This window comes from Cygnus atratus, chromosome 1 (assembly GCF_013377495.2).
Source record: "Cygnus atratus isolate AKBS03 ecotype Queensland, Australia chromosome 1, CAtr_DNAZoo_HiC_assembly, whole genome shotgun sequence".
In the NCBI taxonomy this organism is placed as follows: domain Eukaryota; kingdom Metazoa; phylum Chordata; class Aves; order Anseriformes; family Anatidae; genus Cygnus; species Cygnus atratus.
In genome coordinates this window covers 3,275,001-3,518,793 of record NC_066362.1, presented here as the reverse complement: position 1 = coordinate 3,518,793, position 243,793 = coordinate 3,275,001, and the positions used below count along the sequence as shown (strand labels likewise).

The window sequence follows — 243,793 nt, the reverse complement described above, 5'->3', positions numbered from 1 at the left end:
AGCCCCAAACACCCCTTGGGCTCCATATCTCCCTACGGCCCCATAGGGCATTCCCTTTGAGCCCCATACACCCCTTGGGCCCCATGTCCCCTTACAGCCCCATAGGACATTCCCTTACAGCCCCATACACCCCTTGGGCCCCATATTCCCCTATAGCCCCCTAGGACATTCACCTACAGCCCTATATACCCCTTGGACCCCATATCCTTCTGCAGCCCTATATACCCCTTGGGCCCCATATCCCCCTACAGCCCCATAAGCCCCATATCCCCTTGCAACCCCGGAAAACGCTCCCCAAACCTCCCCCCACCCCATTCCCTAACCCCCCCCAGCCCCCCCCAACCCCCCGACCCCATATATCCTTACCCCCCAAAAATCCCCATATCCCTCTACAGCCTCATGGGGCATTCCCCTACAGCCCCCTACAGCCCCCTACAGCCCCCTACAGCCCCCTACAGCCCCCTACAGCCCCCTACAGCCCCACAAAACACTCCCCAAACCTCCCTCCCTATCCCAAACCCCGACCCCATACCCTTACCCCCCGCCTCAATCCCGGGGCGCGGCCCCTTTAAGAGCGAGCCCCGCCCCCCCCTCTCCCCCCCCCCCCCCCCCCCCCAGCCGCGATCGCTGCCGGGCCGCGGGTGCCGACTCCAAGATGGCGGCGGCGGGGCCGGCGGGCCCGGAGAGGCCGGGTGCTGGGCTACGGCCTGCACCGCTGGAGCAGCTTCTCCTCCTCCTACCTGCCCGAGTGAGCCCGGCGGGGGGCGTGGGCGCCGGGGGGGGACGGGGGGGGGGACGGGGAAGGGGGTACGGCCTGCCTCGGGGGGCTGGGGCCTGGCGGGGAGGGGGTTGGGGGCGCTGTGAGGGGGTTTTGGGGGCTGCGAGGGGGGAAAGGGGGCGGTGAGGAGGGAGAGGGGGTGGGGGAGGGGCTGTGTGTGAGGGGAGGGGGGCTGGAAGGGTTTTGGGGGAGCGTGTGTGGGAAATGGGGGTGTTCCGTGGGGTTTGGGGGCTGTGTGTGAGGGGAGGGGGGTTTGGAAGGGTTTTGGGGGAACGTGTGTGGGAAATGGGGGTGGGCAGTGGGGTTTGGGGGCTGTGTGTGAGGGAGGGGGTGTTCTGTGGGGATTTGGGGCGGTGGGTGAGAGAAAGGGGGGTAAAAAGCTTTCTGGGGGCTTTGTGAGAGGGAGGGGGTGTTCTGTAGGGTTTTGGGGGAACGTGTGTGGGAAATTGGGGTGGGCAGTGGGGTTCGGGGGCTGTGTGTGAGGGAGGGGGTGTTCTGTAGGGATTTGGGGCTGTACGTGAAATGGAGGGGGGCAAAAGGTTTTGGGGGGCTGTGTGAGAGGGAGGGGGCGTTCAATAGGGTTTTGGGGCTGTGTGTGAGAGAAAGGGGGTGTTCTGTGGGGATTTAGGGTTGTGTATAGGGGGGTAAAAAGGTTTTGGGGGCGCTGTGTGTGAGGGGAGGGGGGTGGGAAGGTTTTTGGAGGGCTTTGTGTGGGGAGGGGTTTTGGGGGGCTGTATGTGGGAAAAAGGGGCATTCAGTAGGGTTTTGGGGGGCTGTGTGTGGGGAGGGGGTGTTCTGTAGGGATTTGTGTCTGTGTGTGAGAGGGAGGGGAGTGAGAAGGTTTTTGGGGGGCTGTGTGTGGGAAAAGGGGGCGGTCAGTTGGGATTTTTGGGGGCTGTGAGTGAGAGGGAGGGGAGTTGGAAAGGTTTTGGGGGGCCGTGTGTGGGGAGAGGGTGTTCTGAAGGGTTTTGGGGGGCTGTGTGTGGGAAAAGGGGGTTGTGGGGTTCTCTGTGGGTCTGTGAGTGAGAGAAAGGGGGGTGGAAAGGTTTTGGGGGGCTGTGTGTGCACTGGGGGTGTTGGAAGGGTTTTGAGGGGGGCTGTGTGTGAAGAGGGGGTGTTCAGTAGGGTTTTGGGGGGGCTGTGTGTGAGAGGGAGAGGAGTTGGAAAGGTTTTGGGATGCTGTGTGTAGTTCAGTAGGGATGTGGGACTATGCGTGAGAGTGAGGGGTGGTAGAAGAGTTTGGGGGGCTGTGTGTGGGGAGGGGTTTTGGGGGCTGTGAATGAGTGGTAGGGGTGGTGAAAAGGTTTTGGGGGGGTTGTGTGTGGGGAGGTAGAAAGGATTTGGGGAGATTGTGTGTATGGGGAGGGGTGTTCAGCAGGGTTTGGGGGTCTGTGGGGTGATGGTCAGCTCGGGGGGGAGCTGTGTTTGGAGGCAGTGGTGGTCAGAAGGCTGGGGGGCTTGGGGCTGTGTGGGAGGGATGGTGAGAAATTTTGGGGGGAGCTGTGATTTACATGGGGTTTTGGGGGAAAGGGGTCACCTGGTGACCCGCTTGTTGTGATTTTTGGGAATTTACGGTCAGCCCGGAGTTGCGCTTCAGAGCAGTGGCTCTGCGCTGCACCACTAACGTGTGCCCGTCCTCAATGGGATCCTCGGCCTCCTGGCAGGCCACTTACGGCCCGTTGAGGTTCCCTGGTTATTGAAAGCAAAATTTGGGATGAAAACAACGTGGTCTGGCCGTTTGGGTTTTGCTGCCCCTTTCTGCAGCCCTTCAGGTCTGGGGGATTATTGGGAATACTTCGTTTGGGCACCGTGCTCGCTGCAGGCCGTAGAGTCTTGCCTAATGAGTGCAGCGAGTTTAGTAACCTGGGGTTGAGGTAGCTCTGTCACCCGGTCTCAGCAAGCAGCGGTTAATTTAGTTGTTAATTGTTAATTTCACGGATTATCTTCATTTGCTAAAAGGAGGTAAAACTTTAACAAAAGTTTTGCTGCCTAAACCCACAGTGGCTGTATCTTTCCGTACGTTTGCTTCTTTAGATATTAAAAAGAACCAAGTTCCTTTCTAATTAATTATTTTTGGTGATAATGAAGTAATCCTTTCGGCCTTTTTTAGGTTAAAAAGCCGTTAAAGCATTTTTTTTTTCAGGTCTGCGATCGTGCTTGTAGTTATAAATCGTTGGCTGCTGAAGGAAGGGTGACAGTCCAGTATCGATCTCCCTGATGCAACACACAAAGATAACTCTCCTTCTCCTCCATGCGCCTTTCTGAGGCTCCCGTTAGCCCTTTTCGCCACCTTTTTGTCAGGATTTAATGCTCTCGTGGCACCTGCAGCGCTGCCCGAAGTCCTCCACGTCATTGCAGCCCGTGGTACGATTCCCCTCCCTGTAACAGGGCCGGTGTTTTACGAGCGCCTGACCTTGCATTTGGCTGGTTTTTAAGGCAGGGTTTGTAGGTGCTTATCGATAAAAGCAGGCGGAGCAGCTTTGGGGCAGTTTTCAGCAGTGCTGGCGATGACGGGGTTGTTCTCCAGCACGCCGACCCCGTTCGGGGCTCACGTGCTGATTTCTGAGCAGCCCTGGAAACACCAGGTGGGGTTGTGGTGAAAGAGGCCCTCGGGAAGGTTCGGTTTGCACTTGCTGCCTGCCGACGTTCGATTCCCACCTTCTGGGAGAGAGCTTGAACGTGGCCTGAAGGGGAAGGGGAAGGCTCCGACCTGTGGTTGAAGATCAGAGTCTTGAAAGGTGGAAACTCAGGAAGGAAATCCCGTAGGAGAGTGGTGTTCAGGGATGGAGGGGAGGTGGGAGACTTCAAAATCACCGTTAAAGGAACGTAATGTGCTGTGGGATGAACGTGCAGGTAGAGCTGAAAGTTGTCTTACTATTCATTTGGAACGAGGGGGTCTTTAAGGTCCTTTCCAACCCAAGCCGTTGCGTGATTCTATGAATTGTGGTTAGGCCGTAGTTTAAATAAGTTTGGTAGCGTAACTAAGAAGTCAGGGGTTTTCCTAAGAAGTTAGGGTTTCTACTTTAACCCTAAAGGGTCTCCTGCTGTCCTGCGTGTAGGAACACACGCCTCCCTTCAGTGTGTGGCTTGTCGTTGGGAGCTTGCTCACTGCTGCCCTGGTGTTGGGAGTGAAGCGCTCGTGGAGGAGGAGCAGAGTGCATTACCCATGTTCTGTGTCAGCCAAGCATGATTTAAACGTGTCTCTTAAACAGTTATGTGGTTTTAAATGTAAAAATCAAAGCTGAGATAGAAAATTTTCATCGCTGCCGTCTGTGGAAGGAACTGGATATCCAGTGTCTTACTTGCATCTGCGTATCGGATGCTGGAGTGACACTGAAACTTGTCAGAACACCAAAAGTCACCCAATAACTGTAATTTTTCACTCAAAAGACGACAAACAAAAACCCACCCTGTTTTCAAAGACCCGTCTGGCCACATTCTCGTTTAGGATCAGCAATCTGTTGATAACCACCAGTTTTCTGTAAGTGACCGAGCATTTTCTCGCAGCGAGCATTAACTTTTCTGTTGTGTTTGGTGGTACAAGGGGACTGGTTAGTGCCCACCCCAATTTCAGGCCGTGTTACCAGTGCCACATTCATCTGCATGTTTGCACAGACCTTTCCAAACATCAGATGAGGATTGTCCTCCTCCAGTCTGCGGAAGAATGCTCCTAGTGGTTTGCAGATGGCTGGAGTTGTCTTCTGCTGGCTTGTAGCTACCAGCAGCTACACCGGCTTGGAAATTATTTAAAACTATCTGTGTCCAGCTGACTGAGTTGGTCTGATGTCTAGTTCAGTCTGCATTTTGGGGCAAGTTGTGCCTTTGGGAAGAGAACTGGTCCAAGAGCAAATTTGTTCTTGAAACGTGGTGTTTCCAGGGAGCACTCCGTATCGAGAGGCTTCAGCCTGTCCAGCTTGGAAAACATTCAGCCCAGCCGGTCGCTGACGCTTCCTCATCGGATCCTGCCTTGCCTCTTCGTGGTTTCTCCCCGAATTGAAGGAGCCACGTGGGAGACAGCTCCCCCGATGTCCCACAAGGGACCACCCCGAGGACTTCCCCGCCATCAGCAGTGCGGTCGCTTGGTGCAAGCCACACAAAATTGTGGTGCAGTTCCACGTGCCCTGAGAGAGGCAGACCTGGACTTTATTCCCCTCTCCCTCCTCCGGCAGTCCGCAGAAAGCGATGAGCTCAGGCGCTTCTTTTTTTGGACAGGGAGGGAATAAACAATTTATAGAAGGTAATATAACCCCCATTCAATCTTCCTTTCTTTGGTAAGGGAGGGGACCAAAAGCTATCTCTTTGTTTTCGGGGAGAAGCACTTTGTACCCTGATCTTTCCAATAGCCTGCTTTTTGTACTTGTTCCAGTTCAAATTTGCTGCTGGTGAATACAAGGAGCGGTGCTGTGCCCCCTGCAGTGGCAATCATGTGCCCTTCTCTGCTGGAAAGTGCCTCAGTGCCCTGTCCTAGGACCACGGCTTTCTAGTGGTTGCATCAGATTCCTGACTCATGGCATCTTGTAGCTGGCAAATGCGCCCAGGTCCTTCTGGCACTTTCACACAGACTAACAAGAGTTTTTTTTTTTTTTTTTTTTTAAACAGCATTATTCCGGTCATGCAGCTTTGCTGGGAGGTTTCATCCCATTGCTGTTGCTCAGATCTTCAGCCATTAGGGTCTCCCTGTATGATACCTCTGTAGAGGAAGGTCAGAATATTTCCAGAATATTTATTTATTTATTTCATTAATATTTTCAGATCATTTTTTTTTATTGACACTTCCCTAAGTTATTTCTTGTGCTACTGAGAATATAAGATGGGTTTCTAAGCTGATGATTCAATGCCAACAGTGGCCTTCTCCTAAATGGCAGCCACTTTTTTGTTACAACCCCTTGTTATTTATTTCACTGTGGACTTGAGTTATTTTAGTAATTCCAGTCTTTTCCGGTGTGACACTTCATGAGGCGCTATATCAAGTGCTGAAGCCTGGATAACTCTGTTCCTTTTCTAAAAGGCTTACTGGAGAAGGAAGGGGAAAGTAAAGTAAGCAAAAGATTTTTTCGTAGTCAACTTAGGAGTGACTGGGAGCCTTCCAAAGTGAGAATGCGTTTTTTTTTTCTTTCTTTTTCACTGAGTTATGGCAGAAAGTTCCTGCTCAGACTAACCAGCCATCTATTGCTGTCCTGTGTTTACCCTGAACCAAGGATGTACTCCCTTGTGTTTACACATCTAGGATATTGCACAGCATTAGCAAGCAGGTGCCGAGAACGTGCATAACGACCTGCTTTTTGGGCAAGGTCCACAGGATTTTAAAACAAACAAAAAAAACCCTGAAAATATCCCGAATTCCAGCTACCTGATCTCTGTGGCAGGACAAAACGTGCGTTTGAGGCTAGTGGAATGGGAGTGCGAGTTCTCCCTCCGAGCAGGTGACAGCGATGAGTCAGGTCTGTATCTTGTGGCTTCGTAAATCTTGTTGCTGACGGATCCAGGTCTTGAAGGATCTCGCCCTTGAGCTGAGGTCAGAAATGTCTAACGCAAAGGTTTGCTTTTCCTTTTTGCTTTCTGCTTACCGAGTTCTGGGTCCTTAACTCGGTGAAGCCATCTCCTGTTGAGGTCTCGCTGGTTCAAAACTGCCCAAGCTGTGCAGCATCAAAGGTCTTTAGAGCTTTCCTGGCAGGGCAAACTGCTCCTCGTCCATTTGCTGGATGTCTTAACGCTGCTTCTTGTTTCTCACAGTTCCTTAAGTAACTCTGGTTACGTAGCCCTGAGGACTTCCATTTTAGCTGTAGAACCACAACTGCTTTTGCACTTTTAAGCCTGCGTGTCGTTTTTTCAACTTCGTTTGTCAGCATTTCCAGTTTGACTTGAACATTTTAATTTAGTCAATCCTTTTTTGCTCTAGTCGCTTCATCTAGAGATGAGGGGAGCGCAGCAGACGCACCCGCTGGCCATCTGGAGTTACGTGCTCATGCTGTATTTACAATTAATCGATACTTTTACCAGTTGCTAAAACGGGCTGGGGACGCAAACGCTGACTGATGAAGTGAGCTGAGTGATGCTGGTCCCTGGCTGATTCCAGCGAGCCCCATGTATAGAAACATTCCCAGATCTGCTTCTCTTCAGCATCCATTCGGAAAGTTTTTTCACTTGTGTGGCTTTTTTTGGATGTTTCTACAAATTTTCTTTTCCTAACAGACATTTCCCTCTTTGCTCGCATCACGTCTATAGCCTAGAATTCTTCTCTACAAGCTGAAATAGAGTACTGCAAACTATTTCTGCAGGAAATAGTTGCCTACAGGTTGAGTGCACAAGTACTGGGTGATTTTCTGTCTGACAACTCAGTGAAAACGTGAAGTTGTGAGGAAGAAAAAGATCAAAAGGGTGAAAGTGAAAATGAGCACAAAATTATTAAGTTCATGCCTTACGTTGGCGTCAGGAGCCTGATAGCTCTCCATGGAAGTTTCTTCCCAGGTGAAGGCACAAATGCTGTGGTAGGTGAAGAAATTTTTGTTAAAATACAGCCATTATTTAGGAGGTTGGGCAGGTTTATTTGCTGGAAGAAGGCTGGAGGTAAACTGCTAATTGCTGCGGTCCCACGGCGTGACGAAGCTGGCAGAATCTCCAACGTCCAACCCTGGCATTTTTGGGGAACATTAAGATTGTAAGATTTTCATAGAAGGTGTTAACATCGCCGGATTATGGATCATTCGTTCTGTGTATGGTTTATATCCTTCAAGCTTAATGAAAGCTGGCTAGATTGTGATTACTAATTACTTGCTTAAAGAGTAAAACTAGTTGGAGCAGAGCGCGTTTTCCTCGCAGTGACAGTTGTTATTGCTGAGACAGCCTTTACAGTCTGATTCTTTTTTTACGGCAAAGAATATAGCTTCTTGTTCTGCACATTCATCTTTTTAGCAAATCGCTGTTGGAATGCGCTGTTAACTTTATCACCACGATTGATTTTTATGATGTGATCAAGATTTTTCTGTTGAGGCTAAGTGGTGTATTCAGCACTTAGCTGGAGGTCAAATTTTGTCAGCTTCCAAAGCAAGCCAGTGCTTGATTTATTTTAATTCCATGTTAATATAAACCTCTAATGATAAATGTATATGTGTATATTTTGACTACAGCCCGTAGAGTTTTGTAGGAGCAGTGGATTTTAAGTGTAGCTTGGTCTGAATTCAATAATACAGCTGCTGGGAGGAAAAGGAAGGAGCAGTGAAGACGTTGAGTGGTTTGTCACCTTACTTAGTTGCTGTTTTAGCTATTACTTGACACTCAGCGTGCATAATCTTGGAGAAATTATTTCCTGGATCGATTTAAGTCGAGGAACACAACCATGTATGTGAGTTGAGGACAGCAGCCCGTGTGCCAGGTGGGTTGAGAAGGCTCGCTGCGCGGCCGCTGCCTTCTGCGGTGCCTGGAAAATGGCCTGAAATTGGGGGGGGGGGGGGGGGGGGTAAAAACTATGCCGGTCATTTTGGGTTTGGGTGTGCTCTCCGAACTGATTTTCCTCCCCAGCCTGGGTTTGGTGTTGCTGTAAAGCCCTGGGAGGCAGCCTGAGGTGGAAGGAAAAAAAGCTGGATTAGGTAAATGTGACCCATGAGTAAGGAATTGCTGAACGAGTTCCCACCCTCCTCTCTCATGATGGAGTTGCTACTGCTGACTTTCAGTTTGTCTTCTAAAAAAACCCGCCTTCTGGTACAGGATTTGGAAACTGCTGAACGTGAAAGGAAGGCGGCTTTGGGAGCTGTCGTGTGCTGGAGCATGAATTCATGTATCGTGCTCCAAAATAAGGAATTGTTCCATAATGCAGCACCGCAGGCAAACGGTTCTGACTTGTAGCATGGCTCCCCGACCAACCAGTTCTTGAGATCACTCTGATGGTTTGTTATTTTCCTGGGTCTGTATTTCGTTTTCTGAACTCCCTGAGTAGAGTTGTGTTGTTTGCAAGATAACCTCAATTTTGAAAGGGAAGCTAACCCAGTGGAGGCGTTTCTGCCCGGAACCAGGAGGAATTTTTTGTACGAGTTTGGTTTTAAAGAAAAAAGTTGTGATTGACCTCAGTTTGGACATGAGGGGCTTCAATCTGTTCTGTTGAACGTAGTCTTCTTTAAATTCTTTTACAGGCATCAGTGTTTTGGGTGAACATTTTACTGAGTGTGAAGTTACAGTGCTGAGGAGTATTAAGGAAGTGTTTATGGCTTCTATCGCGACTTCATATCTTTACATGCAGTCAGTCTGGTTTCTGTGGATTCCTCCTTTGGGTGAAAATGCAAAGTGGCACATAAAAACATGGTTGCAGTGCTGTGAAGTCCTGGGAGACCTAAGCCTGCTTCTTGGCCTTGGTCAGATTTTTCCATCCGTGCATTAGTTTAAGCAAAACCACTCCAACAAGGCTGTGATGCTTCAGAATACAGCACAGGGACAGCACAGGAGATTCACCCAGACATGTGCCAGACACGGCTCTCCTCCAGCCTCCTTGGGTAGTGTTAGTGGGCTCCACTACCAGTGTTTCAGCAAGATTTGGAAAGTGCAAGTTCAGGGACTTCTCTGTTAAATGCCATCAGTAGAAATCTCCGTGTTCAAATACCAGCTAAACTGCATTTTCTCAGCAAGGTGCGAGTTTTTTTTAAATTAAAACTACTTTATTACAAAGTGGCAGTGGCTGTTGATGTCCCAAACTGGCCAATTTTTACTGCAGGGTTTCCTCTATCGACTACAGATCCAGTGAGCTGCAGAGCATAATCTCCTCATCTTTGCTGAATATTGAAGGGTAGAGTTTGTGCTATTCTTAGTCGTCTTATCAGGCCTGGGATTTATTTCTGTTCTGGAAACCTCCAGGAGCGTCACTTAAGTTGCCTGCACGCTGTGATGCTTTTGTTTGTGGTTTGTAGATCACTTAGGAAGCCAGATTTCAAACGTCCTTGAGTCTTAGATGTGTAGAAACAATCACTCGAGTATGAGAAGGAGTGGTTCCAGGTAGTCTTGTGTGCAAAAACATCAATTCACTGGCTGGTCATCTGCAGATAAAAATGATTATGAAGTCAGCAGTTCATCACAGTCGCTGAGGAAGGAAAAGACATTCTGATATTCCCAGCCTGGAGCCGGGGCCTCTTGCTGCTCAGGAGTTGGGTTGCTCGGTGCCTTGCTGCAGTCAGAAGTTTAGGCTGTGCTTTAGGGTTCTTGAGCACGACTGGAACAGAAATTAATTACTGGGGCACTCGCCGTGCCAATACAGTTGTTGAAATACTCAGCTCCTGGCGTGCCCGGAGGAAGAACCATCGCAGCAGGACGAAGGCACGACGGGATGCAGGGTGAGGAGGAGTGCTGGAGGTTTCTGTGCCCACATCATTTTGCACTTGAGGAGAGGTTTGTTTCTACCAAGGGCTTTTGCCTGTCTTTGGGTGGCAACGATGAAAGGCAGCTAAGTTTAAAAAAACAAACAAACAAAAAAAAACAACAAAAAACCAACTGATCCTTGAAAGATATCATTGAGAAACTGATTTTCATGACCCTCTATCAGACCAGAGCACAGTGGCTGTCCTGTTTGGCTGTCCAGCACAGCCAGTTGTGATCTGATGAGTGTGTTTCTGTAAGGTGGTTGTTAAATTAAAGTAGTTTTTATATGCTGTACTTGCTTAGCTATTTTTCTTTTGACAGAAGTGCATTTGTAATGAATTGCATGTGTTTGTGAAACAGCTGCTGAGAAGATGGAAATAAATTTGAGCGTTAAGTTGGCAAACCTCGTGACAATGTAGTGTTTCAGGGTGCGTGCTTACGTACACTATTGCCTCAAGCTTCCTTGAACTTACTAAGCAAGAGGTCCTGCCTTAGTTCTTCATATTGGGGCTAAGAAATCCTCTGTTAACTATTTAAACCAAGCCTCAAACAAAAAATAACGTTTCTTCACTGTATCTGTGTGCTGCCTAGCAATTGTGCATGGTTTACTGTGTTCCAACGCAGAAGTTTCCATGTCTTCATGCCCTTCTGCTGTTTGAGGCAGGGAACTTTCACAACAGAAAGGAGAGAAACTTTGCAATGAAATCTAGAAAGCTGTTTGAAATGCTTTAGGGGGGAGCTTGTAGGTGCACGTAGCTCTTTAAACATTGCGGCCGGGCAGTTTGAAATCAGTCTTAATTAAATGTTTGTGGGAGCTGCAGTGAGTTGTAGGGAGAAAAATTTCTCTGGTTGTTTCCAGCCCTATGGAATAAGGTTTAGGGTTTTTGGTGGTGGTTTTTGTGTATGTGTGTGTGTGGGGGGTTCTTCCCCTTGGTTAAAGACTGTTCTAGTGTCTGGGCTGGGCAAGAGCATCTCCGTTGCTGCTTTGTACTGGCGGGGCTGGAGGTTGCCCATGTTCCATGTGGTTGGCCTCGTGCATCTTAGTCCTCCCTGAAATGGACTGTGTAGAAATTTTAGTCCCCGTTCCCAGTTGCTGTACTCTTGCTACTCTGTCTTGGGATGGTTCTAGGAAAAAATAACATAAAAAAGACATGGACAACCCTGACGAAAGTGCTTTGTCGGTTTTCAGTCAGCTGCTCCTTGCTCAGCACTCCCACCCATTTTTGCCACGTACCGGCGTGGTACCTCGTGGTTTTCCAGCAGAGCTATGTCCGACTTCCACATCCTCTTTGGGATGTGTGTGCCCTTTTCTGCACAGCTGCCCTCTGGCTGTGCCAAGCAAAGCTAGTGTTTTGGAGTTGCTTATTCTCAAGGACTTGTTTCTAAAGTCGTCGGCTTTCTTAATAGAAGCTTCATGAAAATATTTAGGCTAGGTGCAAATTATATCAGCCTAAAACCTAATTTGCTGTACGTTTTGCAAAGTTACCTTCCTTGTTACCCCCCCCCCCACCTTCCTCAAAAACAAAGGCGAGCTCACCCCTTGTGATAGTCACGTCTGAAACCACAGAGCTTTGCACAGCGAGCTCCTCTGGAAGTGCCAAGTGCGGGGACGTCGCTGTAATCCCGGCGGAGATCGGCCTGTGGTTGGTGCAGCGCGTAGGACGGGCTCTGGGTTGGGAAATGGAGAATTTATCTACTTCCAGCAGCTGTGAGAGCAGTGTGTGCACGGGTAATAAAAAGAAACGTCCCGTCGGTTCTGCCAGGAGCGTTTCAGCGTGGTCATAACCATCCTCTTCTCTTCTCGATGATGGGAGCACTTGCAATAAAACCTGAGACGCGAATAGCCGCGAAGGAAGCTGCCTTAGGGATTTAAGGCACACCCTAATGCCTCCGCACGTGTTCTTGCTGGTGGTGTGCGAATCAAGAAGCTCCCTCTGCTTAGCTTTTGGTGTGGGGTAGGAGTAACCACGGAGTAGTTGGCGTGCCGGGCCAGCCAGTTTCTCCTGTACTTACTCCACTATGGGAGAGTGGCATTGGGAATTTATGCCAGTAGATCCTATCCTCTTTTTTTTTCGCCCCTTTTATGCTGGCACTAACGGTAAGCAGAATTGGAGAACTGACGTGACTGAAGAAGTTATTTCTGCTAGTCTTTTTTTATTACGGCTGCTGGTGGAGGGAGTGGGAGGATCAAGCACAAGTGGGTGGACTAGTCCCTCTTGGCAGCGTTGTAGATTTCTGCTAGACTAGCTGTTGTATCTACAGCTTCTGATTATGAATTATCTCAAACCACGTTTAATGAGTTCCCTTTTTTCCACGGAGAAAGCCGACACAACGGTATCGGTACGTGGAGTAGCTCAAGGGCTTACAAATACCTTTCTTTAACATCTCGTGAAAATTGCGTGGACGGTCATCGAGTTGGTGGAGTTCTCACTTCTGAAGTTTCTCAGAGGTTTTAATTGAGATGTCACATCTGGGAAGCCTGCCTCTAGGTGCCGTGTAGGATTTCTGCAGTGTCCGGAGTGAAGGCTTTACATGGTGAGAGGCATCCGTCACTAGGAGACGTTTGTTTCTTGCTGTCTCAAGAATGCCTGAACTCCTCCAAGTATTCAAGCCCATAAATTTTCCCAAACCACGATGGTAGATTAACTTTGTACATACCAAATTCTGTCTTCGACATTTGTTTAATCCTAATAAACTAACAACCCATGTATTTTTAAACATATTTATAACTCTCTCGATGCTGCTGGCTTTTCTGATTTCAATTTCTTTTTAGCTTTAATTTTACGAGAGCTACGCGGTCCTCTTCTCTCTCCGCAGAAGGATTTTTTATCTTGTCTGGTTGTCCTGAATGAGCTCCTCGTTGGTTGTGGCAAACTGATCTTTGACCTGGAGAAGCAAACAAATCCACTTCTAAAAATACGGTCTTTGGGATCTGGTCCAGTTAGAAAATGCCTCTTTTCCAGCAGGGCGTTATCTGACCGCGTGACGGTGCCAGCTCCTGCAAATGTTGCTCAATGTATGAAGGGCCTATCCCGTGATGTTTAAACAAATGTAATATCATAAATAAAACACGTTCTATAGGGTGAATTGTTATTTGCATGCTGAGCTGAAGTTTCCAAGAGGAGAAAGCCGGACAGCGTTACATTTTTGTTTGCCTTCATGTCCATTAAGAGTCACATCTCCTTCAAATACAGCCTTTTCTCTCTCTCTAGCTATTAAAATGCATTAAGACATTTCAAAGTAGCATTTCACCTTGCCCATGGCGTGGCTGCGGTTTGATTCTTCTTCCAGGTGCTTTTTGGTTTCTGGTGGTGACTTAGCACTGTGGCTGGCAACTTCTGTTCGAAATCTGCGTGTCTTAGCAGCTTCCAACTTCTCCCCTCCTGGGAGAATTTGTCCCTACTGGAATTAAGGCAGACGGGAGCTATGTTTTCTTTAGGACTTGAGCCTCTTGGTGCCACAAACTGGATGTTCCCAGCCGGAAGTGTAACGGCCTGACCTTTCCTGTTCTGATGGGGTTTGAGCAAGAGGGCAGCGCGTGGTCGTGCGCTGCTCCCACGCATGCTCTGTGCATACACGACTAAATCAGCTGGCACTGCTGTTAGGAAGCGCCCTGCTGTGATGGCAGCTAGCTAAAGCAGAAAGGAGGTTGGGTTTTTCTTCCTGTGCTGTAAAAAAGAAGTCGTGGCACGTGTCCTGGAAAGGCAGCCTCTGGGTCGGCGCTCAGAGGTGCCCCCGCAGTGCGGGACTGCCTGGATCCCGTTGCTGGTGTGGTGATTTTGGGCTGCCCGATGTGGAAAGAGCGAGCTAATTTCTGCCTGGTAATGCTCAACCTCTGATTTAACCTCTTTCCCTTCCTGGCTTTCATACGAGCATTTTTTTCCTCCGGTCCTTTGTAGTAATCCAGATGCTCGTGTTCTTTTCCTCCTACACAGCAGATGGAGATGGCATAAGCCTTTTGATGACTGCGTCCTTCTTTTTACATAAGTTTTACGAGCTGGCAAGTTCGTGAGTTGGACTTGGTAGAGCTTTGTAAGCCCTGTCCAGCAGGTGGTGCGTTGTTACCTTGCCAGCAGGTAACGGAGTAATTATATATTTTTATTTTTTTTTTATTTTTAGTTTTCAGTTTTTAATTTCATCTGGGAGGTGAACTGGGAAGAGCCTTACTGTACTGTTACAGGAAAGAGGAAAGGAGGTCCTTCGTAAGGATTATCCTGATGAATGTGTTTTGTTTTGGCCCAAACACTATTTGGAATTTGTTAATTACCCCAAGGCTGTGCTATTTCAAGCTGTACGCAGGCAATTAAGAGATTTACTTTGCTGGGTGAAGAGTTAAACTTCTGCTTTCCTGTGCGTTGTTCTAGGCTTTGTAGCTCATGAAAATACGTGTTCGAATTCGGCATGAGTTAGGCGGTCGTCTTCCACAGTCCAGCAAAACTTAAGTAGGTTAGCAGCTCACTCTCCCTGTTCCAGTATCGCCTGTCTAGTAAGGGACAGCTTTTGGCTCGCTAACCGCCTTGCTGCTCATCGGTTTTAACCTCATTGAAAAGTTCCTACCCCGTCGAGGTGAATGAGACCGTTTTTTCCACTTCACTGCAGACTTGGGCCTACGTAAATTCATCTGTTTTACATTTATTTCACAATTTGGATTTTTGTTTCGCAACGTGAAATTCCATTTCCCAACCACATGGCTTGGAGACTTGTTTTAATGGGTCTGGGAGAAGCGTAGTCTCTGCCCAGCATTTTGGGGAGTTGCATGGGAGTGTTATTGATCTCCGTGTTTGACAGCTCTTACTGGCGATGTAAATACAGTGTGGCAGTTACTTAAATTACTTCTGGCTTCTCGTTTTTAGGAATATTTTGGTGGACAAGCCTAATGATCAGTCCTCGAGATGGTCTTCTGAAAGCAATTATCCTCCCCAGGTAAGCACCCGAATCTCTGCTCCTGTTCAGCTGTCTTGTGCAACTTCAGGTACAATGGATTTTTTATTTTAAATACAGTCTGCTACTACTTCTACTGGATGCCTTTGTAAGTTACCTTCTCTCACTTCAGTACAGGTTGTTGGTACGTTAGGTATTTACGTTTCCAGCAATCTCTTCACGATCTTTCAAGGAAAGATTTTTGCAGGGGAAGAGTTTCACGTTTCATCCTTGAAAATCACAGTCGCGCTGGAAATAATCTAACCTTACGGTTAGATGAAGCTGCTAATGAGGCGTGCAGGTCCCCCTTTGTTCGTGCTATTGGAGACTGCTGTAGGCTGCTGGCCTTGAATCCTAGATCTAAGGAGCTTGTATTTGTTTCCCCTAATAGCACACTTAGAAATGTAGCCTCTGTTAAAAAGAGCCATGAATGTCACCTCTGCTGATGGTTAATTGGTGATTATTAAAATAGAATCTGTATTGATTTTTAGCTTCTAATTTGCCTTCTCGTTATAATTACGTTGTTAGATTATCCAGAAAAATATACTTACCCTTTCACTTAATTTTTTTCCCCCCAGTAAATGTGTTACCCTTCTCGTTATGCCGGATCTACGCCTTATCGCTCTGGTCCTGTTTGCTTAGCTTCTCCTGTGTTATGCTGGGTGTTTTGAGTTCTTTTGTTGAAGTACTGATGCACAGCAGAATGTGTTGGGGGTATCTCTCACACAGAGTTCCTGTGCACAGAAAATAAGCATGTTTAATTCAAGTATTCTTCATGAGTTTAGCCTTGGGAATTTTCCTCTAGGTAAATCTTGGTTTGCTGTGAAGGTGTGTTAAAAATCTGTACTCTTCACTGGCAGCTGCAGATCACAGCGGGGTCATCCCATCCAGTTGAAAGGCTTTTATCCTAATTTTCATGATAGTTTTCTATACTGCTGTCTGTGAAAGTGAGGGTTTTTTAATATGGGAAGAGAACTATCTTGTCTATACTGTTGGCATGTTTCATAAACCCGCTTGTCAAGGCTGATAATTTTTCACATGCTTTGACCCCCTTGATGCCTGTGTGCATCTACTGCTCTTTTAATTTGATTTTTTTAAATGTAAATATTTTGTTAAACAGCAAGGGAGTTTAAAACTGCTTCAAGCTATGGATTAATCTGTCTAGGAACTATTGATTGCAGGGTAATGGGTTTTGAGCATGTGTTGCATCTCAGTGTGCCATCCTTTTTGTTGTTGTGCAGAAAACGTGTAGTTTCTTAGGGTTCTTCCGTCTGTTCACAAGGCAAGGTTGGCTGTGGTGTAGCTTTAGACTGACCCAAGGTGCTCATAGGTCTGCCTTTTGTTTTCTTGAGGGATCCTAAATGTTTTGTTCTGTTCTTAAACTGATTCTGGACCAGAAATTCATCTCTTGCGGCTGGATGCTTTTAACATATTCCCATCCTATGCTTAAAGCTGCCAAGCAGTGATCCGGGTTGTATCAAACAAGTAGATTAAGCGAGGAATAATCAGAATCACTTAAATACGAACTGCATAAACTTGTTCAAGAGAGATCTTCCGGCAAGTTTGTTCATTGAATATGGCATGAGTGAAGATGCTATTGCAGATCTACTGAATCCAGCCCTGCAGAGCTGGGCGCCGCCCTGCACGCTCAGCAAGTAATGCAAACCAAGCTTTTGATTGAAGAGTTACAAATTAAATGTGTGTATAGAGGGTATCCAGATAGTGGCAATTGAGATAAGACAGTGTCCAAGTTGTGTTCTGTGTTCTTTAAAGACAAAAACAACAAAAAACCCGGCTGCCTAAGAGGAAAAGATGGTCCTGCTGGATTCCTCTTATTTGGATCTCTGTATCCAGCAGCGAGAATATAAAAAGCTGCGTAGTTGTCCGTTTATTTATTTGCAGTATCTCCTAATATGTATTTTAGTGAATTCTCATGCTTCTCACCTGAGCGTTTAATTACTCGTTTAACGCAAATTTGCCAGTGTAACTTACCTGTTGTAAAAACAGCTGGGAAGAGGGAACAGGGAATTGAAATTCGCAGAAGCCTTCGTCCAAAGAAGGCAGTTTCTGCTGTTCCTGTGCATACGGAGAAACTGTTCCAAGTTATGTTGTCTCATATGTGACCAAAGAACTTCTCATTTGGTAAGATTTTGCTCATCTTCAGATTTTGCACCTCTGAACAGTGAAATCCTAAGTTTTTCACCTCTGAACCGTGGTGATTGCCACACTTTAATGCAGGTAAAACTTTTATGCAAGCTTTCCGCTTCCTCGTTTTCACAAAAGCTCTAAAGGCAGAATCTCAGCGTGGGAAAACTTCAGCTGAAATAATAATTGACTGAATTATAGTCGTGGTGGGGGGAGAGGCTGGGGTGAGATTAATCGCTTTACGTTAGCAAATGGGTATTTCAGATTCCAGCAATAATATGCACACGCACAATATTTTTAATCCCCAAGATAAACACAGAGCATCCTATGGAAAATGAAGCTGCGAAGCGTTTTATGGCTTTTGTGTTGGCACCGCTTCGTTTCAAAATTGGTCGCTTTTACAGTGACGCACTTGTTACAGCGCGTGGGTGGCCGTAATAGTCTGGGACAGGAAGTGCACAAAAACTCAGTGCCATAAAGCTTGCCTTGTCTCAAACTTTGTTAGCTGAAGCTAAGGCTAGGACTTGGCGTGAGGACTAATGCCATTCAAGCTCGCTGGCACATGCTGGGAGATATTTTAATACGCTGCAGCCCCAATCGCTGGCATCTGTCTCCTCCGTGTGCCTCACCTTAACGTGGGGGTTTACTAACTCACTGCCCAAGTGATGTTCTGTGCTGCCTGAGAGGTGAAAATCACTCCCTAGTATTAAGTGGTCCCCTTTCTTTGTTGACTGAAGCAATAACACCTCTAGGCACCTTGCTTTGGGAGCATTCCCCTTGCTAAGGTAAGCACGAGTCTGTAAAGCTCTGAGTTAGTCCAGTGGCTCAGGGAAAGATCTGTGCTTTGCAGCAAGCGCGGTAAAGCCCATACTAAAACTTCCTGAAAAGGAAAAAGAAAATGAAAGTGGAAGTCTGGATATTTGAAGTACTGCCCCGTGGCTATATTTAGTAAAACGTCTGTCTAGCTTGTGGGTATGGTAGAGTTAAATCATTCCTGAGGCCATGAAAGCCACGAGTTATGAATGAGTGCCAGTGGAAGGAAGCGTGACAGCTGTTTTTCTGTTTATTAAACTAGATATCTGTCTTCAGCCTTGAAATAGAATGACCCAGAAATTACATATTCAATAACAAACCTGTTATGTAGTAACCTATTCGGGCAGAAGAGGGCTGGTAGTTCTATTTTTGAAGGAGTTCTTACATGGGAAGTGTGAAGCAGCAAGGCTGGTAATGCTGAAGAGCACGGCCCTGCCATCCGTGTGCGTCCCGACGGCTGCAGCCGTGGTCTAACTGGGAGGCTGCGTGCAGGAGAACCTCTAATTACCCATAGTGGCTTGATTAATAACGTGCAGAACAAAAGGGTAGACTTTTTGTTTTAAAAGACAGAAGCTTAATTGCAAAAACATTGGGTAGGTTTGCCTAGTGGCTGCTGACAGCCCCTGCCGAGGATCTGGGTTATTTTCTGCTTTTATTTTCACACGCAAAACAAATGTCATTGCTCCCTAATTTAAAAAAAAAAAAGAAAAAAGTTTGCAGCGCGGCACTGCAAAGGTTGATGAGCAGAAAACGTTAAAGAGAAATAAGTTAATATAATGTGATGCGTGTCTAATTGCCCAGGCAGCTTGCACAGTACGGTTTGGAATCCGGTCGAGCTTATTTGATTCGGAGATGGAAAACTGAAACCAGTTGTTCGGGGAGAGCCGCTAACATCCTACACATGCTGTAACAGCGCAGAATTTGTATCTGAGAAGAACAATTTTCCCCTCTCGATTTCCATCCTGCTGTGTAGATCATATCAGGAACTAATTTAAAATCCATTAATAAAATTTACACTCGGTTGTGTGATGCAGAAGCGTGCATATGGTTGTCATCAAATGGTAGCGCAGACCAGAGCTTCGGGAAAGCTTGGAATTCGTTGCAGCTCCCGGTGCCACGGGGCTGGATTCGCTTTTCTGGGGGCCTGTAAGCGGCTGCCGAGGTGCTGAAGCGCCGTACGTGACTCGCCGTGCTCTGCTCTTTGTGCATCTCTGCTTGCAAATGTGTTTAATCACCGAGCAGAAGTCTTGCTCTTCTGATGCTTTGTAGCATCTTGTTTGCAAGGGCGGTAATTTGAGGCTCGACAATTAGGCTGAGGTTTTTGTGCAGTTGCTCCAATTAATGTCAGTGCGCCGTGCCTCTAATGAACAAACACTTGAGCTTCCAATTTGGATTTCTGGAATACTTCCTGAATACTCGGGTGTTAAATGCACTGACGTTGCTTAGAGCAGCAGGACTGGAAAGTGTTATATAACTCAGAGGTTACGAGGTTAAGTCTGTGAGCTTTCAGACAAATACATATAACTTGTTCTCCCCAGGCTTAATAAATAATTTGAACTTACGTGCTCTTCTGTCGCATCTGTCAAAGCTAGAGAGGATAGTCTGTCGCGTCTGAAATCCTGGTAACAGTCCAAAACATCCCTGCAGCCAGCTGTTTGCAGCACTCGAGGCAATACTTATCATTTTTGGACATCTGTGAGATGTGCAGCCTGGAACCATAGTGGCGTGTGTGTATATATACATACGTTAAACCGTGCACGTGTTGATGTATTTTTATATATGTTGTATAAGCATACAGGTGTATACACCCCCTTATCTATTAAACTACAAAAAGCGTAGATAGGTTCAGGTATCAGGCCCCAGGCTTTGAAGCAAACCTGCTTTTTGGTTCCCTATCAGTGAGATACATTCACAAAGAGCTTGTCTTGAGCCTCCGTGCCTGTTCCTAATGCCCGCGTGACTCAGCAGCGCTGCGATGCGTGGGAGCCCGGGGACGGCTGCAGAGTTTCCCCCCTCCGTCCGTAGGCTCGAGAACTAATTGCTGGCCGCGGGGAGTAATTGCCGTGCCCTGCTCCGTTTCAGACGTGCATGCCAAGGTAGAGGATTTAACTGCAGCCCTGGAGTTCTCTCCCTTAATGTAGGGTAAGAATCGAATAACGCAGGATGAAGAGCGTGCCAAGCTTCTGCAGGGTGGCTGAGAAAGTCTGTCTCCGCGACCCAGGCGTGAGGGCTGCGACTCCAACGAGATTAAAGCACTGCAGTCGCTGCTGTTGGTAGTGCTGGCGTCACTTCTTCATCGCTGGGAGAAAGCTGCAGGGAGGGTACGGCGGTGGAGGAGGAGTTCGTAGATGTCGGGGCGTACTGGCTGTTCCGCACAGGAATTTTGGCAGTGGGCTGTGCCATGGGTCTGGTGTTGCCCTCTTCCAGGATTATCCTCTTGCTCATCCCTTCCTTTTCTCTATTTCAGCAGTTTTCTATATAGAATATATATATATATATATATTTTAAGAAGTTTGGCAATTACTTTGAGATGGAAGCATGGCTTAACTGCTAGTTAAACCGACTTTGGGTCCTGACATTTGGATGGGTGGCACGATGCTAAAAAGTGTTCATAGAAATACTTAAAATATCTGGAAGAGCACCGAAACATTATTCCGTTGCATCCTCGCACTGCTGATACTGGCTTATTTTCTTCAATCTGAAAAAAAATGAATTGCTGCAAAGATCCTTGGCAGCAATTCCTCCGTATTCTAAATAGGTACCGGTCTTGTCTGCATTATTTGGGGTAAATGCTGTTTGGGGGAGTATTTTTCCTAAGCTAAGCTCTTTGAGTACCAGTCCTCAAGGTTCCGCATTTATCCTGATGCTCTCAAACATTATCAGTACTGCTCCTTGGGTTCAGAATTGCTTGCTTTATAGGGCTGTGGCAGAAGGACCAAGAAGTAGATAGCGGGTAAAGTTTCTTCTGTTGCTCACCCCAAAGATGCACCTGTGGGGTAAGCTTGCCCCACCGATGGAGCTGCTCAGCACAGAGTGGGGCAGCGATGCTGGTATCTCCTGAGGACCTACAGAAGCATGCAGATAACTGCTAAATGCTGATGAAAGACCCGAAATACCGTATCACGCTGCTTTGGCAGTGCCCCTTTTCGGAGGCAGGGGCCACCAGGAGTGCCTGCAGTGGGAGGTGTTCCACAGCGCCTTAGCTGTCTGCTGGGAACGTAGCCTCGATCATAAGGTTTTGTAACAAAATCAAGGGTGATGAGTAATTGGGATTCTGCGCTTCGTCTCGTTTCTCTGCTGCGTGCTGCTTATTTCTTAGAAATTAGGGAAGACAATTAACCACCTTGTTTTTAGGTATGAACTTCAGTGTATCCTGCAAAGCAGGATGTCTCCAGGCTCCCTCAAGACCTGCTTTGTAGGGGAAGGTTAAATAAACTTGGTGCTCGATGGTCCCTGATGGATGGTGCGAAAGCTTCTCTGTGTATGGTTTTCAAGTGGAATAGATCTTTTCCTCCAGCAGTGCTGGGGAAGCTGGCAGCTGGGACCTGAAAATAAATTATTTGACTTTGGTTTGTGTGCTGTAGGGGGACATCTGAGTAAAGGGGAGCAAATGTTCAAAGCGAGAACATTTTCATCATTATACGTGTAAAGCCCTTTATTGTCAGCGAAGTGGTTGGGTTTTATTTGGGATGGTTATTAAGCAGTTGGCTCCTGCATTAGCCACAAATCAAACTTAGTCTGTGTTCAGTGGTTAAATAGTCTCTTCTAGAGAGGAAAAGTAATTTGATGTTCTCTTAGCATGTGGAACATGCTGTATTTATCTAATTGTGCATTCAGTTTAGGTTTCCTTTCAGGCTGGAGTGGGCGTTTGAATCATCGTCCTCCTTAGCTTGATCCTATTTGCCAGATTTCAGGAAGTCTTGCATCCAACTTGAAGGAATGTATGTAAGCCTTGAATAGCAATGCTAGGAATAGGCACTTCAACCCAATCTTTTTCCTGGATAGGTTTTTAAAAACTAATATTCCTAAAAAGCCTTTGGTTAGTTCCAAGAACTAGGGAGAAAATATGATAATGGGGGGGCGGGGGAATCATCTTAATTTTCATTTTTTCTGGCTTTATAACTGAATATTTGAAGGCTGCGTTGTTTCTCCCTTGGTGTGTTGTGCAGCCTTGGCTTTAATATTGAAATTCACTGTTCTCTCTTCCACAGTATTTGATTCTGAAACTTGAAAGACCTGCCATAGTCCAGAGCATCACGTTTGGCAAGTACGAGAAAACACATGTCTGCAACTTAAAGAAGTTTAAAGTCTTTGGTGGGATGAATGAGGAAAACATGACAGATCTCTTATCCAGGTAAGACGTGATTTCGTCGGCTGAGGTAATCAGAAAGGCTGGACCAAAAAGCTCTTCCCCTTCACTCCCGAGCAGACAGTGTAACAGAGCTGTTGTTGTGATCCTACAATTAGCTGCCCCTGTGCTTGTGGTCAGGTCAGTGAGCAACAATCCCAATGCTCGCTCCAGGGAATCTTCCTTATCCTGCCCTAACCACAGAGGATTTGTGGAGAGTGAACTCCTGGAGGTCTGAAAGAGCTGAGAGCAAGGTTCAACTTTGCTGTGTTTGCGATTCCTTTCTTCCTTGTGCCTGAGGCGCAGTAGAAATGATTCCCCAGGTGTGGGTAACTTCAAGAAGCTTTTAAAAGCACAAGTAACCTGCCTATGTTAAGAACCTCCTTGCAGCTGTAAAGCTCTGGCTGGTCAGCTGCTCTGCCTTGCTTCAAATGGGTGAATAAATCAGATAAGAAAATAGAAAACCTTTGTTTTCCTTTTTTTTTTTTTTTTTTAGTTTGGTCCAGTAGTTGTACTGGTAGGGAGTAATGAAGGAGCCTTTTGGCTATTCGAGGCTGGTCGTGAGCTTCTGAGTAGTTACTAACATAAATTTTCAAGGGCCTTTTAAGGGGCTTTCTGTTTCAGAAAGGGAAATGATACTTAAATATCTAGGAGTACAAGAGCAACGAGGAGCAAGAACTAGTTTTGGAGGCCTACAGAAGGAAGCTCCACCTCTGGGGAACGTACTGGGGTACATGATCTTTACTCAGAACAGCCAGGGGGGAAACGTGGGATGTTCTTTGTTGCAGGTATTCTTCAAAGCCGTATAGAGACTAGGCACAGCCTTCCCCATCCCTTCCCTCTCTTTAGGTAGACCAGTCTTGCAGCCTCACTTTATTGCTGCTCGAACTTTGGGGGAAGAGATTTTAGTGACGTAGTAATTACCGATAGATAATGTCACAAGTTCAATAAAAATCCTTGTTTTGGGACCTGTTGCTGCATCTTCAGTAGAAATGGACCTAGGATTTTTGATAAGCTATAGCGAATATTTGATACTTTAAAAAATGTTGCTCATAAATGGATCACAAAATGCTTTGGCAGTGTGATAAGTCTGCCTCCATCCTACCCAGGGAAGCGTGATTCAGATTGCTTGCTGAAGTCGCAGGGACGCTAGCACAGACCAGCAGCATTGATCTGATGTCAGTTCCCCCTGAAGCCACTAGCCAGTGCTGCCTCCCAGGGAGATAAGATGGTGGATAGCAGTCCAGGCGTTGGTCCAGCATGGGTACTGATGATTTATAGTAATATGAAACAAGCATCGCATTTCAGGCATGACCGAGATTGCATTTATTAGCTAGTCCTAAAATACAAGGTAAGATTTAGTAACCTTATTTATTTTTTCCCACAGTGGCTTAAAGAATGATTATAACAAAGAAACATTCACCTTGAAGCATAAAATTGATGAACAGATGTTCCCCTGTCGATTCATTAAGATAGGTAAATGCATTTTTTCGGCATTCTGAGTAGAAAATAATCTTTTCTTATACTTGTGCCAGTCCTGGCACTTGTGACTTCATTGTACTCAGGCAAAGTATCCAAAATAGCTGTTCCATTTCATGATCTCTTAGGTTGGTTAGATTGGAACACAGTGAAGTCCTGTTACTAAAATAATAGCTTCGTAATAGAAATCCTAGGGACTGAAAGCAAAATACTGTACTTCTCAGAAACGCAGTTGTTGAGCCAACTAATTACTGGAGAAGCTGCTTGCTGTCCTACTATAACTTGCTATATAGAACTTTAAAAAAGAATCATTAAGTTAAATACTAGTAAAAGTTTCCAGCATTGATAACCTTGGAGTTTGAAGAAGTTTCTTCTTTTTTCCTCCAAACACGCTCGCAACAAAAAGCAATAGCGGAAGCCTTTCCTTTTGCCTTCTTGCTGCTCTAATCATGAAGTCTCACTTCTGGCTAAAGATGCTGTCCAGGAGCAAAGAAGAATTATGCTCCGTGATGTCCACCAGTGTAGTTTCTCTGGTGGAGCATGCTAGAAGGGGTACTAATTACTAATTCCTGTGACTTGTGACGGGAGCTGGGGTGGCTGCTCTTTTCTTGCTTTGCGTGGGCCAGAGAGAGTGTCTTACACTTGCCATTATTGATGCTGGTTGGGCTTAATCCAGTAGTTCAGAGCCTTTCATTTCTACATAGCTGAGTAGATTTATCTTCCCCTTCCTACCTGCTGAGACAGTAAAAGAATTAGTTTTTACGCTGTTTAATTCTTTTTTTTTTTTTTAAAGAAAAGAGCAAGTAGAGCAAGTAGATCTTTGATTTTTCAGCAACTGAGATCCTGTTGACTTAGAGGAATTTAGGAGCATTTTGAAGAATTGGGTAATTCCTTTGCCAAGATTTGGATGACCGTGGCTGTGTAGAGGCTCTTCGTGGAAGTTTCAGTTTAGGAATCAAGTAATCGTTTGTGTGCCATAAACCACGATGTTTCCCATGTTTAGGCAAGTGGAGAAGTTAGTTGTTGGTTTTTTTCTTTTTTTTTTTTTGCCACTTCTTTTGGAAGCATCTGTAACGCTTAGCTTGAGGAATCCTGAAGTGGAGGAAAGGAATAGTTTAAGGCTGAGGTCATGAAAGTTAAATCGATTTTTAATGTATTCTGAAGCTTTCTGTGTTAGCTTTCTGGGGGCATGATTTTTTTTTTAATGGCTAACAAACAACAAATAGTTACTGGAGGGCTAAAGGGTTGAACGGAAAGATTCCTAGCTACTGCTCTGGATACGTAAGTTGTATTCCTGCAGAATGTGTTGCAGATATGTTCAGATGTTACAAAGCGTAGCATGAAGTTGGAAGTTGTTAGGCAAGTGAAATGTTGATTAATTTTACCAGCATTTTTTCTCTGACGTGACGCGAGTGGGTATTAAATTACATGGCTCGTTTTGTTGGGATGGGTTCCTTACTTAAGGAACATAAAATTAAGTATTCTTTTGTGACAAATATGTATATATTTGTCATTTGCTCACCAGTTATGGTTTGAGTTTTCCTGTTTAGCTCTATCTACTGCCTCTCATTTCTTGAAGCTATTTTCTGCGAAGGAAATTCCTGTGCTAGGAGAAAAATTAAAATGCTTTTTTGACCAAAGCCTATTAATTTCTAGTTGGTTCCTAGCGTCATTTTGTTTATAAAGTTGCGAGTGTTTTTCTACTGTGAAACAACTGTAAAACGATGTTATGAAATTCTGTTATTTTTCAGATTCGCAGCGTGAAGATGTTTTCAGTTTGTTAAAATTTCCAAGCTGCTAGCCAAAGTAACTCAAAATTTGAAATACCGTGCTGTGTTCCTTGTAATGCTGCCAGTAAGCACGAGGCCAAAATCTGCCCTTTTGGACTCGGAGAGGCTGACACCACACGAGTTACTCTTATCAGCGAAGCTTGCCTGTTCGGAGGAGGCATTGTTTAGTTCGGCAGCTGCTTGCATAAGGCATTTTCTTTGTAATTTTGCAGATAAACAGATCTGTACGCTGCTGTTAGCAGCACAACAGGGAGGATAATATATTTTTTTTTGGGGGGGGGAACAGGAGGAATATGACGGGTAGATCTGTGAGAGGTGGGGGGAAAAACTTCCTAAAACTTCCATTGCCCACGTGATGTTTGGCTGGTAGGAAGCAGAAGCAGTAAGTTACTTCTCTCACCCTCTGTCAAGACGAGGCTTGCACTTCTTGCGGTTTAATTAGTTCAACCTCAGTTCCTCAGCACTGAAATGCCCAGTTGTACAGGCTGCTGACCTACTTGACAAGTAATTTTTGCGTTTCATGTAGCACCTCGTTAAAGAGCTTGGGAGGGGAAAAGATGTTTATCTGGACAAAATAGTGAAGAACAATTTTATACGGCCGCGCGCTTTGTTTCTGGCTGTTTGCTTTTGTGGTCCCTCCAAGCAGAGGTTTTTATGTTGTGTCATTGAAAGCAGAAGGTGTTGTGAAGAGTGATTGCCATGAAGGAGTCTGAAGAAATACTGAGTGCAATTCTCATGCCAGTTTGTTACTAGCGTGGGAATTACTAACTCTGCTTCAAGGTTTTTGAGCTTTTTTGTATTAAAAAAAAGCAATACTCCTTTATGGATGTTTCCAATATTAGTTGGATCAGTTGGATTGTACCTGCATTTTTCCAGACATGCATTGTGTGACTACCGCTTGTAGATGAGGGGCACAGAAATTAGCTTGAGAGGTGTGCTTGAAATAATTGTACTGTTCAGTGCCTCTGCTGTTTTCTGTAGTATACAGGGTTGCAGTCCTTGCCTAGGCATAGCTTGCAATTATTGAGAAATATCCCCCTAAAATCCGTCTTGTGTGGGTAAAAAAAAAAAAAAAAAAGGCAAACACAACACTGCATAAGTGACCTAAATACCTTTTGCTTCTGTTAAAGGGCTATTGATTTTTTTTTTTATTATTTTTCCTCTCTGCTGGGCACCTCTCACCGTGCGGTGACAGTTCAGCTGGGCTGAACAGTCATTTGCATTTCAGGACGGATGCAGCAAAAAAAACCAAGCTGCGGTCGCTTTTTGGTTAAAAAATGGAGAAATACTGGAGCGGTAGGTTTCAGATTCGACACTTTCAATGGGAGCATCTTTCTCCCTTAAGGGTGTGTGTCTGTGGAGGAAAAAAAAAAGCAGTATAGCAAAGAGTGTGTAGAATAAGGTATGGCCCCTACAACTGTGTTGTGGGTTAGGGTTTCCACTATTTTTTTTGGAGGGGGACAAATAAAGAAACGGCCACTGGGGGACATGAGCAGAGGAATGGAGTTGCGCCCATGAAGGCTTATTCCAGCATCTTAGGCTACTTTTACCTCTGTACCACAGAAATCGTTATGTAAAAATCACTATTTCTGAGGAATTGTTGATTATTCAAGCTGGTAGAAGTTGGCATAAGTTCTCTGAATTTATACCAGAGGCTCTGCAGGAAGGAAATCGAGGTGGACACCTCTGCTTTATTTTTTTTTTTTCCTGGAAAGAGGTGGTAAAGTGGTAAAGCTTGATTTTTTTTTTTTTTTAAATTTTTTTCCCACCCAGTAAGGTCAACACCACGACATTGGCCTCAGGTTCACCGTCAGGAAATCGATGGCCTCAGCCCATTTGAGGTGGTCTGTGGTTTGGTTCGGTGTTTGAGTGCAAGGAGCTGATGAACTGATTGGGATTCTTTATGGCTGAATGAGCACCAGATTTGACTTCAGTTTGGTCTGTGCGTTCCGGTCTGAGGACAGGAAAAAGGGGTTGCCCACACTCGTGGTATTTCGTCGCTCTGTTATCCTAATAGGTGGGATGCCCTGGGTTGTCCTTGAGCTCTAGTGTTTGGCAGTTTGCTGTCCTCCCAAGGAATGCTAGGAAAGGTTTGTGCAGTTGCTGCTGATGCCTTTTTGTGTCTCTGTGCAAGGGTTGTAGCATTTTTTCATACAAAACATGCATCAGTTATTGCATCAGTTCCCCCATCTCTCTGGTAACAACTTTAAACTGATGCATTTGGAGGTAAAAGTAGTAAGATTTTATGATATTGAGATAAAATACCTTGCTTAGCTTTGTCCCATGGAAGACAGGCTTGGTTTTCTCTACCAGTTCTCTTTCTCGGTTGGTTTTCTCTACCAGTTCCTGTCTCCACCGAGATGAACCTACTAGGGGCTGCTCTGAGAGCATCTCACCTGGAAGGCTGAAGGATCAAGTAGAAAGGAATTATCTGGGATGATCTGAGAGCCGTTAACATACGAAGTACCTACGTACTGATTTTAAAACCAGTTAAGAATCGCATATTCGGAGTCTGTTTAGATCTTTTCTGAAAATCTGTTCTGATGACTGTTCCTAGAAGTCGTCACAAGTCCCTAGCAAGAGGTTTGTAGAAACGCCCTTTAAAATTTAGGGTATCGTGCGTTTGAGCAATATGCTTTGTGCCCAGACACGTTGCGGCAAATAAGGGACGTAGCTTGGGGAAGTGTAAATGCTTCTGAACCTTTAACAGGAACAACTTTAAGACAACTTTTGGCTTTGATTTCCTCAGGGGGTGGGTCAGAAAACCCCTAGTTGAACAAGTCAGCAGTCTCAATGGCGTTTCGTGGCGGTTTGAGGGGTAGCTAGCAGTTTCTCCGTGGGAAGAACAGTTTCTCTGGAAGGGAGGAAGTAGTGGACTCCACGCTGCTGCTGGTTACTACTCATTCATCTCCAGTGCTATCTTTTCCTGTTTATCAGTTATGGTCAAATAGAGAGGAAACAAAAGTGTTTGAGAGAAGCCACTTGATTCCACTGCAGTTTTAAGGAGCGAGCGCTCATGTAAAAGCAGTGCGGGGGCTGCAATTGCTCTGAGAAGCAGAACAAACTCTTAATCTGCAGGCTAATCGATAAATCGATGCAAGACCATGGATGTTACCACAGAGGGGCCTTAAGTGAGAGGCTGTGGTGTGTTTCACAGGTCACTTAGTGTTTTAAATGTTCGTTCCCATACCCAGATGAAACAGGATTAGCCAAAAAGCTGCACATGTTTGAGAGTTAAAAATAAATAAATAAATAAAAATTAGATACAGTTTTTAAATTGGAGACTGACAGTTTTCCCTCCTTCCCTCCTCCACATCTTGCAGACGTTCCTAATTTTGTAAAATTTAAAATACCCAAGCTTCTTGTCTTCGCCATTAGGGAAAATAATTGTTGCTGACAAATGTGAAAATAAATGTACTGCGAGGAGCAAATACTGTCTCTGGTATGCTCGTGATTCCCATCCATGTCAAAGCTTGTTGCCTCTCAGAGCTGTTTTAAATGATAGTATTTTTGCTCTTTTGCTTAAAGCGAGCTTCTGCTTTGCCATGATCTGCTGTGTTAATGTTGCTTAGTACAGGTTGCTTTAAATGACAGCTTTACCGTGATGCGTGGTGATTTTTTTCCTAAGCTTTCTTAAACCTAAACTTACGTAAAATCATAAGTACTGAATCTTATTTAACCTTCAAAAGCTTTCTGTTGAAATAGTACCGTGTATAGCCTGATAAGACTAATGCAATGCTTGTTTGATGTTGATGCCTCCTTTTTCTCCTTTTCCTTTCTCCTCCAGTTCCACTCTTATCCTGGGGACCTAGCTTCAATTTTAGTATCTGGTATGTTGAACTTAATGGCATTGATGATCCAGATGTGGTCCAGCCGTGCCTCAACTGGTACAGCAAGGTAGGCCCTGCATTTTAGGTGCCTGTTCGCTTGAGGATTTGTCGTCTCAGAATCTTGTGAAACTTCTCGGACTGGAATTATGTGACCTTTTCATTCCTTGAATATCTGCTATTGAAACAACAAACACGCATAGTTAAAACTCAAACCTCATGGCTGGCTTGGACTCTGAGCCTGTAGGTTCTGTAAAAGAAACAAACAAAAACCTGCTAGGTAGACGTTGCAAGGAAAACTCGAAGGAACATTGAGTCAAAAGGGGACAATGTTATTAAAATAATTTGTCGTGGAAGGGAAATAAATATTAAAGATCCCATTTCTCCCTCTTGTTGCCTTTTAAATAGTCAGTCTATTACCATACTAGTCCTTCTACAGAGCTGTGTATGCAAGTCTAGAGGCTTCTGGTTTATATATGCAGCTTTTATGCAACAGGGGGTGAGGTTGTTTAAAGAAAACCCACTTCAGCGTCTTAACCTGTTGCAGATCTTTGCACACCTGATGTTTACCTCTTACTGTCTTTTTCTTGAAAATCCTGAAACGGAGGGGAGCTGACGCCTCTGGACTGAGATGAGATGATTTATGCCATTTGTCACTTTGATGGATAGCGAGTTTAAAGGGTTCTAAACGTTATTTGTATAAGCTGTATTTAATTGAGCACAGCAGACGCCTGTTCTGTGGGCGGGAAGCGCACTCTCACAATGAGAAATCAGTTCGGTGCTGTTTTTTTAATGCCTAGATCTTCTGGAACAATTCATGCAAGTCATGTGGTGCGTTACAGAGGAGACATCGTTCCCTTTTGAATACGACTGAGTGGTGGAGCAGCGTCTCTCTGCTTCCAGAACGAAAAAGTCAAAAAAGGGATAGACTGGTGGTGGCTGTGGTGCTGCTGACTGTATCAGAGCTGTTAGCATGGCCCCAAGGTTCTTTACCCCGCTATCTGGCTCATAAATGTTTGTACCAACATCACAAGTGACTTCGTGGAGGATTTAAAAGCAGCACTAACAGTCACAATAGAAGCTGTCAATAGCAGCTTTAATCGTAACATGACATCGTGGTCATTAGCCTGCTATTACTCATGTCCAGTTCCAAAAAGCCCAGCTGACAGAAGCTGCTGATGGTTTTCTGTGCTGCTGCTTCCCGATGGTGGCGTCTCCAGCATTTTTGACTAGCTGCTGCAACTAGGAAGCTATGGGTTTTTTTTTTTTTTACTTTTTTTTCTTGTCTTTGATGATGATGTCAACATCTGTTTTGTTCTCTCACCCCATGGAATCGACACATTTCACGGTCAGCGTGTCTGCAGTGACAGCTTCTTCGAGGGGGTGCCAGCATTGTTCTTCTAAAGCTCCGAGCCCTAAAGCAGCGAGGCAGGGACTTAGTCATGACTGTCTGGACGAGTTGCCAAGCTTTGGGTGATCAGCGTGTGTCACTGATGGTTTCTTCTCTCACGGTCGTCAGGCCACTGTTGCCAGAGCCGTGTTGGAGGGTATGTGCTGACCCTTACGTAGGGAAAGGCAGGATTGAGCTCTTCCTTCCGTTCCTTCGAGGTAGCGTGGGTATTACCATGCATGTTCTTGGAAGCCTGAAAAGTTTGGAAGTCAAATAATTATTCTCTGTTGTCTGAGACCTTGGACAAGAAGGTTCTACATGAAGTTGCCCATCCTTTTTGCGGTGTGTGCTTCAACCAACAACATATTTCACTCCCCTCAGGAATAGGAATTAGGTGCAGGAGATGAGGACTGCAAAGCAGCAGGCACGCTCCTCAGTTGGCTCCCTGCTCCTGCCTCCTTACAGCCCGGCACAGCTGACAGCCTCCTGAAAGCCCTCCTACTCCGGTTTTACTGAGGAGCGAGCAGACTTTGGCAGTTTAGCGATGACTGTCATTTTTGTTTTTGATAATGAGCATTGAAATATTTTTAATTCTACCTGTGTGCTTGACAGTGTGAATGTCTTAGTCTCATGCTCTCATTAAGATTTTAACCAAAGGAATTATTTACAAATTCAGATCAAAGCCATTCTTTGGTTTGTCATCTCTTTAAAGCTGCATGACAGCATGTAAAAAGGAGCCTTTTATATACTTTTTAGACACCATTTGCGTACAATATTTTTACATTGAGCTTCTGTAGTACTACTGTGATGCCAATCACATGCAAACTTCTACATTACATCAAGTGGCCAGCCTGTGTCCAACAGTCATTTGATGCTTTGGAAGCCAAATCTATCGATCAGGAGAGGCTCAGTGGAAATACACAGTCTCAATTTTGTCTGATGGCAGAACATGTGGAAGTGGTTATTACTGATGCGCAGCTATCCTTTTGCTCCCTTGGCCCAGCAAAGAATCTAACGTGCTTTTGGCCTTGACTCATTCAAGTGAACATTTGCTTACAATCAGTGTCTTAGGTATCTCTTAGGAGGAAAAAAATCAAGAAACCTTTTTTTTTATTGTTATTTGTGCTGTAAAGCTGTGTTTTAGCTTTACTATTCCTTTGCCAGTGCCCTGCGTTTTTATTGGTACGTCTGCTTGGCCTTTCTCGTGTGGGCTGGGAACCGATTTTCTAAAAATGCATGGTTCTGGCTATTTGCAGCTGTGAAATACTGATGGATTAAGAACTAAAAATACAGCTCATGGCTGTGTTCTCTTTAGCTGTTTCAGTTTGAGGTTCTTGCTACAGAGCCATTACTTCAGGAGCACTAATGTGTTTTGAATGTTGGTATTAGTTTTAGGGTTTCCGAAGGATTCTGCTCATTTAAATACAAACTTAACTTTCAGCAGTGGCTTCCGTTTAAGAATAAAATCTTTTATCTGTAGTTTGATCAGTCTTAGAGGTTCTTAAGTTGGATTTGTTTTTGACTGCACTCGATGTGTGTTAAGGATGGAAACTGAGATTTTTCTTAATGCCTTGCAACTTGGGTTTGAAGGGTCTGCATAAAATAAGTCGTTCTGAAGGTCTGAGCTACTTACCATAAAAATCTGTTGCTTATGCATATTGTTGGCAGCTTTGAATATGCAGTGGAGGATTTGGTAGGTTAACTGCACAAGCTGTAGTTCTTAAACAGAATTTACTATTTTCTCCTATTTCTGTACCTTGATTTTTGATCTAGTGAGGGTTTTTCTAGCCATCCTCATTCCCCCAGTCGAGTGGGAAATGGACAGCTTTGGCTGATCCGTAGCATGAATGCAGGGGCTCTGCTTTAAGGCCTGTGGAACTATTTTGAAGGTAAAATTTTGGCCTCGTGTGAATACTTGCTGTCAGGGATTCAAAACCCTCGCGAGCTTTGTGGCCAGCCATACGTTCTGCTGTTCCATGGCAGGAGCAGCGGTCACCGCGAGTATTTCTATTCCAGTGGTTTTTTTTCGTCTGCTTCTAGAAAAGCTGTGACCTACTTACTCTTCTAAATTATTTTGTTACATAAGAGTCATACAATCAAATTATGTAACGCTGATAGCGAAGGCTTTTTCCTGCTCTGTGTCATGGAGGCCTCAACCAGCAGGACCGGGCGGATCGGGGGGAGATAATGGTTGCTTCAGAGATCCGGGACGCTGGGCAGCCTCCTCTTGTGTGCCTATTAAGCTGGATGGCATGAAGCTGTATAATTTCTGTGCTGTTGGAAAGCAAATGTCTGCACAGCTTCTAATGCCTTTCATATACCGTTCCTCTGTAAGCTCAGTTCCTCTGCAAGCTCACGCACAATTTATGTGCAGCGTGTAAGAGCCTGTTCTGCCTCCAGACAGGTTCACAGGTAGTCCCCAGCAGTGCCAGTAAAAGGCAAATCTACATGTCTCATAGGTTTTCTTGTGTTCCAGTAGTACCGTGAACAGGAAGCCATTCGCCTTTGCCTAAAGCATTTCCGCCAGCACAACTACACCGAAGCTTTTGAGTCGCTGCAGAAGAAAACCAAGATTGCTCTGGAGCACCCTATGTTGACAGACCTGCATGACAAGCTGGTGTTGAAGGGAGACTTCGATGCTTGTGAAGAACTGATAGAAAAAGCTGTGAATGGTAAGGGAAGCGGAGGCAGTCGGGTATATTAATTAAAAAAAAAAAAGGCATTAAAATGTTACTGCTTTAAATGTTAACGTACACAGCAGTGGGATTGTCTAGTCCATGTTCTATTCATATTTAGCGTGTGGTGTCCTATCCACTTCTGGACTCGTATGTGCATGATGTAGGCTAAAAATGATGGAATCACTTACGTCTGCTACTTTTGAACCTCTCTTTCCCCTTGAAATGGCAACGTGGTGCACTTAATGGGTGAAGATAGGTTCTGCATGCAGGTGGCTGGCAAGCTGAAGGGGGCTATAGCTATCAGAAAAGTGTTCTCAGCAATGATCTGCATCGTGATCTCTAGTCAGGGCTTTCCACCTGCTTGGAATTTCAGCAGAACTTGCATTTGAGAGCTCTGTCTATGGGGACAATGCTCCCTGGAGGAGAGTTTAGAAGTCATGGTGAGTGGAAGCAGAGGCTGGCTTCGCTTACCGCTTTCATTCTATTAATTCTTTTGCTTGGAACCTTTCATCTTAGAAGCACTGCGTGTAAACGGCTTTCAACCCCTAAGACGGGTGAGATTTGCTTTCCGTTGATGGAACGGGTTGCACGAATTGAGCTACTGCGGTGAGGTGTCTCCAAAGGCCAGTGCAGCATTTGGATTGCAGCTGGATAAACAGAGGTCCTCGTGCCTGCGGGTGTCGAGCTTTTTGATGACGTGCAATTGCTATTCCTGGGAAATCTGGGCTGGCATGCGAGATCCTTGTGCCTACGGACTTCGGGACTTAGTGCACTAATTTAACGGGTGTCTGGCACCAGAGGTTTGTTGTGTGTTGTTTTTTTTTTTTTTTTTTTAATTCTGGGTTAATCAGTCATTCCGGAATCTCTCTTGGATAGATGGCAGTATGCCTGCCTGGCTACCTCTGTGCGTTTTGTACCACTGAAGTTGCAAGCGGTTCTTGGGATGTGATAGAAATGATAGCTTTAAAATCAAGGTTTGTCTTCCATGAAAACCACAGTCTTTTGGCGAGGAAGCCGTTCAACGGAGCATGGTGTTAAGGAGTTTCTTGCAACAGGTTGTCAAAAACTGCAGCAAGTGGCTTTCTGTGACTTTTGGCTCAAGGTTTCTCAACTGTAGAAGCAAAACAGCTCAGCTCTGCCCTGTGCTGAGCTGTCTGAGCAGCTGCAAGCATTGAGACTGCGTTCGTCCTCGTCCTTCTGAGTGCTGCTTGCCCTCCTGAGACTACGTCGTGTTGTTGGCTGGGAAGGGAGCATAAACAGCTTCCTGCAATGCAGGGGCATTTTGCAACCAGCAGTTTTCTCCCGAGTCTAAGGGCACGCTAGGGTTGTAGGAGGAGAAAGCAGCAGGGAGCTGTGGCTGGCTGCTGTTTTGTTAGGCACACGAGCGTCAGGGGCAGCCGATGAGCCCACCGAATTGAGGCAGGATCTGCTGAGAGCCAGAGGGGTGCTATATGCTAACGGGGATGGTTTTGCCAACGCATCAGTCCGCTGCCTTGGCGGCTTAATCTCATCAGTGCCTAGAGGCCGTCCTCTTTCCACTTCATCGCGGGCTGTAGTAGAAACTATTTCTTGAATGGAATTTCACTAGAGATCTAGAATGTGCTGAATAAGGTCCCTCAAAAATTGACTTCTTTTTTTTCCACGGGCACTAATGAATTGAATGTTTGTGGCTTTGTTTTCTGTGCTGTCTGTCAGATGTTAATTTCTTTCACTACCGAACGTGTAGCATACTGCATTTATTCCCTCCAGCAGTTTTCCCCTAGGGCTTGCATGGAGGTGGTGCTTCTGTGTCTCCCTGGTTCGTTGAGAGCGGGGTTGCTGTCTGCAGTGCTCAGCTTTTCCAGGTGTGGAAGTACTGGCAGTAGACATGCCTGGTAGAAGAGTCTGTCTTGTGTTGCGCTGGCTGGCAGATGGACGCTTTCTCCTTGTCAGATTTGATGTGAATAATCCTGGTTCCTGTAATCATGTCCCTTTTTGGAGGCTGGAGAGCTCTGCATCTCTTAAGCAACCTAGAGAAATACTGTAGTTTGTTTTGTCAGTCCTTTTTTTGTCCCAGCAAGTACAGAAGCAAGTATTTTTGGTAACAGGCTATGGATAACTTAGTAGGAGAGTCTTCAAGTAGCACGGTTAAGTTTCCTCACTGTTTTTGAGCGACAGAATAATATGCACGGGCATATTTATATTGCTTTCTTTTAATCTGGCACTGGGCTGGCTGAAGTTAAATGTCAGTGTGTGCATCTCCCATTGCTCTGTTGTTTATCCTTAATGATTTTGCTTGACTTTGAATACATTAACCTTCCTTCCCTCATCCTTTTGCGATTCTTTTTGCTGTCTTCAGCTTTTGTACCCATTTAAAGCTCTATCACCTCCCAGCAAGCACCCTTTGGAGAGAAGTGCTATCTATCCCGAGACACCGAGGCTGCGTCCCGTTTATGCTGTAAGCTGACAGAACTTTGCCTAACTGGGTCAATCCAGCCCCTGCTCAGGACAGCGTGTCCCCTGGCACTGGTGCTCGTGCTGCCACGTGGCGAACCAGCTCAGGGAGCTGATCCAGCTAGGATGGGGGAGAGGGGTAGGAAAACCCCTCTGTTTGCCACAAAAAAACCTGAAACTGCCGCTGAAAGAGTTTGTCCCGAGTTGTACCAGATGACTGTAAGTGAGGTGGTAACTGGATGTATTTGGTACCTAACAGCTGGGTCCTTCTTCTTTTTGGTAGGATGGGAATAGATGTTTTCAGTCTTCAGCTTTTTCTCCTACAGCATCGCTGCCATCTGCTCCCTGTGGCCCTCCATGGTTACCTGTCCTTGCTCCGTCCTGCACATCTCTGAAGCTCTTCAGTTTGAAAGAAGCTCGTCTGCACCCAGCGTTTTGCCTTTTTGTTTTTAGCAGCTTCGTTGTGAAATCTCAGGAGCTTGCAGCTGAATCTGGAGGATGTGGGGTGTTCTTATGGCTGAACTCCTCTCCGGTGCGGTGTTCTCTCAAATAAAAGCAGGTTAACTTTAGTCCTGCATATGGCGAGTGCAGTGGAGTTCAAGTGTAGAGTTAATTGAGGTACACAGATCCTTAAATTATCCCTGAAATGGTTCGAAGAGCAAACTGTTCTGTAACAGGCTGGACGTGAATATGCGAACTCCTGACCTCCCGCTGTTCTGAGAGCTCGTAGCCTTAAAGGAACAAACAGCAGTGCCGTGAGGTTGATGGAGGTGCTGCTTGCTCCGTGCAGTCTAAAATCCCGATCGTAGAGGCTGATATTTGCTGTGGTAGGTATTTAAGAAGTGAGAAGTGATGCATCTCTTGCAGGCTATTTCCATAGGCTTAGTCATGTAGAAAAAGTGTAGGTGGTCAAGAATTAGTGCTAGCAGAGCTAAACTCTTGTTCTTTTGCATTGCTAATGATGAACGCTGTCTTCCACCTCACGTCACCAGATGATTTCTTTTGAGAGCTCAGTGGCAGGCAGCCACACTTTTCCCGCAGATTCTTTTGACTTGTGCATTACACTTAGAAAATGGGCAAATGGAAACTCTGGCAGCTGCCTGACTTCCTCTCAAAAATAAAAAGGTTCCCTAAACCTCAGCTGGTTCACAGACTTGGTTCAAATGCTTAAAATTTGGATTCATTCCTATAGCTTTCAAGCAGCCTATATTATTGAAGGAAAAAAAATCTGCTTAATATTCCTACAGAGAGCATGCGGCGTGCAAATTACTTGGTGGACTGTTTGCAACTACTGTAAACACAGAAAGCTGCCTGAAATGGATTGAAGATCGGCTAGGTTTGCTGCCTATTAGTATTCCAGGGACCGAGGTTTTCTTTCTGGCAGTTCTCATGTCCACATGAGAGATGTGTGTGGAGCTGACTTCTCACCAGATAGAGCGATGAACCAGGAGATGTGAGGTACAGCCTGCAGGCTCAAATGTCTCCCCAGGCTTGGGATGAACGGGAGCAGCTGTATTCTCCTGGAAGCTATTGACATTGACACTTTAATTTTACCTTCAAATACTTTTGGATTCACGTCTGAGAAAGTATAGACACTGGTTTGCTGCGTTATCGTACTGGAGGGGAGAAGCTTGCTAGGGATCCGAAGCCTGTGGTGGGTAGAAGAAGTAAGTAGTTTGCTTAGAAGAAGTGTATCTTTTAGGAGGACAAACCTGGCATCCTGCTTCATTTTCCTTAAGAGGTAAATATGAGGAGATGTGACAGCTTTTGAGGCTTGAAAAAATCATGTATTTCCTTGTTGTGCCCACGTCTTGTGGAAGTTACCTAGAGGCTAGACTCTTACCTGGCATCCTCTTTGTTTTCTGCTTCAGATTTTGTTTGGAAGCATCAACAAAACAAATAAACAGAAAACACCAAACCCAGAAGTCGTGGGTTAAATGTTACTCTGAAGTTTTTCATGCCATTAGCCGTAAAGTGAATAGAATTCAGTAACCCCCTCCAGAGGCACGTGTTGTCTGAAGTGAAACCTAATACAACTTTTACCTGTTCCAGACCAGCTTCACCAAGTCAAATATTTTTGTCTGCGATGTTTGCTTTGTTTCTTTCTAGGTAACGTGTAATTGGCTGACAAAATAAAACCTTCATTTATCAGGGAGGTGGAATTTACTAGGCCCTAACTGTTGTGAACTTCGTGTTGTTACAAGCAAAATGCGTCACAACTTGGTGCGAAGTGTTTGAAAGTAGTACAAAATAAAAGTTCAGTCTGGCTGCAATTTTACAGAGTAAACGTGGACATTGAAATGAGAGACTTCAGAGGCTAAGGAAGCAAATTCCGTTAAAGACTGGAGCTTACCACGTTTTCTACAGTGGACTTGAAATTTCTTTTAAACTACCGATTCATTGGAAACAGCTGACAGACATGAGCAGACCTAGTTCTGATCTTAAGTGCCTTGCAGAAGCTTTGGAGACTTTTTGGTCAGCACTGCTGTCCTGGCAAGAAACAGGAGTGCACTCGAACAGGTCTGGCGTCAGACACAAAATCCACCTAGAAATCCTCCTTTTTTTTCCCTGTGGTGTTGGACAGGTGGTGATTCAGCTTCCAAAACAAGCCGCCTCTGGTTTGCGGTGCAAGTGGAATGAACGTGGAACTGCTCCCAGCAGAAAGAAACATTTCTGGGAAGCAAGCTGGAGTGTTTCCAAACCAACGTCCCATGGAAGACAAGAAGCATTATTAAAAGAGGCTGAAGGCACAGTAGGGGAGAAGTGTCATATCTTGACAAGTGCAGCCTGTGGGTGTTGAGCATGGGAGAGAGGTTAAATCACCCTTTCGGGTCCTGTGTGCTGTAATTCATCCTCTTGAGCTATTTATGTCCAATTATCCATTGGCTGCCGTGGGGATGAATACAGCTTTGCGTTCTGTCTTGAAGACCCAACACTAATGATAACCATAAGGCTGAATTTCTATCTAGGTTTGTGGCTAGAAAAATCTGAGTCAGTATGGGGTTTCTTACAGTGCATACATTTGTTCTGTTGGAAGTTGGCTCTCGTGAATCAGAACTCATGAAACCTCAAGTTTAAAGCCTCTCAAGTCCTGTCCCAGCTTTGCAAGTCCTGAAGAAGTTGGAGTAAGAGCCCTAGTCTTAAAACCAAAACAAGCCCTTCTACATACGCTGAGCAAACTTTTGGCTTTCCTCAATTACCTAGTGCTAGGAGAGAGCTGCTGTTTTTGGCTGTAAGACAGGTGAAAGTAAATCTGCCCTGCTTTCACAGCGTATTGGATCTGAACAACTTGTGGAGCTGAGTTGATGAAAGTTGAAAGCACTTTTGTATTTTGAGACCGAATTCAATAACTTTCAGGAGCTCCTGAGTGCCTTTACTTTGCTAGTAGATGGTCTTTAAATAGAGTATTCATCTTCTCCCAGGAAATCCTTGCTGGCTTGGGTTTTAACTAAAACCTGGATTTCAGTCACAGAATCATAGAATAGAAGGGACCTTAAAAATCATCCAATTCCACAACCCCGCCACGGGCAGGGACCCAAACACCTATAACCATCATGAATAACCATCATGACAAACTACAGGATAGCAGGAAATGCTTTAAAACATTCTCTGAATGTTGTGTCATGCTTGGAAAAGATTCTTACCTTTTTGTAAATAGATAGGTACGAGTGCACTAAGGAATTTTCTTTCTTCATTTGTGTGCTTACCAAGGGATTTTGTGTAAATAAATGGAGACATTCATGATCTGTTCCGTTCTTACCTCAAAGCCACAATTACTGGGGTTGGAAGAACTGATACCTATCATATACAACTAAATAATTTCATTTTTCCTTTCTTCATTTTCCATTTCTTCACAGAATCACATAATTCTGTGATTTTGTGACTCTTTTTTGTGGAATGTACAACTGACTCCTGAGCTAATTTGCCGGGTCCCATCCCGCTGAATTGCGAATCTCTTAGGTATTACGTGCTTTAGGGCTTCTGAACCCATCCTACATCTGAGCGAGCAGCCGATGTGCAACGTGCTGTTTTTCTACAAAGCTGTGCAAATCTGTCGTTGGAGTCCCGAACTTGCCTGTGTTAGTTACCATAGCATACTGGTGTAAAACTGGCTGTCTGAAGTCACTTTTTTTTTTGTTTTTGGGTACTGTATGGCAAGTGTTTATAGCGCATTTATAAAGAGCTCGTGTCTTGATACAATGGGATATAGGCAAGCGAGTGCTCGAGGAAAGCCGTGATCGAGGGACTGGCCATTAGGAGCCTAACAGTTTGCTATGCATGCAGAAAGTTAGGAAGTCTGTCGTACTGAAGTCATCTCAAGGCTGATACCAACAGGTTCCCCAAACTCCTGCTAAGCTCTTTCCAGACTGAAGGGCGGTCCTGGAGAACGTGGGTGTTGTGTATCCCCTCTTTGAAAAATTAAACATTTCTATAGTAGACTGATGACATACACAGATCAGAATTAAGAACTGACCTCGGGGTGCTGGAAAAAAATGTGTGGTAGGTGTGCAGAGGGAGAGGAAGGCACATGGGGAACGTGGATAGAGTGTTGCAATTAATGCTTCTTACAGAAATGCTGCAGTTGGCATATCTGGCCAGTGACCTAATGTTGCTTCGGTTTAATTGCTTAAGTCTCTGAAAAGAATGTAAACTAATATTTTGTTTTTCATCCACTGCTTGGTCATCCCGTGTTGTAGCATTTAAACAATCTGCTTTTCTTCCCTTTTCTTCTTGGATGAAGCTCCAGAGATAGTGCCTCACCTAGTTTCAACTTAACGTGTACTAAAAAGGTTGAATTTTACATGCACTGGCAACTTCTCTTTCACTTAAGTGTGGGGGTGGGATTCTAATCTGAATTAAATACACCACGCTGGAGATTTATGGATAATTGGCATCACCTGACAGGCAAACAGGGTAATTCTTGATTGATCTAGTAATATGTATTCTTTTTATTATAGTGCTTACACATTTAGTTCATTATTGAGTTTAACAAACTAAATGATATCTATAGGGAATTTATTTAAAATGAAGACTGGAGAAGCATACTGGATTGAGTGTGGCTGAAATAACCTGCTTTAAAAGCGATTTTTTTTCTATAATGGAAGTATGAATGTTTTATACAGCCAAAATTTTGTTTTGCAGATGGTTTATTCAATCAGTATATCAGTCAACAGGAATACAAACCTCGCTGGGGGCAGATTATCCCCAAAAGCACCAAAGGTAAGGATATTTCTTAAGATATAACCCTCATACTGCTAGTTCTATTGTGTTCCTTTTTGGATACAGAACAAGAAAGCCTTCTGTCGGACAGCTGTTCAGGGGAAAAATTGCCATTTATAAAGTCGGTGAAATGCAGCCTGGACTCAGGCTGAGCAAGGAACGCAACAGGAACACTAGCTGTAACTTTAAGGATAGCTAATCGGTTCAAAAACGAAACTCAGAATGTAGGTTAAGCATAAGAACAGTTAGCTGTGTGGCAGGATTTAATGCATGGAGTCATCTTAAAGGGCAACGTACAGCTAAGAGTGGTAAATAAATGCTTTATCTTAACATGGAGTATTTTAAATTTGAGACATCTTTTGAAATCTTTGCCTATCGTGCAGTAAATTCTGCAGTTCAGGTTTATCTCTGGTGTTCTCTGCCTTGAAAAGTCTCGTAACAGCAACCTTGACTACAAAGTACAAAAATCACTGTCATATATCAGCCTTAGTATTTGAAGTGACAGTCACCAAACGTGGAGGCCCATACCCAAAACTCTTGGGAAGGGTTATGTATGAGTACAAGTAGATTTCTCTTCCAGCAGAATGCCGGTTGTCTTTCTAATGTTGCTTCCCACGGGTGATGCCTGTCCTGAATGTTTAAGAAATCTAAAGTGCTTGGGAAGCTGCTTTAATTGGACAGTTGGAATTCCCTTATGTGAGAATAAATAATTGGTGCAAAGCTAACAACTCTTCTGTATCCATACCATTAGCTCTTTGCTTCTATCCCTTGGGTACGGGGCCGTGTCATTTGAGTATTTGTTCTCACTTGTCTGCCTTCAGGCAGCTTTGGGTGAGAGAAGAAAGGGGAGCAAAAGATTCTGTGTCCCCAGCACTGGAGAGCGTCAGAGATAGCTCAGACCTCAGTTGTGGGGACCTGCATGCTTCAGGAGCTCCCGAGCTCCTATGCAAGGCTCGCAGAATTGCAGTAGGGCACTGTATTCGATGTAGCTCTCTCTAATATAAGCCAAACTGTATATATTTATATTGCACAGAAGAATACTACCTGGAGAAAGCTTTGTTAATGCTTAAAGAGTGGCAAGTTGTTAAGTTGCTCTGCTTTTTTATAGTACTGAAGTTATTATATATTAAGCTGTATATTTTTCATGTAGAGTCTTACTATGGACCAACACTCTCTCCTTCCTTTTTTTTTTTTTTTTTTTTTTTTTCACAAGGTGATGGGGAAGACAGCCGACCAGGGATGAGAGGAGGCCATCAGATGGTTATAGATGTTCAGACTGGTGAGTAGTTGCTGGGTTTCTTAACTAACTTAATTACTTAATGAGATATTTTTCAGATAAATGTGCAAACGTGTTCTTCAGGGAATGTCTTAATTTAAATTTCTGAGGTAAAATTGCACTTTTTAATAGTTACGTTAAATACTGTGCTTTCTTTTCTACTCCAGCTGCTTTTCCCACCCACTTCTCCCTGCTCGTTCTCCTTTAGGCCTGTTTCACTAAGAAACCAAGAACAATTGGTTTTAATTTTTGTTGTTCTTCCTCTCCTTGTTGAGCAGATGCTTAGACAAGAGAAAAGAAATTAGGGATGATTATTTCCCTTATCTATTACATATTGCGTGCTTTGGAATAGCACTCAAGCAATAGAACTCATGTGTTGAAACATTCATTCTGTTTTGGTTAGAGCGGCTTCTACCTTCCGCTATTTTTCTGCAAGAAACTCCATTTAAATAGAAATTATTTGATGCTTTTTATGGAAATGCTTTCTATAGCAGTTTAAAGAATGGTTCAGCCTCTGTTTCAAAGAGCCCACAAAGAGAAGAAAGGGGGATATGGGTAACAATTCTGCTGATATTATATTCCATAATTTTCCATAGCTTTGTCTTGCTTTTATTTAATCATATGTCGGGGTATGTTATTCTTTACTAAAGTAACCTTTCAATTATGCATCCCTGCTTGCATCTTTTCTAAGCAGAGGATTTGTATGGGTAATACAAGTTTCCTTAGGTAAGGAGAAATAAGATCAGGGTCATCAGTAGCAAAGAGGTGTCATTGGGGGAGTTGGCACAAGCACTACTGTGGCCATATCTGTTGTGGTCATATGGAAAGGGACTGAAGCATGTGACAGAACAGTACCTTCAAGAGTAATTTGCTAAGTCATAGTGAACAAGCAAAAATGCAGCAGTAGCTGCAGTCCTTGGCTTTTACTCAGGAAGTAGTTACCGGGCTAGAGAAAGCACTCGAGTTATTTTGTATATGAAAGCAAACTTTTTTTTCGGTGGAAGAGATTCATTAGAATAAAATGCTGCTGGAGGATTGCTGGTGTTTGCCTGCAAAAGAAGCTGTGAACGCTCCCTAGTGGTCCTGGTGAATAAGTAGCAGTGGCTGTTTGACAGGCGTGCTGAAGTAAGACGAGGCATGTGAACTTGGCAAGGGGCAGTCCTTTAGACCTGCTGAAAGAAAGCAAGCTGTGGTAGTGTGAGCCTTCATTTCATATTGGTTTAAGTCTTAGCAAGCATATCATCTCTGCTTTAGACTTAGATTTTCACTCTGCTGTAATAAGGCAGTAAAAAACATGGATAATTGATTTTTTTTTGACTTAAAACTGGCTGGAGAGCATGTGCAGAAGGTGTCCCAGTGCACGAGAACTGGATCTCCCTCTGTGACATCAGTCCTCTCCTGCTGCAGCTCTCTCCAGTGGGGGCAGGATACCTTCCTTCAGAAAGTTTCGCAGTGGGATATTTGGGAGGTTGCCCTTAGTTTTGCTTCCAGGCCCATTGAGGCTTGTAAAAGCTCGTATGTTACTGAAATTAAAAGGTTTGCCGTGTAATTCAGCTTACGGACAGGCCAGGGGAAGTTCTTGGTGCTGTGTGTATTCTTAAACCCAGCTGCTGCTGACTGCTTGAGTTTTCCTTTTGAACGTAGGTAGCGTTTAACGAGACTGTGGGAATTTGGCCAGCTATGTCAGGATGTGTTTTGCAGACTGGAGCTGGTCTCCCTGGCCAGTCTTGAGCAAATCTAGTATTAATGGAAAAAGGAGCAGCAGCACACTCAAAGACATCGTCCCTTCCTTACCCACACGCTTGTTGAGCTGTATTCTGAGGTTTTTGGGAGTTCACTTTGCATTCCTCATTAGATTGGGGAAGTCCTTTCAAAAATGACTATTTTCCTCAACTTTTAATCTTTTGGAAGCAAACTCAACAAAATCAGACTCATAAAGAGGTTCTGATGTTTCATATCACATAGAAAAAGCTTGGGAAGCAAACTTTAATCTCCAGTGTCAAGCCCTGCTGTAGCTCTGGATATAACTGCAGAAGGTTCTGCTTTTTGATTAACCTCAAGGAGATATTAGCCAGTTGCTACTGATTACGATAACAAACGTTTATTTTTATTAAGTTTTGTATAGTACCGAGCCTGCTGGATGCACGTGTTAGTGTCAGGATAGGGATATGGGCTTGTAAGTAGTTGAGTTACATCTCGAGTTACTGATAGCCAGTTGAGTCACCGTGAACTCTTGTTTATGCTCTAAGTTTCAGACAGAAAATAGTTGAACTTCGCCTAAAGTGCCTTTTAGCATGTCTTATCTTCCAGTTAGGGGAGGCTGAAAGTAACTAAGAGAGCGGTTACGGCATCTCTGCTGGCAAACGGTGACTTGTGGTGGTGTAGCTCGTTTCTGTCTCATGTTCACGCACTTAATACTTGCTGCAGCTGTCTTGGAATAAGCACAGTGTTCTTTGTGCTTTGAAAAACCTCCGTAGCATATGGAAATGAGGGCACAGGCATTTTCGGATGCGGAACTGAGACTGCAGCTTGTTATTGTCCCATGTCAAAAATGTGGTAATCATTAATTCTCACAATTTTTTCCAGGCTTTTGTTTGCATTAGCGCTCAGACTGGAATGACCCTGGGTGGTGGAATTAGGAAGTTGTTCTTGGTATGCCTATAGAGAAACGTTTATGAAGAGGCATTCCTAGTTACAGTTGGAAACCGCTGGTGTGTACATTAAGGCTCTAGGCTGTAAATGAGAACAGAAGATTTATGCTTCTGCTTTGCCTGCAAAGCACATGCCTCGTGTAGCTCTCTATAGGAGGCTGGAGAGTTTCCTGCACTCTTTTACGAGGAAGGAGAGGTGTTAGGGTAGTCACAGCCCTAAACAAAAAAGCATCCCCAAAACACCAAAAGCGAAAACAACCCTGAAGCTGCACAAGGGCGTTCTGTGTTAAGTGAGCTGGATGTCTGTCATGAAAACCTCCAATTTATGTAGGTCCTGGTGAAATACCCAAGCACTAAAGGGCAGGCTTGTATAGCACAGTGCTTTACAGATGCATTAAGTGCTGATGGAATGATTGCCTGAATGCAGTTTTGGAAAAAGGTCTAGGTGTCTGTCTAGCATTGTACCTTGATTATCACAACATTGATTATGCCCCCTCAGGCCTTTCTGTAGTTCAGATATGATGTGTTATGAAATGTCAAGCCTGACTCTGGAAGAAGGTGGGAATGGGTAAGCAGACTGCCCCATTCGGGCTTTAAGGAACACCGTCCGTATTTTAGAGGAATATCTATACTGGATTTTGGATGTCTGGTTTATAATTCCATAGGTAAAGTGAATTTTTTCCTCCTCTCTTGTAGAGCAAGTATAATTTTATATGAATGATAGTGTAGTCCCTAAGGCCATGTAATTTGTTTGGGTAACAGAATGATGTTTCTAGGATTTGAAAAGAAAATAAACTAGTACGAAAGTTATTCTATTTAAGAGACTCTTCCATGATATATTCTAATTTTTTTCAAGGTTCATCTTTATTTCATTTAGATAAAGCCTCCGTATGTTTTCTGACTAGCCTGTTAGAAGTAATAGCTAAGCAACCAGTATGACTTTGGTCTGCATTTCTCCTAGCTATGGCAACTGAAACATTTTCTGAAGGAAAATATTAGTGAAGCGATCTTTATCAGTGTTTGTGCTACCTCTGTTCAGTCTCTGAAGTGAAACTAATTTGTGATTTCAGATGTACATTATTTCCCCTTTCCCTTTGTGAGGAATTCTGCTCGCTTCATTATGTTAGATAAGTGAAAAGAAATCTGTAGGCTGGGAACAGTGGGAGATTGAAAACGGTGGGCACGGTGTGCCCATGGTCTACGTGGAGATGGTGAGACTGGCCCAAAAGAAGCACGGAGAGATGAAAAAGATGAAGTGAAAGCAGCAGACACGAGAAAAGATGCTGTTTTGCCTGAGGAAAACACTGCTATCCATAAGATATTTTATTTAAAGACAGGACTTGTGTACAAGATGAAGAGATCTCTGAAACAAAACACAGATGGCTTCTAAGCTCTGAAACACAAACAGCTGCTGCATCCTGGAGGTTACTCAACTTCATGGGGCTTTTGTGCTTGAGAAGACTTTGTCTGCGTTGTATGCCTACCCAGACCAGCCTGAGCCTGAAAAAAATGCATCCAGCCACCATCTGCATTGAACAGCAATTCAGAGACTTAGTGGTGTGATAGAATCACGGAATCATTAAGGTTGGAGAAGACCTTCAAGATCATCCGGTCCAACCATCCCCCTACCACCAATATCACCCACCAAACCCTGTCCCTAAGCACCACGTCCAACCTTTCCTTGAACACCCCCAGAGACAATGACTCCACCACCTCCCTGGGCAACCCGTTCCAAGTGGTGCACTTGTGCTCTGAGTGCTCCCTTACAACATGTGCAGCTTGCAGATATCTAAAGCTGTGCTTACTGCAGGAGGTGCCATCCTTCAGTGGAAGGCTTTTCAGGTGCCTTGCACGCAGCTTTCCTGAGACAAGTCCTCCTCCAGACCTAGGAACACTGATTCTCAAGTGCACCCTTGGCAAGTTTGGGGTGACAGCAAACCACGGAGGGAGCAGCTGATAAACTGGAGGACGGGACTATAATCAGGGGGGCTGGAGGAGAGAGCTGACAGAAGCCGTAGGAGGTTCAGCCAAGGTAAATACAGAATCCTGAAGCTGGGATGTAACGACTGGGTGGCGAGCAGCTTTTCAGGGCTGTAGACAGCTGAATGCCAATCTGCAGGATATCCTTGTGGCGATGAAGGCCAGCCTTCTGTGGGAGGCTTAGCAGAAGCAGGACCAGCAGGTTGGGGCACGATGATGTCCCTCTACGTGGTACTTATGTGGCTGCCTGTGGAGTGCTGTGGTACAATAGAGGTGGTGACCTCCAGAAACTCAGTCCAGTCAAAGGATGGTTGGGGCTGGAGCACCTGATGTACGAGGAGATGCTCAGGGAGCTGGTTTGTTTCTGCTTATGGAAGAAAAGGCTCAGGGGAGAACTTACATTTTTTTTTCAACTAGGTGGTGGAGGAGTGTGGAGGAGATGGACATTCATTTTGTGGGTGTGCAGGGATAGGATGAGGGGCAGCGGACACAGATTGCAGTAAGGGAAATTCCAGTTAGATGGTACAAAAAAAAATCATAATGAAGATGGTCAGTAATTGGAGCAGGGGTCCAAATATTCTGAAATATCATCCTTGGAGCATAGCTGAATATGTCCCTGTGCATCCTGCTCTACTTTGAGGGGTTGGGGAGAGGATTCTTGAACTAGGTGACTCCCAGGGGTCTTCGCATATGAAATAATTTTGAACCTGTGGAGGACTGTTCTAGCAGGCACATGGAAATAACATTTGACCAAATTGTTTAGTTAAAGAATCACCAGGGTGGTAGTGTGTTCATTGCCCTGATAAAACAGGGATGCTGCAGTAGACCAAACATCTTTCACCAGCCTGATGTTAGCAATTTGCCATGTTACATCCTGGTAGGAAGACTTGCTGTGCCAGAATCCCACCAAGGATTTCACCATGCGGTGAAGACAGAGTCAAGAGAAGTTGGAAAAGCCGGCCTTGGCCTCAACTGAAGCTTCCCCAGGGTTTTGGGGATTTAACAGGTATTGGGGAAGGCTTCATAATGTACTCTTCTGAAAAATGGAACTTGCAGAGAGGCCGTCAGGAAATACGTTATTTTCTCTGATACTTTGAAGATTGCTCCAGTACCTTCCAGTCTTTTGGGGAGTAAGGAAAGAGAAGAATTCAGACACTCCAGAAACATTTCTGACTGAACAAGCAGTTGAGAAATTTTCATCGAACGTATTTAATTCAAAGTGTTGGATTTTTGCTCAACAAGGAATGTGCAGGAGATAAGGCTAAGATGCTGGAGGAGAACTGGTAAAAGCTTCGGGTAGATGTAACTGCTTTCATGTTGTTCTTGTTGCCTTGCATGTAGATCTGAAAATTCTTCTAGTCTGTCTTTAAAGCAGAAGAGAGGCTTGCTTTAGTAAAGCAATATCAATATTTCTGTGTTACATAGCGCTTGGGTACAAGGAAGAATCTCTTCTTTTCCAGAGAGGGATGCCCTGCTTGCATCTTGAGTTCCCTAGTGCTACTGAAGTAGAAATAATTACATCGATGGGAGACTGCTGTTTCCCCTCAAGCTTCACACTCCAGCTGCCTCCAAGTTTATACTATGTTCCTTGTCAGCCCTCCTCTTTGAGCATGTGCTGATACATTGTTGAGATGTTGTGGAAATGCATGGGAATACTGGACGTGTACTCTGAGTCCGTCCTGGTGGGTGATTCGCTTGAAAAGTGAATGATTATCCTCCCACAAAACCCGACTTGAAAAATAGAGTGGGAGGTATGATACTGGTTGTGGAACAGATTAAAGTTCAAATTTTGTTTTGGAGGGGAAAGAAAAAAAACACTAATTTTTCCTTATACTTCAGGAGAACAGTTATGAACTTCAGAAGAACTCTGGAAAAACTATTTACCTGGCATTACCAGCAGCAGATGAATTTATATATTAAGAAATGTTCCTGTAAAACTACAGGAACTTGCTATAAAACCATATGTAATTCCGTAATAAGATTCCCAATGATAGTCATTCCGGGTCTAGGTAGTGATGGAGCCTTTCTTCATCTGGACTGTGTTTTTATATCAAGGTGAAAAATAAATTTGGTACGCAGTTCCATGTACACTCATGTTGTTCTTGGATTCTGTGGATGCTCACGGTTCACCCTATAACTATACGATTCTTCTCCTTTTTTGGTGCTTACATGCCACTTAGTTCTGCCAGCTTGGTTTAGGTAACTTAAAATCTGAGTTTTCATGAAATTCATTCAGGTTTGCTATTAAATTTCATCTGAGACGACAAAGCCTTTGCAGGCAGGCATGACGTTTTGGCAAGGCCCCAGTAGGATACTTAGCTGGTGCCAAATCTTTTATTTTCCTCGGCTATCAATGAAGCTGTTGTGGTAATGTGGGTTTTGTGAGCTGTGAGAATTTATGCGCACAAAGGGACCTGCTCTTTGCAGGGAACACTGGGAGCCCTGAGTCCAGGAGGAAGGGTAATTAAAGTTAATGAACCAGGGTAACCTTTCCATGGTGATGACCACTATCCTGATGGTAGGTGAGGGTCAGGGACTATTCCCGTTTTATAATCGCACTTCTAGCTCTGCTCTTTAATTGGTGTTGGATTAAAAATTGGCCGTTACCTTCATAATAGAACTGGCTTGTGGATTTTAAAGGAGTTTTTCAAAGCTCCGCAAGTCTTCAGTGGCTTGTTCTTCTTGGGCTTGGTTGCATGTTGGGTCTTAATGCAGTCTGAAAATGCGGTATTTTTAGTATTCGAGACCAGATAGTGAAGTTTCAGTAGTGGAAGTGGTTTAGTCATCTCTTGATGTCAGAACAGAGACTTCTTAGATGCTTCCCATGTTCGGGGCTTCATCTAGTTTGATCAGCAAGTCAGGGAAGCCTTTGAACTTGGTGCGCTTGGAGTGGTTATGAGTTTAAGGTAACGTGCTTCAAGGATGGGCCTGGAACGTTGAATTACGTCTGTTACTGTTCTACTGGCAGGCTTTTGTGGCATCAGGTAAATTACATTATGCAAGCTATTCCCCTTGAAGAGGATTTTATAGTTGAAGTAAATTTTCCTTTATAAGGGATTGACTAAAAAGAAAAGCTTTGTGGCTGTTCTCTCAGAAGTCGTCTTTTGCTATAGGTTTTTCATCAATCAGGGACCAAACTGCGACTTCACTGACAAAGACTAATAACGCATGGCATCCAAAATGTTAAATACTGTTAATTTGCCTGTCTTGAGTTTTAATCAGAAAGCTGTGGATTTGATTGACTTGTAAGTAAAAGCAGAAATAGAAAATGATTCCTCACGAGTTGGCAGTATATCAGTCCTGAAAACTTCCATTACTAAAAATTGACACTTTCAACAGTTTTTACTTTCTGTCCTGGTGACTGGTTCCATTCAAAGAGGAACGGTGCTTTGTAAGAATTGGTTTCACTTTTTTTTTCTGATGATCATTAAGACCTACAGTCTATTTGTCAGAAGCGTTTCGTAGGTATTAACCTGTTTAAAGGTATTCTCTTTATTTAAAATAAAAAAAAAATAACATGTTCTTCCTTTTTTTTTTTTTTTGTTAGAAACTGTTTATTTGTTTGGTGGCTGGGATGGAACTCAAGACCTGGCTGACTTTTGGGCATATAGCGTGAAGGAAAACCAGTGGACTTGTATATCCAGAGATACCGAGAAAGAGGCAAGTTCTACATCCATTCTGATAATAATATATGCGTTATTTTACAGAAAAATACCATGCTTCTGAAGTGCTCGTATTGATATATAGTGTGCTGAAAGAACCACGAAATTCAGACCATAAGGTTTTGAAGACTTTTGAAATGCTTACCCTGGGAAAACGTGAAATGGATGTGAATTTGAAGTGTTGAGCCTTTCCCCTCCAGTAATCATTATTTCTCAAGAGCAGACTGATCAACCAAAATCAGCTCAGTGATTAAAACATGAGTTTAATAATTTGATAGGACTGAACAACCAGACTGCTGAATAAACATTTCAGACCTGATGCTGGTTCTGAGCTTCAAAAAGAAATTCTTTTTTAGCTTCTGTCAAAAATGTAGGTAGAAATAGACAACTATGAGATAGAAATTAAGAGAACAGAGGGTAACTGCCAGAGGCCACACAATCCTAAGAGTTTTTGTGGCATTCAAGCCGTTTTCCTTGGCCTCTTTTGCTTGCTACTTGACGTATGAAACCTCTGAAATTAATGTAGCTTGGGTTATAGGAGGTAACAAAAAAAAGTGCAGAACCCTTGGCTCATGTAATTCACATTACTATATACTGTGAAATGTTAAAATTTCCTGTGGTTATTGTGTTCCAAGTTCGTTACTTGTTTGTCAGAGCATAACTTAAGGAAATTCATGCAGACTTTTCCTGAAGGTCTGAGAAGTTTGAGATCCCACTACTTTCTGACAGATAAATTTAGGAGTTGATTTCCCCAACTATTTGAAAAAGGCATAAACATGTCTTCTCATTTGAATTTTTCCACGTTCTCGTCACTAGCTTATTTTATGAGCTTCTGCGCTAGATTAAATAACACTTGAATATTGCCATTTTTTTTCCTGGCAAAGGTGTTTAGAGGTTGTAATCAAGTAGGACAAATAGCATGAGCTGAAATTCTCTCAGTAAGGCACTTCCCTAGCCTTCAAACCTGTTTGTCATGCACGTACTGTTTTCAACATCCTTTACAAAATGGGCTATAACAAAACTGAATGTGATGTTCTAGTATCTATCTTAATAGTGCTGTATAAAGGTAAAATTGTCCTTATGTTTCATGTCCTTGTGAGTAAATTTTCTTTTACTCTTTTCATCACTGCTCACAGCTTTGTCATTCTCGTGGCTCCTTGCTTGTTTAGTGATAAGATGCTCAAGTTGGATTTGGTCTTTCGGGGTCCAGCGGTGTAGGCTGGGCTTGTGTTGCCTCTGTTTACATCTGGAGCTGTGAGTTTCACTTGAAGAAAAGTTCTCACCGTTTACCTAACGGGTAACATCCCTAGGATAACAAAGGCTGCGTGTGACATAATTATGAGGAAACTGGGACTTTACCACATGTTGACAAAAGAGATTAAGATAAAGCTAGACCTTCCTTTGCTCCAGAAAGTAAAGAACCAGCAATATTAAAAACGAACAAAACCAATTTTAACTGTCTCTTCTTTTACTTTCCTTCTTGCTTTGTGTACCTACCTAGTGTGTACATTTGTCTCGGGACGCAATGTAATAGGGCCTTCCTGTCTAAAGGGGTGACCGTGCTTTCTTCCTGCCCATACCAGGGTGGGTAGTTCTGGTGTTTCTTTAAGGGATTGATTTTGTTTTTTTGCTGGGATCCTTTCTTATCCGGTTGAGCTTCTGTAGAGCTTGGGAGGCCTGGCTGGGATGCAAGGCATCAAGCAGTGCCAAAAGCAGCGTATGTTTTCTCCAAGTTCCTCATGCCTGACTCTAGCAGGGTAATGCTGGGATGGGAACGAAGGAATACAAAAAAGGGCAGCTATGGAGCAGACAAATTTTGGAAGGAAAAACATTAGGAGTGCGATGACAGGTCCAGAAACTCAAGTGGAAGATGGAAGGGTCTTGGACTGAGAGGAAGCAAGGTAGGAGAATTAAGGAAAAGGAAGATTGAATTGAATGTATGAGTATCTTTGAAAAAGAGGCATACTTCATAGAGGAAAGTGGAAGGAAAGCATGTGGATTTAGAGATGGAGTTCCAGAACGGTTTTAGGTGTGGATATAGTCTTCAGTAGATGTCTGAAGGAGGACTACTGAGGCATAGTCCAGGATTTTGGTGGCTTACTGAAGTACTGTGAACTGGCTGCTGCTAGCACTTACAGCAGTCCAGCGGTATTTTTTTTTTTAATTAGATCTGGATAAAACTTGATTTAGAAATGAAAAGGTCAATCTCAAATGGAGAAGTAAATTCAAAAACAAAGACTCCAGATGTTTCTCTAATAGGAACATCAACTGTTCACAAACAATTTGCTAAAAGGAAATGTCTGTTGACATGGAATTTCTGAAAATATTCCATGTAGATTCCAGTAGAACTTAGTCTTGTTTTTGTGTTATGTTGTGCTTGTTCTGCGTCTTGCTTTTTTTTTTTTTTTTGTTCTAATTAATCAGTGACACTGGTTAAATTAGCCACTGAATAATTAAGCTTGGACAAGAGCATAATACGGTAAAAGTTGCATCTTACCCAGCATCATCTTAAGGGTAACACAGAGCAACATTTTGGGCTAAAGGAACTGATAGCTTCTGTTGTGATGCCAGATTATCGTTGTCTTCCCCTTGGCATTGTGCTACAAAGCTTGTGGTGACCTTTTAGTAAAGCGTGTTGATGCTCTTTTTCAGAATTTGCTAGCGAGTTGGAGAAATGTTTGTTTGTCACCTTAAATTGCATTTGTGATTTTTAACAGTTCAACTACCAATGCTAATTTTCCATAGCCGTTACGTTGGAAAAATGCTCACAGCACTACTGGAAGAACTGATCACCCATGTTCTTTTTTTCTTTTTTTAAAATAAGTGTTAAGGACTCAAGTGTGGCGTTGGGTTGAATCAGCAGTATACACATCACTGTTGCCGATGGACAAATGGACCTGAATTTGACCTTCCCCACCATCCCTCCAGTGTATGGAGCCAGCAAGGCTCCTGCAGTCCTTGTCAAGTCCTCCTCCTCCACGACTGCATCCTTCCAAGGGAGGTACACCGTGACCTTTTAACTGGCCCCACAACTTCTGTCTCCTCCTTGGAGTGCTTGGGCATGCAACAGCTCTACAAATCAGTTGGCACGAGGCATGGCCAAAATACATGAAGCCTAAGAGCCTTTAAGAGCTTGTCCTCTGAACTGAGTGGAATGTTCTGACAAATGCTGTTGTCTCCAGGGTTTGTTAGTGGTTGTAGATTAGTAGACCTTTTCAGGATTTGAGAATAAATAGCTTTGAGAAAACAAACATTGTCATTCTTTGGGCATTTTGGTCCTAGGCCAGTGTCAATTAATAGGGAAACTTAACGTGCATGTTTTGGTGTCTAATATTTCTAGTTTCTAAGCAGTAACTTTCTTTTGGAAAGGGTAATTTAGTGAAAGTTGGTACAGGAGAGCAGTTTAAGTGGATAGGTAGGAAAAATTTAATTTGGAGTAAATTACTAGTTATGTGGACTTACGGGATCATAATGCTAAGAGATGTTTATGGCTTTGGAGATTTGATAAATGAGAATCTAGAAGCATGATAGTAGACATTTTTTATTTCGCTAGTATTCCTGTGCCTCGTTTCAGTACTTCCTAGACATCAGAAGAGATGAAGGTTCTTCCTTCAAACATTTTTATTGTGCATAGTAGTAGTTTGTCGGGCATGGTATGCTGACTCATCCGCATTTTGGCTTTCTTAGGCTCATGCACAAGCTCTGTGAAGGACATGGAAATTGTGTAAATGGTTTAGGTGACACTGTATTTCCCAAACTTTTAAGTGTTTCATGTCTAAGACTCTTAGGTAGCAGACAAGGTCTTTTCATGGGTTAGTTGGTTAAGAGGAGAAATCATTTCTCACAATGAAGGAAAGCGGAGGTCAACAGGTGCCTGCTGTTCAGTAGGTTCAAAGTGATCTAGAAAATCGGCATATGGTAAGGTGACAATTTGCTGCTAACATCAAATGCTTTTCCGGGATACTGACAGTAAAAGCTGACAAACGTAGAAAGATCTTAGGGTAGTGAGAGCCAGGGTGAATTTCATCTGCTATTGTATTTCCAGTTAAATTTGTTGTGGTGTATGGATGCATTGCTTTACGTTTGTTGACATAGTTGATTTACCCAAAGTTTCCGATGTCATATTACCACACAAGCATTTTATGCATTTGTAAATGTTTCTGACACCTGATTTTTTTTTTATGGAGTAGGCTGATGCTCAAATACGTCAGTTCATCCATGTAAAGCTTTTACTCTCTGCTGTTTTGAAGTGTAGAACTTGAACTAGTCTCAAATATTGACTCCTTCTTGCAGATGGTGATGTAGTTTGGAAGATGCTTTGAGTAACTTGAGGATTTTCTGTTTTGAATACTGTAATGTTTATGGACTTGAGATCTAATGCACCGAATCTGCCATATCCGAGTAGTTCCAGTTGTACAGATGCTCAGTTGTACGAGATGCCTGGTACCACAAGAGCACATAGGGAGAAAGCAGCTGTCCCAAAAAGCCTGCAATAGAAACTTGGATCCTGCAGATATACCTCTGAGCCAACTTCCTAAATAGTGTAAATGCCTACAAAATTAGGGACGAAGAAGGCAGATGCTGAAGTGAACCCAATGAAACGTATTCTAGGCTGATCCTAAATATTCCTGTTTTATTTCTTCCCCCCTGCATAGAAGGATAATGATATAAAAATGTTCTAGCCTGTATTCATTCTCCTGAATGTTAGAGAAACTTTTAGATACGTCTGACTGGCTTCTCCACTGCTTTCCACATAGGTAGCGTAAAACAAAAAGACCCTATTGAAGAGTATCTTATTTTCAGAATTTTTAAACGTTTTCAGCTTTTAAAGGTAACTTTTTGTTTATGCAAGCATGTGTGACTAAGAGCTCTGTCCTCTTAGCTCTTATTTATTTGTCTTTTAACTGGCATTTTTTAAAAAACAAAAGATAATCCTTAATTTAAAACAGCTCGGAGTCTTAAGGTATTCAGTTCCATTGCTAAGTGCCTGTAGTTCTTGCTTCCAGCATGCAAAAAGTACAGAAAACCAGCCAAACTCGAGTTATTCCTAACACCAGATGTTTCATGTGTGGAGGTCCCTTTTGGATTTTGAAGCCGGTCTCGTAGAGAAGGGAGTACTTAAATAAATGCATTATGCACGGTGTTCTGAAGGCTGCGAAATTTTGGCAGTCTTGGGGCTTGCCTGTGCCAGTCTTCAGATTATACGTGGACTTCCAAAGCATCGTGAAGCCTTCAGTTGCAAAGTTTGTGGCTTGCAAAGCGAAGAACTACTTTTATACCTTGGAGTAATGTCTCATGAATAGTTGATCTGTGGCATTTGTGCTCTGGTTAAAAAAAAAACAAAGCCCACCACATTGACTACCTTACAATGGGCTTACTGGGCTGATTCCCTTATCTGGAATTTTACTTTTATGGCTGTATTAGGAAGGTGTTGCATCATCCAGTCCCTTGTGAATTACAGATGAGGCACTATGCAGAGATGTGCTAGGGAATGCGTCTTGGGGAAGATTACACGTTTTTAAACTGCTTTAAGTATTACAGAACTTTCAGGTAAGGACTTAGTAAAGCGAAGGATATTGATCTTAAGAAACGTTGATTTACATCCTTTTGGGTTTTAATGACACTAAAATTCGCAGCTATAAGACAAAAGCCCCCTGGAACCCGTGGAACCCTGTGTTTCCCACTGACTGCGTGGGGAAAAATGATTTAAAAAATGATTTTAAAGAAACAGAGGAAGGTAGGGGCAGAAGGTGGGAGGTAAGTGTACTCTCTAGCCAACAAGATGAAAGTAACTTCATACACCAGTCAACTTTGCCTTGGGAGTACTCTTATTTCAGCTAGCAGCCTGGGAAAGGCTTCCATTACATTAACACTCCTCAAGCTGTACAAACACAGGAATCTCTAAAGAAACATCAGTTTTTATCCCAGTGTGGTAACACAGGGGAAATGTTCTCAAGTAGCATCACAGACACATCCTTAGCTAAATTGTCTGGATAATTACACATTTGAAAATCTGGTAGATTTTTGTGGTTCTTGCTGCTAAGAATGGGCATATTTCTGCCACCAGGTTCTGAAGATGATTAGGACTTAAGCTTTCTGGACTGTCTGTAGAGCAAATACTGGCTGAAAGGATAGCACATGGGTATGTTGAGCTTTTGGACTTGAAAGAGTTCAGTATGGTTAGCAGAAGGAATTGAAGAAACCTTGTTCCTGAAGGAGTGACAGAGCAGAGACTAGCGGTGTGCTGCCCTCAGTGGTAATTGATGCATTCCTGCAGCTGGAAAACCAAATTGTGCTCTGAGAAGAGCTGGAAGGTGATATAAACAAAAAATTCACAAGCTGCATCTTTACTCATCTGTCACTTAGTTCAAAAGAAGGCATTGCTATCTCCACAGTGCTGTTTTTTAACATAAATATTCTGTTTTATATGTATATTTCTTTGCATGTTGCTATAATGGAGGCTTCATCTGTTCACTGTTAAACTCTACTTAGTACCTGTATCCCTTGAAAGGCAATCTCATAGCCATGGGTTAGCCCGAGGGGAAAATGATACAGCCACTTTAGTGACGTTTTAACACCTCTAGGTACGAACTACTCTTTTGTCCTCTCCTTAAGACTGTTTTCGCTTTCTCAGAAACGTCTGAGAGCCTGTGGCTGTCATAAACTACTTAGACTGACAAGTTCATATTGATCTATCACCAGCTTTTCAAAGATAATTATAATAAGAGCAAACCCCTTATTTCTAGCCCTGCTATGCCCTTGTAAATGGGGGGAAACCGTGACACTTCTCACATACTTTTGGTTAAAGAGTCGGTAAATGACTGGTTAAAGGATCTTGAGCCTCCCAGCCTGTGGGTCTGCTGCTCGGCTGAGTAATTTGCATCTACAGAAGAATCCTTCCCTTGGCCGGACTTTCTTTTTTGCAAACCTTTGTTACTGGTAATGAGAGGACAGTGTGAACTTAGGATGTGTTTTGAGATGACCTCATTCAACATCCTGCAATTGTTAATGGGGTTAGTGAAATTCGGCGCACAGGGATGTTGTCCTGAGGGCCCGGCTCTCAGAGCTGGTGAAAGCTCTGGTTCTCATGTGGGTCGTCTGTTTTATTTCATCAGTGTTACTGAAAGCAAAGCTGAGCAGATAATGTGTAACAAACCTACAATTTGCTTGTTAAAATTTAATAAACTGCAATTTTTACTACTCACATTTCACCACTGCGAGTAGCGCTTGGTTTGCAGATAAATTGTGCCTTTTGTTAGGAGTAGTACAGTAATGTAGTGTCCTTCCAGTGCAAGGTTGTTTTGTAGAAAGGTATTGCTTCCTTCACCTGTTTGCACTTGTAAGCTGAATCACGTAGGCTGGATAACATTTTTGACTGTAACTGAAGCTTAAGCAAGACTTTCATGTGTTCTTGCAACCTGCTTCGTAGAAATGAAAGAATTATTATTGCCTGTTCTTTGCGTGCTTGGATTTGTTTTTTTTTTCCTTTTCACTTTTTAACTTTCCTAGAAATTCTCTTGGTCATAAGATGGCTCGGTTTGCTGTAACATGAAGTTATGCAGTGCTGGAAGTCCTTGCTGATAGCTGGGCATGTGAGCGAGCCAGGTGAGAGCACGCTGCTCAGATTGACCCAGGACCATGGCTCCCTGCATGGGCAGTGTTGCAGCTGAAGGTTGCCAAAGTTGTTCTGCACAGTAGGTAAACCCACAAAATACAGCTGTCAAAACAGGATATCAGTGCTTCGGATAATCCATGAGCCAATTTATAGGGCACGTTTTCTTTCTTCAGAGTTGGATTAATTGGGGTTCATCGGAAGCCGATAGGTCGCGTGCCAGTTCATTCACTTTCTGAAAACACCCTGCCATTAGTTATTTCTTCAAGCGGGCCTGCCGAGAGACTAATTTTTAACAGGTAATTTCATGGGAGGAGAACACGAGCCTCTGCTCATTTTCATAGCAACGTTCCTGTGCTGCACTGAGCCTCCGTGCTCATCCGTGCTGTAATGAACCTGCGCTGATCCCCGCGGGATGGAGCAGGCAGCCTGAGTCAATTCTTACGCAGGGCAGGAAGGGTTGGCCTGCCCATGGGTCACCAAATCCCACTCACCCCTGTTTTAAGGGTCACGCCGCGCATCTCTGAGCTTAATCATTTGATTTATAAGCTCATTGAACCGCCTTTCAAAAATAGAACACGGGAGCGTTTAATTGTGCTTTAAGCAAAGAAAGTCTCTTTAGGGAACGTTTAGCTTGAGGCTGTGTAGTCTCAGCACTGACTATCCCAAATGTGTACATGCTTCAGGAAAAAAAGCTTAATCCTGTTTAATTTTTTTTTTCCCATCTAAAGTGAGCAGAACAGATGAATCAAAACGGTGTGCTAAAAGCTGCCTCTGACTTTAATCTGCTCCATCATGTCTGAGTCAGATGCCCAGAAAGGACTTTGCAACTCAATCTATTTAGTTGCATTGCTATAGGAGGGTACTCGTAAGCAGATTAGCCATAGCTCAAATACTATGTCAACTGTCTGACTGACGGATAGCTTCCTTGTCTTAGCTGAGACGAGATTTATTAATAGCCAGCTATTTGCAAATACTTGTCAGAATCTTGCTGATATCCAAGCCTAATATTTGTCATAACAAACTTTACTTTGTGTGAAGTGTGATGTAGATCCATCTCTTCCCAACACTGGTCAGAGTTTTAAGTATTGTGCTTCTTAGCCAGGTTCTGATCCACTTAATAGATTTCCCAAAATATTTATTGGCAGAACATATGTAACTCATGTACTCTCAAAGGATCTTCTTTATAGCTGGCACAGCAACTATAAAAGTAAGTAAGGAATATCCGTTGTCCCCTATAAATAGGGGCAAGAGTATCTTAAGGTTAAAATGAAGATGAGTGGCAGCCAACCTAGCGTAGCTGTTAGCTTCATTGCTACTTAAAGCTTTTGCTTAAGGCAAACCTGCAGAATAATTGAACGAATGGAGTGCACGTTGAACATCCAGGATTTTTTCTTTTTGGAGCTAGGCTTTTGTGCTCCTAAACATTTGAGATCCCAGTTTAATCCTTTGCTTCACTTGAAGCAAAGTTTCAAGGTTGGTTTTTGAGTCTAGTGACGGAGCTGTCAAGTCATGGACGTGAAATGAGACCTAGCACTGATTTCTGCCATCGAACGGAGTGGGGAAGGGTGGCTGGGGTGTGCTGTTTGTGGGAGGCTCTCGCACCCCATAGGAACCTTTGCAGACAGCACCCACCCATAGAGCCACGCGTGTGCCGGGCTCTGCTGCGTGACTTGGCACTGGTGGCACGTGCTTGGTCATGGTACGGGCGTTCAGAGCAATGCGTCAGCCTCCACTCACTTTATCTTGTGTTTTGGGCTGATGGGCAATGCAGATGCCCTGTGTTACCATAAAAAGCACTGGATTTATTCTTTTGATAGGTTTCTGGCATCTGAAGTTATGAGGAACTTAAAATGCCCTCTGTGAGCAACTAAGGGGTGAGGGGTTTTTTTGTTTTGCATTTCTTTTGTATGGCTGTAGCTGTTTCTCTTTCTGAATTCAGTGCTCATCTAAAGTAAAGTAAATCCTTTAGAGCTACTGCTTAGATTAAACATTTAGGGAGTACGTGTTACCTGAACACCGGCATTGTTAAAGCACTAGCAATCTTAAGAAGCGTATAGACTTGATTGAATGCCAGGAATAACATGCAATTCCTTTTATTTTCACGGTCGTGGAGAACGTTCTCCTTTTTTTGGGGGTGGTGCTGGGGGAGGAGGAAATGGCTTATCCTCTGCATCTGCCGAAATGCACGCTGAAACTGGAAAATGAGCCCAATTAATCTCTGCAGTTGTGTGTAGGCAGGAGGGACTATTTGTTGCATGACAGCCTGCTCTCAGAACGGGAAACAAAGTAGGTTGTTTGTGTCTTTATATGTCCTCGTCCCAGTTTGCTTTAGGACAAGAGCATTTACCTCATGACGCTTATTTTTGAACTTTATACTGGAGGCAATGTTCGCATTCCATTCAGTCTTTTAAAGCACCAAGAAGGGAGAATTAGTCAGCTGTTCTTTGTTTTTATTTCCCTGACTCTTGAACGGGGTCCAGGCTCGCTCCTGAGGTTTTTCATCTGGATCGGTCTGAATAAAACAGATTTTCTTGCAACCGAAAACCCTTTATTTGCAAAAGGTTATGATAACCGAAAGAAGCCAAACTCCCCGAGTTTTTTTGTTTGGGGGGTGGGCAGTGGAGGTGGCTTCCCGCAGTCCTGTTCATGTTCAGGCGGGTTTGTAGGACATTTATTTCAAACACGAAACAGAAAAATAAAAGCTATCATGTTTGTGCCTTAGCAGAGCATGCCAGGATGCTGTTGCTAAGATGATGCATGGTGGTTCTGGCATAAATAGTTATTTGAGCAGACCCTACCCTGAGGAGTCCCAGTCCTTTCTCTCCTGCATAGGAACAAATCAATTATTCTAAGGAGGCAGCGTTGTTTCTCCGTGCCGTTGTGTTGCTTTTTGAAAACGTTTTGTAAGTTAGTCCTTAAGTGGGATAATTGCTTTCAGCATTTGCAAGTTAAATGAAGAAAGCTCTAATTAGATTTTATAAAGTGGCTTAGCATGTTGAGAAGGCTTTTCATAAAGTATACTGTGTATTCGCTTGGCGTTGCACAATTGAATTTCGTGGAGGACTGACGAAACCCAAAAATCCTATTTGGCCTCGGTTGTAACCCGGGCACTTAAAGGATTGCCAGGCTGTCTTAGGGACTCCTAGCTAGCCATGCTGTTCCCTTCCCTACCCAAATCCTTCTCCAGGTGGTTTGTCTCTATTTTAGAGACTGGAGGAGTTGCAGTCGAGTCCAGCCTGCTTGAGGAGGAGTATTAGAGTAGGGAACAGGAGCTTGGCACTTGGCACCCCTTCAGAATGGTGCCTACCGTTTAATCTGTCCTCGCCGTCATTATGCTGCGCTAATTGTACTGGTGCTGGGTGGCAGAGGGCCACTTTGTTCAGGTTAGTCTTAGCTCCGAGCGGCCGCTTATTGAGCCGCACAGAGACCAAAGTGCCCGAGCTTGGTGTTGCTCGGTGTCCCGTAGGTTTGAAATGTGATATGCTAATGCTTTATTATTGCCCCCACAGCCTTGGCATAAATGGAGGGACCGGCTGAAGCGGCGTAACTCATTGTTTGCCGTCTGAATAAGGACTTAGCCTAGTCACAAGCTTCTTTCACGTGTGGTTTCTGCAGTGTGCATGCCAGGAGCGTCATGATGAGAACTGGGAAGAGTTCCTAAAGGCAGTATTTGTTCAGATCGTTTCGGCACTGTTCCTGGATGTGACTTACTAGAGCCTGTTATAACTAGATGTGCTCTGCTGGGAAAGTAAGACCTCTGCTAAATCAGCCCATCAGTTCCTGAAGCTTCGTTTGCAAAAAATGTAGATCCTGTGTGCTAGCAACTTTTGAAGAGAGTTCAATGAAACTACATTTAAAGACAAATTACTTAATGAAAAGTCTTGCATTGACCTGTTACTGCTTGGGATAGCCAGGTAAATGCAAGCTAGTCAAAATTATTTGCCTTCTGCTCTGCTCAAGATGACTTGAGCTTGTTTAATCTTCTCTTGTGTTTATCAGCGTGCAGGTGAAACTGTCTCTAGTACCACAGATGTTTGGGAATGGTAGCTAGTATGTCTTTGGAGTAACAGGTACCAAAATAAATAATTTGTTGTCAGTTTATTTTTGATAATAAGGCCCCAGATTTTAGAAAGGATGTAGAGATGTTGCAAGGATGTAGAGATGTCTAGTACAACGCACTCATGTTGGGATATTAACTCATGGATCACAGACCAGTCTGCATCGTGGCAGGAGGGGAAAGAAGGTTGTTCTGCTCTCTGACCATACTTGATCTCTTCAACCATAAGTTAAAGAGAGTCGTGGCTATTACAGTCCATTTTTCTCACTTCTTACTTAATAAGGGGTCAAATTCCTTGAACACTTCTGGCATCGACAAACTCGTTCCCATTTGAATTTGGTGGGTCACTTTCTCCATGACAAGTTGTAGCAGTGTGTTCTTTGTTTGAGCAACAGGCTCCCTATTGTAGCTGCATCAAGTACACTTTGGATGAACATTTGCAACCGCCCACGGGCTCTTGATTCATTTAACCACATGTGCCTTGAAGTTTTTATTCATTTTTCAGTGTCTGCCCATCTCTTTGTAAATGGACTTTGTGTCTCCCATTGGAGTATGTTCATACTACAAGGGCTTCTGTAGGCAAATTGAGTAGCCTTCATGTGAACTCGATTGTTTAAGGGAGTTATTTATTCATTATTTACTCATTTACTTATTACTGGTAATCCTCCAGGCTCAGTTGGAAGCTTTTGGCAGGTTCCATGTGACCTCATAAATGGTATAGAGGAATAACTTGAGTTTTCTATGAGAACAGATGATGAGTTGGAGGAAGCTTTCTATCCAACAGGAGACAGTCCTTGCTGTGGCAGGTTCTGCAAGTTGGTGAAATGAAGTTCAAGGTAGTGAACTCGAGGTGAAGTTTCTCTGCCTGTGTTTTGTATAGATCAAATGGTAACATCTTAAACATAACACCTTAAAAAAAGCTTGTATTACTCTGTGATACGTGACAAATATGTAACTCTTACCTTTATAAATAACACAGTTTTCCTGACTTTTCTCGTTTTGACATAATCTTAGGATTTGAACTTTTTCTTCTCTCCTTACCCAATGCAGTACCTGGGCTGCGATTTCCAATATCTTGCAACTGGTGTTGCAGGTGCTACGCGTCTAAGCCTCACGCCTGTGCTCAGACAAATTTCAGTTGAAACTCTTCTTCAAGGCAAGACAGGTTTGGAAATTAATAATTTTGAGATTTATTCCTGAAAGTGCCTAAGACTTGATTTGAGCAAATTTGGTAGGATTTACTTTAGCCCAAAGAGACCATACAGCGTTGTGGGGGTGTGGAAAGGTACCTAAATCAGCAGGTTCAATTAAAAAAAAAATGCAATGACAGAGACAAAAGTTGGAAAGGACCAGTATCAGACAGTCAGGTCTTAATATTTCATCTACACGGTGGCTGTGCCAAGGCAATAACGTGCTCCTTGGCAGAGGGACAGTGGAGTATCCTTAAGTGTCCCAGTTGCATAACAGGAGATGGATGGACTTTGTCTGCAGGGGTTATTCTCTTGGGAATCAGAGACAACCTTTGTGAATACACAGGTCAGTGCTTCTCCTGCAAAGAAACCATCCCACATGTTTTGAATAGGGTTCTGTGGAAGATGATAATTTGTATTTTCTAGGAACAAGGTGAAGCACGTTGCAGTCTTCTGGCAGCTTCTTCCACGTGGACAACGGCAATGAATGAACTTCTGCTGCATTTCAGGATTTCATGCTAATGTTTCACTTCTATTAGGCTTTTTTTCAAAAAAGAAAATTGTCTTAATTACCATGAAGTAACTAATCCTCAAAGCTGTACTTGTCGCTGACATAATTCTTCGTATTTACCAAATATGAACAGTTTAGTTCACCTCTTCAGATTGTTTACAGTTAACTCAAACAACAGTTTCCTGTAAATATTCTTTAATCAAGAAATTGAATTCTCTAACATGAATGTTAAAACCTTTTGATTACAAAAATGTATCGTTCCCTGTATTTTTATTAAACTTAGTGAAGTGTATTCCATCAGTATATTTTAATTTCAGTAATAGGTTCAGTAGTTTTTTTACGTGAAATGTACAATTACAAAGAATTTTAAGTGAGGCACTATTTGGTAGCATGTAGAGCAAGTACTGTGAGTATTTGGTATGGCACGACTAATTAACCGTAAGGCTTCTAACAAATGGTAATTTATGTTGCATCTTTGAATAGCTGGACAGTCTTTATTTTTCAATAGATTATAATAGTTTATTTTCAGTCTTTCATACTTTGGACATCTGTATGTACGTCTTACCACTTTTATTTGGCATACGAAATCTTCTCACTTTTCAGATTGGTTTCCAGGCTGCCTGTTCAGATTCTCAGTACTGACCTTTGAAACTTTCTGGTCACTTTCCATGCAGTTTCTATTTCTTGTCTTCCAGACTCTTCTGAATATTTTCAAAGTTAGCTGCACAGCCTTGTTCTGGCACTCATTTAAATGTGCACTGAAATTACATAATCTAAGATGAAATATATAATAAGAAATACGATCTATCCATAAGTGTGACACCATTTATCTTCTTTTGTCTGATCTTTTGTAAATAAACGTCTTGATTTCTGGGATTTTGGAGCACAACAACATCACTTGTGTGCTTTAAGATGAGTGCATGAAGGCTTTCAAAATCAGCCTTGGCTGTAGCAGAGAGCGTACAGCCCGGCACTGCGTAGCGTCGTCTTCGTGTCACTGTGTAAATTACTCTGTGATTTAAGTTGAGCACCCCTGCATGGTTAAGTGCATAATAATTTGACCGTGTCCCCCTGTGCTCCTCTGAAGATCGTAATTCACGGCTATTTTGCTTACCGTGGGAAACTTCCTTGTAGCTGGAGGCTGGAGTGGCCGTATCTGCTGGTGAAGGACAGGGAGCGCTTTTGTTACCTTTGCAGCCCCATTACCGGATCTGGTTGCTTGTGGGAGTGCCTGGTTATGATCTGGTAGAAAACAGCCTATTAATAAAACAGAGCCTCATGCAAGAGAACACTTCTTAATCTTCTTCCTATGTAGTTATTTATAGGCTGTGACATCTTAATTTGCCTCATGTGCATCAACTTCTGTTATTTTAAAAGATCAAGTAGCTTTCGCGTACCTCTGAGAATCGCTTCTGGAGGAAATGGTCTGATCTCCAAGGAATCTTATAATAAACTTTTAACATAAAACCTTTTTGTAAAAATTTATTTATTTATCTTGCCGTTGCCTTTCTGAAGCACAGAAGCTACAGAATGTCCTGTTACATCACTATTTATATATTAATGCTGTATTTACCTGAAACACATTTTCCGGAGTGCTCAAAGGATTTCCAGTTGCTGTTAATGTTGATTCACCCTGAGTGGGCGGGCAGAGACCTACCCGGAGCAGTATTAAATGTATTATACTCTTTATTTTTGTGGTTGTTTTCTTTATTAGAGTGGTCCCAGTGCCAGATCTTGTCACAAAATGTGCATTGACATTCAGCGAAGGCAGATCTACACGCTGGGACGCTACCTGGATTCCTCCGTGAGGAACAGCAAGTCCCTGAAAAGTGACTTCTATCGCTATGATATCGATACGAACACATGGATGCTACTAAGTGAAGACACTGCAGCGGATGGAGGTCCAAAGCTGGTGTTTGATCATCAGGTCAGCTGCACTATTTTAGCACAAGTTCCTGTTTATGCACCACCTTCTCAGTGTTTGTGAATCATAATTTTGATCGTAGCCTCCTGAAATTTAGGGTTGCTGTACCAGGTAACAAGACAGTGATGGGGGAAGCTGTGGGCTGCACTCAGTTAAATTTTAATAGCATCGTTGTCTAATGCCATTGACTACCGGTATTCCAATCAAATTGAGTCAGAAGAATCATAAAAACCCTTGCAAAGTAATTCATTTTATTTATTAAGGCATATTTTATTGAAGCTCAAAGCACAGTTCATCTGGTTTTAATCAGACTTGCTGAGCTGGGTTTGCAGATCCAGCCTCCTGAGTAGACATTGGGGAACAACTTGCAAAGCTGGGTGTGCTACCTTCAGGAGAACTCTGGAAGCAAGATACCGACATGAGGCCAACAGGATTGGGATTCTTTCAAAAGCAGTTCTCTTAAATTTTGTAGAACATGCTTGTTTTGTAGAGACTGAAATCTTACAGGAGTAGCTACTAACCTTTTGAAAAGCTGCACCTCTCCGTGGGTTCACATCGAATGTGTTTATATGTTCAATGGCTTTTGTGTCCTTGAAAAAGGTATTTTGTTCTTAATTGTTTTTATAAATCTAGGCCAAGAGATAGCACATCAGTATTCATTTTTAAAGTGTCCCAAGAACTTTTTATTGGTACGAGCAGTTTTATAACCAAAGCTGCTGTCTGCCAGCACAATATGCATTTTCGCTGACACCAAAAATAAGGTGTGTTGTATGCAGAACAAAAGCCAATCAGTCTTTCTGTTCTATTAATAACAAATATCAGTCTCCCAGGTGTTGGGCAAAAGGCAAAAGTAAATGATCAGCTGGCAAGGCTGCTTTGGGTACCTTGTTTGCCTGCTTCTGAAATTGTTTCTTTTTTCCCTGCTGTCTGTTAGGAAAGAATGTACTCCCTGAATTCTTTATCAGTCTAGGGCTCTTCCTTTTCCCTCCCTCAGTGCCTAATGCGATAGCAGTTTCTGTTTAACCTTCAAAAAATGTGCTGCCCAAGAAGTGTTTTGTGTAGGCTTTCCTGAGTAGCATCTCTGACTTGCTGCAGTCCTGGCTCTTTTTTTCCCTTAGTATTTTATAACCCTCTCCATTGCACCACGTCCAAAAATATCACCTGCAATCAAGGAGCTTTGTCTGATTTGTACCGTGGTGCATCTTGTGTGCGCCGTAACCTGAATTGGGGCTTTGGGGATAAATATTTTGCTGCTGCTGTTTCATCAAGGATCTTTGGCCAAGTTATGGTCCTACCCCTCATTATGTTAAAGCAATGACGATAACAGTAAATATAGGCTTGGGATGAAATCCAAGCAACAAATCACAGGTTGGGTTTTTATCAATTGTGTGGTATTCAGTAAATTAGCAATGACTTTGATTTTTTTCTCTTGCATAGTCACTGTCAAAGGTGATAACTTTTGGGCAGAGTTAACTCTGGATCCCGGAGACTAGAGGCAAATTTTTTGGATGACGGAGTGTACATATAGCCCTCTTCTGCTCATTAAATGGTCAAGTTGAAATTAGACTCACTCTTTAAACTAAGAAGCTGTTTTCTGAGGTTAATACCTGTCAACCATGAAGATGTTCTTGCTCTTTTCCACTATTAGAGATTCAGATGTGCAGAGTACTGTCGAACTAAGTAGCACTTGCAGGGAGGGATGCTTAAACCTGTGTGTTTAACTCTCAATGTACTGACTTAAAACTACTTCTCTTGTCCTTCAAGATGTGCATGGATTCTGAAAAACACATGATATATACCTTTGGAGGCAGAATTCTGACCTGCAACGGCAGCGTTGATGACAGCAGAGCCAGTGAACCGCAGTTCAGCGGGCTGTTTGCTTTTGACTGCCAGTGTCAGACATGGAAGCTTTTGAGAGAGGATTCCTGTAACGCTGGACCTGAGGATATCCAGTCTCGAATAGGACACTGTATGTTGTTCCATTCTGTAAGTATCCACGCTATACTGTGATTCATTATGCCTGACCTTAAGGAGAACATCTGGTTTTGATTTTCTTGCGAGGCTGAAGCTGTTTAATCTCCCAAGTGGTGTGTTGTCTCGCTTGATTTTATGTTCGCTGACAGTCTGATGCTTTTTTGGTAAGTGCAGGTGGTATTAATTCAAGTCTTAGGCAGAGCTTTCATGACTTCAACTGAATATAATTTCAAGTAAAAGCAAGGTGAATTCTAAGTAGTTGATTTTAATTTAATAGTGGCGATTGAACCAGAGGCCACCGATTGAATTTAATCTAAAGTGTTTTCCTTTTGAAATTGGTAAAACGTCTTAGAATCTTCTGGTCTAGTAAATACCCCATGTAGTTACAGGAAAGGTAAACTTGGCTAGTGCAGGGCTTACCTGTTGTGCTTTCAGAAGTGCAGGCACTGCTGCTGCCTGTTCTCCTGAGCAGCTGGTAGGTTCGCTACAGATAGCATTATCGGCTCTTCATCCAGAAACTGACGGGGAAAAGCAGGGGTTAACGGGGGTGGGAGCTATGTGGCACTTTATTATTGTTATTGGGTATACTAAAACAATAAATCTTCCATTCCTTTTCAACGTGGGCTCATCAGCCATGTGTTTAAGTGCAGGACGGGAGTTGCAGGACAAAGGTAGTGAAGGAGGGATGATCAGTATCATTATGTTCTGCATTATCTTTCCACGTGTGTTATTTTATTGGAAGTTGCCTTATTAGAGGGGAATTGCATCAACTGCCTGCTTACACAGGCAGATGCGGTGCAATGGCACTTCTGCCCTGAATTTACATGTGAGTTTCGTGGTGGTAGCAAGTGGAGTTTGCAGAGTTGTGCTGATGTTGAACTCCACCTTGGGAGCAGTGAGGAAGAGAACTGAAATGAACAGTGTGGCATCCACATGTGTACTGATACCACCAATTGAAAACTGCCAGTTTGAACAGCTTACAGAGTTTTTCCTGTGTCCCTTTCAAATTAGAAATCAGAATTTTCATACTGAAAGCAGTGCTTTAGCAGCTTTCAATTTCATTTCTGTTTTTAATGGCTCTCAAATTTAGTCAAAAAACATTGCCACACAAACTAATGCATAGGAACCGGAGGATTTGCAAAGTAGATGTCCACGGTAAATGTAAGAATGTAGGTTTTTATAAGCACAGTTGATGGCAATTCAGCATCTTCACTGTTTTCACAGCCATTTGAAAGAAAAATAATCTTTTTCTTCAGGACTTTCCACCTGGAAAGCTTGAAAGAAGTAATAAACCTGGCTTGCTGTTTATTTTCTTGTTCTAAGTGTGTTGGTATCTGGATGGTTTCTCTTACAGTCCTTCTTTGTTCCTGGTTTAAACAGTGAAATTACCATCTAGTTGATTTCTGACATTATACAATCATTAAGGGTGGAAAAGACCCTTAGGGGCCCTAAGGCAGGGACACCTCCCTCAGCCCAGGCTGCCCCCAGCCCCATCCAGCCTGGCCTTGGGCACTGCCAGGGATGGGGCAGCCACAGCTCCTCTGGGCAGCCTGGGCCAGGGCCTTACCATTCTCACAGTAAAGATTTTTTCTTATAGCTAGTCTAAATCTCCCCTCTTTTACTTGAAGGCATTCCCCCCTGTCCTATCTCTTCACCCCCGACGCAGAGTCCCTCCCCAGCTCTCCTGCAGCCCCTTCAGGCACAGGCAGGCTGCTGGAAGGTCTCCCCGGAGCCTTCTCTTCTCCAGGCTGAGCATCCCCAGCTCCCTCAGCCTGGCTCCATGGGAAGATCGAGAATTCAATCAAGAATTACAAAGTTTTTACTGAGTTTGAGAATAATAAACTGTTCTGTACAACTGTTCCACTGCGAATCTTTGCACAGATGGAAGTAAAAAATACTTACCCAATTAACATCAATGGAACTCAGGTAGTTAAGGCATGCTTTTCAACTTAGAAGAAAAAGAATTGTTACTCATTGATTCATAAATGTTTCTGTGAAACAGAAATAAGTACTTAGTAAAGAAATACTTTTTTTCCTTTCTAGAAAAATCGCTGCCTATATGTATTTGGTGGCCAGAGATCGAAGACTTATTTGAATGACTTCTTCAGTTATGATGTAGACAGCGACCACGTGGATATCATATCAGATGGTACAAAGAAGGATTCGGGGATGGGTAAGTCTATGACTACGTAGTAATTTCCTCTTACTGGTACATATGAGAAACGTATCGTTAAGTAGGTGAACGGCCAGCTGCAGTGTCCTGTGGTGTCAGGTTAGCATCCTTAACTAGCCCTGTGTACCCAAGTGAACTCCCCGGTATATAGGTTAAACTTATGCCAGCTCTTTTGTCCTCCACGTCACTTGATATTCGCCATCTTTAGCACAATACAAATAATTGATGCGTGAAACCATATGCCCGTCGAATGAAAACAAACAAAAAAAAAAGTCAGCAAAATTACAACCAGTGAATCTTATTTGCAATTTCAGCAAAGACAAGAAAAAAGATGAAAAATAATTGTCGTGAAACAGGAAAGTAAAAATTAAAAAAAATGATCTCTACATGAAAGGTGTTGTAAAACAGAGAAGTAATTGGCTCGGTTTGAGATGCAGAAAGGCAGATAGGATGGCCGGGGACAGAGAATTGGAGTAAAGGGGCAGAGGTTATTTTGCCCGGCCAGAGCCGACGAGAAAGATGAAGCTGCTGCTGCTCGTTGTGCTGATGTTCCTGTGCTAAACTGGGGCTAAGCAACAGTAGGAGGCTGGAGCAAAGTGTCAGTCCTGCTTGGTTCACACCACTGGAACTAATAGACGCCAGAGTTGTATGCGCCAGAACCCTCTAGAAACACCCAAAAGGCGTTGTAACACAAGCATGAAGAATTGTTTTTATACCTCTTCTCCTCAAATATGACATAGAAACATGGTAACTTTTTCCAGAAAGGATCTCTGCATATGTAAGCACGTTTTCCTCCCTTGCAGATATCCTGATTTTGAGGCTATGCCTCCGAAGCTGAAACTTGTGTTGCTACTTTAGTACTACTGTGAGAGACAAGCTATTAATATTTTTCAAATTATGTATGTTTAGGCCTGATCGTGTTTTCTGTTCTTCCAGGTACCAAAATCCCCGGGAAGCCATTTTTCCTTTAAATTTAGGCATCCCTCCTTATTTTGATCAGGCTTAATTTGAACGAGTAATTTTGTTGAACTTCTGAAGTGACTTATTGATGGTTATGAGTTGTTTGCTCATTTAATTTAGGTATGCCAATGAGGGAGAAGAGTACCCAAACATTTTTTTCTCTGGAATGTCTTATTTACTTGAGTGCTTCCAAGAAAGAAACAGCTTGTATTGTTGACAATCTTACTTAATAAGGTGCCTGCATTTTGCCTGATGCTGCTCTGCACACACCCACACACTGCTTGTGGTCCTTAGAGCATTTAAAGAATTGATTATTTTTTTTCCCCACATGGAATTGCTAGCATGCTGCCATTTTTGCTTTTTAAAAACTACCTTTCTTGATAGCCAGAAGCATTGAAAATATGTGGCTTTTAGCTGGCCCATGGGTTTGCTTCAGATTTAAAGATACTGAGCTCGCCTTATGGCTAGTGAAGGCATCAAGCTCTGCTTCACAGCACTAACTGCACGGATCGGTTAAGCAAATGAGAATATAGAGAAAATATATGGAAAATTTAGCTCTCCTCCCCATTCCCACGGGCCTCAGGGTGGTGAATAGTACACTCTGTAAGAAAATGACTCATTGGAAATAATTCACGAGTAGATTCTCAGTTCGCTGTTCTCCTGTGTGCGGAAAGTTAAACAAACGGATTTGAATGTTTCCCTTGCCTTTGAAAGAAAATGCTACGATTATTTGCATTTTAACAGGAAGAGAACAAAATGCCTGTTACACACAAGACAGTAAATGCTGACAGCGTTATTTTCACCCCAAAGAGCAAGTCTTTAGTATGTTCTTGTTAGGTGATGATACGCAAAGGTTTGATCTGCCTGAACAAAGTGATTCCCTGCCTGGTTGCTGCAGAGCTCCGCGCCGCTCGGTGCGATGAGTGGAGCCGAGGATGCCTGACCTAAATGTTCCGATAAAGTCCTGTGATTACATTTTGTTCCTGGCTCGCGTGTGGCATTCAGTTCTATTCTTAGTTGAGCTATTTTGATTTTTACTCTTTTTGAAAACTTAATTGGTCATTTGTTAAAAATTTCCATTAGAGTAGTGAGAACATGAAAAAATGTAGTAAAATGTTAAGGCATATCAGTAATATGGAATGGTTACAGCGCTAGAAAACTATGGTGATCTGTTGGTTTTGCTGCTGTCTGACCTTCTGGATGACATATTTATGCTATTTAGTGATTTTCTGCTCTTAGTTGTGCTCTAAGTGTTGAACCTGGCAAATCCCTTGTGTAGGTGATGTGCTTGAAAGAGGTGCTTATCGTTTACTGGATGATACGTCTCACCAAAATTTTCCTTTTCACTCGAATACAGGACAAGAACTACAGCAAGTTTAGCCATATCTTTTTTTCATTCCTTGGAAAAAGGTTCAAATTTGACCAAGGTACAGTTTCTTAAAGATGGGTTTGCACATAGGCAAATCCTGACGAGCTCAATTTGCTACTAAAAATCACAGAATCACAGAACGGTAGGGATAGAAAGGGACCTTGAAAGATCATCTAGTCCAATCCCCAAATAAAAATCTCTCGCGGCTCAGTCTGCTTTGAGCGTGGGCAAGCCTTGCAGCTCCTGGTGTCTGTCTTCTCTGCAGAGTAAGGACTGGTGCTTTCTCCTCCTCACTGCATCAAAAAAAAAACCAACCTGGTGCCTTCTCTCTGCTGCCAGAGGAGGGCACCAAAATGAAATTAGGCCACTGGTGGTGATTATCTTTCTCCAGTGATAGGTGTTAGGAGCAAGGAATTTGTCAGGTCAGCTAGACAAATGGCCAAAATGGGACTGAGGAAAAGACTGCAACGGTGATAAAGAGTCTGATATGAAGAAAGGCTGTGGTGTTACAAATTGGAGGATGTGTGGTTGAAGAGTAGAGCCTGTGGTTGGAGAAGAGACAGAAATGTGTGGCGGTGGACATACCCTTTTAGATACGGGGAAAACCGAAACAGCCAACCAAAAGAAAACCCCCCAACAACAACAAAAAACCCGTCATGGATATGCCAGAGCAGATCTACGAGGCATATGCGTGGTTTGGAGATGTCACCGGTATCAGATGTCTTCTAAAGGCTGCACTGACAGCTTGCCTGACTTGCTCAGCATGCAACCTATGACTAATCATGGGCAGTCCTTTCGGGTCTAACAGAGCTAATGGGAAGACTTGTGGGCAAGGTTCCTGTGATAATCCGGCTTGGCCCTGACTCAGGTGGTGGCCAAGCCCCTGGTTGGAGGGAGAATTTCCTGCTGCAGGAGACCCAAGATTACCTCCTGTCCTTTGGCACTAAGCGACTTCCAAAGTCAAATGAGAACGAGCCCTGTGTGTTCTTACAGCTCCTTTTAATGGTGCAGTAGTTCTCGTGGACAAACTGCCCCTGTTTTATCTACCTGAGAAGTTCCCAGCTCTCCTGCTGGAGCTGATGCTCCTTCCAGACATGAAGCCATGCACCCGACAGGGCTGAGGCTTCGTGCATAAGTACCACGGACAGAGACGACACTGCCCAGTCTAGGAAATCCTGATTTAAAGTAAGACAGTGTCAGAAAAACATTGATCAAATTGGAAAACATAGATAGGAGCCAATTCAGACAAGTGGTCTGAATATCCTATTTTGGTTCTGTTTCTGACACCCAACATGTCTTGCCCTGTGTTAAATTTAAGGTCAGCATGGCCAGTGACTGGGGTGTCTTTTGCCATGGAAGGTGGTGTTTTTTGTTTTTTTTTTTTTGGTGTGTGTGTGAGGGACCTTATATGCTCTTGTTTAACATGCGGTCTTTTGCTGAACCCATCTCGAAATATTTTCGAAGAGGAGACCAGGCAGACACCAAATCCTAAAAGTGCTTTACAGGGATGGCGTAATAGCAGAGCTCCACTGGAATTTACTAAATGACCCTCTTTCTCCAAAATCCCATCTAGCCTGGGAGAGAACTCGTGCGCTGAGCACCGTGTTGTTGCTTTTTCAACATGACAACCAAACAGTTCAAAACGGTCTCCTTGGCCGCTCCTTGGCCGACTTCCAAGCACAGTCTCATCATGAAAAATCCAAGAGGATAATCATTATCTTGCTGTGTCAACAGCTGGCCCGTACGCTATCTCTATCACTCATCAGGGGCTGCTCCATTAAAATCGAGGAGGGGTGCTGCTTCAGCTTTGTGAATTACAAGTGGAGGTATGCAGTAACTTGCTGACCTACTGCTTTTTTTTTTTTTTCCCCTTTCCAATTAATCCATCAGGGAGGTGCCAGGTGCTGGTGAGCAGCGCTGTCCACGTGATGTAGCTTTCTCCTGCTCTTTTAATCGTGAGGCATCACAAGGAGGAGGATGCCCGCGAGTCACTTGCAGCGAGATTAGCAGCAACGTGTTCGGAGGCAATCGTAATTTAGGTGGCACTGAAGGGCTCTGTCGATGAACTTGCTTCCCTCAACTATTCTTCGTGAATCCTGCGGAAGTGCTCTGCAGATTATGGGGTTTATATTACTGTTTTGCCATCGCTGTGTGTTCGGAGCGTGTTGAAAAACATGCTATAATTCCTCCTCCAATGAGAGAGACAAGGTTTGATTTCCAAACCTCTGCCTAGTATTATGAGCACCACCTCTGCGTGAACTCCAATTTATTGCTTTGCAAATTCTGCCTCTCTGTAAAAGCTCTTTTTTTTTTCGTTGTTGCTTAGATGCTGGCAGCAGCCAACGCTGTGCTCGAAACTACTGTGGCTGTTTGCACATACAAGCCAAAAAATATTCAGCTTGCTGAAATGATCATTATGATCAAATAAATGCCTGTAAGTAGGGATTGTAGTAGTGGGAACATACCTGTCGCATGATTAGGTGTCGCTGTTCTAGACAAGCATTTCCCATGCATTATATTTAAATAGAAATTATACTGTACACAGTTACACAGCACCTTATCAAAGCTTTTTCTGGAATTATTACTTGTTTATGTAACTGGCTGTGTTCAAAACTCAGGGCCTGTGTAGCTGCTTGTTATTTTCACATACGGAGGCCACAAGCTTTTCATTTTCCTTACATAAAAATAAATGAAAACGTTAAGTTTTGGAGAGAGGATTCAGACCCCTTAATTTCATTTAGTTATTGCCTTCCTATACTGGCCTGAATAATGGGATCATGGGGAAAAAGATGCAGCAGCACGTGAAAAACATTCGCCATCTTCTAGACTTGCTTTTGGGATTGCTTTCTGTTGAGCAATCTCTTGGTACAGCTTTTCCTCTTCAATCAGTGATGTATTGTCATGGGAGCCAAGTTGATAGCGCTCTGCGATGGGCCAGCGTCGTGGTCAGAGCAGCCAGGGCTTAGTTCTCAGTTTTGCTGTTTTATGTCCTTGGAGCCGTCTGCCTGCAGCTGATCTGAGTGATAGCGGGGCCTGAGAGGCGCTCCGAACAGCGTGAAACTGGGGAGGTTTGCTCCAAAGCTGACTTATTCCTGCGTGTATGCAGAGAAGCGGAAGAGTGAGGGCACTTCGATGCAGCCCTTTGTACAGCTTTGTGTACCCCTTGGATCCAGTACCTTGCAAACAGTAGTTCCTGCAGTCCCTTGGCATTACTGGGTCTGATTCTCATCCTGTGGTATGACTTTTTATTGAGTCTTAAGATTTAAAATAAACAAAAACCAACACCAAAAACAAACACAAAAACCAAACATCCTAAGCAATCCATTACAGGTTCGATTTAACGTCTTGCATGCGAAACGGAATTTCCATCCCAGCATACATTTTATTAGCTAAATATCACGGGGACTTCTCGCAAGTTTACAGCCCTTGTCCCTCTCTAATATGCTGACCTCAATGATTTGAATTCCATCCAGCGTCGACTGCAAGTCAGCTGCACTTGCAAATGATGAAGCTCTCTTACCCCCTAGTGGAAGTGTTTGTCACTCTTCGTTTTCTGTAGCCCTTTTGCTCTGTCAAGGGTCGGAATTCATTGGCAAACATCTTTTCGATGTTTCTGTTGTCTTTAAAGTGTCGCAGCATCTCCCTCCTACTGTGTAGTAGCTTGCCTTATTTCCTTTGATTTATATTTAAGGACTTGTTCATCAAATTTGTGGGGTTTTTGTTTAATTATATCGCATCTAACTTTTGGTTGTCTTCTGCAAAAGACTGGATTCCAGCTTTGTGTGGTCTAAGGCACTGCTTCAGTATGACTTCTATACAATTACTAAGGTCAGAGTTTTTGCAAGTTGTTCCTTGTCTTAGGCCCCTACTAAATGCATATTATATATATTTTTGGGTATAATTTTTTTCTAGACTTTCTGCATTTGGAACGGTCTCAAGAGGAGATTAATGTACTGCTGAGGGAAGCTCGGAATTACTTGACTTGAATTTGGTTTTGATTGCAGTTACTGCAGATGAATCATATTTTATTACCAAGATTAAAAAACAGAGGCACTGAACTTTGGAGACTTTTCCCTCCTTCGTTATTTAAATAATAATTTCAGCTTCAGAAAATCAAGCGTAAGCTAGATACAAAATGCATTTATTTAACGATATTTCAGGAGGAGGGGTGAGACTTCCGTAGACGAGTTTCATATGCTTTCTGTATCAATGGTAATATGCTAACCATATTCTTCATGATTATAATAATTTTCATTTCAGTGAGCCTGAGGTATTAATGCTCTGAAGATTTGCATGCCTTTTTTTTTTTTTCTAAAAACACGGCATGGTCTCGAATGTTCAAAGCAGCAGATAGGGTTGCATAGACATTTGCCATCTACATTAGCATTGCTGATCAAATTTAGATGGCTCTCCTGCCAAAAATATCTCAAATATGCCTTGAATTTAATCCTTTTGGGTCAACAATTCAGTCCCTGACTATGCAAAGAAACACGTTACATGATACTTACCAAAAATTAACGATTTTTGGTCTTCGATTGTCTTTTTGCTCTCGATTTCTTTATTGGGTGACTTTCACAGTACTCTTTAGTCTGATTTAAAAACTTCTGTGGTTTTGCAGCTCAAACAAGGTACGTAGGTGTTCTTGTGCCAGCATTGTTCCCTGCTTTTTTTTTTTCTTCTGCTCTGTACCAATTTGCTTATAAACTGGATGAATTTTCCTTTAAACTTCATGGCAAAATTGAAGGTCAAAATAGGGAGGCTGATGCTGATGAGGGCTCCTGAAGGCTTTTCCATAAAAACAATAAGCAAGGAGTGTGTCAGCAGGGCTCTGAAAACGAAATACCCCAATATATTTCAGTTTCTGCTTAGGTTTACATAAGAATTAAGCATTTTAAGAAATGTTTATTTTTTGGCTTTACTAAAGATTTTGGTAAGGGCTTACGCTGTAGAAAACCAAATGGTGCCCAGAATTTTTACATTGACATTTATTACTTTCCTGGCGCACCAAATGAAAACAGAGAAGCATGAGACCAAAACCTATTACAGAAGAGGCTTACAAAATACCGGTTTGTGTATTCTTAAACAGCGATATTAAATGGCTTTATTAGCACAGGGCTTGTTTTCTAGGCCGTGTGTGTCGTTCACAGTTAATTGCAGGGAAGAATTTGCAAAATACAAGAGTTCTGAGAATTTTTCATGCCAAAATCTTGATTGGAGGCCAGGACCCTTTACCAGCCTTTGTAAACTGACCCAGAAAGAGAAATGAGACAAACAGGATCTGTAAACAAAGATCACGTGCTCTTCACAAATACATTTTGGAAGGATGGTTGCCTAGGGAAACAGGAAATGGGAATTATACAACAAACAAAAAGGACTGCCAAACAAATTTGCTGACCTTTTTTCGGGGAATTATGATGAAAACTGCTGGAATCCTCAGTATTTCATCATACTTCTGAACCTGAAGGTGGAGCAGAAGAATAGCCTGGTAATTATACCACAACTATTCAGAAAATACCAAAAACAAAACAACCCTTTCCTTGAAATATTTTTCCTAAAAGAAGCAACACAAAGCTGTGAGCTATGTAGTTGTGAGTTCATCTTGAATTTTTTTGAGTTTCCAGCTTTTTCAGTTATGTGGGAATCAATGCTTCCTTTTACAGATGAGCTAATAATAATTATTCCATTCATATCTTGCAGGGATTGCCTAGCTCTATTGCAATGCAGTTTTATTCTAATTTTGGAGACAGAGTTTCCCAAAGCCCTGTCCATACCCTCGCCCTAGGAAACAGCAGCTCTCTGGATGTTTTTTCTGTGCCTCCAGGCATCACAAATAGGAAAGGAATGAGCAAAGTTACCCGGGACTTATCCTTATGGGGGAAGGAAGGAGTCAGTCTCTGGATGATGTTTCTTGCTCTGGTCCCTCTCACGTGGTTTTGGAGGGCACACGGGAGAAGTAAATTGTTTGCTTGGTGACTTCTACACAGCTCCTCTTTAGAGATGTGCTGCTTCAGTTTTAAGTTGTGGCAGTTAACAAGAACACTGAAAGAGGAAAAAAAAAATACTGGCTTGGCTTCACTCAGTCCATTGGAATTGGTTTTATATGACAGATGAAGAGGTGAAAGTACTTAAAAAGAAGAAAATCGGGGAACTAGGTAGTGATGTTAGATGTAAGATGTTCTTTATCCCAGAATACTGAGAAGTTAGTTAAATGAAATCTCGTGCTTGCACCATGGATATTGGAAAATGTGCTGAAGTTCAGAGGGAAAAAAATGCTTTTGTCTGGTGCTTGGATCCTTTCTTGTGTACTCCTGCATTTTTAGTGTGTAACTTCTCTTTTTGTCAGTTCCAATGACAGGTTTCACTCAAAGGGCTACCATTGATCCAGAACTGAATGAAATCCATGTCTTGTCAGGGCTCAGTAAAGACAAGGAGAAGCGAGAAGAGAATGTAAGGAATTCTTTCTGGATTTATGACATTGTGAGGAACAGCTGGTAAGTTGATGGAAGGACTATTTTTTCTAACCTCCACGCGGGTTTCTTTAGAAAGCAATCCCACACGATCATACCTCCCAAGTAACTCAGTAACTACTTATAACCATGCAGTGGTTGTTAATCTTAAAGACAACTGAGTTCCCTTCAGGCACCTCTCCCAGAGTCTTTAGAAAAAAAGACACGTGAAAGGGGGAAGCTGTGTGAGCTCTTCCTTTACTGGAGGATGGAGGAGAAGTAAGTCCTTATATTAAATTTTTCCTGTAGGAAGTGCTCAAGGCCAGGGTTCATTGTCAGTGCAACAAATTCAGTCAAAATGGAAGTTGTTAATTCCAGTGTACGTGGTACTATTAGAAGTGAAGGAAACTGTTCCACTCTTTATGAATGGGGATGGAGAAAAGTTCATGCTAGAGCTATCAGCTCTTTCCTGTCTGCATTCAGTATTACATCAGGTGGCTGCTAGATTTTGTATTCTGAGAAAACATCTCCATCTATTTGCTGTATGGTATTAGGTAATTGGTTGCCACTACCCCTTTCTGGAGCTGGCAGCATTGTTGTATTTAAGTTCTTTCTAACATGAGGCCAGTCACTCTGAAGGCACATATGCTGTTTTTTAAAAAATGGGTCTTCAGTTGGAAAAAAAAACTTAATTCTGCATGGAAATCAGTGATTGAAATCATAGTTTTATTAAAGTCTGTGGCCTAGGTTTCCCATATCTCTGATGTGTCCAAGATGCTATTCTCCGTAATGAAAAATATTTCATAGTGACCATTCTGCTACCATTAATGCAACATCTGAAGATACCACCGAGGTACTATTAATCATTACTTATTGTCATATATTGCAGGTCTTGTGTCTATAAAAATGACCAAGCAGCAAAAGAGAATCCAGGTAAAAGCCTTCAGGAGGAGGAGCCCTGCCCAAGGTTTGCCCATCAACTGGTGTACGACGAGTTGCACAAGGTATGAGGGTTTAGATACATGCGCAATGATTTCAGTGTTGTTGCTCATCCAGCATGGTTGATTCTTCGCAGGCGGTACAATTTAATACAGTTTTTTGTCTGATGTTCCTGTTTGGATTAATCTGGTGGGTAAGTTTCAGTTAACTCATGGTTGTGTTTTGAAACAAGCAGTTAAGGTACTTTTCCCATCGGTGCAAATGAAATGTGATAGCTCCTACACGCAATCAAAGTGCAGGCAGTGAATTTTACTAAACCTACCGGTTTTGTCCAGCAGCTAGCTACTGACTGTTCTCATACTTGAAAACAACTGAAGTTTTGTGCATTATCTTCCAGGGCTGGATCTAAGAACCTGCTAGCAACTGGAGTTTTCTTTAAACTAAAGAAAAAAAACAAAAACTGTTGCGTTCATCCTTCCAAGTACTCTACATTTCTATGAGAAAGCGTGTTTGAACATTTTGTTTTGATTCTGTTAAGAATCTGCTGTAGCAAGTGCCTTACCTTCCCCAGCATGTCAGAAGCAAAAATCATTCTTTAGAACTATCTGATTTTAATGGACAAATACATGCTTAATTATACTTAAAATTGTTTATAGTGTATGCATGACTGATGAGTAAACTTAGGGCATTGTGCAAGTTAACTGATAAAAACCTAAACCCAAGGATTAGGTTTCTGTAATTTCATTATCTATGAATTTAAATTAGTGACAAATTGACTTCAAATTTCAGGGACATTATGTGGTTAAACATAATAATTTGTTTTAGTCAGTTTGAAACAGCCTGAACTGAAAAAGACAAATATAATTATCATTCCGTAGGATGTTAATTAAATATGGGAAAGTTTGCAGGTGGAGGGGGGAACTTGAGGAAGAATGGGTGCAATGTCTGGAGAACTTGTGTTGTTTGTCTTCATTGCACGCGTTAATGATAGGCTGTAAATACTGTTCCATCCTTGAAGTGTAAAGTACCATGAGATTGAGAGCAGAATTCTGTAAATTATTGTGAAGGTTTCTAAATCGTGGCAGTTGCCCAGCTTTGTCTGAAGAGCTGTTTGATGTGCTTGTTTTGAAGAGTCTTATTTTTAGAAACCTCTGTTCAGATGACCTTTCTAAACTCCTCTGATATAAATGAGGAGAGCCTACATCAGTGGGATGTAGAATACATTGTTTTGAGTGATTATTTTTAAAGCTGTGTAGAAAGGTAGCTTGTTAAGCTTCTTGAACCTCAGAATTTGAAGACCCTTTGTGTCTGTTTAATATCAGCAGTTCAGAGCCTGAAATACGAAATGATGTGAAGAAAAAAAAAGTGAAGAAACTAAGTCTTTTTTTTAACACTTCCACATTCCTTGAGATTTGCCTCATTCTGCAAATATAGCTTTGCATTGCAAAGATGTTGCATCTGAAACTCTCAGAAGGGCTGTTAAAGACTACTTCATTTGAGCTACCTTCAAACTAATGAACTCTGCATACAGCCATAGTCAGTGTTTCCATGATTGGTGTCTCTGGATTGATAGAAGATCACTCACAGCAATGCTTGGGACTTAATAAGATTTGGTGCTTTCGTTTCTCAGTTCTTCTTAGCATTACAGTTTTGCCTTTTTTGTTTTCCTCTTTATTCAGGTAGATCTTTCCCTGTTGTTCCTCACGTAGTAATTATATCAAACATCTTACAGCTAGGCTGTTGTATTAAGGTGAAATAAATCTGCCCTTCCAGAGAAGATGGAAATATTTTTGTCTGCAAGACAGGTTAAGGTTGTCTGGAGCTTACAGGACTTGAGAGGGATGCAGGCCTATTGTCATCTCCCAAGATTGTGGTGTGCTGGACTGGACGTGTCACTTTATTTTGAGCATCTTCAGCAGTGCACCTTCACTGACAGTGCTCTGACTGGAGTCAGTGCATTAGTCTACGAAGTTCCTTTTTTCTCGGTCTAACAAGCTTAAAAATTTCTTCTTCAAAGAGAGTCTTGATTGCTGTGGTCATCTCACAATTATATGTATACAATCTATTTCGCCCTAAATGGAGAAGGGCCCTAATGCAGGTGCCTTAATTTTGACAGTCCCATGATGGTGGTAGTTTGGCCTCTTTGAGGACATGATTGGAAAAGAGGTTGGTCACCCACCAGTTTGTGTTGTTTACATCAGGTATTTGGAACAGGGCAACAAGATTTGAATCGGTTCCTTTTCTGCTCATGTTATGTACTTGAGTATTTATGCTTATAAATTTTTCCTAAAGAAAGAGATTGCCTTGTTTGTGGATGTTTTATTATCTTAAAATATAAGCACTTCGAGAGAACTTTATTTCCTAAGGGATAAAGTAAACCTAATGAGGTTCATAATAAGATGGAGCAGCTTATCTAAAAGGGAGAGTTCTCCTTCCAGAATAAACCTCTCCAAATATGTTGACATAGTCGTTGTTTAATGGATGTACATAAACAGTCAGTTTCTTGATCTGCCTCTCGTTTGTGTAGGTTCATTACTTGTTTGGAGGGAATCCCGGCAAGTCCTGCTCTCCAAAGATGAGATTAGATGACTTCTGGTCTCTGAAGCTCTGTCGACCTTCAAAGGAATACCTGCTAAGACACTGCAAATACCTCATAAGAAAGCACAGGTATAGAAAAAAAATGTTTCACATTTTTCTTTTCAGAAGCCCTTTTTTTTTTCCCTTGAAGATGCTAAAACTTAAATACCCTGTAAATATCACTTCACTGATTCAATGGTGATCTGCAACTTTGCTGATTATTTTTAGTTAAGAAAAAAAAATAAAAACAAACAACAAAACAGTTCAACGTTAAAAGTAGTAGAGCAGGGCTAAACGAAATTGTAATCATTGACTTCACTCTGGTTTTACTATGTTATTCTAAAACTAAAAAACCAAGTCTGCCTATTGTGTTGAGAGTAATGGAGAATTTTTAGATTCCGTTTTCACGCTGCTGCTCATCAGCATGTGCTTCGGTACTGTCACCTCCCAAGAAAAAGGAGTGCTTCCGAAGCAGTGTGCTAGGAGATAGTAACAGCTCACAAGGATGCTAATGAAGTCTGGGGGCTGAATTCCTTTGCACATCTGAGACTCCTCCACCGTGAGGTCATCAGTGTTTCTCTTTCAGAACCGCTTGAAAGATTTCACTTATGCAGAATTCCTAAGTACTTGCACTCAGGATGTTTCAGAGCTGCCTTATATTTGCTAAGGGGCAACAGCTTTTAAAATCAAGCTCCTGTTGTTACCTTAAGCAAGAAACTCTAGCAGTTAGAACCTTTCAGGATTCAGCAAATGATTTGAAACCAATAAATGCCTCTTTCTGCATTCTTGGTGAGAGTACTTTGTTATCAGGTCCTGCCAAGAGTTGAAGGTCAGTTTTTACTAATGGTATCTTCTGAGGCAGCAAGCAAATTGCTATACTCAACTCACAGTTGCTGCAGCTGGATGAGGCTTTTTGCAGGTTAGCGATGCATTAGATAAGAATACCTACAAAAACAAATCCAAGTCTTGCCGGTAATCTGGGAGATTTATTAACTCCCGTGGTAGTATGCAAATGCAGCTGTACTGCCTCCAGAGACAGCTCTGAATTACTTGTTTTCACTTGCATAAATTGCACTCAGAGTAAATATTGTTACGTATTGTCTGGCAGAAGTTGAGGTTTAATGCACCATTTTCCCATTTCTTGGGGTATGTGAGGGAGCCAAACATGACAACTTAGAGCTGGTATGATGGCTGCATTGCTGGAGCTCTCTGGATTGTGACAACATCATCTAAGAAAATCTATATCAATGTTTGGAAGAAGTAGTGTTTAATTGCCAAAATGTTATATACGTCAGGTAACAGACATGGTCTTTGCATTCTGTGGACAAAATGACTTGAATTTTGAGATGATTTTGGAATTTAAGCTACAGATGTCCACTGTGTTATCAGTTGGGTAGCTTTAATCTATACAGCATTACCCATTTTTTTACGTAAAATAACTTGTCAAGCTGGCAAAGGTAATTAAAGTATATTATGAATATATTGCATTCTTGTAAGGGAGTTGATATACAGCAGTAAAGTAACCAAGAACATGGTTGTTAAGGTCCTTGTCAATGGAATCCAAGATTGTTTAAGTTATTTTCAAGGAAAGGCACGTGGGTGATTCAGATGACGACAACACGGAGCTTAATACTGTACTCAGCAGATAGGTAATAGGAGGAAAAACAGATAATGTTAAATCTCATCCTTTTTAGGATTATTCACCCAACTCAGCCCTGTAGGGAAGCAGCTCTGCCCACTGAGGATGCTGAGCCCAGAATCCTTTTTGGAGTGTAGATGGCTGCATGTGTTTCTTCAGGAGCTTACAGCAGTTAATGCTTCCCTTTATTCAGAGACAGTGAGAAAATAACACTGATGATGCATAGGCAATTTTTACATATGTGTTCTCTTTCCGAAGGTGGGATATCAAAGTATAGTACTTATTTTTCACCCCCATTCTTCCCTCTTCTGTTGTCTGGCAGAGGTGGGAAGTATTCTCCATCCCTTTCCTTGTAGCCAGGCTCCTGTGCGGTCAGGAACGTAAATATCCCTGGGGCTGCAGGGCTCGAGGCTTGTTTGTCTGAACCGTGCTCCTCGTGTGAGGTGCTGTTCATACTTCTACTTATGGGAAAATCAACTGTACTAAACGTTTTATGCTTATATACAGCACCTTCTTAATATATATGCTTTCTGGTGTTGTAAGAGCATAGTACTTTGCCCCTGTAACTCCCTTAGAGCCCCCAAAAAACACTCCTCTGTGTTTCAGTCTGGCTCGACAGCACGCATTCTAGCAAATATGAGGCTGAGCTGCCCTTAATACCGTTTTGTTTGGAAATATTTGGCTGAAAGTTTTGTAGGGTAGGTTTTGCTCTGTGTAGAAATAGCCGTATTTAGCCCTACAGGAAATAGTTGTGCTCAAGGTTTGTATCTCTTCTTTGCAGGTTTGAAGAGAAAGCTCAGACCGATCCTCTCAGTGCACTGAAGTACCTACAGAATGATTTGTACGTAACTGTGGATCACTCAGACCCTGAGGAGACAAAAGAGGTAACAACAAACGATCCTTGTCTTATAAAGAAATGTAAACTGTGTTCTTACGTTCTAGCACAGATTTTAAGCCTGTTACATTTTGTTTTTATTCAGTGTGAAAAGCTCAAACGGTGCACGATGCTTTGCTCTATCATTTTCTCCACACTAAGGATCACACTGCTTTAGAAACAGGCGTTTTGCAGCTACCCATCCAGATAAAATAGGTTTTGTGCTCTTAATAGCGAAGACTAGACCTTTGTTTTAATTCCAGCGTGCTGGTGTGTATTTTGGGAGCTTTAATTGAAACATAAACTCACTGAAATGTCACGAGTCTGTGGTTGGCTGTGTGGTAGAAAGTGAATAGAAACTGCTATTCACGCTGCATTTTGGCTTGTCAATATCAAATAGTTCTGGGGGAGGCAAGGAACTTTTTTTCTCGATTATATCCATTTCTGGAAGTAGGTTGTAATGCAAGTTGCTCGCTAAACCTTAAAACTCTTATTTCCTCTGTTTTGAATATTATCCAGTAGGCATGTTCTTTGATTTGTTCCAGGAATTTGCTCCCACTTCCTGTTTTGATTCCATTACCGCAGTACGTGTCACTTTACAGCAGGAATTAAAGAAGTAGTGTAAAGTGTCAGATAAGGTGGTTGACTTGACTCTGCCATTAATTTCCGCGTGGAACTTGGGGCAGCCAGCTGGATACACAAGCATTCAACGCTGCGGTCAGGTAGATCAGGAGGAAGAGAGTGCATTACCCGCTTTGGAAGTGATTCGACAGCTCCTTTCATCAAATCGCAGTACTAGAATGAGCTCTGTTACTCCATGCTGGGTCTCTGAATTAAATCACTTAATCTGCTGCTTTTAACTCATTACTTTATCAAGAGAAATGATCTTTGTACAGGCACAAAAAGTTATTTTAAGGGGAATAGCTTTCTTGCATAAGCACAGCATAAAATTGTAAAGTTACCAAAAGGAAGGAAAAAAATATTTACTAACATTACTGATCACATTTGACTGTTGTAAATTCTGGTTAGACTTCATAAATTTCTGGTCCAATGCAACATGCAATTGCTGTGCCTGCAAGTTTTCTGTTCGGTGATTTCTCGCTGAGCCTGTCCCATATCTCAAGTACTTTCACACCTTTTCTAGCTATTTCTGGCATAGGAAAGACATAATTATTCCTCGTTTTCTTCAGCTGGAAAAGGAGATTTTTTCCCATGCAGCACACTTCAAGGAGGCTCAGCCCAATTCTGCCCAATCTTACCAGTGTCATAGCACTTTCTTCTTCCTATTTGAACCTGCGATAACCTGTAACACACAGTAATGATTCTGGTGCTCTCCTCTCACCTTCTCCTCTGCCCCCTATGACATAAGATGATGCCCTGTGTTCTCTGCTTTGCCTTTCTCTCTGTGGCACGTGTTCTGGTAGCCTCCTCATGTCTGTGAAGGCCATGGGTGTTGTTGGCCAACTGCTCCTGAAGATATCCTACGTCTCTTGGCTGCTTGTGCCTTTCTGTTGCTGGAACAGAAAATGTTTGTGGTATGACCAACAAGCTCCTCTGCCTTTAGTACTGTACCCAGCAGCCCAAAGGAACTGTCATTAGGGCTGTACATTGTGTACGTAAGGGATAGGGAGTCCCTTAATTCTCTACATTTGATATTCCCAGTTCAGTCTGTAGCACTGAATTTGTCCACCTTGTGAGAATGAATTTCCTGACTGCATGGAGTCAAGATTTGGGGTAAAAGTAGCTTTTTCGTGCAGGATTCAAACAGAATAAAAAGTTGATAACTAATTATTCCTTTTCACAGGACTTACTAGTGTTCTGCACGTTAATGATCTAGCATATGAGCGGAGGTAGCTTAAACCAACTGGGTGAATAATGGCGACCCCTTCCTCTGCAATCCTAATGCCCGACCCAAGGAAAATTCAATAGCTTCTGTCTGTCCTGTGGGCCTGCAATCTATGCTTGCTGTTCGGCAGAATTAAAGCTCGGTTCCAGCGGTCTCCTAAAATCATTTAACAATTTCTGGGAGTCTTTCTTGTTTGTTTATTTTGCAAAAAGTAGTTGCTGGTCAAAAAAGCTGTGACTTCTGGAGCTTTTTGCGTTGGAATTGATCTGCCTTGTCAGTGGCACGGAGCCAGCCGCCGCACTGGTAGCGACTGGGTGTATTTCCAGTTGACGTCAATTTACCTTCCGGTTATCACATCGAGTTGGCTTTTTGCTCTGGCATTACATCTTCAAATAGCTCGTGTGCTTTCCAGAGGACTGACGCAGGCTTTTTGGATTCCGTATCAGATTTCAAGCAGCAATTTGATTGTGCATCTCGGCGCAGACACCTACATGCTCTGTCTTTATTTGTAGTTGAGATGGTCGTAATTAATATCAGGGGCTATATATCCGATTGTCCTCCTCTGTGCAGACTGCAACCATTGAACACCGTGTGGCTTCTTAGTGTGGCAAGTTTTAAAAGAAATCGCCTTCCTTTCTGCGTGTTCTTCTCCCTCTCTCCAGGCCTGCTGTTAGATTTGGAAAGGACAAAACTGGCTGAGTTCATACCTGACTTTGCGTTACAGTTCTCTTAGAGACTGGTCTGTGGGGTATGATATTACAAGCAGAATTTCACTTCAGGGTAAGGCTTACTTGTTTTATAATACAAGTAATTTCTTCTAACTTTGTTAGGCAAGTCTCTTCAGCTGTTTTGAGTTGGATGCCAAAGAAAATAAACAGACTGTTCTTGAAACTAACTTTGGCGTTCGTAACCAATTTTGTTTAAAGTAGCATGAATGATTGACAGTAGGAACATACCCCCAGATTTTCCTTTCTTTGTTGTGAATTTTAGCAATGTTAACGGGATGGCAGTTTTACTTCCTTTTTTATTTTTATAAAAGGAAGTCATAGATGCCTGCGAGCAATAGGTGTCTCATGGGTGCTTGCTTTAGTGGCCACAGGCTGTATGCCAGCTCCAGCTCTGCTGTTGCCCACAAATGCAGATCCAGTTCTCTTTAACTGTATTTCTGCTTGAAATCACTTAAATCTCTTCAGTTCAGTGCTTCCAGATCAGTCCATCTTTGTCATTTACTGGCTGTGGATTAATAGCTCTGATGCTTTATGTAAGGAGCGTAGATCCCCAGAGCACGTGGAAGCTTGTGCATTCTAGTTCATGGGGAGATGAAAGTCGTATAAAAAGCTGGCATTGGTAGTTCTTGATTTAAAAAAAAATACATCTGCCAGCATGGGTGTTCTTCTGTTTCATATACAAATAGATGTACCTTCAGTGATAGTTTAGATATTCAGAAGAAGCAGCTTTTAAAGACATAAGGAAGATCAAAATGGGAATTTATAGTGAATTCCCAAGTTTTTAACTTAAAAACATGTGCTATTAAAGCATGAAAACATCAGTCGATCACATACAAGGCTAAAAACAACGTGTTCCTCGAATGCTGGAGGGATCACACCCAGAACACTGCTGCTGCTTAGTGGTCTGCAGAAGAAATGAAGGTGCTGGAAAAAGTGACCAGTGCTGCCCTGTTAAAGGGGAGTGAGATGATTTTGTACGAGATCAAGATTTGCATAGAGAATTCTGCGCTTGGTGGAGAGAAGATTTCAGCTGGATCCTGTGATTGCCCTTAGATACAAGTAAAAGCTGCATTCTGTTTTTCTTGGAGAAAGGGAGGAGAAGGAGCAAGGACCTGGAGGCCAATTTGAGGCCTGACTAGCTCGTAGTCTGGGCTGGAGGCCCCTGTTCAAGGCTGCTTCATACTTTCCATTCTTGAGACCTTTTCTTTAATAAACTTGCCAGATAAAGCCAGCGGAGCCCAAAAGTATTGTTTGGGTCCGCGTTAGACTGAAATTTCTGGGAAAATTTAAGCCCAAATAGGAAAAATAGTTCTAGGAAGGAGCTAAGAAAAGCACGCTTCTGTTCTTCGTGTCCTGCTGTGATTCTTTGTAAAGCCTCAGGGTCTGAGTGCTGCAGGAACAGAGGTTTTGGAGCCAAGGAGCCTTTGAAAAAAGTGTTCAGCCCTCCCAGACTTCAGCTTGTGACGGCTCCATCCTCAAAGAATTCGAGCCTCTTGCTTCTTCTTTGTGCCTGCACTGCGAGGCACTGTCCCGACAGAATGGGTCAAAGCGGAGAAAAATTGCTTTCTGCTGTGATCTGAGCGCTCAGAGCATGCGGACGTTGGGGAGGAGGAATTAGGTCTGATTCATGCAACCCGCCAGGTATCCCAGCCGGGAGTTATTTGGTGTTAACGGGTCTGTTTGTGCAAACAGCACAGCAAATAGGCTAAAACCTGCACGGGTTGCTACATGGTGGAATTGTTTTTTTTTTTTTTTTGCTTCAGGTAGAAACCAAAGTAAAGTATGTGCAGCACTAAAAGAACACTAATAATGGAAACACGAAGGCTGTAAGTCGGAAAATGCTGGAATTAATATTACCAGTGTTGTCTTAATTTGTCTTTGATGTGGTTGATGAACCTTGTGTTAGTTAACCAGATCAGTTTATCTCTAAGGAACCCTAGTCTCAGCTCAGAAGGTGGGTTGGATCTTGGGGAGAGAAGTTAATTGTGTGTAACGAAGGGAGCTGTTCTCTTGTGAATGGAGGCTTAATTTGGAGTAGCTGAATCCAGTGAGCCAAGGGGGTTGTCGGAAGAAAATGGGTGGCGTCGTGAGGAAAGCAGTTGGATGCTTCTGCTGGATAATTGAATTCTGGTCCTGCCTCTGTAAGAGAGATGCTTTGTGACGTTAAGCAAATGGCTTTTCCTAGATGGTCATTAATCGGGTCTTTCATTCCCGTACCCAGTGGGAGAGGTCTGATGGGTGGTTTGCTCAGGGCTTTGCTCTTCTGGCTCTAACTGAATTCAGAGGAAGGTGTTTGATACCAAATGTTTTGAAAAATCAAATTCTGGTAGTTTCACATAGCAGACCCAAACAGAATCAGAACTTGAAGTGCTATCTGGCAGGATAGAAGTTAATACAGTAGAAAAACTAATGAAGAAAATAATTGCTTTAGAGCACAGTTTGAGCTGCGTGGGGGGGAAAAAACAACTGCATGGGATATACGCTATGAAGAGTGTGTAGGGGACCTGGTCTTGAGTAAGCCACAGCCCTACTATGCATGGGGGGAAAAAAAAAAGAAAGGGCCCTTTGGGAAAACATCACAGGGCTAGCTGACATTGTAATGCAAATGCAGAGTGAGCCAGCTTAAGCATCAGTGCTGTCTGTAATTGATGTTCATAACTTGTGTGCTTGACTCTTCTATCAGAAAGTGCTTTTAAAGTGTGAGATGATGCATAAAACACCCTTTTAAAGCAAATGAAAACACAACAGTCAAGGTTAACTGAAGTGCAGCGGCATCAGGGAAGGAGACAAGATATTCCTTCCCCAAAAAGCTGGAGAGGAACTCGTAGCAGTGGAAATTGGTCACGCATGGTGTGAAGAGACGGGAATACTTGGCAGAAGGTTTGATTTTTGGTCTCAGTTCAGCGAGTTCCTACCTGGATCCGACTGTTTGGTCTCTTAAAGCTGGGCATGCTGAGGCCTGGCCCTAAGCAGGGCTTGGTTCTGTTTCCAGCGGGATGGCTGCGGTTGCTGGGGGAGGAAGGAGCCCCTCGAAGCATGTGGCATCTGCCCTGTCCCCGCCGAGCTGGCTTAGCGTTTCACCAGGCAGCTGGCAGCAGGCCCCTGAGGCGGTTGTGTGCCGAGGGGAAGGTGGCCAGGACATGGCACTCGCAGTCAGAAGGAGCATGGGTTCAAGCCACTGGTTTTATGGGAATTTTGGAGCTGTTTAGACTGGGCTTCTGTTTACGTACGGTACTGACGTGGAGCCAAGTTGCTCTAGCAGCGAAGTACTGGTGTAGTGTTGCAGTCCCTTTTGATTTCATGTAATCAGACCTCACTGAAGAGGGTATTTAATCAACCTCTTCCCCCTGTTCTGCAGTCTGTCAATTCTGTATCTTCCTAACGTGTTCTTAAATGTCTCTATTGATTGCTTTCTGCGATAATAGCCTCCACAAAAACCTGAAAATTTATTCCAGCACCCTGGTAAGAAGGCCTTACTTTAGGCTGTTCTTTTTCTTGATGTCATACTGAAGTTGATCTTACTGATTTTTTTTTTTTGTCTCCTTGCACTTAGTTGTAGATTTACCTTTTTCTAGGTGCCTTTAACATCTGTGACTTGTTGCTGTTTCATCCCTGGACATTCTTCCATGGAGGCTGTGCAAACCTGACTCCTTTTAACCTGATTAATAGAGCTTGAGTTTCAAACCACTTGATTCTTCTAGTGCTTTCCCTGCGTGCTGCTAATTGATATAGGGCATCCAAAAGTGGTTGCCTTATTGTGGATGAGAACTTAGGAGCCTTGATAGCCGAAGGAGCACTTGATTTACTTGAAGACCTACTCCTTTTCATGCATTTCCTACTGTATTTGTCACTTTTGCAATAGGATGATACTGACGTGTTACAACTCCTGAATGTGTCCTGCTTTGTCTGACTGATTATTCCTGGTGTTGTTGGTTTGCACTTGGCCCTAGTGAATTGCATCTTGCTCCATCGTTGTAACTCGGATGAAATGGAAGAACAGGCTGAAGGCTGCCTGCTACTGTGCTGGCAGCTTGTCTGGGCACAGTGTGCGGACTGAGCGAAGGTGTCCTGTCAAGCCAGGTTACCCCTGCAAACCCTGGGGCCCTCATTAGAGGGCTTTTCCTTTCCCATTCATGGCACTGTTTTGGTGTCAGAGCATTGATGGCAACTCCCGGTAAAGTTATCTGACCTATTTGCCACTCCCTGCTAGCTTAATCTCAGCAAATCCTCGCTAATTTGCCGTAAATAACATACAAAAGCATACAAAGTGCTATGGAAGTCAAGATGGAAAACGTCCGAGTCCCATCCCTAGGGCCTGCTGCCCTGCTGTAGAAGAAATTAGATGGTAGTGATGCAACCCATAGTTGCCAAATCTGCTTTGGCTGCTGCTTGTCACCTTCTCCGTCGTCTGTTCCATTTCTTCTTGAAATTGAAGTTACAATGATGGATATGTAATTCCTGGCTGTTCTCCCCGCCCCTTCCCTCAACATATATTTGCTTCTCTTCTGTTTTTAGCCTCCTTTGCTTGGGCTGTGTGCTGTAAAGACGCACAGGCAGGAGACAAAAGACTGCAAGCCTTTAAGGGATTGGCTAATTCTTGGGAGAAACATGACAAAGCGCTAGGCTTTGCTGTGACACGAGGAACTGCAAACAGCAGCTGGGGGCGGAGGAAGGCTAGTGCTGCCTGTCTATCAGCAAGGCATTAGGGGAGAATAAAGCTGTGAATGTGTTACTTAAACCACTTTCACTCTTGATTCTGATGTTCCCAAGCAAGGGACTTTTTCTTCTTTTTTTTAACTTAAAAAGACCTTGCCTCGAACAAGCTTGTGATGGGAGCTGCTCTGGCAATTCAGAAAGGTTATCGCCGTTTAAGAGCTTTCTCGGTGTTCAAGAAGTTGATGCTGCACTTGAGCAGTTAACCTGTTTTTGTGCCATCTAATCTTTCCTTGCAGAGACTGCACCACACTCATCTCTAGGAATGTTGTGTGAAAGAGCTTACCTGACTTCTGTGCTCTGATATCTGCCAAAGAGGCAAAAAAAATGTTAAAAATACATATAAAAATAAATGTTAGCGCTCTCCTTGTCAAGTACATTTCATTGAACTGATGCTGGTCTAAGCAAGACCTCTTGGAAAAACATCCAACTTGTGCTGCCGAGGTGACGAATGGTGTTGCTCATATGAAAGCATAGCTGTTATTTGTATGCATGTCGCAGTAATTCTGAGGGTTGTGCAAAGAAAACCCAGTAATTCTAAAGCCACCTGTACCGCTATGAATCTTTTGGTGTTTTTTTCCCATGCGGTTAATAACACGTCTTTCTTCTTCCACCTCCTCTTCTGCAGTTTCAGCTTCTTGCCTCAGCGTTATTTAAGTCTGGCTCGGATTTCACCACTCTTGGTGAGTATTGTGTAGCAGAAGAATCCTACTAAATATGTTCCCTCTCATAAAGATCATTACCGTTCATTTCTGCTGGTTTTTTTTATATCAAAAGCTTACAGTTCTTGGGAGTATTGTGAGCCCTTTTCGGTTTGAATATGCGAAGTGCCACATTATAGGCATTTGAGAGGGAGTATAATGACCAGTGTCCAATGCCTCGAGCCCATATTTAAAACATCTGTCACCAGTGGTTTTAAATCCGTGCCTCTGGGGAGTATTTTGTGTCTCTTATTACATCTGATGCTTTACTGTTACCCAAATAAACAGAAGCTTTGGTCAGAATAAAGTAACTCCCGTCATGTCACTTTGGAATCTCACAGCATGGCTACGGCTCTGTTTGCTGGGATAGCTGCAATTCCTGGAGTAGTTTGGTTCGCTCTGTTCTTTGCAAAACTAGTTCTTTGGGCAGAATGTCAAGACTGAAGACAGCAGTGGCGTTAAGGTCTGAAAACAGGAGGTCTGAGCCAAAGCCATAATTTGTTTTGCTATTCTATCCAGTTAACTCTTCTCAAGGGTTCAGATGTTAATCCTGGGCAAGCTATAGGAAGACTATTGGCATAATACATGTTCTTGTGATTGTGTTGCCATCCCTTTACCGAGCTCTTCCTAGGAGCATGGATGACTTCATTATTTGACAAACATAATTCCCAATCTAAGGAACTGAGGGAAGGAAAAAGCCACTGCTCTGTCTGCCCCGCTGGATGAGGAAGCTCTGCTGAGTTTGTGTGCTTTGGAGGATGTTACCTAGTTGTTGCTATTTCTTAAAATAGGGATTTTTAAAGAAAGACAGCACTTGTTTCAGGAAAGCTTGCCCTCCCCTCCCAACTTCTAAGTGCTCTAAAAGATGAATTAGTTTATCCTGCAGTAACACCGCTGTGTTTTACAGTACAATGCTGTAGTCAGAGATTGGCTTTACAGATAGGAGGACACATACATCAAGTAGTGCTGCTGAAATAAAACAACCAAGCCCTCCTTGATTTGATTAACTTGCTTGACTTTGATTAACTGAAGAGTGAATTAAAAAGCATTCTTCTGAGATACCAGCGATTTAAGTAAATACAAAGCAGAGGAAATCGTTGCATGCCCGCTCTATTGTTCTTGCTGTTGATGGTTTAAGTATGGGGATTTGCATAAACAATGCTGCTGCGGTAGACTAAACCCTCCCCTGTCGGGAGGAGGCACTTCACAAAACGAGTTGGCGAAGACCCTGTGCCAAGACTCAGGCTGGGACCTCACTGCAGTCCAGGGCTTAAATAACAGCTCTTAACTTGGGACTCCTACCATCAGCAGAGCTTGTCTCGAGAAAAACTGCAAGCAGCACAAGTACCAGTTCTGGCTAAGACAGCCGTGAGATAATGAGGAGAGCCTGAGGGTAGAAGAAACGAGGCACCAAATAAAAATAGCTACAGAGATCTTGTTTTCTCGGACATCAGAGCGGTCCCCTGAGGACTGTCGCTTCCCCAATTTCTTCAGGACTGTCCACGAGCCTGACAGCCGTTTGCTTATTGCTTTTTATGGAGTTTTAATTTTGGTGTTGGCTTGGGGTGACACGAGCTGTGTGTGTGTAGGCACGTAGTAGGTGGGATGGGGAGCTGGTTGCCTTGTTCGTAGGATGCTACAGATGTGAGCTGGGCTGTAGTGGGGAATAAAGCCGTTAATTAACGCTCATCCTTGGCTACAGCGATGTATTCGTGGGCAAAGGGGTTAAAGCAGAAGCAGCGAATAGTTAACAGCCATCCAGAATTGAAAGCTGATGTATCCTGCAGCTAAACCGAGCATTTAAAGCAGTGAGTGCTGACGAGCTTTCCCTTCTCTTCCTCCCCCAGGATTTTCAGACGTCGACCACACTTACGCGCAGAGAACTCAGCTGTTTGATACACTAGTCAACTTCTTTCCGGACAACATGACCCCTCCGAAAGGCAACCTGGTAGACCTCATCACGCTGTAACGGAGCAATCACTGGACACGTGGAAGAGGGGAAAAGCATCCATTTTCAGTATTTTAATTTTTTTACTGCATTGATTGACTGCTGGGATGAAGTTATATAGTAACCCCTAGGTGTTTGAGAGGGGTTTTATACTTGTATGGTGAATCCCTGAAGCTTTTCCCTTGGAGTAGGTTAATAAAAATGTAACTGACATACTTCTGACTAAATACATATATTTTTTCTGACTTTGAATTTTTGAGTTAGCAAATGTAAGGAGAAAAGAGGGGGGAAGAGAAGAAAATAAAACCCCATCACGCAGTGATTGTTTCTGCCTGTCGGGAAAAATTGAGATTCATGGGCTGTCTGGAATTAAAGATGATGGGTTTTATTTTGGGTTTCATGGGAGAGGGGGTGGTGGTTCTTTGCTCATGTAGCTAGCCATGATATATTGTTTTGTCCTACAACTTCATTCTCAGCAGCTGAATAACTTGGCAGCAGGACACTGGCGTGTGTTGAGGTAATAGTAATGTATGTGTCTCGAGTCTTGTAATCGCAGCGTGTCATGTGAAGAGAGCATGTGTGACAAATTGTCTGTCTCCTTGTCTGAGATCCTGGCTGGCAGCAATGTCAAATCGCATTTGATATCCATTTCAAACCTAAATACCTAAATGCCTAGCTTCCATTCTCTGGAGCTTTCCACTTAGACCTGACAGACAACTGGGGGCTCTGGAGAAACTGTCAGAAAATGGGAGTGCTGGGGTTGTCTGCACAGGCTCCGTTTCAGGGATCGCTCTGTTCTTGCTGCCGTGCTCTCCTGCTGAGAAACTTTGCAGGTCCTCACAGAGCTCTGCAGAACTGGGTCTTCCACGCGCACACCCAACCACTGCAACCCGACCCCAGGTTGGGTGTAGGATTTCTGAAGCAGATTGTCTTCGTTTACATCCACCTTATGCTTCTGTGTGTGTTTGTCAATGTGTAAATGTAAAGAGGTTTGCTCCAAACAGCTTGTCTCCTCTCTGCGTAGTGCAGCGTACTCACTTTTAAATGCATTTTAGACCTCAGTCTGAGCGTGAGGGAGGCCTTTCTAGCATAAACCTCTTCAAAAGCAAGCTGATGCATATGTATAGAAAATATATTCTTCCTCGCTGAAAGCCTTCTTTATAAATAAGGTAAGGGCTCGGTGCTGCACTATGAAGTGGAACGAAGGATGCGCGTACCCAGCATTAGCAACTTCTTGCATTCAGTGTCAGTAAGCATTCAGTACAAACTGGCTGATGTAAATATTTGTGTGACTGCAAAGCTTTTATGTCCAGAAATGTTCATGCCGGTAGGGTATCATTGCTGCACTCACTATGGCTACACGGCTCCTGTTGAACTTGATGGAAGTCTTGTGTGTGCAAAGACGATTTGGACTCTTGAAATAAAGAGTTAGTGAAGTGTCTTTTTCAGAGCTCGAGTGTCTGCTTGCTTTGATTGCATTGTACTGCCTCTTTATCATGTTCTTTGTGTGACTTCCGTAGGTCTGGCGCATTAGAAATAAATTGTAAACCTCCATACTAGTGATTAATCACCCGGAAAGGAACAACACGATAGAGGTTGGGCTTTGCTGTGTCTGCAGGGAGGGCTATACAGATGCAATGCTTTTAAGTAACCTGTAACTCGAGGCTGTTTAGAAATTGTATACTTCGGTGGATGGCAAATCAGATGTCTGTGGAAGAATCCGCTCTGTACATAGTGCATAAAGTGAAATCTGATTAAATTGTTTCTTTGAAACACGGAATTTTTTTTCCGGTGACATGGAAAGTTTTAGGTCACTGCAAGGTTTTCCGACGTGCTAGGTTTGCAGATGCTTTGTTATTAACTAGTTAGAGTTTGGGATACGAATGTAGTTACCAGCGGTGCTAACCCTGGGGGAGTTTTCCAAATTGAGTTTTCCACCGAGGTTGGGCTGAGCCCACCTGGTACAACCAGTGCAATACTGCAGTCCGTACTTATATTCGTGCACCTCTGAGCCTATAAAAATAGCTGGATTGAGGAACCATGGCAAATAGGTGGTGGAAGTTGAGAAATGCTGAAGGCTGTGTGAATAGCGTGGCTGCTGAGCTGGCTGGTGTTAGAGAAATTTGATCAAAACTCACTTTATCGGGGTGCACGCAAAGCCTGGCTTGGTCACTGTGCTGTAGCGTAGATGAATTCCTTGTCCGAGCTAGGCGAGCCTCGCTTCTGTAGGGCGGGCAATCCTAGCTAACGAGAGCACTTCAGGATGATCAAATATTGACCTACCTTTATCCCGAGCCGATCGATTTCATCTCACATGAGCACAGTTTATGGATTACAGCTGGTCATTAACCAACAGAAACTATTTGCTCGGCTTCGGAGTATTTGTGGAGCAGCAGAGGCACCCTGTGGCCAGGGAGGTTAATCCAAAGCAAAGGCTGCTTGTGGCTTTGCCAAGGGTGTTTCCTGGTTCCGTGTCCTTAAATCGAATTATTTCGTTGCATTGCTATATGCTACACTACCTGATTTTAAAACCAGTTAAAAAATTCTGAGCAGGGAAGTATAAATTTCCTTTCAAAATAAGCCAGATATTAACAAGCAGGCACAGAGAGTTTGATTTTAATTGCACGCAGATCTTTAAAGATGTTGGTAGTGATCCAGGAAAGTGTTACATGTGACCATTAGAGAAATGCTGAAGTGCAAACAGAAAAGAAACCTGCTCAATCTGAAAAGAGCCACCTGAAAATGTTTCCCAGCACAGTGCATGCAGTTACAAACATGCAAGCCGTATGTGAGACGTTTTCAAGCCTCACCCTTACTGCGTGCAGGCGGTAGCAGAGTCTGCTGCTTAGCATAAAGACAAGCACACTACTTGCCTTTAGCTTATATAAAGAGGTGACTTTGCGTGTAGATTTAACACTGCATTATCTTTGCATTACAATAGTTTAAGTTATATATTAACTTATAACATTATTTTGTGGATCAGCTCTTTGGAAAACATTTAAGTATTCTTTATGGGAATCTGTACCCGTGATGTTGTCCTTGAGAAATAAAGCCCGTCAGGTTTGATTTTGGCCACTCGGATTAGGCAAAATTGTATATCTTAATATTTATACAGCCCCTCGTGGTAGTCCTAAGGCAGAAGTCCTACAGGGTTCTTCCAGAATGACTTGCAGGAGGGAGAGCTTTTACCATAACATGAGTTGTAGTTTTCTGGCTGTTTTAAACACAATGTTTATAATGTAATTATTCTTCCTTTTTGCTGAGCGTAATGAGGAAGGAGAAATTTTGTCCTGGACAAGTCCAGTTTGCCCTTTCTCCAGGCAGCATCCCAGAAGTGTATTTAGGCAGTGATACCCAGCCACGGAAATAATCATCGGGGTTTGGTTCTGTTTGCCCAGGATTGCCCTGGGCGCACACAGGCACGTGCTAGCTCAAGGACTGAGCTTGGACTTTCTACCCCTTTCAAAATAAGGGCAGGGTTTGGCCAACTGAGCTTGAAGTCCCAATTTAAAAGATTTTTCCCTGTAAGGTATTCGTCTTGTGCAGTAGCAACTAGACTGAAATAAGGGAACGTTCCTATAAAACATACTGCAGCTTACCTGCATCAAGTGTGTACTGAAAAAAGGTTGCAGTGACGAGCCTAAATTAAATTGCTGATTTCTTTTGCTCACTAATTAGAACAACCTAGCCCGAAAAATTAATGACGGAGGAGTCTGTTAGTAAGTGACTCAAACCCACCTACCTGCAGCCATGCAGGGAATTTCAGAGGCATGGGGCTAGTGGCGAGGGATGATGATAGCTTTATCTCTGTTTTTCCTTAATAAGCAGCCACAAGTGCCAGGGTCTCCATTAGCTGCTTCTTCCAGAACAGACTCCTTCCACGGCAGAGTAATTACTCTGCAAGAGTGTTTTCCGCAGGGCTTTGTGGAACAGCTGCTTTCTGAATCATTTTCCTGATGCGTGCACATTTTTAGAAGGGAGTTTTCTTTGTCGCAGCGCTCTACGCCCATCTCGCCCTGCCGTGGAAGCTTGCACTTGTGAACGCTGCAGGCAACGGGCGATAAATTCAGAGCCGGGTTCTGGAAAACACTCGAATCATCTCGTCTTCGTTGGCTTTTACTCTAAGAAAAGTTAAGTGTTAATGTCACTTGTTTTAAAGGCAGGGAGGTGGCAGGTACCTGTAATGCTGTGCCTTTCAGGATGGAGGACTGACTTTTGTAGAGCTCCTTGAGTTAAACGTTTAGTGTGGATTAGCTCTGAGCAACCTTGGGCTTGGATGCTCCTACATCTCCCTACGTGCCGTAATTCTGTTGATGTAATGCTATGCTGCTTTTGAGGAAAATGGCAAAAATGTTATATATATGTTCCCAGATATGTTTTCCGTTTGATACCTTTGTATTTAGAAGTGGGAAGACGTCTTGTGAAACCTCGAGTCCTGGTGTATGCTTCAAATTTTAGCCTATTAGTTAGGATTGTCTTGGGGTTGAAGAATATTTGGCTATTGTCAAGAGAAGCCCTGATGGTAAAACTAATTAATGTACGTCTCTGCGAGTGCCCGTGCTCTTTTGTAGCTGGAGCTGTCACAGAAGCAGAGGTGGGCCCACTTTAAAATAAATTTTTTGCTGCTGTGATAAGGAGAAATTAGCAATGACAAAAAATGAGCTTGGCCAATTCTAGTGAGTGTACGTGATGACTTGGAGATGTCTTATTTTGTGAGAGTTTAAGAACAACGGCGATGTTGTTTGCTCTTAGTACAGATTAGTACATGAGCTGTAAATATTGTTAAAATATAAATGTACTTTTGGAAGCTCGTTAGTGTATTTAAATGCCTCTGGGTATGGTAGCCCTGATCGTATTGTGACGTGGAAAACATGCTAGAAATTCAAGCTGTGGTCATAACTTCTGGGCAAAACCCCTGTTTTACTGAAAACTTCCATTTTAATGAGAAGTCGGAGTGGAATGAGCAGTGTACCGTACTGGAACCAGTACAATAGTATGTGGCTCAGTGCTTAGATAAATTGACTCCACCTGCTTTTATCTGTAGGTAAAGCATCTAAACCCAGTTTCAGAGTGGCTGTGGAGCCAGTTAACGACTTGTTTGTTGACGTTTGAAAGGGTCGCACCAGAAAATGTCATGGTTGATGCCAGGAGGTGGGCATTTTTTGGTGTTCTGGCAGAGCTCAGAGAACTGGATGGAGTTTGGGGCTATTTATGAATGCCTTGGTTGTATACGTAACCCTCTGAAGAGGGGATGGTGGTCATGGGGCTGTACATAATGCCAGCTGTATGGCTTGGGACTAGAGGTATGCATGTCAGCATCTTCCCCAAGCACAGTTCATGAAGGTAGCATATTGCTGCTGTCCCTTTTGCTTTCACGTATCTGAACTCAATTTGTTGGTGTGATGGGCTCCAAATACTTGCTGTGACCCAAATTCAGTGCTCTCCTTCCCAATATAGCCACGGGCTTGCAGCAGCTGTCAGCATATCACTTCAGCACCTTGAAATCTTAATTTATACTTGGTGGAGGCAAAGGTTTGTGTTGTCTTGGCCTCCAGCTGTTTGCTCTAAGGCAGAACAGCCCTTACTGATGACCTGCAAAGTGCACGTATTTGAGTGCTGTCAGAAATGAGTTGGTGTGTCCAGTTCTAGCGTGGCATTGCAGTTCATTCCCAGAAGAAAGAAAAATAAAAGTGTGGTGAGTGAAGAGCTGAAGACTGGCTCTACCAGGTTAGCTTTTGGGTTCTGCTGCTGTTTTAAAGGAAAATCTCACTCGTGTGTTTGCTGTCCAGCAAAATGGGCAAAGCGTGGTCCCCTCAGGGTGTTCACTCTTTTTTCCCACCTGATTGTTCACTGCATCCCAAACAGTCTGTGCCTCCGGATTCCCCTAAGGTCCGTGGATAAGGTGGATGAAGCATCTCCTGAAGAATTCAAGGAGACTGGAGCTGGGTGGCGGTTAGGAGGCATCAGTTTCTGCACCACCATCCTCGAGCTGCTTCCTTTGCAAAGCTCCTTCCTTTTGCCTCTGAAGCAGCCAGGAAGGATCTTTGTGAATTAATGTTCTCCGCTGCTCTCCTTCCAGGGGGAGCACGGGGTGCTGCTTTCCCAGCTGCAGCATGCTCCTAGTTTTCTGTCCGCTCTGCCAAGCCGGTGGCTGGGGCTGTGGTGAGCCTGCCCTCCTGTCTCAGCATCACTTCTTTTGTGCAGCACCAGGAGCGTGGCAGCTGCTTGACGGAAGGAGAAGGCGATGATACCAACCCTCCCAACTTCACCCCAATAATTGTTGTAGGGTTTCTACCTCTCACTTTTGTAATCCCGAATCTTTCACCGGCGTAGGCAAGCAGCAGGTAGCTGGGGAGTCTTTTATTTCCTCTGTGTAGCAGGGCAGAGAGGGAAGTGGACTTGGATAACGCAGTAGTAGCTCATGAGAGCGCATGTTTAGGACGTGATTTCTCTTTTGTGGAATGATTTGAAGGCTCCTAGGTAGCTCTGCTATTTAGTGCAGATTTCCTTCACGTGTCCTGGATCCTCTGGTTCCCTTTCAAATGGATGTGATGCAAGACCAGGATCTTCTAGTCGTGGAGCTTCACACTTGGCTTTGTCCCTCTCCATCCCCCACCAGCATCAGAGAGAGAGAAATGCGTTGAACAAACTTTCCTAAGGTCCTGCCCCCATCCCCCGTCCCCCCGAAGTCCCTCTGCAGCAATTTCAAGGAGAAGCCAACTGGCCTTAAACTCCTAAATATACGGGGGCTGTGCAGCACAGTCGACTATCAGACCGCGTCTTGTGGCCTTAAAAGTTTGTTAGAACCTAAAAATGCTCTCAGCTTTCTTGTGGGGTGATTAAGGGAATTTTAGCTACATTTTATCTAAGAAGATGGTGGGAAGGCTAGACCAAAGTGGTAACCCCAGTGGCTGCAGTCTTCTCAACTTTCCAAATACCAGTGGACAGGTTTTTCTCCCCAGTGATGAGAAAATAAACTTTAAATAACCTGACTTTGTAACGAGCCGCCCAAGGGACCGAATCAATTCGTATTTCACTGCGCAGAAAAGTGCTGCAGCGTGTGACCGGGTCTACTCACTGAAGAACCTACTTTGAGGCTGAAAAGTGACTTTTTTTTTTTGAAGCCTAGAAAAAAAAACACAATCTCAGCTCTTAAAAGAGGCAAGTGTCTTTTTATTCATCTGTGTTTCCTCAGTGGCAAGTCAGTGACTTGACTGCAAAGCATCAAGTCTGAACATTTTCTGAATCCTTGTGCCCTGCAGCAGTGTGCGGCAGTCCGAAGGTGACGGCCTGAAGCACTGCAGAGAACTCCGATGTTGATGCCAGCTCCTATATTGACGTGACTATCACTTTTTTCTAACCACAAGATAGCTGTTACACCACTGACTTAATTTCCCCTCTTATCTGCCTTGGTAAGTGGAAAGGCACACCAGCAGGGGATGCTGAATTTCTTCTCTTCCTCCTCGTTCTTAGCCTTCCTCCCTCTCTCTCTTCCCGTTGATGTTTTGACATGCCAAGCACCTCTTGCTTCTGAAGCTCTGGTGCTGGAAAACAAAAAAACTAGCTTGTAGGAGCTGTTCCTAACCACCAAAGCTGTATTTCCTGCTGTCTTCCAGCGGGAAATGATGGGGTGCTGGGGAGACCGTCAGCCAAAACAAAGAGCTCGATTAAACAAACGTGCCTGCCGTTGGGAGACCTGAGCCCTGGGGGCCCTGAACCTTGCAGACCACGTTGCCCAGGGGCAGAAAGTTAATTCCCTTTGGTCTGTTCTCAGTTAGCTGGAGACTATTCCAGTCCCGGTGGGGTATGTTTAGGTGCTGAGATGCAGCGTGACACGTTTTAGAGGTATCAAGGAAGCTTGGTAAACGCTTTCCCTTTGAGCATTCTATTTGGAAACGCTAAATCTGCCTCTCATAGTGCAGGAGCTTGGGGTCCTGCAGACTTGGGTGTCCCTCTGAGTTCTCCTTGGTGCTTGTGCTGCCACTGGGGTCTGGGACGGCCGAGAGGGCTGGCAGAGAGCATCCGTGGGGCAAACATCGGCTGTGTGCGTGGTCCAAGAGCAGCTCAAATACCAAACCCTCCTGCCCTGGTGGGTACAAGCTTCGTTCCTGGACTGTGGTGATTCTCCATCCTACCTCTTCCAGCTAAATGGGTTATTTCTGTTCAGCCTGGGCTGTTTGTTTGCTTCCTTGGCATAATTAAGTCACCTTTGCTCGTTGCCGGGTTGACGTGGGAGCCTCATGCTGTACGTAAGTGGACGAGTGCTGCGAGGAACACCTACTGTAGTTATGTTGTATGTAATGTACATAAGGAGAGAATGTATTTTGTTCATTTTTTTTAATAAAAATGTATATGCTAGCAAGGGTGTTTATCTTAGATCTGTTTTAACAGCGCTTGCTTCCGAAGATGGAAAAGGAGCCGCGAGCACCTCGCACGAGTGGTGCCGGAGCTGTGAAACCGGGGAGGAACAGAGGCTGATGCAAATCGCTGGCTTTTAATACTTAAATTCCTTTTTTTTTTTTTTTCCCTCTCCCCCTTGCATAAGTGGAAACTTTCTCCATCCAACCTTGAACAAAATGTTTTATTTGGGGCACACGAAGGCAAATGGAAAGGTCGCGCTTCTGCCCTCCTTCGGAGGATGCTCGGCGCAGGGGTGCCAGCTTTGCTTTCGCAGCCTGACCCAGCCGTGAGGTGGGCAAAATGCAGAATTAGGGGCACTAATAGGGGACCTCTCCCTTCCCTCCTCAGTCAGAGTCGCCCAAGTATGCTGTAGCCGCTTTGGCTACCCAGGCATCTCGACCTCGGATGGTTGCATGCTGGCACTGCGGTGCTTCGTGCTGACTCCAAGCACCCAGAAGAAAAGGAGAGATAGGGGGGAACTTTAATTTTTTTTTCCTCTGATCCACCACAAGGTGAGGCAGAACAGCTTTGATGTAGCTGGAAAAAATAAAAATAATAAAAAAAAATCCCTTTGCTCGGAAAAGCCCATTCCTATACAATGAACTCCCCTGGGGTTGGTCCTTCAACCAGGGGGGACCAGGAGGGTGATGGATGCTCAGCTTGGCTCGGAGCAGGGGGAAAGGTGCAGGTTTGGCTGGCTATGGCTTTCCGGGGTCTTCTAAAGGCACTGGGGACTCCAACAGGCAGTGATGGAGCTGCCTCACCCACACCAGCTGAGCATCCCTCCCTTTTGGGTTTTCTCTTAATTACGGTCAGGTTTTCATCACTATCCTGTTTTCTTTGACATGGCAGGAATGCAAGTTGGGCATCCCTGAAGGTCTGGGCTGATTTTCTTCCTGCTCATCCCAACATTTTAACATCTTCTTCCTAGTGGGACTGTGCAAAGCCTGTGCTGGATTTCCAAACGAGCTTGAACCATACCAGCCCTACCCGCTACACGACTGCTGGTCCTGGATCCGGAGCCCAAACCCTGCACGCCCCGCCCAGCACCCGCCGTTCCCCCAGCCAAGAAACGAGCCTTTTCCATACGAACCTTTATTGACAGAAATACATGATGCTCTCAAAATATATATATTTGTAGGAAAATGCCAGAATAATCTCTGCGATCCAGTTCCTCGGTAAATTCCAGTGTACGTCAGACTCCTGTCCCCGCGAGAGGCGCCGCCGTGCGGAAAGCGAGAGCCGTGGGATGCGTGCGGGGCTCGGTGGCTGCGTCCTCTGCTTGCAGGGGACACTCACAGCATCGAGCTGCTCGGCGGGGCCACGGCACCGTGAGCGGGAGATAACTGATGCTAACCTATTTACACGCTCCTGGAGGGTCTGTGAGTAGAGAAGTCTATCCCAACTGCTCGCCAAAGGCTCGCCAGGAGGTTAGAGTCCCAGTCGCTTCGCACGGCGTGTCCCGCCTTAAAGCTGTTGTAGGGGAAGAGGAGAGAAGCCAGGGGAAGAGGGGAGAGGGGCAGGGAGGGAGGAAATGCCTGGGGAGATTTTTTTTTTTTTAATTTATTTTTGGTCTAACATTTATGGCTACGGTCTACGAAGGGAAGTATTAAGGCCAAAGATGCTCGTCGCTGCATTTCCTACCTGATTTATTTTATTTTTGCAAAAAGAATGTTACCAACATAAAAACTTACTGTTTTTTTGTTTTTTTTTTTTTTTTTCTTTTTCCAAGGAAATAGTTCTTTAAATAGGGGAAGGAAGATGTACTATAAAATATTAGTGGTTTAAAAATATGGTGTCTGGAAAAATAAATAAATGTACAATTCCTATTCAAATATAAATCACTATAAGCACTTGCTGAGCAGTCGATATCTCCACCGGTCTCTGCTCTGAAAGATTTTAAGGTTGCTTGATCTCAAGCCATTGTAGGGTTCCCTCGGAAAGTCTTTGGACCTGACTCCTTAAAGCACTTTGGCATCTCTGCCCTGGGAAGGGGATCCTGGGCTTCTGCTGGCCACCGAGGACCGAGCCGCAAGGTTGCTGAATTCGGGCACTCGATTCGGGAAGAAATGTGCCTCCCGAAGTGGCTGCGAGCTTCGTTAAGGGTTCGTTAAGGCTTGTTGGGATGTTAAGGAGCCGGGCTCGCTGCCACCCACGTGGAGGCACTGGCCCTGGGCTGTCCAGCTCCAGCAGGGAGGCGTTTTCCTGCTTCGCGGTGAGTTTTTGGTCCCCTCCCAGATTGGCCTTTAGCTTTTTACTTATTTTTTTTTTCCTCTTCTTTTTTTTTTTTTTTTGATTTTTCCCCCCTCCAAAATCACTTCCCCGTAGTGCAGTGCACAGATAAGTGAAGTGCGCTGAATACATCGCTAATGAACAGCAGGAGTATTTACATACAAAAATAGATAGGCTCGAACGCTTCAAACTGTCCGTCAGTGCAGGAATGAAGGGAGAAGAGCTGGCTCGGGGGACACGAGGCATCTTCCACCAGCTGCGGGGCAAGCTGCCCCCTCCCTTTCATCTGTCAGCACCCCCGAGCGGGGTTTGGGCACCGTTTCCATTTCTCATCACCTCTTCTGCTTTGCCCGGCTTTGGGGACGGCCACGGGAAGGGGTCCCCGTGGTGCTGACCCGAAGGAAACCACCCGGCCGTGATGGGAGTGGGGCAGGATGACCCTGCTTGGGTGCTGTGCTCCGTCCCGAGCTCCTCTGCCTCCCTGGGACCACCAGGGATTTGCTGCATCACCCCTCGATGGAGGATTTCTCATTTCTCCTTCCTTGGAGGTCTCCTTGGACGTCTCGGAGGTCTCCAAAAGCCGCCTGGACGTGGCCCTGCCGGAGCAGGGCTCAGACCCAAGGACCTGCAGAGCTCCTTTCCCACCTCAGCCATCCCGTGAGGTTCACCTTGATGTGAGGATGCTGGAGATGCCCTCACCTGAGTGATTTCAGGTCCTCTGCCCTCGTTGCCACCTGCTGGAGGACGCAGCCCTGCCCCTGGGGCATCTGCTTGCACCAAAGCCGGGCTGCTCTGCAACCTCCCCATCCCTCCAGAGCCAGCAAGGAGCTCGGATGGGAAGGGGAAAACCATCAACGACCTTAGTCCAACCATTTTCTGCTCTGATTTTTGCCCCCCTCTAAAGATTTACTGCAAAGGGAGCCCTTATAGGAGACCAAGGGCTGCGGGACGAGGTTCAGTGAGCTGAGCTGGAGGCTGCTCTGCACATCTCTGCTCCTTCAGCCGCTTCTCAAGAAGAAAAGGAAGCTTGAGGATGTGGACTGAGCTTATCAACCTCGTGGGGAGGAAACGCCAAGGGCTGAGCAGATGGAAAGCTGCCACCGAGCCACCTGGCTCATGCTTCTGCTGCTTTTATCTCTTCTGCAGCTCATGCAGGACACCATGAGCCCAAAAATTGCCGTGCACGTTGCCACCGGCCCTGGCAGAGGATGGAGGTGTGCCCAGTGCTGCTGCGGCGTTCCTGGCAGGTGATCAGATGCTTCCATAGGTAAATGCAGCCGCAGAGCTGGGCTGGGCTCCTTTATAGCAAAAAAAAACCCCACAGCCGTGTGCCTGGGCTGGCGATCAGGCATCGCTCCAGGTCTCAAACGCTTCCTCGGAAGGATGAAATCAAGGAGTGACTCCTTTTCCTGTCCCTTTCTTTAACGTTAATGCAAAATCTGCTGCATCCTTCCCGTGGTCTGAAACAAGAAATTGTCCCAGCCCTGGAGCAGCCCTTTGTGGGGCAGCTGAAGGCAGGGTGGGATTTGGCATCCCCGGGCATTTGCTTGTGCCCCAAAGCGTGGCCGTGGTGCGTTTTCATCCAGCAGCTCGGCGGGGATGGAAACTGGCTGAAAAGGGAGCGAAGGGGCTGGTTCGGCTCCTCCTGCTCCATACCTGGGTGTTCTGCAAGGGAGCGTGTAGGGGAGGGCAGGGTGATGACCAAATGGCATGGACTGGAGGAATTTTTGAGCTCTGATTTCCAGGTTTGCTGTTGGGGTCTGCGCTCCCGTTCCCATCCTCATGACATTTCTTTTTATTTTGGGGTCCCTCGGTAGCTGGAGGCTATGGTCAGATGGGGGACGGCAGGGGACGCAGCATCCCTGCTGGGAAAAAAAACCTCGGACATCCCTGCTTGGAGGAGAGCAGGGCAGCAAAGCCATCCCCTTCACCCCTTTGGGTCCCGTGGGGTTGGTCCCGAGGAGCACCCATGGGTGACGGAGCCGCTCGTCCCAATGCAAGTGCTGTGGTGACCATGGAGCTGTCTTCTTGCAGCCCTCCCTCTGCCATCCTGCACCCCACCTGGTGGCCGTGATGAGCTCACGAGGGATTTTTCTGGGAATTTTGCCTTGTTTCGGAATTGTGCATGTGTATGGGGGGGGGGTTATGGTGTTTTTTTTTTTTTTTCTTTTTTTTTTTTAGGGGAGTTGGGGGTTCTGGGGGGTTGCTTCTTGCGGGATCAAGTTCCGTATCCTATAAATGCGTGTCCTCCTCTTCCTCCAGGTCTTCCTTCATGATGGTGTCGAGAGGGACGATCCAGCTGTCGCCCAGCTCGCCGTTGAGGTTCACCTTCTTCTCCTGCATTTCTGAGCAGGTCTCCATCACCTCCAGCGTGGGGTTGTCATGGTAGCCGTTCTCCATCGTCTGCAGCTCCTCCGTCAGGCGCTGCTGCGAGGAAGAGAAAACCCCAGAAAAACCCCGGTGAGGAAGAGCTCGGCCGTGCCCTGCGTGCCACCTCGGGTCCTCCCCTTGCAGTATTTGCAGCCTCCCAGCCCGACGAGGCTGCTGCTCGTAGAGGGAGGCTCCATGGGGCAGCAGAGGTTGGGGGCTGCAGGCAGCGCCGGCGCGGCGAGGGGGGAGCACGGGGCTGGAGGAGGAGGCTGCCGGTGGTGGCAGGAGGGGAGAGCAGCCGGAGACCTGCAGAAAACCTCCCTGAGGGCAGCTGGGGTGACGTGGCTGTGTCCCCACGTCACACACCTTGGGAGGAGGCCAGCACCGAAGGCTGAGCATCCTTGGCTCGCCCCAACCCTGCATCCCTGCTCCTGCCTCCCCAACTCCCCTTTCTGCCTCCACTTTGTCCCTTTATTTTTATTCTCCACTCACCCCCCCCCCCCGACATCTCCCTGCTTGCAGATGCCACCAGCCCATCTCTCCCTGCACCAGCATCACCCCCATGCCCTGTCCTGGAGAGCTCCTGGTGGAGACCTTCCCTCTCCCTTCCCTTTGACCACGCACAATTTTGGCTGGGGCATCCCCCCCTCCTCAGAAAGGGCTGATTCAGGGATGAATCAGGCACTGAATCACCCGGCGCTCGGATCCACACTACTTCCAGCTGTGCCCCAGCCCCGTGGGTGCTTTCCTTTCATCTCCACTGCCAGCAGCATCCCCATCTCATCCCAACCTTGCATTTACCACGGGCGGCTCCTTCAGCCCCATCCCATCCCATGGGGATTTACAGGGGCTATGTTTACAGACTCCTGTGTTCTCCCTCCTATTTTCTTAGCGTTTTCTGTGTGTATCCTCCTGGCCGTACAGCCGACGCGTTGCTCCTAACAAACGGTGGGAAGGGAAAAGGATGGAGAAGCGAAACCAGAGGGCTCGGCGCAAGCAGGCACTGCAGGAGCGGGCGGCGGAGCTGGAGGGGGGTGCTTGGAAGCAGGGGGGGGGCCCTGAGCTCTCGAGGTTTGGGGGGGATGCTGACAAACCCCCCCCCAAGTCGAGGGATGCTGGTAAAACCCCCCCAGGTCGAGGGATGCTCGGGCAGTGCTTCCTCCCCGCCGTGGCATGGCACCCACAGCAAGGGGCAGGGGGCTTCCAAGCTGGGCTTTAGTAGGCTTTAGTCTTGTTAAAAGCTGCCAACCATCACGGGGGGGGGCGGGGGCAAAAGCCGGGGAGTTGGGGGGGTTACAGATGCGGCACCCACCCCTGCGCTGAATTTAACTCACATTAAAGATCAGGATGGCACGTCCATCATCAAACCCGGGGAGATCAGGGTGGATGTGCTGCTTATTTCCAAGGTGAAACAACAGCAGGGTTTAAAAAGGGGGGTGGAAAGGGAGAAAAATAAAAGGGGAAAAAAAAAAAAGAAAAAAAAACACAACACAACAAAACTTTCAAGTCATTTGTGAAAAGCAGCAGGAGCGAAATTTAAAAAATAAAAGTAAAAAAGGAAAAAGCGTCCAAAAAACAAATGCAAAAAAGGAGAAATGCTTTTGACTTCCTAAACTATGCTCGCAAGCAGTCAGAAAAAGATCTGTCCCCGTGCTCCCCTTCTCCTTTGGTGCCATATTTATTTTTTGTGATCAATCTTTTGTTTCTTTTTGGGGTGGGAGGGTGAAGGGGAGGAGTGGATGGGTTCGGAGAGGGGGGATTTGGGTTGAGAAAGCCTCTCTCCTCAAAATTATGCCCGGACCTGAGGACGCTGCTTAGCTGCCCTGGGGGCAGCACGGAGGGATGCTGCTCGTGGCCGTACCCCTGCACCTCCAGCCCCTTGTTCCCTTGGTCCCCATCCCAAAAGCACCCGTGGCGTTCGGGCACCCTACGCTGAGATTTTGCACGGCAGCCCCTCGAGTGGCACCAGCAGGGAGGTCTCCACCAGCAGAGGGGCAGCTTGGGTGCTCCTCGCCTCCTCGAGGTGCCCCTGGGGCAAGGAGGTGTCTCGGGGTGCCCGTCCCAACCCTCCTCCCACCTCACCTGGTTCTTCTTTTGGGAGAAACGCTGGTGGCAGCAGCCGTAGATGGCCGCGACGAGCAGCAGGGAGCAGGCCAGGGTGATGATGGTGATGATGAGGGGCGTGCTGTACTGGTCCTTCACCTCCTCCTCCATCTCCTGGTTGAGGTAGGTGACGTTGACGATGCCCAGCTGTCGAGGGAAGGATGGGTCAGGATCCAAGGTGGGGTGGCCACCCTGTGCCAGCCTCCTTTGGGGATGTCCCCACGTCATGCCTGGGGAGCTGCTTACCTTCTCGAGCTCATTCCTCTTCTCCTTCAGCTCCTCGAAGACAGCTTCAGGGTCTAAAAGGCCTGGGGGAAGACAGAAGCTGCAGTGAGCACGGGGATGGAGAGGGGACGGGTTGTGCCACCGCCTCCTGCTCAGTGGAGGAGCTCCATGGAGGGACCTTTTGGGTCCCTCTAAAGCCAGCCACGGAGACCCAAGTCCCTCCTGGAGGTCTCATCAAGGGAGCTATGGGGGAAAGGTCCAGGCTTGACCCCAAACCTAGACAGGGGGTGACACCACCACGGTGGGAGGAGGTGGGATCCCAAGTGGGTCACATCCTGCTGCGGGAGAGAGGCTGCCCCGTTCCCTCCCTCGGGTGTTGTTTTGGGGATGGGGGCTGTACCCGGTGGGTCAAAGCCCACGTAGGGACAGCTGGTGGCTTGTCCCCACTGTCCCCTGTGCAAACACCCATGGGGAGCTCCACGTTGGGAGATTTACAACTGTTGGCTCTAAACACAGTGCTGGAGCAGTGCAGAATTGGTCCCCAGGGCCCCTCTGGGTTCCCCTGCCCATAATGACCTGCTGGAGGTGATTCCTAGCCTTGGTGAGGAGGAGGATGGAGCTCAACCCTTCCTCCCCACAGCTCCAGGGCAGCGTGATGCCTCCATCCCCTGATGCCTCCATCCCCCTGGATGTTGGGACACCCATGGGCAGAGCTGGATTTACCCAAAGGGCTCAGACGTGGCCAAGAAGCTCCCCTCTGTGGTCCTTTGGGGAAGGATTTGAGCCGGGCACTGTGTTTTGATGATGTGGGAGGTGTTTTTCTCCTGGAGACTGGTCCCTGCTATGATTTACCATGGACAAGGAGAGGGATCTGGTGGGCTCAAGGCTACATTGATAAGCAAAGCTCATTTCTGGGCTTGTTGTGCATCTCCCAAGCCCCCAGGAAAGGGCAACCCAAGGAAAGCAGACCCTGACCGGGCTCTGGTAAACCCCCTGAGCCTCCAGCTGCCTCCCCACACCCATATCCCCCCCAAACCCTCCCCACAACAGGGCCTTGGGCCACACTCACGGTGCACCACCGCGTGCACAGCCCAGCGCTGGGGTGCGGAGGAGGCCAGCGTCACAGTGCACTTGTCCCTGCGGATGTCGAACGCCTGCCGCCCTATGGAGCAGAAGATCTCGAAGAAGGACTCGTTGCTGCTGGCAGCCCTCCAGTCGGCCTGTGGGGACAAATAGGGGCTTGGCACCACCGCCCATGCACCCAGCGCCCTGCAGCATCATGCCCTTTCCCCAGGGCGGTGGGGTCATAGCATCGCTGGGGATGGAAAAGACCTTCAAGATCATCAGCCACCACCCCGACCTACCACGTCCCATCAGTAAACCACGTCCCTTGGTGCCACCTCTGCTCATCTCCTAAATATCTCCAGCCTGTCCTGGTGCTTGAGCACCCTCTCCATAAAGGAATCCAATCTAAACCTAATCTAAACCTCCCCTGCCACAACGTGGGACTGCGACTTCGGATGCTGCGGCTGGAGCCATCCCTCCTCCTCCTCCTCGTCCGGCTGCTGCCGGCCCTCCCAGGGAACAGGAAAAGTTCAAAAGTTGTTTCTTTAGGAAAAGCCGAGCTCTTGGCTGCTGTTCCTCGCCGGGGCCCTGCGCCGGTCTTATCTGCGAGCCACAGCTTTTGGTGTTCCAGGAATAGCAGGTCCCCAAGGGAAGCGGGGTGGGGAGCTGAGGCCACAGTGGGAACGAGACAGGGCTGTGGTGCTCCAGGGGCATCTGCATCCCTCCCACCACCTGTATTTCTACCCCCTGGGCATTCCCCAGGGCTCTGGAGAGCAGAAAAAAAAAGGGTTTTGCTTCGGTATGAACTGGAGCATTGCTGGAGGGGTGAGGCTGGGTGGTACTGGAGGGATGACTGCGGAGGGGTGCATGGAGCCCTCGGCCTCTCTGGGTGCTCCTGAGACCCTCTGCATCTGCCTGATGCTCCCCAGCAGCTGGGAGCTCACTAAAGTACGGCTGATTGCTCTGCAGCCTGCATGCAGAGATGCTGGGTGCACAGATCCTGTACAGCAGCATGCACAAATCCTGCACGCACAGCCCCTGCATGCAAAAATCTTCCGGGCACACCCTTTGGAAACAAACTGCCCTGGCTGGGAAGAGCTCTGCTCCCGCCTGCTCCAGCACCTCCAACCTTCCTCCCTCTGCAACCCTCCAGGTCCTGCTTGTGCTGACGGCCATCAGCGTCCCCCTTGGCCGAGGAAAGCCTCGAATCACACCACATTTTATCTAAATATTTGGGAAGTGGCCCTGGAAGCGGCGGCAGAGCCAGGATGCACGTGGTGGGGCGGAAGGCTGGTCCCGGGTGCAGCAAGAGGGCGAGCTTGGCACTGGGAACTTTTCCCTTTCTGTTTTGTAGCGGGAAAAGCTTCTCCCTTCGAGCTGTCCTGGCTGCATCCCCAGCAGCGTCAGGGGAAAAGCTGCAGGCAGCAGGATGAGGCAGCTGGAGAGGGCAGAGAGGCCTTGGCTCGCTTGGGGTGCTGTTTTTAGCCTGCTCGGACGCTGGGCTGTGCTCCTACGCTTTGCACGTCCTGCAGCTCTCGGTCCCTGAGCACGCACAGCACTTTCTCTTTGGCAGCAGCCTTAAAAGCCTCTCTGCTGCCTCCCTGCAAATCCTTCTCCGGGGTTTCCCTCACAGTTCCCAGCGCTGGCCACCCCGTTCCTCCTCCTGGCACCCCACGAAGAAGCAAAAACATTTAAAACTCTTTTTTTTTGGGGCGGATGCCAGGGAGGCTAAAACCCTTGCATTTTAAGGATGATGAGCACCAAACCACTTTGATGCTGGCTGTCGAGCGATGCCTAAACCCCTTAACATGCTGATCAGGAGGGATTTGCCCTTTCCCAGCAGGGGGCCAGGGGGATGCCCCGGTGGTGCCCCGGCCTCTCGCCCTCTCCCCGCCGGAGCCGCTCGCATTCCTTGGCCAGAGTTGAGAGGCGCTGCCGAGCGGCACGGATCCGGTTCCCACACTGGCGGGGACCTAAAACCAACAACCCCGGGTGAGGTAACGGCACTTGAGTCAACAAACAGCTGGGTGGGGCGAGTGGGGGTACGACCCTGCTCAGCACAGGGTCCCACGGCCCCTTGGGGACCATCCCCAGCCCGGAGAGGGGGGGACAGGTTGGGGTACGGGGGTCTCGCAGTGTGTTTTACATCTCCCAGCTGGAGCAGGTTGTGGTGCCCCCCGGTGTCCTCCGAGCTGGGCACATCCAGGTCCCAGCTGGGGATGTGGTGAAGGAGCCCTGGGAGGTGGTCATGGGGTTGTTGTGGTCCTGATGGAGCTCAGGGGACACTGGTCACCTCTAGTGGCACCGAATGGGTTTGGGGTGAGGAGCGGCGTGGCTGCTGAGGCTGGAGCACCCCAAGCAGCCACCGAAAACCCAGCTGAGGATACAGGAGCTAGACCTTAGGAAAGTCACCCTATATAGTGCAAGGCATTAGGCTAACAAGCCTCATTAAGAAACCTGTTAAGATCCTGCTGTAATCAAAGGAAGGAAAAGGGACAACCTGGACCAAACAGCTCAGCGCTAGACAAAAGCATCACCCAACAATGAAGGATGCTGGAACCGAGCAGCCTGTAAAGGACCTTCATTCACCTGCATGGTACCAACTATAAAACTGGCTTTTATTTTTTAATTTTAAGAGTTTACAGGTCATTTTCTTTTGAAATTTTGAATTCACTGAAGCTGAGAAACTGAGGTGCAGTGCCCGTGGCTCTCAGGCTCAGTCCCAACCTTTTTGTCAGGGTCCCTGCACTGCCAACGATGCTCCAGGAGCTGCAAGGCACAGGGTGGATGCCCGCATCGCCCCCTCCTCTGCCAGGCGGGACGTGGGCACGTCCCCCAGCCCCTGCATTGCCTTCACCGTGCTTCACCCAGCTGGAGCTGAGCTTTCAGCACAATGCAGTCCCAATCCTGGCTCGTTTTACGGCCCAGGATCCGAGCCCTTTCTGGAACACTTCTCCTTATAGCACACACTTTCCTGTTTTCCCACGGGCTGCAAAATGCGAAGGGTTTTTTTCACTTTGCTGTCAAGCTTTGGTTGGAGACTTGTTTACGGGACCTACAAAGCAGGGAAGCCAGATAGTGCCACTTCTCTGCTAGTTGCTCAGCTTGGGAGGCATAACATTTAATGTGATTTTCGGGAATTTACCGAATGGGGAGTTAATGGCTGGGAGGTGTTCTGGCAGCGGAGGGGACTGATGCTACGGGAGGATGCACCCTTGCAGTCTTTCTGCAGCCATTTCGGAATGCAATTGGCATTTAGCACTAACGAGGCTGCCGATCGTTATCACACCCAGGGGACCCCCAAGGAAAAGAGTGGGGTAGACGTCGTGGCTCGCCAGCTCCAGGGAGCAAATGCCCAGAGAGGACCACAGATGATGCCAAGCTGTGATGTCTGCTCACCCCGTAGCTTGCTGGTGCATCACCGTGCACCATCATTTCGCAGCCTTACAGCCCCATTTCCACAAAGCCCTGTGGCACAGCTCGAGCTAAGCCACGGGATGGGGAGCAGCTCCACGCAGTGAGACTGCACCCAGGAGGAGGGATAAAGCCTTAAACACCACGATGGTCATAGGTCACCTTGATGTTTTGGGCTCCAAAATTAGATTTGGTCAATCTGATGAAATATTTGTATATATTCCATGAAAAATTTGGTGAGAAGCTTTCCCAGGGCAGACCTGGCTGTAGGTTTGGGCACTGCATGGGGCTGGTAAGTGGGTGCTCTCAGGAAGGGCTCTCCTGCTGTAGCATCCAGGCCATGGGCATCCTCATCCTCAGCATTCAGGGCAACATGGCCAAAAAATCATTGCTTCCGCTGGTGTCTGGGCAAAGAGCACTTCCACCCAGCATGAGGCAAAGCAGGAAGGTGATGGCCATGAGGTGGCAGCACAGGGGTTTTCCCTCTTCCAGGAGCTCAGCGGGTGCTAGAGGGAGATGATACAAACCTTCTCCAGGACTGCCAGGCAGGGCCGCCACCTAGCCACAGGGAATTTCAAAGCTGCTGTGGTCGGTAGGAGCCATTGTACTCCTCTCAGTATGCATCTCAAGTGGTTTTAGGGATTATGGTTCATAAAACTGCTCTTTGCATCTTGCCACCATACGGTGAAGTCAATGCCAGTCCCTCTGGGAGCAGCTGAGGTTCATGAACCTGAGCAGCTACTTGATGCTGCGAAGCATGAGCTGTGGGAATGCCCCTGGGGTGACAATTTCCCAATGCTTACATTGCCTTGGCAGTGCCGAGGTCCAAAAACCAGAACATTATAGCCCCCAAACCAACAAAAAAACACCCCAAATGCACAGCAGTCAGGATCTCACCAGCCTTTAAGATCTCACCAGCTGTGTGGTATTGGCTCTTGCTCCTGGCCATAAAGCTAAAAACTCAACCTATTTATAAATTATTAATAAATTCCATCTTCCCTATTGCAGGAAACCTGTAGTTTCCACACAAATGTTTTTGAAAGTTGGTATCCCTCAGAAAAGCCACCAGGGATTCGGGTACCCCCCAAGAAAAGGGGTCTTGGTATATACTCTTGGGTTGGGTTTGCCTTTCCCTCACCTTGGAACTACATCTTACCACTCACTCATCCTGCAGAGGCTTTGGAACAAATGAATTTGAGCTTTTTGCTCTTACTTTAGGGATTTATGAGCTGATTTAGCATCAAGGAGCACAAAAAAAAAAAAAAAAAAAAAAAACAGACTCCCACCTGCTGTGCTTCTTGGTTACTCTGTAGCTGGATGCCACCCTCACAATTTTTTATTTATTTTTTGAGTTTTGAGGTGAACTTCATGCTCCTCTGCAGTCAAAGGCAAAGCTTCCCCATTAGCTTTAAAGAAGGATGGTTTCACCTTCTAAAACTTTCCAGTGCCTCTTTTCTGAGACCTAGGCTGGATGAGTGGGTCCCTCCACATGAAGAAGTCCTCATGGGTTTCTTCTGTTCTTGCCATGTCCCCCCCTGGGTGATACTGATGAGCATGGATTTACATTTACCATTTTACATTCCAAAAGTTTTTGCATCTTATTTTGAGGGAATTACTGTGATCTCTGTAGGCTCACATGCTCAGAGTGCCACAGGTTGCCAGCTGATCACTAACAGCAGCCCAGCAGCTAATCCTATGGAAAAATCTCCAAGGATGCTACTTACACAGGTTTTAGCTTCTTTCAGATTTATGATGGGCCACGTGTCTTGGATCTGGTTGTCACAAATGATCTGGAAAGACACAAGAAATACAACTGTCAAAACGTTGGCATAGGTTGAAGGACCGTTGACCACTGATACAACAATCTGCCCCAAACCATGAGCCAACCCAACCAAAGCCCTGACCTGCTTTATGAGGACAGGACAGGCCCAGCAGCCCTGCACTGTGATAAGATTTCTCCTGGGTAACTCGAACGGTTGCCTGGGGAATGCTTGCTAATTCACCTCCCAAACCTGGCTTAGGGTTTGCAGTATGGGGCAAAGTGGGAATTGGCTTGGGCAGTAGGAAGATCCATGCCAGTGTCCACGATGCAGTTCTACCCTATAAAAGATGAGCGTCTAGAAACAGGATCCCCTTCCCTCCTGATTAGCACCAGGGTCTTTCATTATCCTGGCTTGCATTTTTAGACCCTCCCAAGCCATTTTCTGCAAGGTTTACACTGAATTGTGGTCTTTGCCCTCTCACCAGGTCCATTACACTTCCCCTCTCTTCCCAAATTTCACTTCTTCCCTGGTCAGCACCCTATGTATGGTCCCCTTCACCTCCATCCATCTCTGGAAAGTAATGTGAGAGAATGTTTATCCACTCTCATTTTGCTGTCTTGTGTTCACCTAAGGCAGATCTCTCTGACACAGATACACACAGTGAGAAGGGCTGCAGGTTTTACACCTACATGGGATGCCAGCTAAAAATTAGTGTGACTTGGGGATAAAAGTTGAGTTTGGGATCGTGCTCCCAACTCAACAGAGCTGATTCAGGAAAAGCGAGTACCCTTTTTAGCTATGTTCTGGACACCACCACAAAGTGCCCACCTTCCTGTAGGTGTCATTACCTCATTTTTGAAGGAAATATTAGGGTGCTGTTGGCCAGGCCTGCTGCTTATCGTCTGGTCCCCCTGGGCTGGTGCTGATGGCTGGGCACTGGTGGGGCTCTGCTCAGTAAGTCCGGGTTTGTCTGGCACAGATCCTTGGCTTGTGCGGTCTGGGTCCCCAACATACACCAAAAAACAAGAAGACAGACACTGATATACAGCAGAGAGGATACAGCTGACACAGCTCCATTTGCGAGAGGCTGAAAATGAGTTTCCAACTCTTGCCCTGCCTTTAAGCTCCTCACTACACCTAGCAACTCATGGAAAGGCTTTGGGTTGCTCCTGTTTTAAAATAAAAATCGTATTGTTGGTGATATTTTCTACTGCTGAAAGCCATCGGACTCTTCTGGAGAGATGAACCCAAGGGCTACGATGGCTGTGCATTGCTAGCTGAGAAATCACTTAAAAAACAGGTATTGCTGCGCAAAAGGGATGGCCCTCATTTCACCTTATCCATGTTTCTTTCATCTACAACATCTAGAAGTCTACAACAGAGGTAGATTGAGCTGGCTACCCAGGATCTCCAGTTAATGGAGGTCAGTGTGCCACCCCCCTGACCACTGCAGCCCTAAAAGAGGGGATGCAGCATGCCATAAACTCTGCTGGCTGCATCTCCATCAGCTATGGAAGAAGCCCAGGATGACCTGTTTAGTAGTGCCTGGTACTACGGGAGGCAGACTGGGTCTAGCAGGGAGCCATCTACCAGCCCCATGAGAGTGTCACAGATACCTGAGACCATCTCAGATGCCTTTGTTAAGGCCTGTAGCATTTTAAGGTTTCTTGTGCAAAGGGAGTAATGCAAGGAGCAGCCTCCTGCCTTCACAGATCCTTTCAAGGATTTGCATCCCCAGGTTCCTAACTGATCCTTAAATGGTGACAAAGAGAATTAGAACAATACATCCTGTTTTACAGCCTGTTTCCTTTTCAGATTCCTGCCTCTTTCACAGCAAAAATGAGGGATATTTTCTCCTGCACACCTTGTGGAGACTCCAGGGGAAAAAAAATAATACTTCAGTTTCATTCTCTCACCTATTTATTGTACGCAAATATTTCTTAACCCCTTCATGTTCAATGTTTCATGTCAAATTTGAATCAAAATAATTTCCTAGTCCATCCTTTAATGGAGAATAGTCCTGTGGAGCATGAGGGGAAAGAGACATCCTTTATGAAGATTCATAGAATCTTCTTTCTTGACAATTCAAGACTCATTTCACCTATCCTTAACTGCTAGCTTGAAACATGGCTTGGAGAAAGCCAGTGAAGCTGCTGTTGCCATAAGACCTTGGCCTGTTTGGTGATGCTGGTAGCAAGGAGGAGCTGGAAGGCTGAGAGGGAAGGACTGGCTTCTGCATTGCAGGTAACGGGAACTGGGTTGACTAGATATTCCCCAGAGGAGGATAATGAAGGGTTCCAACAAATGCCACAGGGGAGGTGGAGCTGTGCCTCACCAGCGAACTAACAACGACCCCACAAAGCTCCAGAGGTCTAGAGCAAGCACATCGGTGGTGTTCAGCAAGATCCAAACCACCACGTGGGCACTGCTAATGCTGCTCAGGCAGAAGTCAGCATCCAAAACCCCTCTGGTCGTGCTGAATATCCTACCTAACTGCTTAGAGTCCTCTGGGGTTGTAGACTCAGAGTTGAGCCACGAAATCTCCTTAGTCATCTAAACCTTATTTTCTGTGCATGCCCAGACAGCCTTCACTAAGCTGTCAGCCGTATTAGGGACCTTCCTCATTCACCATTTGGGGTGCCATCAATCTGTTTCATCAATGCCCTGCCTCTGAAGTCATTGCTGCTGCCTCCCTTTTGCAGCCACTGAAGATCGAGGCACTGCAGTCAGCGATGCTTGGGGTTTGGTCCACCTGAAAGCAGACGTCCCTGCTTTCAGATGACCTGTGCCTTGAATTACATTGACACGATCTCACTGACAACAACAGGGACCTAAACGTCAGGGTGTCATGGAAAAAAGTATGCTGGAAAGTCCTAAAATGAGAAGAGGCAATGGCACCCCATAATGACAGGAGGTGTATAGGGTAGCCAAAGGAAAAGATCTCATAAGGGCACCCTACCCCAAAAAATCAAGGTTCTAGTCTTCTGTTACCTGCTCGAGGAGTCGGTGTGGTGGCAGCATTTGAGACCTTGCCTGTGCTGCCAGTGGGTAAAGACGGAGGTGTTTTACCAGGGGCAGGGGACACGGACCCAGCCGAAGGGGTAGCAGAGGTGACAGTGCTCCCTGGCTGAGGAGAAGAGGCCAGCCTCTGGACTGGAGAAGCAGGAGAAGAGCGAGGCTGGTCAGTGATGGATTGGGGATCAGAGGCACTGAGGTCCTTGACGCTGGGTGGAAGGCTGGCTGCTGGGACTCCAGTGCTCCCAACAGTGCTGGCCAACTGGCCCGAGGGGCAGCTTCCCTGATCTACGCTGCACAGAGATGTTGTGACAGCAACCACCGAGCCCCTCGAGGTGGTTGGGGGGCTGCTCGCCTGGGTGGGAACGGGGCTTGCAGCAGGCTTGGCTACCGAGCCTCCCGAGGTGGCTGCGGGGGTGGTCTTCTGCTGGGCGGTGCTGGGGGCTGTCGTAGGGATGGTCCTGGAGCTGGCCGAAGGGCTGACCTTCTGAGGAGCACTAGGTGACGTGGTGGGGGAAGGCAGAGGGTCATCTGGCTTGTCTGTGGGCTTGTTGGCTGGAGTTGTGGTTGCTGATGGCTGGGTGGTGGGTGGGCTCCTCAGAGTGCTTGTAGGGGTGGTCTTTGGAGCAGTGGTGGGTGATGTTGCAGGGATGGAGGGTGCTGGGCTTCCCGGTTTGCTTGTGGGGGCTGCCCCTGGAGTTGTGGGGGGCGACGTCCCAGGGTTGGGAGGTTGGCTGCCCGGCTTGCTCGTGGGGGAGCTCCCTTGAACGTTGCTGGTGGCTATAGTGGTGGTGATCTGCTTAGCTTCTCCTGGGCTCGCCGTGGTTGACTTTGCAACGGTACCATCATCGTCAGAGCTGACACCTAAGGAAAAGCAGAAAAGCCAAGATAAACTTTGGACTAGGGGAACTTCCTTCGGTTTCCACCCAAAACAGGTATTTGCAGAAATGAACGCTGAACAGAAACCATGAGTAATCCACTCGGGGCTTGTCTCACGCTCTCTAAACTCTCACTGAGTGCTGTGCTATGGCATCAATTCGGCCAGCAGAGCAGGAGGGCAAGACCTGCTGGCACCCAGAAGTCAGGTCTGCCTTGATGCAAGGTGCATTACCTCCCATGCAGAGTGCTGCAGGCCATTCCTTAAAAAACAACAACAACAACAACAAAACATATCCAGCCCTTCTAGGAGACGTTTTTAAAGAAAAACCTTTCCTTTAAGGAAAGGTTGGACGTGGTGCCTAGGGACATGGTTTAGTGGGTGACATCAGTAGTAGTAGGGGGACGGTTGGACCAGATGGTCTTGAAGGGCTTTTCCAACCTTAATGATGCTAGGAGAGCAGCTAAGGGACACAACGGGTGCTGTTTGTCCAGCCCCAAGGGTCTCTCAGGTCCCCGTAGTGGCGAGATGCTGCAGATAAATGAGGTGAACCCTTTTGACCACTTTGGAAGTTTTATTATTTTTGCAAGCTTGACATTGTTCACATTTCAACTTATTTTCCTCCCAAACTCAGATTGTTACTATGAAAAGCAACACAAAATAGGCACACATGTTAATTCGCAGAGTCAAACTTCGTACAGGCAGAAATCTCCAGCTAGGTGAACTATGGAAAGAATATTTATTCTACTTGCTCCAAAAGAATGGGTCAACACTGGACCGAGCTTGCAATTCAATGCAAAAAACACTTACTTGGAGCCATATAATTTTAATTTCAAGGCTGTTCAACTCAGTTATCCATTGCAAATATTATCACCAAATTACAATCACTTGCTTGTTAAGCTTACTGTTCCAAAAAGCCCAAGAAATTCATATAAAAATGTTAAAGGTTAGTGTTCAGTTTCATACGGAAGTGTTAAAAAAAATCAAATGATTCATTTAGGTAGAAAAAGGAAAAGCAAACCAGGAAAGGAATGGCTCCATCTACATGTACCATGCAAATCCTGAACACCATGACAAAAGCACAACCTGAACCATGAAGTTCCCACGTGTTTTCCTGTGGTCTCTATCCCATATTTGTACATCCCAAAGCATGATATAGTAATGCTACTTGTGTCGTGGCTTGGTTATTTTAGGGGAAAGCCGTGAGAGCTGGTGTAACCTCAGTGGGAGTGAAGCTCGGTCTCATTGCAAAGAGCATTGCCCATTGCTCGGTTATATCACAGAATGAGATCCGCAGTTGATTTCTGAAGAATGCTTTAAATTCTCAAATTATTAATCTTTTTATGAGTGAGGGGCACAGCTGAACAACAGGTTACATGGCAAAAGAGCTCTCTGACAGCAGCAACACGCTGCAACACTCAAACATGCTATACACACCACGAGACTGGATGCAAAATTTGGATCCTTTTTTCTGTTTGTAATCACAGCAGGAGCTCCATCAGTTGCCGCAGAGATAACCTTCCCCATTGCACACAGTAACTCCCAGCTCTGGGCACTTGCTCAAATTCACCCTGGGAAAAGTTTCAGCTAATTTTTCACCCTTCAGAAACTGCAGACTGCCATGCACCAGTGTACCTGCATGGAGGCAGGAAAACTACCTGATTTAGGGGGGGTATGTTTCTTACATTTGATGACAGATCAAAACAGGGCTATTTTTTTTGCCCTTGTATATTGTTACCAACTGCCCAAAGTAGGAGTGAAACTTCCCAGGATGGATTTTTAGCCATTTCCAGGCATTGCTCTTGAGATGTTAATTCCTCTATGCTGGCTTACTGGCAAGGGTTTTTTCTCTTGCAGAGCCTGTTTATTAGCACTGGTTGTGCTTCAAAGATCTGATGGAAGCTCAAGTTTCTGAGATTTGTACCACTGGGGAAATCTAACCTGGATCAACCCTGCCAAGTCAAGACCTGGAGGCTGGAGGCACAGACAGCACCTGGGGTATGGGATTTGGGGTGGGGAGCTGTGGCAGGTTTGGGCTCATCTGAACAGGGAAATGCCAGGAGAAAAGATGAGCAGACAATACTGTTCCTATTCCTCTTTCCCCATCAGCCACCAGGAGCAGCCATTCTGCAAACACCATTGAGATGTGAGCTTAGTAAACTGACAGCATGTATTATTTTAGGGGCTTGCAAGGAAACATCTCCTCTACACCTGCAGGAAAAGACCATTCATGGAAATAAGTCATAGGTATTATTGGACTGACCACTGGCTGCAGGAGAAGAAAAGGAGAGGAAGAAAAACACAGGTGTAAGATGTGGGTACCCAGAAGAGGAGACCTGGGTGCAAAAGATAGGAGGAAGTTTTCTTCCAGCTGCCTCCTTAGCTGTATGATCAACTTGCCTGGCTTGGATTCTCGGTGATGGTTGCTGCAAGCTAGAGAGCCGGCACCCAGTCAGCCACAAAATGGATCTACCCCATAAATAGGGATGTAAGAGCCAGACAGGGGCTCTGATGAAAAGGGGAAAACTACCCACACCCTAGTGGTAGGAAGAATATTAAAGAGATGTAAATAAAGAAAGGGTCAGAAGGAAGGTGGAGGAAATCTCCCACTGCTGTCACTTCCCTTTCTTAACCTGTCCCTGTCCCAGAGAGGCAGGAAGCAAACGTGTTGAAGAAAAATTAGAAAGGGCAATTCAATTCAACTCAGTCCAAAAGAGAAAGGGGCAGGTCCATGCCTTGGCTCCGGGACAGTCTCGGTGGCCAGCTGGGACCCCATGAACCATGCGAAGCTGCCCCATCACTTCTCCGTCCCTACCCAGGGAGCTGCAGCTGTGTTTTTACCAATTTCAGTGGAAAATGGGGGAAAAAGCCTAAAGCTAGGCATCTTTCTGCTGATAGAGAAAAACTGTGTGATCCTCCAGGATTGCCCCCACTGTCCTTCCTTCACACAGGAAGATACATCCTGAGAAAGCACTGGGAGAAGAACCAAGACTTGAGTTGATGTCCACATAGCTTAAACAAACTTCATCTGTTTGTATCTCTCCATTCAGCCTTAGTGTCCCTCTCCTGTTAAGGTCAAGAGATGTTAAAAGATTAGAATCACAGAACCATGGAATCATAGAATCATTTATCTTGGAAAAGACCTCTAACATCATCCAGTCCAACCGTTAATCTTGCACTGCCAAGTCCACTGTTAAACCACGTCCCTAAGCACCACATCTACACGTGTTTTGATGACCTCCAGGGATGGTGACTCAGCCACTTCCCTGGGCAGGCTGTTCCAATGCTGCACAACCCCTTCGGTGAAGAATTTTTTCCTAATATCCAACCTAAACCTCCCCTGGCACAACTTGAGGCCATTTCCTTGTGTCTTATCACTTGGTGCTTGTGAGATGAGACCAATCCCCACCTCATTATAGCCTCCTTTAAGGTAACTGTAGAGCACGATAAGGTCTCCCCTGAGCCTTCTTTTCTCCAGGCTAAAGAACCCCACAAGACTGAATTCTTCATCATTAAACCATGCTCAGTGATTCAAATTGGATGGATGGATGGATGGATGGATGGATGGATGGATGGATGGAGGGATGGAGAAATGAATGAACGGATGAACAGATGAAGAGATGGATGGAAAGAAGGAAGAAAGGAAGGAAGGAAGGAAGGAAGGAAGGAAGGAAGGAAGGAAGGAAGGAAGGATGCTGAGATGCTGAGTGTCACAGTGGTGGAAATTGCTCTCCATTCATGGAGACCTGCATCCCTTTGGCAAGTGGCAATGCAAAAGGTATGTCAGAAAGCACTTCATCACACTGCTCCCTTCCTACAAACCCATGCTTGCTGTTACAGGCTGGATGCAACCACTGGGAAGCCCTTTGGAAAAGATCTCCCATCCCAAACTTGACCTGAAGGTGATGCTCTTTTCCTAACCTCCACCCTAGCTCAGCTGGTGTCTAACAGGTCCACTGCCAGCAGAAGGCATGGCTTATTCAAACTGCAGGCTCTTCCTTTTCAGAAGCCTACCAAATACTTAATCCCAAAGCAGAAAGAAATACAAAACAAGCAGTGAGAGCACTGCAAGTCCAGGAGTCAATGCTTTCCTACCACACATGCTATCTCTCTTCTATATCTAACTGTTGTTCTCCCTTCCCTCTTGCCCAGTTGCCCTTTCCAAATCTCCGTGTTGGACCCGGGGCTAATAACTGGTAATGAGCCGCTGTTTGCCTGGGCTGGTGGCCAGTGGGGCCTGATGAGTGTTCTCCACAGAAGAAATGAATAGGATCTGGTTGAAACAGAAGAGAGAAAACCCCTGCAAGCACGGGCTGACAGTACCAAAGGACAGACAGGACAGGATTATGTTCAGTGTCCCTTTAGCATGAAGATTACTCACAAAAGATACAGTATGTCGTTCTGTGGGAAAAGAAAGGCCCTTTCATGCTGTGAGCCCCTGAGACAAAAGGATTTAATGCATGCTAAGAGAGAGAAACAGGATGGAGGAGAAGTCCTGTAGGCTATCATGCCCCTCACCAGCACGAGGTCCTTCCCAAAAGCCTGAAAGTTCACTTGAATTTCAGCCAGGTTCCCTCACATTTTTTTTTTTTTGAGAAGGCAGAAAAAAACCCTACCTGTCCTTGACCTTCCTGGCTGCATTTTGGCAGGGCAGGGCTGATTATTTGGTTTCACTTTTTGGACCAATGTCACTTCTTCATTTTAAGGAAAACGAGCATAACATAGCAGCTATTGCTGTATTTTGACACCATGGGTTACAGTGTACTCAGTGTACACTCTCCTCTTGCATGTGCCAGTGATAAAAACAACCCAAAACCTTTCATTTCTGTGCTGGGCAACAGCAGTCTGCCTGATACCTCTCTGCAGGAGGAAAGCTCAAGCCTTCCCCACACATATCCGTGTGAACAGCAGCCAAATGGCCTGGAGGAAATGAGCTCGCTGAAAAAACATGATTTCATTTCCTCGTGTGTGTATCCCACGGCTGCGCCGGTGATACGGTGTCTCTGAGATGGGGACAACCCCGGAGGGGTGAGAACTTTCCCTTATTGCTAGCTGTGAGGATAGGCTTGTTCGGACCCGAGGTAGCAAGGTTTGGGAGGCTGGAGGTGCCAGAGCCTTGGATGGGGTTGGTGTTGAAGGGCTCAGTTAGGATGCGAAAACGCGTTGAGAATATAAAGGGAATGATGTGGCAATTTGTGCCGATGGATCTCATTGCACGACAAGTCGAAGGATCACCAGCAACCACGCCACAAAGAAATGCAGAGGTCATAACCACGTTGCAGCGGATGCGTGGTGTTCTGCAAGCTGGGGAGGATGCTTGGAGGGAAACAGCTTGCTTGGAAAGGTCACAGCTTTGAGCGCAAACCAAAAAAGAAACAAGTCAGTGCAAAACGCAAAGCGAAAGGACACGTCCTGTCCATCCAACGCCACCGCCTCTCCACGCAGCCCCTCTTGTTAAATTAATTCCCTGCCCGAGAGCTTCCCGCTTCCTATTTCAGAAATGCCTCCCCTCCACCCCCTGCCCTGACCACCTTGTTGAAACAGCTCAGATTGGCTGAAAATCTATTAATAGTGAGAAAAGGAAACCCAAAAGAATAACTTAGGAAATGGTGGGCGACACACCCCATGCCGGCGGGCTGAGCCCGGCTCAAAGCCTCGCACCAGTCGGCTCCTGCTCCTCCCAAGGCGGGATGAGAAAGCTACGGAGACCCAGCAACCCAGGGAAGGGGAGGGGATACGGGCCAGGCCCTAGGAAGTTCCTATTTGCATCCCCTTTTTGCAGCTTTTCCTGATTAAATAGGGGCTTTGGGTTGAGTTTGCCAAAGGGAAAGCGGGGGCTGAAGCTGCAGGGGTGGTGTTGGCCAGGGGACGGTGTGTACCAGCGCCAGTGAGGATGCTCCTGGTCAAAAGGAGGGATTTATCCCTGAAACGCAGCCCTGTCTGGGCAGGAACAGCGCACAGTTGCTGCAGAGGACAGGAAATTTGTCACCTCCTTTTAGAACTGTGAGGTCAATCAGATTGGCAGAATATCACAGAGCAGAGTTATTTATGCTGGAATTAAGCTGGGCTACCAGAGCGAGCGGTCACCTCGCTGAGACTAAAATTGTGCTGGTGAACGTGCTCTGTCCTTTGCTCAGGGCTAGATGGGATCCAACAGCATCGTCCCCCCTAGCTCCCTGCTGGGATTTCAGCAACGGAAATTCAGCCTGAAGACTCTGATAGTATTCTCACCACCCTTCCCCTTGGCAAAGAGGCATCCTCCACTTCACCAAATACACTTTCAAACGGGCATTTCCTGCCCGCTTTGCTGCCAGTCTCACCACCAGCATTATGAAATGTGTTCACCCAGGCTAACTTGGCTTCCCAGGTGAGAAGGTGGGGAAAGGTCCACCAGAGCACTGCCAGGCTGTAACCCATCAGCCCAATTACCTGATGCAGAGATTTTGATCCTGCCCAAAACCCTGCCAGAAGAAAAAGTGCTGCAGAACGCTCTTGATAGAATTGCATTCTGAAATATTAAAGATGAGCCCTGATGGCTGGAGCTAATTCATGCTACGGCATTGCTCAGGAAGGAAACAAGCATGGCTGGGCTTTGATTTAAAGCCACTGGGCTTGTTTTCAGTGGGGAATCTTCTTGATGCTGCTGTGATGAGGCTTTATTGGTAAGACCCTTCAGTTTGGTGCTGTTCAGCTCTTGCACATGAGTGCACATGCAAAATCAAGGCAGCAGAACTGACAAGCATCCTCTCTGCTGTCAAATGAAACGAACCTGCAGCCACAACCTCTACCCAATAAGCCCTTACAGGCTGCACACAGGGGGAAAACATGGTTGTGCTTCATACCCTGAAGGGCTTTATGCTCTTATCACACCCATCCACATGGAGAGGATCGTGCAGGGCTTCCTGCTGGTGGCCGCACTGCCACCATTCAGCTGGGGATTTGGAGCAGGTCCCCACAGCACCGTTGCAACATCCTGGGGGTTCTTATCAAGCTGCAGGGTTTTTGTAGCCACTCATGTCCCTGCAGTAGCCAAAAGCTGCTCTGCTTTAATTCAGACCGGGTGAAACTTTCAGTTGTCCCTGTTTTACCTGATGGAAGTAACCCAGCAGCTCAGGGAGCAGGATGTGAACCAAGCCTCGTGTGAGCTTTGGGTGGTCCATCCCTCCTGTTAGATCTGCCTCACTGATTTTATTCAAACGACTGTCTCTAAACCTCCTTGGTTTTGACCAAGAAACCCACCTGTGTCCTGAGGCACCTTCTCTGCCAGGATTGCGACACATGTCCCTGAAACCCAGGTCCCGATGAACTGGCATTTTCTGATGAGAAACATGCTTCATTAACAAATTCCCCATCAGCTCTTTCTGCAAGTATTTCAGCCAGCTCAGCTTGTCTGCTGTTTCATTTGGAAGCCTGACAAATATTAAAAATCATCATCCCAAGGCACGTCTCCCTGTTGGACACACTCCTCTTCTCCGACCTCTCTCCCTACTCCCTTGGCCCCTCCTAATGCTGCATTTGGGGAGGCAGCAATGGGTTCATTTGCTGTGCTAATTAACGACTAGCTAGTGGATTTGAGGGAGCAGAAATATCTCAGCCCTCCTCACTCCCATCTTCTCAAAATCACTGTCATCCAATTGCCCTTCATGCCATGCATGGACCTCTCCTGAATTTCCCCTCGAGGACTGGTTGCTGCCAAGAAATTGCCATCTGCCACCCAAACGTGGAAACCTTCCACCCAAAACGTGGCATCTTCCACCCAAATGGCCCCAAAAGGTCCGTCCCTGGCAGTGCCATCTGCATGGCCAGCCCCAGTCTGCCTCTCTCGTGAATAAACGCGGGACATCTGATTTAGGAGTCTCCACGCCTCTTCCCACGGATGGTCTGTAGCTATCTAAGTGAAGGGAAAGAGGAAAAAACAATGAAAAAGGAGACAGGAAAACCCGTGTGGAAAACGAAGGCTCCAAAATCCTTCACACGAAGTTGTCAAGGAGGCAAACAAACACACACAGACAGGCACACCTCTGTCCACTCTGCTCAGGCATTTTTATCATGGAGCCTGGGAACATCCTCTTTCCACTGGGGGCTGGTGGGATTTGGAAGGGGCCCGGCTCCATCCCAGCACCTTCCCCAGGCTGCAGAACAGAGCGGGGGCTCTCTGCAGCCCGGGCAGAAACGCCCCACATCGCTCAGGAAATGGTAGCGGAGCTGCTGGAGCGGAAACATTGGGAGCAGCAGCCAAAAAATCTGCGTGTCCCAGCCTGACCAGAGCCTCTCAGCTCAAGCAGAGTTCCTGCCCTTCTCCTTCGTGCCATGAGTGTGGGGTTATCCCACGATATCCTTGCTTCTTTGAGGCAAGATTTGTGGCAGCACGACGTCCTGCTGTATCAGGTGAGCATCAATCTCCCTCGTGCAAACAAGAGCTCTCCTCCTGCAACCAGCAGCCAAAGGACACAATGCCTGGTACATTTCGCCCTCTGTTGCTGCAGAAGTCACCCAGGGACTTTGGAAGAAACTCAAGGTTTACACTGAGTAATGGGCAGCAGCAGTAAAGCCCAGCTACCTCTGTCCCTAAGCAGTGGCCATGAATCAAAATGACACTGAAAATCACGAGAACGCCACAAGACCGCATGACTTTGTTGTACAGAGACCATTTAGGGGTCCTTCTTGTGTAATTTCTGGGTTGTCAGTCTTCAAGATGCCCTTGCAGCCTTTAGTCTGTGCTAAAAAAGCCCGTCTTTTGAAAAAAGTAAATAGACGAAAAGCCTAGATTTGTCTCAATTTGGAGAGGAATCGCAGGAAGGGTTGAGAGCCTGGGTAAGGCTCCCAGGTTGGCCATGCCAACTTGAGTCCCGTGGGAGAATGCCCAGCATCACCACCAGGGCTGAAGGCTGGCCCACGTGGACTTCAAAAGGAAGGATCTCTGATCCCTTGAGGGCTGAGCTGCCACATCAAAGCCACCCCTCTCGGAGACCTGACCTTTCCCTGCTGCAGAACTGATGCTCACTGCCTGAGGATGGCCAGGGGGGTGATTTTATTCACTGGGATGGAGCAGAAGTCCCTCCCTGTTCTTTTTGCCCTGGAAAGATGAATCATCCCTGCCTGGTTTGTCCTGGAGGGCTACTACAGACAGCTTGAGAAGGAGCGAGGACAGGAGCCAGTGAGACGGGAGCTGATTTTCATTCATCCCGATAGCTTGTCTGCACAGGAGTGAGTACTCAGGAAAATTAACCTAAAATTAAAAGGAGGTATGATTTCAGAGTGGATTAGTCGAAGTGCACACAACCCACCAGGTGGCCACTCCTGTTCAGCTTTAAGTCAACTCTCATTCAGTTTAGCCAAAATGAAGTGGGTTAAATCAAATTAAAGTCTCCTTAGCTCCGAAAGCCAACACGAGGTGGGGTGAGGGGGACAACATGCAGTTTAAGGATGCTGATTCAGGAGAAATCTGGTGATACTCCCCACACAAACAAGCCCCCAGACATCACATTTGGCACTGATGCCAACCAAAAATCAGTGACAGGGCACATCTGCCTCCCCAGCTGGTGCTGGCCTTTCCTGATCCCTGCATGCGGGAAGCTCTGCATTTGGTGTCCCATCAGCAGCTCTTGCTGCTCACTCAGTTTTTATTCTGGAGAAAGGCAGGGCGATGAGATGGCAGTGGATGGGACCCTCCGCTAGCTGTGCCACGCACCAATTCCCAGTCCTGTGTTGGCAGAGGTGGGTTTGCAGGTCCACAGCATCCTTGTTGGGTGGCAAAGGGAGACCAAACTCATCATCTGACCTTCCTCTCCAGCTGGCCGGGCTCAGATTTGGGTTCATACTGAGCAAAATGAGGAAGGACACAGCCCTTGGTACCCTGCTGGCTGAATCTCCACCAGCTGGCTGGTGGCAACGAGGAGCTGCCCCTCCTGATGCCACTCAAGCTGGGTGCCGTGGATCGGCTGTGTGTCTTGAGCTGCTCCAGGAGAGATGAAGGCCACAAGGGTTTTGCAAATAAACGTCACCAAAAGCAAGGCCACCAGATTCTGCTGGAGGCTGGCACTAGCTGGAGGCCCAGCATGGAGCTGGAGCCCTACGGGTGGGAAAACAAGAGGGGAAACACCTAATCTAGAGGAATACGGAGGGAAAACACCTAACCAAGAGAAATAGGATCTCAGCCTCATCACAGGCAGCTCCAGGGCAAAGGAAAAAAAAATGTGGCTGGGCATCTGGAAGGTCAGTTTGTGCTGGCACACGGCACCGCCGTGGCACTGCACAGTGCTGTCCCCCCCTTCTGTGCACCTCCCTTTCCTCCCCTCCTCCCCGAAGATTTACAGCAGGAATTGCCCTCCCGTGACAGCCTCTGCTTGCTCCCACCACTGAGGTTTTTGGCTTCTGGAGCCCGCAGCGGAGCCTTGCTCAGGGGCAGGCCTTGGAGGATGCTCGCCCATTTTAAGGGCAAAAAGGGCCAGCGGAAAAGCGATGGCGAGGCGGTGATAAGACCCGCAGCCTCGCCCTCCTTTGTGCGCCCAGCGCCTTTGGTGAGTCATGCTGCCAGCCCAAATTTACGCTCTCGGCTCTGCCCTGCTCCAGACAGCCAGCTTTAATTTTTAACCTTTTCGGGGTTGTGAATCCCATCGCCTTCCCCCAGCCCCATCACACAATGCCCAACACCGAGGTGGTCGCAGAGATGATGATGAACTGGACTCATCTTTGACCCTCCGAGATTGAAAGGTGGTGGAAGGTGCTATGATAAGTAGCCAAAGACACAAGGAGACACCTCCAACAGGTGCTGGTGACCTCCTCAAACATCCCAACCTCTCTCAGTAAAATTTGGGGTGATTCCTAGTTAAATACAAACTTTGCATTGCCTTCTGCGTTTGCTGCTTGTTTGGCCTATGCATGGGGACAGGTTCCCCCGCAGACACTTCACCGGGCATCTCCAAACCTTCACTGACATTAAAGCTGCCACCAGCAGTGTCTCTAAGACAACTTTTTGGATTACTTTTAAGACAACTGGATGTCAGGATCAGGCCCTCTGCCGTGACCAGTCCCCTCCACGACCTTGGTTAGCCAGGGTTATGGAGCCAGCAGCCCGGAGATTTCCTGTCAGCACTGCGAGGAGGACTCCACATTTCCTTGCGATCCTTTGTGTCTCGCTGCTATTTTGGGTCCCACCTTTTTTCTTCGGCTCCCCACCCACACCTCCCTCAGGGTGGGGTCTTCCCGGATAATTCGGCGCTCTATATATACACACACGCACGCATATATGCATGCATGTACATATATTTATATAGCTGTGCATGCGAGCTGAGCCTTTGGGTGCTGGCTGGACACGGCGCACTTGGCAGGAGGCTCAGGGCTATTCTTTAGGTGGGGAGAGCCTAGGAAGGGAAGGACACAGCTCACCCTCCCTCCTATTCAAAACTATTTAAAGACCGTCTGGCACGGAGCTGCTTTCCCACCAAATGGCTCCAGTGACGATCTGGCTTTAAAGCTGTGTAATCAGATCAACATCTATTGTTGGCAAATTCGTAATTGCCTCATTATTTAACTATCTAGAAGCAGTCAGTTTAATAGGGAAAAAAAGAATATACATTTTAGTTTTTTTTTATTAACAGCATCAGGACTCAGTTTCCATTTGAAGAAGTTTTGTTCTTCAAACTCAACAGCTCCTGCTCTCCCCATCCTTATAACAATACACATGATCACAGGGATCACTGATGAAATATGCAGGCAATGAGAGATGATCTTTTTCAGTGTTGTCCTAATGCGGGACAGCATATTTGTTACCCAGTGGTGCCTTACATATAGCTATGAGCAGCACAAGCAGAGGAGCCCTAACCATTTCCCTCTAAGTGGAAGGATGCTCTTAAAGAACGATGCACTGGCTCACATCCTTGCTCTGCCACAGCCCTCCAAAACAACCCTGGTGACATTTCTTAACCTCTCCCTTCCTCAGTTCCCCCCATCTCTACATGCAGGAGGGGATAGATTTCGGATGGAGGAGCTGTCTTCATTTAGGGGCTGGCCCAGCACCTTGCTACCCAGGGCCCCAGTCTTGGTTAGGTGCCACAGCAATACAAATAATTACTAATACTAATCCCCATGAGAGTCTATTACATTATAGTTCAACTTCCTCCCAAACAATTGCTCCTCTTCCTTGCTTTGTATGTTCTTCAAAAGAAGCGGCTGCTGTGCTTTAGGGCTGGGACACCAGCGGAGGTAAACATACACCCAACGTTCCTGCTCAGCTGGGCCTGGGCAGCAAAAAAAAGATAAATCTGATTTAAGACAATTGCATTGTAGGCAGAAAAAAAAAATTGGGGGGTTCAATGGAAACAGCAACCTGGCAGCACTAAACAGAGTTTATCCTGAGAAGTCCCTTAGGGCATATTTACTCACTATTTACAGGATGGTCATATTCAGAATGGCAAAAAGAGCAAGAAATGTCAAAAGCACAAGTGGCCACTGGTCTCAGGGCTCAAAACATCTTCATCTATGGAGCAGTGAAGGCTGCAGTCCTCGTTCCCACATTACAGTGGAGGGAAGTAGAGGTTTATGGTGAACATACAGCTTGCAGGCACAGTGCTTGGACATTGCTTATGTGCGGGCACTGTGCCTGTACCACCCAAAAGGTGCATAACGGGAAAGATAACCCATAAAAAATGGGCAGAAAAATGCTCCTCGTCCACAGCCAGTCCTGGGCTGAAGTTGGTCCATCCACTGTGCGTATGGGACAGGCAAATTGTCCCATGTAGAGCATACAAGGCATGGAAAAACCCCAGTGCCATAGGTTTAGGTGCAATATCACACTAGGGAGCTGGGACACCAAAATATTGAGCGTCCAACAAAAGCAGGGCTGGCAATGCAGACTGGCCATCCCAAAGTGGTTTGAGCTGGTGCATGTTAGAGCAGAACAGGCTCTGGGTGGAATGTCTTGAGGGCCTTGAGTCCTCCTTTAAGCAGCTAGCTTGCTCTGAAATGCATGTTGGCACATCTCCGGGGAGGTTTTCCCATTGCCAGGAGCATGAATATAAGTTTACACAGCAAGCAGCGAAGGTGGAAAAGGAAGAAGGCTCTTGCTAATAAGTTGGCCAAGTGTCCTGACTTAATGTTGATGAAGAACAATGCACGTTTCGGTCACCCCTTCCAAGACAGAACCTGCAACGGCTTTAATGAGTCAAATCAAACGTGGCTTTGTCATAGGAGATGAGACACAACCGGGACCAGTCAGCTGGGTTCTTGGCTGCTGAATGACATTGTCTTTCCAGCCCAGTGACCTCATTGTTATGACTCAATAAGGGAACAATGTTGTCCTCCCAGCAAGGAGTGGGATTCCTGCATGGTTAGAGCTGAGCAGAAGAGCACAGTAAGTTGTAGGATGTCACTAGGTCAGGGACCCAGCATTTTGCATGCAGTGCAAGCAGGCTGTGGTGGGTTTTAATGGCATTGTTGTGTGCTGAGAAACATAATATATAACACGAGTATAGCATGGAACAGTGGCCATATTCGCCTCCCTAAAATCCCTGGACAGGTAGATCTAGGTAGTGGGTTTGAGCATGCAGAGACTCACCAGTCAGGGAGAAAAACACTAAATGGTATCTAATAGAAAGGAGATCTTGCAGCACCCCGACTCCTGGGGCTCTGGACCTGCACCCAGCTTGGCTTTGGAGCTAGGGGCTTTGCTGACATGGCCATGCCACCAAAACCCTTCTCCCTCCTGGCTGCGAAGTGGCACAAGTCTGGAGGTCACACATCGGGGCAGGCCATGGCAGGGCAAAGGAAGGGAGCAAAGGAAGCAGGAAGGAAGAAGGAGCTGCATCCCCTCCCTGCTGTTAATCATCCTCCTCTTTCGCCTTAGCCAGGCTGGCAGGTCTGCGAAGACCACGCTGGGCTCTTGCCTTGGAAGGGGGTCAGGGATGGGACCCACAGCTCTGGGCACAGAAGGGGGATGTGGGGCTGGGCTTGATATTAATATCCAAGTTACTCCGCTGCTGCTACGTGAACAACCCCATCGTGCTCGCAAGAGATAGCAAAAACAATTCTACCCTATGAGATACAAGAAAAACAGCATCTCTGTTTACAGAAAGACAATTGAAAATTCCCACCCAGACTCTAAATCCACCTTCAGAGAAGCACCACCAGCTCCTCCAGATGTATCTGGTTATTATTATCAGGGCAAAATATCCTTTGACTCCAGCTGGGGCAGCTCTCAGAGATCAGGCCTCTGACCTGCTGGCCACAGAGGCAAGAAAAGTTTGAGGCATCAATCAAAAGCAAACAGTGACTTTTAGCAATGCTTGGGAATTGATTGTTGCTATTAAATAATTAACAACTAGCAAGATAGTGTACTCTAGACACCGCTCCCTGGGCCAAATGTGCTCCTGGCCTCTGTTAGCTGTGGCCACTCAGCACATGGGCAACCCTGCTTGTTCCCTCCATCACCCAGATCTTTCTACATGGGCTACAGCATCATGGATGAGAGGCTGAAGTGCTTGAAAGGTGAGAAATAAAAGCACCAAGTCTTTCACCCTGCAAGCTGCTGCATAGCACTGTGGCAGAATAAATTAGACACGTGTCCTGAAGCCAGGCATTGCATTTGGAGACTTTGGACACAGAAGGTCACAGGATCAGAGAATGGTTGAGATGGGAAGGGACCTCTGGAAACCATCTGGTCCAACCCCTGCTCAGGCAGGACCATCCAGATGTTTTTTGAAGATCTCCAAGGAGGGAGACTCCAAAACCTCCCTGGATAACCTGTGCCAGTGTGTTCCACTTTGTACCCATTACCTCTTGTGAATGGCCAAGTCTGTTGCCATGGGATTTGGACCAGCTCTCCCAAACAGGAGAAGGACCACATAGGAGAAAAACAAGAAGGGGAGCAACCTCCCATTTGGCAAACATCCCCGATGCATGGAGGGCTGAACTCACCTGTGATGTAGATGAGCTCGGCACCAGGATGTCAGGCACCTCACTGCTGTAGGCACACACAGACTCTTGCCTTGGGGAAGCTGGCTTGCATCCAGACCAGCTCCAGCTGGACCCAAAAGCTGGTATTTATTGCTACAGAACTGATGCATCAGTCCCAATTTATGTTATCAAGGAGAGAGAACCTCCTTTCCCCAGCCTTGGTAGCTTCATTGTAGTGGTTATGGGTTGAACATGGCCAGGACAATTTGCAACCCCTGGGCTTTGGGAAGTGCAGTGAGGCCCAGGTGGCAAGTTGCCATAGCAAGCCATTCCCTGCTGTTTCAAGTGAGAAATATGGAAAATCAGCCCATGGGCACCTCTCAGACATCTGCCTTCTGCAGCAAAGGGCAGTCTTGTTGATTCAAACAAGAGCTGAGATATCTGAGGTTATTTGCTGCAGTTGTCCCTGCGAAAATCTGAAATAAACTTAATGTTGTCCCTGTCCCCTATGAAATAAATTCCTGCAGCAGGAATACCTTTACTTACTTCACAGGCAGGCTGTGAGCATCTGCTCCTGCCAGATTGGGGCAAAGGCAAAATCTTATTACCCCTTGCTCTCTGCTCTGTTCAGACTGAGCTAAAGTCCCTATAAAAACAGCTCACAAGCTGAACCTTCCTCACCCTCCCGTTCCCCAGCTGAGATGGAGATAAAGCCCTGCCCCTAAAACTGCTTCTGAGCTGGATTAGCAGGAAACCCCTCCCCAAAAAGCCAGCTGGGCTGGGGGCAGCTCTCGGCGCTGCTCGTGGGGAAAGCAGCTTATGTCCCCGCAGATTGGAGCAGCCCCACAAAACGCTCTCATAGAAGACAAAGCAGAGAGCCGCCACCCTATTCCTCAAACTCACACACACAGCCCCCTGATTGCTGGGGTTCCTTTGCCATGGCTGTCCTGTGAGTATTTCTCATCAAATTTGCAAGCTACATGTGAATTTGGTGGTCTACAAAATCTGTATTTTATCCAGGGGCTTTTCGCAGGTTTTTATCATGACTGTTGGTGTGTTTTTTTCTGCTTAAAAGTATTGCTGAGATACTTAGAGCCACAGCAGCCCTCCTCCTGGGGCAGGACCCTGCAGGTGTTTGCAGGTTAGGGCTGGAAGCATCTCCACAGTCACGATGCCAAAAAATTCTGCAGGCAATTAGAAAGGGAAGCTGGCAAAGCAGTGTGCAATCATCCAGCATCAAAATTTGCCTTCCTTTTTCATCCAAAATGCAGCAGGACCTCAGCAATCACCACCTCAGAGCTTAGCATCTTTGGGTCTTGTCCAAAAAGCAGCTCTCCGTGTTCCTCTCTGCTTTGTCCCCCTAAAAGCACCGTGTCGTGGCTCTGCCCCCATCCCGACGCCTATTGAGTTGTTTGTGCTGGGCCCTGAGATGGAGTTTCTGTGCTGCTGTTAGCGATGAGGACGAGACGCCATAATCTCTGTTTCTAATGGGATCAGGGGAAGGAGAGCCCTGCTCCCCCAGGGGTTGCTGTGCCACCAAAAACCCTTTAACCACCCCCAAAACTTTACCCTGCGCAGCTGTCAGCTACCCGTGGCCAGGCTTCATAGGAGCACAATAGAGCTGGATTTTTGTTGTTGTTAACAGAAAAACAGCTCTTCCCTTTATCATATTTCTGCATTTCTCTCTCCAGCTCTTCATAAAGAACATTACTGGACCCTACAAACTATATATTGCCTGTAAGGCAATGCATCTTGCTACAAACCCAACCTCAGGTTCCCACTTTTCCCTGACCCCTTCCCACCAGGCCACCCTTCCTCTTCTTGTGCCACTTTCTTGGCCATAAGAACAGTTTTTTCCCCCAGTTTGGCTGCCCTAAATTACCCCCACCAGTTGCAGCCATGGTTTGGAGGAGTCCTGACATAGGGAACACAGATACTGATGGGTGATAGGCTTTGTCTTTGGTCACGAAGCCCCCACTGGTGTAAATATTGGCCCTCAGGAGTTATTAACACCACCCTAGCTGCTGTCAGCCTTCTCCTTGTTGGAAAACTTCACAGAAAAAGGGTTTTAGGGTAAGATGGTGACTTATAGGTCAGATTTTGAGAACTGTTCTGTGTGGCAGAGCTTCTCTGGAGCATGGCCATCATGGGATACTGATACCCCCAACAGCCTGTGGGCCTGAGGAAACACAGAGTGAGGCCTGCAGGATCTGGGCCAGGGCCTGAATGGTGTTAGCGCATCCTCCACCTTGAGCTGGGCCCATCAGATAACTTCAGCAGCCTTAACTGATGTGTCTTAGCAGAGGCAGATGTCTTCACACCATGGAGGAGCTATCCCAAAACTGCCACACGTACATGTGGAGCAGTGAGGGCAGGAGGAGCAACCACAGCCGTCTTGGCAGCAATGACCAGGCTCAACAACTGAAAACATCCTTTGAGAGGGGCCTCCTATGATGAGGGGCTCAGGACGCTGCAACAAGGATGTGTTGCTCATCAGGTTGTTCTTTTTGTGTGATTGTTCCCTCAACCAGTAATGTTTTAGTTGTCAGGCCTGCTGGAGAAAGCGCTCTCTAATGGAGGATCATCAGGGAGATGCATCTAAATGGGCTGGCTGAGGGGATCCAGGCTCCAGCAGGTTTTGCAGAATTGTCTATTACCAGTGTTTTACTTTGGAAAGAAGAGGGGCAATTGAGTTTATCGCTCCCCAGATTCCCAAGATGCAGCATGGAAGGATGGAAGTCCATCAGGATCTGCCACGCTACATTGCTCTCCTGGACACAAAGAAGGTTGCTCCAAGCTGGCCTTGTCCCATGGGGAAGGAGAACCTGCACTGCCATGGGCCACAGTCCTGCAAGGTCAGGTCTCCTCTTAATTTCTGAAAAGCCAAACTTGTCATCTAGCAGCTAAGAGGAGATTAAATATATTGTACTAGGTCTAAACCCAAATGAGATATCCATGGCCCTTGGGGAATTTGTATTTTCAGTACTAGATGGGATGGGATTTGGATATGGGTCAACAAGTGGGCAGCCAATTAAAGAAAGTCTCCTAAAATCTTGGTTTTCTTTCCTTTAATTGCTGCTTGACCTCACCATAGGCAGATGTCCAGGGTATCTAGACACCAAGAGTAGGGTTCTTCTGCCTTCAGTTCGATGGTCAAATGTTACATATATAAACCTTGGCTAGCCATTTAAAATCCCTCTGCATATACTGGAAAGACATATTCAGCCATGCCATCAATGGTTAGTTCTAAGCTGTGAAAGCAATTGGGAACTGGCAGCTGAAAAATAAAATTGCTTCCTCTCCCATTTTAAACAGTAAAAGTGAGATTTAAGAGAATGACTCCTGTTTATTCAAAACCCTCCAGGGACATGAAACAATTCATTTCAGTCACTAACTCCATCTAAGATTGACGCTTGAGATTTGCTCAATAAACTGCTTGGTTTTAACCTCAAAAGCACGTTGAAAAGTTTATGTGCTAGGTATTCAGGACCTCTGATGCTTGATGTATTTAAAGGAATTTTAAATGCTGCTTTGCATCTGTCAGTTTAACAGAAATTTCATCCCCAAGTAAAAAGTGATTGCCTGCAACAAGCCCAAAATTAGTGTTATTCATCATTACCTAGGAAGACTTCAAAGATGAATACATTAGAAATCAAAATAGAGCTGTGGCAGGCTATATAGCTGCTTAAATAAATATGTTAATAGTGTGTCCACCTGGATGGAAAATGCAGCTGAAAGGTAATAGCGAGCCGTAAATCTCCATGTTTTACAGTGAGCAACCAAGGGGAATCAACCTTGCTTAAGGGATATAGCTATGAATTGGAAATGAAAAGCATGGTTAAAATCAAATCATTCAAATTAAGACTTTATGCTTCCCTATTTTAAATCATGATTAAAATTCATAATTTAAGCCACATCGATTTAAATCAAAGCACCCTGCCATAAAATGAGGTTTTGAACCCTATGTGAGGCTTTAATGAGAAAAAGGATGTTCTCCTGTTGCATGCCGTTAATGGGGATTCATTGGTACCTGGAGGAACTATCTTAGAAGCCTACAAAATTGCAGAGATTGAGAGTGTGGAGAGGTTTTTCTAATCTGTCTAGGAAAATCTTAGGAAACAAAGTAATTTTCTATACTAGGGTGTTGTAAGAAGCTCAAAACTTATTTTTCCACGATATTCCATGTGACTGTTAGAGACAGGAAAATTTATCACCTAAACCAGAGGTCAGCACCTCTCACTGAGTTTTTGGCATGTGAATTATCCCAAGGCACGGGTGAGAGTGGCAGCAATGATCTCGAGAGCCACCTAGGTGTGCTGAGATTAAATCCTGCATTCCCGAAAAATGGGGCAAGAGTGTGATTTTCGCTTACTGGTCCCACAGTCATGTCCTGTTTTGCTCATGTTTTGCCCTGGTTTTCTTTTGGCCAAGTGAGGCTTTATCAGGAGCCCCATGGCAGGTGTGGGATCATCACATTTGCAGCACATTGCATTGCTGCAATCCAGCTTTTCATTGCCACTGGTGATTTTGGTGTGCCTATGGCATTGCCTTAATTTGGCATCAATCCATGTTCCCTTTGATGGAGGCATTTGCCCCTGTGAGAGCACGAACACTTTGTGTGTCGAGCCAGATTGGGGAATTAATCCATCTGAAAACAAACCCAATATTATTAAAAAAAAAAAAAAATGTGGGGGGGGGAGTGGTTATTTCCTGCATTTACTGAGAGCTATTACTTTCTTCACCTTGCCAAGAGAAACCTGTGGGAAAAAAAAAAAAAAAAAAAAAAAAAAAAAACAGATGCAGGCTCTGAAACCAAATCAGGTCATCAGCAGCTAGAAAGTGAGAAGATGGCTAAAAAAATTCATGAAATAAAAGGCTGGGTTTGAAGTCGTGCGATTGCCATCTCTTTTGTAGAAGCTTGATATTAGCTCACCTAGTACTTGCTAGAAACTTGCTTCCCTTAACCATGCTTTAAGTATCTCTTGTGTTGATTAATAAATTAGAAATGTCCAACATAGGCAACTTTAATTGCTTATTTAGAATATATATATTTAATAACATTCTTCTGAAGCTCTAAGTACACTTGCATACCATCAGCAATAATGCTAAACCTCAGATGCAATGAAACAAGCAGAAAAAGAAAAGTGTGTTTTATACTGATCACAAACCTTTAACTTCATGTAAACTCTCCGTTACAAAATGAAGAAATTTCTGCAGTTCAGCCAGGAGGGTGACTTTTTTAATACAACCCATTCAAATATTTTTTTCTTAAATTCTAAAACAATCGATTGAACATTGTTAATCACACCCATCATATCTATATGGTTCCTCCATAAGAAAGCTACAGAACAGCTGAGGACCACAGCAGACGTGCTGATATCCTCCTGTGGAGTATTGCACAGCTCTAGGAGGTGCATCGTGGCGGAGCCACTCATGGATCCATTTCAGCTGCTGGTACTGCCGCAACTATTTGCAATTATCCAGGGAAAAGTTACACCAATATAGCCACTTCTAATTGCATCTCTGCTGGAGAACACAGTGCATCGCTTTAACTACTCTGCTTTTTCCCACAGTCGAGGAATACAGTGCCTTGATAAGCAACGTGTAATAGCCACCCTGAAAGCTATCCATTTTCCGCAGGCTGCAGCAGTATCACTGAAACTTTTACATTTTTTTTTCCTCATTTGTGTACGTGGTGGAATGTCTTATCTCACGCTCCTGCGTTTAGAGTCTGGGGGGAAAAATAAAAACAACATTTTTGCTATTATGCTTCAAAGAAGGGCTTTCTCAAACAGTTTCTCTAAACCCTTCTGCAAACCCTTTCAAATCCCCTTTGTCGAAGTCAGGAATCTGGCATTTTCTCTTTGCCTGTGTCGAGCAGAAGCCACTTAGAATAAATGCCTGACAAGCGTGTCTCCTCCTTTCTTACAATAGCCAGCATGGAGATTTAATGTATCTTTAAGTACTGAAGCTTAAGAACTCTAAGCCAATTTCTACCTTCTCCTCCAGTTAAATTTACTAAAATCAATTAAGGCTGAGAGAGAAAAATTCAGCCTTTATTTTTAATAACTATGGCTGTATTCTAACACTGCAAAATGACCTTCCTCCTCTCTTTCGCCAGTCTCATGAGCCATGTGCTATAAGACCAAAGACACACAGAATTTGCGAGACAGAGAAAAATCTGCTGGATTAATCCAGTTTTTATTGAGGATGCTAATATGACTGCAACCTCTAAAATGAGAACAACTCAGAAATAAAACTTTACCTTTTCAATTTTGGAGGAGATTTTAACACAGATCTTTGCCTGTTTCTGAGGCATCTGTCCTGCACCTGGCTGCAAACACAGACTTGTATTAAACCCAAGGACTGCTCTTCCTATCTGCCCTGCCACGTTCCAACCTTTAAGTTGTACGCTTAACACACCACCGAGAAGTTGTTCCAAATCCCAAAACCTAATTTTTTGGCCATTTTAAAGCAGATACTGTTAGGCAACGGAAGGATTTCCAGGGACGGATCCTGGACACTTTTGGTGTAACATCAGACCCTGAAGGGGACTGTGCATGGACACAAGCATCTCTAGTGTCCAAATCATCCCAAGACACACCTGAATTGTCTTCAGAAGATGCCCCTCCTCTTTCCATTAACAGAAGCTGGATTCAAGGACAACTCAGCTCCAACCCTAAAGACCTCGGTTATGTATCTGAGCCTACAAGGAACTCATTTGGGTCCTTCAGGTGGAGAAAAAGAGCAACTTGGGCCCATTCCCTCCCCACTGCCCTGTGCACCCGAACAGTGCCTCTGGGGGTGGTGGTGGCCCCAGTGCTTCATCAGGCTGCGGTGCCTTGCACATGAATGATGAAAATCACAACCCGGGGAGTGCTGCATGTTTATAGGCTGCCTTCCTGCAGCTTCTTTATTGCAGATGCACATTTAAAATCAGGTGCTTCAGCAGAGCTGGGGGCTCTTTCCCATTCATTAGCCCTTCTGCTCTACGCTGGGTGTCGAGGCGTTGCACGGAGTTAATTTCAGTAAGTCGTTTGCATTCTCCCTGCCTCCTTGCAATGCTTTGTCACCGAGCTGTCACCAGCAGCGCACACAACACTGAGCAGTCCTGGCTTGTGGCCAGGAAAGCCGTGACACGTACTTTATTTACGGGACGAGAAAGGTGCCTGCAGCACGTGGAGAAGCACGTGCTGCAAAGACACAAAGATTTGCAAAAAAGCTGCCAGGCGTAGCGATCAGAAAACTTCAGTGACAAGACTCAATAAGCGAGTGGTCAATGGAGGATTTTGGTGCCTTCAGGGTCTGGAGCAGCTTCGTTTTGTCTCTTGAAGGCCAGGGGGAATTTTCTTGTCCGGGTTGATGAGGCATCCTGGCGTTTGCTGGTTCCCAATGGCTCTCAGCAATATTCAGGAGCTAAGGCTGACCCTGAGGCATGCAACAACTTAATTCAAGAGAACCTGTGCATGCAGCCACCCATGTAGGTCATTCCAAACATCCCACCCCAGAGCTCTGCACTCCCAGCAGGCAGTAATGTTACTATTGGTATTTCCCAGGACTGCCCAAAGCACTCACTGGTCCCAGCACTATTTGCAATTCAAAGCAGGAAGCTAAGTTGAAGTGGGCTAAGTCACCTTCGAAGGAGCCCATCCCTTCACCTTGGCTCTGTAAGAGGGTGAAGCCACTGATCCTGCTCACCGGGAAGTTCAGAGAGAAGAAAAATATTAGCACATCAGCACAGTCACATTGTAAAGGAGTGTTGACAGAGCAAAGTCAGCAGCTCTTCCTCTTCATCATTGGGCTGAACTCCAAAGTTACCAGATGCCACAATAAAAACCCTTGAAACGTGCCATGAGACTTCTCCACCTTCCCCTTGCACTGCCAGGGGATAGCTTCTGGCCATGGAAAGCTGCAGTTGCATTTCAGCCCCCTGCTCACCAGGACTTCGCTGGTGTTGTTTGTACTGCAGTGGCCCTGGAGACCCCAGGGAGGGCATGTCCCTGTCCCTGAACACTCGTCGTGGGGTCTCTCCGAAAAGAAGAAAAAACAGAAAGAAAAGACAGCACAGCCAGTCCTTACGCCCCGTATTAGCAGATCACATATGATTTTTGTACAATGATGGGGAAGTTTATCTTTTTCTTCCCAGCCTTTTCCACCTTCTCAAAAAGAGTTGTTCAACTCTGAAGTAACATGGTTTTAGGCTAGCTACAGCTTAGGCACCTCAAAAGTGGAGCTGCGATATGGGGAGAGCACTGCCCTTCTGCCTCCTCCCAGCTCTAACTGGGTCTACATCTTCCTGAAGGACCTCCAGAAAATCACCACAAGGCTTTAGCCTGTGCTAGAACAGGAAAATACGCAATAAGCGCCATTAACACCTGATGAAGCTAAGATAAGCTGCCTCCCTCCTCCCAAATGATGAAGGAAGCAGCACGAGAAAGGCCCTCGGAGTGTGGGACACCATCACACCAGTCAGTTCAGGGAAAAGACAGCAATTTTTTGGTCGAGCACCAACAGCACATGGAAGGTCTTCTGCGGGAGACTGGAGGTAAATCCCCAAACCCCACCATGCAGTGGGACCCCCAAAAAGAACCGGGCTCAGCCAACCACATCCCAAATGCCCTGTGGTTTCAACCCCAACAGCTACATCTTACAGTATTTTTATTTATTGAGCATGAGCCCATCTAGGCACATTGGGCAGGAAGGTGCACCTTGCCTGGGATCTCGTCCTCGACTTACATCCCATCCCACCCTGCTGCAGGGGGAAAGACTCGGTGGCTTTCCTTGGCAATCGCAAACCCAGAGGCGATGCTCTCTGTAATGTGGGATTATAGGATGAAGCCCTCGGGGGTACGGAGAGGTGAGCACAGGTCACTGGAGAACTACTGCTGGGACCTTGAGCAACGTGGTCCAGGGGGGTGGACCTGGATGGGCTTTAAGGTCCTTTCCAACCCAAACCATGCTGTAATTGACAAATGTCTATGGTTCTGTGACTAACAAATGACAGATGACTGTGTGCATCCTCTAGAATAAATTAAAAAAAAAAAAAAAAGGCAAACTTTGCTCAGGAGTTCTCTGAAGGGAAGGACAGGCATTGCAAGAATTCAGGAACAACATCCTTACGCGGAGATTGGCCGCTTACAGGAGAAGCTATGCAGCCAGCAGCGCACATAAAGAGGCTTTCGAGGAGGAAGTTGGTAGAAGCATGTGAAAACACTTCAGAGAGCTTGTGAGATTTCACATGCCTGCACACGGGGAATGGACCAAACTGGGCCACCCGGATTCCTGCAGAGTTCAAGCCCTCCTGCGACATTCAGGACCGAAGGCTCAGGGGATGCTCGGCTGGGAATTTCTGAGCAGCCGTGGGTAGGTTGTTTGCGCTGTACTTGGTCCTGCTGCTTGGACCATCTGGAGATGGAGATGCTGAAGGCATCTGGGCTCTGGGTGCCATGGTGGGACCTCAGGGGTAGGGCAAAGGGGCAATGCAGTGATTCAGCATCGCGGGGAAGGGGGCAAAATTCAGTGTGCAAACAAATGGGATGGATGCGGCCCTGCACCTAACCCCTGAGAGCAAACCTCTGCTGTTGTATAGTGATGTAACACCCAGAATAACACAGGGGCTGCTGCACAGCCTGGGAAATCCACTCTAACTAGGGTTTAGTCCCGATAGCCTATGCCCCAAAACACCCTACAGCTCGCTTGCACCATGCCAGGAAGCTTATGTCTTCTGGAGGGTGCAGATGGGGAGAGAAGACGCAGGATTTATAGGGTAAATAATAACCAAAGCACAGCCCAATCCTCCCCAGAAATGCTGAGAGCGGGTATTTGCTGCCAGTCTCCCGTCACCACCGACATGAGTGATCACCAGCCTCCTCCTCATAAGCCTTTTGAGCAACTCTCCGGAATTAAATCAGTGTATTGCACGGTTCCAGCTCCTTTCATCCAGGGATCTTCAAGTGCTTTACAAACAAGTCTTTAATTAAGCCGCCTAAACAGACCCATGGGGTATCATTACTGTATCTGCTTTGCCACTGGGGAATCAAAGGCATGGCACTGCCTGTGCAAGGCAAGGTTTGGAAACAGGATGCAAAAACCTGGTCAAAGTTCCTCCAGCAGCAGTACATGAAGATACTCTCTGCTTCAGCACTGATTTTGAAACACTCTGGCTAACAACTTCTTTTTCCTCACGTTGGCATGGCCCCAATTTCCTGCTCCTGCCCATGTCAGGATTAGTATTCGATGGATTAGATAGATTTAAAAAATGCGCGCCTTTGACAGTCTGTCTTGGACAAACATGAACCCCGAGTACCAGGGAGCCAGGGCAGCTTTTGGGAATGAAGAGGGCTGTTTTGGAAACAAGATCTTAAAATCTGGAGGTATGTGGTATGTTTTGAGCTGGACAAAGGGCAGGACCTGCTCCTGCCTTTCACCCTCAGGACAGGTTTGTGCTGTGGCTCTTTTTAATCCTCTCTCTGAGAATGAAGCGTATGGGTTTTCTCTTCCTGATGCAATTCTGCTATCATGCCCCCAAGTGGGATAGAAGATGTCATAAATAAGGAATAAACAAAATCAAATGGCCTGGGAGCATGCCGTAATGGGTAACTCCGAGCCCCTTGCAAACTGGCCGGATTTAAAGACGTTATTTGCCCAATGTTGTATTCGCTCCATCTCTTGGATGGACTGGCCATGCCTTGTCTGAGACTGATTTTATTCTGACATACAGCAGGAAAAAAAGATGGGAATCTCTCAACAATCAGATACAAACCTGGACATGAGTATTTGTAGGGAAACAGCTGTACCCCAAATAGTTGCTTTTAAAAACTCCAGCCCAATTCTCCTCTACCGCTAGCACGATGTTGCCACCTTCTTCTTCAAGACACCCCAAACTGTCCTCCCAAATCCCAACTCCCTGCTCACGCACCCATTTCACATCCAACCTAAACATCAAGCTCTTGCAGGAGGGAGGCAAGCAATGAGCCCCATCCAAGTTACTGTTGTAAGACACCAAAAAACTTGTAGTTTCATTTACAAACCCAACTTCTTCCCATTTTAGGCGGGGGGGGAACAATGCACTTTGGGGGCTGAGCAATTCAGGTGATCACAGCAGATACCAGACAAGCACTGCTGGGACCAGCAGAATAAACCTGGCCAAGCCACAGAGCCCAAGCCAAAATACCAAGCAGCTAAGGGTGCCTAATTTGACCACTAAGGAAGAAATTCCTGGTGCCAACACCCAGGGAGCAACACAAAAGCACCTCTAAGTAGCTTATTTCAAAACTTCGGAGCAGCAACTATGGCAGGAAATGCTGTTTGGGAGGATTTAATCAAATAATTTCCGAGAAATATGTAATAGGATCACTCGAGAGTGCTACAGAAACAGGTCCCTCTACCTTCCTTCCCAGGGCACCGTCCTGGAGCCGAAAGCCTGTTTTGTGCCAGTCCGAGCATATTTAGCCCTCAGGTCTGAAAAACAACACAAAACTGTCTGAGAAGCCATATTCAGCTAAACTCAGCTCATTTCTGGCCGGTGCAAGAAAAACTGCATTAACGGCTCCTGCTTCGTGCCAACATTAATGAGACTGAGGGTTTTTAATGGCAAGAGAAATCTCCTGCAGCTCCCACGGCGGCGCCAGGAGGAGATGAGGACTTCCCACCTGCTCACCCACCAAGACCTGACACGTTTTTTTTTTTTTCCCCCTCTGCCATCGCTACGCCAGTCCTGAGAGCAGCAGGACAATAAGAAAAGGGCAGGCGGAGATTCCAGCCTGGCCTCAGCCAATTCCCCCCCAGTTCAAACCCCAGGGCCCTGCCCCTGCTCTGCTTTTACCTCCGGAGAGTTCCCGAGCTTTTGTTACCTTAAACCAAAGCACATCCAGCTCCGCAGAGGCTCGGCGGTGTGACATGACCCGGAGCAAGATTTCACCTTCTCCTTTAATTTCCACCCCCCCCACCCTTCTCCCTGAGAAATCCCCCAACTCCTCCCCGCCTTTATTCGCTTTGAGAGCAATCAGTGCGGTTCCCTTCCCCGCTACTTTTCGGAGCAGTTTACAGTCATCTCTCCCCAAACCATCCCTCCTGCAGCCTCTGCGGTACCCGCAGCCGGTCTCGCAGCGCCCATGCCCCCCGTGCTGTTGCACAACCCAAGGCAGCATCTCCACCTCCTCTCCCAAACCTCCCCAAACCCACCTCGCCGCGAAGGGTCTCCAGATGCCGATCCTTTATCCGGCTCTATCATTGACTTTGCCATCTTCCATCACCTTTTTCCCCCCATCTCCCCATGCCACCTCCTCAAACAGAAAGTGGAGGGCTCCATGCCTACGGCACCTTGCGTGCTGGACCAGCGCCACACCAACCCAAAGTTCTCCCTCGCCTGGTGGGACCCCAAAATTGCTGCGTGCGCCTTGGCGCTCTGCACTCCCTTCCACAAACCGCCCAGATTTGGGCACAAGCCCATTCGGGGGGGGCTTTGTGAAGCCACACGAGGGAGTGAAGAAGCAGCGCGGGCAGCTCGTACCGCTGCATAAAGGAACGAGCACTGCGGCTCGCTGTCCTACGGATCCGTGCCCCGAGTCGCGCTGCCGGTTGGCTCCCCGCACTTCGTTGCTGAACGAGAGGGTTAATAAAGCCAGATTCAGCATCCCCCTCATTATTCTTTTCTGGTTTCAACTTGCCAAGAGCTTCCCGAGTAAAGGGGATGAGAGAGAGGGGTGGATGCTGGATGCGCAAAGCCCCGAAAAGCTTGGGGAAAAAACAGTAAAAATAAAAATATAGAAAGAAATAAATAGAAAATAAAAAATATAGAAAAATAGAAATATAGAAAATAGAAATATAGAACAATAGAAATACAGAAAAATAGAAATATAGAAAACTAGGAATATAGAAAACTAGGAATATAGAAAAATAAAGTAGCAAAGGGAAGGCAGCTCCGGGGGGAGCGGCGGTGCCACTCACCGTGCAGCAGCAGCAGGAGCAGCAGCAGCGGTGCCCGCATGGTGCCTCGGTGCGGCCGGCCCCGATCCCACAGCGGCTCCCGGCGCTGTCCCCGTTTGGGGCGGGCGGGCGCTGCCCTCCCCCGGCCCCGGTCCCGGAGCCGGCCCCGGTTCCCCCCCGCCCCACAGCCGGGGGAGGCGCCCGGCGGCCCCGACCCGCCCCCGCCTCCGCCCCGCAGGGATGGAGGGGGCTGGCACGGGGGGGTTTGAAGGGAGAGGGGCTTTTAGGGGATTTGTGTGTTTCTTTGAGGTGGGAGGTTTGGGGGTGATGGCTTGATAGAAAGAGGGGTTGAGGTTCGCGGAGTTTGGGGTTGGAGGTTGGGTTTTCCTCGGGATGGGGGTGTGAGGGAGGTGGGATACAATTGGAGGGATTTGGGTTTTTGGGGGGTTGGAGGTGGTGTTTTCTTTTCTTCCTTTTTCTTTTTTTTTGTTTTGTTTTGTTTTTGTTTTGTTTTGTTTGTTTTTGTTGGGATGAGGGTCTACAGGGGGATTTGGGGTTCCCTCCTGCTACTGGGTCTGATTTGGGGGGGTTCATGAAGTTTGGGGTTGGAGGTTGGGTTTTCCTCGGGATGGGGTTGTGAGGGGGGGTGGGATTCAAGTGGAAGGATTTGGGGTGTTTTGTTGGGGTGGGAGGTTGGGAGGTAGTTTTTTTTTGTTTTGCTTTGTTTGTTTGTTTGTTTTGTTTTGTTTGTTTGTTGGGATGAGGGTCTACAGGGGGATTTGGGGATCCTGCCTGCTACTGGGTGAGATCTGGGGGATTCACAGAGTTTGGGAATGGAGGTTGGGTTTTCCTCGGGATGTGGGTGTGAGGGAGGTGGGATCCAAGTGGAGGGATTTGGGGTTTTCGTTGGGGTGGGAGATTAGAGCCCATGTTTTATTTTGATTTTGTTTTTGTTGGGATGAGGGTCTACAGGATATGGGGTTCCCAACTGCTATTGGGTGCTATCTGGGGAGTTCATGGAGTCTGGGGAAGGAGGTTGGATTTTCCTCGGGAAGGGGTTCTGTGGTGGAGTTGGGATTCCCATTTGCATGTGTGGAGATTTGGGGTGTTCATCGGGATGGGGGCTGAGGTGGTTTTGTTTCTTTTATTGGGATGGAGGTGGAGGGGTGGGGGATTCCCATCTGCTATAAGGAGCACGTTGGGGGGGTTCCTTGGGCTAGAGTTTGGAGGAGTTCAGGCTTTGCATCTCCATGTGGGGGGACTTGAGGGTTTTTTTGGGGTGGGTGTTTGGGGAGGATTTGGGGTTCCCCCATGCATGGGAGCAGCTTTCAGATTTCTGTGGGGTTGGGGTTTGGAGCCGAATGAGGGTTCCCACATGCATGGCAGTGCATTTGGGGGTTTCACCTTGATGGGGGCTTGTGTAGATTTGTGGTTTTTCAACTGCATGGAAGGGAATTTGGGGTTTCCTTATAGATGGGGATTTGCATGCAGGGATGTGGGATTCCTACTAGTATGGAAGGATTTGATATTTTTGTGAGGATGGGGATGGATCTGGGGTTTTCACCTGCAAGAAGTTTCAGTGTTGAGTTGAGGTTCTAACCTAGATGAGGATTTGGGGGAGAGGGTTCAGATTCCCACCTGCATGAGGGAGATTTGGGGGTTTCAACAGGATGAGGGCTTCAGGTTTTCATATGAATGGGGATTGATTTGGGATTTTTCAAAGGGATAAGAGTTTGGGAATGGTATTTGGGATTTGGTATTTGGGATCTGGAGGAGGGAGTAGGTGTGGACTTGGGGTTTTCATCTGCTTGGGTGTTTGGGGGTCGATTTGGGGTTTTCATCTGAATGGGAGTTTGGGGACTGATTTTGGATTCCTATCTAGATGGAGGTTACTTTGGGATTTCCATCTAAGTAAGGTTTGATTTAGGATTCTTACCTGGAGGGGGCTGGATTTGGGATTTTCTCTGTTTGGGTATATTGCCTCTGCCATCCATGACCCCATGGTGCAAAATTCCCCTGTCTCCTTCTCTTCTCAAGTCACCTCCCACCTGGAGTGGGCGATGGGGAATCCCAAGGGATGCACAGTGCAGGGGCTGGCCTGGGGGGGCATTGCCCTGGTGGGGTCAGCACCACACCACCACGGTGTAACAAGGACTGAATTCTTATCAAATCTTTGCACTTTTTGTGGCAAGAGGGAAAGGTGCTGAAAGTTTTTTATCTGGTGTTCAGGCAAGGAGTGCTCACTGCAGCTAGGAGGAGACTAAAAATAAGCTCGGAGATTTGCACCGAATCCTACCCCCTGCACTGGCAGATCCTGCTAAACCATGAACCTTCCCAGCCTGGACCCAGACGTGGTAAAAATAGCCCTCGCACCCAAATGGACTCTCCAAATTTGGTTTTCTTGATGGCTTCTGTTAAAAATTGACTTTCTTTTTGTTGCAAGGTCACCTTGAGAAGGCTTCTGGTGAGGCTTAGGCGAGCTCATTCAGCCCTCCCTACCTGCTCTGCACCCAGCAGAGGCTCCTTGTTCTGATTTTAGCTTCTGGGTCAGACCTGGAGAGAGACTTTCCATGTCCCTCAGCCCAGCCTCACCTCCTCTTGCTGTGACTCTGCATTATGCGGCACCTAAAAGCTGTGAAACCAGAGTGGCAATAAATGAATGAGTGTGAGGATGCACATTATTAATCTTGCCAGTATGAGAGAGGTGGTTCCTTCTCTCCCTGCAAAATATTTCCCTTTTTAATAACAGATCACATTCCGCCCCCCCCCCCCCCCCCCCCCCGCTGATCAGCATATTTCCATGTTAACTGCCAAGACAAGACAGTCTAGGGAAAAACCTGAGCTGCATCAGTATAATGGTGTCCCTGGGCTGGAGAGGAGGAAAGTGATGCTGAGCTCCTCAAACACTTGTTTTAGTGCACCAGCATCCATAATACATTGCAAAAAACAACCCATGGCACATTGTTCTGGGGTAATAGTGCTTGGGAGACTGGGACCCCCTCAAGATGTGGTGGGTCTCCATGCTGGGTGTGTGCAGTGGCAAGAACAGACCGGAGCAAAGCTCCCTTGGCAGCGACTAAAAAAGACCTCAGGAGATGAAGGAAAGCAGAACGGCCTGAAAGCTTCTGGCTGCAATTAGAGCTGGCACATGGAGGTCTGCCTAAAAATCAGGCTGGCTTCAATGGCCATTGGATTTTTGCTGCAATGGTTGTTTTGGGAGTTAAAGGAGAAGAAACTCATTTGGTTGGCCTCAGCAGCAGATCTGGGCTGTGAGGGTCCTTTGGCTTTGTGCAGGGAGGAGGGAACCTCACTCCCTGAGCATTTGGTGCACACCTCTTTAGATTGCTAATCTGGACTGTAGGATTTCTCTTAAATGATCAGAACAGGCACTTTGCCACTTATGCAGAGGTTTGTTCCCTTCTCAGCGGGGTCTGGTCTCAGTGTGCCTTTTGCCTTAAGGGACATGGAGGAGTCAGCAGCCACTGCAGGGGAAGGGGGGGTGCTGTGCAGGAGGCTTCCTTTGGGGATTTTGTGGTTATCACAGGATACACGAATTATAACGGCCCTGCCATCCATCAGGGGTGTTATTTCACACCCAGCTGGGCTATCTCCCGAGGGTCTCCACCCTTCTCTCCTTCTGCTCCTGGCAGCTTGGCCCTCCCATTCTGTAAGCCCTGCCTGCTTGCAATAACCATGGTGGCTAAAATAGCAGTATGGTCTCCACTTCTTGGAAAACCTGCTTCATTCAGAAATTCTGGATTAAACCTCCTTTTAAAGGGGGTAGCAGAAAGGACCCGTGCTGTTTCTGCTGCTTGGCAGGGTACTGGCTCCTGCCCACTTGCATCAGCTCAGAGTTTGCCTCTCGTCTCTGCTCCAAGGGGATAATTACCAAGAGGGTGTCAGATCAAGGCTATGAATCATGGAGCAGCTGAAGGAAGAAAGAAAGGGATATTTAGCATGACTGCTTCCAAAGCTAGGTGTCTGCACGTATCCTCCGCTGATGCCTAATGATCAGCTGGGAGAAAAGGTCAGAAAAAATGCTAGCTTGGGGACCTGGGCACTTCCACAGGGAGTCAAAATGGCACTGATGCTTCACAGGAACACATAAACAAGACTTTTACACTCAAATACATGCAGTACTGCTAAGGGAAAGCTTTAACACAGGTCTTCCAATTCCTAAATACCAGCACCCCACGGTCAGGAAATTGCAGGGGGGCTTTTGCTTTCAACTCCAAACACAAAGGGCATGCCTTAGAGGTGCAAAGAAACCTTTTGGAAAAATAGTTTGCACATCTGCCTGAGAAACAGCAACTGAAAAGATAAGAATTTACCCTAAAGTTTATTATTAACTTTACTGTTATTTAAATTTTCATGGGTCTTATTCAATCAAGTGTCTTCTAAACTTGATGTTGATGTGATAATACATGCAGGCTCATGTATACCTGGTGCCTAACAACCCTGCGTCACAGCTAAATATTTATCTAGGACTATGAAAAAGCAGGACAGGGAGACAGTTGTTTTAAGGCATATAACTAAGCTGGTATGAAACTGTCTCAGGAGGAGGAAGACTTTGCATTGGGGAAATCATAAGATGCTTTCATTGTTCACCGGAAGCTAGGGAAAAGTTATTTCTTCTGTCATCTAGAAGTAAACTGGACAAAGGAGCAGAAAGCATAATGTAGGAAATGCTCCTGTGCTTCACAGCTCTGGGATCAATGCCCAGAGAGAGCTTTGTATTCTCCCCACCGTGTAATTCCTTCTCAGCTGTGTTCAGATGCGTCATAACATTTGACTGACGTCTGCAGACATCCTTGCAATATTTACTTCTTCTCACAGAAAATAACCAAGGAAAGCCTATGCAGCATGAAAATCCTTGGGCTCAAATCCAGCTTAGGATCATTTAACTTGCCAGTAATCCGATTTTATTGAATGTCATCACCTATCATCCTTGTGCAATGGGGCACAAAGTAATAACATTTGGAATTCAAATTTGGGATTAAGATAGGAAGATGAACAGCAGCACTCTGGTCTGATACCTGCGGTATGAGTAACAGTGTCAACAGCATCACTGGGGCTCCTGGGGTCAACACCAGTAATGGCCATTTCAGGAAGGAAAGCAATCGCAACCTAGCTACCCTCCCTCCAGCAAGAGACAAAAATACCTATGATTTGATGTTTTCCTGAAATATACCCTCAAGGAAACGGGACCATTGATGGAGTGAAGTTTGTAGCTATATCCAAAGTGAGGGGAAAAGTCTGTTCATGAGAAAAAAAAAAAAAAAAAAGGAGAAATTTCATTGTGTGCACAGAATGGGGAATGGAGGTGATTTCCATGTATTTCAGAAGATGGGAAGTCAGAAGTATCATGTGGGGGTCTGTTCATTAGCCCAAATGTGGCCCAGCAGGATGAACCAAAATACATCTTTCCTTGGGAGCAGAAACTGTGAGAAAGCTAAGAACAGTCCAGGATAACACTCGCAGTGCTATTGATGACTTTCCAAACTATGTGAGTGAAGAGGTAAAAGTACTTTTACAACTAACATATTAGAAAAAGACTTACAAAATTGGGGTTCTCAGCTGTGACTCTATATTTAAAGGTCAATATAATTTCTGTTCCTCTGCTTTGCATTCGACTTGGCCTTTCAGTCAAGTGTAATTTCTGATTCTCTTGATTTTATTTTATTATTTTTTTTTTAAGGAGAAAGAAGTGAGGAACTTCATTTTCAGGGAGCTCCCCTGCAATGTACATGCTCCAGAAGCGCACAGATGCACACACGTAACCATCTAGGCAGATCTGGGTCCAGACCAAGGCACCCACATTTGTGTGTCTGTGGTGTAGGTGTCTCCATTTGCAGTGGCTTTGGAGCTGCCATTATCATCAATGGAAAAGAAAAGGTTGTTTTTGTGCAGTTGCTTAAACATAGATGCCTGGAGTCATCTCAAGTGGTAGACATGTCTTCATGGGGATGGATGAAGCTTCTGTGAAACCCAAGCCCTCTGGGGAAGCAGCTCTAGACCAGCTCTATACTAAAGAGCACAAAATTGCACCCTACATCCTCCATTTAGTCAACTGAATCCTGTCCCTGCTCCAAAGAGCCTGGAGAGCCATTCTTGTTAGCCTGAAGGACACAAGGACACCAGGCTACCTGGATCACTCTCTAAACCCTATACACTGCCTTGACTTGGGGTTCAAATGTCTAAAAATAAACGTCCTGCTTCGTAAAGCATCCTGCCCAGCCACCAGCTGCTGGTCCAGAGGGGTACAGGTGTCTCACGTGTCCCATGTCACATTGACCAGCCCCAGGAGGACGTCTCAGACCACATGGTGCATTTCAGGTGGCCCTGGAAGGCTTTATCAGGCAGCTGAATTGAGACTGAGGACTCTGAATCTGGGGCCGAGCCCCATACATGGTGCACAGAGAAGTGCTGCCATCAACGATGCTGCCCAGGCAGTTCAAGAACAAAACAAACTTTAGCAGGAGCCCATGCTGCACACCAGATCATGTAACTGCATTGGCTTAGCACTTCTTCTTGGAATCCTTTCCAAATACTTCAGTGAGCCCTGCACAAAGAGATCCAAACCAACGACCTCCCAGGGCAAGCTTCCCTCTGTGCTTGGAAAGTATTGAGCCCTGCCCACACATCACTGAGGTTTTGTGGGGAAAAATAAATGATTTTGATGAGCCCCTGTACGAATGGCCACCCTTCTCTGCCCTGCAGGCTGCATTGCAGCCCTGGTTAGACTACTGATGGGATGGGGTTGGGATGGATTAGACACAGGTGCTCTAACGTATCTTGAGTACTGGAGGTGCCTTCATAGCAAGGAGCATGGTCTTGGTCCGACCTGATTTGGAGAGATGTGGAGCTGCAATGTAGGAAATTCATGGTCATTGTATAGTGGGGGCATTGGGAGAGGCAATGTGGAGAGGCAAAACTCTCCCCATCAGGGCTAAGAAATGTTCATAGATAAGTCTGGGAGTTGCATACTGCATCTGTCTTGGACTGTATTTCATCCCAACCTTGCGTAATGGTTTTTATTAAAAGAGAATGTGGAGGGATGCGGGAAAGTCACAGAAAAACAAACATCCCATTAGAAGGGAGAGGCAATCAGCTACACACATTTTCCACTGCTAGAAATAGCCGCTGGTGGAAACCTGTCACTCTGCACATCTCCAACTAAATAAGCATCTCTTTTTTCAAGCCCAGAGTGAGAGGAGACTCTTATTACTCCTGCCCCAAAGTCCCCTATTTAGCCTTTCCTGCAATGGTCTGTGGGCTGGTAGAGACCTCCAAGATAGATTTGAGGTCGATTTCCCTCTTTTGCTGAGTGATGGACTGTCATTTCTTTCTTCCATCTGCAGCGAGGGAACTCCTTGGAGCCCAAACCTCCTGGACCTGGTGGGATTTTTCCAGGCTGGTCCTCTGGGCCTTGTCATTGAGTGCAGGGTGTTCCTCCAACCCAGATATCTTCCAGACTTCCCACTTGGCTCTCCAAACATCATCTCCACAACTCTTCCCATAGGTTTTGCCACCTTCTATGCCCTCTTTGAGAAGGATTTGCCCTGAACAGCCCGGGAGTTACCAGGGCAACACTTGAAGGCCCCGCAGGCCTGATCATTTTTTGGGCCTGCTGTCGCCCTGAGGAATTCACTATTTGTTTTAGAGATAAAAGCTGCAACTTCCACACATTCTTCTTCAATTTCACTCTCCATTAACTGCATTGCACTGTCATAACAAAGCTCATTGAATTATTATAGATGAGAGGAATTATTCGAAGCCTGGAATGGGGAAAGGGATGGGGGAGAGCTTGCTGTACATGTTTTCTTTATGAGCCTCCTCCATGAAACATCCATTGATAACACAGAGGATTTAGGACTTGGTTAGGGCTTTTGGGGGGTTTGTGGGGCACAGTGGGGGTTGCTGACAATTGCAGTGAGCTGGGGGTCAGGATGGGTGGGTTGGGTAGCCTTGGACAAGTCCCATGTGCTTGTCTTCTGGTCCTGTCCTGGACTGCAAGCATTTCAGGACGTCCTCCTGCTTCCCCTCATGTTTTTTTTTAAATGTGATTGAAAGATAAAGAGTAAAGCATGGGTTAAATGGAAACCTTATGTCCCAGAATAGTGGTTGACCCCTCCATCTCCTTCAATGCCATCAAAAACCTCATGGTTCTTTCATTATTCCAACGTCAACCAAGGGGGTGATGCTCCCAGCTCAAGTTGTGAGCTGTTCCCCTTATTCGTGCTGCAAACTGCAGATTACCACGACATGAATCACCACAGTTGGTTTCCTCCTTCCCAAACTCATCTCTGGGACATCAGCACTGGTGTAAATCCTGCGTCCTGCACCACGTGGCTTCCTTGTGCCCAGCTCAGCCACCTCCCAGCTGCCCTGCCAGGCATTTAGCACAATCCCTCACCCACTCATCCTCTTTTCAACCGAAACGAAGCCCCAGCCCTCCTCTCAGAAAGGCAGGGGGGGATTTCTGACAAAACTCAGCACTGGCCATGCTCTGCTCCCATTCAGACCGATGGTGTCTCTGCCGTTGGCTGGCTGCTGTGAAAAATCCCGATGCTCATCACTGTTGAGAATGGTCTGCTGGGCAATGGCCATGGTATGCCCTGCAGGTTTGGGAGTGTGGGTTCAGGTTTTGTTGACTACAGTGGTCTGTTTGAGGGGAAAAAGGGTCCTAGCTAGGAGGGGAGGACTGGCATTTGTGGTAGACTAAGGGGAGAAATATGCCTTTTGAAGGGGGAGTTCACCACTTTGGTAGGAATCCTAGCTAGGTCAGATGAAACACTTACTCCAGACAGATTAGGGGAATCCCACTCCTAAATCTCATTCCCAATGCTGATGCTAATTCAGTTTTTAACCAGGAGATTTCCAGTGCCTCAGTTTCCCAAGGCAAGTTGCAAATTGCATCCCACATCTCAGCAAGATCAACAAGACAGTAGTAGACTGTGTTTGGCATCTATGGAGAGAACATGCTGTAAATACAATCAGTGTCATTGTTTCCAAGAACTGAAGGTTTTTACAGATAAACTCAGTTGTGTTTCTCCTTTAATGTTTTTTCTTTTTATATTTTATATGGAGCTCTTCTGTATTTAAAGACAAGAATAAAACCAAACTGGCAGCTAATTGAAGCACTGCCTCCCTTTTATTTCCCCTCTGCCATGTTTTAGTGAAGATTAATTTAAGGGACGTTCACCTAGTTAGTGGAAATGCGTCATTCTCATCAGCAGTAATGGGAATTACAGGAGGCCATCGGTTGCTCAAAGAACCTCCTTAAATCTCTTCAGCGTAAGAAAGATAAGTACAAATCACAGCATGTTTCAGTTTTATTTGGCATGTTTAATGGACAGTACCACTAAACAGCTTCAGTAAGACATGCTGGCTCACTCCTTGGCATGAATCTTAACAGTAGCTGGTGACTACTGGCTTGGGCAGTGTCTTTCAGAGGCAGGAGAAGAAATTAAGTCAGTTTTTAATGAATGCAGAATCACCAAAAGACTGTTAGCAATTCGAGATACCAGTCCTCTATTTCCCTGCTGTACAAGTGCAGAGGAGACAGGAAAATTGCTGTTTGCATCCTGCCATATGTCCAAAATACTTAACTCCACACTAGAAGAGCTGAAGCACTATGTCATGGGTATCAGTTGCAACAGAATCCATAATAATAAACAGCCAGGTCTTCATTGAGTTTATCTTGCTTATGCAGACAGTACATGGGGACTGATTGGACCTTGACACTGGTGTAGGCAGGAGTGCTTCTGCTGAGACCAGACACTGTGTGACATGCAGAGCTGAGCAACTGTGTACTTTGTCAACTTTATTTACAGGATGGGAAAAACTGAATCCAGTCAAATTGTCCATCACCTTTCTTATAGGCCTGTGCTCTGCCTGGGGTGCCCACCTCCAGCATCGAGTGTACCATAAACATCAGCACAAACCCTGCTTGACACTTTTGGATAGTGTTTGCAAAATGGAAGGTACCCCAGATCCATCCAGGAACTGGGAAGGGAAAGACCTGGAGGATGTGAGGCCCTATCATCAACTTTCTGCACAGTGATAACCATCAAAAGGCTGACCTGGGTGCACCCCAGGAAAGGTCTGTGGTATGTTTCCCAGCTGCAGATGGGTGCTGGCAGCCTCTATGGGGTCTCACTTTCTCTCTGGACCCTCCTGGTGCTCATATCTAGGAAAACTTAGGCAAGAGCTGTTAACCCCAACCACACCAAATATCCCAGGCACTGAGCTTGTGCTGGAAGAAGCAGAGGAGATTGGGACAGGACCCCAGAGCTGACTCCAACCTTTTCCTCATCCTTCAGTAGAGCCCCAAACCAAACATATTCTGAATTTCCCTCCTCTGCAGCTCACGGTAGGGAGGAAGAGGTGAGAAAAACCTCTTTGATATCTAGGCTAGCACAGAGCTGGGCTTGCTCAGTTCCACCAGGAGTGGCCATCCCCCCTGGGATCCCAGCCCACTAGCATCAGAAAATCCTGTTCCCTTGGGATTTGTCACACATTCAAAGGGCTCCTCAAAGCCTTCAGTGACTTAACTGCACTTTGATGGAGTTGCTGTTGACTCAGCTTAAGCCATTTCCAAATCTACCGCCCAGACGCTGGGAAATCATTGCCAGGAGACCACCTTGTGTGAACACTTCACCCTCTTGAGACCAAGCCAGCCTGGAGGGAGTCTGCCTATGTCCTTGTACCAGCAAAATAAAGGGCCAAAAGCTTCTTTTAGCCAGACGTTGGCAATGAAATGGGACATACCAGAGCTAAGGAGCATTATTATTATTTGTTCTTGTGTTTTGGGCTGCTCTTGGAAAGCTCAAATGGATTTAAAGCTGTCTTTTGCTAAATGCTGTGCAAACAAGTGTTGGAGATCGCCCTTGTCCCAGCACAGGATAAAGGCACGTCCTCTTGGCTGGTCTAAGGATGCTAATTAGGTACCTGGGGAACTGGCATTTTGTGACTGTTCCCAGGCTCTGAAAGGGAGAATTAGCAGCATTCACAACACTTCACCTCGCTATTTTACATCAGATACTCCCCTGCCTTTTACAGCAGGCACCTCTAAGCTTTCTGCTGCTTGCAAGAGGAGGAATTCAGCTTACAGATGCAGACTGCAGTGTCAGGGGAGCTGCTTTGTCCTAAAAATGTCAGTTTTGCCTCTGTGTTTGAGAAGCCTGAAGGAGGGAGTTCTGCAAATGCACCCTCACATTTACATCCACCCACTTTGCAGTATGATAGACCACAGGTCCACTAAGACAGTAAAGGGAGGAGAGCTAACAGCCAGGGTAGAGAGGAAAAGAAGAAAATGAACAAAGAATGTTACAAACGCCCAATAATGTGTGGTCTCCTTTCTCCAGGACATATGTACTGTCCACCGAATCAGAGTCCTTGCAGTTATATTGGATCAGCCTGGAAGGATGCTCATCACACCCAGCAAACCCCTTTGCCCTTGGTTGGAAGGCAACCACTTCTGGGGCAGAGCTTAAGGGTGGAGTGTCACTCAAATTGCCAGTTTTGGGATATTCACCTAGAGTGACACATCTCCCAGCACCCAAAGGAGACACGTGCCCTTTTGGAGCAGCAGCTGGAAGCCATGGGGGATTCTCTGGGGCATCTTCTCAAATGGGTGCTATATTTCTTGAGATTACCAGGGACATATCTACTGCTCTTGGGGATGCTATATTTCTAAGCCTCTTGGAAATGAAAGATGTGGCTGCTTTGTGCATGTTTCTGCATTTGGGAGAGGTATTTGTATAAAGCAACCTGTGCAATGGTGCATGCGTACAGAAGGGCAGCAGATCTGAAGACACTGCAGAGAAGGAGATGGAAGGCTTTGCAAGATTTAGATCTATGCCAAGAACAAGGTAGGGCACATCAAAGCAGAGCTATTTTTCCTTAGTCAGTTAAAACAGTAGTTAACTGAAGAGGAAGCTTGAGTCTCTCCTTACAATGAAGGGAATAGGCATCACAAAAAAAGGTATTGCTGGTTAGAAAGTTGAATGTCCAGGGGAAAACTCCATTGAGGTCTATGTTTCATGCTGTTGAGATTAACAATAAAAGGAAGTTCTGGGAAGAACGGGGGGCTGGGTTGGAGTTATTCCAGAGACCTTGCTAGCTCTGTAACAAGCATGGTGGGAATGCCCCCGTTGTGGGGAGCACTTTGCTGAAAATTCTGGGACCAGAGGAAGTTCACATTATGTTGCTGCATCCTGTATGTGAGTGAGCTATGGTCCACTTAGGAGAACATCTGCAAAAGATGCAAAGGGACACGTAAAAATTTGGCCACTCTGTAGTGAGTTGAGGGTGATCTATTCCCCTGCTGACAAATGACAAATCGACTCAAAGAAAACCTGCAGTGCGTTCTCAACAGGCTTGCAATCAGCCAGAACTAAACCCACCACCATCATTGACCATGCTGAAGAGATCCCATGGCTTTGATGAATGATCATGCTTATGGATTTGGCAAATCTAGAGACAATTGGGAAGAAAGACAGGATGATGGCTGTTTAACCCAAGCAATGATCTGAACTAGATCCCAGACTTGCCAAGAGCAATCTACACTGCACTCTTGGTCTCAAAGTGAAGGCTTAGTCTCAGTCAACACCCCTCTAGAAAGTGCTGTGTGTCCCACTGTAAAGGCCCCATAGGTCAACAAACAGTTGGCCATCTTCAAGTGAAGAATGACAGTCTTTTAGGGTCTGTAGGAATGGAGGGGTTCCCCCGGATATGGTACATGCCAACAATCTTAGAAGCTTATGCTGTACTGGGTGAGATGAATAGAGGGAGATTAGCATGGATGCTTTTTTTTTTCTTTTTCTTTTTTTTCCCTGTGACTAATGCTATATATAGCTCACCTCTCATGCCCTGAAATGTGGTTGCATACTAACTTCCACTGATATTTGGAGATATTTGGGATCCTAAGTCAACAAAGAAAATGTAAGTTTGCTCTGTTTCTATATTTCTAAGCCCCTGGACATTGGACTTGAGCATTGAGATAACCACTGAATAACTTTGGTGAAGGCAGGGCTGTCCATCCATCCATCCACATATGTAGAGGTCATGCTGGTGATATCAATACTTTGGAGACTTGGTAGGAGGGTGGCAGGAGGTTGATGGGTTCACAAGGGCAAAGAAGGGTGCTACAGCACTGGGAAGAGTCAGAAGGTGTTGCAAGAGATTCCAGCCTTTTGGGCTTGAAGATATTGGGAACAAACTGAATTCCTACCTGGAATCCAGGAACCCCTCTCGTTAATGCATAAAGCTCCATGTGGATCAATGCAAACTGCCTGCTACATAACAGGGAAAAAGCCTCTCTGAAATGAGAAACATAAAAACAACTGCTGCTTTTTTTTTTTTTTTTTTCTTCCCTGGAGAAAGAGCCTTACACCCTTCAAAGCAAACAAAGTCATAAGGTAGGTAACAAAACTCGATATTGAATCTTTAACAATATTTTCAAGATGCCAGATGAAAAACAAGGGGTTGACGCTGTAATATTACAGTCCAAATATTGAATTAAAAAAAACCTGTTTTCTCTGTTATGGTGGAAAACTGTTTGTTTGTCCTCTTCAAAGTCTGCTTTCTTGGCCTCTGATGTGTCTGCATGCAATGGAGAACAGAACAGCATTCAGACCTGCAAGGTGCCAGCTGACACTTAGTCCTAGAAGAAAAGGATGAAAAAAAAAAAAAAAGCTAATAAACATTATTAACCATTTTGTACAGATGGCAAAGTAAAACGTGTTGGGCCTGGACTCACCCTCAAACTTATGTGAGGTGGCTCCCAGCTTAGTTGCCTTTGTTGAATGCTTAACTTCAAATAAGCGAGAACCAGAGCCAAGTCTCAGTGATGCTTAGCACAAGCTTTGGTCTCTCTTACCTATTTCGATCTGACATCTCTGAGTCTGAGTCTGTTTTCCTGGTTCCTTCAGCACCAGGCACATAGGACCAGCCATTCTTGTTTGGATAGCATAGGGAGTAATCACTAGTAATAAAGAGAAAGAAAATGGAAGCCTCAAACCTCCACCGTTGCATTATCCACAGGGTTTTCCCTCTTTAGTGAGCTCTGATTTTGGTAAGAGATTTCTCCAATGAGAGATGTTCTCTGTGGATCTCACTCCCTGGTGCTTGTGCATCTTCTGACCATGACGAACTGACAGTCAAAAGCAAAAAGAAGTAGGGAAGAAGAGGTGCAAGAGGCGATGAGGAACTCTCCTCATCGTTACTCTTGACAGGAGGGAAAAGTACTGGCCAGCAAGCCTTCATGGACAAATGAACTTCTTCCTGCCTCAGTTTCTTGGCTGTTGTCATCCCTTGCTTACTAGCCAAAAGCTGAGCTACTGGCACAATTGTCCACCCCACCTACTCGTGCTTAAAAGCAACCACCCCTATATTTAGCACTCACCATTTTCCATTGTGCTGCCACAAACACACGTCCTGCTGGGCGCTCCAAGGCGGGGCTCGGTGATTTCAGATGGATGCTCCCTATTTTTAGCTATCAGATGGCGTGTGGATGCGTTGGCTCATCGTAATTCTTTCCATTGACAGATCTGGACAGGGTTTGTAGCTCTCCATGATGCAAAGCCCCACACTTTTTCCCTCCTGGCGTCAGATGGATGGAGGTGGGGAGAAGGGCCAAGAGCTGTGTCCTGCAGGAGGGCTGGGTGAGGAAAATCATGATTTCTTCCCGAGGAAGAGTCACTTGGGGCAGAGCTCAGGGGAGTATCTCAATGCCTGGGTCTTATGCTGTTAGGAATGTTCAGATTCTCATGGGATCATGTGGACTACTGGGAGGTCTCTTCCGGGATTGCTGTCTCATGGCTAATAATAAGATATAGGGTGAACATCAACGGTGAGGTCATGTGGGCTTTCTGGTCTCTTTTGCTGGGCTCCATCAAACAAAATAAAACAAAAACAAAAACAAATAAATAAAATAAAATAAATAAAATAAAATAAAATAATAAAATAAAATAAAATAAAATAAAATAACGTAAAATAAAATAAAATAAAATAATGAAAAGATGAGATGGCACATGGGTCTGATCCAATCTGATTGGATTGATCCAGTTCCTGAGAAGACCATACCATCATTATTATTCACAAACTGCCATGGGTTAATCAGAGATTCAAAGCTGGGGAAGAAGGAACAGGAATGGATGGCTGACTTTCCCAGCAGGGATGTGACGTTGGCAGGTCCCAGCTTCTTTTTGGTCTCGTTCAGGTCAGTCTTTTCTGGCAAAGGAGGTGAATAATGAAACCAGTAGAGATTTATGCAATTGAAATCTCAGCATGAAATACTGCAGAAAGATGTTCTAGTGTATAGCAAGCAAGTGGGAAAAGGGACATGTCTGAAGTTGAAAGGTGTAAGAGACTGCACGTGGAAAAAAGCAGCTTAACTATATGTGGGCCCCAAATAAACCATTCCCAGAGTAACATCTTTGTGTCCTTGGAGAAAGGTGAGTGAAATGTCTTCACTGCACTCAGCCAGAGTCAAAAAGGTAAAACAGAAGTTTAGATATATATATATATATATTTAAGAATAAAGTTCAACCCCTCTCCTACCATCACTCCACAAAAACAAAACAAAACAAAACAGAAAACAAACAAACAAAAAAAACCAAAACCCAAACCAACAAAAAACCCCATGGCATTGAGTAAATCTCTGGGGTGCTGACCGCTTTCGTGGTTCATACAATGCTGATCCCCCCACCTCAACAGGATACAATGGGACTGGAAAAGGTAAAAGAACCAGGAACAATCACAGGCCCTGAACAGCCGCTGTGTAAGCACCACCTAGGGAATAGACGGGGACTCCATTGTCTGCGAAAGAGAAAGCTGAGCCAGAGACCAGCCCCTGGGTCACAGCATCCGGAGTGATACCGCGCTGGGAGGAGGCAGGAGCATTCACCCCTTCCCATAACAGGGAGCTGGGCGGCATGTCTCACCAAACAAAAGCTGGGCTGAGTTGAGATGTGGCTCTTGGTGCTGCCTCAGCGTGCTTTGGACACCAGAAGCATGAATAAATCAGAAAAAAAAAATAAAATCCTGGAGGACATGTCTATCAGGGACTGATAAAGCTCTGGATAGACACCCTTGTGCTGCAGGTCCTGGGGTGTTCACCTGTCATTGTAATTCTCATGCTCTTCCCCAGGAATATTCCCACTCTCCCTGTTTAACCACCTCTAGTTATTCTGGGGACACGGTAGTGACTTAGGGCAGTGCTCCGACCCACCGTGGTTGTTGCTGTGCCTTGGGGAATGTGACTGTACCGGGATCTGACAGTGAAGTGAAGCAGTGTAGCATGGTGTCAAAAGAGGAGCCAGGGGAGCCTGATCAGCCGGCAATTTTAAAGTGAAGCCAGACAGAAACAGAAGTGAAACAGACAGAAACCTGAAGGCATTCGGCCCCCAGGGATGCAGGGAGAAGATCTGAGCAGACCTTTCCCACGGGGATCAGAAGGAGTCCGTGTTATCAAGGAAGATGGCAGGGACACCTCCGACACCTCCGTGTTCCCTCGAGGGCTAAGTCTCCCTCCAAAAAAAAAAACCCAAATTTATACTTTTTTTTTTTTTTTGGAAGCCGACCAGCAAAGGGAATAAATAGGCTTTCAGTTCTGCTAGATCCTTCTCTGCTGGAGGGTGCAGGAGGCTTTCTGGCAGCTCTGCATCCCTCCCTTTCAGTTCAGCCCCCAGACACAAAGGCAGAAAAATGCCAGGAATTTCCCAGCGCCCTCCCCAAACCCGCTTGCATCTCACTTTCCCTCCTCGGGCTGGGAAGGAGGAATACTAATAAGAAAGCAGGGATATTCAATAGACCCCATGCCTGGTCACTTTGAGGGTGAAAGCTGAAAAGGGGTGAACGTGACTAACCATAAGGAATGAGACTTCTTCAAGTTCTTGCATGTCTTGTTTTTTTGCTGCTTTGTTTTGTTTTTCCTTCCCTTATTTCTCCCGTGTGCTGCCTAGCACTGAAAAATTCCTCTCAGCCCCTCGCTCTGTTTCTGTTCTTTGGTGTCTAATCGCTGCTGGGTGATTAGCATGTGAAGGGAAAGGGGAAAACAAAATCTGTATGGGTTGCTTGTGGAGCAGGAGCAGCTGTCTGGATGGACAGTGGCTCGTGTGTTATCCTCCACGCTGCCGTTGATCTCTTTCATTGTGAATGTCTTCCTGTGAGAATAGGCCAAACCCCGAGAAAAGGCAGAAAATGGGGTGGGGATGAAAGTCGGAGCAGGTGGACTGTTCTTTATTGGGGGAAAAAAAGAAATCTTTATATTTGTTTATTTATTTATTTATTTATTTATTTATGTTGTGGTTGAGCTTGGAGAGTGTGGAGGGGATGATAGGGACTTCTGTGCTGCGCTGGGATAATAAATAATAATAAAAGTATAATTTATAGAAGCGACCTCAGCAGGAATAAAATGATAATTTGTAGAAGAGACCTCAATAGGAGCAAGAGGAGCAGCACAGAGCCCTTTGATGCAATGAGGCTGGAGTTGGAGGAGGTGGCTTGAGCTGGGAGGGGAGAAGATGCAACCCCCATGAGCTGGGTGCTGTCCCTCCTTCACTGCCCCAAATAACAGTGGGGTGGGGGACCATCCTTTGCAAGCCATCATAATCCCCCTGCAAGAGAAATCCTGGCCCGTGGAAGATGCTAGGCTGGAGGGTAGAGTGCATCCTTTTTGCTCAGCCTCTTCAAGTCCCTCTAGGAGAAATTGCTTCTGGTGTGATGGGCAGCGTAAGGCATCTGCAGGCAGCCCGGTGCTGGCGGATGGGGTGGCTCTTGCTGCAGGAATTACAGCCTGAGGCTGGACAGTGACTGCAAAGGGACGTGCAACTGGAATGGAAAACAGTATCTATTTGTTGTTTGTTACGAGGCGGTGATGGGAACACCGGTGCCTCTGGGGCGGGTATTCCCTGCTAGCACTGTGCTGGGCTCAGCCCCTCCTCCCCTCGCTCCAGGTGTTTCCTTTTCTGAGCTCGATAATGAAATCCGTGAGCCTGAGCCAGTTCATGTTTAGTTTCCATTGCTGCTGGCAGGGGTCTGCTGGTGCCTAACAGACAGCAGCAAAACACCACCAGTGCCCAGACCCCCAGGTTGAGGTGCTGCCTACAAGATAGGTTGTGAGGGATGGGGACCGTGGCAGGAGGGGAACAAGGAAGGACAAGGATGTGTTCCCAGCAAACATCTCATCTCAAGAAGTTAACCACTTCTTTGCATCAGCCTTCCACAGAGCCATGAGATCCAGACTGGATTTGTTTTGGGAGCTGTCTCTGGCTACACAGGCTAATCCCATATAATGTCTGGTATTCCTGGCCTGTGTCTGCTCCCTTTGTGAAGAAGTTCGTAGCTGGTGCAGGCAATCTTCCATCTTCCACTCCACTTGGTCCTCAGGCTGGTCTTTGCTGTGGACTCCTGCTCCAGCCACCCACCGTAGGAAGGATTCACCTACCTAATCATACATTTGTTGGGCCAACTGGGCTTTCTCAGTGGGGTAGCTGATATGTCTGCAAGCTTTCTGTATCTCAGTTGTGGGTATCTTAGAACATCTTAGAGCAGATATCAATATCCTAGAGCATCTCTGTGCTACAACTCCACGTTTAGACAATTGAATCGAGCCTCTGCTGACCATCACAGGAGCTTAGATACCCAGCTCACAAGGAGCCATGCAAATGCAGGTGTCTTAATGCAGGTGTTAGGAAAGTTGGGATACCGTTTCCTAAATAGAGGTGCCCAGGGACATGAGATCCACCTTGTGATGTGCAAGACCAAGAATCTATACAGGGCATGTGAGTATGACATGGGATACATCCTGCCATATCCTTCCCAGACCAAGGGCAATGTCTTTTTTTTTTTTTTTTCTTTGTTTTGCTTAAAACAAACAAACAAACAAAGCCAATAGAGGTGCAAATCACTTTGGACCAGGGAAATAGAAAGGTCTTGACAATAATGCTTGTGAGTCTATAATCTAATGATATAAAACTGATGAAGAGGAAGCAGGAAAACTAAGTACTAGAAGGAGAGATCAGAAGTGGGAATAGGGGAAGAGAAAGAAGGGAATAAGTCACAAGGACCTTCCAGAGGTGTCAGGCAGGTAACAGGGCAGAGTGAGATGGTTTTCATGGTGGAATTGAGAGCTGGAGGAAGTATGTCTAGCTGGAAAGACTCTGATTAAGCAGTGAGTCACGGTTGGTCCAGAAGGATCCTGAACATCTCCAGAGTGTCCCTGAGGTCCTTGTACCTCCTGTTCCTGAATGCTTACAGGCTTATCACCTGCATGCTCATCTGCACTATACCCTGGTTGTGCCCCACCTCTTCCTATTGCCTAATTCCCTGCCTTTAACTTGTCCACACCATGCATCTGACTCTCTCCATGCTGCTGAAAGCCTCTGGCTTCAAGTTTCCTCCTTCAGAGCAATGAAGAGATCAGGGGAAGAGCAGGTTCCTAGTCTGTATCTGACAGTGCACGCTCAGTCTGTTGCTGAGCCATATCCTCCAAATGCTTTGTTAGGGTGGGATGACCCACAGGAGTTGCTCCACTTCTGGCAGCTTGCTCCCAGATGCCTTCTTCTCCAAGACTATGCATGGTGGCAGAGGCATAACTGCATGGGATCTTGTGCGAAAGCCCAAATCTATTACATAGCACCAAGCCCCCGATGTATCTGATTGATGTCTGGGATCATGGCAGAGAGAAGCCAACATTAAAGTTTTTTTTTTTTTTTTTTTTCCAGTGAAGTAACAGGATGGTGGTCTGGGCTCAGGAACTCTGTTTGTGCCCCATTTCTTACACCTATCATTTGGCTTTGGCTTGGCTTTGGCATTGGCTTTCAGCTTATGCTGAACTCACCCATCTTCTGTGGGATTGTGGAGAAGGAGTGCTTGAGATAAATGGTCCTCTAAGGGGGACGGTTTTATTCTGTGCAGACCAGTTGGTTAGATCATGGATTTGAGCTCCTTAGGAGGAGAGGGAAACAGGAGGTGCAGAGCTCCAGTGTGTCTGTGGCTGGATGCATGCAGCACCAGATGTTCTCGTGCTATCTGGAGACCTACTTTCAGAACTACTCTCCCCTCAACCTTTGCTGCAGCCTCATCTTGTCATGGCTGGACTAGCACTGGGACAGAGAGGGAAGCAGAGGGGAGGAAAGGAAAGAAGGACAAGCATCCATTCTTGGGGCTGGGCTATGCCTTGAGCCAATTGTGAAAGTAAAAAAGGGAAACTCCTCTGTCCTCACTGCAAAACTGAGCACACTGCTGAAAAATCTGGAGTCATCCATGAAAAGTTTTGACCAAGCTTACTCTGGGGAGGTCTGTAAGGTTGAAAACCACTTAATTTGGGTAGGAATACATAGCTAAAAGTTTTTCTCCTGCATCACTGGGTAAAAGGAATCTGCCTTGAGCACTATTTGAAGTCTGTCAAATCTCACAGGCTCCCTACTCTTGCCTGCTCCACAGGAAAGCTTGAGCAACTGAATCCCCAAACTCAACACATCTACTGTTTTCCCAAAATTTACACCTGATGACACTGAATTGTCTTTGAAAACCTGTTTCTAGGGCATGCTGTGATTCCACCTGCAGGAAGCATTTGATCTACTGTCATCTTGTAGAATGTCTTGAGCTCAGCAGGCAAGTAGGACAGAGAGTGAAGGAAAACTCTAAGAACCGGATCATTGTGTCTTCTCTTCAGTCCTCTGCTTGTGCTTGGATAACTCACTGTCATTTATGCCTCTCTTTATATGCTTAAATTAGAAATGTCATTGTAATTAAAGGACATCAAGCAAGGAACCCTTGATATTCCTAAAGTATTTGTCTCACTGAAACTCATTTTGAGTGATGGTGATGGATTGTTGCAAATAAGGTTCTTTTTCAAAGCCTTCTCCTAGAGGCAAGCTAATTCCTCACACTCACACTGATTTCTGTCATAGTGGATCCTAAAATAAAAGACTGTTGGGTCAGGAAGCTTGACACTACTGGCTAGGGCAGAATGACAATATTCTTCAAAACTCATTCAGCATATCTTTGTTGCAACCATGAAGTGATGCCTTTGTGCCTCTATTCAATCAGAGAAAGAAAATTCCAGCCATGGGCTCAAAAGTACTGTATATTGCCACATTTAGCTGGGTATCTATGCACTTGCAATGGACACTTACTCTAAAGGTCATGATAGCCCACCTGATTAATTAAAAGACACCATGTGGTCTTCATGACCAAACAAAACATTTGTAGTATCAAATTTAGAATATTGAGGGGTTTGCAAGTAGAACTACTACCCCAGAAACTCCAAACCTAACAAAAATCATCCAACAGCACTAGGGAATTATAAACTGAAGACTTTGGGCAGCAAATCCCCTGGTACCACCTAGAAGTAATAGTCCAGTTTAGTGTTGAGGCTTCTCTACTTGCACTGCAGAACTGTTGACAATACCTGACCCTCTGGAGATATATTATGGACAGTTTCTCCTCTAAAAGTCTTGCTGTGTTCATAAAAATCCACTGAAACAATGTTACTGCAGGCAGCCTAATGAACCTGAAAAGGTGAGTGTGTTGATACATAATTCTGGTAAAACATCGGAATTAAAATATTTTATCTTACAATAAGTGCCAACACATCCTTTATTGTCATGAGTTCTCAGGACCTTTGGTTTTCCTCTTCATCCACAGCTAACAGCCCCCGTGTTACCAATGCACAGTGAAGTGCATTGTTTGTCCTAATCAACAGAGCTTTCCATGGGCTTGAGAGCATCATACAATGGTAGCTGAGATATATTTTTGGCAAAAGCAGTGACGTTTGAAGGAACATCCTTCTTGATAATTTCTATAGATATTTCCATTAAAAATAAACTTTTGTTTAGCCAGAGTTTTCATTATACACTCACATCCTCTTGAGAGTTGGAGAACATAATGAAATGGTTTGTTAAAAGAAACCTTTGTTTTAGGGGAAATCAGTGGATACGAGCTGCTTGAAAGAAGTTTCAAGTTGAAAGGTAATCAGTAGTTTTCTTTTTTGAATACATTGAAAAGATGTTCTTCCTAATACAAGAGTATATGAAAATAAAAGAACCACATTGATCTCTGATAATGTGTCTACACTTTTACAATTCTATATTAATGAAATCAAATAAAATTAGATTCATGAGGAGGAAATAATTTATAACCACTTGTACATCCTGTCTTTGAAAAGGGAACTTCTTGAGAAATACAAAGACAAGGACACAAACATAGAATGAATTTTACATAACCAACATGGTTAAAAAGTAGACTGAGAAGAGGAGTTTTGGGGAAGACTAATGAAATAATAGTCACAACAACATGGCAAATCAAGGCATCATATTTCCTACACACAAATAATAGCCCCATGATTTGACTGCCTGAATAAATAGTTGAGGAACGTGTTAAGAAGGAAGCACAGTGAGATCTTCATGCTGCCAAAGAGCTGAGGTCTTTCTGCATGGATTCTCTTTTCTTGTGTTGGCCATATAAAAAAGGAGGGCCACAAAAGAGTGATAGGTGGAGGTAGGCCACCATGCTCGTCTGGGATGGGGAATGTAAACTTCTGGGTTAACATCATATAAATAGCTTGGAAGTTAAAAATAGTGTGATCAAGCTGTGCCCAAAACGTTGGCCATGTATTTAGAATATACATGGTAGGAGGTCTTGTGAGGCATAGTGGTGGTTTGACAAGGAGTCAAGGAGCTGGATAAGCTGGGCTTTCCTCCTAGGTCTGTCATGTGTTATGGGATCTGGGGGAGCCACATGCCTACTTTGGCCTCCCCTTGTTTGTAAATCAGGAACAGTGATGTTTAGTCTCGAGATAACCAGAATGTTACCCCACTTGCTGGCCTGGAGTTGGAGAAGCTCAGCAGACCTACCAAATGTGTTTTTTACCTGTCCTCATTCATCAGATGACCCAAAAGGCTTTGTGGAAGCAGCGCAGAAAGTGGACATGTCTCTGAAATTGCCCTTTTAAGAGACATAGGATCTGAGAGACCTGTTGTGTGGAGGAGTTCTGGAGAAGGGGACAAAACCTGGGGGACCAGAAGAGCAAAGCAGTAACCGATGGAGTGATATTGTGCAGCAGAGTCCCCAGCCTAAACGTATCCTCTCTTGCCTCTTCCCACGGGGACTGAAGAACAACATACCCATACCATTGCCCCAACGGGCAAACCGTTCTGCTGCTTCACACCTAAAGTCCTCCCCAGGAGTGGGCAAAGTGGAGGACTTGAGAACAAACATTCAGCCCTGGCTCAAGGAGCAGCCGTACTGCCCTGGTGCAGGGGCAGCCAGCTTTGCGCCACTGGCTGCAGGAAGCCACGAGGGTGTGATCCAGCTTCATGTCGCTCTGCCAAGCATTGTCACCAAGTGCTGCAGTGACCTGCCTCCTCGCTGGAACAGGCTGTGAGCTGCCAGATGGGGAAAGCTGAGCCCAAGGGCCTTGGTATTTCTTTGTGACTAGTCATAGAGCACGTCCCACCTTGTTACCTCTGTGCTAACGCATGAGATTTGGGTCTACGCTGAGTGCAAGGTGGATGCTAAAAGCGACCAGGAGTCAGGTTCAGAGCAGGAACCTGTTTGTACAAAGGTAAAGCAAATAGTCACTGATGTTATGCTTCTTCTAGGCAAATAGCATGCCTCCTCTGTACCTCTCCCTGAGAGCCCTGCATCAGTCTAGGCAGTGAATGTGCATATAGACACCATTTCTTTCCTAAACAGTTGATCGTATCTTCTCCAGTAGTGTTTCAGATTCAGTTGTTCCTTTGGAAGAGATTCATATTTTAAAAATAGCTCAGATACTAAGCATATATTCAGACAGAAGACACGGAGGAAGACTTGTGGGTGATTTATTGTAGAGATTCAAGGGATGAGGACAAGGATCGATGGCACCAGCATGATGTTCCTGCTGTCCAGATAGACTAATGGTGTAAAATTTGAACACAGATTTGTAATGTTGATCCCAGACTTCAGGTTTAGTTTCTTAAAAGCATGTGTGAAACATCACTGGAAACATTACCTGAAAATCATCCTGTCTTTGCAGCTGACAAAACGTGGCTGACTGGACGTGGCTGAGTTGGGATGTGAGAACTGATCCAAGGTCCCTCTTGGAATACAGAACTGATATGGCCAAGAGCTCTTAAGTATATGCACATTTTTATGTGCATCTTAAGTGCACAAGGGGAGTCAGTATAGGGGATTTTCTGGTTAGAAATAAAATCAATAAAAAATGGAGTCAAACGGGAAATACAGTCAAGAGAAAACAAGACATCTTATGCTTGGGAGTTCAGCCCGTCTCTCCAGTTGGAGCAAAGAGTCACATTCATTTTCAAGGTCCTTCCCTGGAAGCCCTTGGAGGTGCCCTATGTGCAGGTGCATCCATGGAGGGTCATCCCATAGCAGAATGAGTACAGGGGAATGTCCCAGAAACTTAGGAGGAATTTCTGATTTTGATGTTGATGCAGGGGAGTAAAGTCTCCATTTTCATATATTTGCCAAAAATAGCTATGTAAATGTATGTGATTTCCATAAGAACAGAGAAACATTGTCCAATGGTTATCAGCTGGTAACCTGCATTAAATAATAGAAAAACATAGTGTCAAAATGCGTGTTATTTCTTCATCTGGGGAGATTTTTTTGGCTCAGAAGCTATATGCAGAAAATAAAAAGTCCAAGTCAAAACACTGGTACGGGCTGAACCCAAGTGAAATGTTTTCTGCTTGCTTTTTGTCTTCACAAAATTAGTCAGGCAAGCAAAAATCATGTCCGGTTGAGTCATCACTTCATCTTTGACTTAAAACTAAACACTTATTAGAGTCAGGTGGATTTTTGCTTATCCCTTCAAACTCTTAAGAAAGGTCAACTGAAGTCACAAGCAGTTTTGCAATTTAACACTTCAGAATTTCAATTTGGAAATGAATCGATAGAATATGTTTTTTTTTTTTTTTAACACCTTAATTATTTTTTTCTTGAAAGTGTTTCTTTGAGCAGTTATTGTAGGGCCCTCCAACAGGGCTGAATCTGGGGCAGGAGGATGTCTCTTTTTGGTTATATTGGACCACCTCGATCTGCCAGCATTTGGGTAAACCTATAGCAAGACCACACTTTTGTCCCTTCTTCTTATACAGCATAACTTAGGCATCCTATAAAAGGCAGTTTGTCAGTCTTCAAAGCCCAGACTTCTGGAGTCATGTAAATGAGCTGCCATTACCAGTTAAAAAGAAGAAAAAAAAATAGAAAAAGAAAAAGAAGATAAAATGACAGTTTTAGATATTGTGGTGGCAGACAGAAAATGGACAAGGCTGTAGCTATTGTAGCTGCCATCACTTTGGGGTGAAACCCATAGGACTATCTTCAGAAATAATTTAATAAAAAGGCAATTTTAGCCCTTCGTATGTGCTTTTGGGGTGGGGAGGTGTCCAGCTGAGAAATGCTGATCTTTAGAGCCATCAAAGAGAGTAAGAGTGGGTAGAGGGCTGGTTTCATGGGACTGAACAGTTACAGCCCCATGGGGGAGATCACACCTCAGGGGCATGACCTGCTCAGTGAAGTTCTCAAGGAGATATGAAGGCCCTGTTCAGTTGATAAGGCTCACACAGGCTTTGATGAGCAGAGAACTCAGTGTACATCACTGAACAGAGGACTACATGTACTTATTTTCGTCCGTACTACCCGCCTACCTAGCTGCGAGGAATGTGATCCTCCTCCCTTGTTCTTTTTTATCAGCCTGCTGTTACTTCATGGATTTGTAACTGTCTTGGTTTTGCCTTCGTAATCCTGACGCAAACCCATCAGACCTGTGGAGTGAATTATGACTTTAATTGGGACACTCTGCTTGGCTCTCCTTCCACAAGCTGCTTCCAGTTACGGCAATAAGAGGAACACATGTCTGAGGGGGCTGGTGGAAAAAAAAAAAAAAAAGGATGGAACAAATAGGTTCGTAAGCCAGGCCGGTTCTCTCCTTAGGGATGTTGAACTCCTTTTGGCAGTGTCCTCCGTGGTGTTTTTCCAGCTCATCTCAACCGCTCATTTGAAGGATGAGGCAGCTCAAAAAACACATCAACAGAGAAATCTTCAAAATCCATCAGCATAAGTGGACGTGTAAAGAATGATGGGTCAGAGATAAAGGATTAGCCAGGACCTAGCTCTCTGCTACGAGAAGGAAGCAGATAGGGCTATACATATGCCACATGACAACCACCCAGCCTAGCCTTGGCTATCACACGAGCTCCAGTAAGCCCCGTACAGTAGCCAGTGGCTCGACATGGCCAGAGGGGCTCTGTGAGGATGTTGGGTGGGAGGGAGCAGGGTCACGCTGTGCACAGGTTTTGACTTCTGTCTTTCTCTGGATTACAAAGGCCACAAAGCAGATATCTGCAGAGAGAAGAGTGTTTTTTTAAAGTAGCATCAACGCAGAACAGAAGACCATGTCTGCGTATGTGATGTGATGGTATATGTGTACATCACCTGTCCCAGCCAGGCACTAGTAAGGCTCTGAGGCTCTTGGATTTTTCTTCCAGTTCCTGATCTTCAGGGGAAGCTTCCTCATTTCTTTGCATGCTCTAGTTTTTGGCCCTAACTGCCTGTGTCTATTGGACCTGGCACTTCTGTACATGGGGGCTTGTAGAGGTCCTCTTTGAATACAACACACAGCTATCACCACCAAGTAGGCTTAGTTCTGGATGGTTCCCAGCTCCCAGGTAGTCCTAGAATATAACTGAAAAACAAATTAGGTGTTTGGACTAAAACTTTTAACAAGACAATAGGAGATTTTCAAGACAGATCTGTCAGAAAACTTCTTTTAAATCTACACATTATGTCTTTGTAGGTTAAGTGCAATACAAATAAAAGCTCTCTAGCTATCTAGGACACACATGGCCATCTAATTGCTTGCACTGGGAATCCTTCAGATGCAGGCACTGGGGAGGAATGCCATGGGAGGGAGCTGGAGAAATTACCTGCATGCCGAGGAGCTGAGTCAATCTGGTACTGACATTCACTTAGCAGGGGGAACTGGTACATGGTGGAACATTGTTTAAACGTAAAATCCCATCAAGGAGGCAGGAGAACATAAATTATGGGGAGTATAAGGAAGTGAGTGAGACTGGCATGTGGCAAGGCAGAGCACTGAAAGGCAGATTTCACTTTGAATTCAGACCAGAGCCTCTACAGGAGAGATCTGAACTTTCAGGTCCTGCGAAAGACATGAGTTTTAGAGACAGGGAAAAGGATGGAGCTCAGCAGTGTGGAAAGAGAACAGGTTAAAAATGTACCCATGTTCTTGTTAGCAGTGCTCCATGTTAGTGGTAGTGTCCAGGAGCTCCAGGCATGGTTCTCTGAGCTAACATGGGTCAGTCCTAACCTTTCTACCAAGTGCAACCCTTTGAAGATGTAGAGACAGATTCTGCTTTTGGGTGCTTGATGAATCAGGGGAAAAGGCAAGGCTGAGCTACACCAAGGTCAGGATCTGAAGAATCAGACCCTACAAGCGGCAGACAGCATAGACAGCAGCAACACTCCTTACTCCATCCTTTCAGCTCAGCTTTCCAGGCAGCATATATTTGTTACACATTTGGTTATGATCCTGAATCATGGGTAAATGGTAACCCATGGGTGATAACCTTTGTCCTGCCATGGTGATGAAGAGGTTGCTCTTCCCCCTTACCTCCACTCAGCACTCAGTGCTGGATGGCTAGTTGGTAAAGCTTTCTGTAACACAGCTCTGCTAACCCTCTGGCATCTGTAGGAAAGGTTAGTGTTAACTGAGCAAGGAGCCTCGCACAGTGTGTTGAGGAAAACAGCTTTAGCTCCAAAACAAGCAGCTGATATCATCATCAGGTAGTCCTTAACTCTGTTCTAATGATGATACTGCACAGAAAAGCTGCCCTTAGAAGTGGGTGTCTCTGATTGAAACTGCTCCAATAAAAGGTTATAGATGCAGCTGCTTCCTCCATTGCCACAAAACTCTGTGGGGCTATTTATATGGAAATAAGTACACAGTGCTTTCTTTGTCTCAGTATTTACTGGCAAGTTCTTTCCTCACACCTCCTAGAACTACCTGCCTTGTAGCAGGGAGAGAGAGCTACAACCCAGAGCAGAGGATTAAACTAGGGACTATGAAGGCAAACATCAAAGCCAGCTTCAGAGGGGGAAGTAAAAGGGTCCAGGGAATTTAAAGCCAGTCAACCGCATTTTGGTCCTTGGGAAAATTATAAAGAAAATTCCCTTGCAAGCCTTTTCCAGGCATATGAAGGACAGAAAGCTGGTCGCAAACATCCAGTGTGACTTACTGAGGACAGGTGAAAACTTCATTTTCTTCTGTGGTGAGATGACAAGAGAAGAGCAAACCCTTGCAGCAAAGGAAAAGCTGACTGGATTTAAGGTGAAATTCTTCACCATGGGCATGACTGACTATTGCAACAGCTGTAGAATCTCCTTCTTAGAGATGATTGAAATTTGACTAGAGGAGACTTTGCACAACATAAGGTAACTTTGAAGTTAACGTGGCTTTCAGCAGAAAATTGGACCAGAGACCTCCAGATGTTCTTTCCAGGCTATGATTGAATGATGTTCTGCAAAGTGTACTCTTATCAATGACTGTCAGAGTACAGTTCTTTCCTGCCCCTTACTAGAGATATAAAAATGGTTAAAAAAAAAAATAAAAAAACAAAACAAACAAAAAAAAAACAACCACTATACAAAGAATGTAATAATATGGGAAGAATCACAGGATTTTTTTCCTTGTTTCTGAAGTCCATGAATTCCAGCAGCTTCCAAAGGCAACCTGCACTGCACTGTGATAGAGACCACAACATACATAAACTGAAATACTTGCAAGAAGAAAAAAGTAAAAGATTCTACTAACGAAACTTTGTGCCCAAAAGGGGTTATATGTAATCAAAATGGGGAAGTTTTCAAAAAGAAAGCCAAATGAAACAGCAAAAGGGACAAAATGTCTGTGGATGGTATAGCAAGTACTTAACGGCAACCACTTGAAGTCTCAGGGGATAAACATATGCCACATATTAAAATGGTTTTGAAAAGGACTATACCTAGATAGATGTCATCTGTTAGCAAAAGAGTAAAAGTGACCATTTGAAGAAAAAGAAAATAATTAGAAATATTTAAACAAAAAATGAAAAAATAAAATAAAAATGAAGAGCTTAATATCTGGTAGTTTAATGTAAAACTTAAACCATTCCAAAAGATTTTGAGAACCTTTTTGCTAAAGGAATGAAACAGTAATAAAACCTTTCAAAAAGTTATTGGTGGAAGAATCTGTCAGGGAGTCTGTGGGACTTAAACATGACTGGAGTAAAAGGGATGTGCAAGGAAGATGGAGCTGCTGTGTATAGCAGAAAGGTTTGATGGATTCTTCCACTCGTGTGAACTGTGGAGTAACTTAAGATGGTTTCTACATCAGAACTTATCTTAGGGAGAAAGGAGGAGGGGTCAATCAGAGGAACAATTTCTAACAGAAGACATATTAAAATAATAATTAAAATATAAAAGAAAAAAAGAAAAGAAAGGAAATGATTCAAGAGTTCTAGGGGAATGGAGATACAAAACCACTGTATTATTAATTATAATATGCAACTTGTAAGTTATATCAGATTTGGTTACAGGAGAGTATGAAATATAAAATTTTATTGTGCATTTTGGAAAAGGGAACCAAGAAGGGTCTGGAAAACTGCAGTTGAGTGGCCCTGATATCTGTATTGGACACACTGGTAGACCCTACAAGGAGGAAGAGCATCCACAGTCTCAGGGCTAAATGCAACATATCAAAGTAGAGGCAACACTGCTTTTAGAGAGAAATTATTCCCCAGAAATTAAACAGCTTTGAAGGACTTTGTGAACATGTGGTTTAGAATGATCCAGCTGGTGTAGTAGAAATGGGAGTGTTCTCAGAAAAGTTTTTCAACAAAAAAATCAGTGAATGAAATTGTGGAGTAGATTACTCTTGTGGATTATTAATTGATTAAAAGGTAAGAAACAACAAGTTGCTCTGTTTTGATAATGGAAAGCATTGACAGGAGAGTCCTGCAGGGGTTTCCACTGAGGTCTGTGTTCTTTAACACACTCATAAATGATTTGGAAAAGACTGACAATAAAGAAGCAGTAAAGCTTGCTGATGACATAGAATTATTCATGATAATTGAAACTAATATTCCCATCAGGAGCTGCAGGAGCGTCTTGAAATCCTGAGACAACATGCAACAAAGAGACAGGTGAAGCTGTGTGTTAGTAAATGCAAAGTAATGTTCATGTGGGAAATGCAGCCCTAAAGGTTTATACACAGTGATGGTCTCCAGAGTAGCTATTTCTTCTCAGAAAAGAGATCTTATCATCAGTGTGGATGATAATGTCAGCTGAAAGCTCAGGGGAATTGAATGTTAGGAATTACGGGAAGGGAATAATGAACAAAACAGAAAGTAGCATCGTGGAGCTACTTACAGCAGCAGTGCTCTGTACTTTTTGTATGGCATCACTTAGTTTCTGTTCTAAAACCATGCTAAGACTGTGAGCAGTAGAGGAGGAATGGAGAAGGTGAGTAGGGAACGGTTACTCACTATTATTCATAGCACAGGCATCATAGGAAGCATCAAGTAAAATGACCAGGAGTCAGATTTGAAAACAAAACAAAGGAAATATTTCACCGCACATGCCCGTATAAATGCAATTCCTTATCTCTGAGTCACTGGGGTGGGATTCATCTGATTTAACGTTAAGAGTGGATACACTGAAATGTGCACCTTTTGTGCTGGGGGTCACTTCTCTGCTGGGGACTGAGGCTCCAATTATGGTCAACGGAAATATAGTGGCAAGTGGCATGAGATGAATCACATCCACTATAGACATTCCTGCTAGCAGAGGATGCATCATACCTTGTCATTCACTGACTGCATTGGCTGGCTCTTTTGTGTGTACAAAAGAGGTCTAGTCTGGCTCGTTCAATGGTAGGCTTGTGGACATCAACCTCTGGACAGCTGAACCCCAGAAAATGTTGTGCTGGCTTGGCAGCTGAATGGGTTTGCCTGAAGACAGACCTCAAACGCAGAAGTCTGTGATTCCTCCATTCCCCAGTGATTGCTCATGATAGGCATGGCCAACACCCCAGGCTGCTAGGAAAAAAAAAAAAAAAGAAACTTAAAAATGCTTCTCCTTCTCTCTCTCTCTCTCTCTTTTTTTTTCCTTCTTTCTCTCTCTCTCTCTCTTTTTTTCTTTTTCTTTTTTTTCTTTTTCAGCAGCGTGACCTTAAAGGGCAACACGCTCCATTCTGTCTGGTTTACAGGCAGATAAGAGCCACATCCTGATTCTGGGTGGATGAAGGGGAAGATAAGTTGCTTTCATGGATGTGTCTGAGGAAAGGTTAAATTACCTCCTCTGTGGGCTCTTTGTTGCTCCTTGCCCAATTCAGGGCTGTATCTCTGGCAGAGCAAACATACTTGTAACAGAATGAAACACCGTACATCACGGTACGACATTGCCTTTCTGACTGGACGGTACGCTCAGTACTCACAGCAAATGTCAAGAGAAAATAGATGGAGATGTGAAACACAGAAGAAGAGGGCCAGTGGTTTTCTACTGCTTTTGTTATTGGTATTAGAAGGGGAGGTGAACAATTATGCCCATAGAACAGAAGCGTCAATGAGATAAGGAAACGTGGTAGTCATGCAAACAAGTGTCCTTCCTAAAAATTGCGCCTGCCTACTTTTGTAACGTGCAAGTCCTCCCCTTCCTCCAGCTTCTGATTCTGTCAGCCAGGGTGGGCACGAGAATAAAGCAATACACTGTCAGGAAAGCTGGTCTCAACTCCTGCCTTCATCATTGACCATACCAGGGTGTGCCATTGTTATCTTTTTAATCCTTCTTCTGTCTTCTTGAATATGAATAATATCTTTTTTAAAAGTTTCTGGAGCTTTTGGGCAGCAAACTTTGCTTTTATTTTGCTTTCACACACAAAGAAAGCACTCTCATTTGGACTCTTGCATTTTACAGCCACATGAATACAGTTAGATAGATGAGAAATGCACAATAAAGCATCAAAGCCCACATCAAACAGCTCCCAAAAGCTTGCCTAGCCCGCAACCTAAATCTTCTCTATCCAGAGCCTCTCTTTCACCTCCCATGTATCAGAGCCACACAAAGAATGATTAGTTTCTGTAAGTCAGAGCTCAGCAGTCTTTTATCAATGCACCAGTGGCAGAAGGGATGCTAGCCTTGTACTCTTCAATATTACAATTTCTTCTGTGCCCACATGCCGCAGTGGCGAGGGTTTATCAGTCAACAGATATGGTTTTGCAGCTGTGTTGGCACTGGTAGTGTCTCAAGTAGGCAAGCTATCAGCAATGCCTTAACTCAGACCATTCCTCTGTGCATATCAGCAGGTTGCAGTTAAAATTAAGGGTGTCTTTATACCTAGCGCTGCATGTCCTACCGATCAAGTGTGGGTAGTACATATAACTGTACATCCCCAATGAGCTTTCTTTCTCAAATGAATTCTTCAGATGTGTTAGGTGGATGGGTACACGCAGGGTCTAAAGTGATTAAGGGACTGTGGCTTAGCAAGCTATAAGACATCAGCTGAGGCCCCAGTAACTGCCCATACTAGTGCTCTGTGCCAGCCCTGACAGATGTTTTAAAGGCTGATGAACTTTTTTTTTGGCAACAGAGGCTTGGTAAGACTACACATTCAGGTGGTTAATTACCACAGATCTGTTGATGGGTTAAAGAAAGATGTTATACCCATTTTATAACAAAATAGCTTGCTGTAGTGACCACACCTTTTCCTAGTACATTTTTTGGAAATGACTTCCTCCAAGAATAAAAGATTCCTGAACACAGGTCCTCCCAGTAGCCCTGGGGAGGATGTGTCCCTATTAAAGCAGATGATTCACTCCAGTGAAGGCTCTTTTTTTAAGGTCTTTGTTAGTCTTACCAGTCCTTTGACCAGTTCCTGACAAGATGCCAGGTAAGCATGAGCATCAGTTTAAGTTACAGGCTTGCGACTTGACATCCCCATCATTTCTGCTGAACAAGCAGATATACCCTTATAACAGCAACTGAGATAAGCATTTCTTTTTAAATGATAAATATTTCAAACTGAAGAAATATTCTGCCTTGTTCTCTTTGATAGGCATCTCCAATTGTTGCATTACAAGTGACTTTCAAGTTCTCCTATAGAGGCGAAAGATCTTTCAGTCTTGGTAGGAAAATGGGAAGGGGTCTGTGTTGGTTAACTTCAGAATCCTATGTCTAATCTGCTAATCCCCACTACCTTAATACTCAAAGAAGAAAAACAGACATTTTTAGGGATCAGTTCATCCACCCAGATTTGTCTACCCACTGTAGTACGAGAAGAACTGTGTTTTGGACTTGCCCATTTTGCTCTTTGCAGGGAGTCTAGATGACTGCCTTAAGGCTGTCTACAGCTCGGGAACTGCTGAGTTAAGCCCCAGTCCCAGTGGCCTCAATCCCTGGAATATCCATGTAGCTGCCAAGGAAAATCAATAGAAATAGCCAAATGGAGGAGTCAGACTTCTGCTCAAAATGTGTTTTTCTGCCACTGGGACTTGAGGCTGAAAGTATTGAAGGCTCTAAATATTGAATATGTCATGCTCATGATAAAAGGACTCTCTTCAGAAGGGGGCATTTTCTCAGAACCTGAATCCATTTCCTCTGGGTATTTGTTTTTTAACCAGTCCCCTTCATCAGAGAAACTCTGCCTGGGAGCTCTCAGACATCTTCTAATCTGTGTTGTCCCACCGGAGGAGGAGCTGTGGTCCATACGATGGAATTTGGTCTTTATGTAGCAGTGATGGAAACCATTATTTCCTTTGAAAATGACGACTTTGCCTTGCAATTGGCATTGGAAATGGACTGTCCCTGACTTCAAAAGACCAAGAGGATCTCTTATCAAATATCTTCAAAAGCTGTGAAAGGAAGACTGGGAAATGCCAGCCAATTTCCTCTGTTTTTGTTGTAACTTGTTTATGTTTTTCAAGTTCCACTTTGGAAAAGCACTTGGCTTGAATTAATATGCAGAGCGGCTGTTTTTTTTGCTGTTTTTGTGTATGTGTACTTTATTTGATTCCCAGAGGTTGCCTCAGACTTGTTTTCTCAGAAAGGATTGAATTGTTTATTGATCTTTGCTATTGTTCTGCATTAGTGTGCTTGTCTGATGCAAGTTCTCATTTCTCCCTTTGGTGCAAATGGGGGCTCAATTAAACATGAAAAAAGGCAAACCCACCCCTTATATTTCCTATATTGAGGAAAAACAACAGCGCTGACTCAGAATTCAACAGAAAACTGAAAATGGTTGTGATATAACAAGGTAAGGTTTACCTGGATGACTGAGGGAGGAAGGGAGCTGTGAATCTTGACTCATCCCTACACTGCATCATCCACCACATCTCTTCACTGGAGAAGATAACCCATAAGGGGATATCCCATAATGGGATAAGGATGGGCAGGATGAAGTTGCCCAGGGGAAGGAAGGAAGGAGCATAAAGTCACAACTCTTTTGTCCTCTTTTAAGGACACACACTTTTTGGCAAGTCTTGGAGAAGAGGTTGTTTCTGACATGGCCCTTCTGACCCAAGGACCACCTTCATCCAGGGGAAAGCTGAGTGGTGGGAGGTCAGATCTCCTGGCTAGACTAACGAAAGGGGAGTTACACAGGAAAAAAAAAAAAAAAAAGATGTCTGGAGGAGTAAGTACATGGCTCCTCACCTTTCATGGGAGAGAATCAGGCCCTGAAGGATACATATTCTGGGCATCTAGGGATGTATAAGTGGAGACTGGGTTTGTCCTCTAGGAGACATTGGTGGGACAACAAGATAGTGGTGTAAGTCCCTGCACAGCAAGACCTGCCAACCAGATCAGGCTGTCTAGATGCTGAATAGAGCTGAATAACAAATGAGATAACAAGCCAGACAAATGGGAATAATGAAGGAGTGAAGAGAAAGGAGGGAGCAGGGTGTTAAGAAAGAGATCCCAGGAATAACTCTGGTGAAGCAATTGCTTTTCAGCATGTCTAAATGCTCAAGGTCTTGTTCTTCCTGATGATGGTGTAGAGGGGCTTCTCTCTTCTCTTATCACTGCCCTCCCCCCTTATAATTAATTCTAAAAGAGATAACTTTTCCAGTTTTTCACCATTTATCCTATTTTAGGCTGTTATTTTTGGAGACTTCCTCAATCACAACTGACTCGGAAGGGTTACTCCCTCTTAACTTCTTCCTTAGCTTTCTGGGCCAACCACACCTGTGAATGGCATTTTAGTGATATCAAATCTTCAGAGGGGTAAAATAAAGCGACAGAGAAAGTAGTGTTCCCCGCTCCTTAGCACCAGGACCACTCCACAGTCTTTTCCAACAGTTTCTTCATCCAGGATCTCCTGTCCCTGTGATATTGTCATGGTGGGATGCTCTTCTTCCTTGGATTTTGTGTTACCTTCCTTTTGGGGGATGAAAGAGAAGACCCAGACACAGAACTGAGGCTCAGAAACGTGAAGTGTACTTCCCTTGATCCACTTTGATGGAGAAAACAGGCTGAAGTGGTGGAGAAGGGAATCCTCTAAGACCAGGTTTTATTGTCAAGCAAGCAGGCTGTCCTTGCCCCCTCACCCCAAACAGGGACATAAACATCCCTGTGAAACCATGAATCTGAAGACGGCTCTGCTTCATCTGGTTTGGGACTGTGCACATGTTCAGAACAAATTTTTCCTTCTAGGAGGGCTTAACCACACTTTGTAAAAGTACTTGTATGGGTCTGAATTATGTGCTCTAACAACAGGTTTTCGCCTCTTGGGGAGACAAATGAAAAAAAAATCAAATTAAAAAATCAAATCTTCTTTCAAGAAAGTCTTCAAATTAAAGTATTCCATGTGGTTATAGCTGTGTGTTAAAGGGTGATGCTCTGTGGTCACCTGCCACATGCTGTGAGCACCAAGAGCTTGGGGATCATAGTTGGGATAGACTTCAAGGCTGCTGTTTCTAAAACACCAAATTATCACCAAATTTCCACTGGCTGTTGGGATGCTAAGACTCAAGAGGACATGTAAGGTTACCCATTTTGCAGTCTGTGTCTGGATTAGTCTGTTAAAGTGGCAGGTTACAGACCCAGACACGAAAATTTGGGTCGTGCCACCCTGGCTGCTGGCCACCAGGCAGCCTTGTGAAATGTTTGGTTTAGCAGTACAGCTGTAGGTATGGAGGGTGGTTGGTTGGCATACACACGCAATGCACACAAATGCTTCACGACAACTACAGCTTTTTAAATGTTCTTTTCCAAAATCAGGATTTGTTCCCCTAAAGCTTTCAGTTAGAGAATTCAGCCTTTTTGGTGAAAAAAAAATCCCCTCCTCCCCCCAGTCCCTTTCTGGGGGCCTTTGTAAGATAAGCAAACAAACACAAACATACTGAAAAACCACTGTAACAAAACCCTTTCACCAATAAAACAACAACAAAAGCATTCATTAAAAAACATCCACACATTTCCCAAGGAAAATGTCACTTAAAATGCCAGTTTATTTTTGACAAAATTTTAGGAGGGAGAAAAAATCAACTCCTTGGCTAGTGCTGTCCAAAGCTCAAAGCACAAGAGGTTGAAAGCCCACAGGAAACCTTCAGAGATAAAGGTCGCCCAGACCTCCCATGAAGGGAATCAAGTTTCAAGTAGGTATAGGATTTATGGTGTTCTGCACTTTGGCAAGGATTAAGTAAATGTCTTTCTCAGTCCACTCCACAGCTTGCACTATTCTCTGCAGAATACTGATGTTTTTGTAGTCTACATTTCTGGTGTGATTTCCAAAATCCAAACTTAAATTGCATTTCTTAAGATTGGTAATGAAAGAACAATTTAATTTTCCTATGGGGAAAAAAATAACAACAACTAACCCCCCCAAAAAAAACACAACCAAACCAAAACCAAACCAAACCAAAAAGAAAACAACACCCAAACAAAAAAAAACACACCAACCCCCTCCTCCCCCCCCCAAAAAAAAAACACAACAACAAAAAAACAACAAATACCCCACCCCTGCAAAGGATAAGCACAGGACCTGCTTACGGACATCCCATTGCCTGTGAACCAGCACCGACTTGTACCTGATAATCTTGGGGGAATGCATGCATAAGGGCTGGTTTATTTGCTTTCCTTGCAGTCATTTCAAGGACAGCTCTGGGATTTCCAGCAGAGTGGCATTGGCCTCCTGGTACCTCAGCCTTAGCACTGCTGCTTTGATACATCACTATTTTAACACAGCAGCCTTCTGGTGTGGTGAAGCATGGAAGAAGGGCAGGTTTAGTAAGAGTTGCATGGAAGAAAGTTTTAATATGGGATGGATCCTGGCTCCCTGATGAGGTGCAAGTTTTGTGGGCAGTAAAGACGACCAGTACAGGGCCTGAGAGCAAGGAATTACCAACAGAATAGAGAATAGTGCTATGCCTTGTTAAAACTTTTAGAGAATGTTGTCTATGTCACAGTCCAGGAGATTTTAGCCACTGATCTGTCCAAGTTGACTCAAGAACCCTGGAGGGTGCACGTATTGGGGTAAAAGCTCCAATGTACCAAAATGTATCCAAAAGGGGTACCAATGTACCCAAAAGCGGTATGGGCACATTCACAACAACCTTTGGAGCATCCTCCAACCCTTGTCTCTTCTGCAGTGTGTCAGATGAGACAGGCTGCAGCTGCTCCTCCAGAGCTTTTTGTTGAGGTCCTGCTTGTGCTTTTCCCCATTTTTTTTTAGACTTTCATCCTCCAAGGCCACCACAAATCAAAGTCTCCTTCACAAGTGAGCAAACTGGGTTGGGAGGTCCCAGCAACGACAGGGGTGACTTCTGTTCCCTTCTCCTGCCAGGACTTTACCCAGAGCACCTTCTCATTGGGCACTTCCAAGAGCAGTTGAGCTTTAACTTTTTTTTTTTTTTTTTTTCTTTTTTCATTTTTCCCTCTTCCTCCAGCTTTCCCCCTTCCTAGGAAGGGTTATTTGGCTTTTGTGGGGCAGCCTGACCCTGTCTGTAGAAGGAAAGCCAACAGAAGATTGGCTGCAAGCAGACCCAAGGGATGGGTCCATGGGGGGCAAGCACATATAATCCCCCACTCCAGATACTCTCCAGCTTCCAGTTATTTTCAATAGTCTGTCTATCTAGTAGCCCCCAGGGGATCTCTCTTCTTAACACTAGTTTCCTAAGGTATAAGGGCAGCATTCTCAAGCAGAGATGCAACCTCTTAAGCATTCATATTTAATAACACTTATTTTTTAACTCCATTATAGGATGCTGGAAGATGGATTCTCTTTATCATATAAGAGGAAGAGGTTTAGTCAGGGCAGACTCCAGGAGGATGTCTGGGTGAGTTAGTCAGAGATCTGAGCTGTGCTGACGTGTATCCTACAGCTTCAGCTTTAACCTCTGTCCTCGTGAAGCCAGCTGGTAGATGAGGCTGGAATTAACCTTTCCCTGTTGCAGGACGCCCACAGCTATCTGCTTACAGGGAAGTTTTCTTTCTTTTTTTCTTTCTTTTTTAATTATAGTGATTTCATGCAGCTGTTGGTATCTTCCTGCTCCTCCTGTTAACACAAGACTTGTAAGGAGGGTCTCTTTTCAAGAAGGCAGCTGTTTTTTCTCATTCTTTCAATTAATTAGGATGTGAGCTTCCACTACAAAAAACATCAGAAGTTATGCTGGGTTCCAGGTTGAGGAGTCATCTGAATTAGAGGTCCACGGGGAAAACAAATGATGCTTATATCCTGTTCAAGAGTGAGGATTTACGTGCTGCAACCTTGTTGGATGTTGAAGCAGTTTATTACACTCAAGGAATGTGGTGTTTACCAGTTTATTCACATTCACAGATGTGGTTGTGGCATTGGCTTGGGCACTTTTCATCCTTGGAGGTAAGCACCTGAAACAGGAGTGGGATCTATCCCTCCTCATAGACATGTTGATATCTGAGTATGAACCTAGGGTGATGGGTAGTAAAAACAGACATAAAGCTACATCATTACCTTCTCCCTTCAATTTAAAATCATGTAAGCTCTTCTGATTGTCTTCTGCAGTAGTGCTTGCAACAGTGCAGCACTTCAGACCTTGCAGGTCCCCTTAGGACCTCAGATGATAGAGAATGGTGATAGCAGCAACAAGGAAAGCTACCCCTTCGAGGCAGTATACCTTTTAACAGCCAGCTGAAAAATACAAGTACAGGGCAGGTGCAGAGACAACATCTGCATATTTTAGACTCAGAATGTACCGTGAGCTCAAGGACAAGTTCACCTTCTGTCACCTGTTGCGGCAAGTGGGAGCAGAAGGTGGTTCATGCCCCCAGACAACATCAGAATTTTTAAATAGTGCCTCATGAAATCCGAGAATGGGAAAAGTGAGGTGGGAATCCCATGGGTGATGCTTCCAGAAAATTCTGATGCAATTTGTTAATGTTTGCTGATCGTCTTCAGCCCCAGGGCTCTTGTACAAGGTTTGTTTTTATTTGTGAAGAAATGAGAATTTCTCAGGGGAAAAAAAAATGAAACAAATGCAACTCTGACTGCAAAATCTAGTCAAGTCAAAGTTTGAATTACTTTAAAGACTGACTGTTGTGGGCAGAAAACACAGGTGAATTTTCAACGTTTAATGGTTTCAAGACCATCTTTTCCCCGTTGTCTGCCAGCTACGCTGAGAGCAGAGATGAAGGATCTGTGGGAAAAGAGGAGGAAACCCTGTCTTTACCTAGTACTGTCCTGGCCCAGGTCCCGCTTTTCTTTCTGACATAGTTGCATATCCAATGCCCTTGTTTGTCTGTGGTATTTGTGTCCTTTAGGGCATTCACAGCTGTGGATTTACCCTGGAGTCTCTGGTGTTTTGGCCCCCCATCAGCAATAGCTAGTCCAGGAGGTGGAGACCTGGTTGCGTGATGCAGCAGTGGACCCCATTCATATTCCTTCACCTTTTCTTTCCCACGTGCACGTGGCTTTTGGAAACAGCCTTGCTGGCACATTTTAGCCAAGTGACTGCTTCTGAAAATTGTTCCCATTGTGAAAAACCAGGTTAAATTTAGAAATGTAGATGCCGTTATTGTCATTGCACGAAGAAACACTTGACCACTGCAGAAAAGTGGCCTGTGGGAGCTGCGCTTTAAAGCTGAAAATGGATTGTGAAGGTCCAGACTTCTGCACAAGAAAAGAAAATGCTACAACGATACGCTGTTCTCCATAAAGACTCAGGCAGGAAGGTGAGAGCTCTTTGCAGCCAGCTCTGCACCTCCCAATCCACCATAAAAGCAGTGCTCCATCTCTGTCAATGGACAAGGCTTTGCTGGGAAGGGAAACATATTTCCTTAGCGAGGAATCTCTAGGAGTGATTAGATAGTGCCTACAGGTGGGTGGGCAAGCTTAAGCTCATGGTTTGTGGAGGACCTTGGTGTGGGTTCTTATTGCAAATACGCTGCTGGCAGCAAATCACTCAACTACAGCTTTCCCTGGGGAACACAGAGGTGTTTCACTCAAAGCCTCTGTCCTGATCTACTAGGTGAAAAGATTTGGATTCATGAGGCTTACAGGTATCCCTCCAACAGTGATTAATGGGGATTTTTGCTTTCAGGCCATGTTGAAAGACCCAGGCTTGCTGTGTAGAGCACTATGGGGCCTGCTGTACCTGACATGTCAGGAGTGCAGAAGGACAGGAGCTGGATGTCCATCTAGCAGGGACTCCCTTGGATAGTGGGATAAGGACCACCTCTGGGACCCTTGAGGAGAGAGATTGGCTCTCCAAAACTGCCAAAATCAAGCAACAAATTTAAGTGCTGTGTCCTCTAGGGAAGAAGGTGTTGGAACGATTCACACTACTTAATAAATAAATGGAAGATCTCTAATAGTGTGTGCAATGAGAATAATATCTATTGGAGACAGGGCAGGACAGGCATCTTGTGCAATCTTTGTTTTCTTTAAGGCTGATACCCGAAGGCTGGTTACCCCTCTGCAGGGTGGTTTGGAAGCTGAGACCATCACTTTAACACAGGACTTGCTCAAGAGGAGATAACTTGGCTGCAAACTCCTCCAGATCTCCCTCTTAATGCAATTGGTTTTCAAAAGCTCTCCTCCTCCTCACCCAGCCTGATGGGGTTAAACACCTCTGAGGAGGCTGGAGGGAGGAATGTTTTTAATCTCCCTGATTTATTAAAATCGTCTAAAGATAGCCAGCTGCAACAGATAAAACTGCTGCCCTCTGCACTTCAGAAAGATCCTCCCCGAGCCAGCTCTGCAGAGAAAACGTTGGCAATGGCTTAGTGACATGTGGGACATGGTGGTACCTGCCTGTCCATCGATGGCCAGGGCTGAATTTGGCCAAATTTCCAGCAGGGCTGCCTTCTGTTGGCTCATGCATCCCCCCCCTACTGCTTTGCTCATGGAGAGAGATGTCGTGGGGGCAGTGGAGGTAGGCACCGAGCTCGCTGGGCAAGCTGCTCCCAGAAAGGTTTTGAGCCTGGGGTGATAACATAAAGAGGAAGAAAGGGGGGGAAAAAAAGTTCTGGCAAAGAGAGAGAGAGGGCAGGGGAAGGATTTTCCTGGAGGGGATTTAGTGCTTTTGGTTTCGCTTGCATCAAAATCCTGTAAAGTGTTGGAGAAGGTGGGGGGGGGGTGTCTCAGAGAAGAGATTTGAGGAGGTGGGGACAGGTCTCCTGACCGCAGCGGTGGCACCAGGTTTGGATTAAAGCTCTGAAAAGATCTGCTTTCAGTCCTACCTTTTTCCACTGCTTCTTTATATATATACATACATATATACACACACACTCAAATGAGTGTATTTGTGTGCATGCATTCCTTTGGAGTCTCTACCCGAGATTTGCTGATCTGAAAGACAATGAAGATATTCACAAGGATTTTTCTGTCCTTCTGCCCCTGTCACAATTAGATATTAATCATGCTTTGCTCTTCCCCTCCCAGCTGCACTCTCAGGACCACCGGATGAGCTGTGGCCAATGCAGTGCTGCAAAACCCCTTCCTTCAAGCTTTCTGTCCCAGGCTGGAGGATGAGCCAAAAGCAGCATCTGAATTCCTGCCCCACACCTCTTCTGCCATGTAACAAATGGTTGTGACAGGGCAGAGTGGAGATCTCTGCCCTCCAGGCCAAGCCAGGGCTCCGCAGGACGTGACAGCTTTGATTTGTGTCTGTGCAGGACACACCGGAGACAAAAGACAGCGTCAAGAGTAATTGAATGAACGTGGCAGGCAGACCCAGCAGTGCTCTTATCAGCTGGGGGAGGCAGAGCAGATCTGAGGAGCGGAACAGGCCAGGTACCAGGAACCAGATCTTAGGGTTGCATTCCTCACATAAGTGGAATTTCCTGCGGTCCCCGCTAAGTTCTCTTTTGTAAATTGAAAATCTAGAATCTGGAAAGAAAAAAAAAAAAAGAGCCTTACTGAAAAAAAGTAATTAATTTTCTGTGCTGTCTTAATCTATAAAGTAATATAATAAAAAGAAACCCTCATCCCAAGCTAGAGGGAGTGTATTGTTTAAACCCCAAGAGAGGCAATGTTTAATTTAATTTCACAGGTAGCTATTTTGCAAAGCCTCTAAGGGAGGAAACTCTTCCATTGCCACTGCTCCAAGAATTTGACACAATATAATTTATATTGCCATTGTAGTGAGAGGCCTCAGTGTGTTGTGCACATGCGGGCACCCCCACGTATCCACAGAAAAAACCTCCTGTGAGCTTCCAAGGTAATGATGCAGAAGGCAGTGGGCAAAGTGGAGAAGACGAGGGGTGGAGGTGGCCAAAGCCTCAGCGCAGGCCTGTGATAAGCCAAAAACAGGATTCCTGGCATCCCATGACCATGTCCTGGTTGTTCCCTTGGGATCACAGTGGCCTCGTCTGATTGTTTTTTACATGCGTTGGGAGAGAAACAGTCTCTAGAGGAATGCTTTGTGGTTTCTCTCTTTTCACTGAGATTAACCCTACACATCAAGCACATACTTTCTCCTGATGGTCTGACTGAATGGTACAACCACGTTGAGGCTGTACAACCTCTTCCCCTTGCTGATCCCAACAAAAAACCTTGCTGTGGAGGAGCAGAGCAGTAAGAAGGGGGACCTCCAGGTACCATTCACCTTGGTTTCAGCTTTGCATCCATTTCAGACCTGACAGAAGTTCCAGAGAATACCAAGAGCCTTCAGTTTGCATGGACAGAAAACGCCGATAACCCCACAGGCAGCCTAAAAAGTCAAAGCCCCAAATGGTTCATCCCCTTTTGGCAGTGATTTACCTTCATTAACTCCCCTGGGGTCTGACCGAGCTTTATCCCAAAGTGAGCAGAAGAGCCTTTTCCCTGTGATATTCCCCCCAGTCACTGATCAGACCTGCCATACATCGCACACAGAGAGATGGGCTTGCAGAACTGGCTCCCTCCTCCTTTTCTCCCGTTGTTGTTGCATTCCTTTCCCTCTGACACCCCAACAGCTAGATGAAGAAGCCTGGGTGAGCTGTGGTTTCCAGCCTGTTTGCGTGCTAATGATGATGGCCGATAAAGGGATAGAGTCTGATGTGCCATTTATCTAAATCCCAATCTCACGTAGCCCCACGAAAAGACGTGTTTCTCAGGGACAAGCTGGTTCCTGCAGCCTGGTGATCAGAGACCAGGCACTGCCCTCCCAGTTACACAGCCCTGTGATGTGCTCTTGGAGCAGCTTTCACATGAGCTTCTTGTCAAGGTCCGTGTTATGATCCTGCTGGCTAATTTCTATCGGGGAGGGACAGTGAAGCCCACATCGGTCACTCCTCTGGAGAAGAAAGACCTAAGGGACTGGGGCTTAATGCCTCAAGGGCATCTGCTTAGCTCTGCTAATCCCTTTGCAGTTCAACAGCTGTCCCACGGCACTTTGCCACGTGTGAGCTTGTTGAGTGCAAAAGTCCTTTGCTTTGCAGCTAGCTTTGCAAAATCGACATTATTAGGATTTCAAAAAGTTGTTCCCGGTCCAAGATAAACAGAGAAACCGAAGCAGCCTGTGAGACCGGTCTCCTGAAGGGAGAGACTTGAGAGGGCAGATTAGAAAATAAAGGGAGAAAGAAATATATAAATCCTGGCCAAACTATGACTAAGGCGAAGATAGGATAACGGCTTTCGGTTCTTTGAAGAACGTAAACACCACAATGTGAGAGCAGATACAGTTCAATGAGATGGATGAGGCTGAGCAGAGAAAAACATTTGCTGTGTGTTAGGAGACGATTTGAGGTCACTGCAGATGTTGTGCAGGATGGGGAACAGAAGTCCTGTGGCTGCCATCCATTTAACATGGGCAGGCCCATGCATTGGGAATGTGCCTGGATGGTGTGGAGGTGTCAGGCTGACCTGAAACCAGGCGGGAGAAGCCAGTGAAAGGCAGGGATTGTTCCTCTGATTTTCATGTGGCTTCAGAGACCAGGGTTTTGGATAACAAGTTACACCTGTGTTGTGTCTCGTCTCTCTACATGTCCAAGGGTGACTGTCTTTCCTGTCTCCTGCTTACTATTTTCTTGCTTTATGATGATTTTGGCTCTTGCTTGTTTTCAAAGAATAGACCCAATATGTTTTTTGTCCTCTGAGGGCTTCCAAAGCACTGAAAATGTGTATTCTGCTTGGTGATCATGGAGACAAGCTCACCATGGCCACTCTTCCCCAGCCCATCACCCCTCTGACATAGAATCATAGAATCATTTGGATTGGAAAAGACCTCCAAGATCATCTAGTCCAGCCTTTAACCTAGTACTGAGAAGTCAGTACATCTTTGTACCTCTGCTACGAGATGGCTTTCATTCTTCTTGGTGATCCAGAGAAGTCACTGGTGCTGGTACAGCCATTTTGGACAACCTTTTGTGATCTCATGCCCCCATCTTCCTCCTCCTATGGGGTAATGTCAAATTGCAACCTGTGCTATATACCCATGTCCCACAGACCTAGCCCAGGCTCCAACCAAACTCCAAGAGGCATTGCAGGTACTGGGACATACGTTGTTCTGGCCAAGATGATTTTTTCAAAACACAAAAACTATGCTACAGGGTTGAGAGACAAAGAGAGGCTATGAAACCACTTCTCCAAATAAAATCAATTCATGTTTAAAAGAACCTGGCCTCCTAGACTTGAGGTCTCCAAATCCTCAGGGTGGAACCTGTGCAGCCCTGGCAGAGGACCAGTCCTTGTAAAATAATGGTTACGTGAAAAAACAATCCCAAAACTTTAATCAGTCCTGAATTAAGAGGTGTGGTGCCTCAGAAGTAAAGGAGCACTTTGCATTTAAATCCTTTGGTGCACTGCACCAAGAAATTATCCTTCTATCTGCAATCCCTGGGTGTCACCTCCTTCCAAGGAGGCTCTCAAGCAATACTGAGGCCAATGTGACAGCACATTTAAATAATACGGTTAAAATAGGGCCACTGAGAGATCTTGTTTCCGATTTTCAGCCCTCCCAAATCAAATAAAATGAATTTGACACAGAAAAAACAGAGCAAAACAAAACAAAACCCACAACCACAGACCAACCCTCCAGGATTTCCATTCTTTAAAGTCACCTGGGAGAATCTGTGAAACTGACTTCTCTGACAAATTTGTAGTCTAAGCTCAGGCGTCTGGGAGCAGTTTCACTGTGAGAATACTGAAGTGAAAATTGTTTCATCAAGAAAGCCAATGTGATACTGTAGGAAATAAAAGAATGGGTATTGCTAAGTCTTTCAATTTGATCATGAGTATGCTTTTTTTGGTAAAGTTTCAGCTGCTGCAATAATGGTGTGTTGCTGTATTCCTTGAGTTGCCTTGCAATTGTAGCACACTTGATTACAGAGAAAAACAGAGAAATGTGACAGCTTCACAGTCAGAAGGTAAATAAATGTCTTGGGCATGGTCTTAGCAGTCTCCTTAAAATAGGCAGCCATGAAACTTAGACTGGGGGTAGAGGAGGTGCTGTCCCTGGGCTGGAAACATTGCAGATGGGGCTTCTTCCAGCACCAAAGTGCTATCTCAAACCCCAACCAGAGGATTTTCCAACAACTGTCAGTCGAGGTATAAATATTTGCTTGTTAACTGCCAACCTCTTTAATCCTAAAGGAAAAACAGAGTAAATTGTCCGTGGCGAAGAAAAAAGGGTTGAGAACTCCAAGGTGTTTAAGAAGCTGGACTTCTCACTGTCTGTTATCCTCTTGTGATGTTCATCTGAAGGCTGTTCCCCATGGGAGCATGGAGCAGAGCTACTGGTACCCTTTCAGCAAGGCATGAGGAGAGGGCTGGAGACAAATTGTGCTGAAACAATATATGGGGAGCCCTCAGCAAAGCAAGATGTTCAGAACAAGGCAACTCAATAAGGGGGCATCCCAGATCAGTCTGGGGCAGGGAGAGAATAGAGGCAGGGAGGCAATTTTTTCTCACTTTTTGCTGTAGCATTGCAGGGAACAAGGCTCTGCACCTCAGGAGAGCAAGAGCTGGAGCCACTTGAGTGTCTTCTGCTGCCAAACAGATCCTGGAGGAGCCATGTCCTCTTCTAGATGCTGACGGGGTTGTGAATTAGGGACTGCCTGCTGATGTGAAGCAAAGGCTAGAATAATTTTCCTGGTATTAGCAAATGGTATTAGCAAACTGTTTCTTCTTCTTCAGCCTTGGAAGAGAGCTGCAGCAACTGCCCTCCCTGAGAGCAGCTCTCTGTAGCTTGGGATAATGCAGTGTAATTCGGACAGCGTGGGAAAATCCTCTGAGCTACCCCAGAGAGACGAGGAGAAGATAGCTGGGAGGAGGACGTGGGCCTCCCTTTACAGGAGGTCTTTGAGGGCAGGTTACACAAACAGCTGTCAGCGGGGCCATCGGAGAGCTGATCCTGCCCTGGGGGGGACGTAATGGACACGGTGACCTTTCCAGGTCCCTTCCCACCCTCTGAGGTTGTGGGCAGAAGGGGGTGTGGAATAAATCCTTTCTGTGCACTCCTCTGACCTGCAGCTATATGGAGGTATATGGGGTGTGCGTGTGCATAGGCCTGTATTTGCTGGGTGCAGGCAGTGCCAGATCGAATGCTATGCTGTGGGTTCTGAATCAGGTACAGTTTTTTGGGGACTCTGCAGCTGTCCTGTGTGCCTGCTCATCTTTTCCTTGCTGCTTTAATGATCAATGCAGATCTGGAGAAGCTCGGCTGAGCCTTTTATACATGGAGAATTGAGGTATGGAGGTCCTAATCTGCAGGCAGGCAACTGGAGACCTCTGCATCTTCCCTGGGGGATATGCCATCTGTTACCTCCCCATGGTGGGCTGGGGATCACCTGTGCCCACCTTAGTCTGAACACGGAGTCAGAGAAGGACCAGAGCAAAAAGGCAGGCCACAGAGATGGGGAAGTCTTCTGGTGCCTACAGTTTAGGTGCTGTCACCAATACTAAAAGAATTGACCAAGGTCATGCACAGGGTCTCTTTGGCAGAGTCAAGAGACAAAACCAAGTGTTCTGCGACCAAGGTAACTTTCTAATCACTATTTCTTTCTAAAATGCTACAGAAGCACTGAACAAAAAATCCCAAGGGTCTTAGAAACCCTTGGAACATGTTCCTGGGGTGCTACATCTTCTGTAGCAACTGCATGAGAAATTTCTGCTGATATCACGAAATGGAAATTTCCTTTTATTGCAGACTGTGGCGATGGCGGGGGGAAGCAGCATCTCCCCTTTGTGTGCTGGGAGCAGCTCCCACACAGGCTGCACGCAGCAGTTTGTGGAGGATGTCCCCTTGGATGGATGGCATCTGGGCTGTGCCCGTACCCTCACGGGGAAGGAATTTGGGGTGGAGCCCAGGGAAAACAATCCCAGCTTCGTAGTGGTGATTAAAATGGCCGTTAGATTACGGCACCGGATCAGGTCAGATTAAACAATGAGGTCAGATGAAAAGGAGCCATCTGTGCATTGCAGCGGGCCGGGATCGCTCTGGGGACAGAGTGTGACCTGACATCCCGCAGCCTGCCCTCATCAGCACGGCCACTGCTTCCTCCTTGCTGCATCAGGCACCACTGCCGCCTCCAGCAGCCCCCTTCCCACCGTGGCTGGAAGGAAAGGAAAACTGCTCTGAAAAGAAGCGCTCTGCCCAAATCTAATCAGCTTCGGATAGGAAAATACCCTCCGCTGTGGAAGGGGAGGTCCTGTCCCTAGCCCCCTTCCCCGTCTCTGTTTCCCCTTTCCTCCCTGGGGATGTCAGGAATGATGGGGTGAAGGTTGGAAGGTGGGAAGTTCATCATGACCAAGGCGTTTGGGGATGGGCAGGATGGGCTTTGGGAGGGTTTGTCATCCCATGTACACTGCGGGGGTGGGAAGCATGCAGAGGTGTGAGAAGTGTCTACACCAGAAACTCCTGCTGCTGTTCTGGCTGCACTTCTCACCTTTTATTTACTCTGTTTCTGTGAGATGCTCCATGGCATCATAAGGTCTTAACACTGCTATTCCCCAGCCCTGAGCACGCATCCTGATGCTATATTTTAGAGGATTTCTGCTATCTCCAGGGCTCTCCCTGGGCCTCCAGTATCCCCAGGCTCAGCACTGGTGGTCAGAGGGGAGATGCTTCAGGGAGTGGGAGGATGCTTTGCTCTGTATCCCCTTCCACTTCTCTCAGCTTAAATTTATCACCTGTGTTTATCCATCTTCCCTAGTCCTTTGCTGTTGTAGTCCCTCATTTGGTTCTTCGGTTTCTGTGCCCGAGGAAGAGCTGCAGAGACTTGACCATGCTGCCTGAAAGTAGCTGTCTAATGCCACTGCAGATGTCCCTGTGATGTCCTCCTAGGCTGGTGGATGTGACACAAGACCCATGGGAGACCTGCAGCTTTCTGTGCCAGAAGCTGAGTGTCTGGCAGGATACCCGGGCATCCTCAGTGATGCTAGGCGAGTCTTTGTAAAACAACAAAAAAACTTAATTACTTATTTTCTTTCTAAATTTATTTAGATATAAATATAGTTATTATCATCCCATTATTTCTTTTGCATTCTTTCCAGGATGGATTGAGGCCAGCTCAGCAAGGAACTGTGGAGAGGCTCAGAGGTTGCAGATACTGATATAGTACAACCGTCCGCTTCCTCCCCCATCCCCACCGTGGCCTAATGTTGATTTCTAAATGTTAGTGACAGCCTAATTCTTCATGTCTACAATTGACAGTTTTCTCCTGTCATTAGTCATAATGACTCTGGGCTGCTGGCAAGAGTTAATAGAGTGAGGGTGGAGTTTCCCAAGAAGCATCCCAAGGGTCCCAAATGCTTTGAATTAGCAAAGACAGTAAAAATATTCCTCTAGAGGACAGCCTTGCTTGCAGGGTACTGGAGGGATCAGTGAGGGCTTTCCCTTAGGGATGGCCACAGTGCTCTCTGTGGTGGAAAAAACGTTTTCTTTTCTTCTCTGGAACAGCCAGTGAATAACCAGAGTCAAACAGGATCTGTCCCCTGCCCCATCCCCCTGCCCCACTGGTCTTGCCTGTTTTCTGCAAGGGGAACACGTGCTGCTGTTTGCAACCCACAACTCTGTTGCTGTGGGGATTATCGACTGCGAGGTAGACTGGAAAAAGTCCTAATCTCTTTCCTGCCAAACTTCGTGCTTATCTACAAACCAAAAAGGCCATGTTGGGCTTTTTCTTTCTTTTTTTTTTTTTTTTCTCTTCTCTTTCAGGACTTTGGTGATTTATGAGTTCTCAGTGTTACTGCTTTTTTATTTCTTCATTTGCCACCTCCTTTGGCATGGAGTATGAGCCAACTTCTCCTAAAAGAAGGATATGTCCCATGAGGTCAGGATAGCTTCAGATCTTTGGATCTATCAAAATGATATAGAGGTGTTTTAGATACTTCCTAAAGCAGTACAGCTTCATGGGGCCTTCTCCTTGCAGAACCTGCCTGGCTAGGGTGCCAGTGTGGGGAAGAGAAAGATGGCTATAGAAGAAGAAAAAATGAACATCTTTCCTTTGGTGGCAGGAGACCAGGGACAAGGCAAGCCTTGGCTTGCTTGAAATAAAAACATGAAAACATCCGAATATCCATCCTCCAGAGTGCACAGGGGAGAGAAGACAGGGCTGAGAATGTCCCATGTCCAATATCTTCCTGGTGGAACTGCCTCCTTGCAGGTGTCTCACCACTTCCACAGTGCAGGTATCACGATGGGGTTTGGCTGGGGCTTAATCCAGCCCTGACTGAACTTCCCCAGACACCAGAGGTGTGGAGAATACAATGAAAGCCCACGCTTGTCCCCACTGCTGTCCTCTCGGTGCCCTGACACCTTGCAGAACACACTCTTATTTTCATCCATCCCTCAGCTTTTGACACAAGGCCTGTAAATAAAACCTTATGGACTTCTTACAAACTCCTTCTCGCTCCAGTGTTTGGATGTTTATGGGTTTAAGGCCTAAGAGCCTAAAATCCTGCATTCTCTCCCCTGTATCAAGAGTGTTGTCTTGTTTGTTGATCAGATGTTAAACTTTTTCTCCGCTTTAGCCTACATTTCTCTGTACATGTGTGTTTATTTAGTTTTTCTTCACTTTCAAGTGAAGCAGTGCTTTGCCTGGGCAAGCATGTCACCATGACTAATTGCACTGGGCAGAAACATGAACTGAGCTGATCTCGGCTGCTGGGAACAACATGCTGGCAGAACAAGAGGCTGAGTGCATCTCTCTCTGGCCAGCAGGCACCTTATGATGTATCTTTCACCACAAAATAAAAAGGCACTTCAAGGGGATGTTTTTCACTTACTGATGTGAGATACCCACCTTTGAGTGGAGAGCAGCCTTTGAACAGTGCCAGCCAATGTCATCCTCTTGTCCAAGGGACTTACTGCTCTTGTGAGAGCACCTTCAAGGTACTGCATATATACATTTATGGCATATATACCAATCTCAAAGTTTTAATTACACGGTCATGTTGAACAAAACTTGTGGGAAAGGCAATAGATTTAAGAAGTTGGACTGAATTTGTTCAAGATGATGGCTCAGAGCTGGAAAAAGAAAACAGCTGGTTGCCAGTCCTCTCTGGTCAGCCCCTCTGCTTTCCAGCACATCACTTCTCAGCTCTATACTCCGCCGTCCCCACCTCCCCCTTACAAACATCTTACAAGCACTGAATGCGGGAGAGAAACCCTGAGGAAGCACCAACAGCTCAGACCTTTCAGATTGCCACATGTTGAGAGGAAGGTGTAATGCATTGGGCAGCTTGGTTTGAACTTTCTTGTGTCTTGCCTGACTCAACTAAGCTCCTCTGATATTGCAGAGGTTTTGAGATACCTTTCATGACCTCCGTGCTGCTTGACATCCCTCCATAAGGAACATTAACCTTTGCGAAGCCTCAGGTTTTGTTGTCCCCTAAATCAAAAGAACAGTGCAGAGAGCTGCTACAGAGGACTCCCGTGTCCTCTTTGTCAAAGGAAACTTCTGCACCGACCCTCGAAGCACTGTGAGAAATTCCCATCATGATGGACTGAAAGCAGTCCTTGGTGGTGTCTCAGGCTTGAAGGGACAGCATAAAAAAAAAGGCTGGATATTAAAGAAGATATCTAGAAGCTGCTCTGTTGGACAGGCTGACGAATTTCCCTCTGCGTCCTTCATGCTGGTGATGCAGTGGCCAACGACTTTCCTTTTCTTCCCTATGAATGTAAGTTCATCTCCTCACTGGGGGGTAGATCTATCCCAACTAGTGCAACCTAATCAATGTGACGCAGTTCCTGTGAGCACAGCTGGGCCTCAAGCAAGATTCAGAAAAGAGAAACAACAAAGATTTTTGACGTGCTGGCTCTGTCCAGAAACCCTCAAGGGAGTTCCTCTGCCACAGCACACATTCTGCTTGTGCATGTCATAGAATTATTTTTTTTCCTCAAGGAAATCTCGTTACAGTCATATTATCAGTATTATCAGACTGATTTTCTTTAAGTAAAATAGCTGTGTTTCTGCAAAAGAGCTAACACACACCTGCTGCTTGGTTGGGAGCTCACATGACATGACTGGTCTTTTCCCAGCCTCAGAGGAGATGCCCATAGAGAGAAGTTTGCTGTCATAATGCTGAAATAAGGATCAGCGCTTACCTCTGGGACTGATAAATGTCCTCCCACCCAGATGATGGGTAGGTAAGCTGAGACCCAAGGTGTCATCTGTTGCATTTGAGCACCAAAGGATGAGCCAATAAACAACTCTCCATCACTGAGCCTTCACTCCTGCCCAGGACATCACTCCACATGTTGGCTCCTCCAGTTTTAACCTTATGAACCTTGAAGGGACCAGGTAGGAGAGACTTTGACTGCAATTCCTTCAGTCCACGTGATGTGTTCCTGGGGTGGCTTGACGATAATCTTCTTTTAGACCATGCATAATTTTCTTTCTGCGTGGTGCTGGGCGATGATTAATCTCACTGCAATAAACTGCCAATTCTTCTTTTGCATGTTTATCTGTCTATGGCAGGTGCCTGATGATTCCTTTCTCATTTGGATCGATTGGCACCACAATAAACCACACAGCAGTTATCATTGGGTTTACAGAGACTGAACGCAGCACCCTCTTTTGCCCTTCTTCTTGCCAATGAAGAAAAAGAACACTCCATCTCCGGATCCATGAATCGCTCTGTCAGATACAACGATTTTTATTCCAGCTTTTAATTTGCTTAACATGTTAAGGCTGGTGCCAGCTTCACTACTGCTCTGATACTCAGCCAATTGCTCATGCTCAAGCAAAGTGGGTGTAAATTGGTAATCTTCCTGATTAACTTGCAGGGACAGTCTGTAGATTTGGGACACTGGGGAATCAAGCTCAAGGCTTGATTTTCTGCACAAATTCAGCTCTTACACAGTGCCAAATTATACAGCTGGGATCGTGATAGTTCAGCAGGTTAGGGTCTGGTCTTTTTTTTTTTTGGCAAATCTGCTGTGCATGGGTCATGGCAAGCATGGGAGGATGCCGCATGCTTCGGTAGATGGAGGCTCAGTTCATGGGAAAAAAAAGACACCCTCTCTCTCTGGAGAGGCGAAGGAATATTTCTTCCAGAAGCTAATCACACACAGCTTAAGCACTGCATTTCACCACATTCTTTAAAGGCACCCCAGGGAGAAATCTGGGACCAGTCTTTAAGGAGCATTCATAGAAATAAGTTTGCTTAATGATGTTCGCTGCTAGTCCTACTCTCTCTGGAGATTTTGTCAGTAAGGCAAGCATCCTTGCTCAGGGCTGCCAGCTTGGACACATCAGGGTTACGGCAGTGTTATGAGCACTGAAAGGAACTGCTCTGGGTCTTTTTGCTGCTCCATCAGGGAGATCTTTTACCTCAGCTGGGGTGAGAGTGCACCAATCAGGGGTCAGGGTGCAGCAGAAAAGGACACCAACAAGGGCAAATATTTAACCCATGAGTGTAATTCATCCCCTCTAGCAAGAAGTTCTCCCCCCATCCAGCGGTGACTGCAGGGAACAGCAGCTGATAAATCTGCTGCAGCCTCTGGGTTACAAAATCAGCTTTTATTATTTGCTGTAGGTATTGGCTCTTGCTGTGAGAGCCAGAAGGCTCTGTTTTGCTCCTGTTGGAGGTGGCATGCTCAGGAACACAGCACTGCACACACCCCAGCAGCCAGGACATTAACTATGTTTGCATTAACCAGACATTTTCAGTGTTCACAGCCTGAGGTGATGGGGATATCATGAACTTCCTCCTTAATCAATATTCCTATAGCTCCAGCCATCCCTTTTGGAAGACCTATGATGACACTGATAGTCTTTTTAAATATTGGAACCATATTCGTGCATCTCCCGTTGAAAAACATCCAGCAGCCAGTGTTGCTGGAACAATACTATCAGCAAGGGACCGTAAACAAACTGAAGAGCTTTTATCCTGGTTCTGGGAGGCTGAAGGGGGATTTCTAACAAGGGAAGGTGGAAGAGGCTGCCCTCGCGTGGTGTTTTAACGAAACATCCCTTTCTAACGTCTGGCTTTCCCAGGCTTAGGGGATTCCCAGGGACAGAGAAACTCTGGAGGGGGGTTCCCTGGGTCACATTTGCATTCAGACCAGAAGCACCAGGGACTGAAGAGATGAGTGAAAGGATATCCTTTTCCCAAACATAACACAATCCCTCTCTAGGAAAGAAACACATTTCCAAGGTAATAACTGTCAAAAAAAAAAAAAAAAAAAGGAAAAAAAAGAAACCCCCACAAAATAATAAAACAAAACTTTGGAGGAGTTTCACAAAGCAAAGCAGATCAGGTCTCAGCAAGTGTCACAGGTACCACCTTGGGTTCCTAAAGCTATTGAACCCTATGTGCAACCACTGCCTTCACTGCTACCTTGTTATGCCTCTTGTAGCACTGTCCAGGTGTGCAGCCTGGCTCAGGTTTGTCAGCAGGATGTCACGGGAACTGTCAGGACTCTCCTACCATATTGTTCTCTGACCCTCGACAGACTCTCCAGCTGTAGGTCTTGTTTTCAGGAGTTGCTCTTCTTCCCTGCATCCTCTAAGAAATGTTAAAATGCATTCCCTCCTGTTTGAATAACAGGTGCAACATGGAGCTGGGCAGCATGAAGGCACTATCTTCTTCTGCCCTCTAATTCTGGCTGTTGGTGCCTGTGCCCTCTGCATTTGACCCCACATGGTTGGGTGGTGAGGAAGGACTCCCCATGGTGCTGTAGGACTTTGCTTCTCCCCAGTTGCATTGCTGAGGTCAGACTGCTGTCTTGAAAAGAGACGTGGGAAAAACCTCCAGAAATACTTGGTGAAAGTTCAGCTGTGGTGTCTCCTGTACAGAAGCCTAGGTCAGAGAGCAAGCTGAGGCTTGGACTGGTCCCAGATTGACCATCCAGTAATGGATCTCATGCATGTTTAGCTGTCTGTATGCCTGTTATTACCTTCTGGGCGCAATTTGGGTGGCAGAGAAGCAAGGCCTCATGCTGGGCTCAAACCTGTTCATAGGAAGCTGGCTGAGGATCTGTGCTGTTCCACGAAGGAGCAGATGCCATCCCTGTTATCAGTCCACATCTCCTCCCCACCTTCACACTGACCTTCTCCCCATCCACCTCCAGTGACAGACATATACAGGTACTGCAGGTACTGCTGGCTGTATAGCTGAGAAGCTTTCTCTCCACACCATGAAGATGCTCGTGGCATCCCCAAGCAGTTCCTTGACAGCATGCTTATCAAGGTGGAGCAGCTTTTGTTCCTCTCCTTTGCAGCCCTTTCCTATCACACTTCCTCCAGGGACATCTACTCTGATTTTTTTCCCTTTATGCTGCGAGACCTCCAGAACTGCAGTTAATTACCACAGGCCGTGTTGTCAGAGGGGCTGTCGGCACCTGACTGTGGGCAAACTGATGACAGCCATCCCTGCCTATAACCTGTAGCTCCTTGCATGCTAACACAGCAGCTTCTCCACAGCGACAGGCACAGATGAAGAAGCTGTAAGGAGTGGTTGCAACTACTTCGTGCATGGGAGCATACCTATTTTCCTTCACAGAGATGCAAAGACGATGAACAAACAACACCTCAGCTAAAGGGCCTAAAGGACCCCCAGAGACATGGTTGCAATGTCTAGTTTGCTGCTACTAGTTCATCAGAGGGACTCTGTGGTTGAACTAGCTGAGGCCTGTGCAGGCAAAAAAAGGATCAGTTCTTCTCTGTAGAAGTGGGGGACTAGCATGGGCATAATCCTGGATCCAGTGAACATCTGGAGAAGGCAAAGGTTTGAGGGTCCTTAGAAAAGACAGACTTTCAGGAACAGATCCACCTGCTCTTCCTGAGATCTCTCCTTTGGGACAAGAAGCCAACTGTATCCTGGGGTGCATCAAGCATGGCATCGCTAGTCAGTCAAGGGAAGTGATTGTCCCGCTCTACTCTGAGCAGGTGCGGCCTCACCTCGAGTACTGTGTGCAGTTCTGGGCACCACAGTACAAAAAGGATGTTAAACTGTTGGAGAGTGTCCAGAGGAGGGTGATGAAGATGGTGAAGGGCCTAGAGGGGAAGATGTATGAGGAGCGGCTGAGGTCACTTGGCCTGTTCAGACTGGAAAAGAGGAGGCTGAGAGGACACCTCATTGCAGTCTACAGCCTCCTCGTGAGGAGGGCGACTCCCTCCTCAGGGGAACGGAGGGCCCTATTTGTCGGCCTGACCCCACACATAGGGAAGTCTGCTGCCTCCCTGGGGCCAGGGTCAGAGACGTTACCAGGAAGCTTCCAAACCTGGTTCACCCCTCTGACTATTACCCGCTTTTGATAGTCCAGGCTGGCAGTGATGATGTTGAAAAGAGAAGCCTCAAGGCTATCAAACAGGACTATAGGGGGCTGGGATGATTGGTGGAGGGAGCGGGAGTGTAGGTGGTGTTTTTGTCTATCCCTACGGGGGAAGGGAGAGGCACGGAGAGGACACGGAAAGCTCACGTGGTTAATAGGTGGCTCAGAGGCTGGTGCCAGCACAGAAATTTTGGGTTTTTTCACCATGGGGAGCTTTACTCGGCGCCCGGCCTGATGGCCCCAGACGGGTCCCTATCTCCAAGGGGAAAACGGATCCTAGGCCAGGAGCTGGCGGGGCTCATAGAGAGCGCTTTAAACTGGGTAAGAAGGGGGATGGGGCTCAAACAAGGCTTGTTGGAGCTGTGCCAGGGGAAACAATGGCTAGGCTGGGGAAGAAGGCGATGGCCCAGCTGAAGTGCATCTACACTAATGCACGCAGCATGGGTAACAAACAGGAGGAGCTGGAAGCCATCGTGCAGCAGGAAGGCTATGACTTGGTTGCCATCATGGAGACGTGGTGGGACCGCTCCCACGACTGGAGTGCTGCAATGCCTGGCTATCGGCTCTTCAGGAGGGACAGACAGCACAGAGGGGGTGGTGGCGTGGCTCTCTACATTAGAGAATCTTTTGATGTTGTGGAACTCCAGGCTGGGAATGATAAGGTTGAATCCCTGTGGGTTAGGATCCGCGGGAAGGCCGGCAAGGCTAGCATCCTGGTCGGGGTCTGTTATAGACCGCCGAACCAGGATGAGGAGACGGATGAGGAGTTTTATAGGCAACTGACAGAAGTTGCAAAATCGTCGGCGCTTGTCCTCGTGGGGGACTTCAACTTCCCGGACATATCCTGGAAACACAACACGGCACAGAGAAAGCAATCTAGGAGGTTTCTGGAGAGCGTGGGAGATAGCTTCCTGACGCAGCTGGTCAGTGAACCTACCAGGGGTGGTGCCCCGCTAGACCTTCTCTTCACAAACAGAGAAGGACTGGTGGGAGATGTGGTGGTCGGAAGCTGTCTTGGGCAGAGTGACCACGAAATGGTAGAGTTCTCTATTCTTGGCGAGGCCAGGAAGGGGACCAGTAAAACTGCTGTCTTGGACTTCCGGAGGGCTGACTTTGAGCTGCTCAGGACACTGGTTGGCTGAGTCCCTTGGGAGGCGGTTCTGAAGGGCAGAGGAGTCCAGGAAGGCTGGGCGCTCCTCAAGAAGGAAATCGTGATGGCACAGGAGCGGTCCGTCCCCACGTGCCCAAAGACGAGCCGGCATGGAAGAAGACCGGCCTGGCTCAACAGAGAGTTGCGGCTTGTGGTTAGCAGAAAAAAGAGGGTTTATAATCTTTGGAAAAAAGGGCGGGCCACTGAGGAGGACTACAAGGATGTAGCGAGGCTGTGCAGGGAGAAAATTAGAAAGGCCAAAGCTCATCTGGAGTTCAACCTGGCTACTGCCGTTAAAGACAACAAAAAATCCTTTTACAAATATATCAACGCGAAACGGAGGACTAAGGAGAATCTCCATCCTTTACTGGATGCGAGGGGAAACCTAGTTACTAAGGATGAAGAAAAGGCTGAGGTGCTTAATGCCGCCTTTGCCTCAGTCTTTAGCGGCAATACCGGTTGTTCTCTGGATACCCAGTGCCCCGAGCTGGTGGAAGGGGATGGGGAGCAGGATGTGGCCTTCGCAATTCATGAGGAAATGGTTGGCGACCTGCTACGGAGCTTGGATGTGCGCAAGTCGATGGGGCCGGATGGGATGCACCCGAGGGTACTGAAAGAACTGGCGGAGGAGCTGGCCGAGCCGCTTTCCATCATTTATCGGCAGTCCTGGCTATCGGGGGAGGTCCCAGTTGACTGGCGGCTAGCCAATGTGACGCCCATCTATAAGAAGGGCCGGAGGGCAGACCCGGGGAACTATAGGCCTGTCAGTTTGACCTCAGTGCCAGGAAAGCTCATGGAGCAGATTATCTTGAGGGTCATCACGCGGCACTTGCAGGGCAAGCAGGCGATCAGGCCCAGTCAGCATGGGTTTATGAAAGGCAGGTCCTGCTTGACGAACCTGATCTCCTTCTATGACAAAGTGACGCGCTTGGTGGATGAGGGAAAGGCTGTGGATGTGGTTTACCTTGACCTCAGTAAGGCTTTTGACACCGTTCCCCACAACATTCTCCTCAAGAAACTGGCTGCTCGGGGCTTGGACTGGCGTACGCTTCGCTGGGTTAGAAACTGGCTGGATAGCCGGGCCCAGAGAGTTGTGGTGAATGGAGTCAAATCTGGTTGGAGGCTGGTCACTAGTGGTGTCCCCCAGGGCTCGGTACTGGGGCCAGTCCTCTTTAATATCTTTATCGATGATCTGGATGAGGGCGTCCAGTGCACCCTCAGTAAGTTTGCAGATGACACCAAGCTAAGTGCATGTGTCGATCTGCTCGAGGGCAGGAAGGCTCTGCAGGAGGATCTGGATAGGCTGGAGCGATGGGCTGAGGTCAACTGTATGAAGTTCAACAAGGCCAAGTGCCGGGTCCTGCACCTGGGGCGCAACAACCCCAAGCAGAGCTACAGGCTGGGAGATGAGTGGCTGGAAAGCTGCCTGGCCGAGAAGGACCTGGGAGTATTGGTTGAGAGTCGGCTGAATATGAGCCAGCAGTGTGCTCAGGTGGCCAAGAAGGCCAACAGCATCCTGGCCTGTATAAGAAGCAGCGTGGCCAGCAGGGCTAGGGAAGTGATTGTGCCCCTGTACTCGGCTCTGGTGAGGCCGCACCTTGAGTACTGTGTTCAGTTTTGGGCCCCTCGCTACAGGAAGGACATGGACGTGCTCGAGCGAGTCCAGAGAAGGGCGACCAAGCTGGTGAGGGGTCTGGAGAACAAGTCTTACGAGGAGCGGCTGAGGGAGCTGGGCTTGTTCAGCCTGGAGAAGAGGAGGCTCAGGGGCGACCTTATCGCTCTCTACAGTTACCTTAAAGGAGGCTGTAGAGAGGTGGGGGTTGGTCTATTCTCCCACGTGCCTGGTGACAGGATGAGGGGGAATGGGCTAAAGTTGCGACAGGGGAGTTTTAGGTTGGATGGATTTGCCTATTCTGGAGAAGAGAAGGCTCACAAGAGAGCTATTGCCATCTGCAAATGCCTAATGGGACCCTGTAGGGAAGATAAAGGAGGATTTTCTTTCAGGGTGCACAGCAATAGGACAAGAGGGAATGAACACAAGTTGGAAAACAGGAAACTCTGATGAGATATTAGGAAGAAAATTACCACGAGGGTGCTCAAATCAGGGGGTCAGATTGCTTATGGAAACTCCATTCCTGAAGTTGTTTAAAGCTGGACTGCATGGGGCCATGAGCAACCCAGTGTACCTTTAAAGCTGGCTCTGTGTTGAGCTGGAGACCTCCAACAGGTTCCTCCCAGTCTATTTTATTCTACGAATACATGATTTTATGCATGTACCAGATTCTAGGTGCACTTACCAAGCAGGGTGTTCAGTACAACTGCAGTGTTGTGTGGCTGTTTTATCAGCTAATGTGACCCAAAGCAGCCAGAGGAATGCCCACACTGATACACCTGAAGGTCTGATGGGAATTGGTCATGACCTAGACCACCAGGAGCATCAGCAAGAGCCTGTAACTTTAAGCAACAGTTTGCACTTTCATCTCCTTATCCCAAAGGGTTTTCTTGAAAACTCTCCCAGGAAGATGAGTGCTGTGCTTCACCACCTAAAGATCAGCAACATGAAGAGGTCTTGTCTCCACTGGTTACCTAAATACACTGAAAAATACACTGAAAAAAGTAAGTGTAGTATATCTTCCTTTCACAGAAAAGGGAAACCAAGGCACAGGGGAAAACCTTGCCCTAAGAATTGGGAGGAAAATGAATGAACTGGGTTTAAAAATATTGTAATGATTGATAGTGACTTTTTACATTGTTCAATTTGCTGGGTTTCTTTCACACAACATTATGTGTAAAGCTATAGCAGAGAGTAGTTTTTGCACTGAAAAGAAAAAAGAAAGAAAAACATGAATTCATTCTTTTTATTAGGAAAACCTAAGTTATTATTATATTGTGGAAAACAAAAAGCTATCTGTTAACTATAATTATAATTATAGTTATATAATTATATAATTAGAATTATAGACTATAATTATAATTATTTAGACCTACAACCAATCTCAAGGACCACATCGTCTCAGTCCCATATATATCATAATGACATTAAAAACAAGCAACGTTTGAGCACAGAGCACTTCGCATTTCAATGTGCAGCCAGCTGAGGGCAGGAGAAGCCCATGTATTAGGTGAATGTGTGTGCATGTATTTACGGCTGTGAAACAGGAGGGGGAGATGGGGGAAAGAAGAAAGCAGCACTGCCTTGAGTGTGCCTCCTGCACAATTCCCCCTCTTTTAAAGCTCCATCCCAAAGACAGATCCCAAAGAAGGGTTTGGGGGGTGGCTGGGATGGGAGATGGTGGTGTTTAACATCCCAGGGCTGAAACACACAAGATTATGTCCAAACATCAGGGAGCACTTCCATACTGTGCAGGTGATGGAGGGCTGACACAGGCTGCCCAGAGAGGTACTGGGGGATCCTCTTTGGAGATCTGCAAAAGTTGGACATGGGTTTGGGCACCCTGCTCTTGGTGGCCCTGCTGGAGCAGAGGTTGGAGCAGATGGAGATAGAGGGGCCTTCCAACATCAGCCAGTCTGTGGCTCTGTGACTGTGAGCTCTCAGTTGCTCCTTAGTCCAGGCCAGGGCATGGTCTCTGTAGGATAACAAAGGACAGTATGATATTGAGACGTTTTCCCCAACAATGTCTTCGGACCTTCAAACTCTGGAAAGTGTTTAGTGCTGGACAGGAAAAAAACAAACAAACAAACAAACAAAAAACACCAAACAACCAAACAAACAAAACCCACCACCCAACTGTTAGAGGAAAGAGGTAATACTGCAGTGAGTGGGTCAACCTGAGTGCCTCTCATAGAATCATAGAACCATAGAATAACAGAATACGCTGAGTTGGAAGGGATCCACAAGGATCATCGAGTTCAACTCCTGGCTCCACACAGGATCACCCAAAACCAAACCCTATGTCTGAGAGCGTTGTCCAAATGCTTCTTGAAATCTGGCAGGCTTGGTGCTGTGCCCTGGGGAGCCTGTCCCAGTGCCCGATCACCTCTGGGTGCTGAACCTGTCCCTAACACCCAGCCTGACCCTCCCCTGTCCCAGCTCCATGCCATTCCCTCGGGTCCTGTCGCTGTCCCCAGAGAGCAGAGCTCAGCGCCTGCCCCTCCGCTCCCCTCATGAGGGAGCTGCAGGCCGCCATGAGGCCTCCCCTCGTCCTGCTCTGCTCTGGGCTGAACAAACCAAAGGCTCTCAGTCAAGCAGCTCACACACGACTGATAACTGGTCCTACCCAGATCATCCCAGCTTTTCACACTTCCAAATTAGCCTCCGATGCATCTGTTGTCAGTGTGTCCATACGAATCCCTTCCTTCAATACCTGTTGTATCTCACCATCCAGTCAGTCCTACTAGTTAGACAGATTCCTATTTCCACTGTAATCTTCCTTTTGCTCACTTCTCCACATTTATTTTATTATTATTGTGCCTTGTATGGAAGTTAGGCAGGGGGCTTCATGGCTCTCATTTTCTGTTTAACGTGCCCCTAAGCACAGACATGGTGTTCTCAGAGATACAGCTACCATGCTTTCCCTCAGGACTACTTAATATTGCTTAGTTCCTGTTGGTTTTCTTGTTGTAAAATAGGCATTACTACTTGTGTATGAAAACCAAAGTACCTTGGGACAGCCAGAATGTCTTTTCTTTCTCCAGGCCATTCACATGATTCATATAACTTTTGCAAGCATTTTGTTGCCTCTTCAGGTTGGATTGATAGACACAGTTAATTAACAAGACAGAAACAAATCAGAGAAGTGATGGTGTTTCCGAATTCCTTTCGCTTCCCTTCCCTTCCCTTCCCTTCCCTTCCCTTCCCTTCCCTTCCCTTCCCTTCCCTTCCCTTCCCTTCCCTTCCCTTCCCTTCCCTTCCCTTCCCTTCCCTTCCCTTCCCTTCCCTTCCCTTCCCTTCCCTTCCCTTCCCTTCCCTTCCCTTCCCTTCCCTTCCCTTCCCTTCCCTTCCCTTCCCTTCCCTTCCCTTCCCTTCCCTTCCCTTCCCTTCCCTTCCCTTCCCTTCCCTTCCCTTCCCTTCCCTTCCCTTCCCTTCCCTTCCCTTCCCTTCCCTCCCCTTCATGATGTACATTAAAGGTGCTTAAATTTACTTGAGTCCTTAATTTTAAGCCAGACAGTTCAAGAATTCAATTTTTTTGAGTCTTTCTTAGACTAATTTTTGGCCTTCAGTGTTGGTTTCTTAAGCCTCATTTTCCCCCTGAATTTTGTTAGATCATGTTTTCGGTAGCATCATATTCATTTTATGTGAGTATTTTCACCTCAACAGAAGGAAACAGCATTTTGAATCCCTGACCAAAATGCTTTCTTCCATATCCTATGCTGGGACTTGTGTCAATTAAGAAACCAACCAAATGAAAGAGGTTTAAATAGTTTGATCCCCAAACCCTTTTTGCAACAACTGTTCACCATTCATCTTATGTTCTCCTGTGATAGCATGTTCTCTTGGAAATATATTTTGTGGGCTTTAGCCAGCATTCATCTTTCCTAATTTTTTCGCACCTAAAAACTAATCAGCTAAGTTTTCACTGAATACAAAGTTTGCTGCATAGGAGTGAATTGAATTTAGGGTAGATTGGTACACATCAGCTCTCCTGTAACCTAGAAGGGATAATGTGGTTCTTGATATTGGCTAGAAAAAAAACAAAAAACCACAACACAATTGTGATATCTTTATGTTAACATTTGGTTGTATGTGAAGAATTGGATTTGGTTTTGAACCAAATACAAAGGCAAACTGCAACAGTAAAATAACCATAGCAACGCAATACTAAGTGCTGGAAATGATCTGTGTGGTCAAAAAGAGCAGAAAATATGAACATCTTAGCCAGCAGAGCTAAGAAATGACTGTGATAAAATGAGATACAAAGAAGAATGTTTAAAATGAGGAGGCTGTTAGGGGCTTTCTGGGATGCCCAGAGGATAAAACCTCAATGCAAAAAAAATCTATATATCCTAATCCTTGACTTCAACATAGGCAATCCCATGCTTTTTTTTTTTTTTAATGAGTATGACTGGTCCAAGACACAGCAAGAACAAGGTGTGCTCAACAGTGTGCTTCACTGAGTCCAATAAACAATGTTCCACCCAACAACCACACTGCTGAACACTAGAGTAATTCTGAGCTTTCATTCTCTGTAGGCTTGGAAATCTCCCCATGTTCTGCAATGGACATTTTTCGTCAAATCTCTCTATCTTCCTGCACCAAAAGCCAATGTTTCAAGGTATGTCCTGCTAGGCTGCTGGCAGGCCGAGCCTAAGTCCCAGGTGGTTGGCTAGTACAGGCAGGGAGAAGGACATCTGCATAATCCAAATGTCCTCGATTAGCTAAATCACCTCTAGCAAATAATTTGCCTTGTCTGTCAGTCAAACACAACCAGCTCTCCTCTCCTTGCCCAAGGGATTCAGCCAGCAGTGTCTGTTAGCGATACGAGACAGGTCCCCAGTCCTGGAAATTTTGCCTTTCAACAGAGTTCAGTCTAATCACTGCACAATGGGTTAAAACTCAACTGCACTCCTCTCTGCAAGTCCCTTTACGGATGCAGGGAAGTGATTGCTTAGAACAGGGAGCCCTAAGAAATTCCTAAGAAATTCAGCAAGCAGAAGTGTAATCAGAGCCTTGTGTCTGGCATCCACAGCAAAAGAAGAAACACATAAATGTTTAAATATGGGGCAATTACTCTTTCAAACAATTTACAAATGGAGGGCAGAAGAGAAAGGAAAGGATAGGAACCAGGTGGATTTTCCTCTTGGCAAAGAAAGCTATTATATCTTTCTTGCACAGATCCTCTTGTCCCGGCTCAGGCTTTGGGCTTAACAAAAAGATGCTGGAGGTGAAGCGATCAGGACGATCAGGACGTGTTATGCGGGAGGTCAGAGAGCAGGGTCTGAATACAGGCAGGCGTTTGGGAGCTGAGCCTGCAGGCAATGGGCAAATTGCTCAGATTAGAAACAAAAGAGGACTTTTTTTTTTTTTTGAATTCACTTTAAAAATTGACTTGAAAAAATTGAAGAACAAAAGAGCGAGGAAAGAATGCCTGAAATGCAACATACAAGTCTGCCTCTGTTTAGGGCCTGGCTGGAGATGAAACCCAAATGTTTCTGAATTAGAATAAAAAAGAACAAACTGAAGGACATTGTGTTTTGATGGGTTTCATTTTATCCTTTGATAATTTTTCATTTGTATCCTGCAATGACATTTCACTCGGGTCTCTGCCTGACTGCACATTTTATTCTGGAGCTTGATTTCACGCTATTACTGCATATACCAGTGGTTCCCGAGATTCAGAAGCTTGGTCGTGCTCCTTAGCAAATAGACATGTCTGTGGTGCGCTTTGCTGTAGATACTTTTACAAGCCATTTCCTCATTGTTCAGACTCATAAGTATTCCTCCGGCATGGCCTTTTCTTCTATAGGAAAAACCAACAGCAGTGAAACTGAGAGTCAGTAACAACTAACCAATTTGTCTCCAGCATCTTTGGACAATTAAAAAGCCCTGCATCTCTGCTGCTTCTTCTATTCTGAGGCAGAATGGAGGAAGCCAAAGATGAGAGGAAATGTGCTTGCTGCTCATCTAACTTAATTAAAATCCAGGAACAAGGGAAGAAAATTCAGACAGATTGAGGGCTTTTAACACTGGAGCTTCTTGAAAGTAAACAACTATTACTGATAGTAGCTGAGAACAGGCATATAGAGGGTTTGGCTTTGAGCAGAGAGAATGGTTTAGATGATCTTGCAAAGTCTCATAAAGCTCTGTTATTTGCAGACTGTATTTGCTGCTGAGACTTGGGCGGAGGGTGAGGCTGGTGGTTGAAATGAGGGCAGGTTGCCAAGACTTCTGGATCCCCAGTCCTAGCTCTGCCGCTGTCCCAGACCCTGAGCTAAGAGCTCCGTGCCTCAGTTTACCCACTGGTAATGCTCCTTCTTCTTGACCCAACGAGTTAGTCAGGCTTCAAAATCCCATCACCCCTTTCCAAGATGATACTCTGAAAAAGGTGTGTTAGGTGCACAGCAGTGTTTGCTGTACACTGAGTGTACACCCTCCCAGACACAAGAAGGGGCAAAGGTTTGCAGGAGGTACTTTCCCTGCTCTCAGCTTTCCCTTTCTATGGGGGCCTATGGGCATTCTTACGCTCTTATCAGGATCACATTCAGAGGAAGATGTATTTCTCCAGTTTCCCTGCCCTTTCATCTATTTCTCTGCCTGAGAGGCATCCTCAGCCATGTGTTCGCAGGCAGCTCCCATGGAAACCTTTTGAGCCCCATCACTGACTGCTTGCTCTGACTTCACTGCATGATTGTATTTTGAGTGGTGGACACCTTTTTTTTTTTTCTTTTTTTCTTTTTTAATCACAAGCATTCACTGAGGAATTTAAGTGCTTCTTTTTCGTCATCTGGAGGGGGAGGTAGCTGTGACTCCCACCAGCCTCAGTGGGAGCCCACAACATCCAGGTGTTCTACAGCAGTGAGATCCAGCAGGTGACAAGCAATGAAATTATAACCTAAGGTGAGAGGGACTGGGAAACTCCTTATTTATTTATTTATCTATTTATCTATTTACCTATTTATTTATTTATATTTTCCCCTAATGACACCCATTGGATATGGAGAACTTCTGAGGTTGTAGATCCAACAGCAACCTACATGGCTCAGCCCATGAGTTACATCGTCCTGAGGCTCTGCATACTGCCTCAGCTCTGGGAACACCATTTCTGAGGGGCTAGAGGGTTTGTCAAACACATCTCCTTGTGGAGCTTTCTCCACACGGCTGGGTGTCAGCTGTATTTCGGCATCCGGAATCAAAAAGGGGAGAAAATGTTAGTGGGAGAGGGGCAAAGTAGATAAATAACACATGGGAAAGACCCGGCTCTCGCCGCTGATGCTTATGTTCCCTTCAGCATGTCCCATAGCATTTGGCCTCCCTGAAGTTGAAAATATCTCCAGGAACAGCTGCTTCCAGCATTTCCCTTTGAAAACAGTCATGCATCCAAGAGACTGTTTAGGGAGCTTTTCCCAGCCACCGAATATTTTTCCTCCACTCTGTTGTCCATTAACCTGTTAACCCCTTTCATGTTTTCCCAAGTAGTTCCACTTCCCCCTTCCAGCCCACACCCATCTGACGCTCGGCTGCCATCGTGGTGATCCTGTGCTCATCACCATTTGGCCAGAGCACATGTGCGTTCGGCTTGTCAACCTTCCCTTGGTTCTGCAGGGATGGAAAGCTGGTTGAACTCAGCATTTGCAGCATCAAAGTCTCTCCTTCTACTAAATCGATCCCAAATGAGTCTTTGCTTGAGCTCTGTTTCCAGCCTGAAGAACAGATTCTGTGCTCAAAGCATGTTCCTCCCTTAGGTACAGTGGTTGTGCTTCTACAGAAATGAACCTTCCTGCAGATTCTTCAGCCATCCCAGGTACAATCAACGTGATCACAGTCACAAATGGCTAATGCATGAAAGTGAGATCTCTTTTGGCCAAAATTACAAGGGATTGTGGTTGTGGGCCAGGGAGTGGTGTGTCATGCTCTTGTAGTTCAATTGTTGCTATTGATTGCAGCTGTGATTTACAGCCTGCTGATGGGTATAGCATGGGTACCTGGTGATCTTCTCTCCCTGGAAAGACAATCTCTTTCCCAAAGGAATGATCATCTAAATAGAACAGACAATCAGGAAAGAGGGGAGTCATTCACCTATTTGTATAGAAATTAATCCCCTGGAGTTCTGTAATTAATAGATGCAAAATATTCTGTGAGCCTGTAGCTGAGTGGGGATCTGAACCCAGGTCCCAGCCCAGTGCTGTAATCACAAAGCCTTCCTTCCTCTGTTTGCAGTGCATTAGGAAAAGGTCTTTGTGACCTAGAATGATCTTTAAATGACTCACTTTTCAATCTTTCAGCATCCTCTTTGAGGGGAGGAGGGATGGGGAGAAAGGCAGACCTTTGGTTATTGTTGTTTTCCATCTTTTTTAATTTGCAGCTACATTGCTTGTTAGTCTAAAAGCAAATTGAGACAAGGCTGGAGTAACCATCTCAGCAATAAAACCTCTCTGCCGAGACAGACCAAACACTCTATGAAAGTGCAAGCAAGAGTGAAAAATTGGCTTCTTGAGCAAAACAACTGCTCAGGTTGACTTTCAAAGACATTTGAGTCTCATACCCTAAAAGGGGGTGCACACAGAGACGTATTCCCTATCTTCTCCTTCCCACCTGCATTTAGAGGCTATTTCCTCTGCCCCAGGGGCTCTGGGACTATATGTTGGACACAGCTGAGAGACCAGATCCATGCTGTAATAGCAACAATATTTGCCTGCTGTTTTGTCTAGTATAGGAAAAGGCTGCTGGGCTGCCCTGTGGTCAAAGAAGCCCTAGTACTTCTAGGCAAGCCCTTTCCTTGTCACAAGTCCTGATGGAGCTGGTCCTGAATTGCATGAGCAGTCCCTCCAGGGACCCTTTCGTGAGAGTGTACCTGTGGTCTCATGTGTGGTTGGGAAGAAACTGAGTGAGGTGTTGGGATTTTAGTGAGAACAGCCACTCAGCAGGATATTTGGCTAAAAAGGAAATTCTTAGCATCCTCCTCTCCAAAGAAAACCAACAAACTATCAATGGATAATAACTAACCATTAATACCTGCATTTCCAGGCTTTCACCATAACCACAAAGCTATAAACTTGAAATTAAATAAATAAGAGCTGAAAGTCCGATAACATCCACAAGACTCCAGAAACAGGGTTCTCAGAAAAACCCAGAGGAGCCATCAGGAGCACTGCCTTTAAGTTCAAGTTTCCCAGGAAATGTCACGTAAGGGATGATGCTTTGGTAGGAACCAGAGTGGGCTTTTACTTTTCCCTTCTCCATGGGGAAATAGTGAATATTCAGGGGGTAGGATGAAGAGAAGACCCTATGAAACTTTATTCAGCTCAGATAGAAGTTGCAGAGCTGTGAGATGGTACCGGACCCAATTCTGTTCTGGTGTCAGGATCTGCTCTTTGGTTAGAGGCTTTTGTTCAACATCTACCTCCTGAACATGCGTGTCATGTGCATGTTATTAATGTACTTGAGCTTTCTCAAACTTATCTGCATTGAACCTCCCAAGGCTCCCTCACTAAAACCCTTCTGTCTAATGAAGTAATTGGATTAATGGTTAAACAGCAAATCAGTATGCTTAATTGATGTTCCCAGGTAAATCAGCACAGGTAGTTCTTGTGTTTAAGGGTTGTTTCTGAAGGAAAAGCAGAACTGAATTAAATCCCTTCTGCATCTTTCTTATGATGTCTGAGACTGATGTGAAAGGTTATGATTTTCTCCCCATTTGCCTTTTGCATTAGAAATAATTTTGATCTCTCCTGTCCTGCTTGTATGTGCCTCATACTCCTGGGAGATACCACGGGTGACTGGCAAACTGATGGGGCTGCGATATTGAACACTGAGAAGTGTGAAAAGACTAATATTGAGGGATGGAGAATTTTTCTTAGCCCTGGTTTAATTTGCACTCTTCATTTACCTGCATGTAACTGAAATGCCTCTTGAATGATTGGGAGGAAAAGCACTTTTGCTAGAAACCCAGCACACTGGCTCCTAGAGTTAAGGACTGTGTAGGCATTGAGAGCTTCTGCCTTTGGCCTTTCAGGGCAACGTTCCCCCAAACAAAACAGAGTTTGATACAATCCTGTTCTTCCTCAAGTTTAAAAAGGCAAGAAAAACAACAACACACAATGATATGAAAGCAATGCTATAAAAAGGAGAAACAAATACTCCAGGCTATTTTGATTTTCTTTCCAGCTCACCCTTACAGACACAGCACTGCTGCTCTTTTGGTCTGATCCAAAAGTCTTTTTAAACCAGGTGACTTTGTGATGCATTACTCTTTTACAGACTCTGGATTCTGCCCTCTGTGACCAGGAGCTGGACCATCATTCTCCACTACAGGCCCTGCCCTCGGAGCAGGGAGTAATGATGAATGTAGGATAAGAGTATGAAATGTGGCCTGGAGGAGATGGTTTATGTGTGGAGATCTGAGAGAGACAAGAAGGGCAGAGAAAGGACAGAGTGAGGTTTGTGAAGGTTTCTTTCTCACAGGGATTTTCCCCTCCCTAAGGACAGGACAATGCTGCTTGGAGAGACAGTGGGATACCTGAGGAGTGTCTACCGAGAGGTTTCAGCTGGACTGTGGGACAGCCTCCATCGCTTTTTGAGATATTTTAACCAAATCAGAATGTCTCAGAACCTGCATTAGGGAGGACATAGGCAAAGCTGATTTGCAGATCTTCCTCTGCACTCCTTCAGACTTAGGGCGATTCCTTAGGACAAGGAAGTTGTTCTTTTCAGCCCTCTGCTTCTGCAAGGCCCCGTGAATGAACAGAAGTGATGACCCCCTCCAGCTTCAGGGAGTCATTTAGCACCTTAGCCCAGGTGTTTCGTGTCTCTCCTCCCTGTACAGTCTCTCCTTCTGAACTCACGATGGCAGCAACGTGCTGCAGCAGAGCACAGTAAGACACAGGGTGGTGGCTTCCCTATTCCCAAGAAATTCAGCTTCTTCCTGAGCGATCCTGACCCTTCCCCGGGGCACATCGACAGGCAATGCTCGGGCGACAACTCAGCCTCATCCCAGGGACTGCACTACGAAGCTCAGGTGAGGTGAAGGCAGGCACTGGTCAGAAGATGGAACCTTCCTTCCTTGCCTCAAGCAAAGGCTCCACCAAACATAGCTTTTCATGGGGGATTTATCCCCCCCCCCCCCTTTTTTTTTTTTTTTTTGGGGGGGGGGGGTGTGTGTGATGTGCCCACGGGGTTCCTGCCTCTTGGCCCTTGCTTTTTGCAGACTGCTGCTAAGTGTAAGGCAGTGGGTGGCTTTGTGTGAAGCAGGCCACAGATATATGTTAATTTTGGGAGCCCCACAGCTAAAGGGGGAGGACACCAGCGACTTGTCTCCCTCCACCTGTGCCTTTGCTTTAAGAAAGGAGAGAGAAAAGTGTGTTCTCGTTTGAAGCAGGAGAGGGCAGCAACACCCTATCTGTGGCCTAACTTCAGTATGTGCTCTCAGCTGAGCTGAGATCCCTGAAGGTTTACACCTCCTGTAGTGTCCGTGTATAGAAGCTCTCCTTCTGGAATCAGCTTAGGGCCAGACCCCATAAAATATCTTCTTACTGTCCTACTGTACAGGCCTGTTGGCTAGCACTGCTGCCTAAGATGGGTTTACACAGGATGCCCACCACCAGGCCCTCTGGGTAGGCCTGCCCATTGCCCACCTCACTCTGAGGAGCAGAAAGCCCCACACAGTCCTTTCTTTGAGGATCTGCTGTGTTTATCTGTCCCCATGGGGCCTTGTGACAACCTGCCTGGGGAGGAGGAGGATGGGGACTCAGGAGACTTGGTTTCTGGCCCTGCCATTGCCAGTAGCTTCCTACCTGGACATACACGTGTTGTAAAACCTTCCTCAGTATTATCTGTGAGCTCCCTTGGAGACCTGAGGGCAGAAGGCAGATTCTGGAGTTGGGGAAGGGTTTGGGGACCAGTTAGCACAAGGCAGGAGGGTCTGCTCACTCTTAGCAGCTCTGGAACAGAACTACATTAAACCAAAAAACCCTCAAGAAAATATGTGTACTGATTTACTTTCCTCTGATCTGATGTGGATGTTTGCCTGGCTCTGTGCTGAACCAGTTCAAGACATTAGTTTGGTAGAAAAGGAGCTTTCTTTTTGGTTGAGTTTATTTTCTCCCTCTCTGTGATGTATGAACTGGCACATGGATGTGTTGTAAAAGAGAGAGATTGACAAGTACGTGGTATGAGGGCAAGGTCAAAAGGTTCTGAGATCAATTCTGCTGGCTTTGTGAAACCTCACTTCCACAGGGCCAGCAGGTTGCTCTTCCAAGCCACACTGACTGCAGGACTAATCCTGCTGCCAGCTCCAAAGATCTGCTTGGCCTTGGATGCTCAAGTGCCAAGACAACCCCACCACTGCATCACACATGGGCTGAGCTGGTTAGTGGGAAGCCAGCCCTTCCCTTCCAAATAACGGTGTCACAAACCATCTGTGACCTCCCACACTTCAGACTGCTCTCCCAAAATACATGCAGAGGTTTTCTGACTCCTCCTTGTGAAGAAGTCTTAAATCACAGCCAGCAGTTGTCATAAACTGCCCATTGATTTCTTGCAGCTTGCAAATGTGACAAGTGGCACAGAGTTGATACTGCAGATCCATAATTAATGCTTTGTGATCCCAGATCTGAAGGCCCTTTCACAGGCAAAGGGACTGCTAAACTTCCCCTGAAGATGAGGAAAGAGCCGCGGAAGGGATTAACAGCCAAGCCAGTAATGAGCTCAGGAAAAAAAGAGCATGGGAGATGAAAATAATCCAAGCTTGGAGTGAAAAACATTCATTTATAAGGTGCTATTTTTTTTCCAGAAGATGGGTACTTCTGAAGCCACCTGAAGAGCTGGCATTCTTGCTGCTCACCTCGGAAAGCCTGAGTCAGACAGACAATTTGGAGCCAAGACTTCCCAACGTATGGTTTGGAGAGATCAAGCTGGAAGAAGATTTGGGGACTGATACTCTCTATCCAGATGACAGGGCAGTGACACTGGTCTTTGACTGGTGGATCTATCATTGGAATTCTCTTGCTAAGAAGGTCCCAGCAAATTTTCTTATGTGTGTTGTCAGATAAGTAGGTGGCTTTGGCCAGACAGAGGGAGAAGAGAGCAAAAGGAACAGATGCAAGAAGTTGCACAAGGACCAATCCAGTGGAATTGCATGAAGGGCTCTTAGGCAGTCCCTTCTTCCTGATAATTCATGCCCAGCACAGAGTAGAGTAGGAGTTCACCTGCTGGGAAGGTCTATCCAGAAGAGCTGTTGCTTAGCTGTTCCATTTTGTCCTACCCTCTTCTAAAAAGCTGCACTGTGAATCCATTACCCTGCTATTGGCACACACGCTGATGTGTCAGATGGGTCATTTTGAGGTTTTTACTCTTTACTGAGATAATGTGAGGGCTCTGCATATTCAAGGTTTGATGGATGTTCACTGGGAGTTAAGCAGAATATGTAGACATATATATATATATATGATCATATACAGAAAACAATGTCCATATTTTCATACACAATGGGTTAAAACCCCTCAGTGAGAGCCAGGACAGAGAGCTTCAGGACAGATGTAGGCTGGCTCCTGCTAGGAATTGTCTGTCTTTACATCTTGAAAAAGAGAGATTTAAATCAGCTGGAACCTATAGGTAGATAAAGAGCCCACTTCAACAGGAAAAAGAAGCCATTATCCATAGCGCAGTTAGCTTATGAGAATGAAAAAAGAGCATTTGGAGAAAATATCTGCCCATTAAATATGAAGTTAAGAGCTTGGCTTAGGTTCAGAAGGAAAAAAAGGCTTTTGATTAACCAATAAAGTCAATGGTGATGTTGAAATTATTCAGAGCTTATTGCTTTTATGGAAAAAAAAAAGAAAGGAAAAAATGAAAACAAAAAAAAAGAAAAGAAAAAGAGAAGAAAGAAAAGAAAAGATGGTCTGTTTCACATTTGTTGGGACTGCAGTAGATTGCTCTTGCCAGTGTAATAAACGGTAGCTTGGATGCATCATGCAAGGCTGGTTATGAAGATGGAAATGCACATCTCTTTGTGTTTTAAAATAGTTAGAGGCATCTTAGATGACAGCAGAGACTTCTGATGCCTCCACGGAGGGGAGCTTGACTACAACTGCCTTGTTTGTGGCTACTTATCTCAATTCTACTTCTACTCAGTGGAGCAATGGGAAGCCATTCAGCTTAATTATGACATACAGATGGATCCATTAAGAAAGAATGAAGAGAAGAGTGATCAGAGGGCTCCCTCTCTGCAAGGAAAGGTGGTAGGAGTGTTTTGCTCATTGAGGAGGTAACTGAAGGAGGCGTGGCACCACTCTTCAGCCCATGCAAGGCTGGCACACAGGGGAAAGGAATATACTTTTCTCTATGGGGTGGATCATGAAGCTGTACATTAAGATCAAGGGAGTTTCAAATTAAGAACTGGAAGACATTTCCTAATGTGACAGTGGAATAGATGATCTGGGGAGGTCTGGAGCAATCTCAAAGGAGATTAGGTGCAAATCAATTTGGAAGTGCCCAGGTGGGGCTGTGGATAGGCACTAATGATAACACATCTCAAGGTTCATCCAGTCCCTAATTATTGTCATCAAAGCCACAGATGGCAGAAAATTTGGGGCATAATAGGCTTTAAATAGATAAATAAATATAACACAACACTGCTGTGGCCTGCTTGTATCCCTCCTCCACCCTGTCATTGAAACAAATTTGCTTCTTCCTGGAAAGTGGAAGTAGACAAACAAAAAGTAGAAATAAGGGCAGCCAATTTAATGACTGAAACTAACTATTGGAATAACCTGCAATAGGAGGTGCTGGATTCTTCACCCCAAAGGGACAGTGGGTTGTCCCCTAATCAAAAAATGGATGTAGAAGGAAGTTCTGGAGAAATCAACATAGTTTATGCACGGAGCAGTGACTATGATTTCCTGCTGTGGGTGATGTAGGAGCTCAGATTGCATAGATCTGAAAGGTCCTTTCCAGCTTTGAGTTACTCTCCCATTCCACTGAGTCCTTCATCTCCTGTGGCTGGGTCTGCCTCTGCCAGGGGCTGTCTTCATTTTGAAGACCTCCATCACACAGAACTGGACTCTGGCCATGCTCCCTTTGCTCTCAGGGCTTGGCTTTCTCTGGCAGACATCCATAATGCATCCTCTTATGAAGAAGGATTCCATTGTCTACTCTTTTGGCTGAAACCTGATGGGATTTCAGCTCTGAGTTCCCTCATTTCAGCATTATTTTTTTGTCTAAGACTGGAAATTCATTAGACCTCTTCTGAGGTGACTTTCTGTGAGGATCCTCTGAGACCCCAGCAGGGCCTTAATTAAAGCTTTGGGAAGCAGAGCGGGTTAAATGAGAAACATCCACTGCAGAGATCCAGTTTGCCTTTGCTGAGTAACTGATAAGAGAGAAGAGAATGGCCCCATTTTACATTTTATTTTCATTTTTTGGTCTATCAATCTGGCAAAAAATTCCCTGTTCCTGGCTGTTTCTCCCAGAGCTCCATAATACATGTGCCCATGGGCATTTTGGAGGTCTGTGCTGAAAACCCAGACACCACAGTGCCATAAGACAGCTCACAGAGGACACTATCAAAAAGTGGTGGTCCAGCTCTCATGTCAGTCCTCCTGGCTCCTCATGTCCCGGCTTGCAGCGTTCATTCAGCCTCTGGCTCCATCGTGCAGGCAGATTAGAGCAGACCCAGGGCAAGACCCTCCTGTTTCCAGTATGGCTATTCAACCTCAGCCTCCCCCCAACACTGCTGAGGGTTTTCAGGCTTGACCTGGTGGGTTGGTTTCTGCATCTTGTTGGCAGTGCCCATGGTCTCTCTCTAATCTCTGCCTGCCTTCCCAGTGGTTCCCTCCAGACATCAGCAAAAGCAGGGGCTGCATGTGCTGCTAGGATAATTAGAGTGCTGCAGGGTGCTTAGTATGCAGGCAGTGGCTGTGCTATTGCTCAGGAGAAAAAAAAAAAAAGCAACTGAAAAAAAACCAATTGCCCAAACAAGAAAGCACCACTTCTTACTGCTTGATTCTCTGCTTCCCACATAAATGAAAACTCTGTAAAGAGGCCCTTCTCCTGGCTGCTGTGGGGAGAGACATCTATGGAGGGATTACCAAGCATTGTCTGGCCCCACGATATGGCAATGCCATCTCCTGCTGGCTGCACAGAGGATGCCTCTACCCCTTGCCTTCTGCAATGGGGGAGACTACAGAACTGTGGTGGAGCAGGAGGTGGCAGGATCCTTGCTCCCTTCAAAAGTAAGGACTGTGCTGAAGCCTGGTGGAGGTGAGAAGCTCTAGGTTTGCATGTTTAGGGCCAGTTGTGCAATGTGGATATGATGCTTCCTTGGTGTCCTCCATCCTACATGTGATAGGAACTAGCTCTCACATCCCCAGCATGGGAAGAAGGAGGCTTGAAGCAGCATCCAGACACAGTACCTGAGGTGCATAAGGGAATGTATGTTCCCTGTAGCCTCGTTCTTCTTCAGGAAATATCAAGAGAAATCACCTCTGGTTCACTCTGCTCCATGTGTCACGATGAGAGGGTAGAGAAGTGAAGGAGAGGGCAAGGAGGCTTCTCTCCGGAGACCATTTCCAAGCAGATGGGGTGCACAAGGCTGGGAGCTGTGTGGATGCCCTTGCTTGGGCACGGAACAGAGACCTGACCTCTGGCTGGCATGGAGAAACTGCCACCTGCCTGCATCCCTACCCACCCACCTTCAGTTTGCGATGCCCATGGACCTTCCCAGTTCCCAGAGGACACTCAAACATAAAATCTGCAACTTTCCACTAAAGATGTCTGCTTTTCAGGAGGGAGTGGAAGGGTTAAACCTTTTCATTCACCTAAAGCACATACAAAAGGCAATAACGGTAATGGTAGAGATTAATTCGGAGTTTCAGGCGAGACTGGAGCACAGCAGCTGGCACACGAAGGTGGCAGGAAGCATTCCTCACCTGAAAATGGGCCATGGGGGCAAGAGAAGGAGATGACCAAAGGGACATCCACCTTCCTATTTCACACCAGGGCCGGGTAAGCACCTTAGCCATGGGGCTGTAACCTGAAGGGCTCTGCTGCAGGGGTACTGTTTGTGTCTAGTTCAACATATCCAGTGTGAAGCAAGCCTGGCTGCAATCATGGGAAGCCACTGAGATGTTTAGCGCTGTTCTCATCGTCCCAGCAGATCCTGGGGGATCTCAGCCTCCCTGAGTAGCCTCATGAGTACACAGGCAAGGAAAAGACCTTATGCCATTGCGTGGTATGAAGCACCCATGGGAGTTCCTCATTTTTTTTCTGGCCATCCACCAGCCCAGGCAGAGCAGAACATGGCCAATATCCAGAAATCCCAGAAAAAATATCACAATAATTCCCTGTGCATGTGAGATAGAGTCCACTGAGGTAATAATGATGGCTGAGCAGATATTAGCAGATATGCCAGCCTTCCCCAGCACAAAAGATTCTGGTATTTTCCCCAAAAGCCTCCTCCAGTATTTCACAGCCTGGCTGTGAGGACAATTTCCCTCATGTCAGAAACCCTTGCTGCAAATTAAACCAACTAAGCAACTTCACTTTCTTGGACAGCCTCAGGACAAATGAATTGTCCTCCTTCTAGCTGCACCAAGCATGCTTCCTGGGAAATACTGAGATGTTCTCATTCGTACGTCCAAAAAACTTTTTGCTTTTATGTTACTGAATTTCAACCTCTGAGTGTCCTACATTCATGCCCCAAATTCTCTCTTCAAATTTTCTGCCTATTGTGTCATGACTGTTTGGAGGAGTGTGTACATAGGCAGAGCATAGAAAAGGGTGTGGATCTAAACAGAGAAAATGTACAGAAGGAGCCTGGGCAGACCCAGGCTAGAGAAAGCTTGGAGATGAAGAAATAGGGCTGTTAATATATTTCCTAGAATTTTCCATTCCAGGTAAGGATGCTGAAAGTGCATTAAGGCGATGAAGGCGGTGGTAGTCTGCGACAACCAGACCTTGGCTTTGGAGAAACGTTCCTATGAAATTTGCTTAGGCAGAAAGGGCAGGGGCTTTATCAGGGAGACAAATTGTCAGGCGGTGAATCGAAACGCTTCCCTCAGCATTCAAGAGAGGCTCTCCGTGACTTTGTATGGCATGATCACATTGCCAGGAGGCAGCGGCTGAGACATAAAATAGAAAGCTGATGTCTCTGGGTTGGTGGTGCAGTAATCTCAGTCCATGAGAGCCTGGATCCCACGTGTGGTAGGTACGAACAAACTGTCGGGCGCTGCTTTTGGGTATTTATTGCTGCTCGGTACCATTTTCTGCCCTAGCTTCTGCCCTACTTTTGGAATTCAGAGCCATGGTCTGTGCTTGGCTAGCACAGTATGGGTCTCTCAGCCTTGCAATGATGCTGCTGAGTAAAACTCTTCTTCCAGGGTAATTTGATCTGATCTCATTCCCTCGCTGCTGTTTTTTTTTTTTGTACCTCTTGACTTCAGCCACTGAAGCAATCAGTAATTATCTCTCCAGGCAGAATTCAAAGCAAGTGGAGGGAGTGAGGGAGGGAAATGCCTTTTCCTGAATAAACTGTGTTTTCCTGAACCAAACATCCCTAAGTGTCTGGAAACGTTGACTCTGAATGCAGCCAGATTTGGCACGCTTTCAAGGGAGTGCCTAACTGGAGATGGAGCAGCAGGCTATGTGTGTTTCCGAATTACAGAGGGCTGATGAAAATAACCAGCACTTTTGCAGACTTATTAATACCTAATATCTTGAAACGAGAGGTTCCTCCAGTGAATCTGGGACTTTATGAAAAAAGGAGTCCCTTGGCTTGAGTTAGGACCATTCACTGGGAACCTTCTAGTTGTTGCATGGTGGGGTCAAATTTTATTTCAGCTCACCCAGCAGATCAGTCTTTAGGAACCTTCAGGTGTTTCTTTCCTACATTGGAGAGCCCTGTGCTACACAACCTGACTCAACTGACTCTTCAGACCTTCCCTTTCTGGAGCTGTTGCTGATTTCTAACGTGATAGCAGCAGTTTGGTCTCTGCTGCCATCCCTCAAAGTCAGGTAGTACTTTGGGCTGTAGCCTTTCTGAACACCCAGGTCCTTGATCTTGGGGAAGCAGAAGCCTTTCCAGTCTAATAACTCCTCCAAACACCCTCATAAATGCTCTCTTAACAGCAACCAGCAGTCTCCCATAGTTCACTGCAGAAATAAACTTAATTCATATCAGCTGCAGAGAGATGGATTTTGGGTGTCTGGTTCTCGTCTTGGAGAGGAACATATTAACCCCTTCCCTGCAGGCATGAGGAGACCTCAAAGCACCCTGCAATGTATACTCGTGGAGGCGTTAGAAAGGAGAAGGGCTGTTCTCCATGGGAAGGAGGTACAGGCTGCTGGAGATGATGGATTAGTGAGGCTGCTGTCATCAAACCAGCCTGGATTGCAGCTGTGGATAATAACACTGAGGAGTGCTTTGGCTTCCCTCTGAGGAACCGCATGGACAGGAGGGAAGGTGAAGCAGTAGGTGGAGGGGACAAAGTGAGGCTCCACAGATTCAAAGTTCCCTTGAAAGCTAAATCCAAATTTCACCTCCATGGCAGATGGATGTCTTCAGAGGTGACCCCAAGCAAACTCCCATGGACAAGCGTTGTGGATGGCAGGAGAGCTTGTCCTCATTCCTTGTATAGCCCTACTTCAGGGCTCCAGCACATCAGATGGGCAGCTATCAGGACACTTGCTGTCATGCTACTGGGGGCCTTGATGAAATGTAATAGAGAGGAGATCCCAAGGGATGTAAAAATAAACCCCAAATCCCCTAAGGAATGTGTTTCTAGGACCCAATGACTGCTGTGACCCAGCTCCTGTGCTGGAGCAGAGCTGATGATACCCATGCATGTCTTTGCTCAGATGGAGAGAGCCTGGGCAGATCGATCCCACCCCTGCCACTAACTGTGAAGGGTGACTGCAAGGTCTTTTCAATCAAGTTTTCCTCCTCTCCGGCTCTCCACCAAGTACTGAGCCATGGGGAGTCATTCATTAGTATGAGGAGCAGTGGTATTTAAGTCACTCAGCACATTTTGAATGGGTTTTCCTCACGATGAGTGCTTTATGGGACACGTGGCACAGTAGATGAGGATGTGAGTGGGGAATTAGGAGACTTTAGGTTCTTTTTTCTTCTGTCTCTGTTTCTCCCTTTGTTCAAGATGGTTTAATACCTGTGGTACCCCTGTAGTTATGACAGTAGTTGGGAGGAGGGCTTGGGCTCTGGCTCTGCTTCATTCCTGGTATCAAATTCTGTGTTTGGATGTGTGAGTCCCCGTGTCACTGCTTCCACGCTGAGGGAAATGAGGCCATCTGGGTGGGAACTGTTGTTAAGGAGTCTGTCACAGGGTGGGTTTTGATGGAAAAGCAGTGACTGATTTTTCTGGTAAAAGCAAGATTTTTCAGATTTTTTTTTTGTAAGATCTTACATTTTGCAGAATGTAAGATAATGACAAACTACATAAGGTGTTAACTCTGGAACCTACTGAGGAAGAAGGCAGACATTCAGTCAGAATATGAGATTCTGAGTAAAATTCCTTCCCTTTTCCTTTCCTCTCTGATTCCTATCCTGGTATACAGAAGAACTCAAGGCGATTGCCCTACCTGAGAATGGCTGAAGTGACTGAAACCAGAACACTCTCAGCTTTAGGGCTTCATATTCTTCTTTCCTCTCTTCCCCACAGTCCCTGTCAGAGCAGAGTGGTTTGAAATCTATGCTGAATAGCTCCTTGCTCTCCCTCCATCCTAACCCACCTCAGCAACTCCAGCAAGCACATACCACGCACACATATATGCCACGAAAGGCCACGGAGATCTTTGTCGCTGTTGCTGTTGTTTTGATTCTGAACAAAAGGCCTGGCTTCTGCTCCCCTCCTTGCTGCATCACCTTCAGAATTGTGTGTCAGGGATCAGTGCTACAGATGTTGACTTAGCCACGATGCTGGCAGGAGACTTTTAATATGTTTCAGACACAGCAACAAAGAACAGATGCCAATTCATAGGGAGGAAAGAGAGATATTTTGATCTGGGTTTCTCGAAATGAATTTTCATGCAGCCTTTATTTCCAGTTTTATAGTTTTTTCTTTTCCCTGGAATGCATATTAAATGCTGATAGCCTGTTATCCTTGACCTTTAGAGCCTGTGAATTTGAAAATCCAATTCCCTGTGAAAAGCAATGCATACAATATGGACTTTGAAGAAAATGCCAGTGAATGTGTTAGTTTCTTTTTTGGCCCTGTAAGGGGCTACTACCAGCAGAAGAAAGGCATAAGCAAAAGTTGGGTGGAATGCAGTCAACATGAAGGGAGGTTTCACTGACTCCTTTCTAGTTATGGGTTTTGTTCAGCCGGTGGGGAGGGAGGAACATAAAGCTGTTGGGAGAGCTAATTCATTTCCTCCTTTCTCAGCACTCCAGTTATTGTGCTCTTTAACTCCTCCAGTGCTGCCAGATGGGCTCAGAGCATCTTGGTACAATGTGTCTCCAGTTGTGCCATTGTGTCCCTGGTGGGATTTTCCTTAAACGCTGCCTAGATGATGCTGGGAGCATCATGATCGTCTTTTCTTTCTAATGTGTTGAAAGCATTCTGGTGACCTCCTCCAGATGTGCTGGGCACATCCCTTGGAATCTGTCTTCCAGATGTGCTGCAGATATGCCACAGGACTTCTCCAGCTGTGCTGGGAACATCCCTCGGGACTTTTCTTCCAGATGTTGTGCCAACTAGGTCAGAAGAACATTCCACCAGGTGTGCTGGTGGACACTTATAATCCAGCCAGTGAATTTCAGTGCCTAATCTGCCAGTTGTCCTCCTCCACCTCTTGTTCTCAGCCTGTCACCACATTTTTAAAGCTGTACTTACTTGGGCAGAGTTGCACTGGCACTTACACAGTCTTCTTATAACTAGTACCTCTCTAATTTCTGGTCAGGAATGATGGAGACCTTATGGTTTTGCTTTTAAGTAGTGCTGGATTTTTTAACAGAAATGTCTCAGAAATGTGTTCAAGAAATATTCTAAATCCGCAAGGAATGTGTTCTAGCAAAGGTTGTGGGATATCTGCGGGGTAGGTAAGGTGGGAAACCCATCTGTTTTAATAACTAAATAAGGTACTCTGCAAATAAGAAGGTCATTCACTAAAGGCATTCCCTGCAGACCTGCATTTTTCTCTGGACATCAGAAGAGCATACTGACACCAACGAGCAAAAGTTGGAGCTCCTATTCCCGAAGAATCCAGGCACGATCCTTTTGCTTTTCGAGCTGTAGACCCTTAGAAGCTACACATAACTTCTGCAGATTTGAAAAGGTGATCTTTCTTATTATCTGTGATCAGTAATAGAGCGGTGTGGCTCTCAGTCATTTGTTTGGACATCACTTAACACCCTGGGGTTTGGATGCTTTCATGGCAGTCAAGGAGAAAGAGATGCAGGAGAAATTTCCCAGTGGCCAGGCACTGCAGCACAGGACCAAGGCAAAGCATAGACTCCTTGGTATTGGGTTTTCTCTGATTTTTATGAGGAAGCCAACCTTTATATCAAAAACAAAGGCTGGAAAGTCACAAGCCAGGAAGCTTTCTCAATCACTTTGTTGGCAGCTGAACTGCCTCAAATAAGACAGCTCCCAAGTCCCTTTGTGCATCTGGACCCTGCTGCCATGCCCAAGTTCAAGCAGGGAATCTGTTAGCAGAGCAGGAGGCAAACCACATCTGTCAAACCACAGGCTGGGGCTGTGATTGCTGGACACCTCGCCCTGTCTGTGCTGCCTGTGAGTGGCATGAAACGAATCTTCAAAGGGCTATGTGGATCCCCTGCCCTCTCTCATCCCAGTGGTGGCCAGCCACTCTCTCTTTGCTCACAGACAATGAAGCAGCAGGGTGGTTGGCACACACAAATGCTGTGCCACACTTGGCTTTTCTAATTTTTTTTCTTCCTCTTATTTTTTTTTCCTGCTCCTTTCCTTCTAATTTAGAGCTCTAGATTAAATTCAACTTAATTAGAAGGATTATACATCTTATAAACTTAATATTTAATATGCAAGCATAAGCTTTTATTAAAGGTGTCCTAGGAGGAATAGTAATGAGTTATTGCACAATAAATAGTTGGATGGAAATGAGTGTGATAAAGGACTAGAACTTCTGGAGCGAGGGAGGGGGAAAGATTATGGGGATGCCTGGGAAGCATCTTTGGTGACTGCTCAGAGTGCTACTCTCATCTCTTTATTGCTGATTTAGAGCAACAGATCCAAAACCAAGGGGAATTTTCCTTAGGTGTAAGCCATGCCCCTCCCTTGGGGGCAAGTGCCAGGGCCCCCCTGTGATGTGCAATATCAAGACCCTACTTTTGTGCTGCCACTTTGGACCGAGAGCTAAGGTGGAATTCACCTCTTCAAATGTCTGCCACGTGGGTGTTTTTTTAAGCTGGCATCTATGTTGTCACAATGGGGATCTAATTAATATCATCAGTAGGATTTAAGGAGTGAGTCACTGGGCCACGAGTAGGTGTTTGTTCTAAGATGAGGCAACTTGCACTGTAAATTCCTCATGTTGCACAGGGAAGGTCTCTGTGGACTACAGGGGATCAAAGGTTATGTTTTCTGTATAAACAAAATGGAGCCAGAGATTGCTCTTCAGCCTTGAGGGCAAATGGACCAGTCTGATTCATGCTTGGTATTTTTCGCTAGAGTGCTAGCAAGTCCCTCCATCTGTGCCAGGAAGCTTAACAATTAAACTGTGTCTACACTGTCACCAGTGTCTACATTGAAGGTACTCAGATGAATCTTATCCCTCCTGCTGGAGAATGATCTGTTGCACAAGCGGACCATTTTGCCATCCTGTTTCAGAACAGCATCCCTACCTGTTAAAGCTGCACGGTTTAGATGGCCAGTAGCGCCACAGCAGCTCCTGATGGCCCATGGTTATTACCAATCAGCTGATGGGTGGTAATGAGCTCTTCTGGTAGCAAAACCATAGCATTGCTAGGAGTTGCGCATCCCATTGGGGTGTCAAAGCAGAGCTAAGCCAAGGCATGGCTGGGAAAATGGGGCTGGTGATGCGAGACGGTCCATTGCTGAGTAATTTTAGGGAGTGTTTGGTATCAGGATGGGGAGAAAGAGATACCAGCATGCAGTTTATGGTGTGGGGAGCACTGGGAAAAGTCTGGAAGGATGGGAAGGATGGGAACTGAGGGATGGAGGGATGGGTTCTGGTGTGCCTGCATGCAGCCTAGTACAGAACTGAGCCCGTCGTGGCCCATGGTGTAACTGAGATAAGGAACCATCCGTCTGGTGGTTTTATGACTGGCAGAGACAGTTATAAACCAGACTCCAGGGCTGGTGCCAAGAAATACCCCTGTGAGACTGCCTTCAGCAAGAATTAAGGTGCCATGTAAATGCACAATTTTAGGCCCCCTGGATTTGTGAAATGGAGTTGGCAAACAGCTGGAGCCATCTCTGCTTGCTCTGGTCAGCAAACAGAGTGGTTTGGTCACAGATGGCCCCCCATGCTTGATATTTGTAATTACAAGCAGGGATTATGCAGAAAGTAGATGGAATCAGCTATGAAAACCCAGCAGATAGCAGGAGGGCTTAGGCACTGGCAGGTTCCTCACCGATGGACGCAGAGATAACACCAAGATATGTGAGCAGCCCTAGAGTTCATATGTTAAATTTACAGGAATCCTGATAGAGGAATTAAAACCGAGGAGGAGGAGAAGAGAAAGGGGAAGATGTACAATTAACCTTTTTTATGCATGGCCAGGGCTAACACGGAGGGCTAATGAATGCTAGTGTAGTAACAAACCTTTCTTAGTGTGCTCTGCACTGGACGACGTCAAAGTAAGTCTAGATATAGACAAGATTTAACTCCTGCCTCTTACATACAGCTGGGATGGACCCTTTGGAGGGCAGGGATGGTGCAGGAAAAGGGGGGAAAGGAAAGCTCCCATCCTCGTGTCTTTTCTCCCATGCATTGAGGTGATAAGATAAGCAGAGCACCTGGCATCCTGAGCTGATATTTGGCTATGGGGGATATCTAGGTGGCTGCTCTGCTGTCTGGCAATGCCAGGAGCCCTGCCAGCCACCAACTTCCAGCCTGGGGACAAACATTATTATATGGGGGTGTCAGTCCTTTCTCACACCCTGCAAATTAAGTGAGGACAAATCCTGAAGGCAGCTCTAAGCTGCTCCTGCACATAGCCAGGTCTCTTTGAGATGCTGCAGTTAGCAGGGCTGGTTGGACAAAGGACATCCAAGTCTTCCCACAGGGTATCTGCCATGGTTGCTGAGGTTATTGTGGTTATTATTCACCAGAAAGAACAGGATCGCATGGATCAGGTACTGATCAAACAGCAGGAAGATGGTCTCTTGTCTCAGAGAACTTGCATTGCTCTTGGAACATCCCTTGGGACGAACGTGGCTGGGAAACTGTGGTCATGGCAGGGGCTGAATTTAGTGACCTGTCTGAGATTAGCCTATCATAGAGAGCTACAGAGGTAATGCTCCTTGGTGGTCTCCTACACACCTCATGGACCCACCTCACCCTACAGGCAGCAGCAATTTCCCCTTTTCCCCCTTGTCTCTGCTCCCTGTACAGTGGATTGGGAATTCCTTGTTGACTGAGAATCAAAACCAGACAGAAGAGATGGGTGATGACTCTCTGAAACCTCTTTTTGTCAGAAGAAGAGGGAAAATGTGTGGTGAAAGAAAAGGAGGAGAGAGGAGGGAGACTGCCATTTGGGTCCAAGCCGTGTTTGCAGTTTTCTGCATCGTCTCCTTTTATGAATGCATCCAAACAAGACAGCAGGAGCTGATGATTCAGTAATGCACAGGGCTGGGAGACAATGGGGGAAGAAAAACAACAAAGCAAAGAGGGTTTTAATAACCGTTCATTGAGGCTGTAATTAAATCTTGGTTGTGTTTGGAAAACAAGAATCTCATTTTGCTGTGCGCGCCCCGGCTCCCCACCACATCTGCACCCATGTTTTCTGGTGGGCAATTACCGAGCACGCTGTGAGCTGATTAGCAAATACAGGTGTGGCAGGCGCTGTCTCCTTGCAAGGGAAAAAGGAGAAGAAGAGGGGCTGAGGAGCTTACTGACAAATGTGGCACCAGCCCTGTGCAGGAGAGAAGCAGGAGCCTAAAGACAAGTGTAGGGCCAGCCTGGTGCTCCTTCGGCGCTCGATAGTAATTAGGGAAGGGTGTAAAGGGGGCAGGAGTGTGGGGCTGCCTACCTGGTTTTGGGGATTCAGCCCCTGTGGAAAGGCAAGAGGTTGCTGAGTTCATGTGCTTTTAAGTGCTAAACCTCAGGGGATTTAGTAGGGGATGAGGATGCTTTTGTAGGGGATGAGGAACACACCAGAAGCACAGCCTCCTGCTCACATGGAGAACCATGCCTACAGGGGGCTAACATATCTGTGGCAGGCACTGGGAGACAGAAACATGCCAGTGGTCTCCCACTGGCTGCCTGTCTTAAAGCCAGAGAGGAGAATGCAGTATTTCACTTGGAGCTGCTGTTTTCCGGTGAGTCTTTTCTCCCCCTGCTCTCCCATCCTAATGAAATTCAAGGAATGATGGAAGAAAACTCCACCCCAACTGGGCCAGACTTTCTGAGGGACTAACCCACCATTTCACCCTCTCAGAACCTGCCTGCAGGGCTCATTGCCTAATTTCTTCCTGCTTATTAGAAAGCGTGGCAGTAACACTGCTGTGGTCACTGCCTGTCACCTCCTTGCTCCAGCTCTACCCACTAATTGCCAGGAGCTGAGTGGAGGCGCTGCTCCTGGTCTCTGCCAGGGTTCGCCCAGGCAGGAGTGCTGCATTCCGCCTTCATTTATATTCCAAAAACACCACTCACTTAGCAGTATCTCCTGCCATCAATAAACCCATGCAAACAGAGATAAGCCAGATAAAGCTAAAGTAGGTCACTTCTGCAGCACAATGACATCTGGATCAGTTATTCCTTATACAGCACTAAAAGTTAATATCTCTCCCATCATGGCATTTCTTTTCTTTCCCTCCTTTCCATTTAAAGTTGCTAGGGATCCAGGACAGGGTGATTAGGCAGGTAGGAAACTCTCCTCACAGCTCTACCATGCAACAAGCTGAGGGCATCTGGAGATTGTTCTGCAGCTGCACAGTGGATGGGTAGATGGAGGGTTTGAGGAGGTTCACAGTTTCTCTAAACTCAGTGTTGCTTTTCTGCCAGTTAAGGTCTTGGAAAAATGTCTTATCCTGAAGGCTGGGGGAAGCTGGCATTTTTTCTCTCAAGGACCCATCTTCTTCATATGCAGGTCCCATATTTCCTAGGTCTATCTCTGGAAAGAACACCACCACTGTAAGTACTTCCCTTAATACTGGGTCATCTTCAAGCCTTGATGCTGATTTAAAGCCACAGTCTATGTCTGTTAGTGAGATAGGATTTCACTCCAGGATGTCTATTACATCACTAACATCTTAGACCTAACAAGCATTAACCCTAAGAGCTGCTTAGTGTCCCATAAAATGTCACTCTTGTATCATAAGATGGCAACAGCTTCCTGTCAATGTCACCTGAAGCCAAGTTTGGGCTGGTAGCATGTAGGTGAAAAGCTTAGTGACCTAGACACCATCACCTGAGCTCCTCAGGCACCTGGGTTATGTGTGATTTTATTATAAAATAAAGAATAAATAAATAAATAAATAAATAATATTACTAGTTAATGCCTAGATTTCAAGTGCAATTGTGAAAGCAGAAAAACCTCTGAAGATGCTTTTAAAACCTTCTAACACTGCAAAGAAATGTAAGCATTAGCTCAGTCTTGGATGATCTCCAGAAAACAAGACAAGTAGGGATGGTCCAGTGCTCTTTTTCAGAGATTTCTGTAAAAGCTCTGTCTTCTTTAGCATAAACATTTGTACAAAGTAGATTTTCAAAACTCCTTATTTAATAGTTCATTCTTGAAGAAAGAGGTCCTAAAAGTGACCCTCATCTATCCAAGAAAACAGAAGTGACACCAGGGAAGTTATATGTTTGGTATATCATTGGCATGAAGTGCAAATAATCACTTCTTTGTGCTACCTCCGCAATGGGAAAGAAATTCATTGCTAAATAAAGTGATAAAATAAATACATCTCAGAAAACAACATCCTCCTGCCTGATATTTCACAAGAGGTAAATACGGCTATGTCCAATAAATAAGCTGTTTGGAGTCACCCAGCTCCAGTTGATGCTGGTAAGCAAGTCACAAACTACTGGACTGAACACCCAGATCAGAGCCCAAGACACATTTGGCAAGTCTGCCATGGGTACCAAATTCACTTGTATTAGACGAGACATTTCTCTTGTCTTCTGAGCCTGCCTGAAAACCCTAACTTTTCCTAAAAGTCTTTCTCCTGCCTCTCCCAAGCAATTGTTCCTTTGGCACATGGAGAAGGAGGAGCAGAGACAGGCAGAGTACCTCCATAATGAGATATCTGGAAGTCCTTATCGAGACTGAAACACTTGAGCAGGTCCTGAGATGCCCCTTGTAGTCAGTTAGCTTTGGGTTTTGGTTATGGTCCTCTGAAGCCCCATAACCCTCGTGTCCCTTTCTCTGAGAGACCACACCACCCTACTTAAGCAGAAATCCCTACTCCTACAGCTGCTGCCTCCACGTCCTCTCCATCTAAGCCTCTGTGGACATCCCTTCAGCGAAGCTAAAAGTGTTTACTACACCTGACATTTCCTCTACCAAGTCATGTTACTGATCTGCTATATGGATAAGTGATGAATGTTTGCAGCCTGTCCCCACCCTGGATTAGGCTGAGGGACCAGCCCTCAGCAAGTCCATTTTATCAGCACTTACTCAAAGACCAGAGATGCTGTCTGCAGTGATTTTATTCTTCATCTTCTTCAGTTTCTATTCCAGGTGCTGCCACCACTATGTATGTCTGATTTGGGGATGGATTGGTGCTGGTGCATGGAGCCTACAGAGCCTTGAGACAGCTGTCCTCATTCCATCCTCCAGAGGCAGCGACAAGTAATTAATAAAACCTACTTTGTGTGTCTGCCAACTGTAAATATCATTTCCCCTGTCCAAGGTGGAAGGGCTGTCTTTAAGTTTCTAAAGACTTGCCTTTCCTGGCTTTATCCCTACAGATCTTGACCCTTAGACAAAATTTCCCGCTCTCATGTTCCTTTTCACAAAAGCTGGCAAAAAGAAAAACCCTTTATGATGTCTGTCCGACTGATATCTAGATAACTGTCTGGATATTCTGTACCCATTACCTGGCATGTGGTTTCATGGCCATGTGATCTCAGCAGCCCTTCTAACATCTGGGAGAATTTGTGAAGCCCAAGACTCCTTCCCCTTTGCATGTAAGATCGCTCCTCCACCCAGGTGGGCTCCTGTGCCTGCAGAAATGCTCTGCAAGCATGTCTGGAGCCAAAAGTGTATGAGAGAGAGGATGTGGCTGGCTTTGCATCTCATTCCCTGGCTTGATGACTAGGCGTAGGAATTGGATGATCTTCTACCTGAAGCCTCTGTTGAAGCACTAAACCTGTTTACTAGCAGAGGTCAAGTGACTTGTGCAGGGAGCTGAGACATGAATCCTCCCCTGGTACTGTGTGCCAAGCCCTGACTACTAGCTCAAATCTCTGCCGCTGGTTCTTCATCCAGGCCCGCTGCTCCCCCCACACTTGCCTTTATGAAACACCCCAGGAGGAAGCAGGGAGCCTTGTCCTGCCACATCCTAGATTTGGTGCTATTTCAATCCCGCATCTAGCTCATCTGTTTCTTTTCTCTCCAATATTGTTTGGAAACCAGGCTTTCCCAGCAGCGTGCAGCACGGCACGTGCCCAGTCTGGCAATAAAGCCTCCTCCGGAAGCTCTCCCATTTTCCTTGTATGTTAATATGACCCTAATGGCCTCATTAGTTTTAATTTGTTTGGCCACCAGATTTAGATGAGACATATTCCAGCGATAACGCCAGACCTGGAGCGAGTAAACAGTGACTAATTAATGCAGTTGAAGTTATTGCCGAGGGTGGTTATTCAGGAGGAGGCTGGTGCTGGGAGGCACAGTTTCATGCACCTGGATGCTGCTGGCCACAGCCACCACTCTGCAGCTTTTGTCCTGCAGAACTCAAAGGTGGAGAACAGCATCTTTAGTCTGACCTGGAGGGAGGTCAAAGAAACTTCCCAGGAGTCCCAGGCATGGGGACGACACCTCAATTAAAATATTAAGTACAGAAACATAAGGATAGAGCCAAGGGAGACAGACAGAGGGGAATTGGCCGATATCATGGGGTTTCAGACCAGTCAGTTTAATGGGCTCTGAGGACAACAGACTACACAAGCTGGTGCTAGATGGCATCTCCTGTGATAGCATGAACAGAGGATATTTGCACCTGAAGGTGCAAACATAGATGAGTGTGAGGCAGTCCCAAAAGGATGGAGTGGTGGCCAATGTATATTTTTATCATGAAGCAATACTCCCGGTAGAAAAAGGCTTCAGGTGCCTCCTCCTCTGTGTACCTCTGCTCTGTCACAGTTCCCTGGGACCTTTGTTTGGAGCCCTCTGATAAAAGTGGGGAAAAGAGAATCACAGAATCACAGAATCATCTCGGTTGGAAGAGACCTCCAAGATCACCTAGTCCAACCTCTGACCTAACACTAACAAGTCCTCCACTAAACCATATCACTAAGCTCTACGTCTAAGATCTACAGAGCTCAGAGTGGATGTACTGAGGGCCTTTCTGGGCTAAAGAAAGGGAAGGTCTCCCCAAAATGCTGGCAGTCTGTCCTGGCTTGTGTTCTTGTGACAGAGAACAGAAACATCCTTCCCTCCTTCCTGTGCTCTTGGTAGGTTTTCAGGTCGGTGGTTTCTTTCAGGAGTGTGTGAAACCACTGCAGCCAGATGGTCTGATCCCTCTTGCCCAGCACAGAGATTCCTGCTCCAGACTGTGCTCTTGGCTGTGCTATTTCCAGGCTCTCCTCTACCACAAACTCTCCTTCTTCCAAATTTTCTCTGCGACTTCACATTTATGTCCCTCCTTCTACCTGAAACAAGAGGTGTGAAATAAAATAGAGGTCTAGTGTAGCTGCAAGAGCTGGCTGGTTTAGCTTGGGTTTTATTGCACCTGGGAGAGACTCACAGTCACTGGCATTGGTTTGCCATTGCTGAGGGCTGCCTTGAAACCCTGGTTCTGGGGCAAAGGGGCTTGAGCCCTGTTTCTGCTCATGCTGTGTGAGCACAGGCTGTCCTGCACTGCTTTTTTTTGGTCCAAATGGATGAGTGGTTCTGATAAGAACGGCAGCACTTAAAATCTGGGTGCACATGAAACCTCCTTCCTCATGCTATCTGTTCTCACACAGTGCAATTACTGAATGCCTTAACTATATCACAAAACATCTCACCCTTGGCCCCACTCCTGTGCTCCTATTCACTGATTTCATCTGATGTTAAATGCTGCTTTGCTTTTGCAAGTGGAGAACAAGCCTCTGCCAGGCACTTCGGGGAAATTCCTTTCCTCTCCAGGAAGCAGCAATCACAAATGCCAGGAGAGAAACAGGGCATTCCTCTGTGTGTGTGTGTGCATGCATTTCAACTGTATCTTGTTCATGCATCGTATTATTCATGGCTGGCTGCAAGAGCAATGAGTGGTGTATATTTAGCATAGAGCATGCTGATCTGACAAGGGTAGCTCCGAGTAGAGGTAGGAAGGGTTTGAGTAGTGCTTTGCCTCCGTGTTTCTTCTGGAAAACGGGAAAAAGATAGACTTTGTGGACCAGAATTAGCCAATCCTGTTCTCTGCTGATGGGATGAGGGACTCATCTTTGTGATGAGGACACCTGGGAAGTGGGAGTACAACAGAACCAAGAGCAATGGTGCATGGCCAGGACACTGCATGCTCCATGGAGATGTTCCCAGGCACACACTCAGCTCTGGGACCATGGATTTCCTCCTGATTCTCGGTTTGAGCCCTGACTTTGGAAAGGCTGAAAGTCAGCAGGGTCAGCAGAAGTAGACAGAGCACCAGCAGACTCCTCAATGTTTTGCACTTCAAACATACCCTTAAGTTATCCACGCTCTCTCACATCTCCTCTGCACTGATAGAGCAGGATCCACATCATTTGGGAAGCACACAAGTACCCCCAAAGATATCCCTGTCCAGTTTTCACGAGTCGCTGCCTTCCCAAGTACCTTAATGCTCCTTCTCCCAGCTCCTTTCAAGGGCAGAAACAAGAACTGTTCTTGCAGAGACAACAGCAGTCCTTGCTCTCATTACGTCATAGTTATCATCATTAGCTGTCTGAAGCACAGCATGGGCCAAAGTACAGATCAGTTAAGGCAGGGCTGAGAAAATTGCGGGAGGGTTCATTACAGCCAATGATCCTGGGGAGACAAGCAGCGAAAAAGACACCAAGGTTGAATTCATCTGAGCTGGTTGTCTAGACTCCTACTTTAGCCAGAGAAAAACAGGTGCTTCCAGAGCATGATTAATCTCATCCTAAAGTAGACATCTCAGATAGGTCAGATGACTCATGTCCTGGCAGTGCTTATTTCTCTCTGCAGACTATAAAGGGAGCCGAAGGTGACTAGCTGAGCTGCAGACAATCAACACAGTAGACATCTAGCATTAGGTGAGATGAATCCCATCCCGTGAGACAAATCACAGCACTGGACTTCACACGCTACAAGAAGGAGGTTAAAATTGGCTGGCCAGCCACTAAAAGGGTTGGAGAGGGACAGGAATTTATGGAGCTGTGGTATCAGGTCAAAGAACAAAATCTTTTTGTGTACATGTTGTCTGACAATTGTCCCAGGAATTGTATTTTCAGTGCAGAAGGAAAGAAAACTGAGGAAGAGGGTGAAACAGAGTAAGACATGATGGAGGCTGCATAGGGCTCTAAAGAGGACAACCATTTTCCATCTCCACCACAACTGTCAAAGATGGGCAAGGGGAGAGACTGAACTGCAGCTATAAAGAGAGCAGGATGAAACTGCTCAGAAGTTACAAACCCAGCTTCTTTCTCCATGTTCAGTGCTCCTGCTGTCCTTCAATACCAGCCCATGTGCCACAATGTGGGGCCATACTAGGACACCAGAAAGGAGGGACAATGACCTTTCATTTTGGTCCTGCTTAACAACTGGACTCATCACTTATTCTGGGGATGCAAACTCAGGTCTGGGACACCAGAAAGTGCTGATTGTGCTGTTTATTTCTGAAAATGCACAAGGGTGCATTTAGCAGCTGGGCCATGCCTCCTTTTTACTGCTTTGCTGGAGGAAGGAGAGCCATCAGAAGGTCTTGAAACATCCATACTCCCTTTGTACTCCTGAATCTTCTCCTTGTGAGAAGCCTTCCCATCTCATGGAGAACTGTTTGCAGACAAACCAGCTTGTGGCTCACCTTCAGGGCTCTGGACAAGCTTCTTTGTGGTCCCAGCTTAGAGGCGGGCGGCTGCTCCTTCTGGGCAGGATCGCAGCTCAGCTGTGCTCAGCATGAGGGAGGGTGGTGAGACATTTTGGGCCGGGTTTGTTCCAACTGCAAACCATGGCTGCTGCCAGGAAATCAGCTCTAGCCATTTACTGGACCATATGGGAGCCTTCTGGGGTGTCTCTTGGGGACATCCTTGGACTCTTGTATTCTGAGGACTGTGATTCCTTTCCTTTCCTTGTCCCACAGTGAGAATTCATAGGAAGGGGGCTGGGAATTGAACCTTTATGTATATTCAGGACTAGAGACCACAATGTGAACCACCAAAATCAGAGGCTTCATGCACATATATATATATATATATATTTCCCTACCAAAATTCCTTCCAGCACCTATTACATTTTACAGTCTGATTTCTTCAGTGTGGGGGAAAAATATGGGGGAGACATTCCCTGTTAGCCTGTGGGGTTATTGAGTGGGATGGCTCTGCTCCAGGAGCACTCCTGTTTCTCTTAGTGCCTGGCAAAGGAACAAGTAAGAATATCCTCTCTGTTTAGCACCTGAGCATCCTTCCCCACAAAAGCCCAGCCCTGCTGTTGTCTGGGCACACGTCCCTGTTGGAAGAAGAGATATTTGCTTCTCAGGAGCCTCCTTCTCCCAGGAGGAGGCCTGGCCCTTTGAGAAGAATTGTCAGTTAAAGATGCCTATTAAAAAAAAATAAAAAATAAATATTTAAATGCATTATACTTGGACAGTAATTGCAATTCATACCGAGCAGTCACCGTGTCAGCTGTCACAATAACAAACTGCTTAATAGATGTACACTGATGGGCTGCTGCCAGAGCTCCAAAGAAAGACTTGGCTCTGAGGGAGATGTCATTTCTTGCTTGTCGAGATCTAAATAGTCAGAAGGGCTGGATGGTCCTGACATACGAATATGCCCAGGACTTCCCTTGTGCTTTTGTCTGCTCTTTCTGGACATACAAGCCAAGTTACAACTTTATCTGATACGTTCATCACAAGCTCTTCTCTCCTCATTTTCCTCCCTCCTCTCCAACCCATGCCCACCCTGTCTTGGTGCTCCTTTTTGTTTTCTTGCAGCTGAAGGTGAACACGAGTGCCAGGCACTGTGTGTGTGTGCGCTGAGCAGAGACACTCGCTGATCCCAGGCTGGTGTGAGCAGCCCGTGGTACGAGGGAGGAGGTGCTTTTGTCCTTGTTAGCAGACATGCCCAAGGCCATACAAGCCACGGGCTTGTGACAATGGGGTATTGCCTGAACTGGAGCACTGCCTGAATCTTTCCACTGAAAGCAAATAGAGGACAAAAAGGCACTAGTGGTCTGAGTGAGAAAGGAGATGGCAGGTTTCTTACAAAAAGTGGCAAGGTGGAGCTAAAGTTCCCTCTCTACCCTCCCATATTTGAGGGATGCTGTGAACAACTCTTCCTCTGGGAAACACTGTCAAGGAAAAAGGATAAACTAAAGATTTAGGAGTGTTCAAGTCATGCTAGGAGATAACTTTCCAGCTGATCACCTCAACTAACCAGCACTGTGGGTAAGACTTTGCCTGGAGAGGCTGAAAAGATTAATATACAGAAAATCAGCTGCCAGTGCAAGTGCTAAGTACAACCTGGAAAGCAAAGCTCACTGCTGAGACCAAGGATGTGCCCAGTCTTTGTGAGCTGCAGTGGGATGAGGAATTCCCTCATCCAAAGTGGCTCTAAGTCAGACATGGGGTAAATTTGACGGAGATGAGTTCCACTCCCCACCATCAAGAGCACTTCTAATGCCCAACGTATCTCCAAACAGGCCACCCAGCATCTCTTTGCTACCCCACACTGCACCATGTGCAATGGAAAGGCAGAAGGTCTTAACTGGAAACCTCTGTGGGATGTCCCTGAGAAGCACAAGACACATCTCAAAGGCTGACACAACTCACCACCATGTGCCACTGTGTTTGGACCACCACAGTGAGTGCAGAAGCTCCTGTAGGTTTTATACTGAGTGGCTACAGATCCAGAGAATGCCCAGTAGAGAGGTGAGGCTGAGATGAGAGTTTTGTGGCAGGGCGAGAGGGATCTGCCCTGCCATGAAATCAACAGCACCGGATCTGCACAGCAACAAGCAGAAGGGACCCAAGGAATTGTTCCCTCCAGGGCTTGTGAGCACCAGGAGACCAGCCCACACCCTGTGCAGACACTGCCTGGCTTTTTATCCAGACACTGTGCAAAAGGAAGGAAGTCTGAGAGCGTCAGAGGGAAATGACAATTGGAGGGCTGGGGGCTATTTTGAGCCCATAAGAGCCATAGGTTGTCATTGCGAAGGAAATGGGTTGAATCACTGGAGCTTTCTATGATGTCTTTGTGTGTGCAGAGTGTTATTGCAGTGTTGTAAGGGACTACTGCTAAAGGAGAATTACATGGTTATGATCTTTACTGGGACAAGGACCAAGGTCTTTGTGATGTCTGTTGGCTATGGCATTATCCATATCCCGGGTGTTGCTGGAACTGGCTGCACTGGGAAGAGAAGTAGACCAGGTTAGAGAAGCTGGGAAGGTAAAAGAAGGAAAAATAAGAGGAGAAAGGGATATATGACTCCTTTCTCAGGACCCGGGATACACCACTCTCAAGCGAGCCATCTGAATGCATGCCATCCCACCTCACCCCTAGCTACTGTATCCACCAACCTATTTAGGCAGGAGATGCAAATCCCTTCAGCAAATCCTTTATTAAGACGTGGTCCTAGGGCTAGAGTGTTTCTGACAGGTCTTCACGCCGGTAACTCCCAGCAGCTGCCTGGTTCTGCCTGGCTGCACACCGGAGGTGGGAGGAGGAGGAGAGCTGAGACATCCCCTGAAACACCCAAAGGGAGATGCTGGGCACTGCACGCTGCTCCTGCCAGCCTCTCCTCTTTCCCCTGCTCTTCACAGGGAAAAGTTTTCCAAGGTATGAGAAGCTGTGTTGTGGAAAATGACTTTTACTGGCCTCAGACAGGTTATCATGTCAGCAGGGCATGGAAGGAAGGAGCCTGCAGCTTCAAAGCAGGGCTGCTGTCTTCAGCAGCTCCCCTCCTTTTGAGGAATTAGTCTGCGAAGGTCAACAGGGAAACAGAAAAGGAGAGGGCTTATTGGTTCTGAGAGACCTTTGTTGGTTGCTTTGCTGAAATACTTCAGTTAATGAGCTCAGAGGTTGTTGTTTTATTTGGAAATTGGCCCTGGAGAAGCTGTTTTCTGCAACAGCACCAGACAGTGCAATGCGAGTGTTAGCGTGAGCTTCA

The 243,793-nt window shown here is 45.7% G+C and overlaps 2 protein-coding genes and 1 long non-coding RNA gene across 8 annotated transcripts; 2 read left to right on the top strand and 1 right to left on the bottom strand.

Annotated features, from left to right (window-relative positions):
• Positions 1–655: 655 nt before the first annotated feature.
• On the top strand, positions 656–95,128 carry MKLN1 (muskelin 1). Its single transcript, XM_035566558.2, is given in 19 exon segments — positions 656–685; positions 687–748; positions 14,971–15,040; positions 22,207–22,349; positions 23,731–23,819; positions 29,400–29,509; positions 33,309–33,501; positions 41,083–41,160; positions 42,374–42,439; positions 50,615–50,727; positions 65,817–66,029; positions 67,791–68,012; positions 70,044–70,173; positions 78,846–78,993; positions 79,838–79,952; positions 82,415–82,554; positions 84,885–84,987; positions 92,893–92,947; positions 94,813–95,128. Coding segments are annotated over 19 exon segments (2,202 nt in total). The 3' UTR covers positions 94,935–95,128.
• A 12,205-nt stretch (positions 95,129–107,333) lies between these two features.
• On the bottom strand, positions 107,334–148,361 carry PODXL (podocalyxin like). 6 transcript variants are annotated; one of them, XM_035566587.2, is made up of 9 exons: positions 148,218–148,361; positions 119,477–120,364; positions 117,334–117,482; positions 116,447–116,512; positions 111,313–111,463; positions 110,265–110,326; positions 109,998–110,165; positions 109,250–109,309; positions 107,334–107,972 (listed from the first exon to the last, which is right to left on the bottom strand). In XM_035566587.2, exons 1-9 carry the CDS (start codon positions 148,255–148,257, stop codon positions 107,778–107,780), a joined length of 1,779 nt encoding a protein of 592 aa, XP_035422480.1. In that variant the 5' UTR covers positions 148,258–148,361; the 3' UTR covers positions 107,334–107,777. The 6 variants fall into 6 exon arrangements, with proteins under 6 accessions (XP_035422480.1, XP_035422482.1, XP_035422481.1 ...); XM_035566589.2 differs by having other exon boundaries at positions 107,334–107,969; XM_035566588.2 differs by having other exon boundaries at positions 109,250–109,306.
• Positions 148,362–186,744: 38,383 nt separating this feature from the next.
• Positions 186,745–190,492, top strand: LOC118258069 (uncharacterized). The gene is made up of 3 exons (XR_004781787.2): positions 186,745–187,083; positions 188,001–188,411; positions 190,123–190,492. It is a non-coding gene; the product is annotated as an uncharacterized LOC118258069 (long non-coding RNA).
• Positions 190,493–243,793: the final 53,301 nt, after the last annotated feature.

Excerpts from the sequence above, each read along its gene's own strand:
- PODXL (XM_035566587.2), bottom strand. The coding sequence starts at position 148,257 with ATGCGGGCACCGCTGCTGCTGCTCCTGCTGCTGCTGCACG. Across the intron at positions 116,513-117,333 it reads ATATTTCCTTCAAAAATGAG|ATCATTTGTGACAACCAGAT; the intron begins GTAATGACACCT and ends GTGTCTTTCCAG. Across the intron at positions 109,310-109,997 it reads TCTCCCAAAAGAAGAACCAG|CAGCACATCCACCCTGATCT; the intron begins GTGAGGTGGGAG and ends CTTGGAAATAAG.